At 43.1% G+C, this 288,358-nt stretch overlaps 3 protein-coding genes across 5 annotated transcripts; 1 reads left to right on the top strand and 2 right to left on the bottom strand.

Moving 5' to 3' along the window:
• Positions 1-76,194: 76,194 nt before the first annotated feature.
• Positions 76,195-164,378, bottom strand: SH3YL1 (SH3 and SYLF domain containing 1). The gene is made up of 10 exons (XM_066597785.1): positions 164,235-164,378; positions 146,662-146,772; positions 141,494-141,607; positions 135,638-135,702; positions 121,673-121,785; positions 118,877-119,005; positions 116,754-116,919; positions 110,078-110,138; positions 109,306-109,362; positions 76,195-76,577 (listed from the first exon to the last, which is right to left on the bottom strand). Coding segments are annotated over exons 1-10 (1,008 nt in total). The 5' UTR covers positions 164,236-164,378; the 3' UTR covers positions 76,195-76,386.
• Positions 164,379-164,389: 11 nt separating this feature from the next.
• Positions 164,390-177,550, top strand: ACP1 (acid phosphatase 1). Of its 2 annotated transcripts, none has more exons than XM_066597807.1 (6): positions 164,390-164,545; positions 168,302-168,375; positions 173,253-173,366; positions 174,910-174,971; positions 175,456-175,561; positions 177,243-177,550. In XM_066597807.1, the coding sequence occupies exons 1-6, from the start codon at positions 164,503-164,505 to the stop codon at positions 177,318-177,320; spliced, it is 477 nt and encodes a 158-aa protein (XP_066453904.1). In that variant the 5' UTR covers positions 164,390-164,502; the 3' UTR covers positions 177,321-177,550. The 2 variants fall into 2 exon arrangements, with proteins under 2 accessions (XP_066453904.1, XP_066453896.1); XM_066597799.1 differs by lacking the exon at positions 173,253-173,366 and adding an exon at positions 173,081-173,194.
• A 4,242-nt stretch (positions 177,551-181,792) lies between these two features.
• ALKAL2 (ALK and LTK ligand 2) lies at positions 181,793-220,601 on the bottom strand. 2 transcript variants are annotated; one of them, XM_066589261.1, is made up of 6 exons: positions 219,887-220,601; positions 219,364-219,632; positions 209,904-209,957; positions 208,832-208,915; positions 200,303-200,376; positions 181,793-182,692 (listed from the first exon to the last, which is right to left on the bottom strand). In XM_066589261.1, the coding sequence occupies exons 2-5, from the start codon at positions 219,614-219,616 to the stop codon at positions 200,312-200,314; spliced, it is 456 nt and encodes a 151-aa protein (XP_066445358.1). In that variant the 5' UTR covers positions 219,617-219,632; positions 219,887-220,601; the 3' UTR covers positions 181,793-182,692; positions 200,303-200,311. The 2 variants fall into 2 exon arrangements, with proteins under 2 accessions (XP_066445358.1, XP_066445354.1); XM_066589257.1 differs by having other exon boundaries at positions 219,364-219,635; positions 219,887-220,599.
• Between the last annotated feature and the right edge of the window lie 67,757 nt (positions 220,602-288,358).

Genomic DNA, 288,358 nt, shown 5'->3' with positions numbered 1-288,358 from the left:
TGAATTACAACATGTGGCGAAAAAACAATGTCAGAATCACTTGGATATGTAAAGCCTTTACGGAGTTATGCTACGTTGAACGACGCATGTCAGATTTCCAAAATTTGGCTCCGTCACTAAGGCACAAACAGGCTTCGTCACTAAGGGGTTAAATCCAACCTTGAAGGCTGCGTTTTCTCAGGTCTTTCTCCCCTTTTTATCAAAAATTCAAGGATAGCATGATCAGTGCCTTCTAAGGTCCCTCCCTGTTGGTAAGAATTAGGTCCCAGATAGCAGATCCCCTTGTTTTCTCTTCTACTTTTTGGAAGACAAAGTTGTCAGCAAGAGCGAATAAGAATTTGTTGGATCCATTACTTTTACCTCAGAGAGTTTCCTAACAAATGTCTGGATAGTTAAAGCTTGCTCTGCCTGCGTCGATACTGCGCTGAAAGCGGGCAAACGCTCACACTAAACGCTGTACAAAGCAGCTCTGCCCTAGTAAAAATGCAGCATTTTTACTATCGCCTATGTGAGAGTGGCCTGAGGCCGGCTTTACATGGGTGGGAAAACCGCATGAGATTTGTGTGTTGCGAGATGCACAAATCTCGCACAAATATGAACCTCATTCTTCATACACATGAGCGATGTTTTCCTGAATTGCACCGCAATGCTAAGGAGGAGACAAAGGAGAGCACCAAGAAGGGGTGTGAGAAGACACCTGAGAAATGAGTGAGGAGACTTATATGCCCAATAATTGGGAATAGTAAACCAAGTCAGAAAATTTCCTATTCTCCATCATTGTTTTAAAGACTTATTAAAAAGTTGTACATTGATTTGCAGGAATGCTGCCATCCCATAGGTGGCGCTGCAGAGGTATTAATCCATTTTCCTTATTTGCATAAATTACCCAGAGGAGCATGCATGGCCTTAAAAGTCTCTTCACCTCCACAAGAAATATATATTCCAGGTAAATCCTTTCCTCCTTATTTCCGGTAATTATACAGAAACAGACATTTGTATGTGCTCCCACGAGAAGTCCCTCACCGTGAATATATTATTTGCTATTTATGTCTTACTTTACCTTATAATGAAGCAGCAGCTGTCATCTAAATCTTGTTTTACTTCTGCGCCACATATTTTAGTTTGAAACAAATCTGTATTCTATAAAATAACCAGATCTGTCAACACATTGTCACTCAAGAATGCCTGACAAGTTGTCCTCCCGGGATCCTCTGGTCTAGCTTGGATTCTGCCCCTGAATACAGTTTAATGAATTAAGATTAAGACGTATAGCCAAAGTCCAAGAAATACCAGATGTCATTTCTTTTACGAGAGCTATTTATTTCCATGTAAAACATTAAATAAAGAATAGTCATGAACCTTTCACTCCATGCAATAAAAGATCAGAGGGTGCGCAACTTATCATTGGCCAATGTTTGCAGTGGATTCTTCCTTTCTGACCAAATGACTTCCTGCAGATGGTAAGATTTATTTTAAGCAAACCTACCATGAAAAAGTAGTAAAAATGGTGTTTATTTTTAGCATATTCTGTGATATCTGTGTTACCTCTGATGTGGCCAGCTAAGCAAATGTAGCTAATAATGTATTCAACATGCATTCTCCATAGGAACCCCATAAGTCTGGTGCCAAATGTAGACCCGATCTGAATATTTACACATTCTATGACTAGAGATGAGCGAGTATACTCGCTAAGGCACATTACTGGAGCGAGTAGTGCCTTAGCCGAGTATCTCCCCGCACATCTCTAAAGATTCGGGGCCGGCGCGGGTGACAGGTGAGTTGCGGCGGGGAACGGGGGGGAGAGAGGGAGAGAGATCTCCCCTCCTTTCCTCCCCGCTCTCCCCCGCCCCCCGCCGCCCCCCAAATCTTTAGAGACGATCGGGGAGATACTCGGCTAAGGCACTACTCGCTCAAGTAATGTGCCTTAGCGAGTATACTCGCTCATCTCTATCTACGACATCAGATTGGACCTTCTTTTTACCCGCTTTAGTCAATTTGTAGTTAAGATTAGTTAATGAGGTTTTCTAGGACTAAAATACTGATGACCTACTCTCAGGACTCCTAGCAGGCATGCATTTATCACCTATCCTATAGGTAGGATGATAAATGTTATTATGGGAAAACCTGTTTAATGCTTTTGTCACACAGTTTCTCCCCCCAAAATGACACATTTATAGCAGTTTTGACTATGGATTTCTTTTTGTGCCACTTTTTGTTGCAGAAAAAAATGCCACTTCAGAAGGTCCGCCATAGGACAACAGAGAATTATGTAACGCACTACAAATATTGTGTATTCTGTTGCTTTTTTTTTTTTACTTTTAGCGCATTTTTGGGTCCATGGCATTTTTTTTCAAACCACAGCATGCTCTCGGTATGGTGCTTTTTCTGGTGTCGTCTCATAGACTTCCCTATAGGAGAATAAAAATGCAAATAAAGAAATATGTGTGACCAAAAAAAGATCAAATCTCAGAAATGAACCTAAAACTTAATATTTATTATATCTGGTTAATATTAAGCACAACCTCTTTTTGTTTGATAATAATTGCTCAGGTTGAGGGATCAGACAGAAAAAAGGGGGGTATAAATCCCATCAAAGCCAACAGTTTTCACAAACAGCTATGCAAACCCTATATTTGAAAGGGTTATTTTTGTGCAGCACCTGTGGGTGACAACTCACGTAATACATCAGTGCCTGATATACACACCAATGTATATGTCATCCCACAGATATCACACTCTTCATGCAATAAACAATGGCCACAGATCAGTAGTCAAAGTCAATGCTTTGTCTTTAAAATTCTTTATAAGATACATGCACATCAATGTTACATCCATCTGACAGCTATTATGATAAACTTCTGGGACCTTTGGTGGGGGGTATATTCTAATCCTCAGTCTTGAGCAGCAAGAACACTTGTCCTACCCTGACCTATAAGAATTACAAGGTTTGCATCCTCTGTACAACTGCATTAAAATGTAGATGATTACTACAATCTGTAAGCTCGTTTTTGTACTTTCTGTACATATTTTAATCCATCTCAACACCCGCTGGCACTGTCATATGCCTGCAGTCTTGAAAAGCTGCCATGTTATTCCACCAATCATTTGGATTTGGGCTACAAATACAGAAACGTCGTCATATTACCCAGACATTTATCCTGCATGTTAATATCCTGCACACGTTCGTGCTTGTGATAAATGAGCTTAACTTCGCTTATGTAAGGGAAATTCTCGACACTTACAAAGAATTGAAATAAAGACTTTCTAAAGTGCAGAATTAACTGTCAACATATGTTAGACAGAAATAAGGACACGTACAAGTAACCGAGGCCTGGAATAGTTCCCCTAATTTAAAAACCAGGCAGTAGTATGGAATATAGTTTAAACTCCATCAGATGCACAGTTTATAAAACCCCAGCGTATGTAGAAGTGTAATTATGATATTGCTATATTTTACTGCAGCTCAAGAAGTACTTATCAGGTAAAGTTACATCTGCGTATAAAGAAGGGGATTTTTGGACTGACAGATGACTAACAGATGAGTATTATCCCAAAGTCTTCCTACTATGCACAGAGTCTCCAAAGGCAACTTAATTTATGGCTGACCTATCAAACCTAAAAACTTTAGTAATGAGCGATCTGCCCTTATCCTTCCATAGATAGACAAGTATCCCAGTAGATGGACAATCTTGTATCATGTACATGCCGACTTTGTGGAGGAGTTTACTTCTCACTATTTACAGAAAGTCAACATATTCAACAGCTCTGAGTCACTGCTAAGAATTTTCTGGGCCCCATACAAATATTGTACATTTACATTGTTAGGGATGAATGTGCCCCCACATAATGTCCTTGGAAGCTTCATGAAGATAATTGAAAATGGGAGGAGGAAAGTTTCAGAGTAGAGCCTTTATCTGTGTGTTGGGTTGCACCAGAACTGTCAAGGACTAGTAGAGAAACTCCATGGATTTGGTTGGATTTGAACCTAGAACCCTAGTGCTGCAAGGTTACTAGATTACCAAAGAAGATACTGTAGGATTGTTACTTGAAATTTTCATTTCATTAAATTGAAAATCATCTGTTATAGTCTAATGGTTGCTTCTTTTTAAATTAGGTTAAAATGAAAAAGGGTTAACGGGTTTCCCAGTTGTAACAGGTTTTTTGCTCTGATCCTCTTTGTACAGACTTAATCATCATGCCACATGGAAATGGGGTCCTCCTTATTAAAGGGGTTGCCTACTTGTAAACTATTGATGAGATGGGATGGGATAGGTTATCAACAGAAGATCGTATTATAGGAAAAGTCCCCATTCACTTTAGAAGAATTTTGCCTGTAATACCAAGCCTGGCCACTGCAATGTAAACTGGGCTGTTTGTTTCCTGCAGAAATCAGTCCAGCGAACAACTGATTATGGTAATCCAGGAGGTAGACCCCCTAACAATCTACTATTCATGGCCTATCCTGTGCCTATTCTATCCTATTTCCTATTTGGATTAGTGACAAGGCACGTTGTCTTGTTGGAAGTATTGCTGACCATTCCCACAGTATTGTCACATTGTCAGCAGCACATTATTGTCTAGAATGTCAGGGTACACCTCCATGTTCATGGTTCTTGTCACTACAACCAACAGACCGAGACCATGCCACGTAAAACATTCCCAGACCATAATGGAACCTCCGCCGTACTTTACTGTTGGTACAACACACTCAGGCAAAATGTGTTCTCCAGTCATCCAGCACACCCAAGTACATCTATCTGATTTGAAGACAAAGCATGATTTGTCATTTCATAGAACTTTCTTCCTTTGCTCAAATCTCCAATGACAATGCTCCTTGTACCACTCTAGATGGGCCGATGCATCGCTCTTCATGATGGACAGCTTGTGTGCCACTGTACATCCGATAGCGTGCAGCTCCCGTCACAACCTATGGCTGACTCCTCCAAGGGTCTACATCCTATATAGCATGGTTTAGGGCATGTGATATATTGATAGAGTGTCTAAGTACTTTTGGTAGGATAGTGTAATGGAGCAAGCATGTACAATTATGGATACAAATATAATTTATAGCCACCAAACTTTGTAGCACGGCTGCATAGATGTAACCAACCCAAATCCATGACGCATCATTATATGATAGTCGTGTTACTAGGAAAATTTATAACTTCGTGGTTTTAGTCCAGGTGAAGTCAACATCCTGTCCCAGAGCAGCTATTTGTGCTTTCATGAACATCTGTGTCTTCTGGCTGGAATTCGGAGACCGTAATATTTGCACCTTCTCTGTAATTCCCACCATTCTGGAGGAACCAGCTGCTCTTATTATTCTGTTTCATACCCAATCCAAAAAAAAAGGAAACATTAAAGTTCTCCATAATGTAAATGCAGAGTACTGACTTACCAACTTAAAATGTAGTGCTATGCTCTATGACATGACTGGTCTGATGGACATCGGGTCAAGAGCAAAGCTTCAAAGGTTTTTCCTCTGAGACATCAATTGTCAGAAACCTCTTCCAGGGATAATGGGACAGTCTAGGCAGCAACCGAGTCATTTATTATGTTGCTGGACTTGGAAGGAGCATAGAGGATTATGAATAAATATGTGAAAAGCTTCAGTTAGAATTAAATACTATATAATAATCTGACATCTCAATGGGCTATCAGTTATATGAAACTAATAACTAAAGAGCTTAATGCCAGAAACCTCTTTCCTTTTAACATTTTTATAGTGACGTATGCCGCTAAATGTTAACAGACCTCCATGATACAACGCGCCTTCCATCATATTATTTTTATACAGCGTGTCACTCTCCGGCACAACATATGCTGCATTAATCTACGAGAGATAAACTTTACCAACTAACTTTAGTAACACCCTGCAATACAAATGACCATTCTTCAATACTGTTATCTACATTTCATCTGAACACTGACGGCTATACATGTTTCCATGTAACAAGTATGTATACAGAGATGCAGTCCAAGTATGACTACAGCATCGTGAGCTATTAAAGAAATGGAAAAGTGGTTAAACTAACAGAATAAACAATGCGGGGTAGATTTATTATGGCAATTTTGTCAAAAAACTGGCCTACATGCAATGTACCAAATTTAGTGTTTTAGACACTTATTGCGTCTCACAAGAAACTTTTCGAGTGTGTCTAGAAAGAGGATGTGGATAAGTGGAGTCTTAAAATACGCCAAATTTATTATTAATGGGCCACTCCGGTGATTTTTTATTCATTCACTATGTAGAGTGGATATAAAAAGTCTGCACACCCCTGTTAAATGTCATGTTTTTGTCATGTTACATAATCTGTACAATTCCATTGAAAAACAAACTGAAATCTCTGAGGGTGGAAAAAACAACTAAAATAATGTAGTTGAATAAATATACACACCCTAAAATTTTGTTGACTTTGTTGACCCTTTGACTTTATGGCAGCATTCAGTCTTTTTGGGTAGGTGTCTATCAGCATGGCACATCTTGACTTGGAAATCTTTGCCCACTCTTTCTTGCGAAAGCACTCCAAATCTGTCAGATTGTGAGGGCATCCTGTCTGTACCATTCTCTTCTGGTCAACCCACAAATCTTCAATGGGATACAGGTCTGGTAATCACTGTGACGAAGGGCCATTGCAAAACTTTGAGCTCCTTCTGTTGAAGCTATTCTTCTGTTGATTTGGAGGTATGCTATGGGTTATTGCGCTGAAAGGTGAAATTCTCCTTCATCTTCAGCTTTTTAGCAGAGGCCTGAAGGTTTTGTGCAAAAATGGACTGATATTTGGAACTGTTTGTAATTCCCTCCACCTTGACTGAAGCCCCAGTTCCAGCAGCAGAAAAATAGCTGTAAGGCTGGGTTCACACAGGGCGGATATGCCGCGGAGATTCCGCGTGAAATTTCGCCGCGGAAAATCCGCCCACGGCCGCTAATCTCGGGATTAGCCAGCCATGTGGACGAGATTTCCCAGAAATCTCGTCCACACGTGACGGCCAATTCGCTGCGGTAAGTCCGGCTGAAACCGCGTCTGCGGCCGCCGCAGCCGCGGTTTCAGAATATGCAGCATGTCTATTTATCTTTTCTTTCTGCCGAGGCCGCGCTCTCCTCTATGGGAGCGCCGGCCGCGGTGGAAAAGCGAGCGTCCAGGCCACTTCAAAGCCGCCGCGGGTTTTTCCGTGACGGTTCTCCCGTCGGAAATCTTGCGGTTTCGGCTGCGGCCAAACCACGGGATTTCCGACGGGAATACGCCCCGTGTCAACCCAGCCTTAAGCATAATGCTGCCTCCACCATCTTCACTGTGAGAATGGGGTTCTTTTGGTGATGCACAGTGTTGGCTTTGCATCAAACATGTCTTAGAATTATGGCCCAAATGTCTAAACCTTGGTGTCATCAGCCAATAACACGTTCTCCCACATACTTTTGGCAGACCTGATGTAGGTTTGGGCAAAACATAGCCAGGCTTGGATGTTTTTGCTTGGTAGAAAAGGCTTCTGTCTTGCCCCCCTCCCCCATAGACCAGACATATGAAGAATACGAGAGATGGTTGTCACATGTACTACACAACCAATACTTGCCAGAAATTCCTGCAGCTCCTTTAATGTTGCTGTAGGCCTCTTGGCAGCCTCTGGGACCAATTGTCTTGTCGTCTTTTCATTAATTTCTGAGGGACGTCCAGTTCTTGATAATGTCACTGTTGTGCCAAATTTAATCCTCCTCTTGATGACGTTTTCACTAGAGATGAGCGAGCACCAAAATGCTCGGGTGCTCGTTACTCGGGACGAACTTTTCGCGATGCTCGAGGGTTCGTTTCGAATAACGAACCCCATTGAAGTCAATGGGCGACCCGAGCATTTTTGTATTTCGCCGATGCTCGCTAAGGTTTCCTTGTGTGAAAATCTGGGCAATTCAAGAAAGTGATGGGAACGACACAGCAACGGATAGGGCAGGCGAGGGGCTACATGTTGGGCTGCATCTCAAGTTCACAGGTCCCACTATTAAGCCACAATAACGGCAAGAGTGGGCCCCCCCCTCCCAAAAACTTTTACTTCTGAAAAGGCCTCCAACAAAGCACAATCACTGCCTGCATGACACTCCACTGCCACTTCTCCTGGGTTACATGCTGCCCAACCCCCCCACCCCCTCCCCCCCACAGCGCACACCAAAGTGTCCCTGCGCAGCCTTCAGCTGCCCTCATGCCACACCACCCTCATGTCTATTTAGAAGTGCGTCTGCCATGACGAGGAACCGCAGGCACACACTGCAGAGGGTTGGCACGGCTAGGCAGCGACCCTCTTTAAAAGGGGCGGGGCGATAGCCCACAATGCTGTACAGAAGCAATGAGAAATAGAATCCTGTGCCACCGCCATCAGGAGCTGCACACGTGGGCATAGCAATGGGGAACCTATGTGCCACACACTATTCATTCTGTCAAGGTGTCTCTGCATGCCCCAGTCAGACCGGGCTTTTTAATTCATAGACACAGGCAGGTACAACTCCCTATTGTGAAGTCCCTGTCGACCGACAACATGGGTGGCTCCCTGGAACCCACCGGCGGTACATAAAAATATCCCATTGCATTGCCCAACACAGCTGAGGTAGTAATGTCGTGCTTAATGCAGGTGGGCTTCGGCCCACACTGCATGCCCCAGTCAGACTGGGGTTCTTTACAAGTGGAAACAGATGCATTTATAATTCCCTGTGGACCCACAGCATGGGTGGGTGCCAGGAAGCCACCGGCGGTACATAGAAATATCCCATTGCATTGCCCAACACAGCTGAGGTAGTAATGTCGTGCTTAATGCAGGTGGGCTCCGGCCAACACTGCATGCCCCAGTCAGACTGGTAATATGTACCTTAACAGTAACCGCGTTGGTGGTAATGTGGTGGTGACTGCGGACCTAGTAACGCGGTTTTATTTTGTTGGTTTTCGGAATGTGGCCAGGATTAAGTGGGCCGTGGCGGGGGATGTTTTGGAGGCACTACGTGTCCTCTCCACGTGTCCGTGGTTATATGCACCTTAACAGTAACAGCGTTGGTGGGAAATGGCCTCGCCGCCATCATGTCTTTGGGAAGCCTCTGTTTCCACACCCCAGAGACATACCATTAGCAGCGGTATAGGCAGAGCCCAGAATTAGTAACATTTCAGCCGTAGCATTAGCGACAGGCCCCACTAACATATCACTAGCAGCATTATAGGGGGAGCACAGTCTTAGTTCCATTTCAGTAATAGTAGCAGCCTACACAGGCCCCAGTAACAATTCCGAAGCAGCAGTATAGTGGGAGCGCAGTCTTAGTTCCATTTCAGTAGCTGCAGTATAGCCAAGGCCCAAGTTACATTTATGTAGCTAAAGTGTAGGCCAACCCCACACACACTTCTGTACCATGAGTGCAGGCGAAGAACATAGAAATTGCTATGATTACACTGTAGGTGAGGGCCCCAAAACATTGGTGTACCAACAGTACTAATGTACCTCAGTAAAAATTGGCCATGCCCAACCAAGATGGCAGGTGAAACTCATTAATCGCTTTGGTTAATGTGGCTTAAGTGGTAACTAGGCCTGGAGGCAGCCCAGTTTAACGAAAAATTGGATCAAGTTAAAGTTTCAACGCTTTTAAGAGCATTGAAACATATAAAAATTGTTTAGAAAAATTAGATGAGTGAGCCTTGTGGCCCTAAGAAAAATTGCCCGTTCAGCGTGATTACGTGAGGTTTCAGGAGGAGGAGCAGGAGGAGGAGGAGGAATATTAGACACAGATTAATGAAGCAGAAATGTCCCCGTTTTGGATGGTGAGAGAGAACGTAGCTTCCATCCGCGGGTGCAGCCTACGTATTGCTTACGTATCGCTGCTGTCCGCTGGTGGAGAAGAGAAGTCTGGGGAAATCCAGGCTTTGTTCATCTTGATGAGTGTTAGCCTGTCGGCACTGTCGGTTGACAGGCGGGTACGCTTATCTGTGATGATTCCCCCAGCCGCACTAAACACCCTCTCTGACAAGACGCTAGCCGCAGGACAAGCAAGCACCTCCAGGGCATACAGCGCGAGTTCAGGCCACGTGTCCAGCTTCGACACCCAGTAGTTGTAGGGGGCAGAGGCATCACGGAGGACGGTCGTGCGATCGGCTACGTACTCCCTCACCATCCTTTTACAGTGCTCCCGCCGACTCAGCCTTGACTGGGGAGCGGTGACACAGTCTTGGTGGGGAGCCATAAAGCTGTCCAGGCCCTTAAAGACTGTTGCACTGCCTGGGCTGTACATGCTGCTCGATCTCCGCACCTCCCCTGCTACCTGGCCCTCGGAACTGCGCCTTCTGCCACTAGCGCTGTCGGATGGGAATTTTACCATCAGCTTCTCCGCCAGGGTCCTGTGGTATAGCAACACTCTCGAACCCCTTTCCTCTTCGGGAATGAGAGTGGGAAGGTTCTCCTTATAGCGTGGGTCGAGCAGTGTGTACACCCAGTAATCCGTAGGGGCCAGAATGCGTGTAACGCGAGGGTCACTAGAAAGGCATCCTAACATGAAGTCAGCCATGTGTGCCAGGGTACCTGTACGCAACACATGGCTGTCCGCACTAGGAAGATCACTTTCAGGATCCTCCTCCTCCTCCTCCTCCTCCTCCTCCGGCCATACACGCTGAAATGATGACAGGCAAGCAGCATGGGTACCGTCAGCAGTGGGCCAAGCTGTCTCTTCCCCCTCCTCCTCATCCTCCTCATGCTCCTCCTCCTCCTCCTGAACGCGCTGAGATATAGACAGGAGGGTGCTCTGACTATCCAGCGACATACTGTCTTCCCCCGGCTCTGTTTCCGAGCGCAAAGCGGCTGCCTTTATGGTTTGCAGGGAACTTCTCAAGATGCATAGCAGAGGAATGGTGACGCTAATGATTGCAGCATCGCCGCTCACCACCTGGGTAGACTGCTCAAAGTTTCGAAGGACCTGGCAGATGTCTGCCAACCAGGCCCACTCTTCTGAAAATAATTGAGGAGGCTGACTCCCACTGCGCCGCCCATGTTGGAGTTGGTATTCCACTATAGCTCTACGCTGCTCATAGAGCCTAGCCAACATGTGGAGCGTAGAGTTCCACCGCGTGGGCACGTCGCACAGCAGTCGGTGCACTGGCAGATTAAACCGATGTTGCAGGGTGCGCAGGGTGGCAGCGTCCGTGTGGGACTTGCAGAAATGTGCGCAGAGCAGGTCTGACAAGCGTGGGTAGCTTTTCAGAAAGCGCTGAACCACCAAATTAAAGACGTGGGCCAGGCATGGCACGTGCGTGAGGCTGCCGAGCTGCAGAGCCGCCACCAGGTTACGGCCGTTGTCACACACGACCATGCCCGGTTGGAGGCTCAGCGGCGCAAGCCAACGGTCGGTCTGCTCTGTCAGACCCTGCAGCAGTTCGTGGGCCGTGTGCCTCCTATCTCCTAAGCTGAGTAGTTTCAGCACGGCCTGCTGACGCTTGCCCACCGCTGTGCTGCCACGCCGCGCGACACCGACTGCTGGCGACGTCCTGCTGCTGCTGACACATTTAGATTGCGAGACAGAGGTTGAGGAGGAGGAGGAGGGTGCTTTAGTGGAAGAAGCATACACCCCCGAACATACCACCACCGAGCTGGTGCCCTCAATTCTGGGGGTTGGTAGGACGTGAGCGGTCCCAGGCTCTGACTCTGTCCCAGCCTCCACTAAATTCACCCAATGTGCCGTCAGGGAGATGTAGTGGCCCTGCCCGCCTGTGCTTGTCCACGTGTCCGTAGTTAAGTGGACCTTGCCACTAACCGCATTGGTGAGGGCGCGTACAATGTTGCGGGAGACGTGGTCGTGCAGGGCTGGGACGGCACATCGGGAAAAGTAGTGGCGACTGGGAACTGAGTAGCGCGGGGCCGCCGCCGCCATCATAGCTTTGAAAGCCTCCGTTTCCACAACCCTATACGGCAGCATCTCAAGGCTGATAAATTTGGCTATGTTGACGGTTAACGATTGAGCGTGCGGGTGCGTGGCGGCGTACTTTCGCTTGCGCTCCAATACTTGCGCTAGCGACGGCTGGACTGTGCGGTGCGAGACATTGGTGGATGGGGCCGAGGACAGCGGAGGTGAGGGTGTGGGTGCAGGCCAGGAGACGGTAGTGCCTGTGTCCTGAGAGGGGGGTTGGATCTCAGTGGCAGGTTGGGGCACAGGGGGAGAGGCAGCGGTGCAAACCGGAGGCAGTGAACGGCCTTCGTCCCACCTTGTGGGGTGCTTGGCCATCATATGTCTGCGCATGCTGGTGGTGGTGAGGCTGTTGGTGGTGGCTCCCCGGCTGATCTTGGCGCGACAAAGGTTGCACACCACTGTTCGTCGGTCGTCAGGCGTCTCGGTGAAAAACTGCCAGACCTTAGAGCACCTCGGCCTCTGCAGGGTGGCATGGCGCGAGGGTGCGCTTTGGGGAACAGTTGGTGGATTATTCGGTCTGGCCCTGCCTCTACCCCTGGCCACCGCACTGCCTCTTGCAACCTGCCCTGCTGCTGCCCGTGCCTCCCCCTCTGAAGACCTGTCCTGTGTAGGCGTTGCACACCAGGTGGGGTCAGTCACCTCATCGTCCTGCTGCTCTTCCTCCGAATCCTCTGTGCGCTCCTCCCTCGGACTTACTGCCCTTACTACTACCTCACTGCAAGACAACTGTGTCTCATCGTCATCGTCCTCCTCACCCACTGAAAGGTCTTGAGACAGTTGCCGGAAGTCCCCAGCCTCATCCCCCGGACCCCGGGAACTTTCCAATGGTTGTGCATCAGTGACGATAAACTCCTCTGGTGGGAGAGGAACCACTGCTGCCCAATCTGAGCAGGGGCCCGAGAACAGTTCCTGGGAGTGTTCCCGCTCCTGAGCATGTGTCATTGTAGTGGAGTGAGGAGGCTGGGAGGAAGGAGGAGCAGCAGACAGAGGATTCGGATTTGCAGCACTGGACGGCGCAGAACTCTGGGTGGATGATAGCTTGCTCGAAGCACTTTCTGCCATCCACGACAGGACCTGCTCACACTGCTCATTTTCTAATAAAGGTCTCCTGCGTGGACCCATTAATTGGGCGATGAATGTGGGGACGCCAGAAACGTGCCGCTCTCCTAATCGCGCAGCAGTCGGCTGCGACACACCTGGATCAGGAGCTCGGCCTGTGCCCACACCCTCACTTGGGCCTACGCGTCCTCGGCCGCGTCCACGTCCTCTAGGCCTACCCCTACCCCTCAGCATGCTGTATTACCAGTGATTTGATTTGATTTCACAGGCAGGAAAGAAATTGGCGCAAGCCTGCAGGCCAAATATAATTTTTTAACTTTTTTTTAAAAAGGAAAGGCCCACTGCCTCTAGTGAATGAATAATAAGTTTAATAACTGTGTTGCGGCCCTGCAAAAGTGTCACAGAACTTTACTGTTGCAGAGTTATTAACTGTGGCAGAGCAGGTATTTCCCAGGCAGGAAAGAAATTGGCGCAAGGCTGCACTCAACCGTAGCTGGTTGCGTCTGATTTTTTTAGGTTCTCCACGCAGCACACACGTACCCAGAGCCCTTAGGACTGACAGAGGCAGGGCAAATATACTTTTTTCCCTTTTGTTAAAAAAGAAAAGGCCCACTGCGTCTATTCAATGACTAATAACTGTGTTGCGGCCCTGCAAAAGTGTCACAGAACTTTACTGTTGCAGAGTTATTTACTGTGGCAGAGCAGGTATTTCCCAGGCAGGAAAGAAATTGGCGCAAGGCTGCACTCAACCGTAGCTGGTTGTGTCTGATTTTTTTAGGTTCTCCACGCAGCACACACGTACCCAGAGCCCTTAGGACTGACAGAGGCAGGGCAAATATACTTTTTTCCCTTTTGTTAAAAAAGAAAAGGCCCACTGCGTCTATTCAATGACTAATAACTGTGTTGCGGCCCTGCAAAAGTGTCACAGAACTTTACTGTTGCAGAGTTATTAACTGTGGCAGAGCAGGTATTTCCCAGGCAGGAAAGAAATTGGCGCAAGGCTGCACTCAACCGTAGCTGGTTGCGTCTGATTTTTTTAGGTTCTCCACGCAGCACACACGTACCCAGAGCCCTTAGGACTGACAGAGGCAGGGCAAATATACTTTTTTCCCTTTTGTTAAAAAAGAAAAGGCCCACTGCGTCTATTCAATGACTAATAACTGTGTTGCGGCCCTGCAAAAGTGTTACAGAACTTTACTGTTGCAGAGTTATTAACTGTGGCAGAGCAGGTATTTCCCAGGCAGGAAAGAAATTGGCGCAAGGCTGCACTCAACCGTAGCTGGTTGCGTCTGATTTTTTTAGGTTCTCCACGCAGCACACACGTACCCAGAGCCCTTAGGACTGACAGAGGCAGGGCAAATATACTTTTTTCCCTTTTGTTAAAAAAGAAAAGGCCCACTGCGTCTATTCAATGACTAATAACTGTGTTGCGGCCCTGCAAAAGTGTCACAGAACTTTACTGTTGCAGAGTTATTAACTGTGGCAGAGCAGGTATTTCCCAGGCAGGAAAGAAATTGGCGCAAGGCTGCACTCAACCGTAGCTGGTTGCGTCTGATTTTTTTAGGTTCTCCACGCAGCACACACGTACCCAGAGCCCTTAGGACTGACAGAGGCAGGGCAAATATACTTTTTTCCCTTTTGTTAAAAAAGAAAAGGCCCACTGCGTCTATTCAATGACTAATATAACTGTGTTGCGGCCCTGCAAAAGTGTCACAGAACTTTCCTGTTGCAGAGTTATTAACTGTGGCAGAGCAGGTATTTCCCAGGCAGGAAAGAAATTGGCGCAAGGCTGCACTCAACCGTAGCTGGTTGCGTCTGATTTTTTTACGTTCTCCACGCAGCACACACGTACCAAGAGCCCTTAGGACTGACAGAGGCAGGGCAAATATACTTTTTTCCCTTTTGTTAAAAAAGAAAAGGCCCACTGCGTCTATTCAATGACTAATATAACTGTGTTGCGGCCCTGCAAAAGTGTCACAGAACTTTACTGTTGCAGAGTTATTAACTGTGGCAGAGCAGGTATTTCCCAGGCAGGAAAGAAATTGGCGCAAGGCTGCACTCAACCGTAGCTGGTTGCGTCGGATTTTTTTACGTTCTCCACGCAGCACACACGTACCCAGAGCCCTTAGGACTGACAGAGGCAGGGAAAATATACTTTTTTCCCTTTTGTTAAAAAAGAAATGTCCCACTGCGTCTATTCAATGACTAATATAACTGTGTTGCGGCCCTGCAAAAGTGTCACAGAACTTTACTGTTGCAGAGTTATTTACTGTGGCAGAGCAGGTATTTCCCAGGCAGGAAAGAAATTGGCGCAAGGCTGCACTCAACCGTAGCTGGTTGTGTCTGATTTTTTTAGGTTCTCCACGCAGCACACACGTACCCAGAGCCCTTAGGACTGACAGAGGCAGGGCAAATATACTTTTTTCCCTTTTGTTAAAAAAGAAAAGGCCCACTGCGTCTATTCAATGACTAATAACTGTGTTGTGGCCCTGCCTACACAATTCTGTGCCTGTAGTATCAATGGAGGGTGCAATGCTCTGCACCGCCGATTTTGAGAAAAAAAAAAAAAAGCAACACAGCTAACAGCAGCCTGCACAGTACTCCACACAGTTAAATGTGGCCCTAGAAGGACCGTTGAGGTTCTTGAAGGCTACACTCACTCCTAACACTCTCCCTGCCTAAGCACCACTTCTGTCCCTAATACCGGGTGCAATGCTGTGCACTGCCGATTTTGAGAAGAAAAAAAAATTTCTCCACTGCTAACAGCAGCCTGCACACACGTAGATGTGGCCCTAAGAAGGACCGTTGGGGTTCTTGAAGCCTACACTCACTACAAATACTCTCCCTACAGCAACTCCCATAGAACAGCACTTTCCCTCAGCTAACTCACAAGACATCTGAGGCGAGCCGCGGGAGGGGCCGACTTTTATACTCAGGTGACATCTGATCGCCCCAGCCACTCACAGCAGGGGGGTGGTATAGGGCTTGAACGTCACAGGGGGAAGTTGTAATGCCTTCCCTGTCTTTCAATTGGCCAGAAAAGCGCGCTAACGTCTCAGAGAGGAAACTGAAAGTAACCGGAACACCGCGTGGTACTCGTTACGAGTAACGAGCATCCCGAACACCCTAATATTCGCACGAATATCAAGCTCGGACGAGTACGTTCGCTCATCTCTAGTTTTCACCATTTTCCATGGTAAATGTAATGCCTTGGCAATGTTTTAGTTCCCTTCTCCTGAGAGATACCTTTCAACAATCAGATCCCTTTGATGTGCTGTAAGCTCTTTACGGCTTTTGGTGAAAAATGCAAACAAGAAAATGTCAGGAAGATCCTACTAGAAGAGCAGAAGGTTATATGGGGCAAATCAGTATAATTGTAAATCATGGCAGCGGAGTACTGATATTTAACATGAGTTTAAATGTGATTGGCTGATTCTGAACACAACCCCATCCTCATAAGAGGGTGTTCACACGTATACAAACACATTATTTTAGTTTTGTTAATGTTATTTTTCCACCCTAAAAGATTTTAGTTTGTTTTTTAGTGGAATTGTACAGATAACGGGTCACATGGAAGGTGGAAATACATCTGAAATGATTCATCTTTGTCTGTTTTTTTAACATGACAATAACAGGGTTTTTATATCCTCTGTAGCTATCCCCTCAGAATATATAATGAGCTAGTGTTACCTTTATTAGTTGTTTCTTTCTATCTGAAACTCCTGGCCAACTTTTCCTCAGATGGTTATCTGATCTCAATTCTAACCAGCTCCAATCTACTTAGGGGTTATAGATTGATTTTCTTCCCAATTCCAATGCTCCCAACAATTTGCTCAGTGTCACAAAAACAACAAACCCTGTTTGTAAAAACACACAAACTTTTATTCGTACAATTTACTGATTATTTCAAGTAAATATTCAGACAATAGTTGTCCCATGTAAAACTACTCTAAAGAAGTACTCCAGGAAATGTCTTATCTATGCCATCGGTAGTAAACCACTTAAGGTTGTGCTGGGAACTTTCTTACCTGGCATTTCTTTGCAGAATTAGTAGCTCTAGTCCAGGTCACAGTTGGACCACCTGATCCCCACTGTCATGTTTGCCCTGAACACAAGATGCACCACGACTGGGACGAACGCAGGGCTGCATTCACACAAGGAGCAGTCCAGCGCATGGAGGGAAGTATAAAAAAAATAAAACGAAGGAAGAAAGGGATAACCTCTCCCTGACTTCTAGGAAAGAACAATCCTGCCAAAAAGCAGAGTTATTGTCTCATGCCTCAGCCACTGACTCTAGCACCCAAGGGAAAGAAAACACAAATGGACACAAAAAGAACCACTTTGCATTACAGCAGAATTAAACAACAAAAACACTACTTGGCTTAGCAGTAGAACTCCATTGAACATGACCCTACTCCACCAGAACTGAGACAACATTCAGCAACAAGCCACACCCAAAAACAGTCTTATATAACAGCTCATGTGATACAATAGGTCTGACAAAGTTCCACAAACACCAGGGTAAAATCAATGACACCTAAATAAATGACAAACCCCAGAAACACAAACATTAACCTGTAGGACAGACTGGAATAATGCAGCCAGCCCATCTACGTGTCGAGTCCCCCCGTGCCTCAACCCCGTCGCGGACCAGAGACACTGACAACCCGAATCCTGCAGTGTCTGCTGTCCGGACCAGGAAACAGTCTTTCTATACAAGCTTATGAAAGCTTTGATGTGAGTCTTATAGGCTAGTATAGGGAGAGAACCTTTCAAATGGAATCAAAAGGAAAACAGAAATTGGCAGATCAGGTGAGTAGGTCAGGTATTTCCAAACTTTAAAGTGCAGATTTGCCTATTTTTGGTGTGTATGCCCACCTTGTGAGGAGCAGCATTGTCTTGAAGAAATAAGATTCCTTATGATGGCTTGGCTCAAAGTTTTGAGAACATGTTCACTCCAGAGCTGCAAAAAAGATTAAATAATCAGACTATAACTATGAAACTAAGGTCAGGCGCATAAAGAATGTTGATGTGATATTTTTAGTCTAAAATTAGCTGAAATAAGAAAAGCCCCAAGACTTACCAGTGAACCCTTGTATATGAACACAACAAAGTACCCTACTACAAACATGCAGTAGGTTGACCCGCTAGCCCAGCACTGTGAGTATCCTTTCATTTTCCATCAAAAGGAACCTTGTCTCATATATTTCCCTTGGAATGAAAGCAAGGACCTTGTGACCCTCCCTTGTGCTAACAGTATAACATTATATAATGGACCATTTTACACCACAGCATAACATTACATCCCTGAAATTAATGCATATACAACAAATACACTGCTGAAAGTTAAACTCCAAGCACTATGTGTCACTACTGAATCCTGTCTTTGGATATATACACCCCTAATCATTTGAGTAACACTATAATTTCTTTGTTTGCAACTTTTTTATCTTAGTAAAAATCTCCAAACTCTACAGCAATTAAATTCTCCCATGTGTGCAATATAAAGTCCATTAGCCCAGGTTTTCCAAGGAAGCTGTAGATTAGGTGTGGCTCCATCCCCTTCTTCAGGCTTATGTGCAAAGTGCACCCACCACCAATATATACATCGTGTAATTTTCTAACATGATTATAGTCAAAAACATAAATAATAATGTGTCAATTGCCTTACTTTTCTAATCATTAATCACTGCTACTTTTAAAACAGATGTATCAAATCCATTTTGTTAACAGGCTTCATTATTACAAAAATACATTGAACTTGCATACTTCATTTAACCCTATAGGGCAGGTGTATCAAACTCATTTTCACCAGGGGCCACATCAGCATTATGATTGACTTCAAAGAGCCATTTGTAATTGTAAGACTGTATAAAAAAGAATGGGGACTGGAGAACAAACTGGCCAGAGCAAGGTTCTGAAGTTAAGAAAATTTGGGGCACAAGTCTCCTAACATAGACACTGGATGTTACCATGTGGCGGTTGCTGGTCCTTCTGGGGCGGCGTGGTGCTGGTGGCGCGTGGCGCCGTGCGTGCCTGCACCAGTGAGTGCAGCTGTCGTGCATGAGCTCTCTTTTGTTGTGTTCTGTTGGAAGTTGGCCGTCTCCCTCTCTCCGCCCCTGGGCGGAGGCTTTTTGTTTAAAGGTCAGGCAGAGACTTGTAATCACTGCCAGTTATTGGTTTCCCTCAGTGTGCTAGCTAGTCTGCCTCTGTTGGTCTCCTGCTTCTGTCATCTTGTCTGCTATACTTTGCTATTGTCCGCCAGGTTTTTCCATCTGCCTCAGTTCTCCTTAGTATTGTTCGTGTTGGTTATTTACATCTGCCTATTCTGTCTGTATTCTACCCTTTCCATACAGGTACGCCAGCGTCCCTTTTTCGGTCCCTAGTGAGAGTAGGGACTGCCGCCCAGTTGCCCTCCTGGGGTTAGTCAGGAGTGGAGGCAAGTAGGCAGGGACAGGGGTTGTGGGTGAGATATAGGGCACCCGGGCTGGCATATCAAGGGTAGTATACTGTAACACTTGACTCTAAACTGCAGTTAGTTCAAGAAAAGGAAAAATTATTGGAGTTAGCAGAACCTGGTGAAGGGTTCCCAAAAAAATTCTTAGGGCAGAGTCCTTACTCACTGGGTTGAGTAGCAGCATAACAACATTCTCTCTAATCCATGCAGCAGGCTTACAGGATATAGACAGGCAGGCTGAAACAAACTGTCCTTTACAGTATGGTAGCGAGGAACACTCGGGATGTATAAACCACCTCACAGTCTGAGCCACAGCAAGTAGCACTGTACTGCAGGATAGGCTCAGCAGGAGAAGCAGACAGAGGAGTACACATCCGACATCACAGTGTAGGAACAAGATGGTGGCTGTGATCCCGGTACCCAGCAGTAAGCTGCAAACTAGTCCAGAGTGCACCAGAGGGTCTTACCAGGCATATCTTAGGACCCTCTGATCTAAAACAGTGTTTCTCAACACCAGTATTCAGCGCCCCCAAACAGGTCATGTTTTCAGGATAGCCTATAGAGAGAACACCTGTGGCAATGTCTGAGGCACTGACAATAATTACATCACCTGTGCAATACTGAGGAAATCCTGAAAACATGACCTGCTTGGGGGGGGGGGGGTGGCATGAGGACTGGAGTTGAGAAACACTAATCTAGAGGATGCTCTTCTGCATTAGGAACTCATGGGCTATATGATAGGCCGGACTCAGCCCACGGGATTGAGTTTGACACCCGTGTTTTAGGGTATAAAGTCTCTAGATTATGAATACAAAAAGGTTTTTTCCTTCTGAGATGTCCATCAAGTTCACATCCATTTTAGGTGAAATATTTTGTGACATTTCTCCCAAAAATGTCTCGCCACACAAGTTTCTCCAAAACTCTTTTTCTGTAATTTATCTTCTTCTGCTTTGTATTCTAATATTTTTTGACCATAAGATTTAATTGCAGCCTGGTGTTCATTTAAATGTAAGCTTACTGTAAAAAAAGTTTGGCCAACATACACTTCGCCACACAGAAATCATAATAAAAACATTACACTGGTACTATTGCACGTGAAATAACTATGGATTATAGTTGTATGTCCCTTCATGGGATGATGCACCACACCACCTCTTAGTATATTCTTACAATTTTGGCATGTTGGACATGTAAACTTCGTATTTTTCGGAGTCCTTATAAACATACGTTTGGATACGTCCTAGTGGGCTTCATATCCACCCGTACCAACTCATTAGAAAGGAACTTTCCTGAGGACAAACCATATTTCAAATCTAGAGATGAGCGACCATACTCGTCCGAGCTTGATACTCGTTCGAGTATTAGCGTGTTCGAGATGCTCGTTACTCGAGACGAGTACCACGCGATGTTCGAGTCACTTTCATTTTCTTCCCTGAGAAATTTGCGCGCTTTTCTGGCCAATAGAAAGACAGGGAAGGCATTACAACTTCCCCCTGCGACGTTCAAGCCCTATACCACGCCCCTGCAGTGAGTGGCTGGCGAGATTAGGTGTCACCCGAGTATTAAAATCTGCCCGCCCGCGGCTCGCCACAGATGCATTCTGACATAGTTCAGGGAAAGTGCTGTTGATGCCGGAGCTGCTATAGGGAGAGCGTTAGGAGTGATTTTAGGCTTCAAGAACCCCAACGGTCCTTCTTAGGCCATAGTAATCGCAGATCGCACCTATGTGCGATCTGCGATTCCTGTTCTCTTCTCTATATGCGCTCAATGGGGCCGGCGGCAGCAGCGCCGACCCCATTGAAAACATATAGAAGACAAATCATTCTTCTCTGCCACAGCTGTAACAGCTGTGACAGCTGTGGCAGAGAAGAACGATGTTTGCCCATTGAATTCAATGGAGCCGGCAATACAGTAGGTTCCACTGAAAGCAATGGGCTGCCGGCGATCGCGGGATGAATTGTTGGGAAGGGCTTAAATATATAAGCCCTTCCCTGCAATTCATCCAGAAATGTGTAAAAATAAAAATATATACCGTATATACCGGCGTATAAGGCGACGGGGCGTATAAGACGACCCCCCAACTGTCACCTTATATGCCGGGAATACAGCGGAGCAAAGAATAAAAATCATTACTCACTTCCCCCGGCGTTCTGCGGCGTTCTGCGGCGCTGCTGCAGGCTGTCGCTCCCTCCTGGTCCCCGGCAGAGCATTGCTTTCTGGACGCAGGGCTTGAAATCCCCGCCTCCAGAAAACACATGTGCCTTCAGCCAATCACAGCCAATGACAATCATTGGCTGTGATTGGCTGAAGGCACATGTGTTTTCTGGAGGCGGGGATTTCAAGCCCTGCGTCCAGAAAGCAATGCTCTGCCGGGGACCAGGAGGGAGCGACAGCCTGCAGCAGCGCCGCAGAACGCCACAGAACGCCGGGGGAAGTGAGTAATGATTTTTATTCTTTGCTCCGCTGTATTCCCGGCGTATAAGGTGACAGTTGGGGGGTCGTCTTATACGCCGGTATATATTTTTATTTTTACACATTTCTGGATGAATTGCAGGGAAGGGCTTATATATTTAAGCCCTTCCCGACAATTCATCCCACGCACGCCGGCAGCCCATTGCTTTCAGTGGAACCTGCTGTATTGCCGGCTCCATTGAATTGAATGGGCAAACATCGTTCTTCTCTGCCACAGCTGTTACAGCTATGGCAGAGGAGAACGATCTTTACGCTGACAGTGCGGGGGGGGGGGGCCCACTCTTGCCGCTATTGTGGCTTAATAGTGGGACCTGGGAACTTGAGATGCAGCCCAACATGTAGCCCCTCGCCTGCCCTATCCGTTGCTGTGTCGTTCCCATCACTTTCTTGAATTGCCCCAATTTTCACAAATGAAAACCTTAGCGAGCATCGGCGATATACAAAAATGCTCGGGTCGCCCATCGACTTCAATGGGGTTCGTTACTCGAAACGAACCCTCGAGCATCGCGAAAATTTCATCCCGAGTAACGAGCACCCGAGCATTTTGGTGCTCGCTCATCTCTATTCAAATCTGATTTCAACTTGTTCAATATTTTATAATGTTTTTTTGTACAAAATCTCTATGTTGGCGATAAGTTTTAACAAGCAGCTGTGGCATCTCTGGTTTCTTTTTCTTCCCTTTTTCTTTAAATTCTGATCTAGGACAATTGTCTACCTCATATCGAATTTTTCAGTTTTTTTCTTCGGGATATCCTCTAGCAAACAATTTTTTTTAGTTTTATTTTATTTGCTTATAATACTCCTGTACCTTACTACATATGCAGCGGGCTCTAAGAAACTGCCCTTTCCATAAAACAAACACGTCATCCACACATATAACACATAATTTAATGAGCGCTCTAAGGCCGCCTGCAGACGGGCGCCTGCAGGGACCAGCGCGTGCTCACCCACGCCCGCCGGCTCCGGCTGTTTGATGTGATGGGGAGCCACGCAGCCGGCACATGCGCAGACCAGAGCCGGCGGTGGGTGAGTGACATTTCTAATAGAGCATGCCGTGAAATATCGCGCGGCCAAATCGCGGCCGTCTGCATAGGATTGTGTTTGTTAACGCAATCCTACGCAGGCTTCCACCGGCGGAAATTCTGCCGGAAATCCCGCCGCGGAATTTCCGCTCGCGTGAAGGCGGCCATAATAAGGATTTCTCAACTAACTGTTCTTCAAAGATACACATGAAGATATCAGAAATACTTGGAGCCACAGGCGACCCCATCAAGCACCCCTGCAGCTGCAAGAATATAGTGGGAAGTAATTTTTACATAAAACTATCTCCAATAAAGTGATCAAAAATGGAAACATAATTTTTAAGCAATTCATCTTCAGAAAGCTTTTCTCTAATGATCTTGATAAGCTCATTACTTGGCAAATTAGTATATTAGCTTTTTATATAATAATCTTTATTTATATAGTGCCAAAATATTCGGCGGCGCTTAAAAAAACAGGGGCATGCAGAATGACAAATGTACAAAAATCACGTCTACATGTAGTAATCAGTTGATGGAAACAGTAGGGGTGAGGGTCCTGCTCCAACGAGTTTACATACTACAAGTAATGGGGTGATACAGAAGGTAAAAGGACTGGAGATGTGCACGGTATGGCGGGTTGGAGAGTGTGGGATGCAATACACATAAACAATGGCCGTGTAGTGGCTGAATCGGTATAACTGCAGGGGGCGGTTGATGGCGGCTAGCAGGGATTGCAGTCAGTAGGGCAGGGAGCATGTTATCAGACAGACTACAGAGGGATTTAGTTTATGGGATATGGTATGCCTCCCTGAAGAGGTGCTTTTTTAGGGCATGCCTGAAGTTTTGTGTGTCAGGGATTTTCCGGATAGTTTTGGGAAGCGTGTTCCAGAGGACTGGTGCTGCTCTGGAGAAGTCTCAGAGGCGAGAATGAGAGGTTTAAATTAAAGGGGCACGCAGTCTGATTTTGTTAGCGGAGTGGAAGGCCCTATCTCGGTGGTGGATTGAGATGAGGGAGGCAATGTAGGGAGGCGCAGTGTTATAGAGGGCTTTTGGATGAAGGTAATAAGTTGAAATTGAATTCAGTATTTGACGGGCAGCCAGTGCAGTGACTGGCACAGGGCAGAAGCATCTGAGTAGCAGCTGGACAGGAAGATGAGCCTGGCTGCCGCATTCAGGATGGATTGAAGGGGGGAGAGTCTGGTGCAGGGGAGGGCGATCAGCAGCAAGTTGCAATAATCAAGCCGGGAGTAGATGAGGGCAACAATGAGCATCTTTAGCATGTCCACAGGGAGAAAAGGGCGGATTCTTGCGATGTTCTTGAGATGTAGGTGGCATGTTTGGCCCAGAAATATAGGGAGTAAAGGAATACAACCCAAAGACAGCGGGTGTGCTGTCTGGACGTTATGGTGGTGCCACACACTGAGATGGAGATGTCAAGATGAGGTCCGCTTGTAGAGGACGGAAGCCCCAGTAGGTCAGTTTTTGAGAGGTTCAGTTTTAGAGAGAGAGAGGACATAGTGTTAGAGACAGTGGAAAGACAGTCGGTGATGTTTTGGAGGAAAAATGCAGAGATGTCACGGGCAGAGGTGTATAGCTGGGTGTCATCAGCATAGAGGTGGTATTGGAGGCCAAATCTCCTGATGGTTTGTCCAATAGGGGCTGTATAGATGGAGAAAAGGAGGGGGCTAAGAACTGAGCCCTGGGGTATCCCAACAGCAAGGGGAAGAGGAGTGGAAGTAGAGCCAGCAAAGGAGATGCTGAATGAGCGGTCAGAGAGGTAGGAGGAGAACCTGGAGAGAGCAGTGTCCTTGAGGCCGATGGAGTGAAACATACTAAGGAGGAGTTTGTGGCCAAGAGTCTCAAATGCTGCAGAGAGGTCGAGGAGGATCAGTAGGGAGTAGTCACCCCGCGATTTTGCTGTCAGGAGGTTGTTTGACACCTTTTAAGGTTAGTTTCTGTCGAGTGTAGGGGGCAGAAGCCGAACTGTAGGGGGTCGAGAACAGAGTTTTCTGATAGTTAGCTTATAAGGTAGGAGTAAACCAAGTGTTCTAGTAGTTTGGAGATGAAGGGGAGATTTCAGATGGGTCGGTAGTTAGCGGCATCAGTCGAGTCAAGAGTCAGTTTCTTTAGCAGTGGGGATATGATTGCATGTTTGAAAGAAGAGGGAAAATGTCAGAGGTTAGAGAGAGGTTGAATATACTGGTGGGATGGGAGATAACCACTGGGGAGAGGGACTGGAGGAGGTGTAAGGGGAAAGGGTCGCTAGCACAGGTGGTGGGGTGAGCAGAGGAAAGCAATCTGGAGACTTCTTCCTCTGTCATTGGTCTGAATACAGAGAGTGAGCAGGAGCTAAATGCAGCACTGATAAAACTAGGCCAGGGTTAGCCTGCGATTGGGAAGTAAGCAGCCAGCTCTTCAGCACTGAGATCTGTCATGGGGGGCTGCAGTTTAGGGGTGATAAGGGAGTGGAAAGTATCAAAGAGTCATTTAGGGTTGTGAAGTAGTGAGGTGATGAGAGAAGGGAAGTAGACTTGTTTGGCATGGTGGAGGGCTAGGTTATAGGTTGTGAGCATGAATTTGTAGCAGAGAAAGTCTACAGACGTCTGTGACTTTCTCCACGGCACATCTACAGCACCGACAGATGAAGCACATTTGAGACGTGAGCCATGGTTACCGTGGTCTGCAGCAGATGGCTTGGGTCACAGGGGGTGCTGCTTCATGCAGGGCATGTTTGAGAAAGGTGTTATAATGTGCGGTAGCCAGGTTGGAGTAGGAGAGGAGAGAGATAGGGGACAGAGAAGACTGTAGGGACTCAGCAAAGTTTTGGGTGTGAACGACCTGAAGGTTCCTGTATGTACGGTAAGTAGGAGGGTCTGGGGAGAAACTAGGAAGCTTGACAGAGAAAGAGAGGAAGTTATGTCTGAGAGCAGGAGAATGGAGTTAGTGAATTGGGAGGCAGAGCAGAGACGGAGAAAGACAAGATCAAGAGTGTTGCCATCCTTGTGAGTGGGAGAGGCTGTGAGTTGTGAGAGACCAAAGGAGTAGGTGAGCAATTGAAGCTGAGAGGCAGATGGGGAGTTGGGGTCATTTGTGGGGATGTTAACATTACCTAAAATGAGGGTTGGAATTTTGCAGGTTAGGAAGTGGGGGAGCCAGGCAGCAAAGTGATCCAGAAATAGTCGGGGAGCACCTGGGGAACGGTAGATGACTGCTACTCCCATGGATAGCGGACAGAAAAGCTGTAGCATATGAACCTCAAATGATGGAAAAGTGAGTTAGGGTACTGGGGGATGAGCTGGTAGGTACATTTCGGGGAGAGAAGAGCACCTACTCCTCCACCACGCCTGTTTTCTGGTCTTGGGGTATGGGAGAACTGTAGGCCATTAAGACAATGCAGCAGGGGAGGCTTTGTCAGATTGCTGTATTCACGTTTCTGTGAGAGCTAGCAGATTTAGAGATTTAGGCCTTGGTCAGACGACCGTTTTTTGCCGCGATTTGCGGATCGCATGACGGATGCGCATCCGCAAATCACGTGACCGGGCCGACGATTCGCCAAAAAATCTGCAGCTAGCAGCGTTTTCAGCAAAACGGGCCCGATCAAAGGAGTGCTGTCCTACCCATTGAAATTCAATGGAGCCGGCAATACAGCCGGCTCCATTGAAAGCAATGGGCTGCCCGCGAGCGCGGGATGAATTTTCGGGAAGGGCTTAAAAATATAAGCCCTTCCCTGAAAATCATCCTAAAATGTGTAAAAAAAAAAAAAAAAATAAAAAAAAATATATATATATATATATATATACTCACCTTGTCCCTGCAGCCGGAGTTCAGCCGCGGCCGGCCGGCAGTTCTCCTGAACTGCTCTGTGTAGTATTCAGCAGCCGGGGATTTAAAATCCCTGCCTGCTGAATGAGCTGCCTCTGATTGGTCACAGCCCTCACCAATCAGAGGCAGCTCTCAATCACCCATTCATGAATTCATGCTTTCAATGGAGCCAGCTGTATTGCCAGTTCCATTGAATTCAATGGGCGAACATCCTTCTTCTCTGCCACAGCTGTTACAGCTGTGGCAGAGGAGAATGATCTTTATAGTATATGTTCTCAACGGGGTCGGCGCTGCAGCCGCCGGCCCCATTGAGCGCATATATAGAACACAAGGAATCGCAGAACGCAGATAGGCGCGATCTGCGATTCCTCGTGTCCTATAATTTATCGGACATCCGCATAAAAAGCGGACATATGACCGATCCCATTGCGAAGCAATGGTTCTATATATGCGCAGATCGCATGCGCATCCGCAAATCGCGACGAAAAACGGTCGTCTGACCGAGGCCTCAGCAGTAAAAAAGTCATGGATGGTGGGGAGTTTATTACATGCTGACTGGCAGTTCCAGAGCGCACATTTAAAGGAGTCAGGGGAGGGTATGCATGGGCTAGTAATTGGGTCTGAGGGGTGTTGAAGTGAGCCAGGAAGGGGGTAAAAGTTGGGAGCAGTGGAGGGTGGGCCAGGATTGGGAGAGATATCCCCAGCTGCTAGTAGCAGCAGGATTGCGAGCAGATAGGAGATTTTTGAGGGCTGTTGTTATGTTTGTCAGTGGCATTAGGGAGTTTGAGACTTAGTAAGAAAGTAAAGAGTGCATGTAAACTGTGCATGTGTATGGATAGGAGAAAGGGGCTGATGTGAATAAAATGCCCCAGAGGTGGGCGTTGGAAAGATGTTCTGAAACTTCAATGAAATAAGCATTAGTGATAGTTGTGAAGTGCAAGGCATGTAGGCAGAGTTTGTGGCCTACCTGTCTCCTGCCCTGTTGAACTGCAATTTCTAACTGCGTGACACACTTGATCCAGCTCACACTTCCAACAGCTCATCCACACGTGGCTGCCACTCACCTGGCTATCATGCTTAGGCCGCCTGCAGACGAGCGGAAATCCCGCCGCGGGATTTCCCGCGGGATTTCCGCCGCTGAAAGTCTGCATAGGAGTGCATTACAATACGCACTCCTATGCAGACGGCCGCGGTTTGGCCGCGCGAAATCTCGCGCGGCAAACAAACCGCGGCATGTTCTAATTTTGTGCGGAGCACGCACTCACCTGGCCGCCGGCTCCGGTCTGCGCATGCGCCGGCTGCGCGGCAGCCGGCACATCAAAGAGCCGGGGCCGCCAGGCGCGGGTGAGTACGCGCTCGCCCCTGCAGGCTCTGGGGTCGGATCGCGCGGCGAGATTTCTCGCTGCCGGATCCGACCCGCTCGTCTGCAGGCGGCCTTACACTGATTTTATCATGCAAGTTAAAATACAACAGGGATACAGCTGGGAGTGGCTACTTAGGTTACATTGACTAGGCAGCTGGAGTTAGCATTGCAAACCTACTGATTAAAAAAGAAGGGGGTAATTTATTGCTCTCCTCAGATAAAGCAAACATCTCCAATATCAAATGTACAGGGGTTGACACAAATATGAAAACACTTTAGAAATGCATGTGATTTTAACCATTAACACTGAGCTGCTCTTTTGACCCGTGCTTTGCTCAGAGCTTTCCGGTCAAATTTGTGTTTACTTCACCTCTTGCCCTGCTCTGGGTGATTTTGGGAGCTAGTTGGTAACAGCAGCTGAGTAGCTGAAACCCTGACCAATGAAACCTCGTTGCTTGGGCAGATGTTCACTTCTGTGTCATATTACCTCCATGTAATATCAGTCTCTGTGAGGGAGGCCTTAAGGCATGTATTTCGTACGTTGTTTCCATATTTTTGTCCCCCCCCCCCCCCCTGTATATAAAAATGTAACATCTGGCAACTTATTATTTTCTATTATTTCCTAAAACGTATTGGAATCATTCAACTCTCTAACATCTGTCACATGTGCTCAGTGTGAATCTGCACTCATCTGAAGAGAAGGGTGCGCCCATGGTGGACCTGCCAATTCTGCTATTCTCTGGCAAATGTCAATCAAGATGCATGGTGCTGGGCTGTGAGGACAGAGTGCACTACAGGACGGCATCCTTCATGCTACCCTCATGGACTCTGTTTCTTACAGTGTGGTCATGCAGACCGTTAGCCCATTGGAGGTCATTTTGTAGGGCTCTGGCAGATCTTCTGGTGTTCCTTGCACAAAGGAGCAGATACCTAATCCTAATGCTGAGTTGATGCCTTTCTACAGCCCTATCCAGTTCTTCTTATGTAACATCCTGTGTTTTACTATCTACTCCATGCTCTTGAGACTGTGCTGGGATACACAGCAAACCTTCTTGCAACGTCATGTATGGATGTGCCATCCTGAAGGAGCAGGACTACCTGTGCTCCATAATAGGCTGCAGGTAAAGCCTCATGTACCAGTAGTAACAAGGACACTAGTAGAACTAGAGAAGAAACAGTCAGGAAGGAAAGATTTAAGCGCAATGTCCACTGGTACATCTAATTTTTGGAATCCACAAATCAAGCCACCCACAGGGAAACATGGGCGTCCCCACATGAATTAAAGCATGCATGCGGATTTGTTTTGCGGACCTTTTGGTTCGGAAAACAAATCCCAGCATGCTCCATTTCAATGCAGATCCCACACATATGGCTTCCATTTAAGTCAATGGAAGGCATCCGATCCACGGCCGGTCTGCAATTGAATTGCGGACGGGTCGTGTATTCCGTAGGAAAGCAGGAGTTTAAAAAACAACAACTCGACTGTGCATGTACGGAGGCGTGCCGGCCAGCGCTTCCGCAAACATCCACAGTGAGGAAAATAGAAGACTCGGATAGGCACACAGAAGTTCTGGATGGGTAAGCAGTGTCCTTGGCCGCGGGCACAGTCGCATGCGGAATCCGATCCGTCCGTGGGCATGAGGCCTAATTGTCTTCATTCCCTTTTTGGGGGTGTCTTGCTGTTGCCTCTCCGGTGCTCCTGTTGTCACTTTTATTTTCACCAAAGCAGGTGAAATTGATTCAAAATTACTTCTGCTTCCTAACCACCCAGATTGATATCCCTGAAGAGGAAGTGACTTGGGGTTATACTGTGATGCTTAAGTGTTTCCTTAATTTTTTGGGCAGTGTAGATCTAATTCTAATGAGTCCAATAGTTGCAGGAGTTTGAGAGAAGTTGGAAACAGGAAATTGCTTTTCGTTAATATTATCCACCAGTAGGGGGCAGCTGAGACCATCCCCTACCTTCTGATAACTTGGTAATGTCTCTGAACCTGTTCCCTTTTTGAATAGCCGGCATTAGTTTACCTGAAATATGATTTATTTCCTTATTTCTGCTATTTATAAAAGCCAAAAGGCCCTCCAGACATCTCCAAGTAGCAGTTTCCAGCGCATCTAGCTCTTGGATTGGAATAGAATAGTAATAAAATCATGCAGATAACCTTTAATTACTTTGATTTCTAATGGAAATGGCCAAAAGAGAAACACTGATATTCTATAATTTATTGCATTGTTTTTCTTGCTGCAGTTAGTAGATGATTCAGATAGATAAGTACAGCAGAGCGAAGCGTCTCCTGCAAATATTAATAAAGCCTCGGAGTCAAGCTTTCCATCTGCGCCAGATTATAAATTCGGCTCTGCTACATATAATGACTGCTGCATACTCAAATACAAGAACATAATTCAGTGTAAATGGTTAATGACAGACACCTCTAAAGGGGTTATCAAGTTATAAAGGATAAGCCATGGATAGCATATCGGCAAGGATCCCCAGCCCAGGACCTCCACTGATCAGCTCTTCTGTGGGCCAGTGTGTTCATCCACTGAGCTTATTTCTGAAGGAAGCAGACAGCTCTGTTCTCCCTGCAGTGGCCAGGCTTGGTGTTACAGACAAAGTTCCCATTGAAGTGAATAGGAGCTGTACCTGTAATACCAAGCCTGGCCACTGTAGTGAGAACAGAGCTGTCTGCTTCCTTTAGAAATCAGCTCAGTACATGAGCACACTGGCCCAGTAAACAGCTGATCAGTGGTGGTGATCCCAGAGGGCAGATTAACTATTGAAGACCTGTCCTAAGAATAGGCTACCAATAATTTCTAACTGGGCAACCCCTTTAATTGAAAGCAAAGTAATGTCATTATTAGCAAAATGATCGCTGGAATGTGTAATGAATAATTTATGGAAAAGAAGTAAGATTATTGGACTTGTCTCTGAATGGTCCCAAGTGGTAAAGGATTGGGCACTGAGTGTGTAGCCTCCTATCAAGATTACTACAGTGGATGTCCTCAATGGAACGCTTAACCTAACTCCTGAATCTTACACACAGTGAACATTTGGTTCTAATTTCACAGGAAACGTTGGAGAATTGACCGATTTGTATTCCTTAGAATATGGGAGTACCCAGAGGACATCTTCACCAGCACAAGGCAAGCCTACCAGCTCCATGCAGATGTTTCCATTGGTCCCATTCAACTATAGGACCCATGTGCTGCAAGACAGCAGTGCTGGCCTCAGGATATGCCATAAATGCTGATAGGTGCAGGCCGCACCCCTGAGGAACTATTTAATGCACCATATAATGAAGTGAAGAGAAGTGAAGAATTAAAAAAATTCTGCCATCTTGACCGGGGTCTTGTTTTTTTGCAGCATACACACTGCAGCAAAAATGAGATGATAACTTTATTCTATGGGTCAGTCCAATTATGATGATACCAAATTTATGGGGCTTTTTTGCTGTACTACTTTTAAAAAATAAAATATATGTTCGGAAAACAAAAATTATTTTCTGCCAGAACTTTTTTATTTTTCCATTGACAAGGTTGTGTGAGGGCTTATTCTTGGGGGGACGTCCTGTACATTCTATTAGTACCATTTTGGTGTACATATGAGTTTTTATTACATTTTTTCTTGGAGACAGTGGCATCGTGTATTTTTTTTTAACTGATGATGTTCACCGTGCAGGATAAATACTGTGCTGCTTCCACCAAATATTCAAATATGCTTTTTTTAAAAAAAAATAATATTAAAAATATGCGAAAAGGGGATTTAAAAAAAAAAAACTTTTGATACCTTTATTTTTTCTAATAATATTTGATAAAACTTTTTTAAACATTTTTTTAGTCCCCATGGGACACTTGGATTTGCAATTATTTGATTGCTTATAGAGTATAACGCAGTACCATAGTATTGCATTGTACGGTGTTCTGGCAATCTATCAACCCACGCCAAAGGCTGCCCTTGAAAGCCCTAGGCTGCCATGGCAATCGAACGGCACCTCGCAATCTCATCACAAGAATGACCATTCAGAATTGGGGCATTTAAATGCCGCTGTCAGAATTGACAGCAGCATTTAAAGTGTTAACAGCCACAATCACCATTCACCTGATCAAGGCTGTTGTGGGCGGGTGTCAGTTAGCAAAGACAGCCGTCACCCACTTTGTACTGAGCGGGATCACCTCCTGATCCCACTCCATACAAACCCTGAATCCCCAGGATGTAACTGTATGTCCTGTGAGGTTAAGGGGTTGAAGACTATAAGAACTATGGAAAGAAGGGAGCAAGAAGCGCACAACCACGACCACCTCTTTGTTGAAATATATGGAGGAGGTGCCAGGCAGAGAGCAGGGATTAGGTGGAGGTCCCATGATTGGAACCCAAGGTGATTAGCCATTTATGGCATATTCCATACATAAATGCCCAAAATGGCAATATCACTTTAATGCAATTATCCTACGCCCATTCATTTATGGCACATTGATATGATATGCACAAAAGTGGTGGTACATAACACATAGAACATTCCCCTAAAGGATTTCCTTTCTCTTTCTCTCTTAGGATAGATACATACTTATCCCAGCAGTTTACATTCATTTATTGTTGATTTTTTAGCAACCTTGCTGGAAGTTTGTTCCAAACATCTCTTCCCCCCCCCCCCCCATCTAGTTTCAGATTGTGCCTCTTGTTCTAGTGCTTAGTTTCTTCCCTTCTAAACTTTATTTATAACTTTACTATCTATTAGGCCTCATGTCCACGGGGAAAATCAGATCCGCTACGGATTCTACATGTAGAATCCGTAGCGGGTCCCTCCTGCCCCGCGGACATGAGGGCTGAAAATAGGAATAAATGAGAATAAACTCACCTCCCATCCGCTCCGTTTCTTCTCTTCGCGGCGGCGTCATCTTCTCTCGTCGCGGCCGGATCTTCATTCTTCGGCTCGGCGGATGTGCATGATGACGTCGGTGACGTGCCCCGCGCATGCGCCGGGCCGAAGCAAAATGATCCGGCCGTGACTGAGAGAAGATGGTGCCGCTGCGAAGAGAAGAACCGGAGCGTGTGAGTAAAATATGATTTTTGTGTCCCGCGGATCCGGACGGCTTCCATAGGCTTCGATAGAAGCCTGCGGGAGCCGTCCCCGCGGGAGACCCGCATGAAAATGGAGCATGGTCCAGATTTTTTCATGCTCCATTTTTTTTAAAATCACTTTTATTGACGATCCGCGGGTATTTATCTACCCGCGGGTGGTCAATGCATCCCTATGGGATGCGGATCCGCGCGCGGGAGAAGAGTTAAAATCCGCTGCGGATTTTAATTCTTATTTTCCCCGTGGACATGAGGCCTTAGGGCTCATGTCCACGGGCACAATATGATTTAGGATCCGCAGCGGATCTCCCGCACGCGGATCCGCACCCCATAGGGATGCATTGACCACCCGCGGGTAGATAAATACCCGCGGATCGTCAATAAAAGGGATTTAAAAAAAAATGGAGCATGAAAAAATCTGGACCATGCTCCATTTTCGTGCGGGTCTCCCGCGGGGACGGCTCCCGCGGGCTTCTATTGAAGCCTATGGAAGCCGTCCGGATCCGCGGGAGACCTAAAATAGGAATTTAAAGAATTTACTCACCCGCAGCGGGCGGCGAAGCTCTTCTCTTCCTCACGGCCGCATCTCCCTTGCTTCGGCTCGGCGGATGTGCCCGGCGCATGCGCGCGGCACGTCGGCGACGTGCCCGGCGCATGCGCGCGGCACGTCGGCGACGTGCCGGCGACGTGCCGCCGACGTGAGGAATTCATCCGCCGGCCGAAAAAGAAGATCCGGCCGTGAGGAAGAGCAGAGCTTCGCCGCCCGCTACGGATAGGTAAATTCTTATTTATTTGTATTTTCAGCGCTCATGTCCGCGGGGCAGGAGGGACCCGCTGCAGATTCTACATGTAGAATCCGTAGCGGGCCCGATCTTCCCCGTGGACATGAGGCCTTAAGGTTTCGGCATCCGCGTGCTATCCGTTTTTTTTTTTTGCACCCCCAATGTCTTATCCACAAATTGGTTTATAGTAGTGTATGTTTTGTTTTCAAATGATCTGTGTGTGAAAAAAAACTAATGTGTAAATTGAGCACTGACCACTATGGATCTGGATTAGTCAGTTGTAAACTCAGACAGTACATGCAATGAAGGTTTTGTTCTTGAGACAGTCCACCATTTTTGTAGCCCATGGTCTTGGACTTGTTCTATTTTATCACTGTCTTTCTGTAGGTGAGGTCTCCAGAACTGGTCTCGCCAGAGCTCTATACAGCAGGATCACAATCTCCCTCTTTCTACTGGTTATACCTCTATCTATACAGTCAAGCATCCTACTTGCGTTCTTTGCTGCCTGACTGCACTGTCAGATCTCAGAACCCCTAAATCCTTCTCTTCTGAAGTCCTGGATAGCACAGAAGGCTAAATCGTTCTCCATGTTGAAGACACCAGCAGGAGTATCCACCCTATTATCCACTATTGGGCCATCAGCAAACAGACCTGTTACATCTTCTCCTATATCACTTACAAACATGTTAAAAAGAATAAGACCAACGACAGACCATTTTGGTACAATCACACTAGGACACCAATCACAGGTTCCTCCAGCTTCCTTAGCCATGCTTGGTTTCACCTAAGAAGCACCATATGTGATGAGACATACAACATCAATGTGAGTGAGATATCGTCTGACAACTTGTGCTACTTTCCTATTATAAGAAAGTTGCTTTATGCCCCCAATAGTCTTCCCTTACACAGTATTGGTCTTTGGAGACATTTAATTCTATACTGCCAGTGAGGATTAATGAACGTCTCATCTGTCATTAATTACTCTATGTGTAAGGTCAGGACCCGGTGACTGTAAATCGCACGCTCTTGAAATGTTTCCCTTGAACTTGTAGGGTTGACAAGTCTAAGAATACTTTTTTCTTGGGGGTGAATGTCAGCCTTTCAGAGAAAATAAATATTTTTAGAATTTATTTATTTAACTGTACTAAAGTGATCTCAAGAAAACGAGAATTAATTTATATTGTCTGAGAGCCAAGTGGTGTATTCACAGAAACCTCAGTCCACCATGCAGTACAGCAGTAGGTTATTCATCCGGAGGACGGTAACGGAAGCACAAACGGGCACAAATCATCCAATCAGACTCACCTAGTGTTTCTACGTTTCTGTCAGGGATCTGATACTTTTGACTCCATGAATAGAACACAAGAGTCAATAGGAATTGCTCACTGTGTATACTTGTCGTTGTATATCTCTTAGGCCTCATGTCCACGGGCAAAAGAAGAATTAAAATCCGCAGCGGATTTTAACTCTTCTCCCGCCCGCGGATCCGCACCCCATAGGGATGCATTGACCACCCATGGGTAGATAAATACCCGCGGATGGTCAATAAAAGGGAATTTTAAAAAAATGGAGCATGTAAAAAACGTGACATGCTCCATTTTCGTGCGGGTCTCCCGTGGGGACGGCTCCCGCAGGCTTCTATTGAAGCCTATGGTAGCCGTCCGCATCCGCGGGAGACCTAAAATAAGAATAACTTACCCGCAGCGGACCGGACACCTCTTCTCTTCCTCACGGCCGGATCTTCTTGCTTCGGGCCGGCGGATGTGCCCGTCGCATGCGCACGGCACGCCGTCGACGTGCCGAGTACATCCGCCGGCCGAAGAAAGAAGATCCGGCCGTGAAGAAGAGAAGAGGTGCCCGGTCTGCAGCGGGTGAGTTAATTCTTATTTTCAGCGCTCATGTCCGCGGGGCAAGAGGGACCCGCTACGGATTCTCCATGGAGAATCCGTAGCGGGCCTGATTTTCCCAGTGGACATGAGGCCTTAGGCTGTTTTCACACAGCTAAGAAAATCGCACAAGATTTGTGCATTGCAAGATGCACAAATCTTGCACGCATATGAACCCCATTCTTTTGAATGGGGTCATACACATGAGCAATTTTATCCCGCATCGCACCGCAATGGGGGAAACAAATCACGGCATGTCCTATCTTTGGGCGTGCCCTTGCATTGCATTGACCATTGTTTTCAATGGAGCGAGCGGCAGAATCGCACCATGTTCTAGGTGCCCGTACTACGATCCGAGGTCTCCCCATTGTAAAAATCAGGAAACCCTTTGCCGCGGTTTCTAGCCTTGGTGGAGGATAGCTACTTCCCCAAAGTGATGCGAGGTGGTTTTGATATACCTGGGGAAATCGCGAGTGCGATAATGGGCTTTGATTCGCGGCCCGATATCGCATTCGTCTGTGTTAACTTAGCCTTAGTTGGTAAACCAATCACAGGGTGCCTGAGCAACATGCTGGCATGAGTAGCAGCAAAAGAAAGGAGGATCCGGACATGCTCCATTAAAATCCTAAATTTCTTCATAGAGGGGTAAGTTTAAAAATTCGCGACTGACCCTGATCCAGACGGACCTTTGGTGCTTGATCCAAATAGACAATTACGTATTAGAATTATTACAGCCCTAATTATAGCATGGGTTGGTCGGATATGACCAATCAATTTAAAACCACAGAGGACCGTTAGCTAACAATCCAGATATGATGTGCCAGATCCTTTGCACGATAGATCCACATGGCACTCAACATATGCATTGGCTTATAATGTGGTCAGTTGGGTTTCATCAAGGTTTCCTCTTTGATAGCCAGAATAGTGCTGAATGGAGTGCTATTCTTGTGTTCAAGAGAGGCGTAACTACCAATGGAGGTGCCAAGTATGAGCAAATAGCTATTGAGTGCATTAACTAGATTCTCCCTTTCTTGTCATAAATAACACTTATTGAAAGGAGCGCTATGCCTGATCACCATTTGTAATATACTTCATCTACTGAGACCAGATCTCAAGGATCAGCATTTATTTTTAAATGACACCTCAAGGATGTAGTTTATACTGCACACTTATAACTCAATGTATCCAGGCCATGTCCATTGTGCCCATTGCTACATAGGATATACAGTACCAGTCAAAGGTTTGGACACACCTTTTCATTCCATGGTTTTTCTTACGTATTTTCTACGTTGTAATTTCATGTTGAAGACATGAAAACTATGGAGGAACACATATGGAATTAAGTAGTAAACAAAGATGTGTTAAACAAGAATAGGTTTTACATTCTTTAAAATAGCCCACTTTTCCTTTGGTGACATCTTTGCACACTCTTGGCATAAGGTAGTCGCCTGGAATGGTTTTCCAACCATCTGAAGGAGTTCCCAGAGGTGCTGAGCACTTGTTTGTCTGCTTATCCTTCATTCTGCAATCCAACTAATCCCAAGCCATCTCATTTGGGCTTGGGTCAGGTAGTTGTGGAGGTCATGTCATCTGACTCCATCACTCTACTTCTTAGGGCGCCTGCACACGAGCGGAAATTCCGCGGCGGAATTTCCCATGGAATTTCCACCCCTGGAAGCTGCCATAGGATTGTGTTAACAAACGCAATCCTATGCAGACGGCCGCGATTTGGCCGCGCGAAATCTCGCAGGCAAACAAATCGCGGCATGCTCTATTTCTGTGCGGGGCTTGCAGAGCCCCACACAGAAACGTCACTCACCGGCTGCCTGGCAGCCGTCACATCAAAGAGCCGGGGCCGCGGGAGAGGTGAGTGCTCGCGCTGCTCTCTGCAGACACTCGGGTTGGGTCCCGCTGCGAGAATTCTCGCAGCCAGATCCGACCCGGCCGTCTGCAGGCGGCCTTAGTAAGATAGTCTTTACATAGCCTGGAGGTGTGTTTGGGGTCATTGTCCTGTTGGAAAATAAATGATGGTCTCACTAAGCGTAAACCAGATGGGATGACATGTTGCTGCAGAATGCTATAGTAGCCATGCTGGTTAAGAGTGCCTTGAATTTTGAATAAATCACCAACCATATCACCAGCAAAGCACCCCCACACCATCACACCTCCTCCTCCATGCTTCATGGTTGAAGCCACACATGTAGAAACCATTTGCTCGCCTTTTCTGCATCTCACAAAGACATGGCGATTAGAACCAAAAATCTCACATTTTGACTTGTCAGACCAAAGTAAAAATTTCCACTTGTCTAATGACCATTCATTGTATTTCGTGGCCCATGCAATTCTCTCCTTATTGTTAATATTCTTTAGTGTTAGTCTCTTTGCAGCAATTTGACCATATAGACCTGATTCTCACAGTCTGCTCTGCACAGCTGATGTTAGGATGTGTCTGGTACTTGATCTCTGTGAAGCATTTATGTGGACTCTAATCTGAGGCTGTTGTTAATTAGCAATTTCAGATTCTGGTGACTCTAATAAACTTTTCCTCTGCAGCAGAGGTAACTCTTGGTCTTCTTCTTTTCCCGTGATAGTCATCATGAGAGCCAGTTTCATCATAATGTTTGATGGTTTTCATGACTGCACTTGAGGATGCCTTCAAAGTTCTTGAAATTTTCCAGATTGACTGATCTTCCTATCTTAAAGTAATGATGGACTGTTGTTTTTATTTACTTAGTTGAGTGATTCTTGACATTATGTGGATTAGAACAGTAGCTGAATAGGACTAAACACTGTATGGGACTGTGTACCAACTTGACCTTTGCACAACATAGCTGATGATCTCAAAAACATTAAAAAAGGTAAAAATTCCATAAATAAACTCTTGACAAGGTATACCTGTTAACTAAAAAACAGAGAAATTGAGAACCCCTTAATATCAACACAAGGAATTATTCAGACATTTGGCCTCATTCACAAGGTTATATTCAGGGTCTATGGGACACGGATTCAAAATGCTTCACTGAAGGAAATCTGTGGGTCCTTACTGGGCCATTGAAGGTCTTCTCACAGATTCCATGTAAAGCTTTGAGAAAAAAAAAAGTGGAAAGCTGTATTACAGCTATTGCTTTTAAGGAAGAAGAGAGAGCTTTGGAATATTTAAAGTGGTTGTCCAGCTGTGAATGGCTGATGTGGAATAAACAGTGAAAACAGCAGCCGTTCAGTGCTGAACGGCCGCTATGTTAAGTCAATGCAGAGGGGCGGGGGAGCTCGAGGAGAGAAATCTCCTCCAGCGCCCCGCTGTGAGCCAACGTTACTCGCTCCCATAGAGCAGCATGGGAGTGAGTGTATGCGGGGAAGAATATCGGGCATTGTTTGCCCAACACTCGTCCCGTCTAAATGGGCCTATACTCTGAGATTCTCAGTGGAGAGGTGGCTGGGCATACACTATCACTGATGACAGGGATCTTCAGAAACCCCCGTGTAAGAATATAATTCCTTTAGTCCAGTTTCTTTTCATCAAGTGCTTTACAATCCATTGAGAAATTGATTGATTTGTCTGAGTGGATAATACTGGTAAATACAGCCTGCTTAATGTAGACTGGACAGACAAGTAGGGTTTATGGTAACACAGCAGGCCTAGGTATGCATCATTTATCAGCAGCTGATAGGAGGGGGAACCAAGGGAAATGTTACTGCTAAAACTTTGAGAGAGTCTGGATAATGTCTGATAGAGGTAAACAGGAACAGCCGTGTACCGTGAAACTGAAAACATCAGAATAAATGAGGTAGAGTGCCTATCCAGGATCCTGTGAGTCATCTACCGGGCAAATCAGATTAATATGAGGCAGCCTAAAATGCAATAATAATAAACCTCTCCATATACTTACCTTTATGATTATTTTCCGCTACCCGCTGTCCAGGTACCCACAAACACCACCACTCATACTAATGCCACGGTGGAGACTCGGCTGCTCTAATCATAAAGTACTGTTATATTTAAAAGTTTATTCTATTTGTACTTTATGTCTGGAAAACCCCTTTGAAGTCTACATGGCCCTAATCCATCTTGGCTTCAGCCATTTATATAAAGTAGATGATATTATATTAAAGAGTTCTCTCATGGCGAATCAGGACAAATGTTTTCTAAAGACAACCGCCTCGGCAATCACCGTCTGAGGGAAGTCTAGGTCACTGCAGAAATGTAACAATACACAACAGCCAGTCAGAGGAATAGCCAACAAGTACTGGAATACTCCAGCTCAACCAGAGTGAAAGTCTGTAAAGCCAATATGCCCTATTATGCCTTCATTATCAGACAACTTTAATATCATATTTAAAGGGGTTTTCAACCCTTTAACGACAGGCCCATTTTATAGGCCCTACCGACAAATTACTTTTTCATCATTCCATTCCTTCAACCATAACTTTCTAATTTTTCCATCAATATGGCCTTATGAGGGCTTGTTTTTAGAGGGACAAGATTTTTAATGGCATCACTTGGGTTAAATATAATGTATTGCATAACTTTAATTAATTATTGTTGGCCAGAAATCAGCAAAAGATAAGAATTTCTGCCAATTTTTTAAATTTCATTTTGACAGCATTCAGCTTGCAGAATAAATAATGTGATAATGTTATTTTTGGCTTATCGTGATTATAGTGATACTAAGTTTTTTGTGTTTTGCTATTTTTGTACCTTTTTTTTAAAGATTTGCTTTTGTGTCGCCGCATTCAGAGAGACATAAAGTTTTTATTTTTGCATTGACAAAACTCTATGAGGGTTTGTTTATTGCAGGATGAGCTCCAGTCTTAATTTATCTCATTTTTTGGGAACATACAACATTTTTTTAACCTTTTTTAATTTTCTTTTTTTCTAGAGGCAATATTAACAAAAACTGCAATTCTGGCATGGATTTTCCTTTTTTTTTATGACGTCCATCATGCGATATAAATTACATATTAAATTAATTCTCTAATGCTTTCATTGGGACCGATGCTGCAGCTAGCCCCTTGAAAGCAATGGGATGCAGGCAACCCCTGCAGTAATTTTCGAGGAAGAGCTTGAAATATAAGCCCTTCCCTGAAAATAAGCCAAAGCTGACAGAAAAAATAATAAAAATATATATATATATATCACCTAGCGCTTCTTTCTGCTGCTCCTCGGCAGTTCTGCTTCTCTATTCTGGTGGCCGGGGATTTAAATATCTCCGCCTCCAGAAAGCACTGCCTCTGATTGGCTGAGCGCTGTGACCAATCAGAGGCCGCGCTCAGCTGTCAATCAATGTTCGTCAATCAGGAGGATAGGTCATCCATTGACATGTTATCATCAATAACATGAAAATGTTTTCAGGTAAGGAAAAATTCCTGCACCTATTAATTCCTGAAGAAATTCAACCATGAATATATTATATTATATAGGTCTAATATTAATGGAAGGGGTGTTAAGAAGTCTAAATATATTTAGGGGTCTAATATTAACTTGAGGGGTCTGGATATAATTAAAAAGTCTGAATATATTTGGGGGCTTGAAATTAATTTAGAGGACTGATCTGGGCTCTAATATTAACCCATTAGTGACCGGACTATTTTGTACTATAATGACCAAGCTATTTTCTTAGCTTTTTTAAATTGTCATTTTGAAGGTACCATAGCTTTTTTTTTTTTTTTTTTACATAGCTATATGAGGACTTGTTTTTTTGCAGGACAAGTTGTATTTTTAATGGTACTACTTTGGGGCACATATAATATGTTGTAAAGGTTTAATTATTTTTTTTGAGGGGAATGGGGAATGGCTGGAGGCAGGGTCTAATATGCTGACATACTTGGCAGACACATAGGCCTTTGTGAGGCCTCCCGCTGCCACAGAAACCACTGGACAACTCAGGATCATGTAACAGGGTATGCATTTTGTACTGTGTGGAGGGTGTTTGTGTCACGTCTGTCTCTGGGATCTGTGGTATTACAGATGATCTGCAGTTTTCCTGCTCAGGTATGTGGGATTGTGCTGGCTGGGAGTGTGTGTCTCCAGTCAGCCAAACATTCCATGTCTGTACACATAAAGCTGTCTTCCCAGCTGTGGGTGTGGTCAGCTTTCTCTATTCTCATTCTCTCTCTGTGTGGTGTGAGCAGGTTCTATGTGTGGTGGCTGCAAGAAAGGTTTGTTTCTTGTGGTTTTGTTTGGTTGTGTCGCTGGCCTCCGGCTTAGTGTAGGGACTAGCGGTATAGCCAGGAGCCATGATGTGGCCCGCTAGCTTCCATATTTTGATCAAAATGTCAACTAATACCTGGTATTTATAGCTTTAAAATCTGCTACTAGTGTTTGCTGCTGTATAGTGTGATTATGGCTCTGTGTGTCTTATTTCTCTGTCCATTTGCCCACATGAATGTAACAGTTTGTCATGCATTTGACTTTGTGACTTTAAGAGGGGGATACATAGGATGCAGAGAGTTTCTGTGCAACTCTGGGACAATATCTGGGAAGGGGGAAAAGTGAAGCTAAAGTGCGGTATCTGCAGTGAGGTAATGAGCAGCATGGTGCTGCACAGGAAAAAGCAAAGCTACAGTGAGCCCTGTGGACGAGTAAGGGATGGATGATTGCAAAGCCCCACAAGCTGAAGCTGATTAGGAGATTGCTGCAGCCCTGTGTCCTCCCGCTTTCGCTCTATGAGTAGGTAACACTACATCCTCCCCAGTCCACGTGGGACTGAGAAGAGATGAACTATTGTTGAGGATTGCTTGTTATTATTCCAGAGAAGGGAGAAAGGACTTTAGAAATTCTGTGAGCCGGTGAAAGAACCTTACTGATATTATAATCGGCCTATCTACAGCCTTAAACCTGTTGTGCTCGCTGGACCGTTAAAATAAAGTTGAACTGTGGTTCCCAGAGTAGAAGCTGTCTGATGTCTATGTCAGTTACTCAAGCCAAATGAGAACGGACGCATTGCCTCGTGCCTATTTCTAAGATATTCGATTACGGCCCAAACCAGATTTATTGTGACCCGTGCCGGGACGCAGACAACTTATTACCTTTTTACACACTAAAGTTGATCACAGTACCATGACTTTGTGTTGGGTCAAAACAGATAGCAAACCTACACTGTAGTAGCTCCTGTAGCAAGGGGAAAACTCCAGCCTGATCTTCTGCACCATGTTAAAATCGCATTGTGGGGTGCAAATGGGAGACAGGGGGAGCCCCTTCCCTTTGTCACCTACTTCTATGTTGTAATCACTATTGATTAAGGCACAGAAGGGGTTGAACAATCGGGAACGTAACCCGGCTGTCAGTAGACAGCTGAGCACCAGACCCACACCGTAACTTTACCATAGCCTTAAAAGTTTTATAGGTTTAAAACCCAGGACTAAAGGGCTAATATAGAGGGTCTAATTACAAAGGTATATAAAAAGGTACCATGCACCTCCATGAGTGCTGTATTACAGGTCTGTGCTACTAGTCTGGCTTATTAGAACTCCTGCCTTAAAGAAGCTTTGTGTATACAACCAAGCCTAAAAAATACGTCAAAGTCCATCTATGTGCTAAACCCTGTGGTCGCCGACCTGTGGCTATCCAGTTTCAAGCATGCTGAGAGTTGTAGTTTCACAACAGCTGTGAAGCTACAGGTTGGAGACCATTGTTGGCCTCTAACAAAGAACATCCCAAAGTCATTAAAAAGCTTACAGCTACTTTGTCCTGAAACATAAAATGCCATAACCTCGTATATTGTCTCGTTAGCTTCACTCTGCAAAACCATAGAGAGTAATCCATCATTACATGCCTTTGGTCTGGCCTCATATTTGAGAACCCTCCAGTAAATACCTCTATATATGACTCTTCTGATCATCAATTATTACATGTTCACTTCCGTGTCTCTAATTGCTGAACCGTGGAGGAGTCAATGGAAATACTGCCTGAAAAACAGCGCAGACCTGGTGCAGCCAAGAAAGTAAGCGCTTTGGTCCGACATGAGAGTTGTTTTAGGAACAGGCATGTTGGCCGCGCTCCCCTCTTCTCTACAGCTGACAGGCGTATTTTAAATAAAGCTCAGAGTGCTCATTAATAACCCGGACAAGGAACAAGCTTTGATTTCAAAGTATAAACATTAGGAGATGAATTATTAGATATCCCCATAGTCCTATAAAACTCTCACTGATTTCTTGATAGTTTAATTCCAAACCAAGTTGTACTCCACTTCTTGAGTCAACACCAAGTACGACATTTCATAAAGTAACTCTGAGTTGGAGCAATTGTAGTTATATTAGGGAGCTGCATGATTGGCAGTTCTAATATTAATATATATATATATATATATATATATATATATATATATATATATATATATACACACACAAAAATATATATACATATATGCATATATCTATATATACAGTGAAAAAGTATTTAGTCAGATACCAATTGTACAAGTTCTCCCACTTAAAAAAATGAGAGAGGCCTGTATTTGACATCATAGGTAGACCGCAACTATGAGAGACAACATGAGAAAACACATCCAGAAAATCACATTGTCTGATTTTTAAAGAATTTATTTGCAAATTACGGTGGAAAATAAGTATTTGGTCACCTCTTTAAGAGGCTCCTCTGTCCTCCACTCATTACCTGTAGTAATGGCACCTGTTTGAACTTGTTATCAGTATAAAAGACACCTGTCCACAACCTCAAGCAGTCACACTCCAAATTCCACTATGATGGACACCAGAAACAAAATTGTAGCCCTGCACCAGACTGGGAAGACTGAATCTGCAATAGGCAAGCAGCTTGGTGTGAAGAAATCAACCATGGAAGCAATAATCAAAAAATGGAAGAGATACAAGACCACTGTATTAAACGTATTAAACTAATTTTGTACTCGTAATACTCAGTGAATAGAACCCATTTATCTCAATGGGTTCGTTCACATGAGCATATTCTTTTACGCAATGTGAAGCATATGAAACACCCTACTAATTATGGAGTTACAATCACACCCATTGCAAATAAGGGTATACAATCAAGCACATAGCTGTGTAATCTCCTTAAAAAAATATAGTAGTAGTATGGGTCATACTGAAGAACTGAGTGACTTCAAAGGCAACATTGCCATAGGATGTTAACTTTTCCATAAGTCAGTTTGTGAAATTACTCATGTTGTGAGAGTAACCATGACCCGGGTATAACTGAGTCGTTCCTGCTGTAGCACCACTGAGAAATACCTCCACCAACTCACCTCCAATAACCTGATTAACGACAGACTCTCCTTCATTTTGGATAAATTGGCCACAACAGCCATTTTATTACAAACATACATTTACATAAAATAAATATTTCCACCTCAGGAAAAACGGAGGTCCTTGGAGCCCCAAACAATTCTGCTGCCTCACCAACAAGGGAAAAATACTGTAATGCCTCCCGCCACACACCAACTGGCCCGGGAGATCCAATTTCCCAACAATTGCCTCCTGCCGCAAGCCAACTGACTTGGGAGACCCAATATCACCACTTGCCTCCAGTTGCCTACCTCCCGACTCAGAGACCCACTAGCCATTCCAAGGCTAGACACTCCCACCAACTCTGCAAGGACTCCAGCCTGTCAGAGACAAGAGGCGACAGACCCACCATGATCATTAATCAATAAAGGGGGAAGGTGGCTATCCAGCCCTTGCCTTCCCCCTATTCCACTTATCTTCGACTCCAAGGACCAACCGCTGCCATGACAATGCACAACATCCCTCTTTAGAGTTACTAAATAGGTGGCGCTCACTAATTAGATGTCCCTAGGTATCCCTGTCGTAAGAAGTGCGGTGGTAGAAATGTTCCTCTTGATGCAGTAGGAGGATATACCCAAATTCATGCAGACAATGGAAATGCTGCAGAGCGACTTGAGGAGGCTCCAATCATGTGAATGGTGGAGTAAATATGAAAAGAGAAAAAGAAGAAAAACCTAAGCGCTCAAAAATAAGGGTACAGGCTGGTGGGAGATGTAAGAATGATAAAAGCAGATGACTTACTTCGCGGAGGCGTCCGTGCCCAGACGCCCCCTAATCCCGGCTAACGTATCAAATTACCGTCGGCAACAGTAGTAGGTTCCACGATTTATTAAATGATGGTGGACGCGTTTCGGCCGTGCAAACTTTTGGCCTTCATCAAGTACCAAAACATCCCTCTTTAAATACTTTAACTGAAACAACCTCCATCATCTTCCCATAGGGTGGGCAGGTGGGACTTCTACACTGTCTTACTGTACGTCTTGTCATGGGCTGCCTCCTCCTACAGCCTTGCAGGCCTCGATTCTGGCCCTACTTAGTGTTTGCTGAACACCATCTGGTTCCCCAGCTCATCCTCCTGCCTAAATCCACCATTCTAGGCTACACCCTTTCATTATCCCAGTATCCCGATAAGAACTGTGTTGCTCCCGATTCATAGGTCTATCTTTATTCACACAGTTAAAGACTGAATGCCTAGGGATAGGCTGGAACTTGTTTGCTGTTATATTTAGTTAATAAAGTTGGTTGTTCAGCATCGCATAGTCAACTCCCGGTTCATATTCACTCCCAAGGTCTCCGATCCACTGCCAAAAACCAGACCTGCTTCACTACTAGACCTGTACTCAATTTAGCTTGACCCAAGCTGGAACATGAAGCCTTGAAGGTTCCCTTCCCCACCCATGAGGACAAGTAAACCATGGTGTCACTAAGCAAATTAGGCTGGGCACTTATGGTACCGGAATTGTACTCAGGAATTTGCATGGGTGCACAGTCCATGCTGGTGCAGCAGAGAGCATCTCATCATAATACACTCATTGTCAAAAAAAATCAAGCACCTTTAAAGAGTTGTTGTTTTGCTACAAAACTCGGCATACAGTTACATCTCAGGCAGATATGCAAATTATTAGAGTTGTGGTGGGATTAGTTGAATGGTCTTGCCACCTGAGGCCCTAAAAGTGGTTCCACCCTTGGCCTTTAAAAAGGCTCTCGACGGCTACTTGTGTGTAGTGGGCCTCTTTTTTCACTTGTGTAAAGCTTGTTAACCACTAGATGCTGCTACGATGCTATAAAAAAGGATTTCGCCCAGTTGACAATTTAAGAGGGGGTGCATTATTGGAATGAAAGACACTGGATGGTCATATCGACGAATTGCCCTTCACTTGGGCCCTTCTGACCAGACTGTTAGGAGGTGTTGGGAACAATGGATGTGTGAGGGCATATAAGGTGACCCGGCTCAGAATGTCCTCAACAGACGATCAGTAGAGAGGATCGTCAGACAAGCATGGGCAGCTTCAATTATTTCATTGTCTGTTTTCAGTGACAGGTGGCACCATCATTAAAGACCCCTGTATCTGTCGGAACTATTACCAGGCATTTAACTGAAGGACAGTTGCTCTCACAGTGCCCATTGCATGTATTGCCTTTGACACACACCCTCCATTTGCAGTGGTGTTGTGAACGAAATTGGACTTCTATGTAATGGGACTGGGTTGTCTTTAGTGACAAATCCAGCTTTAGTTTGGACGCTGACGATGGCTGTGTTTGTGTCTGGAGATCTCGTGGTGAGCACCTCAATCTTGCCTTTGTTGTGGAGCTGCACACTCCCTCCATTGCTGGTGTGATAGTCTAGGGGACCATATCATGCAACAGTCAGTCACCCGTAGTAGTAATACGAGGGACAATGACAGCTCAGCGATATCTTCAGGGCATCCTGCAGCCACATGTGTTCCTGTCATGGCGGCTTCCAAGAGGCATTTTCCAGCAAAGTAATGCTTGATTGTACACAGCAAGCATGTCACAGGAATGTCTCCACAACATTACTTCCATGGCCTGCCCGGTCACCAGATTTATCGCCAAAAGAACATGTATGGGACCATCTGGGATACCAAATTTGACAGCCTATGAGTTAGCACGATCTAAGGTCTCAGTTGCAGTAAATGTAGTGAGATATGATGCAGGAAACCATACAGAAGCTGTATCTCTCCTTGCTCACCCATATCACATCTTGCATCCAAGCCAGAGGCGGTACAACAGGGTACTAGAGCCTCCATGCACGCCCATATCACATCTTGCATCCAAGCTAGAGGCGGTACAACAGGGTACTAGAACCTCCATGCCTGCCTGTATCACATCTTACATCCAAGCTAGAGGCGGTACAGCAGGGTACTACAGCCTCCATGCCCGCCCGTATGACATCTTGTATCCAAGTTATAATAGGGTACCAGAGCCTCCATGCCTGCCCGTATCACATCTTACATCCAAGCTAGAGGCGGTACAACAGAGTACTAGAGCCTCTATACCCGCCCATATCACATCTTGCATCCAAGCTAGAGGTGGTGCAACAGGGTACTAGAGCCTCCATACCCACCCGTATCACATCTTGTATCCAAGCTAGAGGTGGTACAACAGGGTACTAAAGCCTCCATGCCCGCCTGTATCAAATCTTGTATCCAAGTTATAACAGGGTACAAGAGCTTCCATGCCTGCCCGTATCACATCTTACATCCAAGCTAGAGGTGGCACAACAGGGTACTAGAGCCTCCATACCCGCCCGAATGACATTTTACATCCAAGCTAGAGGTGGTGCAACAGGGTACTAGAGCCTCCATACCCGACCGTATCACATTTTGTATCCAAGCTAGAGGTGGCACAACAGGGTACTAAAGCTTCCATGCCCACCCATATCACATCTTGTATCCAAGCTGGAGGTGGTACAACAGTGTACTAGAACTTCTATGCCCATCCGCATCACATCTTATATCCAAGTTAGGGGCGGTACAACAGGGTACTAGAGCCTCCATGCCCATCCACATCACATTTTATATCCAAGCTAGAGGGGGTACAACAGGGTACTAGAGCCTCTCTTCAGTTTTCTGCAATAAATGATCCTTTTGCTCTGATATTGTAACCACTTACTTATATCAACATTACAATCACACATAGAAAGTTTCACATGATTCCGGCAACTCCTTCTAAGGGCTTGATTTTTTTTGGCAATGAGTGTACATAATTTTCCCTGTGGTGGTGCTGTACTTGTTACTAGCTTTCCCTATAGATTATGGCAGATTACTGGGGATCCCAGCAGATTAAAAGCAAAACAAAATGGTTTTAAAAACCGGACAACCCTGCAATATGTATAATACAATATATTATCTTATACACATACTGTTTATTATACAAATCATTAGGTTAAATGATTACATTTAACATCAACAATCCAATACACAAGTGCCTTTTGACAAATACGAAGGTCAGCAAGGAGGCACGTCAACTTGAAGAGATGATCCACGAACTTTGTGAACATCTGGTATTGACTTCAGATATACTGCGTTACATTCAATAGGACCATTCTTGGGAATGTTTCAAGGCAATATTTTCTAACATAGTTGTATGCTGCTTGTTTGGTCTGACATTAAAGCAATTTATTATGTACAGATGCAAAGCACGGGGTTTTGGAGAGTCAAAGGTTTATGTAATAACCCTCATTACACAACACAATGAGAGACGTATAGACAGAAAGTATCCGGTGTTCAAGTCACCTTGTCATTTCTGGAATTGTACAAAGGCTAAATGAGAGCCTCATTGTACGTATGGGAACTGTGTTCAAAGTGTACGTGCATACCATCATCTTGTGGGAACTGACCATCTCTATAGTTCATGTACTTTATCTGATCTCATCAGTGAGTTAAAGGAGTTTCCTACTTTATGGTATATTTACAGAATATGAATATCCTCTGACATTTTGAAAAGTTGATGCGGGGCGCGTACAGCGGATACAGAGTGGTAAGTATCGGGCTTTTGGGGGGCGCTGTGGCGGACTCCACTGCGATATTCCGCTGGCGGAGTCTGTCACGGCCGTGGGCATAAGCCCTAAGTAGGACCAATAGAATGTTGTAATAAATATGTATCATCATGTTAACATGTTTCCCTTTCCTGTTGTTGTATTAAACCAGGCAGCTCACAACAGCTAGATACAGTATAAAGCAGTATAGTAATTGCTGATGGACCCACCTGAATACAGAAACTACTGAGTGCATACTGATATCAGAGGCCAATCTTGGATATAAATATTTACTCAACACAATAAAAGCCATGACTGCTGCAACTGTTTGCGTGCCATTAGTCTAATTAGGCTAGTAGCAGTGTTTCCACTTACCACTATGATATAGTGAAAGGGATTAGAGTTGGTCAAAATATTTCCATGAAAGATTTACAAACTTCATCTGCTTGCTGGGGTGACATTGTAGCTTGCCGCTGTGTCATGTAAGCTGTATTAGCTTCACGGTGGAGTTGAACCCTCTGTGGTGACATGTTTGCACGACAGCAATGGTTTGTTTCACACGGGACAACGGTTGACGATTAGATGAAGGCTGGACTGGTGTTGGCGGCATCACCACTTGAGATGACATGATATCACGTTCAGGAGATGTGGAGATGTGAACATAGCGGTGAAGGACTATGCTTCCATGCTGTTGGTCAGTATGCATCGCCAACTTTGTATGTGAACAGGTGTGAGGTGTCATTTATTGGGGTCTCTACATAGGTGTGCAGCTGTCTCACAACCAGCTACATACTGCTGGACTGAGTACTGCTGTATCCATAGCAACTGAGGCCGCAGGGGTTTGTGGGGTATGTAGTCCACCCATAATCTCTTATTCAGTGCACAAGGATAAAGGACCCGTGATGACATTACTGTCATGTGATCAGGAGCGGAGCTCAGAGACCTGGTGACTGATCACATGATGGTGACATCATCACATGTAGCTCACACGGTAACTCCTCACTCACAGACAGGTGGTCGTTAGTATTTTGATTACGTTTGTCTATAACTGTGACTTCATCTAGTTATCTATCTATCAAATTTATAAAGAAAATTGATTGGGTGCTCGCAGGGTAAGGTGCAAATAAGTGTTGGATAGAAAGCACTTACAGTATAATAGGTCTTACTTCTGGAGACCTCCCAAAAGGATTCCCAAGAAGAGTACTTGTCTTTAACCCTTTGCAATCCAATTTTTGTTTCTGGGTTTCCTAGGGGGCTCTCTCTTTCTGCCATTATACAATGGCGCCACCTGCTGGCTAGAGCCAGTACTGTGGTATGGGACATGCTGGAGAGGCCCCCCGACAACAGAGCGGACAGTAATATACAGTAAGAAGACCATGCCGGACGTCTTCTGACATCAAATCTGTACAGCCTTCAATCAAAATGTCTTCAGACATCAGACAGTGGATTGGAATGAGTTAAAGTTCAATAAAAATGTAATATTCCAAAAGACAAGGTACAGAAATAGATAAGGTTTGTGATGCATTTCGGAGCTTCTGCTGATCCTTTGTCAAGCAATTCCTTAAGGTTTTCTGTTCCTATATCTTATATCTACGGTATATATCTATCTTATATCTATTTATCTATCTTATATCTACGGTATCTATCTATCTATCTCATATCTATCTCATATCTATCTCATATCTATCTATCTATCTCATATCTATCTCATATCTATCTCATATCTATCTCATATCTATCTATCTATCTATCTATCTATCTCATATCTATCTATCTATCTATCTCATATCTATCTCATATCTTTCTATCTATCTATCTCATTATCTATCTATCTATCTCTCTATCTCATATCTATCTATCTATCTATCTATCTATCTATCTATCTATCTATCTATCTATCTATCTATCTCTCTATCTCATATCTATCTATCTATCTATCTATCTATCTATCTATCTATCTATCTATCTATCTATCTATCTATCTATCTATCTCTCTATCTCATATCTATCTATCTATCTCTCTATCTCATATCTATCTATCTATCTATCCCATATCTATCTATCCCATATCTATCTATTTTTGTTTCTTACTATTGGTGTATAACTGCATATCTTCTCCGCTGTATATGGAATTTCAGCAATGGGAATTATGATTAGAATACTTCTTATTTACTTTATAAGAGCTGCGGCCCTGCAGTAGGTATTTCTATGATTAGCTGCGATTTCTCTGGAGACTTCTGTAATCACGCTGGCTGTTCACAAGACAAATTGAAACTGGCATAAGGATTTTGTTTTCGTTGATTTTCCCGTGGTTCCTTGGTGCAGGGAATGGTGTGGGACAGATCCGATGGGGATGATAAATTCTTTTATGCACTTGCAATAAATATTCAGCTATTAAGTATTGTTGCTATTTCTAGAATGTTATAAATGGAGAGCAACTAGACACAAAAATGTGAAGCTGTCATGACACCAAGTAGTAGGGTACCTAAAGGCTGATTTACACGCAACGATTATCACTCAAAATTTGTCCAAACTACGGCTTTTGAGCAATAGCCGTTGCGTGTAAATGTGTGTCCATCGTGCACTTACCATAAACCCTTCGTCCATCACTGAGTTTAGGTCAGGAAAAAAGCCATCGTCTCTGATAAGAGGGTCAGCATGCTGAGTTCTCTGTGGGCAGCGCTGATAGCATTGTATGCAGCCGACAGTCCACAGCAGAACAAAAGCTGTGTATTTAGAGAACAGACCACCCACTGTTCTCTAAATACATGCAAATGAAGCAAGTTAGCTACTAATGGGCTGATTAGCCTATTAGTACCTAATGCAAAATGATCGCTCAAAACTGTCAGTTTCAGACAAATTTTGAGCGATCATCTTTGCGTGTAAATGGACCTTAAGACTCTTCTTTAACGTGACCCTGCAAACCTGGAGACTCTCAGATGGCCACACTGCTTCTCTAACTAGCTAATGCAATCTATACAGTAGTTTATATATATAGTATATAGTTTGTATATAGCAGTCTAAGCTATATACAAAGCTATTGGCTTGAAAAAGGTGCTAATGTAAGCACAGAAACGCGTTGCCTGTTATATTAAAGCTTTGGATTGTACCAGAGAGGTTTTTTTCTAATAGAGCCTTAGTTGCATATGATCAACCTTGACACGGATGCCATATGGAATATAATTTGGGAAATCTGCATCGGACTAGAGATGAGCGAGTATACTCGCTAAGGCACATTACTCGAGTGGGAAGTGCCTTAGCCGAGTATCTCCCCGCTCGTCTCTAAAGATTCGGAGGCCGCCACAGGTGACAGGTGAGTTGCGGGGGGGAGCGGGCGGGAGAGAGGGAGATCTCCCCTCCGTTCCTCCCCACTCTCCCCGCCCCCCGAATCTTTAGAGATGAGCGGTGAGATACTCGATCGAGTAATGTGCCTTAGCGAGTATACTCGCTCATCTCTACATGGGACTAATCTATGTGCAGATCAATGGAATCCACGGATTTACACTATGCAGATTTTTAATACTAACATAGTAAATTATGCCGAAAAAAGACATAGGTCCATCCAGTTATTAATCCCCAATGTTGATCCAGAGGAAGGGAAAAAAAAACAATTAGGTAGAAGCCAATTTTCCCCATTTAGGGGAAAAAAAATTCCTCTGCGCCTTCAATCTGGCAGTCAAAATAATCCCCGGATCCCTGACCCTTCTGAAGTAATCAGTGACTATAGCATATAATCTTATATCACTCAAGAAAGGTATCCAGCCCTCTCTTGAGCTCTATTGAGTTCTATATGTCAGTGTAGAAACCTTCTTTCTTCTAGAAAACAGGTGTCAAACACAAGGCCAGCGGGCCAAATATGGCCTGCCGCCTCATTTTATGTGGCCAAGTGTGCCAACGGCCGATTACCACTAAAGTGATTACCGGCAGAGTGCCACAGCTCCCCGCTGGTAATTACACTGGCAGTGCTGAACCCAGTGCACACTCTGGCGTCAGTGTGCAGCCAGGATCCTACTTCCCTGAGTCCTCTGCTCCTCAAGAGAGAGGACAAGGGAGGAAGCGTTCCAGGGTCACACACTGATGTCATTGTGCACCCGGGCTCAGTGCGAGCAGAGGACGAGTGTCGCTGACTATGGGAACTATTAGTACTGTGGGGTTAATATTACTGAGGGGGTTATTACTACTGAGGGGATTAATAGTACTGAGGGGGTTAATATTACTGAGGGGGATGATATTACTAAGGGGGATAATATTACTGAGGGGGTTAATATTACTGTGGGGTTAATATTACTGTTGGGTTATTATTACTGTACTGAGGGGAGTAATATTACTGAGGGCGTTAATATTAGTGTGGGGTTAATATTACTGAGGGGGTTAATATTATTACTGTGGGGTTCGCTATTGCTATTACTACTGGGGCCTCTGTGGGGTACCCTGTTACTACTGGGGCCACTGTGGGGGTCGCTAATGCTACTGGGGCCACTGTAGGATACCCTGTTTCTACTGGGGCCACTGTGGGGGTTGCTATCACTACTGGGGCCACTGTGGGGGTTGCTATTACTACTTGGGCCACTGTGGGGGTCACTATTAGTACTGTGGCCACTGTGGGGGTCACTATAACTACTAAGGCTACTGTGGGGGTCGCTATTACTACTGGGGCCACTGTGGAGTACCCTGTTACTACTGGGACTACTGTGGGGGTCACTATTACTATTGGGGCCTCTGTGGGGTACCCTATTACTACTGGAGCCACTGTGGGGATCACTAATGCTACTGGAGCCACTGTGGGGTACCCTGTTACTGCTGGGGCCACTGTGGGGATCGCTATTTCTACTGGGGCCACTGTGGGGGTTGCTATTTCTACTGGGGCCACTGTAGGGGTCACTATTACTACTGATGCCACTGTGGGGGTCGCTATTACTACTGGGGCCACTGTGGGAGTCGTTATTACTAATTGGGCCTAATTGGGCCCATTACACTATGGGGTACCCTGTTACTACTGAGGCCACTATGAGGGCCACTATTACTACTAGGGCACTATACGGGTCACTATTAAGGTTCGATCACATGGGCATAATTGTATTTCAGTTGCAAAAATACGCTACGTATTTGCACAATCGAAAATTGATTATGCCTGCGTATTTGAGTTTGACACCCCTGCTTTAGATATAGAGGGCGCCTCCTTGTTACTGTCACAGTCTTGGGTATAAATAAATGATGGGAGAGATCTCTGCATTGTCCCCTGATATATCTATACATGGTTATTCATAGTGTGAACAAGTCCTAGATATGATCCAAAATAGCATCCTCTATTGCCCTAATCTACTGAATATGGATCCCGAATGGGTTATTTATTTTTCTTTACCATATGACAGATGTAATTATTTCAAGTCTCCATTGACAATTCGGTATCCAATGATGCATGTGTTTGTAAGGAGCTCCTAATTATGAAATGGGGTCATAAGGGAGCATTCTTATTAAACGGACCATGAGGGGCAATTGGGCATTCTTATTAAATGGGGTATTATTACAAAACAGGATCATGAGGGGCATGTTCACTAAACCTGTTCCATGAGACGCTATGGGGCGTTATTAAATGGAGCATCATCACTAAGCAGCTCATGAGTGGCATTATTATTACTGTTTGGGTGTCACTGAAGGGCACTATAATGGGAAGTAGAGGGTGTGGCTTTGCGTAAAAGGCGCTTTGCTTGTCACAAAAAAATTGTCAGTACACGTGCTGCTACAGCTGTCCCTCTTTTCCTTGTTCAAAAGTTTAGAGTTTTGAGTAACTATGAAGGTGAATACAGAAGAACTGACCAAGTATGTGAGTGCTAACACAATAACCCTGATATGGCGACTTCACATGTCCTTCATTTATAATACACCATTTGACTTCTAGACCTTATCAGAGAGTCCAGGTTACTGTTTACATCTGTTTCAATTTAATTTTCAGACTGAAGTTTTCTGGCCGTTTTCCTATAAACAATTCATTTTCCTCGTTGGACCAAAATCAGATGATATTGACTATGCTGTAGAAAAAATGGCCAATGGGGAATCCATTAAACGCTGCTCATCACTCAGAATGTGGGTTTCCTAAAAACATTGTTAGCTCTGTGTTGAGGGAAGCTTAAATTTGATATGTGGTCTCCATTAAATTTTGCTGTTTCATTCAAGTAATGGGAACAGCGTGAAATACTAGATGCCAAGAAACAAAAATATACAATTCTGAATTAGTAGAATATACTGTAGTGGGCAGAAAGTAGAGAATAGGCTTGTGGGAAATGCGGTTACTGGACCTGTTCTGCTTAGCACCTTCAGAATTAACCTTTTCTCAGTTAGTCTTGTTTCACACACTGACGGAATGCAGTCGTATGTTACTGTCCTCGTTCCGGTTAGTCAACATTTATTGTAAAATTAAGTAATTCGGAAGCAAATCATTCCCATCCTGTATAATTGCTTTCTATGTCTGATAGGTCACGGCTGAAACCCATTTGCTGCAGATGCAAATAATATGTATAATGTCGCCTTCCAATAGGTGGCGCTGCAGAGGTATTCTTCCATCTCCCTTATTTGCATATTACCCAGAGGAGCATGAATGGCCTTTTGAGTCTCCTCACTTACCTTCTCAGTGCTCTCCCTAAGGAGAAAAGATAGCGTTTCTGACACAATAATATGTATAACACACATCATATCTGGTACCAGATCCTTGTCTACATCTCTGCTCTCGTGGACCCGGTGACAAACCAAGACAGAAGTTCTTTATGTCACTACGATTTGATCCGTTCTCACGTTCTGCCTAGAACAATGAATCTGGTGGAGACTACAATGTAATTTCAGCTGGTAGCTTAGAAAGCAGTAAAACCTACAGACACCTGAGCACTGAGCATTATACTGCTCAAATAGATGATTCCTAACACATTCAACACAGGATGTTCATTTATGAGGAGCTTCGGCGTAATCTGGGTTCATTACCTGCTGCAGGAAATGGATTTGGCTCATAAAATGTGATATTTGTAGCAAAGCTGTCATATACTTGGGTTTTACTCAGAAACCACGTCCTGTTTACCAATAAATACATTCTCATTGGTGTTTTTATCTTGCAATTATTGATGTCGTGAATCACATCACACTTATCTCTCCGCTTCACTTACCATCAGTGGTGGAGAACAGTTTATGAAGAAAGAGAAGTAAAAGAAATGATATATCAATATGTAGTCACCCAAAGTTGTTACTACATAAGTATTGTATATAGTTTTGTAACATTGTCATTTTGTAACATAGTTGTGTTTCCCTTTAAGAATTTTCACTAGAATGTCATTGGTATAATTAGAGAAGCCTAAAACCCCCAGAACCAGAAGGTAGACTAGGTTCCTGTCTAGTGCTCATAGAAGAACCCAGAGTCCATATATACACCCGCACACTTCCGGAGAGTTCAGTCTAGTGTAGTTAGTCAGTGAAGAGTTAAGCTCTATTTACACGGGGCGAATGTCGGGCACGCGATGCCCGACACTCGTCCATGCATGTACTAGCTCACATGTACTAGCTGTTGCACAGGAGCGAGTATCGTTGCTTCACAGCAGGGTGGCTGCAGAAGATTTCTCTCCTCACGCTCCCCTGCCCCTCTCCATTCACTTAAAGGGGTTGTCTCGCGGCAAACATCAAAATTTTACATTAACCCATTCCCCCTGTCACCCCCCTGGCATAAAATAGCATTTTAAAGCGGTTTTTAAACCGCTTGCTACTCACCGATGTGATGAAAGATGAACTTATAAAATTCTTCTGCCTAAGATGGCCGCCGGTCCTTTCCCAGGGATGCACTGCGGTTTTCTCCCATGGTGCACCGCGGGTCTTCTCCCATGGTCCACCATGGGCTCTGTGCGTTCCATTGCCGATTCCAGCCTCCTGATTGGCTGGAATCGGCACACGTGACAGGGCGGAGCTACGCGATGACGCGCAGAAGGGGGCGGAGCCAGAACGCTGCTCGTGCCCGGACCGTCCAGAAGGGAGAAGACCCTTCTGCGCAAGCGCGTCTAAAAAAGCAAGAAGACGCCAGCAACGGAGCAGGTAAGTGAATAACTTCTGTATGGCTCATATTTAATGCACGATGTATATTACAAAGTGCATTAATATGGCCATACAGAAGTGTATAACCCCACTTGCTTTCGTGAGACAACCCCTTTAACACAGCGGACGCTCAGTACTGAACAGCTGCTTGAAAAAGGTTATGATTTGCTGAAATGTGCAGCGTCACTCTCACTGTATTGATGAAAGATTGTTTGCTGCATTTGTACAATGCTACTACGGTACTGGCGCCTACAGACTGTTTGCCTAATTTTTACTGTGCCATAACTCTTCAAGATGGTGCTGACACAAGAACTTCAGTTAAAAAACGAGAGGAGACAAAGCCTTTCATAGAAGCTCTGGGCAGGAAGAGAAGTCCCACCCAGGGGTGGATACTTTGTCATTTGGCGCCAAAGCCCTACAAGAAAGAAGCTGTCTGAGAGAGACGCTTGCTGAGAAGACACCTGATATACTGTGCTGCGCTGCAAAGAACATTATGGCAACTGGAGGAAGACCCGCAGACTATACACCTTAGGATGCCCAGTGGTTATTTAGAGATGAGCCTGAACTCCAGGAATACCTCCTGGAACAGCATGGACTTGCCATAATGGCCACTACTGCTACCACTACAGCTTGAGTTCAGTAGGAACTAAAGCTTGCTGCTGATGCCCAGCCATATGCCATTGCTGCAGCCCAACCACCACAGTCTACACCAACCTGGATAGTTGTATCTGAAGAGTGGCTCCTAGCAGACCTTTCTCGCAGCGGGATGTGGTACTGTGCCCCTGCAGAGGCCTGCGGCTTACCCGCACCAGGCTCTTCTATGCGCCGGCTGCCAGCGCATGCGCAGAGAGGAGCTGGCCCGTCACCAGTGACATTTCTGTGTGGGCCTCTGCGAGACCCGCACAGAAATAGAACATGCCGAAATTTGTTTTCCGCCCGTGTTTTCATGTGTACAAATCACGTCCGTCTGCCTAGGATTGCATTGCAAAATGCAAATTGCATTGCAAAATGCAATCCTATGCAGGCGGACACGGGTGGAAATTCTATGGGAAATTCCGCCGCGGAATTTCCGCCCGTGTGTAGGGAGCTTAAGCCAACTTTCCAAAGCCTTGTTTGATAGATCATTGGCTGGACAACTAATGCTTTCTCCGCTTCCAGAATGGATTTATCCACCCGCCATAGAGAATACCTACGCTGCTCCGGCTGGAGCAGCCTCACCTTCCATTTGCACTCTGATCATGTCTAACCTTCCAGAGAATGACGACAACTTGGAGCCTGTACCCCAGCGAACACCTAGCCTCTTGCCAGAAATGGTGCCAACGTTGAAGCATGACCCAGAACCTGGTTTATGACTACCGAGAATCTCTTTTTCTGAATGGTGACAGATGCAGAGAGAAAAGGTCGTACAGGAAAATAAGACAATGTTGCTGCAATGGACAGCTGATTTAAAGTTCTCCATACAGAGGGGGTATGGATTCCTTAGACAAAGTAACACGCGCTGGTGAATCGCAGGTCAATAAAATGCCCTGACCTGCCAGAATATCTACACAATCTACAAGTGGGTGAGTTGGAGTACTACACTAGAATGGAGAGTGAGAGAAGTCCATGAGCCGCAGGGCTTGTCTGTCTACTTAGGCATCCTTATGCCCCACCTGAATTAAGGGTCCATCTACCTCCACTCCACAAACCATGCTGGATGTATATAACCTCTGCACCAGCTACTACAAAGCCCATGCCTGCCACTATTGCTGTACCAGAGCCCAATCCAGAGTTTGCATCTAAAGCTACTGCTATGGAAAATGTATCCCCTCTGAGGGTTGAATCTCCTATGCACCCAGACTTTGAGGTGTACCAAATGGGAGACTGGGAAAGTTCTTTTAGTTCTTTCAGCTTTTCTGAATCCCCTAGTTCTACAGAGTTCACCACGTCTGATGTGAAGGCGGAAGAGGAAGTCATCAATGGAGACACCCAGGCCCAAATTTCCTAATAAAGAAACACAGAGAGCATGTATTGATGCAAAGAATTTGCACCGTCACTATGATGCGAGTGTTAAGAGGAGGAAGTAAACAAACTCATGGCCTCAATGAGATAAACACCGACCCTTCTTTGGCCCCTATGGGCTGCATTACTAAACTCCTGAACTATCTTGTTTTGTTATGTTGCTAGCTAAGAAAAACTAATAATGCTGTTAGGTTGTACTTCTGGGACCTGTAGTACTATGGGTTTTCACATTTCCATAGGTGTGGCATGATTGAGCTGGCTGGCTGTGGTGTTCTGCAGCCAGCCAATCATCGCCGGTCTGTTGCATATAAATATCAGCCCTCTGGCTTGAGGGAGCTGGTGTTTCTCATTCTCCCTTGTGTTTGCATTTATGCTTGTTGCTCTGTGGGTGTGATTTGTGATGTCTTCTGTGTGTTGGAGCTGGTTGTCAGACATGGGGTGTGAACAGTCCTATTCTGTTGTGTATGCGTTCTATGCTGTGTTAGTGTGAACTGTGTCCTGTGCTGCTTGGATCATTTACCATCTCTGAGCTAGATAGGTCTTTGGGTTCCAGCGTGGGGCGTCCCTGTGGGGACGATATACCTGCTTACAAGCAGGTTTCCTTGGGTTACTTGTCTTGTTAGAGTAGGGACCCGCTAGCCAATGAGGACCCTTAAAGTGGGCTTGTGGGCTTAAGTGACTTGGCCAATCCATGAACTAATACCTTGTGTATTCTTTAGCAGCTCCACCTGTTATGTGTGCAGGTATGTATGTTGCATGCCTTGGGTTATTTGTCAGACATTGTTTATGTCTGTATTCTGTCCTATATCTCTTCCACCCATCCACTGGTTGTTGGATGCCCAGTTCATGTTTATTTGTCCTACCTGTCCGTTAGTGGGTGGATGCCCGAGAATTATCCTTCTCCATTTGTCCGTTGGTAGGTGGACGTTAGGGTCTTGTTTGTCTGTCTGTCTGTTCCTGCGTTTAGCTACCTGTAAACAGGCTGACACATCCATTCTGACTGCATTAATACCAAGTGACCTTAGGTTTCTGTTGGCAGTCCAGGACGAACATAGCAAATGCAATCGCTGAACTGAGTGATCACTTTAAAAATGTAAAGGAGCCATCTTTTTATTCCAGATTTTATTATATGGGATGACAAGAACTCAGACACATTCCGCCTGGTGCCGTACATTCTTTATGGTCTGTCTCTGTGCCTTGAACTGCAATCAGGAATGAAGTAAAGAAATACTTGCAAATAATGGGATGCATAGCTCAAAAGGAGCATTTTGTTCTTCCACGCTTAAAACTTTTCTAAAACAGCTGAAACAGAAATCTTGTGTTTTGGGGTCTAAACGCCATTGTAACAAATTTTGGACTTTGGGACCCCATGCCATTGTAATTTAAAATGTTAATTATCGTCTAGAGATTGTGAAAGTGCAGTTAGCAGAGTGACCAGCAGAGAACTCCAAAGCTGTCATACTGCTAAATGAGAGAGAACACCTGTGTGGTGGGGCAGGAAGGAAACAAAAGCTTTGATTCCTGCCACACTCATGGCTCCTGAGTTATCCTCAATGCTGGAGGAAACTGTCCTCTCTTGGATGAAGGCATGTTAGATCCCATAGAGGAGCATGTATAGAGACCTGCTGCCCTGAGATAACTCCTGGAATGGACATATGTTTGCGGCACTAGAAGCCGAAGGTCTTGACAGGGAAAGACGCCCCTGAGATGACTTCTTGAATGGAATGATAATGATGGACTGTATAACGTGTATGCTATGACAGTAATAATAGCATGAAGCCTGTACTGATATCTGTCTTATGTTCAAAATAAATGGACTTGCTTTATTTTCACCGAAAACCGGCCTGGATCTTTTCTGAGTGTCGCCAACTGTCTCAGAGTAAAAGACAGCGATCCTGAGTGGGTGATAATCCCCAAGATTGTCACAAGATATAACGTGAATGTTTTGATAAGTAACTGAAATGTTTTATCATTCTATTTTGTAGTTAAAGGTCGTCCTGAGCTCAATGACAAAAATAATAGTGCCCGACCTTAATTTTTGGTAGTTTAATTAACCTGTACATATGCAGGCAAGTTTAAGAAAAGTAGGTACTATGTACTTGTTGGACCTTTTAAGGTCTATCCAGATTGACAGTCTGTAGGGAGAGGTTTCGAATTGGTCTCATAGTTTGCGCGAGATCCAGGGTTCTGCCCTAACTCCCCACTGTTTCACAACTTTCAAGTTGTTTTGTGTACTTCTACACCCCGCAGTTGGCAACTGTAGATAAAGGTATTAAACCCCACAGATGGAAATTTTAATAATTTGAGATGCTTATAGACTTTGTATTTGTATTTTGAACATATGTACCTTGGACGATCAAAATTAAAGAACCTGACGTACAACTGTAATCAAGCGCGAGAACAACTCATGGTAAAAAAAAAGGGGTAATTGAAGTGACTTAAAGTTGTCACCACGTAAGTATTGTACATAGCTTTGTAAAAGTGTTATTTTGTAATTTAGGTTTGTTTCCCTTTAAGAATTTTCACTAAAATGTATTTGGTAATTGGAGAATCAACGAACCCCAAACCCCTAGAATCAGAAGGTAGAATATACTGTATAACAAAATAAAAATAAAATAGAAGGTTCCTGTATAGTCCCTAAGCCCTCTGCTCATGGAAGGAGCCAGAGTCCATATATACACCCACTCAGTTCTGGAGAGTTCAGTCTGGAGTAGTTAGTAGTTAGTCAGTGAAGAGTTAGTGAGTAAGAAACCAAGATAGTGGTGAAGGAGAGACATAGATATTATTGGGAGAAAAAAAGGTAGAAACAAGAAACAGGAAAAAAAATAAGAAAAAGAAACACTTTTTTGCCCCAAATCTTAGGAAAAAGGTGCCAGATACAATGCGTCATACTAAGCACAGTATGTCTAGTCACCAAACTTCTGGATTTCAGATGTAAATGAAAATTATACTGTACTTGGACGTTGCCTTGAAATCTCTGAATAAACATAAGTTATATTGTTTCACTGTTACCCTGGAGCTCCTTCCCACTAGGAACATATGCACTAAACTACAGGGTCAGGGACTATAACCACCATCATCTTTATTTGTAGCATGATCAGGTGGGAGTGCAACCAACAAGCTGTCCCTCACTCCAGTCTACTACAAACCGGTGTCACGCATTACAGCCACCATTACTTACACTTGTAACCTAGTCGAATGGGAGTCAAAATATATAGCCACCATGAACCCGAGCCTGCTTCCCCTACCCTGGTTGTTGCAAATAGACAAAATTGTACAATATATACTCTTTGTGGAAAAAAATCAATCACCCAGAAGCATTGGTTTTTTTGATGCAAAACTCGACATGCAGTTAAATTTCAGGCAGATATAGAAATGATTAGAGTTGTGGTGTGATTAGATGAACGGTCTTGTCACCTGAGGCCCTAAAAGTGGTTCCACTCATAGACTATAAAAAGGTTCTCAGAAGCTACTTGTGTGTAGCGGACCTCTTTTTCTGCTTGCATAGAGTTTGTGGTCAACTAGACGCAATAAAAGAGATTTTGCCCAGTTAAAAGTGTTTGAGAGGAGGCGAATTATTGGAATACGAGAAACTGGATGGTCGTATCGACAAGTTGCCTGACACCCGGGCCGTTCTGACAAGTATGTTAGGTGGTGTTGGGACCAGTGAATATATGAGGGCATGCATACAAGGCGACCAGGCTCAGAACACCCTCGACAGATAACCTGTAGAGAGTATTGTCTGATCGTCCAACAAGCATAGTTGCCACCATCATTTCTGGCTTCTGTGCCTTTTGGAACCATTTCCAGGTGCTTGGCTGAAGGACATTTGGTTTCACAGCTGCCATTATGTATACTGCCTTTGACTTCATCGTCACTTCTGTTTGCAGTGGTGTCATGAATGACAAAACTAGACTTCTATGGAGTGGAACTGGGTTATCTTCAGTGATTAAATACAGATTTAGCTTGTGAATTCACGACCGCTGTGTTCATCTCTGGAGACCCGGGCGTGAGTGCCTCAATCTTGATTTTGCTGTGGAGTGGTACACTGCCAACCCTGCAGGCGTGATGGCCTGAGGTCCAGCGCATACGACAGTCGGTCACCCCAACTAGTGGTAAAAGGGACAATGACAGCTCAGCGATATTTTTACATCAACCTGCTTCCAATAGGCATTTTCCATCAGGATAATGCTCGGCTGCGCACAGAAGCTGCATAAAAGATCAGCGATGAAGCTCATTGTGCAGATTAAACAGCGGCCGTTCAATAGCCAATGGCCGCAGTGTTATCTCAATGGAGGGGGAGCGAGAGGAGAGAAATCTCCTGCACTGCCCCCTGCTGGCCACTCCGTGAGTGAGACAGCTCTGCTAGCTCCCGTGCAGGAGCATGGGAACGTGGAGACACAGGGAGGAGTGTCGGGCATCGTTTGCCCGACATTCGTCCCGTGTAAAAGGACCTTAATATTCAAGTGTTTACCCAGAAGACACAATAATCTTCTTCTGGTAGGTGAGGTGTTAGTAGTACAGGCTTCTGTTGCTAGCTGAATGTCTGCAGAAGCTGTGTGGGCAAACACGTGACTAATTCTTCCATCATGACCATGCAGCTGCCCGCACAGAAGTTAAAGGGGTTGTCTCGCGGCAGCAAGTGGGGTTATACACTTCTGTATGGCCATATTAATGCACTTTGTAATGTACATCGTGCATTAAATATGAGCCATACAGAAGTTATTCACTTACCTGCTCCGTTGCTGGCGTCCCCATCTCCATGGATCCGTCTAATTCTGATGTCTTCTTGCTTTTTTAGACGCACTTGCGCTGTGCGGTCTTCTCCCCTTCTCCTAGGTCCAGGCACGAGCGGCGTTCTGGCTCCGCCCTCTACGTGTCATCGCGTAGCTCCGCCCCGTGTGCCGATTCCAGCCAATCAGGAGGCTGGAATCGGCAATGGACCGCACAGAGCCCACGGTGCACCATGGGAAAGGACCCGTGGTGCATCGTGGGTGAAGATCCCGGCGGCCATCTTGGTGAAGGAAGAAGAAAGAAGAAGGAAGACGTTGCAGAGCGGGGATTCGGGTAAGTAATATGTATTTTTTTTTTTTTAACACATCCCTTGTGGTTGTCCTGCGCCGAACGGGGGGCCTATGGAAAAAAAAAAAAAAAAACGTTTCGGCGCAAGACAACCCCTTTAAGCATTTTCTGATAATATGGCAGGACACCCTCGCCTCACCCTCTTATTCACTCAATGTGACTTTTTTTTAACAAGTGCTTTGAACAGTGGCAAAGGAAACAAAATTTCACAGCTGCAGGTTGTTCATATGAATCAGCCATCACAAAACAGGCAAAAAATGAACACCGTACTGAAAAAAAAGTCGAATGCAACCTTCTCCAACAATGTCAGCTGGTACACCGCCTCAGAGAGGTTCAGCAGATTTTTACCTAGGAACAGAAGCCTGTAATACTAAGAGCCTGTGCACCAGAAGAAGATTCCCATTTCCTTTGGGTATCCCCTCATGTCTTTTCTTTAAGACGTTTCCTGATGCTTTCATCGTTAAAGTCCTAGCCCTTCTGCACAGCCAACTTTCTTTTCCCTTTGGATGGTGCTCCTACCCATAAGATGGTAGACTATCTACAAGATTTTTGAACAACCCAGAATAGCATGCTGGAGGAAAAAAATCCTTTGAAGGTGAACAACTTATCGAGGAAAGGAGTCAAAGAAGCATATCAAGAATTGCTGGTGCCGAAGCCAGAATCTAAAGTGCTCGGTTTTTGTTAGGGTTTCCCGCTCCCCAACCCCTTATTGCATAATTTTTTTCATATGCTACGGAATCTTAAAGCTGAAGATTCCAAAAGCCAAGATAGGTAACTGTAATCTTTGTAAATTTTCTACCATCTTCTGAACTCATATAGTCTTCAATAAATAAGTCTAATTTACCCACTAATTCATATAGATATATTTCTAGTTGAAATTGTGCTGATAGCGAAAGACCTTTCTAAACTGTTATTGAGAAATAGTTCAATTCCATCTGGGACACAGAGCAGATGTCAAATATATAAAACCTTAAAGGAAAAAAATGAGGAAATGTGAAAGAATTAGGAGTTTATGCCTAAATGAATAAAATATATTGAATGGAAGGTTACAAAAGTTGAAAGAACATCTGGAATTGCTTTCAATCACTTAGCATGTAATTCCCTAATATAGCCATAAATAATCATGTGATATCAAATTTCAATCATACAAAATGTTGCTTCAGGTTGGTCTTACTGAAAATAAGGACAAACATAATTATACAAGCTTCACATATCGCTTGATATTAGGGACTAATGATGCAGATAGTAGAGGTCTAACATTGGATGATCAAAGGGACCCTCCAGTTTTGGGACAAAATTTTGTCCTGGGATTGGAGGTGGCAGTTATGTTACTTGCTGTCGGTCTTCTGTGTTGATGCCACTCTGATCTGTTGGTTCCAGATCCCATTTTTATCGATCCAAGATGGCAAACGCAATCCTTAGACTACCTAATCCCCACAGTACATTGGTAGTGTTAGACTACCAATACACTATAGCTGCCCTCTGATTGGCCAGCCTGGACCATGCACTTCATCAGGCCACTGCTGGTGGATATCTCCACAGTAGTGATGTGCTGAAGTGTCCAGCATGTGCATGAAACGCGTTGTCTGTCTGCTGTCAAAATAAATGTAGTTTTATGCTTACCATATTTGACATTTCTACATGACGTAAAGCCTGCCAGCATTTACTTCCCTTCTACCAGCACTATCTACAGTATATGAGCAGACAACTCCTTCAAAAGTGTTTTTACAGCCGACATACTGCATAGAACTGTCCATCACTTGTACACATTTTTGACTCTTGCCCATTCCATACTTTTGGCATTTCAACAAACTGGATTTTTGGCTTTGCCATAATAATATAGAGAAGATATATGGCCCAGCTCTCGGGGAGTGGTCTGAAAAAGTCCAATAGTCATTTTGACATAATTGAAAGAAGACTATGGCCATTATTAAGGATGCATAGTGTTTGAAACACACTGGTTTTCTTTTCCGGGGACACGGTGTAATTTTAATTATGTCATAATAAAGCTTGCATTTTTAGACCACACTCCTAAGATGGATAATCTTCCATACATTGAGTTCTCTACTCGGTCAAGATGGGGTTCGCAGACCAGGTGATGCATATACAACAGATCTTGTTAGCTGTTTTTTTTGCTTTTTCCCATATTAAGCATTAATGTCTAGATGTGGGGGTGCAACTGATGGGATTCCCACTGATTCCTGAAAAAAAACACTGAGTTTTGTAAAATGCCACCCCGACCCATTGCTGTGCTGATATGGCAATCTAGCCACAGCTCCTATCTTCCAAAAGGTGGAAGGGTCCCAGGGATCTGATCCCAACCAATAAGACACTGAATAGTAATGTGGGAAAACCCGTTTAACAATGACTGGGAAATCAAAGCAAAGCCAGACTCCATGTACAGACAGCTGTTTCAGGGTATTTGCCCCTTACTTGTGTACAGTAGGTCTCTGGCTGGCTGGGTGAGCGGCCTATGAAATGGCGAAGAGTCTGGCTTTGGCTTATATTCCCATTCATCTTACAAAGCCTATTAAAAGTCAGCCATTGATATAATTTTAATATTAACTACCTTCTAAAAGATGGTGCTGATATTAAAAGTCTTACAATAGTTTCTCTTCTCAGCCAGCCATTACACTGAGATGGTATTACAACTTTATCATAGAGTATATTTTACCCCTCTGAAAGGCCAAAAAATGGCTATATACCCAAATTATTTGTGCTTTCAGTGTCAGTAGGGGGGCATGAGTCTTTGCTACTGTCTGTTGGATTGCTCTGCTTTACAGACCTTTTGGGCCAGGGTGCATAGGTTTACGATTGCTCATTTAACTTCGATTAGTCCCTTCAATCCCATCTAGGCAATTTTTGTCTACATAGATCCAGAAGAGGCCATTTGCGTACGAGACAGTAGAATGGATATGGATAGTCCTGCATATGGTGACAGTGACTGGACTTAAAACGATCCTGCAGATGTGGATTGCCCTGAACCTTTCTCCTTTTAAACTTTTTTTCAAGAAACTGGTGTATATAATGCAAATTGATTGGGTAGAAGCCTTGTTCAAACTGAGCCATATCACTGTATGTGAGTTGATTTGGATACTGTGAGCTGAGATGTTACTATGTATTGTTTTTTATATTATATGATAACGACTTCTCAGATGGAACATGACTTAATCGTTTGATAAATATCAATAAGGACATATCTATATATATAAGGCCTCATGTCCACGGGGAAAATCAGATCCGCTACGGATTCTACATGTAGAATCCGTAGCGGGTCCCTCCTGCCCCGCGGACATGAGCGCTGAAAATAACAATAAATGAGAATAAACTCACCTCCCATCCGCTCCGTTTCTTCTCTTCGCGGCGGCGTCATCTTCTCTCGTCGCGGCCGGATCTTCATTCTTCGGCTCGGCGGATGTGCATGATGACGTCGGTGACGTGCCCCGCGCATGCGCCGGGCCGAAGCAAAATGATCCGGCCGTGACTGAGAGAAGATGGCGCCGCTGCGAAGAGAAGAACCGGAGCGTGTGAGTAAACTCTGATTTTTGTGTCCCGCGGATCCGGACGGCTTCCATAGGCTTCAATAGAAGCCCGCGGGAGCCGTCCCCGCGGGAGACCCGCATGAAAATGGAGCATGGTCCAGATTTTTTCATGCTCCATTTTTTTTTAAATCACTTTTATTGACGATCCGCGGGTATTTATCTACCCGCGGGTGGTCAATGCATCCCTATGGGATGCGGATCCGTGCGCGGGAGAAGAGTTAAAATCCGCTGCGGATTTTAATTCTTATTTTCCCCGTGGACATGAGGCCTAAAGCTGAAAGCCCTCACTGACTCACTGACTGACTGACTCGCCAAAAGTTCTCCAACTTCCCGATGTCGTAGAAACATGAAATTTGGCACACGCATAGATTATCTCCAAAATAGGAAAAGTAATTGGGTCCTAACTCGATTATTCAATTCTAGCGCAAAAGAATTGGCGTCAAAATTTTACGTACGTAATCTAAATCTGTCACTTTCCAATGTCATAGAAACTTAAAATTTGGCCCGAGCATTGATTATGTCATAAATGGGAAAAGCTAATGGGTTCCAACTCGATTATTCAATTCTATGCGCAAAAGAATTAGCGTCCAAATTTTACATACGGAATCTAATTCTCTCACTTCCCAGTGTTATAGAAACTCGAAATTTGGCACGGGCATTGATTATGTCATAAATAGGAAAAGCTAATGGGTCCCAACTTGATTATTCAATTCTAAGCGCCAAAGAATTAGCGTCCAAATTTTACGTACGGAATCTAATTTTCTCACTTTCTGGTGTCATAGAAACATGAAATTTGGCAGGAGCATTGATTATGTCATAAATAGGAAAAGTAAATGGGTCCCAACTCGATTATTCAATTCTAGCGCAAAAGAATTGGCGTCGAAATTTTACGTGCGGAATGTAATTTTTTCACTTTCCGGTGTCATAGAAACGTGAAATTTGGCACGGGCATTGATTATGTCATAAATAGGAAAAGCTAATGGGTCCCAACTCCATTATTCAATTCTATGCGCAAAAGAATTAGCGTCCAAATTTTACGTGCAGAATGTAATTTTCTCACTTTCCGGTGTCATAGAAACAGGCAATTTGGCACGAGCATTGATTATGTCATAAATAGGAAAAGCTAATGGGTCCCAACTTGATTATTCAATTCTATGCGCAAAAGAATTGGCGTCGAAATTTTACGTGCGGAATGTAATTTTTTCACTTTCTGGTGTCATAGAAACGGGAAATTTGGCACGAGCATTGATTATGTCATAAATATTAAAAGCTAATGGGTCCCAACTTGATTATTCAATTCTATGCGCAAAAGAATCAGCGTCCAAATTTTACGTACGGAATCTAATTTTCTCACTTTCCGGTGTCATAGAAACGTGAAATTTGCCCCGGGCATTGATTATGTCATAAATAGGAAAAGCTAATGGGTCCCAACTCCATTATTCAATTCCATGCGCAAAAGAATTAGCGTCCAAATTTTACGTACATAATCTAAATCTCTCACTTCCCAATGTGATAGAAACATGAAATTTGGCACGGGCATTGATTATGTCATAAATAGGAAAAGCTAATGGGTCCCAACTCGATTATTCAATTCTATGCGCAAAAGAATTAGCGTCCACATTTTACGTACGGAATGTAATTTTTTCACTTTCCGGTGTCATAGAAACGGGAAATTTGGCACGAGCATACATTATGTCATGAGTAGGAAAAGCTAATGGGTCCCAACTCGATTATTCATTTCTATGCGCAAAAGAATTAGCGTCCAAATTTTACGTGCGGAATGTAATTTTTCCACTTTCCGGTGTCATAGAAACGGGAAAATTGGCAGGAACATTGAATATGTCATAAATAGGAAAAGCTAATGGGTCCCAACTCGATTATTCAATTCTAAGCGCAAAAGAATTAGTGTCCAAATTTTATGTACGTAATCAAAATCTCTCACTTCCTGATGTCATTTTATATAAAGGAAACGTCGCATGGTTGCCTCCACGTGGTGTTTCCTGGGTAACGCAGAGAACTATGCAAAATGGTGAACATATGTTTTTCCTCGGTATCTCTAAAGTAACCACGACTTCATAAGATTTTCCGTGTGAACACCAGATAAATACTAGTACCAAATTAACTCGGGCGAAGCCGGGTATATCAGCTAGTTCAATATAAGAGGGGGAGCTTCAGAGGCATTGTAATATCTCCCAATTGCGCTCCAAATTTCCCAGGGGAACATTGCATGGATTTAAAGTCTCCTCACACCTACTATGTGGTTTCCACAAGGAAGAACTGTATTCGCCCCGATCCATGTTCCATTCTGGCACAGTCAAAATGTCCGAACTGCCCCATAAAAACTGTGGAGAAAAGAACAAATTTATATGAAGATAACAATATCCAAAAAAAAATTAAATATTAAATCAATTAATACCGTCTGTAAAGCCATCAAACACTCTTAGTAAATGAATGCAAATGTTGAATGAGCGGGACGTAAAATACTTTACTGTTAGTTTCTACGATAGTATGTTAAAGACATAAATGGGATTATCACATTTGAGAATTTGCACTTAAAAATAAACATGAAATAATTGATCAGTTTCGCACTGATCTGCTCTTTCTGTAATAGGGTAATAGTTTTCCCTTTTTAGGTAAAATATCCATAATTTGAACGCTCAACCCAAATTTGTGTTACTTTATCTACTTTATTCTTGGCTCGCGGTGGGTTCCAACATGTGAGTCATATACTTGAGAAACCATACTGAGATGTAATTTCCTCGGCTTGCTTTGAATGGTCTAGGACAATTTCACGTTTTGAAACTAGATCCTGTTGTCAATAGCAGTCAACAAACCTAATTATATCCCTAGATGCTTCGTGCATTTGGTTAAGGAGTCTTATAGCGTTGAGTTGCATGAGCGCTGTTGACATGTGACACAATCATTGCTAGTTACAAGTCTCCATTTGGGAAAAGTTTGCTAAGACCATCGTTAAGTTTATAACTGCTCATATATTTCTGAGATCGCATCCAAATAAAAGATAGCTTTCACACTTGTGGGGGTTTATAACTTTCCTGAACAGATGTTTAAGTTTTCTCACTTAACAAGGAGAAAGAGTTCTAACGCAGATAACAATGCAGATGATACAAAGTTCGAGCAGAACAAATAAACAGAATCAATAGACACAAAGTATTGTATAATTTATTTTTTTTTGCTAAAAGGTTACATTTTTTATTTGTTAACTTGATTTACTTTTTTTTTTAACTGAAACTTTGAAGACTTTGAACTTTTTGAGGGAAGTTATTCTTCTTTCATCTTGTCCCTGCAGTGCATGTGGATCTGCTGTGCCTCAGAACTGATTTGACTTGGGGCTAGATCCCCGGGCAGCACCTAGGGTTTCCCAGTTTTCACATTTTCACCCCATCAACTGGGATCTGGTCTCCACTGCAGAGAACCCCAGACTGCTAGACTAGGAATAGTCTTAGTTAAGAAGCAACTAACTCACTTGGACAGGTTTTCCATAATTCAGTACTGGAGGGTGTAGACAGGGATGTAGTTGCAGAACAAAGTTGGAGTCAGGGCAGGACAAAGGCGCAGATTTGGGGATTTAATTACAAACAAACTACAAAAGACAGGTACACAATCCTCACATCACTGAGAAGAGGAAGGTTTTTAACTGCCCATGTAAACAGGTAGTCATTCATTTATGAACAAGTGCTTGTTTACGGTCAATGGAGATGGACGGAATCATCCATAGCCCACTTTCTCTCCATTCACTGAGCGATCATTGCTCCTGTGTGAAAGCACACAAGTGATCATTGCTGGGAGAGCTGTTGGGCGCTTCTACACCTGGCAGTCGCCTGCAGAAAAGGGCCCTATGGGTCAGGAAAGACAGCAGACATAGAAACTGTAGTCAAGTAACAAGCCAGGGTCATGATTGGAGAGGTCAGGAAAACTGGGTGGTTTAGGTGTGGATCAAATACCAGGAGATCAGACAAAATTACCTACAGACAGTATGGATATTTATTGCTCAGGCATTTGCAGATGGGTAGAGTAGTCTTAAACAGACCAGGATCTGTCAGGATTGGTTGGAGACTGGAAAGCTACAACACATGTTAAAGTGGTTTCCCAACAATTAAAAAAAAAAAAACCAAACGCCATAAAATGCTGAATGTAAACTTAGGGAGGCAGACCATTTTAGTTTTTTTTCATTAGTGCCTCATCTCATTTCAGAGCCAGAATTTATTTTAGGTAGTGGTATTTTTTAACACCATATCAGGGTACACAAACATTTAAGTAATTTTTGAGGATCTCAATTATTAATATGTTTTGCAACATTTTTTCAATTTTTATTATACTTTTGTGACTTTTTAATATTAAAGGGGGATTTCCCATTAAAGACTCAGGATCAGGATACATTTCTGATCACTAGGCTCTGACCGCTGGAACTCCCAACGGTCATGAGATCTGTGCACCTCAAATTCCCTATGTCAATAGAGTGGTGGTGTGCATGCACATTCACTTCTATGGGCCAGTGGGAGAATAATGCAGTCAGCAATCTTCCTCTGTCCCACGGAAGTGAATAGAGCAGTGGTCACAAATGTGCATCACCGCTCTATTCACATGGGGTATTTGAGGTGCACAAACTAAGGATCATTGGGGTTCTCAATGGTTGGACCCCTAGCAATCAGAAATTTATCTCCTTCCCTGTAGACAAGGAATAAAAGTCTTTAAGGGCGAAACCACTTTAATGAATATTCCTATATTAGAGTTTCACGGCATCGCACAGCACGCTATGCTGTTTCTATAAACCCATTTACTTCAATGAAAGACACAGAAACTGTAAGGCTGTTTCTGTAACACCCGGCGAGGTGGTCAGTAAACAAGCGGTGAGTTTCCCATTTCAGCCGTTAAAAATTTGATAAGCGAATACCCCTTTAAGTTTATTCAGCATGACAGTACTGTCTGTGCATATAAATTGTATAGGCATCCATTAGGTTTTATCAAAGGACAAATCTGTCTCTATGAAACTCAGTATCATCAGGCTTATGAACAACACACAATGGAAGCCCCTCCCCTTGCTAATATTTAATCAGTGCGACGATCGTTATGGATTATGGAAATGACCAGAAATAAAGTTTTAGCTTGTCTGTCAATCATAACAGTCCTTCTCCAGGTAATCTCACAGGGATAATCATCATAATATTTACCAGTCGAACTAATTGAAGATTTTAAAAGAAAGGTAGATAAAATTATAGATGAAACTGGTAATATATTTCATATACGGACACAGACAAAGAATATAGAATATATTTCACATATATCAAAAAAACCTTCAATTCTGATACAACTGCCAAAAACTGAAGTGAAGTGTTGAAAACTAATGAAAAACATCTGCAACCAATTAGCTTGAAAACGTACACAATGGGCTTGTAAAATAAAGAAATACAAGCTATTAAATCAACAGTACAGTAGTCCGTTTTATAATAACAGAGGTGTTGCTGAATTAGAGGTTAATGTAAATGTGAACTGGGAGATCTTTTAGGAATTCATGAAAAGTTGAAGGTTTTAGCGGAACAAATGCAGGCGTCTTGCCTTCTACGCTCAGGTTTTAAGGAAAGAAGAGCTCCATAATATTTTTAATTAAAATAGTAGAATTCAGCATTTTTACATTGCTATCTCGTATAATGCAAATAGGGGATGAAAAAGTGCCTGCACACTGCTACCTATTGGAAAGTGACTTGGCTAGAAGTGGCTCTGTGGAGGTGCTTTTTCGATCCCCCATTTACATACTTTGTTCCCAGGGTGTATTACATGGCCTATAAAAGACTCCCTACACCAACTTGTCAATGAGAAAGTTAATCCCCAGACCCCTCTCTCATATTAAAGCCAATCCTTTATAGCAAAAGTTATATTCCTTTAATTATTGCAAATAGACTATCTACTTGTGTAGACTACCAGGACCAAGATGGATGGATATCGTCAACAAGCGATTAAGAAGACCTAATTTATGTTACTAATAGAGATGAGCAAACCTACTCGTTTCGAGTAATTACTCGATCGAGCACCGCGATTTTCGAGTACTTCAGTACTCGGGTGAAAAGATTCGGGGGATGCTGGGGGGCGGGGGGAGGCGGGGCGGGGGGTAGCTGCGGGGAACAGGGGGGAGCCCTCTCTCTCTCCCTCTCCCCCCCACTCACCGCTGCAACCCCCCACTCACCCACGGCGCCCCCCGAATCTTTTCGCCCGAGTACGGAAGTACTCAAAAATCGCGGTACTCGGGCGAAAAAGGGGCGTGGCCGAGTAGGCTCGCTCATCTCTAGTTACTATATATACAAGACCCAAAAGTCAGCTTTGGCATGTTTGCCAAAACTGCAACTTTTGGATGCTGGAATTCTGGCATTCAGGGGTTCGTAACCTCTTTCTGTCAGCCATACGGCTATATATGTCCTAACTGTATGTAACAGGAGCTGAGTCTGCTCCATACACGGTAGATATCGATTGTCTTTGACAGATGACACCTGTCTGCAATAGCCGTGATCAGAGATAACTCAGATCGCGACTGCTGACCTTTTAAAGCTTGCTGCCAATTATGACCTTCAGTGCATTCAAATGTCCAAAGTTTGTGAAATTAGTGGCAGTCCAGCGAATCAGATTTTTTAAAAATATCTGTGACATGTTAGAACATCACTTGTGGGTGGTCTCTCCGTATAAAACGTCTTAAAAGGCAGCCTATCAAGGACATGACTATGATTTTTGTAACATTACATGTCTGTTGGTCATCCTCTTCCTCCTTTACCTTCAACGCTACAAAGCATAATCTCTTGACATTTAAAGGGCTTTCCCGTATGTCTGAACTAGTAGATCCTCAAGCATGAGTGGAGCTACCAGGGTGGCAAGACTCAGCAGCTGTGGAAGAAAAGGACCCTCAGCGAAAAGGGACAGAGATATGCAAAAAAATTGCATCACATGCTCCATTCAGTGCTTGATACAGAAAACCGTAAGTGAGCAGCATAAAACCTCCATAAACTGTTGTAAATGGTTTTTAAATTAAATTTTAATTTGAAAGGTTTTTTTTCTACTAATTATTTACAACAGCTCACGGAGGTTTTATGCAGCTTACTTAATACTAAACACCGAATAGGGTATTTGATGCAAGATTTTTGCAAATCTCTGTAAAATAACCCTGGGATGGAAGGAAGAAAAAAAAATCTGGACATAGGAAAGGTAAAGTCCCCTGGTGCAAGCACCGAGTCATGACTGACTCCTCGAGTGACGTCACAGTGTGATGTTTTCTTGGAGACTGTTTTTGCAAGGTGGTTTGCCATTGCATCAACATTGAGCTGGATACCTGAACCACACAGGGATTGAACCTGCAACCTTCAGGTCGTGAGCGAGAGCTTAGGACTGTATTTCTGCTGCCTTAACATAGGAAAGACCATGGTAATCAGGAATGTTTAGTGCAACGATTAGCAGATGGGGAAGATTTACAATGGTTAATACCAATTGTTTTTAATTCCATAGATGCAACAATAGTTGGTAATAACTCAAAAATGGTTTGGGTTGTTAACATTTATTTTTTGCATCTGGTGCAAGCTCTAGAGAAATTGAAAGCGGTATTGTTAGGTTGGTTTCACATCTGTGTTGGAACCTCCGGTTGGAGGTTCCTTCACAGATCCGACTCAAAGTACCAGAAGAAAAATCGCTGCATGCAGCCCCTTTTTCTTCCGTACAAAAGCCCAGCAGCGGGGTCCATTTGGCACTGTTCGGTTCCTTTCTGAGACCGAGATTTTCGGCTGCAGGGATTCACTATTCCTGCTCCCCAAATGAAGCGATAAAGCGCAGCCCCAAAGGCAGATGTGAAACCACCCTTAGAAATATATAGTAAGAGTAAGCGAACAAAAGAAACACAAACCTTAAAATGCATCACCAATTTATTTAAATATTGGCCCAACAATTGTAAACACTTTATTTGGCGGAATAACTTATTTGAGGTAATCTCCCAGCATACGCGCCCAAAGATAAGATTTGGCAATATAAATATATTCATTATAGAAATCTTTTAGAATTTTTTACACATCCAGCACCTTCAGAGAAAATACTTTCATTTATATCATTACGTAATTGGCAGGAAAGATACCGAGTTCCCCTTTTAATTTTCCTTCCCACCAATCATACTGAGAGTCAGTCTTTGTGGTGACTATGATCCTATCGCCAATTTGGAAAGACAGGTCTCCTGGCTGTAAAGCTTCAAATGGATAGATGGCAGTGGCAGTGACGTAGTCCGCTCTTGACCCCCCTAGGAAATAAAAGGACAAGATTATTACTAACTGATCATACAGTAATCCTTCTGGCATAAAAGTACATCTGGTGGCTAGCTCTAGCAAAGCCCCCAACCAAGTCCCCACCGAACCAAGTCACCAAAGCCACCACTATAAGGCCTCCTGCACACAAAAGGGTTGGATTCCGCATGCGGGAGCCCGCAGTGAAATCCGACCCTGTTTCTGGCGACCCTGCGTACCGGTCATTTATCAGGTGAACCGCCATCAGACATGCGCAGTTTTTTATGTTTTCCCCTCGACGTCACTAGCTGATGACACAGGTACCCATGACCAAGCCGCAATGTCAATTGCAGATGGGCCGCGGGTTGGACAGCTGCGATTTTTTCTTCTGCTTGCGGAAACCACAATTGGTTTCCAGAAGTGTGCAGGAAGAAGCAAATTTCCATAGCATGCTATGAATGGCATTTGGTGCAGATCCGCGGTGTGGACCCCGACTGCGGATTCCGCAATGCAAATCCGTTCGTGTGCAGGAGGGCTAAGATGTGTTGGTGTCTTATTGTGTTTGATGTTCTTTTCTGTTTTCAGACCTACATAAACAAAAACATAGCATTAAGTACAGGTTCCGAAGAGCTGAGGGCCGCCAACAAACCACAGAGGTTGCTTTGGATTTGCATGAATTGGTAAGAGTTACAGTTTTGTGAAATGGAAACAAGGCAGTCCATTTTATCATTCCATTAGCGCACGATCTTTCCCTTGTTAGGATCTTGTTCCACATTTTTTCGGGAATGACCCACAACCCAACTACCATATCACAACCCAACAACGTCTGGCCACGTTATATATAGTGTGTATGGCTCTGCTAATGTTTCCACCAAAACTTACAGAAGTTTGTCCAGGACTGGAGGGAAAAAAAGTCTGATATTTTTCTAAAAACAGTGCCACATCAGACCGTAGGTGGTGTCCGCTATTGCATCTCATCTCTGTTCAAGTGAATCCCTCATCACAGCCAAGACAGATGCAATGGATCCATTATCAAATTTTCCCATCTGGTACCACTGCTAAACTACCTTCCCCTCCCTTTTTTAGCAGCTCCCATAGGAGTCTATGGGAGCGCCAGTGTATCTCGGCTGAAAGACAGGGAAAGGCCAATCTTTTCCGGCTGCATATAACACTGGCTGCCATATTTGGCCACTGATGTCCTACTTTCACTGGCCAGAAGTTTTTACATGGCTAATAAATGGAATGAATGCAATGAAGTCCAATGTTTCCAATGGTCGCGTTTTTTAAAAAAAAACACGGCTAAATTAGCTGCGTAAAAACGCCCGTGTGAGAGGCGGCCGGCTGCACACGGCCGTGACGGGCTCCGCCGCGAAATTCCGCGGTAGAGCCCATCACGGCGCCCCCCTAGGAGACCCCATACTTACGTGCGGATCCGGTGTCCTCGCTCCCGCATGATGCTTCCCGGCCCACCTCCGCCGCGTCATGTGACACGCCCACCGCGGCCAACCGTGTCATATAACGTGCCGGCTGCGTCATATGACGCGGTGGGCGGGGAACCGTTTTCACGCAATCTTCCGCTGTGCTACAGCGGAAGATAGCGTGAACGGATGGCTTCCATTGTCTGCAATGGAAGCCGTCCGCGCGTACACCCGCGGCAAATAGAGCATGCCGCGGGTGAGGACGGGTGAATTCACGGTGCGGAATTCCGCAGTGGAATTCCGCACCGTGAGTACTGAGCTATTAGGTTCAATAGAACCTAATAGCTGCGGGCAACGCAACGGATTTCCGCCGCGAATTACGTGCCGGAAATCCATTTGTGGGAAGGAGGCTTTAGGTGACCGTACAAAGTAGTATATTGGCCAAACCCTCTAATTACATAATGTGTATGGTGGCCTCTTGACTCTTCCTAGATGGCAGATGTTGGGGTAGATAAAGATCGGGTAATTGGATCTCAGCTGTCAGATCCTTTTGTTCTCAGGAAGGTAAAGCAGCTGCCCAACCTGTATGGTAGCGACTTTCTCCCCTCTCCGCATTCAGAATGCATGCAAGATTGGCATGTATGTGCATTGGGCTGTTAAGCAAAATAGCTATCAGCTGAATGAGCTCAACCAGCCGACAGCTGTGCCCGACCACCGCAAAGGACTGGTATGAGCAGCATTACCAAATGTAGGCAAGAGTGCCGCTATTATGGGGGAAGGGGGGGGAGGCGGGACTTTTATTCTAAACCAAGACAACCATTAAGAAAAACAGTAAGTGTAGCAATAAGACTAAACTTCTCTGAAATTAGTCAGACAATGCTATTTTTGTTAGAATCTCATAGTACTAAATTGCCATCTGTCTAGAAATACGCCGTGTGATAGACAGGAGCTCTTATTTCTATGGACACAATTGCTTCTCCACCTGCCAACAGCTGCAGATAGTTTGGAATCAGCACAAGTATATTTTTGATAGTCTGCTTGGAACTCACAATGGATTACGCAATACATTATTATAAAAATACAAAAGAAAATACATCCAGCTACATTGAGAACATGGAGAAATATCAGTAATAGCCAACATGATGAATACAGCAAGCAACGAGGCCAAAAGTATTTGCCAATGAGCATTAAAAAGAAAACTCAGGGTATTTGATTGGCCAATGAACACAAAGTCCCATCATGATGTATGAGATCTGTTGTGTATTCGTCCACACCTATGCATCCATTCTCCAATCTCTTCACACTTACGTACACAATTATATGTCTATTTACAGCTACGCACATCCATTTACACGTACACACAGACGGCTCAAATCCATCACAGGAGCCAAAGAAGGCTCTGAAACATGTTCAATGTTCTCCTATTGTGTAAACACATTCAATGAGCATGCTAATTGGTCAAGTGGAGCTGAGGAATCCATACCCATTATTATGGTGGACATAACAAAACTTTTACTAAACTTTAATATAACTTTGTAACATTTTCAACAAGTTCAACCTCTCAGAATTACAAAATACCTCATTGTTCTTAAAAGGGCACTAATTTTCAGACGACTAATGCTCATGTAATAGCCGGTGTCTGTCTGTTCAATATAGTAATATACTTTCATTAAGACGTTTCTTGCTCTACTACTGTAAATCAAGTAGCTACTACTAGGGGTCTCCCTTGCAGTCCCTCTGCAATCCACTGCCTGTTGTTAGGTATTGAGGTTCTCTATATACTGGGACACAGGGATGTTTTCTTAGCTGTGGGAGAGGGACTATCTTGACAGGCCGCTTCCTGAACTCACAGGTTGACAGATCTGCTCCCCATGCTGTAACGGCTTGTGTTTGTGTGTGCATTATATTGTGCTTACTAGTCATTTGACCAGAATGTCTCCGAATGCCTGAATCATACAATCATCCTGAGAAAGCAAAGAGGTGGGCATTCAGATACTGCCTCCTTGTTGAGTGGACCGGTGACAGCGTAATGCAGCAGAAGTAGTGAGGGAAAAGAAGTACAGGACAGTGAACTACTGGCAGAATGCAAGGCTTGCAACATGCCCCCTCTGCCTGACAATGGATTTAAAATAGCAGGGGAGCAGAAAAATGAGAAAGAACTTAAAAACATGAAACAGGGTGCAAACAGCAGCAAATGAGCAAGTAAGGAGAACTTATGTTTTAGAAAACTTGTTAAACTCAGGTATGCTTTAAGAGTGGAAAATGTCATGGCTCCCTACTAGCAATTACACAGATTTTATTAAAATCATTAATTTTGTGTATTCCACTCCTGGAGGCAAATGTATTATTCTTTCTTAAGGTCCTTTTAGATGAGCCAACTCCTTCGCCCAATGTAACTTGTGCTGAATTCACACGCATGTTAATCAACACTCAATTCATTTTCTTTTACACAGGCCAGGAACTAATGATCACTACTACAATCATTTGACAAATGTTCCTTTTGCATGGGCTGACCAAAGGAGTGTTCAAAGAACGTTTGGACCTGATAATTGGCCTGTGTAAAAGAACCTCTTAGTATTTTTCTGTCAGGCTCCAGATTCTTTTTAACCCTTTCCAATCCACTGTCTGATGTCTAAAGACATTCTAATTGAAGGCTGTACAGCTCCGATGTCGGAGGACGTTCGGCAGGGTATTCTTACTGTAAATTACTGGCCAATCTGTTGTTGGGGGCCTCTCCGGCATGTCATATACTGCAGTACTGACTCTAGCCAGCAGATGGCACCATTGTATAATGGCAGAAAGAGAAAGCCCCTTAGAAAACCCTGAATCCAAAAATGGATTGCAAAGGGTTAATGGTCAGAAAAGTATAGCATGTTGCACTATTGTATCCAGCAAACAAAAAAACTGATACCTGACAGAAGACCAACTGGGTCACTCTTTATAAATCAATGCAGAAAAAAAGCGGATCCATCAAAGAGACCATAACCAACCTTAGGGTGCATTCACACGAACGTATATCGGCTCGGGTTTCACGCCGAGCCGATATACGTTGTCCTCGTGTGCAGGGGGGGGAGGATGGAAGAGCCAGGGCCAGGAACTGAGGCTCCCGCCCCCTCTCTGCCTCCTCTCCGCCCCTCTGCACTATTTGCAATGGGGAGAGGCGGGACGGGGCGGGGCTAATTCCTGGAATTTAGCCCCGCCCCGTCCCGCCTCCTCTCATTGCAAGTAGTGCAGAGGGGCGGAGAGGAGGCAGAGAGGGGGCGGGAGCCTCAGTTCCTGCACTTGGCTCTTCCATCCCCCCCCCCCCCCCCCTGCACACCAGGACAACGTATATCGGCTCAGCGTGAAAACCGAGCCGATATACGTTCGTGTGAATGCACCCTTAAAAAGAGATTGGCTGTGTAGTAAAAGAAAGGATGCTCTGTAATAAATAAAGAGACACACTACTTACCTCCTAATCGCCTACTAACCCGTTCATCATCTCTAGTCTTTGTTGAAATTGGCTGCAACGGTGATGTATTGTTTATCCACATGACCGCTGCAGCCAATAGAAAACAAGGAAAAAAATTGGAATACTCCTTTAATATGAAGGAATACTGTTACTGAGATATTCTTGAAATTAGGGATGTTCCAATTAAAACAAGTCAGAGGTAATACCGAAGCATCATTTATGAGGTGCCCGCATTAAACGAGTTCTCTTTAAATCCTTTTTAATGGCATCGATTTTATTACCTTACGAGTTTTCAGCCATGATGATACTGCTGTGTTGAAATCGTGAATATCCTTTGAAACCACAAAATAGTTCTGCTCACAATGTGAGGGCAAAAAGCCAACCGAGATGTGGATAATTCAGCATCCCTGATTCTTACGGGAACCCATCACGTGTGCAGACACTCTACCCTAATAAGGATCTGGATCTGTTTACACATTAGCGGCCTCCGAGCTGGATGGGGTTTGTTTTGGCAGAAGTTACTTTTGGCTTGAATGTATTGTTTATGCTTATTAGTCTGAAGATATCTATAGAATGCCATTAATCACTGAACTATGCCAGGGCGGGGATGTTTAATCAGTGGCGTAATATTATGTGCTTTTATTTCAATCAATTTGTTCTTGGAAGAAGTACTAAGCGCAGTACTTAACATTTCCTGGAGTCAACCATTCGGGGATGTTGACATGTAAAATATACGCTGCAGGTTCACGTGTGGAAAGTCTAAGGCATATTACAGTACAGGCAAAATGGAAGAGACTTAAAAAAAAAATCTCTAAGTGGGTGTAAGCCTCCGGATTCCGCAGCAAATACAGCCCATAGGATGCTATGGAAAAAAAAGTGTTTCTGCATGCACATGAGTGGAATCCGCGGATGAAAAATCGCAGCATGCTCCATTTCTGTGCGGGCTCTAGACGGACGGCTTCCATTGAAGTCAATAGAAGTCGTCCGACATTCCGGATAGGCTGCGGGTACCCGCGTCATCGCCTAGCGACAGAATGGGAAATTCTGTACTGTGCATGTGCGATGGCTTGACCATCCGCAGTACAGAAAAAGAAAGAAGACAGGTATGCTGGGTCAATGGCCGTGGTCAGGAGTGGATTCGGCTGCCGGAGTCCGGACCTGCCATGTGCATTCGGCCTTAGGCCACCTGCAGACGGGCGGGTCGGATCCGGCTGCGAGGATTCCTGCCGCGGGACCCGACCCGAGCACCTGCAGAGAGCAGCGCGTACTTGCCCGCGGCTCCGGCTGTTTGATGCGCAGACCGGAGGCAGCTGCCGGGCAGTGCCACGGAATTTCTGCCCGTCTGCAGGCGGCCTTATGCTGTGAATTTTCACTGCGCATTTCACGACTCTGAATGAGTGGGACAAAATCCTAAGCACATGGGTATTTTGCAGCGGATGCAATGTGGATCTTGTCAAAGAATTGCGAAAATTTGCTCTGTGCGGATGTACTTTTAAGACCTTGTTAAAGTGACCCCTCAACGAAGATGGATGGCCAGTAGTCAGAGATTTGGAAGTTGGATAGGTCTACAGAGCAGGGGAATCAGACAGGCTGCATGGGACTCCTGTCATAGAACCTTGTGTGGAGCAACTTGGTCTACAGCAAATGATGGAGCCCTCCCTAACAGACCACTCAGTAGCAAGACAGCACTGAAGGCATTAGGACATAATTTAAGGAGGAGGCTCATTTGCATCTTCCATCACACACACACACTAAATCAACATGGGGTTGTTCAGAACTAACAGGTTTAGGCCTCGGTCACACGGGCGTTTTTTCCCGCGATTTGCGGATCGCATGACGGATGCGCATCCGCAAATCGCGTGACCGGGGCCGAAAAAAAACGCCCGAAAAATCTGCTCCTAGCCGCGTTTAATTAGAAACAGCCCGGAGCAGTGCAGCGCTGTCCAGCGCATTGAATTCAATGGAGCTGGCAATACAGCCGGCTCCATTGAAAGCAATGGGCTGCGGGCGATCTCAGGATGAATTTTCGGGAAGGGCTTAAAAATATAAGCCCTTCCCTGAAAATCATCCAAAACTGTGTAAAAAGTAAAAAAAAAATATATACTCACCTTGTCCCGGCAGACGGAGTTCAGCCGCGCCCGGCCGGCAGTTCTCCTGAACTGCTGTGAGTAGTATTTAGCAGGCGGGGATTTAAAATCCCCGCCTGCTGAATGAGCTGCCTCTGCTTGGTGACAGCCCTCACCAATCAGAGGCAGCTTTCACTCACCCATTCATGAATTCATGAATGGGTGAGTGAGTTCTGCCTCTGATTGGCTCAGCGCAGGGACCAATCAGGGGCAGCTCTCAGTACCAAAAATCGCCCGTCTGACCGAGGCCTTACACAGTACACTGGTTAGTATTTTGAGATACCAACATTAGAATATTTAGGCCCTATAATCCACAGCGGAAAACCCACTGCGAATACTCAAAAGGTTCTCAGTGGCCAAATCTGCAAGTAAAGGGTGGGAATTTTGTCATGGAATTATTGGTGGATTTGCTACAGTTTTTAAAGGCTGAAATGTGCAGTCAGAAGCCACGGCATAAATAGACATGCTGCGAATTAAAAATCTGCGGTGCTATTTAAATACACTACGGATTCTGTGTGGAAATTGTGACCTCAATCTTTGAAATCTGGTCCATGTGGCTTGTACTCTAAATGTCGCAGAATATCCCCAGAAAAATCCTCGGCATTTACAGCATGTGTGAAGGCGGCCTGAGTGCAGAGCTGGTTTTACACGGAACAATTCTCGTTTGCACGTGATGTCATCGCTAGCTCGTTTCCTCTTGTGCAGACCGTTTAGACAGGCAGATTAATCAGCATTGACCTGTTCAATGAGAATCATTCAGTGCTTCACATACGAATGTGAAACAGTGAACCATTAGTGCTTAAACTAATTGAGAAGTGAACGAGCCAATGTTTTCCTACATGGCACCGCGATGCTATGTGGGAAACAAATCGCGGCATGTTCTATCTGGGCGTGCTCTAGCATTGCAGCCCATTGTTTTCAATTAGGCCGGCGGCAGCATCGCGCCATGTGCTAGGTGCACCATCATGCAAGGTCTTCCATTGAAAACAATGGGAAGAGCTCCACAGAACTTCACCGTGGCCGACAGCCCTGGCGGGGGATTGCTTCTTCCGCAAAGTGATGTGAGGCTGTTTTAACGTGAAAACTCCTCGTATCCTCGAGGAATTCACATGGATGGTGAGCGCGATATGGGGGCGGGATTCACAACCCTATATGATGCTCACCTGTGTGAAGTTAGCCTAAACAAGAAGTAAACGATTCGTGCTCGCCATTCAGTCCTTGGCTCAAATTAGGACGGAATGATTATCGCTCACTTTCGCTCGTTTGAACGATACTCGTTCCATCTAAAAGCACCCTGTGTCACAGTTTGTTGGCCTCATCCAACTTCAGGAAATCTGGCCCAACTCTGGGATGTAGCTATATGGATTGCAAAGACATATTCAGACTCATGTGTAATGCCTACCTGAGATATAGATCGCAGCGGAAAGTCCTATGAGAAGAAGATAATCTGGAGGAGACAGGGTTATGCTCGGAAAAAAACCCTGCATTCTGGCATTCAAGTGGATGTTACTTTGATATGTACCACCTAGCTAGTCGTTGTACAGACCAAGTACCCTCCTACATGGCAGCGGTATTCCATACTGGCAGTGCCCTCTTTCAGCAAAATAATCCGCCACACTGCAGAAATTGTTCAGGAATGTATGAGGAACGGGACAAAGAGATCAAGGTGATAACTTGGCCTCCAAATTGCCCAGATCTCAATCTAGTCGTACATCTATGGGATGTTCTGCAAAAACAAGTCTGATCCATGGAGGGCGCACCTCTTAACTTAAAAGTCTTAAAGGATCTGCTGCCAACGTCTTGGTACCAAATAACACAAGACATCTTCAGAGATCATGTGGATTCTAAGCCTTAAGGTCCCTAATCTTACACGGGACAGAATTACGCCGCAGGATGAAGCCAAATCTGTAGCTGTGAATTCCATGCCAAAATGCAGAGGTCTAACTGCGGATTTTGATGCAAAATTGCAGGCAGGTTTTAAGCCATTTTATATTCTGCATCAAAATTTGCAGTCAGCCTGCGGACTGTGGTGCAGACTTTGCCGCGGCTTGCGGTGCATTGTGCGGCCTATTCCATACCGTGTAAAAGCTCCCTTATAAATCAGAACTCTTTAGGCAACAAATTAGGCAGGCGATTATAATAATGCTGTGGTGATCAGTGTGTGCCTTATGCCCGATGCATCCGGGTGTATCTGTGTGCACCATATGCAGAGAATAGAACCCATTGATTTCTATTGGTTCATTCGCAGGCATGTATATTACCTGCGCATTTTGTTCATGCAAAAAAAACATTTTCCTGCGCATCTGCACACCAAAAGTCCCCATTGACGTCTATGGGGATGCGCAAATCTGAACAAAACACGTTATCAGCTGCGTGAAACGCCACTTAACTGCACAGGAAAAAGAACACATCTGGAACTCATTAGACTAATTACCATTTCAATCAGTGCTTATATTTTCAAAAGCACATACGTACGTTTTCTGTGTGCAAAGAAGCAACGTTCATTTCGCAAAAAACGCAATGCAAATAAGCATATGCTTGTGAGATTTTGGCCTTAGTCATAAAACCCACTGTGCTCATCTGCCAGGGGAGCACTTCTAAAAACAGGAAATGGTCCTCACAGAGCAGAACCCACTACCACCCCAAACTCAAGCACCCACATCCTAGAAGCAATCATAGCGCCAAACATGCATATTGCGCCATATAACACGATTATCAGCATGCAGTCTTGTGACCTCTGATGGTCCAGACACGAGAGATCTGCTAACATAAAGCTGCCAATATGACATGTTGGTGCTGCCGCCCTCCGTGACGATGATACTGCATATACCTGCTGCTGTATGTGACAACGTTCTCTCACACAAGATGGTGCTAAAGTGCCACACAAGCCGAACGCAGAGAATCCCCTGTGGATGGAACGTATCGCTGCTACCTACGACTCAAGTCAAACGGCACCCAACACGCAGGAATTCTTATTTATTACATCACTGCACTTTAATTAAAGAGTCTGGCACTGCCAGTTATTCTTCTGAGGACCACTCACACGGGCGTATGTCCGTAATAGGGATAGCATGCAACAGCATTCATTTGCACTGTTGTATTCAAAACGCAGCCTATTCTCACCTCTATTTACAGACCAAAATCGCCCATTAAAGCCTATGGGATTGCATAAAAAGTGCAGCAAATACGCGGCTGCATGCAGGTTCATGGAGTTTTTGTTTGTTTGTTTGTTTACACGTGTAGCCAGGAGACAGTGGAAAAAAGTTACATCGATTGGCGTTTTTGCATCTTGTTTTGCGCTCGTGCAATGGAGTTAATATGGAGGTAAAAGGCACACACACATCACAATGCACAGAATATGTACAGCCAAATGCAGTGAAAAGGGGGTGTTTTCACTGAAAGAATTGCATACAGCTGTGTGAAGCTAGCCTTAACCCTTTCCAATCCAATTTGTATCCTGGTTTTCCTAGGGGGCTTACACTTTTTCTGCTGTTATACAATGGCGCTATCTGCTGGCTAAAGCCAGTACTGCATGAGGTGACACATTGGATAGGCTCCGACAGCTGAGAGGCTGGCAATATACAGTAAGAGAACCCCGACGGACGTCTTCCGACATCGGAGCTGTACAGCCTTAAATCATAATGTCTTAACCTGTCAGACAGTGGATTGGAAAGGGTTAATATACATCACACTGCCAATCTGTCCTAGAGAAAGGACCTTAGTGCCTGCAATATCTAGAGATCTGCTCTCATTTAGGTCCCGATGGTAATGTTTCTGCTTAGAGAGACTGCCAGATTGGCATGAGGAGTCTTCTAGGGCAGGAAATGCTCCCTGGGAAAAAAAACTTATGCAAATGAGCTCTCTTTTTCACACATGGACATCCAGGTAGTGAGTCGATGAGCAATGGATCTGCAAATTATTGATTTGAACAAGCGAACGGTGTCAGAGATCTCTCGGGCAGCCTCTTAATACAGGCAAATACATCGCCGGCTCGTTCAAAAGAGACATCGTCATTCTCATTCACTGTATGAGTCAATGAGAGCGACTGAACGAGCGGTATTTAAACTGAATGATCGAGCCAATGATTCTACGCCTGCATAAAATGAACGATGAATAGAGATGAGCGAGCGTACTCGGAAAAGCACTACTCGCTCGAGTAATTTGCTTTATCCGAGTATCGCTGTGCTCGTCCCTGAAGATTCGGGTGCCGCTGCGGCTGACAGGTGAGTCGCAGCGGGGAGCAGGGGAGAGCGGGCGGGAGAGAGGGAGAGAAAGATCTCCCCTCCGTTCCTCCCTGCTCTCCCCTGCAGCTCCCCGCTCCGTGCCGGCACCCGAATCTTCAGGGACGAGCACAGCGATACTCAGATAAAGCAAATTACTCGAGCGAGTAGTGCTTTTCCGAGTACGCTCGCTCATCTCTAACGATGAACTAAAAGTTAACGACTTATCGTGCGTTGCATTTACACTGAACGGTTATCATTCATTTTCACTTGTTTGAATGATAATCGTATGTTACGCATATAATATGCGGTGCTAAAAATACATTGATTTCTATTCAACCGCTCACACTGACGTTTGTATTATGCGAGTAAGAAAAAGCACACCATGTCCTATTTTAGTGTGTAATAAGTATCAATACAGGCTATGGGGATTTAACTCTTTCCAATCCAGTGTCAGCCCTCATCCAACATTAAGATTTCCCTGTATAGCTCTGATGTAGGACGAGAGCTGACATGTTTCTAACAGTATGCAGGACAGAGCTCCCATGTCAGAGACTGTTATGCATATATATGCTACAGTATACAGGACAGCACTCCGATGTCACAGGCGGTTCTGCATATGTATGCTACAGTATGAAGGACAGCGCTCCGATGTCACAGGCAGTTCTGCATATGTATGCTACAGTATGCAGGACAGCGCTCTGATGTCAGAGGCTATTCTGCATATATACGTTACAGTATGAAGGACAGCGCTCCGATGTCAGATACTGTTCTGCATAAGTATGTTACAGTATGCAGGACAGTGCTCCGACGTCAGAGGGTGTTCTGCATATGTATGTTACAGTATGCAGGACAGCACTCTGATGTCAGAGGCTGTTGTGCATATATACGTTACAGTATGCAGGACAGCACTCCGATGTTAGTGGCTGCTCTGCATACGTATCTTACGTATACAAGACAGGGCTCTGATGTCAGAGGCTGTTCTGCATATATATGCTACAGTATGCAGGACAGAGCTCCAATGTCAGAGCGCTGTCCTGCATATTGTTAGAAACATGTGTTGGCCAGCACGGACCTATGCAGGGAAATCCTAATGACGCACGAGGGCGACACTAGATTGGAAATTGTTAATTTTTAAGTGCTACTAAAATCATTCTGACAGTTCGTTTTTATGTGTTTCTGTTGAGTAATTACAAGGATTCCACAATGTGCTTTCCCACCCAAAATACACAAGAGCGTGCGGGGGGGAGGGGGGATTGGATTGGAAAGAGTTAATCTACATAGCAAATATGCATGTACATGTGTACTTCCGTGTACTGCATATTTTACATGCATGAAAAATACGTGTGTGATACGTGGACCACATACGCCTGTGTGAGCGAGCCCTAAGGGCCAGCTACAGGTATTACAGTTTATGCCCACTGACAGTATAGGACTGGGGTTGCTACCAGAGTAAATGATCATGAGATTCGGGGGGCTGCATAAAGCTGAATGACAAGTCCTATGGGCAGACTTATTTGTCCATTCATCCCTATAGCCCGTACTGGATTCTACCATTTGCTTACGGTAATGATGTCTCTACTGCACGTCAGCAACTAAGAAGGCCGAGTGATTTGTAAGTATTTATAGCCCCAAGAACAATATTCAGAGCTTCTACCGTACGGAGACTCTTTGATTTTAATAACGGAATCTAACCCGCGTCTAATCCCGCAGCTCCGCGTCTCCGCAGTCATCGCTGTTCAAACTGCCGACTTGAAGATAATTAAGTGAGGATTGGATTACAATGTAGTAGAAATCCTGGCTGGGAAGTATTATGTTACGGATGTTTATACTGTGTACAATAGACCCCACATCACAACGGTGATTCATCCTCAGTGACTGGTAGGAAGACTTACAGAATAGAGAGGGTGAAGCATAAGAGGCTTCACAACGCCGAGAGTCATTATACGCTGTGGGTGAATCAGTAGATTTAGGCTGGGTTCACACGAGGTGGAAATCCCTTAGAATGTCCGCAGCGGAACCACACGGAAATTCCGCAAAATTTGCGCAGCTTGAAGTTCCGTGGGTTTTCAAGTGGCTTATTCTGCTGCGGCCAGCTCTTCAGTATAGAGAGGAGAGATGGCCGCTGCGGAAGCGCAGTTAAAACTGAGATGCCATGATTTTGAATTCCGCGCGGTATGTCAATTTCAGCGCAGTTTCGACACCGCGTGTGGACAAGATTTTTGGAAATCTCATCCACTTTGCTGCTTTATCCTAGTCTAAAAATTGCCAGCGGAATTTCCATGCAGAAAGCCTGCACGGAAATTCCGCTGCGATTCCGCCCAGTGTGAAACCAGCCTTAAGATTCCAAATATCCTCCTAGAGATTATATTGTGCCTCAGACATATTCAGGCACAGCAATAGGCCGGGCTCACAGAGCCGTATCGTAATATGCAGCGTTTTACCTGCAAATTGAATTGGGTATCGCTGCATATTGCCGCGTATGCTGGAGTATATACTGCGTATTTTACGTGCATAAAAAAGATCGCAAGCAGGGTATGTTATTAGGAGTTGCCTAACCCCATGGAAGCACTCTTCTAGCGCTCACACGGCCGCACAGGCGACATGGTCTTGTGCGTTCCTGTGTTGGGGAGAGTTGGTCGCAGTGCTCTGAGATCCGTGTCTTCTCTACAGGGTGATGCTCGCCGGGCTGTTTGTTTTCCAATTTTGCACAGCAACGTCCAATGTATCTTTCTTGGGATGATTTAGTGAATCCTGCACTAAGCAGGGGGTTGGACTCGATGACCCTGAAGGTCCCTTCCAACTCTACCATTCTATGATTCTAATCGGAGCCATTAGTTTGCCCATATCAAAAGTAGTCATGGTTTGCATATTACTAGGAAATTATAATACCAGTGTTTCTGGTAGCTCAATGCGCCACACAGCTCTGACTTACATGCTCCGCCCCTGATCACATGATGGTGACACTCATCCCAAGTGAATGACTTACATGCTCGACCTCTGATCACATAACGGTGATGTCATCAAAGGTTCTTCATCCTTGGGCAGATTATGAGCGGACTACAAACCCCCTGCGGCCTCAGTTGCTATGGAATACTAACACCCACCTGGACAGCAGCCGTGTGCATACAGGACCTGTGATGATGTTACCGTCATGTGATTAGGGGTGGAGCATGTAAGTCACTCACAAAGCCACTCACTCACGGACAGGTCATCGTTAGTATTTTGATGGCCTCCAATACCCACAGACAACAGCCTGGATGGGTCAGTGGTCCCTAGAGACTCCTACACTGAATGCCTACAACTTCCTGGGTTCTTTAACTATTTTTAACTACTATTACATGTAGCCTGCCCTATGAGCCTTTTAACTTTTTTAGGACCCGACGGGTTTTCTTTAGCAAAATTAAAAGCCATTGGAAAAGCAAGTTTGCTGCAACGATGTAATTACTGTGTCAAGTTAAAGTTTGCTAACTCTGTTGTTATGGGAGATTCTCCTAAATAAACATTATAATGTTGCTTTACTCCTCTCCCGGTCCCATATAAACACCAATTATCATGTCATAATATTGTCACTTTTCATTAAGGAAAAAAGTGTTAAAGCTACATGACAGTGACCGCCAAACTCCATCCGTAACCTTCTGTAAGACACTTGCTGATAAGGAATATACTGCAGCCAGAGTTAACATAATCATTCCTTTTGCCTTATTTTATATAAGAAATTAAGAAGCAAGAAGGCTCATCGCTGTGCGGTGCTGGGCGCAGACTTCTGGCACACTGTGTGGGAGCACATATCCCCGTCCTTTGGGAATGAGGCAATTTAGACATTAAAAGGGAATCGTTCACCAGTTATAAGTGCCTTAAACTAAGTTATAGTGCTTATTGGGCAGCTTCCAGAGAGTCCAGGGAGGGATTTTTTAAAAGGTACCTGGCCTCCCATGATCCGAAAGTCGGCACTAGGACTGTGCGATGGACTCAAAGCGGTACATGCGCATTCCCACGGATCTCTAATGGAGTTTGCAGGCATTGCATGCATCTTTGAGTCCATGTGCCAACTTCCAGAAATGGGGAGCCAAGCAAGTATAAAATATGCCTCCACCAACTCAATGAAAACTGCATTATCAGCACCAGAACTAGTGACTGATTCCCTTTAACTGCCCAAGTAGGAATCCCTGCACTCCAATGTCTAGAGGTGTGTCTGCTTGACCTACTAGGTGAAACCCTATGGTCACATAAAAAAAAGAAAAGGAATAAACTTCGAAAAGAAACACTGGAGTCTGATACCAGTACTGCTCTCTTACCTTAACATACTTCCAGTGAAAATTAAAACTTCATAGTGCACTCAGGTGTTCATGTGAAGCAATTTCACTTTAAAGCTCGGCCATTTGTGCGGCTGAGTTCTCCTTTCCAATTCGCAAAGAAGAAGTATATATCATCAGCTGCCATGATAAAATGTAACTGCGACCTTGTCATGGTCCCAGTTTCTGCACGCCTGATATAAAGCTCCAATCACACTTGCCACTACATTCTCATCTGTTAATATACATCTCAAGTAGTGCTGAGGCTGCTGTAATCACAGAACTACTGTAGCCAGCAACTTCCTTTCACAGACACATATCTTTGAATTGCCATTCTGGGTAAATTAGTTATTTTATCTATATTTATCCATTTTCTCCTGCAGTCGAACACTCTATTTCTTTTCCCTTCCTTAGGCTGGTTTGACACAGCTGAGAATCTTGTGTGAGACTCACAAAACTCGCACGAATATGAACTTCATTCTTTTGAATGGAGTCATACACATGAGCGATGGTTTCCTTCACAGCAATGCTCCTCGGAACACCACCCATTGATTTCAATGGGACCTTAAAGGGGTTGTCCCGCGCCGAAACGGGTTTTTTTTTTTCAATAGCCCCCCCCCGTTCGGCGCGAGACAAACCCGATGCAGGGGTTAAAAAAAAAACAAAAAAAAAACGGATAGTACTTACCCGAATCCCCGCGCTCCGGTGACTTCTTACTTACCTTGCGAAGATGGCCACCGGGATCTTCACCCACGGTGGACCGCAGGTCTTCTCCCATGGTGCACCGTGGGCTCTGTGCGTTCCATTGCCGATTCCAGCCTCCTGATTGGCTGGAATCGGCACACGTGACGGGGCGCAGCTACGAGGAGCAGCTCTCCAGCACGAGCGGCCCCATTCAGAAGGGAGAAGACTGGACTGCGCAAGTGCGTCTAATCGGGAGATTAGACGCTGAAATTAGACGGCACCATGGAGACGGGGACGCCAGCAACGGAGCAGGTAAGTGAATAACTTCTGTATGGCTCATAATTAATGCACGATGTACATTACAAAGTGCATTAATATGGCCATACAGAAGTGTATAACCCCACTTGCTTTCGTGGGACAACCCCTTTAAATACATCGCATGCCTCTTGCATGCAAGTGCAATGCGAGGTTTCCCACTGAAATCAATGCCAAACATTTCTGATCCTCTATCGCATGTGAAACTCATGCGAGAGGATCAAAATTTCACAATGTGATGCGAGGCGTTTTTGCCTGAAAACTGCCTTGCATCCGCGGGTAAAACGCACATTGATGAGCGCGATATCGGCTGGAGATTCTCCATGTACAGTTAGCCTTCAGGAAAAATATTCGAGGGGTTTCTGGGAGACGCCATCGAAGAATATCTCAAGGAGAACATTGGTATAACTCCTCACCAGCATAGATTCATGAAGGGTCGATCATGTCAGACCAATCTGATCAGCTTCTACAATGAAGTAAGCCCTAGGCTGGACCTGGGAGAGTCTATTGATCTCGTATATCTGGACTTCTCTAAAGCATTTGACACCGTGCCTCATAATAGGCTGATATATAAAATGAGACAGCTCAGATTGGGTGAAAACGTGTGTATTTGGGTAAAGAATTGGCTCGGAGATAGAGAGCAGAGGGTGGTAATACATGGTTCATACTCTGATTGGGCCACCGTTGCTAGTGGGGTGCCACAGGGTTCAGTATTAGGCCCCATTCTGTTCAATATATTTATCAATGACCTGATAGAGGGGCTGCACAGTAAAATATCAATATTTGCAGATGACACAAAATTATACAAGACAATTAATACAACGGAGGACAATGTATGGCTACAAAAGGAAATTTTTTTCATGTTATCAGCCGTCATATTTTGGCTGAGAAAAGAGGTTATTTCATTCTTTCTACTAATGCGCGAAATGAGGAGCAGCTGAAAATCGAATCATCCTTGCACATAATCAGGACATTTCTCAAGTCTTCAATCCAGATGTCAGTAAACATCTGAGTCAAAGATGTTTGGACTTTTTAATTCTGGTGACTACATGATATGCACATGTAGACAAAGGCGTAAGTGGCTTGTAGGAATTCTGCCCTTCTTGAACCTTTATTTTTCGATGTGTGTTGAACACGCTTAACTACAGACATGATTTTTTTTTCACAAAATGCTGGGCTTTGACACAAAATTGCAAGAAGGCGCTCATGACTAAAGTGTTGTGTGATATTTTCACAATGTTCCAGGAGTCTAGTTTTAGAAAATACTGTATACTGGTATGGATTTTCTGAAAAATATGATTTTTATTTCCTTTTATAATTCAGGTTCATCAAACATGTTAAACATTGTGCAAGCAGTAAAAGTAGTTACAGTATATAGTGGAGCTTTAGGATTTAACACCTTATACTGATGGCCACAAGAGCATTTGCTTCAGCCTTAAAATTTTGAAAATTCTTCCCAAAAAGATTAATAAGCAGTTAACACATTTAAAGGCTGCACATCTGCAACATTTAGTATAGCATTTCATTAGTAACCAAGAAGTTACATAGAAATCTATAGAGGATATTTTGTAAAGAACATCCAAATATGAATAATTACTGTCCTCCGTATCCCACCTGCACATTCAACAGATAGAGATAGAGAAGGGAATCTGCATCACCGGGGAGACATTCATGTGAAAAGCAACAAATGCAAAAGTTCTGGCAAAAGGAGATTATATAACATTTTCTAAAAAGTTAGGAGAAACCCCACTTTTGCTACTTATTCATGAAATGTTGTATTACACCAATACATTATCCTACCAAAAGTAATTGGACATCTGAGCAAGAAATCAAAAGTAGTCTTTATTTACATGTTAATACTGTTACTCTCTATGGCGTACTTTCTACTGACATCTGATACACTTCTGCTGGTATCTCCCTTAATTCATCCTGCAAATATCTGTCGAGAAGATGGACGCTGTTCATACTTCCTGAGCTGATGTTTATGTTTGTTCCAAAGATGTTCAGTAGGGTTCAGGTGGGGAGTTCACAGGCCAGTCCAGTCGTGGAACCTCCACATCATAATACCAACACACAATAGTGTTGGATTTGTGACAAGGAGAGTTGTCTTGTTGGAGGTATTGATGACTATTTGCAGAGTATTGGCACATGGTCAGCAGCACATTACTGTCTAAAATGTCAGGGTACACCTCCATGTTCATGGTTCATCAACGGACCAAGACCATGTAACACACAACATCCAAAATTATAACACAACCTACACCGTACTTAACTGTTGGCACGACACATTCAGGCTAAGGGAAGATGGAGTAGCGTGATCCATCACTCCATAGAACGTTCTTCCATTGCTCAACTGTACAATAATGACACCCCCTCCAACCCCTTACATGAGCCAATGCATCTTTTTGAGAGAACTTGCTAGATGGTTGAAGGATGAATTGAAGGAAGTATCAGCTGAAGTACATCAGATGTTAATAGAAAGTATGCCACGGAGAGAATTCATTATTAGGGTCAAAGGAGCCCCACTAAGTATTAACTTATGTAGATGAATACTACTTTTGATTCTTACTCAGGTGTCCAATTACCTTTGGTAGGATAATGCACAGATGACCAATCCTTAGAACAGGTCATTGGTATCAGAGTAGTTATGCTCTGCCGGCTCGAAACCTCAACTGATCAAATAGGCAAGAAGTGCACAAATGAGTGTCGCAGCCTTTTCACTGCATACCAGGCACAGTGCCATACATTGTATAGGGCTGTGACAGATATAGCAGCTCAATCCTCTTCACTTGAAAGGCACGGAGATGCCGTGTGGCAGAAAAACATGGTGTCACATGCCTGAGTAGAAGCCATAGCCAAGATAAGCTATTTCCCAACAATTAATTAAGTCGCGTGACTTTGCAGTGACACAAAATCGCGATATTGCCGTGAGAAAATGTAGCAATATTGCACCGGACACAGAGGCGATATCTATGCAATTTTTTTCCCCGCGGCGATATTGCTGTCGCTCGTGTGAAAGAGGCCTTATAGAATACAATTTTAAGACCCCTTGTGAGTCGGATGCTGCATCCAAGATCCTGCGCAGGAGCAAGGTGACTGGGGCTGTGCGCAACACCCAGAAGAGGTGTGAATCCAGCACATCCAACACAGAGATCTCAACTTAAATAACAGTAAGCACTGTAAGAAAGGCTCTATTTAAAGAACCATCACAATGATGCTGCACGAAATGTATAATCAGCTACATGTGGCTATCCCCCCCAATACATACAAGTGGGCTTGTGTTACCTTGCTTCATTATTTCTGTCTGCCTGAGACTCCTGGTCTTCTACTGAGTTGGTCATGTGCTCTCAATTCTGACCAGCTCAGATCTACTTGGTGTTATCTTGTCTGAAAATAGTTAATTTCTAAGTCTGTCTTATGCGGTTACATGAATCCTACCACATAAACTGCCTACAAGAAGATACGGGCACTGCTATCACAGTTATGGCTGAAAATCATACAGCTCCTGTCACACAGTTATAATAGAGGAGATCACAGCTTATCCTCCTGACTGTTAACTTATGGGCTGTAACTTATATAGGGGACTATAGAAAGTAATGATAATGAAACTGTCCCCCCAGCAGGCAGAATGGTATAGCCTCAGCTAATGCATCATGGGATAGAAGAAAAACTGAAAGTAATAAAATCTCAGCGTCAAGATGATTTCAGTTAAGCATCAGGCTACACTGCGAGGAAAAGTGGCTGCAATAGACAGAGGAGACCTCTGGAGTATGACAGGCAATTAGGTGAAGGGGGCAGCCATGGAAAAATATGTTTGTTTTTTTCCAGAGTAGCCCTTTAAAGCTTAAATTTGATTGGGAAAGCTGTTTCTATTGTGCCATGGAAGAGAATTTCATTAGATATAGGTCTAGTATGTTTATCATTCAATTTGCTATATCATGTGGTGAAGTACAGAAGTACTCTTTATCTAATACACATTTTGTTTCACTATTGTACTAAAGCAGTTGTCCCATTTCTTGCAGTTTTCAAACAGCTCTATACATTGCACAGTGGCCTGAGTTGGTACTGCAGGTTAAATCCTATTGAAGTGAATGAGACTCACCCTGCAGTACCAGCTTAGACCACTGTGCAATGTATAGAGCTGTCTGAAAACAACTAGAAGTGGGACAACCTCTTTAATGCTTAGAAATATACAGTGTTATAAGGACAGGTTGGGGCCAATGCTGAATCTATATACCATATATACTCGAGTATAAGCCTAGTTTTTCAGCACATTTTTTTATGCTGAAAAAGCCCCCCTCGGCTTATACTTGAGTCAGGTAAAAAAAAAACAAAAAAAAAAACACAATACTTACCTCCCAGCCTGCGTCTGTGTCCCTGATGCGATGGTCTCCCCGGTGGTGCGGCAAGCTGCTTAAGAATCCTCCCCGCTGTCATCTCTCTGCTCAGCTTTGAATTCCCCCGCCATCAGCGCTGTGTAGATAAGCGCTGTGATTGGATTGAGCGCCAGCCAATCACAGCCGGTGCTCGATCATTCACAGCCATTCAGTGAATGGCTTCACTGAATGGCTGTGATTGATTTATTGAGTGCTGGCTGTGATGGGCTGGCACTCGATCCAATCACAGTGCTTACTTACACAGCGCTGACGGCAGGGGAATTGAAAACAGAGCAGGGAGATTAAAGCAGGGAGAAGTCTGAAGCAGCTTGCCGCACGGCTGGGGAGACCATCGTGTCGGGGACTCAGAGGCCAGCTGGGAGGTGAGTATTGTGTTTTGCTTTTTTTTTACCTAGTGTATACCCGAGTCTAGCTAAGCTTATACTCGAGTCAATAAAATTTTACCAGTTTTTTGTGGTAAAACTTATTGACTCGGCTTATACTCGGGTCAGCTAATACTCGAGTATATACGGTATATAAAGACGAAAGCCCTCACTGACTCACTCACTCACTGACTCTCCACTAATTCTCCAACATCCCGATGTCGTAGAAACATGAAATTTGGCACGAGCATAGATTATGTCCAAAATAGGAAAAGTAAAGAGGTCCCAACTTGATTATTCAATTCTAAGCGCAATAGAATTAGCGTCCAAATTTTACGTACGTAATCTAATTCTCTCACTTCCCGATGTCATAGAAACTTGGAATTTGGCACAAGCATAGAATATGTCCAAAATAGGAAAAGTAAAGAGGTCCCAACTCGATTATTCAGTTCTAAGCGCAAAAGAATTAGCGTCCAAATTTTACGCACGTAATCTAATTCTCTCACTTCCCGATGTCATTTTATATAAAGGAAACGTCGCATGGTTACCTCCACGTGGTGTTTCCTGGGTAACGCAAAGAAGCATGCAAAATGGTGAACATATTTTTTTTTCTCGGTATCTCTAAAGTAACCACGACTTCATAAGATTTTCTGTGTGAACACCAGATAAACACCAGTACCAAATTAACTCGGGCGAAGCCGGGTATATCAGCTAGTAACCATATATATTAATGTACATGTTAAGTCGAAGCCTTGCATTTCTAAGTGTTGTTGGCGTAGGTGGTTGCACAACCTTGAAAACAAATGAATGTTTCAATAAACTACAAACGCTGACCTTAAACAGTCTGCATCCCACAGGTAAATCTGTCTCAATCATTTATGGCGATACAGACGCCGTGCCTTGGATGTTGGGTTTGTTGTTTTGAAGGCCATGTATTATACATTATTATCAGATAACACTCAAAATGCTTTCACGCACAGCGCCATTAAGAGGGGTTTCCCCTGACAAGACCAAAGATAATCCAGATTAGCTTCCTAGAATGGTCTTCTCATGCTGAAACATGAAGGAAACCGTCTGTGCACGCTATAAATAAAAAGGGATTAAACCAGCTCAGCATTACATTAAATTTCCTAAAGCGATGATATAGGACTGCATCTAGAGGGAGAAAATGGAAAAACTTCCCAGGACATTCAAATTATAGTTGGGCTATGTTCACATCTGCCATATGGCTTCTTTTGGAATTCCGCAGACAGCATACAGGCCCCTTATAGCCTATAATGGCCCGCGTGAAGAAAACTCATGGCATGTCCTATTCATGTCAGCTTCACAGACGAGAAATAGGACAAACCAAAGCATGTCAATGTTCTGTGTCCGTGTATACTGGACAGTTCCCGACTGCTGGCTGGGTGCGCTCCGATGCAAGTTGGGCTTGAGTCTCTTAGGTGCAACTCACACTTATGGCTAGTGTGTTCCTAGTCTTAGTAAGAGGGAGCCTGGAGGGTCACTTTAAATCTAAGGGAATTATTATGCAATTACAAATCATGGTTAGAACACAGCAATATAAATTAAAGGGGATGTCCACTCAAAGTTATCTCTGGGATACAGCTTGTAGATCCACCCCGGGCCACTACATATTGTACGGAGCTGGACTACTTCTGATGCACAGCAGCTTGGGCTCACAGCTGATCAGCGGGGAGACCGGTCATCAGACCCCTACCAATCCCAAATGTCACCTATTCTGAGGATAGGTCATCAATATTCTAGCTGCAGAAGGCCCCTTTAAAGGATTATTTTCAGAGCAAAAATGACCATCTTAAAGGGGTTGTACCAGAATCACAAGTTATTCCCTAGCCAGAGGACAACTTGCTGGTCGGTAGGAGTCTCACCGTTGAGACTCCTGCCAATTTCAAGAATGACAGTTCTGTTTCCCCTTATCCTCCTCACTGTGAGCATACTGCACCCCCTGTAGTGAGGAGGAGACTGAATGGAACGCTATTCATGTAAGCCCATCATTCGTTTTCTATGCGACTGCTGGAGATAGCTGAGTGGTGCTTAAATTAATGGAACGCTGACCACGTGTGCTCGGCCAGCTCTTCAAGACTTCTGGTTAAGCTTGTCCTGGTGAATTCAGGCCAATTTAGGGTTCTACCTGGCAAGAACCGTTATAGTCTTCTACCATTAGCACAATGGTTTTGTTTCCCCAAGAAAAATAATTGAAAGCTGCAATAATAAATTCCACCAAATAATCTACTGTGACCATAAAATGTAGAAGGAAGAAAAACCCACATCCTGGATGAAAGGCAGCAAGGAAATATCAAAATCTTGATAACAATCTAATGAAGGCTCCTCGGGACCAGTATGACTTCTAGGCGTCCTTCCCATGACATCACACGTAGACGCTTATGCCTGCACCTGTGTTATTACAGGAGCGGCCTTCGTCTCTGCAGCTACTGTACACCGTGCTACATGATGCTAATAACCGGGGACGATAGAAGGCTTGGCTTCTCCTTGCATCACCATTGTTCAATCCCAACGTTTAATAGCAGCTGCATCAGATGAAACATTACAATGAAGACATCTGTAAAAAGCCTTGACAAGCTCAGTACAAGAGCATGACCTGGGCAGAAGCTCCAGATTCTGACTGGTTACGTCAGCTACATCCCATGGATTGTCCTCCCATATTGTCCTCAAATAGCCTCCAGCAGTCCCCATTACTGATGTATCTGCAGGACTATAGAGTAGATTACTTTACCCGGTATGTTCCAATTGGCTTCCACTAATAGTGGGTGATAACATCCTGGATGCTGAAATATTAGACTATCTGCCCAATTTTATTTGAATGTCTCATGACTCTTTAAAATGACTCTAAGTAATCTTAAATGTTCTTGCATAAAAAGACAGACATAAAAATATAGGAATTTAAACTGATGAGGACTTTCCAGACCTTCTTATATAGGCTTAAAGGGGATGTGTCATCAGAAAATGACTTCTTATAGAAAAATCACATTTTTGTGTAAAACATACGGTTTAAGAATTTTTGGTGCTTTTTTTTTTTTTTTTTTTCGGTCGCAATCTATATTTAAAAAGAAAAAAAATTCTAAAATTCAGCATTTTTCACTCTGACCACGAAGCTTAAAGAATAGTCTGACACTTCCTGTTCTGTAGAGAAGTCATCTCACAGGCAGGATTACACTGAGAGGTAACACCTGTATGTAGATAACACAGGATCCACCATTCACAAGAGGTATAAGCACTGACTATCTACTCCCCTCCATGCAAAATGACATCTTCACAGGTCACAGAGCATGTCTAGAACAGAATCCCATACAAGTCAATATTTTCCCCCTTGTGCATTGTGTGAATGGCCCATGAAGCTGCTGTAAAGCGTCTCTCTATATGCTCTATATGTCTTTACAACCATCAAACTTTTCTGTGATTTCCTAATCATCACCTCTACCCCTTTCATCTTATACACAGACCATAGGTGTATACCTCTAGGTTACCATGAGTGAAATGATGTGCTCTTCCTCCCATTTGTTATCCTGCCTGTTTTAAATGTAAATTAACGAAGGCTCTGTGCAGCCGATACGCGTCTGGTTAGAGATGTGTATACCTGGCAATTTTAAATGACAGCCGGCTCCCGCTGCGGGATAGCGCGGGATCATATGTGATCTCGCGCTATCCCCAGGACGTACTGGTACATCCTGTTAAAGCCCAGGACCGGGGGCAGGTGAACCCGCTTGAGCAAGCAGTGGATCGTGAGATATATGAAGTGAGCAAGCTGACAGCACAGCACACCATATTCAAGTGTCTGTTCTTCAAGATGGGTCTCTGTAATAGTGGCCAGTTAGTGTATATAAACGGTTTGTACTGTAAGGAATGTATCCTATTGTGTTCGGACAGTTGGCCTGGTTTCTTCTGGGACTTATACTCCGTTGTGGGGGTAGGATTGCGTCATCCCAATGATGTCATTTTAGCCCATGGTAGGACACACATAGCGAGTGATGCAGATCATGCAGAATTTTATTGGTTGGATAGACCCTGCTCTTTGATAACGTTACTTTATGGAATTAGATGAAGTAAAGTGTCTTAAAACTAAATGAACACATAAATGGAACTGGTGATAATAAAAGATATATGAAGCACAGAGGGGTATCGTCATGGAAATTTTAGCTGGGAGCCAAATCGTTAAGAATATAGATTCAATCCTCAATGAAAAAAAATGCCTTAATGGAAAAAGGTGTCTTAATGGCAAATTATAAATGGAGGGAATAGAAATACAAAAAAAAGCAAATCTAAATGATAGCTAATTAGACTTAAATAATTCCCTTTGCATTATTATATCTTGTGAGTCACGGCTATAAAGACAGGTGAATATTAAACAGACCTAAAATAGCACAATGATGATGAGGTACAGAACAATTAGTCATACGTAAGGCAGAAATAAAAGGGGATTCTGGGATGCTTGCCATTTTACCACAACCGTAAACCAAAGTAAAGGCAGTCTAATACACAGTAAACTACATCACAGACATGCATTAAGTGTTACATGCTAAAGGATAAGGCTGGAGATTCCTATACTAGCCAGCTCATATCTCCACAAAACCAAGACGTCTGATGTCTAATAGGATTAGGTAAAGGTGAAAAGTGAACATCCACTGCATTCTGCCATCAAAGGAAACAGAAATGGGATGCTTCATGCTTTAATTCATCTTATCCTATGCTATTTTTTTATTTCAAGATCCATTAGCCGACCCTGTTAATTGGACAGTGGAGCAATAATCAAAAGCAGGATTTATTTACATAGGTTATTACATTCACTGTTAAAAAAAAATCCCTCTCCTAGAAGGAGTTGTTGGAATGGAATGAAACTTTCTCTGTGTGATTGTAACATTCATATAATTAAGTGATTACAATATCAGAGCAAAGGGATCATTTATTGCAGAAAACTGACCCATTGTAGGGAGGCTCTAGTACCCTGTTTTACGGCCTCTAGCTTGGATACAAGATGTGATACGGGCAGGCATGGAGGCTCTAGTACCCTGTTATACTGCCTCTAGCTTGGATACAAGATGTGATACAGGCAGGCATGGAGGCTCTAGTACCCTGTTGTACCGCCTCTAGCTTGGATACAAGATGTGATACAGGCGGGCATGGAGGCTCTAGTACCCTGTTGTTACATCTCTAGCTTGGATACAAGATGTGATACGGATGGGCATGGAGGCTTTAGTACCCTGTTATACCACCTCTAGCTTGGATACAAGATGTGATACGGACAGGCATGGAGGCTCTAGTACCCTGTTGTACTGCCTCTAGCTTGGATACAAGATGTTATACGGGCAGGCATGGAGGCTCTACTACCCCGTTATACTGCCTCTAGCTTGGATACAAGATGTGATACAGGCAGGCATGGAGGCTCTAGTACCCTGTTGTACCACCTCTAGCTTGGATACAAGATGTGATACAGGCGGGCATGGAGGCTCTAGTACCCTGTTGTACCGCCTCTAGCTTGGATACAAGATGTGATACAGGCGGGCATGGAGGCTCTAGTACCCTGTTGTTACATCTCTAGCTTGGATACAAGATGTGATACGGATGGGCATGGAGGCTTTAGTACCCTGTTATACCACCTCTAGCTTGGATACAAGATGTAATACAGGCAGGCATGGAGGTTCTAGTACCCTGTTGTACCGCCTCTAGCTTGGATACAAGATGTGATACAGATGGGCATGGAGGCTTTAGTACCCTGTTATACCACCTCTAGCTTGGATACAAGATGTGATACGGGCGGGCATGGAGGCTCTAGTAGCCTGTTGTACCACCTCTAACTTGGATACAAGATGTGATCCGGACGGGCATGTAGGCTCTAGTACCGTTGTACAGCCTTGGATACAAGATGTGATACGAGCAGGCATGGAGGCTCTAGTACCCTGTTGGGCTGCATCTAGCTTGGATACAAGATGTGATATGGATGATGGAGGCTCTGGTACCCTGTTGGGCCGCCTCTAGCTTGGATTCATGATGCGATTAAGGCAGGCATGGAGGCATATGTTCCATATGGTATCATGTGGCAAATCGGTCCACATTTGCTGTAACTGACCCTTTAGATAATGCAAACTCCTAGGCTGTTGAGGTTGGCATCCCATATGGTCCTATACATATTCTATTGGTGATAAATCTAGCGACCGGAAAGGTCACAGAAGTATGGCAAAGCTATGGAGTCATTCCTGTGACCCCCTTGTGTGTGCGGCTGAGCATTATCCTGCTGGAAAATGCCTCTTGGAAGCCGCCATGAGAGGAACACATGTGGCTGCAGGATGTCCTGAACATATCGCTGAGCTGTCACTGTCTCTTGTGACACTACTTGGGGGTGACCGACTGTTGCATGCGATGGCCCCCCAGACCATCATACCAGCAGTGGGGACTGTGTGCTGCCCAAAAGCAAAGGCAGGATTGAGGTGCTCGCCACTAGGTCTGCAGATACGAACACGGCCGTCATAAGTGCTCAAACAAAACCTGGATTTGTCACTGAAGACAACCCAGTTCCACTCTGAAGCAGTCCAGTTTCATTGTTCCCGACACCACTCTGCAAACAGAGGCGACTGTGGACGTACAAGTACAAGTAATGGGTGCTATGAGACCAAATATCCTTCAGCCAAGCGTCTGGAAATGGATTTGACAGACACAGGCGCCTGTAACGATGGCACCACCTGTCTCTTGATAGCAGGCAATGAAACAGTTGGAGCTGCTCTTGCTTGCCGGCCGATCAAACAATCCTCTCATCTGCTGGTCAGTCGAGGGTGTCCTGAGTCCGGTTGCCTTCTGTGCATGCAGTCACACATCCTCTGGTCGCAACATCTCTCAACAGTCCAGTCAAACCAGCACAGGTGTCGGGCAATTTGTTGATACAACAATCCAACTTCTTGCGAAACAAAAAATGTGCCCCCTCTCAAACTACGTCAACTGGGCAAAATCTCTTTGAATGCGTCATAGAGGCAGATGTAGTGGTCAACCAGCTCTACACAAGCGGAAAAAAGGTCTACTAGGTACATTTGGTACTCTCTCTGTGGCGCACTTTCTACTAACGTCTAATACACTTCAGATGGTATTTCCCTCCATTCATCCTACAAATGTATGTCAACTTCTCTCAAAGAAGATGAATGAGGTTCATATTTCCTGATCTGAAGTTCCAGTTTGTCCCAAAGATGTTAAGTAGGGTTCAGGTCGGGATTCTGTGCAGGCCACATACTTCTCTTCAAGCCTAAATAAAACAGTGCTGGATTTGTGACGAGGCTCGTTCTCTTGTTGGATGTATTGCTGACTATTCCCAGAGTATTGTCACATTATCAGCAGTACATTATTGTCAACAATGTCAAGCCACACTTCCATATTCATGGTTTTTGCCACAACCACCAACGGGCTGAGACCATGCCATGTAAAACATCCCCAGAGCATAATGTACTTATCTGTTGGCACAACGCACTCAGGCAGAAAGTGTTCTCCAGGTATCATCCACACCCAGGTATAGCCATCTGATGTGATACTGGAGTAGCATAATCACTCTATAGAGCATTCTTCCATTGCTCAACTGCCTAGTGGCAACGCTCCTTGCGCCAATGCATCTTCTTTGAGAGAACTTGCCAGATGTTTGCAGGATGAATGAAGAGAAAGATCAGCTGAAGTGTATAAGACATTAGTAGAAAGTATGGAGAGTATCCAATGTCATTAGGGCCAAAAGAGGCCCCACTAAGTATTGACATATGTAAACAAATATTGCTTTTGATTCTTGCTCAGGTGTCCAATTACTTTTAGTAGAATGGTATAAGTGGCACCAAGGTTGTCTGGCAGCCACAATTGCCAATCAACATGCAAACAGCATGCAACTCCAGTCAATGTGAACAGACACGATAATAGTGGAATAGGTGAAGCGGTCAGTCGAGAAGTTTACTTATGTATATAGCAAGCTAAAATCTTGGTTTCTTGAACTGTATTAGTAAAATCCTACATGCTTGGTTTGGCATAATAATGTGATGCCAGAGGTGTTAGCTATGTACTAAAATGCTACATTATTACAGACACTGGCCCCATTACAACTTGAGCTTCCTAATATGGACATGGCCATATACTTACTGACTCAGGAGGGCAAACACGTGCACCAACCTCAGCGTGCAGGTAGCAAACTGCCAAATGAAGGAGCCAATTACACCTGTGCAGTACCAATGTGGTTCACTTATTGAGGTGCAGGGCAACCCACCGAACTATTATGGCGTCATTAATAGTTTGCTGGTCTGCATGGTATATTACATGTATCAGAATGGTCTGGCACTTTGTATCTACTCTGTGTGGGAGTATACACCAAGCAGCCACCCCCCTCTATATTAAGTGAGTAGCTGTCTCATCGGTGTCCCCCACAGGTGTAATAAGCTCCCTCATTTGGCAGATTGCTACCTGCATGTTGAGGTGGTGCACATGTTTGCCCACCTGAGTCAGTAAGTATATGGCTGTTTTCAATGACTGTTTGTGCTTATATTTCCCCTTCTATGACGAGCTTCCTAATATGGAAATTGGACACATGACCTTGAAGTGTAACAATAAAATCAAGTGAGCAAGTTTTCCATGGATCAGTTTCAGTGTAAATCCCCATTAGAATGGAAAACAAAGTGATCTGAAAGACTTCCAAGAAGGCCTAGGGGTCGAAAGAATATGTCAAGAATTGTTCTGATGATAGGAGGTGGTCTTTAGTCAAGCAAACTGCAGTGATACAATGCTGGTGCTTCAATTAACATGTACAAATGTATAAACTTGAACTATAGAAGCAAATGACCAGATTCAGTGCTGCCTAATAGTAACAGAAAAACAAGAATTCGGTGGGCAAAAGAACCTAAAAATTGGACCACTGGGCTGTGGAAAACATTAGCTGGTCAGATGAATGCAGATTTCTGTTACACTGTGCGTGCTGATGGGATGTCCGAATTTGGCGCAAGCAGCATAAAATCGATGAACCCTTCCTGTCAGGTGCCTCCATCTAATTTACACCAAATGCAAGATCTCCTGTCCACATGGGCCAATATTCCTGCAGAATTATTTCAACACCTAGTAGAACTAAAGGCCCATTTACACTGAGTGATGATCGCTCAAAAAAATCGGTCAAAAGCGATCGTTTGAGCGATAATCGTTGTGTCTAAACGCACGGCCATCGTGCACTTTCCGTGCACTGCTAGCTGATCGTTAAATTCAGGCCAACCTAAAAATCGTCGTTCAGCCTTAGCAGCAGTTCTCCACGGGTAGTGCTGATAGCATTGTTTCCTGACGGAGAACAAAGGAACTGAAAGCAGGTAAGAGCCCTCGGGCTATTCACTGCTTTCAGCTAAAGGCTTCATTTGCACACTTAATTGCTCTTAAGGAGCTGAGTAGCTACTTAATAGTTGTGCAAAATGATCACTCAAAGCTGTCACTGAAACTGTCATTTGAGCGATCATCGGCTCGTGTAAATGGGCCTTTATGTCATGATGATGTGCTGCTTCTGAAGGCCAAAAGGAGGTCCAACATTCTATTGGTAGTCTTCAATAAAATGGCCATTCAACGTATATAAGCTATGGAGTAGTGAGATAAAGCAAAAAATGTATTAGTCATAAAAGGGAGTATCTAACAATTGCAGGCAGTCCTCCGTGTAATCAGTGCTCACCCCATACTCAAAATTATCTTAACCCAGAGCTGTACAAGTCAACAAGCAGATCTGACTGCATTTATCTACCTCCCCCCTCACGCTTTATTCCTCCATTCAAGACAACAATCCATTGTCCTCATTCATAAACGAAAAAGACGGCAAACATGTTCTGTATGGGATAATCCCCACAAAGGATTCCCTCATAAGTACTAGGCTGAAGATATTTTGGGTACATTTGCTGCTTTGCATTTGTAGTTGGTGATGTAAAAGATAGGAAGCGCCAGAAGGGGACCACTAGATGGATTAACATATTTACTCGCTTTATAAATACAGCCGCTGAGATGTAGAAAAAAACTGGGAAATAATTCAGCTCAGGATTACTGGAATAATAAGTGATTTACGGGGATGCCTTTTAGATGTCTATTCAGCGTGTGGCCGCGGCTTATAGAATATATGCTTCTATTATCCCCCGTATAGACACTCTTGTACATCAGCCACGATATACCCGGGTGCCAGGCCAGGTGCCACTCTTGGCCCTATAGTTTCCTACTGCATTGATGTTAAAGAATCAAATATATTTAATGCAGCGCTAAGGTCTCTTCCCCTGGCCCACAGAATTCAGGGCTGCAGCTTATATATGCCGCAGCTTGGTCATGTGAACAGGCGAGAAAGCGGGAGATTTAGCCGCGACTTTCTCCCGTTCATGTGATTTTCAGCCGCGATGCAGGTGGCCGAAGATCGCAATGCCTGTGTGAAAGAGGCCCTATGTATAATTTGTAACAGAAGGTGGCGTAAATTATACCAGAAATGTATGCCAGGTCAAACCTGGCGTACATTTCTGTCTAGGTGTACGGAGGTGCCAGGGATGCGCTAAATATATGTAGAGATATTCCCTATATGAACTACTTTTGTATTCCCCCATTTCATCCAATTCTCTGTTTGGTCTTAGTTGGAGAAGAGGCTCTGAGCAAGTCAAAAGAAAAGAAATTTCCTGAGATTAAATGGATCCCACCTATGTGGGATCAAAAGGAAGCCAAAAAGGAAAGGATCTCCAGGATCTAGAACCAGTGATAAATATCCTGACAGCAGAAATGCAGTCCAAGGAGAACAGTACAGAGTTGGACCAACTAACCCAAAGCCCTGAGAAGGAACCAAACTTAGTTATTAAGTACAATAAAAAAGCCAGGAGAAAGCCCAAATCTGGTAAATAAACCAAGGTGTCATCAGTGTAGAGGGATACTTTTTCCACCAGAGACCCCCTAGAAATACCCTGGATTAAAAAGGATTGGTGAATAGCTACCACAAGCAGTTCTAATGCCAGGGCAGATAGCAGGAATGATAAGGGGCAGCCCTGCCTTGTGCCGCATTTCAGGGCAAAGGAGGGGGATATATCTGTATTGATGTGAATCCTGGCCACAGGAGCATCATAAAAGAGTTACACCCATAATTGAAATTTGGAGCCACAGATATGGAGCACCTCCCACAGATATGGTGTTGCCATCACTAGTGTATATTGCATCAAAATTTGGTGTAATTTTTGGCACACAATTTCACATTTAGGCCACATGCCTTTGCCAGATGAGTCAGAAAAAGTGTTTGAAAGTGTATAAAAAACATGATAAATATGATAAATAGTAGATCTGCCCCATTCTGTAACTAGTAGCATTCCTATGGAACATGACTGTCTTACGACAGTAAATAGGGCAGCAGATATACTAAAAAAAAAAGTGTGTGCATGTATCTATATAATACAGCTCAAAACTATGTCATCATCCTATAGTGTATAAAAGGTGATCCCAGCCATACTCACGTTCATTCATGTTATAGCTGGAGATGTCAGGGTAACTTCTTTGTGTAGGTCTTGTAGCTAAAAAAGAAAAAGTTTCATTACATTTTCATAATTGACAAATATACATACTTAAAAACATAAAGGACATCCATGGGGATCCGATGTACTGATGGTTCAGATTAGTTGCAGACATTTCGTAGTCTAAAAAAATTTTCATTCCATACATCTGAATGAGGTAGTTCCCGCGATGTGTGCATACATTTCTGCAAGCCTCGTTTACATTAGTGGGATCATTGCAGACATTTTTTGTAACAAATTTGTTGCGAGCGCCAATACTCCGAGGCTGGAATCACACATGCAGTTTTTTGAGCCAAACCCTGGAGTGGATACCAAAGAGAAGAACCAGTTTTTGCTCTATACATTTCCTTCTTTTTGGGTCCCTTCCTGGGTTGGTTCCATAAACTACACGGCCAGTCCAGCCTTTAGGGCCTTTTACATGGCCGGATACTTGTGAAAGGCCCTTTGTTCACCCGATCATTGGCTGTGTGAAGTTGCTGATGATCACCTGACAAGCAAACACACATTTGTCATAGGATTGCATCTTTTATGCAGAACCAAGAATCCTAATTGCTGGCAGCGTATCTCCCCGTGTGAACGACAGATGTTCTGCCAAGGGAGATGAAAGTGTATGTGCCGAGAACTTCAGCACAATATTACGCTTGCCAGCGTGTGATTCTCATCTTTTTGGTCAGCCCCATGGGCAGCGTATACACTCCTCACATACGTTTCTTACCTTCTGTACCATTTCCCGACTGGTAGGAACGCAGTCTATTCGACTTTACGGGGACTTCTTTCTACAAAGACATGAAGAATCACACCATAAGTTACTTCTACATTTATACTGCGGGCAAGGCTCTCTTCACATCAGAGCAGTGGCTTCCATGTAGGACAAGAACCACAATGCACTGACGGATCCTTTACCTGACGAGCGCGCAATGAACCCTGCTGACTTATAATGGGGTCCACTCTTGACACCGGCCTAATCGCGGTAAAAAGCGCTGAGTGTGAGAGTGGCCTTAGGACTCACACATATAAGGGTTTAGTGGACTTAAGAGACAGTACCGATCCCATCATTGACTTTCAATTGTGCCTCTCACACACAGCATGCATATCTTGGCACGTATTACACTTGTATACATGTCAAGATAGTGTATAGGATTGTTGGCACACAGCAAGTATACAGGTCATTGCATACTTCCTGCGGGCTGCAAAATACGCTCATTTGAGAGAGCCCTCGTAGACATCTATCCAGCAACTGTGATAAATCAATACGGCCCTGTTCACATCACATGTGCGATATACGATTAAAGGGGTTGTCTCGCGCCGAAACGTTTTTGGGTTTTTTTTTCCATAGGCCCCCCGTTCGGCGCAGGCAACCCCAAGGGATGTGTTAAAAAAAAAAAAAAATTATAATATATATATATATATATATATATATATATATATATATATATATATATATATATATATATATATATATATATTTACTTACCCGAATCCCCGCTCTGCGACGTCTTCCTTCTTCTTACTTCTTCCTTCACCAAGATGGCCGCCGGGATCTTCACCCACGATGCACCGTGGGTCTTCTCCCATGGTGCACCGTGGGCTCTGTGCGGTTCATTGCCGATTCCAGCCTCCTGATTGGCTGGAATCGGCACACGTGACGGGGCAGAGCTACGATGACCAGCTCTCCGGCACGAGCGGCCCCATTCACCAGGCAGAAGACCGCACAGCGCAAGCGCGTCTAAAAACGCCAGAAGAAAGCGAAATTAGACGGATCCATGGCGACGGGGACGCTAGCAACGCAGCAGGTAAGTGAATAATTTCTGTATGGCTCATATTTAATGCATGATGTACATTACAAAGTGCATTAATATGGCCATACAGAAGTGTATAACCCCACTTGCTGCTGCAAGACAACCCCTTTAATGCACAATCAGAAGCTGATGGAATAGCATAGCAGGCCAGCAGCTCTGAGGAAGGGTTGTTGGGGAGAAGCAACAGCCACACTTACTCATCTTTATCCTACAGAGTCCATGTTTATCCGCTATATACTCTGCGACAGCTAAAAAGAGATGCACTTCTACATATATGCCCAACCTGAGCACCCATCATGCACCATTATCTGTGCCCCCAATCATGAGCCTCCTAATCTCTCGTACAGACGTATCCTTTCAATCCCTTCCTTACAGAGCCCTTTCACTTATGTCGCTTCACTGGTGACCCCCTTAAACCTGTGCAACCCTAGTGACCCATGACCCTGGTTTGGTTGTGGCCCTAAGGCTCTAGGAGGAGGCGGACGAGGATCCAGCAGCTACAGATAGATTAAAAGTGTTGAGCGCCGGTCATGGCAGGTCTATGGTGGCAGCAGCCACAATGTGCAGAGAGGCAGGGAGTCAGGAGATGGGAGGAGCACAGTTTCATTGACTGCATGGGGGCTGTAAGGCTATGTTTCAGCCTTCTTGCAGGAGTCCTATAAGCAGGCAATGATTTGTGCCACGTCTTCCCCCATTTTCTGGCTTAAAACTTAATAAATCAGACTAATAGCTGTTGGCCACAGGCCCTCCCGCTAAACCCTGTCTACTTTTTTTTTCCACTTCTGAAAAGTGACAAGAGGAGGAGAGAAATGTTGCAAATTATAGCACTAATGCGGTGTGTACCAGAATTCTACTTCAAACAGCTCTAGCTCTGGCTCCATCAGTGTTACCAACAGGTTTTCATTCTCATTTCAGAGCCAAGATTTTAAAGCTGACAATACAGCTATTTGAAGTGGGGTCCAAAATATTGAATTTACAGTTATCACTTCAGTCTGTATGCAGAGCAGAGGGGAGGCAGCAGGGAAGCAGATAGATAAACCAGTTTTTCTTCTGTGATTCTCCTGCCTATTGCCCTGTCCCAAATGAGCTGTGGCATGGACTTTTGATCATGTGATCACCCCATCAATCAGAAAACACATTTGCTCTCTGATTGTCACATGTGGGGGTCTTTTTTCCCAGAATAAAGATAAGCACTTATTTAATCATTCCTCTGTGCTGTTTAACCCCACAGATGCCACAGTCATTGCTTTTTTTTTATTTTAAAAATATTTAAAGTTTTTTTTTACCCCTTACATAATGCTTTAAATACTGAAAAAGTAAAATCAAAGAAAACTACACATAATTGTATCGCCACATCCATAGCAACCTGTACCATAAAGTATTGCATTATTTATCCAGCACAGTAAATTTCAGTACCAATATAAACTACAAGTCATCCTGCAAAAAGCAAGCCCTCATACAAGTTTGTCGATAGAAAAATAAGAATACTCTGGTCTGGGAATGTGGTGCCACAAACAATTTTTTAATTAAAAAAAAAAAAAAATTATATTGTGCAAAAGTAGTAAAACAAAATTTCTACAAATTTGTTGTAATAATTGTAATGGGCCGTAGAATACAGTTATTACATTTATGCCAAATGGTGAAAACTGTAAAAATAAGTCACAAACAAAACAAAAAGTGAAGTCTTTTTTTCTCCATTGCCCCAGTAAAAAAAATTAATAAAAGATATTCAATACATAATATGTACCTGACATTGCTTCCTATAAAAACTAGAACTTGTCTCACAAAGTACAAGGTCTCATACAGCAGCATTAAGATAAAAAAATTAAAAATTAGAACTGCTGGGACACAAAAGGGGAAATAATTTCTTACTTCTATAATTATTTATGTCACTAAAGGTTTAAAAACGGACTTAATGCAACAGATTTCAGCGCCAAAAATATTTTGGAGACACTAGTTCATAAAACTTACAACAAAAAAAAATGAACATTTCTGGAAGGGTTTCCCAATTTTAATGTGACTTATTGTTTGAAACTGACAGATTCAGCTCTGCTACATCTGTAGTAATGAACCGCATAATGTTTTACTATCAGCATCTAGAATTCCGCGATCTGATGTTGCTGGTTAATAGATACCAACCAGATCTTTCTCAGATCAGCTCCTTATTAGGCATGTTTTGCGCAGTACATGGTGCTGAGAGGTAACAGCTTTCAGATTAGATTGACAGTCTAATTATCCATAATTTCCCATAGGCACTCTGCATGTACTGTGTACCCTGGTTATCTGGTCACACTAGTCGGCGTCATGGAGCTCGTTCCCACACACACATCAAAGACTCTTATCCATCTTAATCTTTTCTGATAAACTTTTCTAAAGACTCGTTGGTACATTGGCAGGGTAGCAGTCATGCTAAAATTATGAAATATGAACCATTTTCGATCATTGGGAAGAAAACACTAAAACATCAACCCCTCTCCATATGCCATAATAGGTCATAAAATAATCAAAGTGGGGGTCCCCAACTCAGGATCCTACGAGGCATTCACTTATTTTTTTCTCCCAGCGCTGTGGATGATTACTCAATAAAAGACACGAATGGTACAATTGTTTGTGCTAATCGTTTAAGGGCCTTTTATGGGGCCATTAACGTTTGCAGGAACATTCTTTGCTCAATCATCAGGCTATGTGAAGCTGCACCCGATTAGCCGACGAATGAGCAAACACTCATTCATTTCCCGAATGCATCTGTTTTTTGAAGCTGGGAAAAAAAATCATAATTAATCAGCAGCACATCTACCTGTGTGAAAGGGGGGCTGCTGCTGACAATGATGAAACTGAATGCTGAGCAATGATCATATGTATAATCATTCAGCACTTTCCTTTTTAATTGATCTTTGTGAAGCCCAGGTGAACAAGCACTCATCATCAGGATGTTACTGGGCAGTGTAAAAGGACCCTTAGAATGGACAGTGTAAAAGGACCCTTAGAATGGACAGTGTAAAAGGACCCACAGAATGGACAGTGTAAAAGGACCCACAGAATGGACAGTGTAAAAGGACCCACAGAATGGACAGTGTAAAAGGACCCACAGAATGGACAGTGTAAAAGGACCCACAGAATGGACAGTGTAAAAGGACCCGTAGAATGGACAGTGTAAAAGGACCCATAGAATGGACAGTGTAAAAGGACCCGTAGAATGGACAGTGTAAAAGGACCCATAGAATGGACAGTGTAAAAGGACCCGTAGAATGGACAGTGTAAAAGGACCCATAGAATGAACAGTGTAAAAGGACCCATAGAATGAACAGTGTAAAAGGACCCATAGAATGGACAGTGTAAAAGGACTAGAGATGAGCGAATGTACTCGGTTAGGGCGATTTCGCAATCGAGCATCGCTTTTTTCGAGTAACTGACTACTCGGGCGAAAAAATTCGGGGGGCGCCAAGGGTGAGCAGGGGGATGCAGAGGGGAGTGGGGGGGGAGAGAGAGAGCTCCCCCCTGTTCCCCACTGCTACCCCCCGCTCCACCACGCCGGCCCCCGAGTAGTCAGTTACTCGAAAAAAGCGGTGCTCAATTGCGAAATCGCCCTAAACGAGTACGTTCACTCATCTCTAAAAAGGACCCACAGAATGGACAATGTAAAAGGACCCTTAGAATGGACAGTGTAAAAGGACCCTTAGAATGGACAGTGTAAAAGGACCCTTAGAATGGACAGTGTAAAAGGACCCATAGAATGGACAGTGTAAAAGGACCCAGATTTTGGACAGTGTAAAAGGACCCAGATTTTGGACAGTGTAAAAGGACCCACAGAATGGACAGTGTAAAAGGACCCACAGAATGGACAGTGTAAAAGGACCCACAGAATGGACAGGTAAAAGGACCCTTAGATTGTGTCTGTTTAAATTGTGACATAACAATCAGAGCACATTTTATTAGTAATTAATGCCGAATTCCAAATAACCCTCAAAGGGTTTAAGTTTTCCTTTTTGCAACTGTATAATGGTACATTTAAATTTATGGCCAGCCGAAGCTGATAATCACTGATCACCAAGGGTTTCGTAAAGTGAATGTGTCATCAGAAAATCATCTATTGTACAAGTCAAGTTTTTATGTTAAACATACTGTATTTAATATTTTTGTTGATTTGTTTTAAAATTTTGATGTCACATTCTAAATCCTAAACAAATTCTAAAATTCTGTAGTTCTTATGTTGACCACTAATAATATTCTGACATTTCCTGTTATATAGAATACATTTTCAGCAGTCATCTCATTCTCATCACAGGCAGGAATAGAAGAAAAGATGACACCTATGCATAGATAACACAAGATCCCCCATTTACAATAGGTGATGGTTACAGCTCACCTCCTCCCTCTCCCTGCATAATGACCTCTGCACAGGGGTTTAGAACAGTCTCCAATATAAGTCAATGGGTGCTGCCCTCATTTATTATGTGAATGGCCCATGAGGCTGCTGTAAAGCATTTATAAGGGCCCATTCACATATGCATTTAGGTCTTCAGTCACAATTCCATTTCTCTACCCCGTTTTTTGAACAGAAAAATGAAATTGAAAAGAAAATAAAAGGTGCTTTTTTCCCCAAATTGAAAAAAGTTTGAATGCTCTTTGTTCCATTAAAAAGTGGAAACTTAAAAGGAATGGAAGCAAGCTGAAATCAATGGGGAAAAATGGAAACATTTATTTCTGCTTTAATTCCGTTTTAATGCTCCAAAGATGGAACAGAGAAATTGAATTGTGACTGAAACCCTAAAAGCAGGTGTGAAAAGGCCCTAAATGCTGGTAAAATCACCTCAGGCAAGGTGACCGTCCCCATAGACATGTACAGACAATAGAATAAAAATAACATTTACAAAATCAGAAAATAAAAAATTAAATTAGAAAAATGTAATAATGTGTCACAATTAGAGATGAGCGAGCATACTCGTTAAGGACAAATACTCGAGCGAGTATTGTCCTTTTCAAATACCCGCCCGCTCGTGAGAAAAGAATCGGGTGCTGGCGGGGGTGAGCGCTGTGTTGTGGGAGTGAGCGGGGAGAGAGAGAGAGATATCCACCCCGGTTCCCCCCGCCGCCCCCCCGAATCTTTTCTCACGAGCGGGCAGGTACTCAAAAAGGATAATACTCGCTCGAGTATTTGTCCTTAACGAGTATGCTCGCTCATTTCTAGTCACAATGTGATCAGCAAATTGCTGGGTTGGCTATAATATGACATGGGGTTGCCTTTGTGAGGAAACCCCTTTAATATGCAAAGAATAACACTAATATGTAAGAATAAGAGAGACCCAAAGAGATTCTATAATAATTATCTATAGGGAAATTCTAAACTTCTAATCCAGCATTGAACCAGTATACATAACTGAATTTCACCAAACCAGGAACAAAGGACAAATCACTGAGCAAAAATATACAATAAGGAAAGAAAACAAAGAAAAAAAATGTCGTTTTTTGTGACCATCCAAAAATGCCAAATATCTTATAAACTGAAACATCTATTTCATCCATAAAGTTCCACTCAGGTCAGATAGAAGGAATTTTATAGTAGAGGTGTGTATAAAATTCTACACATTATACCTTTCTTTGTTCTTTGACTATTTTTCTCCTGTTCATATTCTGTTCCTCAATTTCATATTTTTCAGTGAAAGAATCAAGAATCTCATAAAGTTCTTCAGCTTGGGCAGGACGGGGAATTTCACCAAACAAGACCTCATATGCCCGGATGTCGTCTTGACAATAAAATCTGTAATAAAAACCCAATTACAACTCAACCAGCTACAGGACAATGTTTTATACACTGCAAGGAATCTGATACTTCTGAAATCAACGAAAATTATTAGCAGCTCTACACGTTTTGGAGAATATGATATTCGATAGAGTGTGGGATATTTTTATGAACTTGCACCGTTTTCAATTTTGTCCAAGAAGGAATGAAAGAATACTTAGTGAAATCTGGATTTTATTTTATTTAACTGCATGGGTCAGTGCAGCACGCCCTGGAGATTTTCTGGGCGTGCCACTAAAGGGGTTAAGGAGCAGAGAAATGGAAATACAAATGGAATTAAATGGTTCCGTTTTGTTCCCTGTTAATTTAAATTAGTTTTTATTGAAAAAAGGAATATTAATGTTCAATTCTGTTTCATTTCAATTTTTCAAACAGAACAAATAGCACAGCTGACCAAAGAGTAAGGTAGATGAATGTTAGGGAAAAGAGGCTGAGATTTGCAGCCCTGTATGAAGGAACAAGAGTACTCACTATGGAGTTGGCAACCTTAATGCAAGGTGATGGACTATACAGTTGATGGACTCTCTTCTTGGAGACAAGAACTTAAAGGGGTTGTCTCGCGTCAAAACGGGTTTTTTTTTTCCATAGGCCCCCCGTTCGGCGCAGGACAACCCCAAGGGATGTGTTAAAAAAAATATATATATTACTTACCCGAATCCCCGCTCTGCGACGTTTTCCTTCTTCCTACTTCTTCCTTCACCAAGATGGCCGCCGGGATCTTCACCCACGATGCACCGCGGGTCTTCTCCCATGGTGCACCGTGGGCTCTGTGCGGTCCATTGCCGATTCCAGCCTCCTGATTGGCTGGAATCGGCACACGTGATGGGGCGGAGCTACGATGACCAGCTCTCCGGCACGAGCGGCCCCATTCACCAGGCAGAAGACCGCACAGCGCAAGCGCGTCTAAAAAACGCCAGAAGAAAGCGAAATTAGACGGAGCCATGGAGACGGGACGCTAGCAACGGAGCAGGTAAGTGAATAACTTCTGTATGGCTCATATTTAATGCACGATGTACATTACAAAGTGCATTAATATGGCCATACAGAAGTGCTTAACCCCACTTGCTGCCGCGAGACAACCCCTTTAACTTGATCAGACACAATAGGAGTATTCTGTAAATGTTTTTGGATTTTCAATAAACATGTAGTGTCTTACATCTTCATTTTGTTGTTTAGCAAAATTGGGCTTATTCAGTTTGTACCTATTTTCTGCATAAGTATTCCTACCTTGTTACTTATGAAAATTCTAGCGTAGTAGTCAGCGAGGTGAACCATCAAAGATGTATGATGATAAGACATAGCAAGCACACTGCATACTGTAGGCTTCAAATCAGTTTTTAGAAAAGGTGGCGGAAGAGGAAATAATACAATTGCACTGATTTTCAGAAAGCAAGACCCCATTTACACTGATAGATGATCGCTCAAAAAAAAAAAAAAAAAAAAAAAAAAAAAAAAATCGCTCAAACAACAGTTTGAGTAATCACCTTTGCATAGTCTAAATTAGCTACTAAAGAGCTACGCAAGTGGAGCTGGACGCCGCTGCCATCGCTCGGCAAACAATACAGCTGTTCTGCATAAGCAAACAGCTGCATTGTTCACCACGCTTACAGCTCGCGTCCCACTGTGAACTACCAATGGGACAGAAGCTAAAAGAATCTTATCTGTGCTGCTGACTGTGATAACAGCCTGCACCACTGATAAGAGTTCATCACTCAATTCTAGAAAACTAGAATTGAGCAAGGAACGAATCGTGCACGAAAACTGCACGATGTCCGTGCATTTAGACTCAAAAGATGGCTTTGAGCAAATCGTTGTGTCTAAATGGGCCTTAACAGCTTCAAAGTGAATGGCTTTTCTAATGGGCAGACAACCCCTTTACATATTTCGCAAATGGACATAGGTAAGACAAACTTACTTGCGATTGGTTTCCTTCCTTTCAATCAACCCTGACCCTTCTAGTGATATTCCAGCAAACAATCCACGTGACTTGCAGTACGTGTAGACAGCGGCTGAACTTCTAATTGCAACATCTCCCTCCAGATTTCTAGAAGAGCAGTAATAAGTAAAGAGCATCAAGAAGGACAAAACAGTGATACTTTAGTGCAATGTGTTTTCCCTCCGAATACTTAGGCCCCCTATCCATGGCCTTGACGGAATATCGCTAGTGAGATTCCGCCGTGGGGGAGAGCTGTCCGATCTCTGTGGTAAGCTAACGGATTATCGCTGCGGGTAACGCAATGAACTATCGCCCATGGACAGGCACCCTTACATTGATTGTGCATTTAATAGTTGTATAATCATACATGTAATGTGCGCAGTATACGTTTTTATGTACTTGATGCTTCTGTATAAAAAAAAAAGGGTAGTCTAAAAACTTCATGGAATCAGCATACATCCAGCCATAAATGAGAAGACAGCAAATGAGTGATGGAAATTCAGGTCATGAATAAGGAGATGGAGCCCGAACTGCTGTCGACCTGAATTTTCATCACTCTGCTGGTCTCCTCATGTATGGCTGTATGCATGCTGATACAATGAAGTTAATAAATGATGGATATTTTATCTTATATTGTACTGGATCATCTCTTTTTGTTATGGTTTCTCCTGGAGTTTTAATATATGGATCCCAGCACAGCTGAGGAGAGCAGGTTCAACTACTCCTTGTTAATAGAGTAGTCTACTATATTATTCCATGCAGTAAAAAACTAAAAAAAACCAAAAAAAAAACAGCCTGGTATATGGCATAAAGACACTCATGGCATCCATAGGGTCAAGGGGTGCCCCTACTAATACAGTTAGCACATGCAGTAAGTATGTAGGTGAAATTGAGCGCTGTGGAATTCTGATTGTCTATCCCATGCTTCCTTGTAAGCTTAATCGTAATTAAACAGAGAAGCTTCATTGACTGCAAACAATTGTAGAACTTAAATCTACATATCATACACCATTTACAATAGAAAGAAAGCCCTTTTTCAGATACAACGCACTTGTGTAAAGACTGATAGGATATCACTTGAGATAATTTAAAGCCCCATTTACATACAAAAATGATCGCTTAAAATTTGTTGAAAAGATAAGGAGAATGAAAGTTTTGTGAGATCATTTTGCATAAAGTACTAATGGGCAAGAATGCCCATTAGTATTTTATCAGCTTCGCTTGCATGCAAATGAGCATATAGAAGCTGTTGCAGAACTCAGCAGGGGGTCTGAGCCCTGCTATAGGCTCCATTGGTCATCCAAGGGCTGCTAAGAGAAATCAATGTAATCTGTAGCTCCCATGCAGATAACAGCCTGTGGGCTCTTTTCAGTCAAGGGCTGTACAATGTTATCTCCTGCACCCAGCATGCAGTCTGAACGATGGTTTTTAAACTCAACTAAAATTCATCGTTCAAACAAAAAGTGCACGATGGTAGCATTTACACGCAACGATTATCACTCAAAAGCCATTGTTTTAACGAATTTTGAGCGATGATCGTTGCGTGTAAAAGGGCCTTCAGACTCTTAGGCCTCATGTCCACGGGGAACATCAGGCCCGCCGCGGATTCTCCATGTAGAATCCGTAGCGGGTCCCTCCTGCCCCGCGGACATAAGGCTAAAAATCAGAATAAACTCACCTGCTCCGGACAATGCGGATCTTCCTTCCTTCGCGGCCAGATCTTCTTTCTTCGGCCCGGCGGATGTGCTCGGCGAGTTTAATTCTGGTACAGGTCTCCCGCAGGTCTGGACGGCTTCCATAGGCTTCAATAGAAGCCTGCGGGAGCCGTCCCTGCGGGAGACCCGCACCTAAATGGAGCATGTCCATTTTTTTTCCCGCACGCGGATCCGCGTCTGACGGGAAAAATGACATCCGCAGGTATTTAACTACTTGCGGGTGTCCAATGCATCCCTATGGGCGCGGATCACGCGTGCGGGAAAAACGCTGCGGATTTTAAATAATAATTTACCCGTGAACATGAGGCCTAATGGGCCGTTTTACATGACAAAGTTACTGCATTAATAATCATTAGAGTGATTTGCATGATAATTGTTGGGTGTAAACGCGTGCCATCTCTGAAAGATCAGTGATAAATCATTATATTAACGCCGATTAAAGCGTTTCAGTGATCCTAAAAAGCATGGTTCAACTGCTGCAAATCTTTTCGTGTATATAGGCGTCATAATAATTTACTGGACAGCAAGCAGTGGCAGAAGGGCTGACTAGAGGTGTGGTCCGATGAATGATCAAAGGTAGCCAATGATTGTTAATTGTAAATGCATGCCAAGTGGAACGATACACGACCACTACATCACCACTGCTCGTTCCAATTTATCTTACTGTGTGAAAGCACCCCAAGTCTTTGTTTTTGTATGAAGAAACTAGGTAATAATATAATGGCTTGGTAATGGTGATATTGCATATTTGTATAAATACATATTTCAGAAAGACAACAACTACAATGAAATATGTATGACTAAAAGGAGTTTCTATATTTCCAGTATACTGCATTTGTTCAAAGTGGTCATCCAAACGGGGTAAAATCAGAGGAAAGGGGGGGGGGGGGACCAAAAAAACCACACATTAGATTAAGAACTGTATCACTATAAGATAATTAAATAATTTAAATAATTAAAGAGGGTGCAATGGCTCACGCTTTATTCCAGTTGTGTATGGAATTATGGGAAATTTATTTTGATCTCCAGAAAAACTATTTTAATTATGTAATGCTCTTACCTTCCCAGAGGTCCAATAGCAACTGTGAAATTTCCTCCGAGAGTTAAGTTCCCACCTTTGGCAAAAGCTTCAACTGCCCTTTTGTGGTTCAGGATAATAACTAAATCAGACACCTGTTCAAACACATGGAGTTTAGTATTGGAAATAACTAAAATGTTTTTAACAAGTTTCCTAAACAAATAGAGCACATTAATTAGTAGCAAACAAACATTAAAAAGAAAATTGTAATAAACCAGAGGTGTGAAGTTTCTTTACCACTTCTAGTGGTAAAAAAGTAGTATTGCAAGTAACAGATGAAGAGGGTCACACCTGAGCTGGACTATTTTAAATTAATAAGAAAAGCTCTACTATAATATACAGTAAAGATTGTACATAAAGTCAAAAGAACAACATTTAAACTCTGCAATATTTTAGGTATGTTTCAATGGTTTTTTTTTGCCCTGTACAAAAATATTGACAGGACCACTGCTCGAAAGACACCAGGAAAACGTGCTCCTAAAAAGGGAAATGGCATCCAATAAGCTAAGGTTCAAATGTCGTGATCTTCAATATTCTAAAAAGAGTTGTACTATCAGAGTAATGTTCGTTCGTATACCCCATTAGGACATATTATATAGCAAGGTCTGCTGGCCAGGGCAACCTGTATTAGCCAGCAAAGAGAAGTTAGAAAAAAAAAGCGGCTCCTGCAAATACACTTTGAAGTTTGACTCAGATTTGAGCTCAGAGTCACAGAAGTAGGCCGCGCTCTCCTTTCCATGAAGATTGAAAGGATGTGTACATAGGCTTGAGAAAGGTGCATGCTGCACCGAAACGCGTTGCCTCTTTGTAAACTTGCTTTTATACAAATAAAACCGAAGAAACCAACTTGTTTCCTGCCACTTCCATCGGCGATTAAGAGGACCCAGAGGAGTCAGCACTTAGAGGAGGGGGCTTCTTGTTTTATACACCCCCCTCCTTTTGAGTAAGTGCCTTTCTATTTCATTTCCTTCTTTCCGTCCTCCACAGGACGGAAATTGTTTAAACTCCGCTTGACTTGTTGTAATCTTCGCGAGCGCATAGCTTTTTTTACTGAAACTCTGCTGTTTGTTTTTATTGGGGGCTCACTCTCCTGGTGAGAGTCCCCCCTTATTGTCTTTGCAGCTCTCCTCCTGTACGGAGGATAGGAGATGAAGCACGTTTGAAGTCGGTGTAGTATCCGTTGGCGCTGTCTGATCCATTGTATATGAAGACTGAAAGATCTTCTCCCTGCTTCTGTGCATACACCAGGCAGGAAGTGATCAGCACAGCCCACCTATGACTTGGAGCCCAGCTCCGAGACAAACTTCAAAGTGTATTCATTCTGAAATGTTTCAGAATAAAATACTCATGGGAGCTACAGGCTTCCCTTTCCTGGGTTCATGCTGCCCAAACCATGGTGGCATTATCCCTTTAATCTCCACGGTATGTATAAATATATCAGGGGACAATACAGAGATCTCTTTCATCATCTATTTACACCCAGGACTGTGACTGTAACAAGGGGGCGTCCTCTACATCTAGAGGAAAGAAGGTTTCTACACAGACATAGCAGGGGGTTCTTTACTGTAAGAGCAGTGAGACTATGGGACTCTGTCTGAGGATGTGGTGATGGCAAATTCGATAAGAGTTCAAGAAAGGCCTGGATGCCTTTCTTGAGTGATAATATATGTTATAGTCACCGATTACTTCAGAAAGGTCGGTTATTCTGGGGATTATTCTGATTGCCAGGTTGGAGTGAGGAAGGAATTTTTTCCCTTAAATGGAAATGCCTTCCTCTGGATCAACATTCGGGGGGTCATAAGCTGAACTGGATGGACACATGTCTTTTTTCTGTTTTACATTCTATGTTACTATGTACAAATTACATGGTCCAGAATCAAAACTAGAAGACTGAAAGAAACTAGCGGTCACATCTCTCCAAGACTGCTGACAAAACCAAGAGATGATTAGGTACCAGAGCAGTCAGGACAGGAGTGTTTACTTACTACTCCGGTGGACAGACACTGCAGCTAACAAAACTAAGGGGTAACAAAAGAACCTACCTCGAAGCAGGGCACCCGTCCCGAAAGGGACAACTCCACTACTTGCATGAGGACAGGTCCAAGGTCAGAGGAGAACCAGAGTACAGAAAACCAGAGACAAACAGAAATTGACAAATAAAAGACGAGAACACAGAATGCAAAAGAAACAGAAACACAAGGGACAAACCAGAACACAGGAGCCAGACAACAGACAGGAGAACTGAGCAAGGAGACTATCAGAAACACTGAAATATAGCTGGCACTTCCAGCCAGAAAGAGATGGATTATATAGGGAGCGGGAAGAAACGGATTGGCTGACAGAGCTGTCAATCACCAGCTAACAGCTGCAGGACTAATTAACCTAACTAGACGGGACAGAAAATATTTAACCTTAGGCTGGATTCAGACGAACGTATATCAGCTGGGTTTTCACGCCCAGCCGATATACGTCGTCTCTCTCTGCAGGGGGGGGGGGGGTTGGTTGAGCCAGGAGCAGTGCTCTGAGCTCCCGCCCCCTCTCTGCCTCCTCTCTGCCCCTCTGCACTATTTACAATGGGGAGAGGCGGGATGGGGACAGGGCTAATTCACGGAACTTATCCCTTCCCCCGTCCCGCCTCCTTTCATTGCAAATAGTGCAGAGGGGCGGAGAGGAGGCAGAGAGGGGTGGAAGCTTAGTTCCTGCTCCAGGCTCTTCTATCCTACCCCCCTGCAGATGAGGGCACCGTATATCGGCTCGGCGTGAAAACCGAGCCGATATACAGTCGTCTGAATCCAGCCTTAGCTGGACAGGATAGAACCCACAGCAGTAAAGCTGCGCTGGCAGAGAAAGGGCAGTATCCTGGCAGTGACGTGACACTAGCACATAAACAGAAACTTGTTAAAAGTTACAAGAAAATAAAGAATAATCTGTCTCTTGTGCTAACAACTTAGTTATAGTTCCTTTGGTTATTTTTTTTCTATTTCACAAATTGCATACAAGATCCGAAGTAGCATTATTGTCCTGTTTCAGAAAAAAAAAAAAGGTAAAAATTCACAAAGCCCAATAACTAGAAGAACCTCACAACTAATGATAAAAATTATGATGTTTGGAAATAAGGACACATGACACAGGCCCCAACATGCAAAATGCACTCAACTTTTAACCATGTGGTCAGTGTTAGTTATAACACAATTGTGGGTTACTAAATTTATATATATAGCCTTTGTTGTCGAGGGCCGCCCACTGTGAAGTTTGAGACATTTTTTTCTGTAACCAGAAAGGTTTCTACAGAAAATGAAAGTACAAAAAATACATAAAACTTAATCAGTGTGTTGTTAAGAAGCACTGGAGGGGAGCAGGTGTATTGCATAAACCTTAGGCAATTAGCTAAGAATAGATCTGCAACAGTGGAATAGTTTATGTGCCACTGCAAGTCAAAAGTTTCTCAAACAATTTAACCCCTTCATGACCGGGGTGTTTAGAGTTTTCATGCCCAGAGCAAAATTACACTTTTTGGAATGCTACATTCTAAGGACCTATTTACACGATGGCTGGCCAGCCGATATACTCTTCCATCCAAGTGGTTCCCCCCTTCCCTCCTCCTTACCTGCTCTCTGCCTCTCTTCTCCTAAGTTCCAAGACTTAGCTTTGCCCCTGTTCCGCCCCCTCCCATTGCAAATAGTGCCGAGGGGCGGGAAGGGGGTGGAGAGGAGGCGGAGAGGGGGCAGGAGCTCAGTGCACTGCTCCCGACTCCTCCAGCCTCCTTGCCCTACAGAGAGGGACATCGTATATCGGCCGGGTGTGAAAACCCGTCTGATATACGGTCGTCTGAATAAGCCCTAAAATAAGCCCTAAAACTCACAAGAGTTTGCTGGTATTTATCTCTCGCAGACGAGGGGGATTGGCTGGCAGAGAACACCACACCCAGCCAGCTCAATTAATCCTCACCTGTGAAGATGTGCACAAGGAACCCAGTAGAACCACAGGTCCCAGATGCACAACCTTAACAGGTTGCAATTGCCGAAAAACCTAATAATGCCTTTATATGTTATAATTTATAAGAAAGGTTTAAAAAATAAATCTCCTGGCCACCCATCCAGCATCTGTCAATCTAATAAGAAATTAAATAATATAAGATCATCTGATACTTGTATTGAACTTCCGCACTTTACACTCCCTAAATTAATTTATATAGGTTGGTCAACATCTCACACCTAACTAAACACAAGACAATGCATTTTCCGGTGTTATTTTTGGATAAATCTACGGTGTTGGGTTTCAGGAGTGATATTTACAATTATGTCCTCAATGGATTAATATCCAGCACTTAGATTTTCCTATATTCATAGTTCTCCTGTGTATTATGCATAATATAGATGTGATGAGCGCACTATTCGTATATTTCAAGCCCGCACCTTCTATGTTATCATTTGTGATCAGGGTAAAATTACGCATACGATGCAGAATTCCTGCTTTGCAGAAGGTGACGTTTCCTCTCGACAACCGCTTTCCCCTTCCCTGTTAGGACAAACAGGAGGTTCTCGTTTTGGACCACCTGTTCAATAAAAGTAATTCATGGATGCCTATTCACTGGAATGGCAATATCTTTCCTGTAGTGGCAACGGCCAATAAACACAGTAATATCATCTAATGTGTATTGGGGCCTTCTTACTGTATGCTAGGGTGGTGGTGGGGAACAGAATCAAAAACATAGTATTAATAAGCTGATGTTAGAAGTATCTGGCGGCGGCTTGACTCCTCTTCATGCATGAGCTAAACATGCACATTTAGCTGTTCTGAGCATATATGTCTATGTGGAGACTGGAGGGAGAGAGCTGCAGTATGTTCGGCTTTTCTGATGATGGAACAATACCTCTACAGCGCCACCTATTGGATGGCAGCATTCCTGCAAATTAATGTCCGACCCTTTAATACAGGCCTGTAGAGCAATGATTGGGAATTGAAAACCAAGCCAGAATACCATACACAGACAGCCGTTTCGGGGTGTTTGCCCCTCATCAGTGTGCAGCAGGTTCCTGGCTTGGCTAGTGAGAGGCCTGTGACATGGGTTGGAAAGGGTATCATCCCACCCTAAGAAGAGCACCTAGAAGAAGGTGAGTGAAGAGACTTATAAGGCCATGCATACTTTTCTGGGAAATATATGCAAATAAGGATAATGGAACAATACCGTTTAGGGTAGATGTAACAATGATTACTGCACACTGATGAAGGTCAAACACCCCGAAACAGCTGTCTGTGTATGGATTCTGGCTTGGCTTTCAATTCCCAAGCATTGTTACAAAGACCCGTATAAAGGGTCGGACATTGATTTGCAGGAGGTTGCAGAGGTATTGTTCAATCTTTCTTATTTGCATATATTTCCCAGGAGGAGAATGCTTGGCCTTATAAGTCTCCTCAGATGATTCCCTTCCCGACTCAGCTTTTCTGAAAAATACCCGAACAACAACCACAAAAGTAACCCATACAAATTAAAAGTTCTATCCAGGCAATTTGCATGTATGAAAAATATTATTGGTTGGGAGAATAGCAAAAAGGATAACTTAAAATAGAATAAAACATATACTTTCTTATTTTGTACCAGTCATTGCAATGTTGTCCTCCTAGCTTACAATGCTGAGCAGCTAACACCAGTGGGGCAGCAGTGGGATTGATAATTAGGCCTTTCTTACATATCCTAGTATAGCACACTCCTGGTGGCGGGGGGGAAAAAAAAAAAAAAAAAAAAAAAAAAAAAAAAAAAAAAAATCGCTGGACACAGATATCAGCAGTGTAAGGGCGCCCACCCACTGGCGTTTTTTTTCCCTGCGAAATTCGCAGCATTTTTTTCTCTGCAGGGGTCTATGGGACTTGTAATGTTAAAATCGCGATCGCGCAAAATCGCGATTTCGCGGTAAATTGCGATTTTGCGCGATCGCGATTTTAACATTACAAGTCCCATAGACCTCTGCAGAGAAAAAAATGCTGCGAATTTCGCAGGGGAAAAAAACGCCAGTGGGTGGGCGCCCTAATGCTGCATTTCACTGAACAATTAGTATTGAGAAACTCGTTTAACCCCTTGAGTGGCGGGTTTCCTACCACCCTGTCGTGCCCACCTGGGCAGGTTTTTTAAAATGGTCTAATCATTGAATTTCAACTAATTTTGCAGTTGCGTCTCAAGAGCCATAACTTTTTCATTTTTCCATTGACATGGCCATATAAGGGCTTGTTTTTTGCGGGACAAGTTGTGATTTTTTAAACAGGGGGGAGGAAAAAAAGAAATGGAGAAAAAAGGGGCCATGTCATTAAGGGGTTAAATAATGTATTCACTTCCTTCTCTGGGTCATTACGACGCAGGGATACCACATGTGTGATTATATTTTTGATTTTTTACAAAGTAAAGGGAGACAAGTGTTTTTATAATTTTTTTACTTTTTTTTATTTATTTTTTTATTTATTTATTTTTCCTTTTGTCCCTTTAGGGGACTTCCACAGGGACCCATCAGGACCCCCTGATCACATTCCGGGGGTCCGATGGTGACAGCCCTTTACATGCTGCAGTCACATAGACTGCAGCATGTAAGGGGTTAACACAGCAGAGATCGGAGGTTTTCTCTGATCTCTGCTGTAAGAGCTAGAACCTAGCTGTCCTCTGACAGCTAACAACCAGCTCTCCCTGCCACAGAGACCATCCGCTTGCTTCTGACAAGCTGATGGTCTCTATGGCAACCTGTAAACAAACCAGTGCATGAGATTGCCGGCATATCGGCAATATCTTCTGCTAGTTTTTCAAAGCCCTTGCTTTGTTCTCTGTGGGACTGTGCAGGCAGAGCACACTGTCACAGCTTGTGGCATTGTGCTCTGCAGCTCCCATAGTGATACATAGCCCGGAAATCTTCCGGGCTATGTTGCTATGAGCAGTGGAGCTCGTCCCGGAAAATTTCCGGGCGTGCCACTCAAGGGGTTAAATGAGCAAAAGGGATAGAGAATCATTGAGTTTAAACTCAAGCCAACAACTGAATGACAAACGGGAATCGTACAGTTCTTGTTCGTCCCTCAGTTCCAGACGACGTTAAAATCAGCGCCAGCTCGTTTACTCGTCAGGCAGTTCAAACAGCGATTGTTCAGTGTTAAACCCTGAATGATAAGGGATTGAAAACTGTAGACTATACAGGCGGCCAGACGTCACCAGCTCGTTCAATCAGGCAAACGAGAATTGTGAGATTCTCCGCCCATGTAAATGGGCCATAAATCATGTGCATGCGCACGAGTGTGAAGAAATTTAGTGTGTCCTCTCTGTCCAAGGGCTTCATTCCTGGTTACTAGAGGATACATTGTTCATATACGTATCTTAAAGAGTACCTGCCCTTTCACTTCGGAGCACTTTTACTCCGTCGGCCCTTTTCAGCTCCCTCTGGCAGCTGAAGGCGGCACCATATAGCACCAATATAGCGCTTGACGGGGCCATCATCAGCTGTGGGAAGGACCAGATAATGGCCGACAGAGCAGAGGTACTCTTTAAAGCTCTCCAAGAAAAAAATGGTACATTTGAATGGTGCAGCTAGTAGTGGGAAGGAGAAAAAAGAAAGAACATGTTTGCAGTCTCTTTGAAATGGTTGAAAAATAAATTAAGTGTTCTGAGATTCTCCAGTACAGTATATTTATGAAATCGTTAAAAGGACAACAGTTTTGTGCTTCCGACCGCTATTTGTCCCGAGTGCCTCTTACAAATGTTCACGCGGCCAAATGTTTATGTGCCAAAGGACTTAAACCTCAACCATAAAATTCTGATGGTGGCTGAAAGCTAGAGGAATAGTATCAGGTGTTGATATTCAGCATCCCCAATCCTTCTTTCCCTCAGCATCATCTGTTGGGTGAAAACGTTTGAGTGACAGCTTTCAGCGATCATCTTTCCATAACTCTTAAGTAGCTAATTAGCTACTTAAAGACTTAAAATGCAGAGGGAGCGAGACACAACTGGTAACTCTGAGAAAAGCAGCTGTTTTGTATATGCAAACAGCTGCTTTGTTCTCGCAGTTATCAGCGGTGTCCCGATGAGCTGATAGCTCCGAGAAACAGCAGGACCACTGACAGCTGCATTGTTCTCGGAGCTTTCAGCTGGTATCCCGCTGGGAAGTCTAAGCGGGATACCAGCTGAAAGAAAGCTATCAGCGCCGCCCGCTGTTAATAATCAGTGTGCGGTGCTGATAAGAGTCAACGTTGCTTTCAAGCTTGCTAGAAATCAACGATGAAGGAATAGTGCACGAACAGTGTACGACGGCAGCACATTTAGACACAACGATTATCGCTCAAAAGATGGCTTTTGAGCGATAATCGTTGTGTCTAAATGGGCCTTAAGACAGCTGTCTGACCTCAGGATTATTTGCAAGTGTAGACAACTAAAAAATCTAATGAACATGGGAGTATTCACACTGCCGAGATAGTGACGGTCAGCTTCAATCAGTGCCGATGCTGCAGTAATCACAGGACTTTATAAGTTAGTTCCCTCTATAATTCCCTATTCGGGTTAGATATTCAAGTTATTTCAGGTCTCTCCTTTTACGAGGATGTAAAGGGCTACAATAATTCAAGTCTCTTCATACTATGCAGCCTTCAAATGTAATAAACAGCACAGACTGCAATTTTTTTCCATTGATCTAATAATTGATCAAATAATATCTCGACAAGACGACATCCGGATAGAATTGTGCATTGTTACTTATGGAAGATTGGAAAAGGTTACTTCCACCAGTGTACCGGAGCAGATGTCTGTAACAGGGAACTCAGTCAGAATCCTGTCTGGTGTATGATCAGACTGATTATCTCTAATCAACTCCTCCTGGATTCTCATTAAACGATTATAGACTCGTGCCGTAGTTGTCAAAAGATCAACTATCTTCAGTACAGATACATTTTTATTTTTCTGCATTTATAGAGAACCTGAGTAAATGTAGAAACATCGTAATTAGGAAAAGACGAAGAGTAAATCATAGCACCTGTAGTGTGCCTATAAAATCAATGCAGCTTATATTTCATACGGTAGTCCTGGTCATGTACATTTGATGCCTTGCTGTTTTTTATCCCTGTTAGGTTCCATTCGTATCATATTCAGGCTTTACATTACTTGTGCACATTAGGAGAGTGACACTCAATGCAGGCAACTGTATGTCTATACAACTGCATCATCTGCTCAACTCCTAAAGAGAAAAAAGGAAATCCACACAAATATCAAAAAGTTGACTTTTTTGTTATCAGGATCTCCAAGTATTGGTAGTTGACTTTTAAGAAAGCCGGCAATTTTGATATTAAAGAGGCTCTGCCAACTCCTACGAGCCCATAAACTAAAGTTATTGGCTCATTGGAGCTGAAGTGCTGAGTCTGAGGGTCTCACTCTCATGCACACCTTTTTCCGCATTCCCCCGTTATCTACCCGTAAAGCTCCAGCACGCTCTATGATGATACCTGTGATCATAATGAAGAGGAATAGTCTTATCATTATGAATACATGCATACAGATGAAGAAGGCCTTAACTTATCGGTCATCCCCACTACTTGAGTGACACACCAGTCAAAACAGAATGGGCTACGCAAATAGAGTAAGGTACGGAATGAACATTTGGCGCATTAAACAAACAGCTTTGTCACACCAGATGTTAGGTTGATGAATAATAAATCTGTGGGTAGTATGCTTTGCAGGCTGACGGTGGGCAGACAGGAAGGAAGACAGGAAGGAAGACAAGTATGAGGGTGTCATCCCTGAACTATGCGCTCCCGCTTCTATGAGTACATAACTTTAGCTTATCGGGGGTCATACCTGCAGACAGAAGCTCTTTAAGGATGTAGCAGTTTTAATTTTCCCATCAGGCACTGGGCATAAGGGGTTTGTTATTTTCGAATGGAACTATGTAGGTTTTATTTTAAAAGTTATCAAACTCAACATGGCCGATCCTTCCTTCCCCGATATTTGCCTCTTGATCACTGTCCTTTTCGCTTTGCTTGTGTTAACTGGCTTTTATTAAAGACAACTACAAATCCAACACAGACTAATAGTTATCCACTGCGAGGATAACCTATATCCATCACAAGGACAGGATGATTCTAAGTCAAATGTATCTAAACCATCTGCAAGATTATCCCATATATACTGAGCGAAAAGAGGATCAATAAAGGGGATCGCAAGGTTCAAGGGGCGATCACACACAAATACATACTGGCCACTTATCTCCTGCTTTCTAACCTAAGCTGTTGCTGGGGCGGTGGTCTGCTGACCACACTGCTCAGCCTCATTCAGAGAGGAATGTGATTGATTCTCTTCTCTTCAAATACTTTTGCCATCTGCAATGATTGATACCTGTGACAATGTGTTCTATTCAGTATACCTTGTTCTAGTTCCAAGTACTTTGTTGCGGTCTAGTTTGTCCAGTCAGAGTGTTTTCTAGTCCAGTTTGTGTTTTTGTAGTTTGGGGTTTATCTAACCTTTTTTTGTTTCTGTCTGCATTTCCTCATTCTGGCATTTGCTTCTTTAGCCTCTTGTAAGGGCACTAATGCCCTTTTTGAGCTCAGGGATAGTAATTTAGACAGGTGTAGTGACCCGAAGGGTCCTACAGAGTAATCAAAGAGAGGTAATAAGTTCCTGAGATCTCACTAGGAGCCTCAAGGGGACATAGGAGGTGCCCCACCTGAGATAGAAGCTGTTATTTCTGAAATGGCTATCCCACAGCTTACTAATTGGTGCTTTAGTTGCAGCTTACTGATTGGTGCTTTAGTTGCTTAGCAACACCAGAGCCCACATGGAAAAGGTAAGTTTAAGTGTGTACACACTGTCAGTTGGGAGTTGGAAATTGGGAGCAGAAGAGGGCAGACACAAAAACAAGAACAGGAGAGGGATATAGTGCAGTGAGACAGTGAGTGTGTCATCAGAAGAGACAGATGGAGGAAGAGTTTCTCCTCCATTCTGAGTAAGGAAATCGGAGCCAGCCAGAAAGAGAGGTCATCATAATAGTGAGTGTTACCTCCCCTTGTGCAGTTAACTAACAGTGGAATATAATCTACCCTACACAATCCCTTACAGCCTGTCGCTGACAGCCACGGACAAAGTTAAGGGAAAATCTTTATTGTATCCAAATAACCTTCACCCTGAGAGAAGTAGGAAATCTGACACTGTCAATGTGGATACAAATGTAACTGTTGTTGTCGTTATCATTGCTCTCAAATCCCCAAGTGTGAACTGTCTCTATGACCTGACATTACATAGTAAACTGCATGCCTTCAGTTTACTGGCATCCAATTGGACTGGTCTCGTTATTTCATTACGATAGGTTTTTCCTTAGGAAGAGGGGGGTCTGGTGTTAAGGGACAGAGTCAGGGAGAGATGTTGGGAGAGCCAGTGTTAAGAGTCAGCATTTCTCTGGCCACTTCGATTTCATACCATTTATTTTAGTCTTCACTACAAGTTTCAAATCATTTATTATCATACGGTTACCTTTGCCACCATCATCTAATAGAGAATCCCAAATTGCATCTGTGTTTTCACTGTATTGATACATCCTTCGTATCTAGATTTCTTGCAATATCTGGATGTTAGGCTACTCGGCTATACCCTGAGAGTACTGGAAGATGTGGTTAGTACTGTTAAAGGAGAAGTTGAATGATGCCGTTTCTCATCCAGTTGGCGTTCCTACAACCAGTGATTGGCTACAGCAGTTATATGTGGGTAAGGAACATCATCAGTGTTCTAATGTAAAAATAAAATACGAGCTGTTGTAGTAGTTTGGGGACTAACCAGGACTTATTTGTCACTTTAACTCATATGCAGATGTCAATTTTTTTTTTGCTGGATGACCAGTTAAATAAAATTACATTGAACAAAATGTTACTATATGACAAAAACTGATGGATGATGATATTCCTGCAGAGATCTGCAGACAGGCTTCAGTATAGTGTCAGCGCCTACGACTTAGTGTTCAGGGTTTGTCCCTATCCTTTACATAATGTATGTCACAGCAATAAGGTTGTGCCATTATATTTCACTATGTCTTAAGCCTTGTCATTTTCACAGAGATGATGTAAAGGGCAAAGCTTCATCCAATTTTAAAGTACGGTTCACCATGATTTAGAGAAAAATGTACAGTGAGCAAGGAACAAAAGCTTCCCTCATCGTCTTGCCCAGGATATTCACTGACATGTGGTTCCTTCATTAAAAGCAATATGACCATTTGATTGACGAGGTAATAAGGAGTGCTGCTATGTTTGTGTGCTAGAAACACTGAACTATGATAGGGGTTGTCTGATAGATTAATAAAAATTAGGGTAACTGCAGGAAATGTGCTAAAAACAAGTAGATAAACTCAACTATTATGTCCAAACCTGGCCGTTACAGTAATCTCAGCTGAACTAGACTGCACTACGACTATGCCGTATATGCAAAGTGCATGTCCTTAACTACCAAGGAGTTAAAGCTGGTCCATCACATTTGATTGATGTCAGCTATCATTCATCACCTCCAAACTTCTTAAGGTGCATTCACACTTGCAGTTTTTGTTCAGGTCCTTTAATGCAGTTTGAAGCTTAGATCAAAGAGTCATAGAATAGTAGATTTGGAAGGGACCTCCAGGGTCATCTGGTCCAACCCCATACAGAGCATTCCAAATGAGGTATGACTAAGGAAGAGTAGAGGGGGATAATTACCTCACGTGATCTAGACTCTGTGCTTCTCTTAATACAGCACAGAATTGTGTTTGTCTTTTTGGCTGCTGCATCACATTGCTGACTCATGTTCAGTCTATGACCTATTAGTCTAACCAAGTCTTTTTCACATGTTCTGCTACTTAGCTCAATTCCTCCCATTCTGTATGTGCTTTTTTTCCTTTTTTTCCCAGATGTAGGACTTTGCATTTCGTCTTGTTAAATACCATTCTGTTAGTCGCTGTCCACTGTTCAAGCTTTTCTAGATCTTTTTGAATACTCACTCTCTCTCTTCCTCAGTGTTAGCTCTCCCTCCTAGCTTTATGTCATCGGCAAATTTGATCAGTTTCCCATCAAATCCCTCCTCCAGGTCATTTATAAAAATGTTGAACAACACTGGGCATAGGACAGAGCCTTGTGGTACCCAACTTGATACATTCTTCCACTTGGATGTGCAGCCGATTTGAAAATGAAGAGAAGTTGTATCTATCCTTTATTCTCTCTCTTTCCTTTTAGGACTTTCACCTGGTTTTAGCTTCTAAAACAGCATAAAAAAGCCTGAACAGTACCAGCATGTGGAAAAGCACTCTAAGGCTGGTTGCACATCACTGGCTTGGATTCTGCATGTGGGAGCCCGCAGCGGAATCTGACCCTGTGTCCGGCCGGCGTCCACACATACCTTGTTATATCTGTATTGCGGGTGATTCGCCATTGGACATGCGCAGTACAGATTTTAGTTTTTTTTTTTATTTCCCACGGCATCGCCATCTTGCGGAATCCACACAAAATAGAGAATGCTGCGATTTTTCCTCCTCTCACACAGAAATCGCAATTGGAATTCGCGAGTGTGTAGGAAAAAGTGTTTTTATATAGCATGTAATGAATGGAATTTGCTGCGGATCCACGGTGCGCACGCCAACCATGGATTCTGCAATGCAAAGCAGATTGTGTGCAGCCTGCTTTATACTTATCTCTACCATTGTTCTATTCTAAATGTTTTTTTCTGTTCAAGGGGTCCCATTGAGAGTTCAATAAAGGAAATCTTGATGGAAGAGTAATGGTTGCCTTCAGACGTCACATAGAGATTTGGCTTCTGGAAGCCAGAACACAGATTTGAACACAGCGTTACATATGAAAGACTACCGCTATGCAATAAAATAACGATCATTCATGCATAGAAAAAAAAATCAACTGCATTAAATAATATTAAAAAGGAGAGGAAAAAAAAAAGTGTAAAAAACTATAGGTGCCGCCAACAACACTTACTTCAATTCCGATTTCAAATCCACCACCAAGTCCAGCAATGCCAATGGCAGATGGAGCAGACCATCCTGCGTAAGGAAAATCCACAAGTTACACAGCATGCATGTCTTTTCAACCCAGTAATTATGCTGAATGTGAAGCAATATTATTCAAGTAATGAAACTATCCAGTATACTCCATACCTCTATACAGGGTGCAGTCATAAAGCTAGATCCAGCAGTATATCTCAATACTGGTGGCCTATAGTGAAATAACAATAGTGTACTTGAATAGAAAGGCATGCATGCACTAACAATAGTATGACACACAGGCCGCTAGGGGCCCCAGAACATGGGATTACAATTTTGTGTTGTGGCCCCTGTAAATGATAGAGAGCAAAACCCAATTGCAATGGAAGAGTAGCAAAAATCCGCTATCCGTGTCTCTCCAAGTCCTGTGGGACCGCTGCTATGGCTGAAGTAAGGAAAGCGTACTTGAAGTGGCCTCCTTCTGCTATTTTAAGGGCAGATGATCCAGGAAGTCATCCATCTGCAGGAGATTCAAGTAATGATCCGCACTGAGAGTCCCTGGAGTGAACACAGGTCCAACAATGGCTCCATGCATGTATCATAGCAGGAAAAGGAAAATCAGAGTACGCTTTCCTTACTTCAGCCATAGCAGCGGTCCCACAGGACCTAGAGAGGCAAGGAAAGCGGATTTCTGCTTCTCACGTGCTGCTCTTCAATTTCACAGTTGGGTTTTATTCTCTCTCTTATAGGGGGTCACAACACAAAATTGAAATCCATGTTCTGGGGCTCCCAGGGGCTCGTGCACCATACCATCATGTAGCACATCCATGCCTTCCTATTCAAGTACACCACTGCCATTTCCATATGGGACACCAGGATTGGAATCAAGCATGAGATCAGTCTTTTTGACTACACACTGTCTATCTACTTGCATAAAGATATACTGAAACCCCTGAAAACAGAACTCCTGGCCTTGTTACATTGTATCAGCAGCAGTCAAATGTCTCACTTGCTCAGAACTCCAGGCCAACATCCCTCATCGATGCAGATACATTGCAACAAGCCGGTCAACTGTGTGTGCAGAACAAAGTCAGGAAGCAATTTCCGACTCCGATAGTCAACAATGACTGCCTCTGTCTACTGACAGAAGATATGAAGAAATTATCTTTATTTATGTAGCACCAACATTTTCCGCAGCACTTTACAAATCGGAGAGAACATGTGCAGACAAATCAAATACACTTTGTCAAAAAAATAATCGCGCCCCTAGAAGGAGTTGATGTTTTGCTGCAAAACTCAGCATGCAGTTATAGCTCAGACAGATATACATACGAGTAGAGTTGTGGTGTGATTAGATGAACGGTCTTGTCACCTGAGGACCTAGAAGGGTCCCAACCTTGGCCTATAAAAAGGCTCTTGGAGGCTCCTTGTGTGTAGGGACCTCTTCTTCCGCTTGCGTAGAGTTTGCTGACCATTAAACACCTTTACGACGCAGAGAAGAGATTTAACCCAGGTAACAGAGTTTGAGAGGGGCACATTATTGATATACGAGAAACTAGATGCTCATATCGATGAACTGCCCGCCACCCGGGCCGTTCTGACCGGACTGTTAGGAGATGTTGGGACCAGTGGATGCGTGATGGCTGTGTCTAGAGATCTAGGGGTGAGCGCCTCAATCCTGCCTTTGCTGTGGAGCGGCACTCTGCCTGCACTGCTGGTGCGATGGTCTGGGGGGGGGGGGTCATTGCCTACAACAGTCTGTCTCCCCTAGTGGTGGTACGAGGGACAATGGCAGCTCAGAGATATGTTTAGGCCATCCTACAGCCACGTGTTCCTCTCATGGCGGCTTGCAAGAGGTATTTTCCAGCAAGATAATGCTCGGCCGCACACACAAGGGGGTCTCCATAACATTGACACACTTCCATGGCTGCCCGATCACCTGATTTATCACCAATAGAACAAGTATGGGACCAACTGGGACGCTAACTTTAACAGCCTACGAATTTGCATGATTTAGAGCAGGGGTGTCAAACTCATTTTCACCAAGGGCCACATCAGGCTTATGGTTGCCTTCAAAGGGCCGATTGTAAGACAGTACAGTTAGGGGTTGTTCACACAAGCGTATTTGCGTACATAATATGCAGTGAATGGAAGCCCCTGATTTCAGTGAGTTCATTCACATGATGTATATTGTCACACATCATTCTGTTACATACTATGCACCCCAATAGGCCATTGAAGTGACTGGGCCGCGCAAATACGTGGTGAATGCGCAGGAAACTGATGTATTCACTGCATATTTGCGCACTATCTCAGGGGGCCCATCTACATTCTTTTTGGCGTGCCCAAATAGGCAGGCATAAGCTATTTTTGATAGCACAAATACGCTGTGTATCTGCGCAACTGAAATACCCATGTGAACGAGCCCTAATACTGACCCCCACAGTGGCCCCAGTAGTAACATTACCCCCCAGCAGCCACCATTGTACCCCCCAGCAGCCACCATTAACCCCTCCCCCTCTCAGCAGCCACCATTAACCCCTCCCCCTCTCAGCAGCCACCATTAACCCCTCCCCCTCTCAGCAGCCACCATTAACCCCTCCCCCTCTCAGCAGCCACCATTAACCCCTCCCCCTCTCAGCAGCCACCATTAACCCCTCCCCCTCTCAGCAGCCACCATTAACTCCCCCCCTCTCAGCAGCCACCATTAACTCCCCCCCTCTCAGCAGCCACCATTAACTCCCCCCCTCTCAGCAGCCACCATTAACTCCCCCCCTCTCAGCAGCCACCATTAACTCCCCCCCTCTCAGCAGCCACCATTAACTCCCCCCCTCTCAGCAGCCACCATTAACTCCCCCCCTCTCAGCAGCCACCATTAACTCCCCCCCCTCTCAGCAGCCACCATTAACTCCCCCCCCCTCTCAGCAGCCACCATTAACTCCCCCCCCTCTCAGCAGCCACCATTAACCCCCCCCCCCTCTCAGCAGCCACCATTAACCCCCCCTCTCAGCAGCCACCATTAACCCCCCCTCTCAGCAGCCACCATTAACCCCTCCCCCTCTCAGCAGCCACCATTAACCCCTCCCCCTCTCAGCAGCCACCATTAACTCCCCCCCTCTCAGCAGCCACCATTAACCCCCCTCCTCTCAGCAGCCACCATTAACTCCCCTCCTCTAAGCAGCAACCATTAACCCCCCCCCCCAGCAGCAACCATTAACCCCCCCCCAGCAGCAACCATTAACCCCCCCCAGCAGCAACCATTTACCCCCCCCCAGCAGCAACCATTAACCCCTCCCCCCCCAGCAGCAGCCACCATTAGCCCCCCTAAACCACATACTTACCACCTCCTTGCTGTCTGTGCAGCTTCCCCTCCGCTCGCATATTAACATTTTCCACAGCACTTCTGCCCTATTCAGCAGTTCCAGCAACCTGATTGGTGAATCAGCCAACCCAAACAACCAATCAGGTCGCTGGAATAGCTGAATAGGGCAGAAGTGATGTGGAAAATGTTAATATGCCAGCGGGGAGCTGCAGCACCCCAGCTGGTAATCGCTTAGTGGTGAGCAGCGTCGGCATGCCGCGGGCCACATGAAACGAGGCAGCGGGCCGGATTCGGCCCGCGGGCCTTGTGTTTGACATATGTGATTTAGAGGCTGAGCAGATATGGCAGATATACCGAAAGATACCATACGGAACCTGTATGTGAGTAAAACCATAGTGTATGTTGGACACAATCTTGTTTCCCTGTAATTTCGACTGATTTACTTGACATATATTCAGATATTTTTGTAAAGAAGATTGCAAGGCCTGAAGATGAAGACGGATGTATGATTGACCTTTCCCCTCACATAAATGTGTGGCCAGACAGCTTTCTATATACGGACTTTGTCTGAGAAATGTATTAGTAAACAGAACGTGTATTGTCGGTTTTACTTTATTTGATCTTCTCTCTATATATTTAGACCTTGACTAAGCTTAGAAGTACTCATAGATGACCAATTACTGATCTCAGACAGCGCTTGACCAAGTGACCAAAAGACCAACATTCCTGCACGAGCTAAAAGGCTAACAAGTTATGCATATGATAAATCTTGGTCACCTGATTTCAATGTATTTGTTTCAAAGGATTATGTATTCTGTATAGTCAAAGGACTGTTTGAGAAAGCGGAATGATTTGCGATATACACAAGGGCTGTGTGGCGTGTCAATGATTTTCCGAAGTACTCGAATTAACCCTTAATATGGAAGAGCAAGAATATACATACAGTGCTACATTTTGGTAACACCTCCATGCCCACCCGTATCACATCTTGTATCCAAGCTAGAGGTGGTACAACAGGGTACTAGAGCCTCCACGTCAGCTTGTATCACATCTTGTATCCAAGCTAGAGGTGGTGCAACAGGGTACTAGAGCCTCCATGCCCGATTGTATCACATCTTGTATCCAAGCTAGAGGTGGTGCAACACGGTACTAGAGCCTCCATTCCTGCTTGTAGCACATCTTGTATCCAAGCTAGAAGTGGTGCAACAGGGTACTAGAGCCTCCATGTCTGCTTGTATCACGTCTTGTATCCAAGCTAGAGGTGGTACAAAAGGGTAAAAGAGCCTATGTGCCCACCTGTATCACATCTTGTATCCAAGCTAGAGGTGGTACAACACGGTACTAGAGCCTCCATGACCACCTATATCACATCTTGTATCCAATATAGAGGTAGATCAACAGGGTACTGGAGCCTCCATCTTGTATCCAAGCTAGAGGTGGTACAACAGGGTACTAGAGCCTCCATACCCGCCCGTATCACATCTTGTATCCAAGCTAGTCGCGGTAACCAGAGTACTAGAGCCTCCCTTCAATGGGTCAGTTTTGCAGTAAATTCTCCCTTTGCTCTGATACTATAATCACTTACTTATAACAATGTTACAATCACACAGAGAAAGTTTCATTTGATTCTGACAACTTCTTCTAAGGGAGGGATTTTTTTTGAACAAGGAGTGCATTACATACAGTATTAAACCAATATACAGTCTGAACAATAGGGATGAGGTCCCTACTCACAAGAGCTTACAATCTATGAGGAAATAGGGATTACACAAGAGAGATACAAGTGCTTGTAATGTACAATGCTCCAGCCATCTTATATATAAATAGGGTCACATATTTAAAGCTGTATGAGCCGTCATCAGCCAGTATGTGTGTATGGACAGATATGAGGTGCATTAGATTGTATCAGTGTGGGGGATACTGTGGGATGAAGAGGTCAGGTTCTGAGGGAAAATATAGAAGAGGGGTATAGATTGAGGTGGGTTACATTAGATTAGTAAATGTCATTGACCCTTTGCATTATAATGTAGTTGCCCATTAAGCCCCACTTACACACAAAGAGGATTGCTCAAAATGTATTCAAAAGATGGGGAGAAAGACAGTTTGAGTGATCATTTTGCATAAGCTGGTAATGGGCACTAATACCCATTAGTAGCTTATTAGCTTTATTTGCATGTAAATGAGTCTCCCTTGGCTGTATGCAGATAACAGCAGGTGGTCTGTACTATGCATACAGACCCTTTGTTCTACAGCGGGACTGCAACTGAATGCAATGTTATCAGCGTTCCTGTGGAGAATCTTGTGTGGTCCCTGCGATCAGTTCTCTGGCCAAACTATGGATTTTAAGGTGAACGAATAATCATCGTTCAGCCAAAAAGCACACAATGGTAGCATTTACACGCAACGATTACCGCTCTAAAGACACCGTTTGAGTGAATTTTGAGCGTAAATCGTTTCATGTAAATGGGGCTTTAGAGCATTATTTAAGATAACATAAAATTTCAATCAGCAACCTTATGATATACTTACTTCCATCTGGAAGACGGGCCAGAACTATACCACTTCCTCCTCGAGCAGTCACCAAAAACCCTGCTTTTATAACAGATAATATAGCAAGACCTTGTGCTTTGGCAATGACATGAGCTGCAACAAATCACAAGAATAAATGAGGATAAGATTCCTTTGCAATGAAAACATTTATATTTAACATCCTACTGCGGCTATTTATGTGCAAACCTTGTCTAACAAAGTTTTTTTCCCCACTGTTAAAGGGCCACTTCCGTGAAATGTATTTATCCTTCATTATCTAACTAGAACCCAGTATATACAATCAGCTAGCATTACCTTAGTTAGTTATTCTTTCTATCTTATTCTGACCACCTGAGAATTATTTCATTTCAGTCATCATAAGGACCCATATGGTGAAACTGCAGGGACTGCACCACACAAACCCTTCACAAAGGGGAGGCATAAACTGATTAGGGATTCCAGTTGAACAGTTTTGATGAAGGAGCTCATAGTTCATGCTCCTGACTGTAGACTTATTTAGGTGAATATAGAAAGTAATGATAATCATACTGTCCTCCCAGCAGGCAGAGATGGCACAGGCTCTAGCTGGCCACGTGATGCTATACTAATGTATCATGGCATTGTTAGCTCAGCATAGAGGAAAAGACAGCAGTGAGAAATCTGACCATCAAGATAGTGTCTGATAAGTATCAGACAGGAGCCTGCACGGAATGTAACTGACTGTAATAGAAATAAGAGACATCCAGAGTGTGATATTCAGGTGAAGGGGCAGGGCAGGTATGTGTTATTTCTTATTTATTTAACTACATAGGCTTTGAAAGGGACAAGAGAGTGTATCCCTCCAAAACATGGTAATTTGTAACAGGATTATGGAGGTGGTTTAGCAGTTTAGGCACATATTAAAAACATTTCTTAGCAAACATTTAATAGATGGGGAACATTTTCCAAGGACTCCAAAGTACCTGTAACAAAAAGAAATACACTACAAGTGTCAGACATTTTATGGATGTTTGAATATATCCATACCAATATACTCATATCCAACACTTTGTCATTTTCCAATACATTTTTGTGGTCAATAGCTTAAAAAATTAAAAATCTGTCACCCTGTAATAGATCTTCATTCACCAGCAGTTTAGGACAAGCCCAGTTCGTTCAGCAGGAAAAGGACATTAGAGTTTTGGACGAACCTGAGCTTGTTCTACTTTTAAATGTTGCATCTCTGCATATTTCAGAGCTACATAAATGTTTGTCTTTATAACAACACTAGAAGTATTTCAGTAGCTCCTACAGAACCAGAGCTACAGCTGTTTGAAGTGGGGTCAGGAATACTAGTTCTACGGCTGTCATGCTTTGGTGTGCCCTGCAGAGCAGAGAGGAACGGAGGGGAACCAGTGGCAGCAGAAAAGATCTATGATTTTCCTGTATATCTCTCTATCCCAACTGGGCGTGTGAGGGTGGACAAGTTTTTTGTTAATGTTATCACCCCTCATTAATCAGAGAGTACATTTGCTCTCTGATTGTCACATGTTTTTTTTTTGCCTCATGAAACACGTGAAAAAATGAGAACTTGCTCTGTATTCACTTTCGCCCACAGTTTGAACCTGTATATACTGTAGCCATTGCTGGCTGAGGCATCTAGGCGGTTTTTTACATGCTCAGGCTGCATGCACATGGGCAGGTCGGATTTGCATGCGGAAGCCTGCAGCGGAATCCGGCCCTAGCAGCAGCGTCTGCGTGTACGTACTTTCATTTTCTTCTTTCTGTACTGCTTGCCGTTGGATATGCGCAGCACAGATTTTTTTTTTCAAACTCCTGCCTTTCCGATGGAGTCTGCGGCCTGTCCGCAATGTCAATTGGGTCTGACTGCTTCCATTAACTTCAAATGAAAGGAAAATAGAGCATGCTGCGATTTTTCATCCGCGAGCAGAAACCACAATTAGTTTCCACTCGTGTTCATGAAGAATCACTTTTACATTGCATGCTATGGGCGGTATTTGCTCCAGGAATCCAGAGGCGGTTGCCCACTACGGATTTCGCAATTCAAATCTGCCCGTGTGCATTCACCCTTTGGCGGAATCTACTCAGGAGAATCCACAAATGGATTGAAACATGTGGATTTAATTTGTGGACCTTTTGGTTCGGAAAACAAATCCCAGCATGCTCCATTTTTGTGCGGTTCCCTCATGGACGGCTTCCATTAAACACTAGACGTGCCGCGGATCTGAGGGGAAATCAGGACATTTGAAAAAAAGAAAAAAAAAACTGTACCACACATGTCCGACGGCGATCTGCGAGGACCGTGCACAGTACAGCAAACCTGGAAGTGGAGATGTCTGCGCGAACGATGCTGCCGGAGAAATACAGGTACGCAGGGTTCAATGGCCACGGGCATGGCTGAACTCCATGCGGGGAATCCGACCCACCCAGGGGAACTTGGGCCTAACACAAGGTTTTACATTTAACCCTTTCCAATCCAATTTGTATCCTGGTGTTCCCAGGGGGCTTACTCTTTTTCTGCCATTATACAACGACGCTATCTGCTGGCTAAAGCCAGTACTGCATAAGGTGACATGTTGGATAGGCTCCAACAGCAGAGTGGCTAGCAATATACAGTAAGAGAACCCCGACGGACGTCTTCCAACATCGGAGCTGTACAGCCTTAAATCATAATGTCTTTAGACTCAGACATTGGATTGGAAAGGGTTAAGAAATAAAAACCATAAAGAAACTAGTATACAAGATTGAAATGACAACAGCCCGTACTTATAAAGCACAGTAAAATTCCATTAAAAAAAAAAAAAAAAGAAAATGCCAAATTAGTTGTTTTCTGTTCATCTCGTTTAAGCAAAACAGGGGAAGAAAAGCTAATCAAAATGTCTTATATACCTCAAATAAAAACTAAAAGTTGTCCCACAAAAAACAAGCCCACATAAAGCTAGGGTGATGGAAAGTTAAAAATGCTCTGTCCCTGGAATGTGGGGACACACAAAACATTTATGTAAAAAGTGATATTATAAAGGTAGTAAAACAAAATACAACCTCTAAACCTGGTGCAAGAAAAAAATACCATTTTAGGCCTCATGTCCACGGGGATTTTAACTCTTCTCCTGCCCGTGGATCTGCACCCCATAGGGATGCATTGACCACCCGTGGGTAGATAAATACCCGCAGATGGTCAATAAAAGTGAATTTTAAAAAATGGACACGCTCCATTTTCGCGCGGGTCTGTCGCGGGGACGGCTCCCGCAGGCTTCTATTGAAGCCTATGGAAGCCGTCTGGATCCGCGGGAGACCTAAGGCCTCATGTCCACGGGGAAAATCAGATCCGCTGCAGATTCTACATGTAGAATCTGCAGCGGGTCCCTCCTGCCCCGCGGACATGAGCGCCGAAAATAAGAATTTAAAAGTATTTACCATCCGGCGCGGGCGGAGAAGATCAGCTGTTCCTCACGGCCGGATCTTCATTTTCGGCCGGCGGATGAATTCCTGACGCCGGCGGCACGTCGCCGGCACGTCGCCGACGTGCCGCGCGCATGCGCCGGGCACATCCGCCGAGCCGAAGCAAGGAAGATGCGGCCGTGAGGAACAGCTGACCTTCCCCGCCCGCGCCGGATGGTAAATACTTTAAATTCCTATTTTAGGTCTCCCGCGGATCCGGACGGCTTCCATAGGCTTCAATAGAAGCCCGCGGGAGCCGTCCCCGCGGGAGACCCGCACGAAAATGGAGCATGGTCCGGATTTTTCCATGCTCCATTTTTTTTAAAATCCCTTTTATTGACGATCCGCGGGTATTTATCTACCCGCGGGTGGTCAATGCATCCCTATGGGATGCGGATCCGCATGCGGGAGATCCGCTGCGGATCTTAAATCATATTTTGCCCGTGGACATGAGCCCTAAAATAAGAATAAACTTACTGCAGCGGACCGTGCAGATCTTCTCTTCTTCGCGGCCCGATCTTCTTTCTGCGGCCCAGCACATCCGCCGGCCGAAGAAAGAAGATCCAGTCACGAAGAAGAGAAGATCTGCACGGTCCGCTGGGGTAAGTTTATTCTGATGTATTCTTATTTTCAGCGCTCATGTCCGCGGGGCAGGAGGGACCCACTATGGATTCTCCATGGAGAATCCGTAGCGGGCCTGATTTTCCCCGTGGACATGAGGCCTAAAGCAAATCCGCGCAGAATCTGCTGCAGATTCTGCGGGGATTGTATTTTTCTAGTGGACATGAGGAGTCTACGGGAAATTCAAGCCCATACGGATTCCCCGTGCAGAATCCCACAGGGGGCCCCTCCTGGCCCACACACGAGGCCAGGAAATAGATTATACTTACCTGTCCGGACGCTGTGGATATCCCCTCCGTCGCGGACGGATTTTGTTTTTCTGCCCGGCGCATGTGCTCAGTACGCCGTCAGCGTGCCATGCACATACACTATGCACATTTTTTTTTTTAAATCCTGCTTTCCCGCGGCACAGCACAATAACAGCTGCGGGTGTGCCGTGGGATCGGACGGCTTCCATAGACTTCAATGGAAGCTGCAGGAGCCATCTGTGCGGGAAAACCGCACAAAACGGACCATGCTGCAGGTGTTTTCCCGCATGTGCGATACGCGTGCCAGGGAAAAATGACATCCGCAGGTATTTAATTACCTGCGGGTAATAAATGATTCCCTATGGGCGCGGATCACACGTGCAGGAGACGGGACCCGCGCGGATTTACTAATTGTATTTTCCCCCTGGACATTGGGCCTTAAGTAATATTAACCTTAATATGCAGTATGTCATTAAGGGGCTAAGAATGAACTAAAAGGAGTTTTCTGATATTTTTATCACTGGTGACAGTGGGGGTAGGGTGTGTGTGTGCGCGCATCTTAAAAAAAATAAAAGAGATCGAAAGTGATATGCAACTCAGTACCTATAAAGGCATGGTTGCCTACAATTTATTTTTCCTTTATCCTTGGCAGCTTTATACATCAGATCTATTAGGACAGAGCTGTGATCCGTGACTACAGGTTAGCTATAGTGGCTAATGAAGTAGTCTAGGACACACCCCTTGTCTCATCATTGGTTCAGGCTGCCTCCTCTTTTAGCACAGTATTACAATACAGTTATACACACTTGTATGTGACAGAAGTGAGATTTCTTACAAGAACTAAAGTTCAGCTCATACCTGGAATAATCTTATCAGGTCCGGATCTAGAACTGATTTCTGTGAATTCTCTAAGAATTTTTGCAGCTTTTTTGGCTTCGGATTTCAAGTTGGAAGGGATGGGGTTATTCACTGTGAATATAATACACAATCAGTTAGCATAGTGGAAGCGGACTATGTTCCTGGGTACATTATGAAGCAGAACTAAACTCATTCATAGTTTAATGTGCACCAAAAAGATAATAAGACCAGAGCGTTTAGATAGCAAAGTCACATGTCAATCCATTAAGGAAAAGCCCCTTTAACCCCTTGAGTGGCACGCCCGGAAAATTTCCGGGGACGAGCTCCACTGCTCATAGCAACATAGCCCGGAAGATTTCCGGGCTATGTATCACTATGGGAGCTGCAGAGCACAATGCCACAAGCTGTGACAGTGTGCTCTGCCTGCACAGACCCACACAGAGCAGTGCAAGGGCTTTGAAAAACCAGCAGAAGATATTGCCGACATGTCGGCAATGTCCTGCTTTGTTTACAAGTTGCCATAGAGACCATCGGCTTGTCAGAAGCAAGCAGATGGTCTCTGTGGCAGGGAGAGCTTGGTGCTTGGCTGTCAGAGGACAGCTAGGTACCAGCTCTTACAGCAGAGATCAGAGAAAACCTCCGATCTCTGCTGTGTTAACCCTTTACATGCTGCAGTCTATGTGACTGCAGCATGTAAAGGGTTGTCATTGCAGCATGTAAAGGGCTGTCACCATCGGACCCCCGGAATGTGATCAGGGGTCCTGATGGGTCCCTGTGGAAGTCCCCTAAAGGGACAAAAAAAAAAAAAGGAAAAAAATTATTAAAAAAATAAAAAAACACTTGTCTCCCTTTACTTTGTAAAAAAAATCAAAAATACAATCACACATGTGGTATCCATGCGTCGTAATGACCCAGAGAAGGAAGTTAATACATTATTTACCCCTTAATGGCATGGCCCCTTTTTTTCTTTTTTCCCCATTTCTTTTTTCCTCCCCCCTGTTTAAAAAATCACAACTTGTCCCGCAAAAAACAAGCCCTTATATGGCCATGTCAATGGAAAAATGAAAAAGTTATGGCTCTTGAGACGCAACTGCAAAACTAGTTGAAATTCAATGATTAGACCATTTTAAAAAACCTGCCCTGGTGGGCACGACAGGGTGGTAGGAAACCTGCCACTCAAGGGGTTAAATCAAGTGTACGGCAATAAAACGAGGAATTGTGAAAAAGATGTGCATGACAAGTATTTGTAAATGTAGAATCCTTTATCCACTATCCTACAGCTGTGAAGGTTGCCACCATTTGTGTGCAATAGAGGTGACCCTAAGTGTAGTTATAGCACAAGTCAGCATAATTCCTGTGTAATGGACCCTACCACACAAGCTCTTCAGAGAGGACACACACTCTTGTCATAGTTACTACTGGTGATTAGAACCTCCGGTTTTAATAAAAGAGATCACAGTTCATCCGCCTGACTGTATACTTATGGTGTGTAGCTCATTTAAATAAATATACAGAGTAGTGATAATCACACCGTCCTCCCAGCAGGCAGAGATAGTACTGTCTCTAGCTAGTCACGTGATGTGCTGAAACATCATGGGATTGATAGCCCAGAATAATGAAAGAGAAAGCATGGCGAAATCTCAGACTCAAGATGGTGCCTAATAAGTATCAGACAGGAGGCTACACTGCATGGAAGCGACTGCAATATACATAGGAGACCTCCAGTGTGCAAAAGGCAAATCGGGTAAGGGGGGCAGGGATGCAAAATACATGTTTGATGAAGTGGCCTCCTTAAAGCAATTGCTACACTGTAATATCTAATAGACATATTAACCCTTGAGGTACACAGCTGGATGCTTCATGCCGTCCGATTGGCAGTTTCCTATAATAAACTGCATCTGCTGTGAACAGGATTTAATAAAGTAATCTAAATATACATAATTGTGCATTAGATATTCAGCTGAAGCTCAGAAAAGAGTCAAGGGAGACTAGGATAGACAAATAATTTCTGTTGACAGGATTTACTAAATTGATAGGTCATGAATGCAATGATTAATGACTACTCTGCTGGGAACCGGTCTCATTTCCAGGCTTGGTTGTTGATGCGAAGAAGGCATGGAGTATGAGTGAGTCAGCAGACAAGTCTATCAGAGAAAAACTGATAAGACAAGTGCGTCAACTCAATGCCATTTGCATGATGACTAAACACCCATTTTGCTCGCTCAATGATTACTACCAAAAACCATTACAAAATGCGGCTCACCATCCTATAAGTTCATAGCCGGAGGTTAAATTACAAGATGTAACAAATTCCTTTCGGAAGTTCAGAACTACAAGTTTTTCATGTTTTTTTTTTACCATCAGAAATTAGAATTGCACACTAAAGTCATAGGTACTTAGAACAGACAACCAAGTTTTGCTCCCACGTTCAGCAGTCAGATACTTAATCAATTAACACTCTAGGGCGTGCCCTTACATCAGGGAGGTTCGGGGATCGTATGGTGGGGAATTAAGGGTCGATCCCGCTCCATATGATGCGGGTGCCGGCTGTTTCTTCCAGCCGACACCCACTAGTAACAGCTCAGATCATCCCCGCCGCTGATCGCAGCTGTTAATCCTTTAAATGCCCGCTCGGAGTTTGAGGGTGCTGTTCATTTGCCATGGCGGCCAGGGTCTTCTGAAGGCCCCCAATGCACATGCCATGACTTGACAGATTGCCTGTCAGATCCCGATATTATATAATACTATTATTTTACATCATATAGCAGGAGCAATCAAACCATCGCAAGTTCTAGTCCCCTATGGAGACTAAAAGAAATAAGTAAATAGTTTAAAAAAGTTGTATTCATTATTAAGAAAAAATTAAAAAGGTAATGAAGTTTAAAAAAAAAAAAACATTTTGAGATATTTATAATAAACAAATCTAAATACCCCCTTCCCCAAACATATTTGGTATCGCTGAGTCCATGAAAGTCTGATCCATCTAAGTAACGCATTATTTCTCTCGCATGGTGAACGTCGTCAGAAAAAAAAAATTACAGTTTTTGGTCACCTTGTCTCAAAAAAATAAATAAATAAAAATAAAAAATGATCGAAAAGTCATATGTACTCGAAAATGGTACCAATAGAAACTGCAGGACGTCCCACAAAAAATGAGCCCTCGCACAACTATGTCAATGGAAAAATTTTTAAAAGTTATCGCTGTTAGGGGATGGTGGCTGAAAATAATGTAAAAAAATAAAATATCTTTAAACAAAAATAGAAAGTACAGCAAAAGTAGTAACTGCATTTCAATACAACTTGGAGAAAAAAAAAATATCAATCACACTGCGCATGTCGATGACGTCAGAATCTAGGGTGCCAATCACAGCCTGTACGCAGTTTCTGCCGATAGACCAAATGGCCTGCGGTGAGTACAACGCTGTGAAATACTCGCATCGTTGTACGCATATGCCCGTGTGAATGAGCCCATACAAAGAAATACGCAAAGCTTAAAAATTGTGAATTATTCCAAAATTAGTCAATTTTGATTTTTTTTCTTAATAAAAAGACAAAATTTATTGATGAAAATTTAACATAAACTATAATATATCATGAAAAAAACCTCAGAATTATGTTAATAAAAGCATTCAAAAGTTACTAATGTTTTACCTCAAAAGTAAGCCCTAGGATGATTTTTCAGGATTGAAGGGCAGACTTGAAATATAAGCCCTACCCTGAAATAAGCCCTAGTTACAGTTAATTTAAAAAAATCAATAGGAATGCAAGGTCCAAGTCCTTCCTGCTGCTATCCAGGGCCCTGAAGCGGCTTCTGCAGTCCTTGGCCACCCACATAGAATCACTTCCTGCGTTACATGATTCACAAATACCGCCACAAAGCTATGGCTATGATTAGTTCTTTGAACGCTGCATTGACTGGTTGTTTGAGCACCAATCACAGCCATTGCTTCGTGGTGGCAGGATTTATGAATTCTGGAATCAGGAAGTGATCCTGTGTGGGTGGCCGAGGACTGTGGGAACCACAACGGGGCTCTGGAGAGCAGTGGGAAGGGCCTGGGCCAAGTCTGCCTGGTAAGAAAAAATAAGACATTCCCTGAAAATAAGCCCAAGCGCATCTTTTGGTTGAAAAATTAATATACGACCCGGTCTCATTTTCTGGGCAACACAGTACCAAATAAAGTGACAGATGTCAGATTTAAAAAATTAGGCTTTGTCCTTAAGGCCGAAATAGGCCGTCATTAAGGGGTTAAGAATTTGCTATAAATGCAATTTCCTTATGAAAAGCTAGGTTCAGACCTGTGTGATTATTTCATAGGAGCCAAACAAATAATAAAATGAAAATAAGTGAAGTGCTGTATTCAGTACATGACAGTTAGGAATGGTGCCCGACAGACCCCAATGACTAGAATATAGGTTTCCGGCATTTCGCTACACTATTTTATCTGAAATTTTGTACTCTGTGGGAGGTTCTCTATGGAGCCTCTCATGTAGATGTGAACAAAGCCTTAGGCTGCCTATAGTTACAGACCCAGTACAAAATACCGGAAGTAATAGCGCTGCATGCAGCGCTCTTTCTTCCGGTAAACTGGTGGGCAGCTGAGCAGACCCCGAATGGACCCAAAAGCTTTGATAGAGATCCCAAAATTTTGCTTATACAGGCAAAACTTTAGAGACCTCCAAAATAGGGCTGCATGGTACAGCCTAGAACTAAAATCATTTTTTTTCTTCTTTGCATTGCTTCGCCGTGCATGCCGATGTCAACAGGATGTTAGGCGATTATACCGAGACGATGTCATGCCTGATATAGAACTTCTTAGGATTTGGAAATCAGTGATGTTCTCACATGGTCTACCACTTGTATCCTTTATCTAAAACCTGTGATAATCCAATGGTGAATCAGGAGAATGTCAATTACAACGGTGCCCGCTTGTCATCACATGTTGTGCGCTCATCCACCGCCGTAACATCTTCTGTGTAATCACATAGCAAAATATGGAGACATGCATCTTAGCGAGTCTGTGAAACGTAGGGATTGTGACAGCAGTATGATCTGCTCATGTTAACCCCATACCAGGGGGTTTTGGTACTAAGGGAACAGACACTTTTTAGGGATTTCACCCATGTGGTGGTTTTACTGCCTTACTTTTTTTCTTCAGCTACCAAAATTATTTTTGCTGCTTTTTTTAAGATCTTTTTTCACTGATTTTTCTGGGTTTTTTTTCTTAGAGCTAAAAAAAAAAAAAAGTTTTTCTCAAATTTATAGGTTATTTTTAGAATTGGTACATTTGCGCTAAAACAAAGTATGGAAATGGGTTCCTCATTTTGTTTCAGACGTTTTGATATGTAATTTGTATAGTTTTGGATTACAGGGTGCATATAGCAACAGTTTTGGTTGGCATCGGCGGTGAGTCATTTTCTTTTTTACATATATATTTTTACTGTATTCTGTAATTTTTCTCAACTTATTTTTGTAACTTTTTTTACCATCTATGACCTTCATGGCATCATTCACATGGTCTTCCTTTTGATTTCAGACTTTTCCACTGTAGCTGGGGCATTCATAGGAGCCCCAGTTACAGGAGAGAACATTCCCCTAGTGTGACAGTTGCCACTAACAGAGCTGATCAGGGTCTGCAAGGACCCTGCTGCTGTGCTTTGACAGGGGACACACGGCAGTCACGTGATCGTTTGATCACATAACGGAACTAACGCTTTCGCTCTGTAATACATAGTGCTCATTGATCGCTATGTAGCCTGTAAAGGAGAAGGCATTAGCGTTAAAAAAAGAAAAACAACCTCTTGTGGTGGATCCTGTGTTATTTACATATAGGTGTTACCTCTCAGTGTAATCCTGCCTGTGATGTTAGTGAGATGACTGTTGCAAAATATTCTCCACAGAACAGGAAGTATCAGCCTATTAGGCCTAATGCCCACGGCGTCCCCCCAGAGACCCCATACTTACCTCCGGATCCGCTGCCCGACGTGCCCCATGATGCTCCGGCGTGCACGCGAAGTAGAGTGCATGACGTGTCAGCAGTGTCATGTGACGCGCCGGCCGCGTCATATGACACGCCCACAGTGTCACATGACGCGCCAGCCGCGATAGGCGGGGAAGCGTTTTCACGCTATAATCCGCTGTGCTACAGTGGAAGATAGCGTGACGGACGGCTTCCATTGACTGCAATGGAAGCTGTCCGCGCGTACGCCCATGGCAAATAGAACATGCCGCGGGTGAGGACGGGAGAATTCACGGGGCGGAATCCCGCAGTGGAATTCTGCACCGTGAGCATTGCACTATTAGGTTCAATAGAACCTAATAGCTGCAGGGCAACGCCGCAGATTTCCGCCGTGTGATACGCAGCGGAAACCCGCCCGTGAGGATTAGCCCTTAGGCTCTGTGGTTTGGGAAAAATGCAGGATTTTAGGAATTTTTTTTCCATCATAGATTGTGACTGAAAAGTTTAAAACAAAACCACCAAATATTCTTAAAATAGGTTTAAAACAAAAATATGATATATAATAGGTCATTTTCTGATGACACATTTCCTGTAAGCACCACAGAGTTTTGGTCCTAAAGTATTACACACGTGAAGGCTTTATGGTCCTATTTTTCCATCAGCTACCAAAATCATTTTTGCTGAATTTTTTTCAATCACATAAAGGGCTATTTTAACCCCTTAGTGACGAAGCCTGTTTGCGCCTTAGTGACGGAGCCAAATTTTGGAAATCTGACATGCGTCGTTCAACGTGGCATAACTCCGTAAAGGCTTTACATATCCCACTGATTCTGACATTGTTTTTTCGCCACATGTTGTACTTCATTTAGATTGTAAAAAGAGACCGATATAATTTGTGTATATTTATTAAAAGTACCAATATTGGAAAAATTTTGAAAAAATTGTCATTTTTTCACATTTTCAACCGTAATATCTCAAATATGTCCAAACATACTGTACAAATTTTTGATAACATATATATTTCCATCTGTTTGCTTTATTCTGAATGCACACTTGAAAAACTTTTGTGTTTTTTTTAACCATCTAGAGGACGTACAAATTTAACATTACTTTTCAGCATTTTGAGGAGCACTTTGTTTTCCTGCACCAAGCCAAGTTTGCAGAGGCTCATAAGTGTCAGAATAATAGATACACCCACAAATGACCCCATTTTAAAAACTACACCCCTTAGTGTATTCACTGAGGGGTGTCATGAGTATTTTGACCCCACCAGTTCTTTTCAGGAATTAGTTCAATTTAGGGGACAAAAAATAAAATTTCATATTTTTGCAAATATGTCATTTTAAAGACATATTTTTTTCCTATAGAGCCCATGAAAATGAGGATTTACACACCAAAATGGATACCCCCATTTCTCCCGTGTTCAGAAACATACCCATTGTGGCCCTAATCTTATGTCTGGATGCATAACGGGAGCCAAAACGAAAGGAGTAGTCGGTGTCTTTCAGAACATAAATTTTGCTTGAAGGCGTTTTAGGCCCCATAGCACTTTTGTAGAGCTCTTGAGTGGCCAAAACCAAAGAGAACCCCCACAAGTGACCCCATTTTGAAAACTAGACCCCTTAATGAATTTATCTAGGGGTGTACTGACCGTTTTGACCCCACAGTTTTTGAATGAATTCAAGCCAAGCAAAAGGAAAAAATTTTGATTTTCATTTTTTTGTCAATTCTGTCATTTTAAAAACAGCTTTTTTTGTACAGCACACGCATGAATGAAGCCTTTCATCCCAAAATGGATACCCCTGTTTCTCCCGTGTTCAGAGACATACCCATTGTGGCCCTAATCTTATGTCTGGATGCACAATGGGGCCCAAAACGAAAGGAGTAGTCGGTGGCTTTAAGAACATAGATTTTCCTTGAAGGAGTTTTAGGCCCATAGCACTTTTGTAGAGCTCTTGAGCGGCCAAAATCAAAGAGAACCCCCACAAGTGACCCCATTTTGAAAACTAGACCCCCTAACGAATTTATCTAGGGGTGTACTGTGTATTTTTACCCTACAATTTTTGAATAAATCTAAGCAAAGCAGTAGGAAAAAAATTACAATTTTCATTTTTTTGGCAGTTGTATCAATTTAAAAACTGTTTTTTTTGTACAGCACACATAGGGATGAAGACTTTCACCCCAAAATGGATACCCCTGTTTGTCCCGTGTTCAGAACCATACCCCTTGTGGCCCTAATCTACTTAAAGGACGCATGGCTAGGCCTATAATGGAAGGAGCACCCGTTGGATTTTAGGGTACAACGGAATAAATTCCAGGCCCCATTGCCCACTTATAGAGCCACTGAGCGTCCAAAACGATAAAGAACCCCCATAAGTGACTCCATTTTAAAAACTAGACCCCTTAACGAATTCATCTAGGGGTGTACTGCGTATTTTGACCACACAGTATTTGAATAAATTTCAGCAAAGCAGAAGAAAAAAATTACAATTTTCATTTTTTTGGCAATTTTGTCAATTTAAAAACTGTTTTTTTTGTACAGTTTACATAGGAATGAAGACCTTCACCCCAAAATGGATACCCTCGTTTGTCCCGTGTTCAAAAACATACCCATTGTGGCCCTAATCTACTTACAGGAAACATGGCAAGGCCTGTAATGGAGGGAACACCAGCTGGATTGCAGGGCATAACTGAATAAATTCCAGGCCCCATTACTCATTTGTACGGAATAAAAATTGACTCCCTAAAATCCCCCCCCCCCCCCTCCACGCCCTTTTCGGCGTTCCCCAAATCTTAGATAAAAGTAATAATGTGAACTGTGTAGTATTTCCAAAGACGGGTAATTATGGAGGCTGGTTGGGATGGGCACATGGGGCAATAAAACCGGGTATCCCCCCTCCTCTCATGCTTTTTGGGAGTCATTTTTTGACCTCAGTGGCGGGGATGGGGTGTAAAAAGTGGCGCTCTGTGAGTCTCCGTAAGCTTGATGAGGTGCGGCGGTCTCACACAGAAGGCGCTCAACAAGCTGCTCCTGGAACTGCAGGAAGGCGAGCGTTCCCGGGGCTTCTTGTAAATTGCGTATTACAGGTAGCGGTCTGAATAACGCCGGGCTCACACAGCCATAGGTGGATCCCGGCTGTGAGCCCGGCTGTGACCCTGCGTACGGCCGCGTAATGTACTGCGCATAACTGCGTACTTACACGGGCGGTCGTGCGCAGTACACTTTTTTTGTTGTTGTTTGTATTTCCCGCACCGTCGCTTAGCGATGACATGGGTACCTGCAGCCCGTACACAATGTAGTTGCGTATGGGCTGCGGGTATATCCGCGACCATGGAGCACAATGGGCTCTATGTTGCGGATATCCGCGGTAAAATAGAACCTGCTGCGTTCTCTTTTCTGCGAGTGGATTACGCAATTCCAACCCGCTAATGTGAGCGGAATTGTGTAATCCAATGCGATTGATCTGCGTATTACCGCTAATCAAACGCATGCGGAATCCGTAATTCCTATCCGGTCATGTGAGACCGGCCAAAGGTAGATCGCTACCATTTTTTCACGTGACCGGGGACCGCTCAACGAGGCCACCCGTCACTGCTCCAGGCTCTCGGTGACCGTTGGTCGCCGAGAGCAAGGAGATATTAAGTTTCCTGGGCTCCCCGACTCCTGCGCATGTGTCCGGTGTTTTGCCAGCGGTCGCATGCGCAGAATACGGGAAAGTTCACGGAAGAAGATTGCGTCGGGGTGCAAATATGGAGGCCTCCGGTAAAAAATTTTATCTCCTCTCACCGATCGCATCAGTGAGGGGAGATGAAGCTTCACCTTTTTTTTAACTTTTACGTGATCGCCATTATTCTTTGGATAACGGCGAACACGTGATCAGGAACCGCTCACCGCGGCCCTCCGTGAAATCTCCAGGCTCTCGGCTAAGTTTTGTAGCCAGGAGCAGGGAGATTTTAAAAAACCACGGCTTTTGCGCATGCGCCTGCCACATTGGTGACGGGCGCGTGCGCAGAAGCTGGGTTGAGGTCCGCGGATAAATCCGCAGGCCTTAGGTATGTCATTTCATCCTCCCTCACGGATATGATCCGTGGGGGGAGATGAAACGCAAGCTTTTTTTAACTTTTTAAAACTTTTTTTTTACTTTTTGCACTTTTTTTTTTTTACCTTTTACCCCTTTTTTTATTTATTTTTTTTACTTTTTGCACTTTTTTTTTTTACTTTACATGATCACTGTCATCCATTGGATGACAGTGATCATGTCCCTGGTGACATCCCTCTGCTCTTGGCTACACATGGCAGCCAGGAGCAGAGCAATTTTGAATTTCCCGGGGCTCGAGCCCCTCTGTGCACGCGCCCGATGTCAATCATCGGGCGCGCATGCGCAGACGGGGATTTCGGGTCCCGGGACATCGCAGAGGACCGGGGGTGAGTATCTTCACCTCCCCTCATGGATCCGATCCATGAGGGGAGGTGAAACTTTACTTTTGTTTTACTTTTTAAACTTTTTCGCGATCACCGCTATCGCAATGGATAGCGGTGATCGCGGGCCCAGGGACCGCACACAGTGGTCCCCGGTAACACCTCCTGGTTCCCGGCTACCTTCAGGAGCCGGGAGCCAGGAGATTTTAAATTTGCCGGGGACACCCAGGCTTCTGCGCGTGCGCGTGACGTCATCGTCAGGCGCGCATGCGCAGAAGGCCGCCGGCGGGTCCGGGAGGACCAGATCTCCGGGGGACACCGCCGACAAGCCATGTGAGTATTTTCAGCTGCCGTGATGGATCCGATCCATCATAGCAGCTGAATTACTACTTTTTTACACTGTTTTGTTTACTTTTTTGCGATCGGCGCTATTCATTTTATAGCGCCGATCGCAATGCCGGGGGGGACTGCCCGCATCCTGGGATGACAGCTCCATGCTGTCGGCTACCTGCGGGCACCGACAGCATGGAGCTGTCACGTCCTCAGGCCAGTGGGCATCAATCCAAAGAGGATGCATAAAACTACGTCCTCTAGGATTAAGGCCCACTTTCTGAGGACGTAGTTTCCCGATGGGGCCGTCGTTAAGGGGTTAATCTCTTTTTTACGGAGATTTGTTTCTTTTTTGTTTTATTAACCCTTTCCAATCCACTGTCTGACCTCTGAAGACATTATGATTTAAGGCTGTACAGCTCCGATGTTGGAAGATGCCCGTTGGGGTTCTCTTACTATATATTGCCAGCCTCTCTGCTGTCAGAGCCTATCCAACGTGTCACCTCATGCAGTACTGGCCTTAGCCAGCATATAGCACTGTTGTATAATGGCAGAAAAAGAGTAAGCCCCCTAGGGAAACCAGGATACAAATTGGATTGGAAAGGGTTAAGAGTAATGTGTACAAAAAGTTGAATTAAAAAAAGTTTCAATTTAAAAAGTTATATTTAAACTAAACGTACAGGAGTAAATTCCTAATCTTCTTTCACATGTTTTGATACATAATCTGCATAGTCTTTCATTACAGGGAGGATATGGAAAAAGCTTTGATCGCCTTCGAGCAGTGGTTTTTCATATATATACACAAATACATATATACATACATAAACACACGGAAAGACTAGAAGCAATGGGATGAAACAAAGGGGGGCAGGGAGGGTGGAGACACAAATTAGAAAAAAAAACTTTCTGACATTGAGGGTGATCAATGAGTGGAACAGGTTGTCTCAGGAGGTGGCGAGTTCTCCTTCAATGGAAGTGTTCAAACAAAGGCTGGACAAACATCTGTCTGGGATGATTTCGTGATCCTGAACTGAGCAGAGGGTTGGACCAGATGACCCTGGAGGTTCCTTCCAACTCTACCATTCTATGATATATATATTTGCATTTTATTCTGTAATTTTTTTGTTTTTACTTATTTTTGTAATTTTTTTTTTTATATATCTGGGTCCACCATGACGTCATATAAGTCCTCTAAGAGACATTTGCACTTTTTTTTTTTCACAGCTTTCCGCTGTAACTGGTACATCTATAGGGAAAATTACAGGGAAAATCACCCCCCTAAGGCCGGCTTCACACTGGCATCAAAATCACACGAGATTTGGGTTCATACACATGAGTGATGTTTTCCCACATGGCACCGTGATGCGATGCTATGCGGGAAACAAATCGGGGCATGTCCTATCTTTAGCTGTGTGCTCTCGCATCGCAACGTCCATCGAAAGTAATGGGAGAAACTCCGCTATACTGCGCCGTGGCTGACAGGAAAATCTTGGACTGGTCCCGGCACTCGGGACACCAACCAATTGGTTTCCAGCGTTTCTGCAGCTTACTTCTCATCACGCCGAGTCCCATTTATGCAGTGCATTCTTGGCATACTTTACGGTTTTGGGTAAACTGGGTGAACTGGTTTTTCTTCATATGATTTTGTGACTACCTAAAGAGAACTTGCACAATATGTTAGGACCATTTTACATGGAATGATTATCGTTCGGATAATCATCGGATCACGTGAAACTAAACAATCAGTGTAAACACGCCCAATGATTGAATGACTCATTCGCTGATGGTTCATTTTATAAACTGACGATAATCAGTCTACGAATGACTGCCTCTTTACTCTGAATGGAGGTGGTGGCCTGAAGAAGTCTTCGGCGTGCTCCGCCCCTATTCAGTGAGCGATTATCGCTTGTGTAAAAGCACATATTTAAAGATTATGTAGCCAATTCTGTTTCTATTGTTCCTATGCAGCCCCCTCTAAAAAATTATCAACTTTGCAATATGTATTTTTTAAAAAGTCTTTGTTTTGCTTCTACCACTCCTATACATACTATGTGTCTCCATGGTAACAGACTACAAACAAACCTGGTGTAGTCTGATCCTGCAATAATTTGTTGCAGAGATGAATATAGTCTTTAAAGGGGTTGCGCTATGATACACAAACCCTTTAAGAGTATGGCAATCCACTTAACACCCTAAATCCAACTCTCAGCCCCCCTAGCACACAGCCAAAAACCACGGCCAGCCTGACATTCCCAAGAAACGTAATATTATGGGATAGCTTTTCACATGAATGGTGGTTTTGTAATAAAATGGCAAGAGAAATTCCACAAGAACGGGAGCCACGCTTGGTGAATAGCTCTCCATTCTGGGACATAGAGATGGGTCCCGAGTAGAGATGAGCGAGCATACTCGCTACGGGCAAGTACTCGAGTGAGCATTGTCCTTAGCGAGTACCTGCCCGCTCGGAAGAAAAGTTTCGGGTGACAGGTGAGTTGTGGGAGTGAGCAGGGGGGAGCGGGAGAGAGAGATCTCCCCTCCATTCCTCCCCGCTCTCCCCAGCTGCTCCTCGCCCCCCGAATCTTTTCTTCCGAGCGGGCAAGTACTCGCTAAGGACAATGCTCGCTCGAGTAATTGTCCTTAGCGAGTATGCTCGCTCATCTCTAGTCCCGAGCCAATGAGGCATATGAACAAGGGATGCCATCCTGGCCCAACCCCTTTAAAGTGTGGCAGCTGCATCAATATTAATGCTACAGAATATGTAAGTGGTCTATCATCAGAATGTCCAGTCTTGGTTTTCACTCTTCATGCTTGCCCCTGTCACGAGCTGGGTTTGATCCGTCTTGTTGTTGGATAGCCTCTTCCACTTTTTAAGTCTTCCGTTCTTCCAAGCGGTATTCTCATTTCCATTGAATGTGTTTTCGGTATCCCAAGATCATGACATACTTTAGAGAATTTTTTTACTTAGTTTTACATTATTAAAGGTCTATCTGAAAATCAACCGTAGGCGAAACAGATGTCGAAGAGTTTTTAGACGCAGATGAAATTGGAAATTCCAGAGAGTTTCCCCCCCAAGTTATTAGAGGACAGGTTTGACTTCCATGAGGACTTCTCACTTTGAGAGCTAGAATATTCATTATAACACAGATACAAGAAAGCCCTCGGGGGATGATTTACTATCACAGATAACACTTGACAGGTTGGCCTTAAAAATTGGTCATTGAGACGATTCTCAGGCGGTGAAGTAGAACAAGCCCCCGGACGGGCAAGAGCAGAAGTCATATTCACCATGTCTACAACGTACTTCAGAAGATGTCAGCTCCTCATCTGTCCGATCACTGCGTTATCTTCAAGGTCACATCACAGCCGATACGTTCCAGGATTAACGATCATGTCAAAGATTAGTTACTGTTGGGTAGACGGAGGTGGATCCGCCTCGCCACACAGCGGTTTGACTTTGGGCTATCTGAGGTGGCAGCACTTGGGGAACCCTGGCTTTCACACTTAACCCTTCTAAATGGGATAACTGCTTTGCTGTGGGGTCTCCAAGCTGTTACACATACAGATAGTCATGGCAATATGGCGAGTAGTGGCAATGCGCAGCAAGAGCTACATAAAAGCCAAACAATGCACTAATTAGTAATACTAAGGCCAGGGTACGCTGCATTAAAAAAATAAATAAATAAACGAAAAAAAAGGAAAATCGCACCATTTTATCGGTGTATGGAACTGGTTTTAGTCACATATGCCTGCGCATGTACAACGTATTTGTCCTTCCCTGGCTTCTTTTTCTTACATTCCTTTCTTATGACTCCTAGCAATATGCGTAAAAAACGCCGCACATACGCAATATAATTGCGTCTGCACTGCGTTTTGAACGCACCACAGAGAACAATAGCGCTCTTAAACGCATAATAAGCGGTAAGTTAAAACATGCTGTGTTCTTTTTTTAAGGCCCATTTACATGCAACGATTATCACTCAAAATTCTTTTAAACGATGGCATATGAGCGATCATCGTTGCATGTAAACACTGCCATCGTTCACTCTTTGGTTGAGCTTAAAATCCATCGTTCAGCCAGGGAGAGATAACAGGGACCGCACGCTGTGTTCTGCACTGGAGCGCTGATTACCTTGTATTATGCCAACAGCCCGTGCGAGAACAATGCAGCTGTGTGTAGAGCCCAGCACACATGCTGTGCTCAGCAAACAGCTCCCGGAGGCCCTTTTACACGCAAATGAAGCTGATAGAGTGTTAATGGACCCTAATGTCCATTAACACTTTATGCAAAACGATCGCTAAAACTGTCAGTCTTTCAGTCGTTTGAAAGATCGTCTTTGCGTGCAAATGGGCCTTTACACACGCAACATATGCGATAAATATACGCATGTGTAAGTGGTACAATGAAAATCAATGTACTTTCATTGATGCCATTTATTATGCGTACGGAATGCGCAATGCAAATACGTTCGTGTGAGCCCGGCCTTAAACAGGTTGTATCACAGGACAATCCCTGCTTGAAGTGAACCGGCACAGCAAGTCGCTTCTGAAACGCTACATGATCGGCTGTTTCCACCTGAGGAAGCTCTCCAGAGGTTACTGCAAGGGAAACGTTGTTTTACATGGCGGCTATTCAGTGGACCATGAAATAAACCCGCAAAAAATGTACCAAAATTGAAACGGTAAATCCTGTTACTAAAAGGCTCTGGGTCACATGTAACCATTCCACCGGTTTATGGAAAAGACAATTCTTGAAAACCTTCAGGTGGTAAGCTGGTTGTACACAACAAACGTATTCCAAAAACATCGCAACGTGCTTCGACGTTGCAGCGGCATCTTTATCAAGTGTAGTTTTTGGGATGTGACTTTTCGTCCTCCTGGGCGGTCGTGAAGCAGCCCCGGCAAGAGTGGTCTTACCTTCACCACTGGAAGGCACACATGTATGGCCTTAGAGTACATCGGCTGAACGGACTGACACCCTCCACATTGGCTTGAAGTTCTGGTAACTTATTTGGGTCTGATAAGCGCAGTCTAGAATTGCGCCAATGGTTGCAGAACTCAACCAGGTGAGAGCGCATCCACTTATTTTTCTGATTTGCATTAGGTTTCTTACGCTAAGACGGCGCCCCCTCTCTTTTTCCCCTTCTTCTGGAAGGTCCAGCCATCGGCAAGACCAACGTATTGGTACAACTGCAGTTAGGAAACCGGCGGAACATCAAATTTATCAGTTCCCTTATCAAAGTTTTTGACACTTGGAAAAAGTTGCGTGACTTCAAAAGTGATCAGTATGTGACTCGTTCCCAACATGCTCCGACACGCCGGCTGTCCCCCTCCGGTTTCGGGCTAGCAGCATTGACAGGGACAACACAGAAGTGTAGGGATCCCGTACCCGCTGATCCCTATAGCCGCCGTGCACTATGAGGTTTCCTTCCCAGGGGAGGGTTTTTTTGTGGCTTTTTAGGAGTCTAGTAAGAAAAAAATTTAGAAACGCCACGAATTTCATGACATTTTTACAAGCCTTCTTCTTTAGTTTTTTGTTATGCAGTTTTTTCCCCCATAAGGCTAGAGTCACACAAACGGATTTCCGCGTGTAAAATTAACATGCGCAATAATTAGAGAATAGAACCCGTTGATTTCAATGGATTCTTTCACATGCAAGTATTTTTTTTTTCCTGCGCATTTTGATCACACACACAAAAAAAATACAACATGTTCTACTTTCAATATAGCATAAATACATGCAAAATACGCTAAGGGATGCGTGATATGCTGCGTGATTCTGCTGGAAATAGAACACATTTGGAAGTCATTACAATAATCGGCTATTTATCGGTGCGTCTGTCTGCTGTACGCAAATGAGCATGCCCTGTGGGCGCAAAAAGGTGCAGTAATATACACCAATGCGTGCAAAAAAAACATGCAGGTGAAAAAAGTCTAGTAAAATACGCCAATGAGCGCAAAAAATTTTTTTGTTGGTTCTGCAAACATGCTACGCTTATGAGCATGCAAATATGCGTATGCTTGTGTGAAGGGGCCCAATGGCTTATTTAGACGACCGTATATTGACTCGGTTTTCACGCCGAGCCGAAATACGCTGTCCTTGTCTGCAGGGGGGGGGGGGGGGAGGATGGAAGAGCCAGGAGCAGGACCTGAGCTCCCGCCCCCTGCCACTATTTGCAATGGGAGGGGTGGGACGTCAATGGGGATGCACAAATGCGCACGCAATACGCTAGGAGATGCGCGATACACTGCGTAATTCCACTGGGAAATAGAACACATCTGGAGCTCTTTAGACTAATTAGCCATTTGTTGTGTTTTTTCTTTTCCGCGCACAAATGAACCGGCCTTGCGGGCGGAAAAAGTACAGTAAAATATCCCGATGCCGCGCAAAAAAGCCTAGTTCATTCCGTAAAATAATGCTACCCGGCTGCGTCCACAAATACGCAGAAACACATTTAAAGAAATCTAAGTTTTTCCGGACTGAAAAACACCAACCGCGTCACAGAGCGCTATTTCACCTACTTAACACCATTTTGGTGCCGTTTCGTTACATTCAGATCACCAGTCTGAAAATTAAATAGTATTTCCGTAAAATACAATCTAGCCGGCGGCGTTGAGCTCTCCAGGGGGCGCAATAGTCATTACTACCTCCGAGAAGGCTGCTGGCCACCACTATGGTTGTCACCCAGCTTTCCCACAGCCCTGAATGGCAGTGTGCCTAGCTATACTGAAGAACATGTAGGCAGCTGTGCCGTACAACCACCTGCTGGGGGCGCTGTAATGGGCACCATATCACCCCCAGCTCCTCCCGCACTGAAGGTGTCCTGTTTCCATGGTGATGACGGCTGGACACGCAGTCCTGTACTCACTTGCGACTCCTCTCCGGGTTGCGCTCCCCGCTTCCTTCTGCCCCGCACACAGGTGAGCACAGGAGGGGCGGAGATTACACCTGCCGCGGCTCCTCCCCACCACGTGACGCCGCTTCTTATTTACATGCAGCGAGACGAGACAGGTCACGTGGTCCCAGCCTGACCTCCGCACGGTGACGTCAGTGCCAGTCGGGCCATCTTTAAAGTGCCGTAAAGTGACGCACTTCCGGTGATGTGAGTTCCTCTAGTGAGAGAGAACAGAGACGGGATGGCGGCGGCCGGGGGCAAGTCTGTGCTGTTCGTGTGCCTGGGTGAGTAGATGTGAGGGGCTGCTCTTCTATATCCTGCTGGAGGGGATGCAATTTGGGCTTTTTTTCTAAAAGTTCAGGAATTGATAACTTTTAATGTTCAGCAGGCAGCTGGTTATTACATGTCCTGCAGCGCTTCTGTATGTTGGGAAAGCTGTCTGACAACTGATATACTGCGTGACGACCAGCAGATAATATGGCATATACTGCTATGTAGGTGCCTGGAGATGCTGCGGATGGACTACAGTAAGCGGCTAATGCGTGGTTTTTTAGGGCGTTTTTTAAAAAATTTTTATTACTTTTAAAAAACTTTATTTAAACATGTATTTTGGGCTGATCGTTATTTTTCGATGGGGTTTAATGAACACCTTCTGCCCCGTTGGTCTTCTGCCTACGAGGTGCGTTCATGTTCCAAGGCCTCCTAGGTTTTCTTCTAAAATCCCACTTAACCCCAGAAAGCGGAAGTATGGTCCCTACTCTACATAATCTCCCTCTGACCTCTTTCACGTCGCTGACGCCATGCACGGCCCCTGTGAACTTCTTACGGGGTCTCTGTGCTGATACAAGAGCAGCACGACTGGGGAAACGTTCGACCATGGAGGCATTCTTCATCATGGGGGGAGGGGGGGAGCCAACAATCCCTGGATGGGAGGTCAGATAAGAAGGGAGCGCGAGGGACCACTTCATGAAGACACCCCTCAATAAGGGTCACTGATGAGCAGGAGTCTTGGTGGATTCCCGGCAACTACCTGGAGGGAACCTTCCACACCTTCACAGGTCCCACGGAGTTGCTGACTGTGTGGGCGATCTCCATCGGTGGTCCTCCATAACCGCTTGCTCCTCTCTCACAATCATGTTGTCGGACCGGCTGGCTGAGGCTGCTTGGGTTCGTTCATTCAGCTTTCTTGGAGCCGTCGCACCCACAGACACACATTTGTTCGCGCCCGTGACGCCTTCACCAGGTCTCACTCAACCAACCATGAATGTTGATGGACGTCTTCAGCGCAAGTGTAGAAAACGTATGATTACATCTGTTCTTGGACCATGAACATCGTCTTAAGTTTTGAAAACTCTTCTAACTCCAGCGGCTGCCACGTGGGTTCTGTAGACGGTGCTACCATTTGTCTCTCTCACCCCAGAAGAATGTCCGCGTCTTCTGAAGGGGGTCCCGTGTTTCTATCTGCTTCTATCCCCAAGAAAGACTTGGAGACCTTAGACCATGTCTGCACCTCGCAGTGGGCAGTTGTATGTACAGCAAGCTGCGGAATGCGGATCACTAGCGGGTCAGTCGCCATCTTGGTGACGGCTCCATCTTCAGCCTCTTTCGCTCTCCTTTCTTCACACTTGCATTGTGGTTTTCGGTTTACTGCACTCTTATGGGAGCAAGAAAACTGAACCCCCTGGCTGATCGGACCACGTTGACCATATTTAGGGTACGTTCAATGTCTTTCCAGCTTTTTGGCATTTTCCTAGCTGAAATAGAGCAGAATGCTATTTTGTCTGGGACTTACACAGAAATCGGTGGAGGAGGCTTCGAGCGAACTCTGATGCTGATGTGAATACAACTGAAGCAGATCTATGACCAAAACGAAGCTGAACTAATTAGTAGATCCCCGAAATCCTGGAGATGATACCCCATATAATGGTGCTATATGAGTGCCTGACTTACTACCTTCTTTATCTCCGTTCCATTCTATCTTTCCATTCATTTTAATGGAGCAGGAATGTCCATGAGCGATCTGTTCCTGGCATGCTATAACAACGTGAGACCTAATGGAATATAAACACAGCCCCGTGAACGGGTATGAAATATGGGATAATAGAGCTTTAATTGTTCCTATGAATTCCAAAGGATTAACCTGTAATCCCCGGATACCTGTACGAGGTAACAGACGTGCCTCAGCACTCATACATATTTAATATCCGAATACAATTGATACTCACCGCATAAAATAACAAATCTCAGGTTCTTGGCTCATAGTTTAATCAAAACATGAGACCCATCTGCCACGTCCAGGCAGAAACGTATTGCATGGCTGCCTAAGGCAGGGCTCGCACGAGTGTAATGTCATTGCATATTACGCGTGCAATATACACGTACATAATAGGTGGTAGTGCAGTCAATGAATGTGTCTGTCTTAGTTTTTTCAATGATCTATTCACCTGCATTGTGTATAATGGGCACATTAAAAAAAAAAGAATGAAGCAAGTCAGCCTGCTCATGAGGGCGTGCGCGATATACGCTGTCATGCGCAGTTCTAAATCGTTGCCATACGTGGCGATACACTGGCTCACTTAGCGGTAAAACAGTGTCTTACCACACACCCGGCCTAACTCTAAAAGGCTCCTCTTTAGGCGCACATGCTCTGATCAAAACATACACTACTTAGAACCTTGTATTTTTAGTAAGTGTGAGGTGTGTCTGTTACTGGAGTTTTTGCAGCCACCTTCACATGTAATTCTTATCTTACAAAGGAGTATATAACCCAGGGTCCAGCCTTCCTTGAGTCCTATGGCCCAAAGAGACTCCTCCAATAAGGGTTGCCTCAGTACAAGGTGTCTTGAGACTGCGCCACTTTACATGACAGCCTCTGAGAGGCCGGTGATGGACCGTTTCTGATCAAGGCTTCAATCATCATGATTCGCCTCTTATGATCCTATCCTGTTTTGGGGTTGGGGGGGCTAAAGGTCAGATGTCTTGGAGGCGGTTTCACCGATCTGTCTGTCTTACAGCATCTTGCACTGTTCTATCCAGTAAGATACCTGAAAGATGGGGTCGGTCGGGACAGTTTGTCAGTCACCTCAGTCATTTTTTTATTTTTCGTTTGATTCTTATGACCTAGCTGAACATGAGACTAGATATAACAGGAGCCTAAAAGTGACATCTGTAGCCCATAAGAGATGTAGGGGAGGGGGGGGATTCCATTGAACAGATGACATTGTAGTGTATGAGTGACAGATGCTACTGTTGGGTATCATTTAACACCTCATCACCCATAGAGGGTAATGGCAGCTACTAAATGGCTACATCTTGAAAAGCTATTAAGAAGCTCCGGTCGTACCCATTGGACAGATGCCTTACACTGGCGTCTGTCACTCCTAGCCTTTTTTACCTATGGAGTTGTAATCTCTATTATCCCTAATAAATATCGGCAGAACAGGGTTTCAAGGGGCCTTTATAACGCGTGTGGCGCTGATGAGGCTCATCGCTTATTTCTAGCTGGCTAGAAATGAGTGATGAACAAACAGTGCACGATGGCCGCATGTTTAGACGCAATGATTAGCGCTCAAAAGATGGTTTTGAGCAATAATTGTCTAAATGGACCTTTTAGAGGGAATGAAACTGCTGTTTTTGATTTTTGCAGATATACGTTGCCCCTGTTCTACCGATATTTATTAGGGGGGGGGGGGGCAGCTTCCTCTAGGGTGCTATATAGTTAACAATATGTGTTGTGTTGAGGTATATTCGCATATGGTAGACACTTCTGCATCTCAGAGGACTTTGCAGAAATCTGTGCACATGCTGCAAGAACGACCCATTCAAGTGGTTTTACAGTCCCAGAATGTCTTAACAAGGGAGGCAGCGCTGGCTTCTGTAGTGGGCATGTAGGCATGGAGTAGGGGGCGGCCTGTTAGTACAAGCAGCCAACAGTGCTGCCTGTGGCTCGTCTGTGCTACTGCATACAATCACTGGTTCTATCTCTGTGTAATCGGTAGTAGACTTGCTTCATAGGTGACGGTCTTGTGTCTCTCTTGCAGGTAACATCTGCCGCTCTCCGATAGCAGAAGCCGTGTTTAGAAAGTTGGTGACAGATGAGGGAATATCACATGAGGTAAAGATTGATGGAAAATAGGGGACTGTTATCATAGCGGGATGGCGAAATCCCGGGGTCCGGGGTGCTGATGTGCTCACCTGGATCCAGGGACTCGTCCGCTCGCTGTGGTCAGCAGCTATCTTCTGTGCTCCTTGAGACTATATTACAAGACGTTGGGAAAACCCCGTTCGGCGGCTGTCTGAGATGTCGGGGGCTTTAAAGGGGTTTTCCAACATCTTGAAATCTGCATACAACTCACAATGGTGTAAAGAAAAATGACAAAAGAGGAGTATTCTGCCAAGAGTCCTTCTTCTGTATAGTGTAACTCTAGTAAAGCACACGTATCCCTCACAAAGCACAGTGGGGCATGGCATCTTTAAGGAATGGAAAGGAGACGAGGTTTACACCAAAGATGAATCTTGAAAAATATACCTCAAGTTATAAATGAGAAATCACATGATGCAGTACTTATTACACGCTTTAACACCTTAATGACGCGGACCGTTTTTTTTTTTGTTTTTTTTTTTTTATACCGCGTTCTGACAGGCAGTTTATCAAGCCACAACACATGGCCAATTGTTTATAAAGACATGTCCTGGGGGCCTTAAGAATGGCATTTTCTGATCTCCTTGCAGAGAGGCTGTTCAGAACCCTGGAAAAGCGATCTGGGCGTTTAAAGGGTTAACTGAGTGACAGCTCTGTACCGGTTTGCCTACAAGAGCCCAATGCAGTGCGGCCCCCGTGGCTCAAGCTCCTTCCAGACAAGGTTTTTAAAGAGAACCTGTCAGTACATTGGCGTCCAAACAGAGGTCCGGGGGGCGTTCTAGCCCACAAGGGTCCCTTTTTAAAATGTGTTTATTCTTAAACTCGGCAGCATTTGTGAATAGGACCTACATATCACATTGTACATGTATGAAACTGATGACCAGTCACTTTTACCACTTCAGTTAGCAGAGTCCTCCTCCTATCCAACATTCAGCAATGGACCCCCGTGCAGCAGGCGACTGTGCGCACTGCCACTCCGTACCCCGTTACAAGTTGCCCCTTCCACACGGGAAAATCTGCAGATTTCCAAACCCATAACGTGCTCCTTCTTGTGCGGAATAGCCTCATCTCGCCCCTTGTCATGCACAGGATGAATCCATAACTCCTTGGTCCATCGATGTGCGATTCACATCTCCACACGATCTTCATGCGTTACACAGAAGACAGTAAACAGGGCTGCAGCTCAGAAGAGTTAGGACTCTGGAACATAAGAGATCCGCTAAGCGGATAACCCCTAGACCTGCAGTTCAGAGACACTTTGATGTCCGGTCCCCTAATTTAAAACGCTCATTGGATTTGCTTTCTCTAGCTGCAGGGAAATCACTGCTGACTGGTGTATGAGCGGCATCTAATAATGGATGGTACAGGAGACCCGCAGGACGGCCAGCTTCCCTGCTGCTAGAAGGATCAATGCTCATAATTCATTTCATCTGAAACGTCCCTAATGTTAACTCCAAGGCACAATTGCCAACATTTTTAGCGTCTCAGTTAACCCCTGAGTGGCCAATATGCCTTTTTACTGACTTCACTACTGCGCCTTTAATTTGCACATGCATCATTTTTAAGGCGGTTGCTTGGCTGAGTTACTGACAGCCAGGCTCCTGCTCTAACCGCCAGGAGCAGGGAAACCTCAGATCTTGGCAGTTATATGCCACAACCAATAGCAACACAAGGGCAGGCGGCTTTCTGGCAGTCATCTGCACACCGCAGCACTATCACAAGGTAGGTCTTGCAGCAATACATAAGTTCAGGTTATAAGAGAATATGACGATATGGAAGGTTTAACAATAACTTCTAATCAAATTCAGTGATAATGGAGCATAGTGGTGAATAACTGTCCTACATTCGTAAGTTATTATACCTATGCATAAAGGTTGTAGCTTACATCACATCAGGAGCTCCACATTAGCTAAGAGGTTCCAGCTTACATGTTACCAGGAACATCACTGGGTAATGGACTCATCTGAACAGCCACCCCGGAAGTCAAACAGTGATAAGATAGAATGTCTTCTCCAGTAGACCAACAGGCAGCACTCCTCCTCAACCCGTCACCAAAGGTTTCCCTCACTTCTATGGGTTTGGCAGATATGACCTGTCCTCCTTCTGTCTCCAAAGCTTCCAAAACTTTCAATTTGGCTTGAGAAAATGGGACCTCTTATACTATTCTATCACAGGTGGCCACGTGTCCTCATTCCAGTAGGGGGCCACGTCTACCTTCTAAACAGAAAAGGTGCCAGCACACTCCTGTTTGAAGTGGAGATCAAACAGCCACTCATGGCCATAAATGTTGACTGCTCTTTGTCTATATACGAACTTAAAATGTCCCTTCCCAGAAATAAACATGACTTTCTACCCAAGAGAAGATACATCAGGAAAGTCCAACTTGTTGACTTACCATTTTTTAATATGCAAATTTATTTATTTTTATTTTTTTTGCTTATGGTCCCTTTAGTTGTTTAAATGACGGCACGAACGTGGATGTCGCCGCTAAGGTCGGCAGCACCCAGGCTGAGCATTTAGACTTGGACATTGCTGGCTTCTCACTCAGCGCTTCACCTTCATGTGCGTTTACATGCAACAAGAAGCCGGCAATAGTTTTTTCACTGACAGTGATTACTATCCATAAAGTAATCAAATTTTTTTTTTTCCCCCTTGCGCTTACGCTGAATGATTATTGCTCAAATTCATTCATTTGAACAAATTTTGAGACTAATTGTTTTTTGTAAATGGGCCTTCAGGCACAAACCTTTTTTCCACGTTTCCTCAGTGTGCATTTACCTGCCCTACTGTGACCTTTATGCTAGTGTACTTACTGGCTGTTCCCCGTTGTCCCGCTGTGACCCGCTAAATCCTGCAGTAAACCGGAGGGGTGGAATAAATATATATAAATAAATTAGCTTACCCGTCGCGCGTTGCTGCGAAGACTGACAGACATACATTCGTTTTTATATCTAGATAACAACCAATCACAGCGCAGCTTTTTTAGGTTACCTCAGTGGTATAATATATAACAACCAATCACAGCGCAGCTTTCATGTTACCTCAGCTTTATAATATATAACACCCAATCACAGGACAGCTTATATGTTACCTCAGCAGTATAAAATATAACAACCAATCACAGTGCAGCTTTCATGTTACGTCAGCGGTATAATATATAACAACCAATCACAGCGCAGCTTTCATGTTACGTCAGCAGTAAGAGAAATAACAACCAATCACAGTGCAACTTTTATTCTGCCTCAGCAATATAAAAAATAGCAACGAATCACAGCGCAGCATTCATTTTACCTCAGCGGTATAATATATAGCAACCAATCACAGCACAGCTTTTATTTTACCTCAGCATTCTCAATATCCAGGAATTGTCTTGCGAAACGTTCGGCGGATGCATCATTTTGTAGTTGAACATGCATCCCGTTGCTCGTAATGCCTTTTGCTTTTGTGCTTGAGATGGAAATCAAACGATCTTTGTCTGGGGGGGCATAACTGTCGACGATGCTCGTACGCGCGGCACCTATCGTAGGATAGATGTACTATGCCAGTAATCTTCCCAGGAGTGTACTCAACAACTTCCCATTAACTTTTCCTATTTATGACATAATCAATGCTCGTGTCAAATTTCGAGTTTCTATGACATTGGGAAGCGAGAGAATTCAATTCCGTACGTAAAATTTGGACGCTAATTCTTTTGCACATAGAATTGAATAATCGAGTTGGGGACCATTAGCTTTTCCTATTTATGACATATTCAATGCTCGTGCCACATTTCGAGTTTCTATGACATTGGGAAGCGAGAAAATTAGTTTCAGTACGTAAAATTTGGACGCTAATTCTTTTGTGCATAGAATTGAATAATCGAGTTGGGACCCATTAGCGTTTCCTATTTATGACATATTCAATGCTCGTGCCAAATTTCACGTTTCTATGTGAGAAAATTACATTCTGTACGTAAAATTTGGACGCTAATTCTTTTGCGCATTGAATTAAATAATCGAGTTGGGACCCATTAGCTTTTCCTATTTATGACATAATCAATGCTCCTGCCAAATTTCACGTTTCTATGACATTGGGAAGCGAGAAAATTCGATTCCGTACGTAAAATTTGGACGCTAATTCTTTGGCGCATAGAATTGAATAATGGAGTTGGGACCCATTAGCTTTTCCTATTTATGACATAATCAATGCTTGTGCCAAATTTCATGTTTCTACGACATTGGGAAGTGAATTAGTGGCAGTGATGGAAATTGAACGATCTACGTGGGGGGGGGGGCGTAACTGTCGACGACGCTCGCACGCGCGCCATTTATCGTAGGATAGTTGTACTATGCCTATAATCTTCCCAGGAGTGTACTCAACAACTTCCCAAAGTTTCATGGCGATCGGATGAATGGTGTAGTAGCACATAAAGGACAAACAGACAGACAGACACGCATACATTCAATTTTATATAGATATATATAATTATATGTTCTTGTGGCTAATTTAACCACACGGCCAAACTGGAAACTGTCACACATGATCGACACCAGCTGAGAAAAGTTAGCCGGACCCGCTTGTGTTTTCAGCATGTACACGCAATATTTTTTTTCCTCGCACGTCCCACTCCTGGAAATGGACTTAAGATTGTTGGAAGAAAATGTTCAGATGACCCAGACGGTTTGTCTTTCTATTCTAGTGGAACATAGACAGTGCGGCCACCTCTACGTATGAAATAGGAAACCCCCCGGATTATCGTGGCCAGAGCTGTATGAGGAAGCACGGCGTCCCCATGAGTCACACGGCCAGGCAGGTAATGTACCCCCGTTCCTTCCTTCATTCAATCCTATCCATTATGTTTTGTGTTGCAGTGGTCCATAGACAGCGCAGCTACCTCTCACTGGAACGTGGGTTGCTCCCCAGATTCAAGGGCCATAAAGTGCCTAAAAAGCCATGATACCGAAACATCGCATAAAGCACGACAGGTATAGGACCGCCTGTGTTCTTCAGTACAATGCTCTTCTGCTCGGATGGCGCACTCAGCCGTTTTGTAGAATTATGTGTGACTTCCACAATGTCAAGCTTGCTCCATACGGGAATACAGTCCATTGTGTCCTTTTCCATAGCCTTCTACTACTCTTAGGGCCGGTCTGCTGGGATGTGATAAATCTCATACAGGAACATGTCATAATACTGCTGGGTGACAGCAGATGTGATAGAAAATAGCCAGGCTTTGGCTCTATTGGCAAAACCAAACGGGGCCCTTTGACTGATATGGTGTTTGTCTGGTGGTTGCCCAGACAAGATGGTGCAACATGCTTCACTGTTTTGTCTGGGGTTTTGGGATCGATCTGGCCAGAGCCTTCCTAATACAAGGGCAAGTTAAAATACTAGTTGCTGGTATCTTAATCTGTCCTTGTGTTTAGTATGACAACTTTTGACAGTAGTAGCATCCAATTCCAGTGTTTAGAACGCCATAACTCTCCACTTGCAGCCTTAATATAGTCAAACCAGTCTTCTAGTTTCCCTCTACCTCCTAGTTGTAGTTATGCCCGTATGAATGCCAACTATTGTATGTGTTAGCGCTTATTATATAAAAGGGCTTCAGGGGTTGAGTCTACTGGAGGTGAAAACAGGATGGGCATAAACCTGGGGGCATGGGAGTTGGAATAAGAGAGATGTGTGCCAGTTGCACTTTGTAAGGGTACCATTACTCGGAGCAACTAACTTCCAACTAGTCACCCAGAAAAGGTATTAAACAATAGTTGAAAGCTTTTATACCGAGCGAGAATCGTTCATTAATTCTTTGCTTGAGAGTGCACAACTGGACAACACACAACCCCTATTATAGTGCCGAGGCTGAGACCAGTGGTCCACGGGGGGCAGGAAGAGTTGTAGAACGTCAGTCTCAGCTTGTGAAAACTGACAAAAAATAGGACCTGCAATGAGTTACACCCAAGTAGCTATAGCGCCACACATGTTATGGCCGAGTGCCTTTTGGCCTTCATGACTTTTTATAATCTATACCTTCTCTTATTGTGTGACTAGGTGATGAGATGAGTATTGGATACACAGAGAAAAAATGTTTTCCCTAGATTTAAAATGTCAGAAAAATATAATTGTGGTAGTTTCCAGGAGTGTGAATTTCCAAAAATATTGAGTTTATCTAGTTAGTAAGGAAAACCTGGCATGTCTTGTGAGCACCAGAACCTAAGTCTATATACTCTACACAGGGGCCATGTAGTCTGAGGGGGAACTTTCTGTACTCGCCTGGCTGCCACTTGGCACATTGAGTGAACGCCTCCCTGCTTTTAGTGTGCATGCCCACATATGGAGACCAGGGTGTGTACCCATGCGATGTGCCAGTCTGAGAGGAGAGGGGAAGACTAAAAACACACTCTGACTCCATGGCTCTGACTTGTGAGTCCAGAAACTTAATTTCTGGTGCTCCTAAGACATGACGGGCTCCTTTTTACAAAATGTAGTCAATGCAACTCATTAATCCAGTAATTCTATTTTTGTATGCAGATCACAAAACAAGATTTCCTCTCCTATGACTATATTCTCTGCATGGATGAGAGTAATCTGAGGTTGGTGAAGTGTTTGTTTACAGGACATATTTGTAATGTCTAAAGTATTCTGTTTTTATTCTCATTTTCTGTTATTTTTGGTTTTTTTGGATGCTTTGTTTGTTTTTAGTTTTGAAACTGAGATTATTGACATTCCCTCCATCCAGCAAGACCAACGATTACCGTTCAGTATAAATGCATGTAGCGACTGAACGACAAACTAGAAGTCTTTCATTTCTTGTTTGTCATTCGGTTTCTGCAGGCAGAAAACTAAACCTACCGTTCCGTATAACCAGGCAGTCATCCATTTATGACTGCCTGCTTACTGTGAACTATCCCCGGCCCGCTCCACCTCCATCAGTCAGCGAGGCTCGTTCCTATTGGATTTTCATTTACCATTTAGCTACTAAAGTGACTTTCAGATGCAGGAATCTTCCTGCCTGATATTTGGAGGACTGAGCAACGATCCTGGTGTGTTTGACATATGTAGACTTTTGTTTTACAGAGACTTGAAACGTAAATGTAACCAAGTGCAAAATTGCAAATCTAAGATCGAACTGCTCGGAAGTTACGACCCACAGAAGCGGCTCATCATTGAAGATCCGTATTATGTAAGTTCCGGCTAAATTGTTAAACGCCGAGCAGTAGTAGAAGCTGATCACAGCAATATATCAATTATAGCTGTAAGGGACTATTGTGAAGTTTTTTTTTTCCCCACACACATACTATTGATGACCTGTCCTCAGGATAGGTCATCAATAGTTAACTGGCTGGGATCAGCTGCTGGGGACCCCAGTCCATCAGGGCGCCCACTGTCAGCGCCTCTGGTTGGAGGTGAAGCAGTTGGTACTGGCCCCTAAATAAAGTGGCCTTCACTTAATTTAAGGCACAGCTGTCATCAAAAGCTGTGAGAGCTGTGATTACAAGCACAGACTACTACATAGGGGTCGGAGCGGCAGCCTTTGCTCATAATTGCAGGCACCGGCTACTACATAGAGGTAGGAGCAGCAGTCTTTGCTCTATGCCTTGTGTATTGTGGTGCAGACAGCCAATCAGTTGGGATCCCAATCAGCCAGTCACCACCTATTGACGAGCTATAGGTCATCAGTATTATTTGTGTGGAAAACCCCTTTGGCTGCGGAGCTACAGCTGCGGTTCAAAGGAATACATTGAGCTGTATGCAATCTTGCTGACTACAGCGGTCAGCAGTAGATGTCTTCAGGATTACCTTTAGCACTGGACCCTTGGTATAATGGTGCATCAGGAATTGTCAGATATTCTAGCTATGGCTGTAGTGGTCCAATATTGGATCAGAAGCTAGCAGTAGACATTGGAGTGGGAACTAGTATAGCTTTATGTTTAAGATTGTTCTCTTGCTGAATTTTACATAAAATGTCAAACTTGCATTCTTGTAGGTTTAGTGCCCATATGAGATTACTAGTTAACAACCTAATCTACCCATTTTTGGTCCATCATAGACTTGGGCTCCACAAAGTAGACCCATATTCTAACTGTTTTGCCAACTCGGCTGTATGAGATTTCATGAAATGTCCTATTGCAAAATGATTCCATAGAGCACCTTCACCTTTCAAAGTCTATTTTATGACTGGAAGACCTTTTATAGACTATTACCTTAGTTACATGGTAAAACGACCATCACCCACCAGGCTGTACCTTAAGGCTGGTTTAGATAGGATGAGTGTCGGGCAAACTATGCCTGACATCATCCCTGCACATACTAGCTCCCATGCACCTGCACTGGAGCTAGTATCGCTGGCTCATAGCAGGGAGGTTGCAGGAGATTGCTCTCCTCTCACTCCCCCACCCCTCTCCATTGATGTAACACAGCAGCTGTTCAGTACTGAACTGCTATGTATACTGAGCAATCGGCAATCTGCTCGTCGTCCATGCTGCATAAACGATGGCCAATCAGCTGATCGCTCCTCGTTCAGTGTAAATGGCAGTCGTTCAGTACTGAATGGCCCCTATGTTATGGCAATGGAGAGGGGTGGGGGAGCAAGAGGAGAGAAATCTCCTGCAGCCTCCCCGCTGTGAGTCAGCGATACTAGCTCCCATGCAGGTGCACAGAAGCTAGTATGTGCAGGGATGAGTGTCATCGTCTGCCTGACACTCGACCATCTAAACCAGCCTTTATCAGTTGTCTACCGTGGAGAGAGCCTTGCTCCATAGAATGCAGTTGATGTGTTGTAGAATTTTTCAGCAAGTTCTATTGTATGTATAGTAAATAAGTGACTTGTATAGCTAATTCCTCTTTTTGTTTCCTGTCCGCAGGGGAGCGATGAAGATTTTGAGACGGTGTACCAGCAATGTGTTAGATGCTGTAAATGCTTTTTAGAAAAATGCTCCTAGTATTCCACATTAGCGATGACGTTAAAGCTGTGTGCCATGGCTGTATGCGTTGTGTTATGACAGTACATTAATCTTTTAGTCTCATATTTAACAATGGAACAAGACATGATCTATAATTTATACCGCGATGTTCAAGCATTTCATATAAAGTATTTCAGAACGCACAATATTTGTTTCAATCTGGCACTGGTATCGCTCGAAAATGGGGAAATAAAGACCATTTTAATTTAGCAGTTGCCAAGTGCACTTTTATTCCTCTTCATGCGACAGGTCAAAAGTTACTGGACACGAGGAAATGCAGATGTGCTTATTCAGCAATATCCTCTGTAGGGATTGAAACTTATTATAGGCTTTTTATCTTCGTATGGTCACTCATTCAAAGGGGGGAAGTCATGAGGACTGGAGTTGAAAAGCACAGGTATAGACTTTTTTTTTTTTTTGGGTAGTACAACTTTGCAATTTTTAACTGCAAGAGCCTCTTGTTAAAACTAGATTAGAGTATTCCTATGGAGGGTAGCTGTAGCTAAATAGTAGAACTTGGCTTTATAGAAAGTCCCCATATATACAGTCTAAGGCTTCTTTCCCACAAGCGTATTTCAGCCCGCTGTTCTCACAGCCAGCCGATAAACGCTGCGATCTGATGCATTGGATTCCAATGCATCAGATCACATGGCCGTATTCTCGTGACGTAAAAGTGCCTGGCCGGCCAATATAGTGCCGGGCGTTTTTACGTCGGGCCCAAAAGATAGTCCTGGAACTATCTTTTGGGCCAGAGTACATCTGCTGCTGCATGGGCTCTAAACTCCCTCCCTCTGCTCTTCTCCCCACTCGCTCTTTGCAATGGGAGGGGTGGGACGGGGGCGGAGCTAAGCACCACCCCGTCCCGCTTCCTCCCATTGTTGGCTGTTGACAAGGGCAGATTGAGGCTCTGCCCGTTGTCCGCAGCCAGCAACGGGAGGAGCTGGGCAACGCTTAGCTCCGCCCCTCCCACTACAAAGAGCCAGCGGGGAGGAGAGCGGAGGTGAGCCTGCGATGGCGAGGGAAAAGGGGCGATGACATGATAGCCTCGACCTATATGCGCCCGGGGCCCTTGCCGTGTGACCGGTCGCACAATTGTTAGATTTATGCGGCCGTTCAGGAGCTTTAACGCCACAGATGGTAGCGTATATCGTCCAACAGTAAAAACGGCGGCCGACATACTCTCGTGGGTAAGAAACCTAAGGGGTACTTCTAATTAAAAAAAAATGTCTAATCCTTTCTTGGGCAGCAGCTGATGTGTATTAGGCAAGTACTGCACCACCTTTCTTCCTGCATTACATCCATTTTGGGTATTTTCCTTTTACGCATTATTGGCTTTACCTCACACTCCTTTTTGGGTTTAAGATTATATTCCCATTTTAGACCTTCATGACTTTAATCTAGGTGGTGATGTATCCTGTGGATATCTCCAGAAAGAGAGGTCTCCCTACCTGCCGGGTGAAATGGCTTCTAGCTGCACTATCAAAGTGAAGGAATAGAGGTAGCTGCACACTTGCAGCGCTCCATTTACTTCAATAGGGGTCATGGAAATATCCAGGTTTGGATGTTTCCATGAATCCTATTGAAGCGAATGGCGAAAGACCATCTTGCCAGGACACCCTTGTTCTGGAGATAGCTGCAGGTCCCACCTCTGGAGCTGTATCTATTAGTCACGTATCGCATGCATATCCACAGAATATGCCACTAATGTCTATGATGTGACTTAAGTGTGCCAAGTGAACAGGCTGTTGGTTGTGTGCTGTAAGCAAGCCTCTATCTACATGGGTGTTTTAAGCTTGGGACTTGCACAAAAATAAGACCTGCCGCTATTTTATTTTTCCCTCCAAACTCAGACCATTGTCCAAGTGAAAAATCTGTTGTACCTGAACCCATTAAATGAATGGTCTCTTTTCGCATGCAAGTTCTGTCCATATCACAAATCGGACTCTATTCGTATGGGAGTATCACCAATGTTAGTTTCATATACTACTGATGATATGCCACACTCTTAATTTATGGGGTTCAGAAAAGTGTGCTGTCTTATTCATTAATATAATTTTATTATAACGTCTACAGATGGAAAAGTGGAGTAACCACCCCAAAAAGTGACCCTGATGTGGGAACCTCGTTCTAGCTTTCTCTATATAAAAAGCAGGGAGGAGAAAAGGGGAGGCATCCAATAATCAGGATCAGAAAAAAGGAGATCTGATCCAAATAATGGATATTGGACAACAAAAAAAAACAACTTTGCTAACTGTTACTTCATAGCTAGTACACTTGATGACGAAAATGTCATTCAACGATAGATGAAAAACCCGACACCCATGATATCAACTTATAGATGCTGAATTTATTTCTCTTATTGTTTTATCCCTACAACTTGTGCCATGGTCCAGCTTAATTGACTATCATGTACGTAACCATGCTGTATAATCTCAAATATAGATGTTAAATGATTTAATTAATGAAGTCTTCTCTATTCCCAAATATGGATTAAATCTCCTACTAGAGGCTCCCATGTTATCTTCTATTACTTCTCCCCTTTTTGGGGTGAGAAATATCGGTTGATAGTGGTGAAGCCAGTATAACAGATGGCAGAAAAGGACCCCCGAGACAGAAAAAAAAATGTAGTCCTGTTGTATCCTACAGCACTGTCCCAACTATCTGTAGGTTGGATATATCAAAGCTATGTATAAGTCAAATGGAAATGTAGAAGACTACCTCCAAAGATACAATATTCCAATGGTAGATATGTATGTGCCTCCAATAGCACTAGAAATACCAAAATATGTTCTATTGTAATGGCAAGCAGATACATAAACAATGTATGTTGTATTTCAAATATCTTTATCGGTAGATTGTAGATCGGAAATATAAACTTCAAAAGTATAAAAATATCAAATAGTACTTCCACATTTTGGAGTAGTAGATATGGTGTTAAGTTGGGACCGCATATATAGTATGTCACAATACTGCATTGTACCTTGAATGCTACATATTCCATATTGTAAGGGCAAGCATATCCAGCACAAAGACATAGGGAAGACTTGGATAATTTTATTAATTAAAAAAATAAGTTTACAACTAGGGTAGATCAAGATTGAATAAAGCCTGGCATTAGTACAGATGTCTTATCACATCACTGTCAAATATCCAAGCTCATAGCAAAATATAGGAAAAATGACAAAAATGTGCTGCTCACCTGTGGGTCACAAAGGCGCACGGACAATCCTTAGAGCTGCAGCCGGAATCCGCTGAAATAGTGAAAAATGAAGAAGGAAATCCAAGGGTAAAATCTGGCGACAATGTAAAATCCTTAATACTTTATTGTGGGAAAATCTTAGAAATACGTAGAGACATACAAACGTCTGCCAGCATCCACTAACTCATTTCAACTGAACAGGTCTTACTCATAGCCTGAGAAATAAAGTATTAAGGATTTTACATCGTAGCCAGATTATTTTGCCCCTGGATTTCCTCCTTCATAGCAAAAGATCACTTACTATAACCTCCCCCTTCCATATTATAATGGTCAACCTAACCCCGATTCATGGAAGGTGGGAGTGGGACCAACCGTGATAAATATGACTACTAAACCTCCTGCTGAAACCAAGCCGTCATTACACGCCGATCCAGCTGCACAAAGGCAACAAGGTGGCATCTAGAGAATGTAATTGCAGGCGCAGCTCTCATTGAAATCTAATAAGTACCTGCTACTACAGAATGCGAAGCTGTGGCTTCCACTATGACCAAGGTGCTTGCAGCCAGTGGTGCATAAAAAAACCCTTTTAATCAAAACAGGTGTAGTGTCTTATACTACTAATGTATACTAAGGATGTCCTCTTCCCAATAATTTTTTTAGACTTCATAAAAATTCTGAACTTGACTTGTAATAATCTTGCCATCCAATAGGTGGTGCTGACTCTCCTTCCATGTGCTGGTTGAAGGAAAGAGACATAAAATTGTCACATTCCTGAGCTCACTGGACTGATTAAGTATTTCTCAGTTCAATTTATCTGTTTTAAGGTTTGAATGCAAAACCGTCTCAAATTTCTGTGTGTGAACATTAGTATCTCAATCAAGAGGAGTGTCCTCTCTGCATTTCTATATTATATATGTGCCCCATCCAACCCAGTTCCATTTTAGCCTGAGGAGGTATCTATAGAAGATCCAAAGGCTTGCTGTAACATCATGTATTTTTGTTAGCCAGTAAAAGGTATATCTACAAGATTACTTGGCTTCTCTCATTGAGAACAATCCCACTTTGATGTATACTAATACGCAGTGTGCATCAGGTAGAAGCTAGTGAGGCCATCTTTGCCCGATCCGCTGCTTTAACTGGTCCTTAGGGCACTGGATGACAAAGACCAGAACACTTTCCTTACCTCTTACAGTGTTCTTATGGACAGCAAAACCCACTGGGCCGCAACGGATACAGTCCACCACACACAACATACTGTATATATACCAAACACTTTATTAGGTATGTCATATTTACATCTATTTACATATTGCACATGTCACTGGAATGTTTTATACATGTAATGTACAGAAAACTAATGGCCTCAGGCTGGATGTGTCTATATACAAATCAGCTTCCCTATGTATCTCGCTCACAAATGTCTCCATGATATTGTACATAAAGTGAACGCTATGCAGCACTCAGAGAAGGATCTCTGCATAAGAATACATTGTCCTGTGCAGACAATGAACAAGGCAATCCGTCATGCACTTATTTAATAAGAACTAAAGTTTTGTGACCATAAATATTCAACTTTGGGATAAGAAGAAAAAAAGAAACAAAAACATATATAGTTGAACTTAACGTTGCGATTTGGCTGCATAAGCATTACTACATTGACTTACTAGTGTTGCAAAGCAGAGTCTATTACAAGGTCTGTACACAAATTGCAACAGAAATATATTACATAGAACATACGCAGTATTCTAAAAGGAGGTCACAAACAAGTTTTTTGGCAGCATAACACATCGGACCTGAACGTAAACTTGTACCTATACCCAGAAAACCAGCCATTCACGGATTGGAAGCTAGAGAAATATACAATGCCTCATTGCAGTCCACTGGCAATGACTTGCCTGACCATGGGTATGAGACAAGCACGCTAGGAGTACGTTCTTTCCATATGGCAGTTATTTACAGTCATTGTACACTACATCCATATGCATACAGAGAGGACAACATAGAAAATGTACATTGTGAGGATTATGGAAGTATAATATGTCAATATGCAAAAATAAAGTTATTTGTTCACAATGGGGGGATATGCTAGAAACATCTTTATCTGTTCCCTGTTGGTTTCCAAGGCACTTGGTATTTCATGTTCCTTTGATATCTGTCAGGAGAGGAAAATAGAACAGGTTAGAATACAGGTTTTTTTTAGAATTTCTTTTTAACAAAAAGGTTGGGGGAAAAAAACCTAAAAACATACAAAAGAAGTGTTTAAACCAAATACATACAGTGGTTGAGAACTACATGTAATGTATACAGCAAGACTTATACAGAACTGTCACACAAGCAGGAGGAGCCCATCAAAATAAGTAGCATAACATGTGGAAAGGGAGACTGGAGACGCTGCACTCGTCCTGTAATCCTTTTCACATGTTCTGCTACTGCTCAGAAGGCAGTGCTTAAAAGGCAACTTCAACAAATCTCTATATATTGCAATACTGAAGTATTGCAGTTTATAGTACAAGTGATCTTAAGTCCCCTGTCAGGACTAACATAGGAGAAAACTTTTATTTAAATTTTCTTTTTCCTTTTTTAACAGTTAAAGAAATACTCCTTTTTCCAAATTACAAAAACCTAAACCAATAAAAAACATAAAAATACAAATTACTTAAATATTGCAAGATTTAGCCCGCACTGTGAAAGCTGTTAAAAAAAAAACAAAAAAAAAAAAAAACAACAACCGGATATAATGCCAGAGTTGCGATTAAAAGAAAAACAAAAACTTGTGATCAAAAAGATGCCTGCACACCAAAATGATTATAGTGAAAACTACAGCTCACTCCGTCAAAGACAAGCCCTCACACGGTCCAATCGATGAAAAAATAGTTATAAATCTCAAAATGTGATGATGGGAAACTTTGTTTAAGAAAAAAATTGCACTTTTTAAAAATAGAAAAACATTAATAAACTATATACATTTGGTATCACCGTAGTTGTGCTGACCCATAGAACAAAGTTCATGTCATTTTTACTGCACCGAGAACACTGTAAAAACTCAACCCACCAGAGTGGCGCAATCGTGTTTTGTTTTTTTTAAGATCTCCCCACTTAATTTTTTAACATTTTTCCATTCATTATACAGTATATTAAATTTACCCATTAAAAACTACAACTTGTACTGCAAAAAACAAGCCCTTATACGAGTATGTCAATTGAAAAGCTACAAGGCTATGGCTCCTGGAAGGCGGGGACAAAAATAAAAAAAGTACTGAATCTTTGGTACTAAAGTGGTCTAAGAAAACTATCCCTTGACAGATCTTAAAAACCTCTGCAGACTTAAGACTTCTCACTGGCGAAAGTTGCTGTAATTGTATATATTGAGCTCATATACACAATTACACATACAATTATATATTGAGCCATTTTGTCTCATAATACCCTTGCAACAACTGCGACAGAATAAAACTTTGTGGGCCTGATTTAGCAAAACTGTCAAACAGTAAGACTGTCCTTGTTGTCCATAACAACCAATCACAGTGCAGCTTTCATCTTATCTCTGAAGCTTGAGTAATTAAAGCTGTACATTGATTGGTTGCTATGGGCAACAAGGAGTCTTTATGTTAGACAAATTAGCTAAATGAAAATTTTTGAGTTTCTGTTTCCGTTGATATCAAATGTATGTATCTAATGTAATTAAATGGGATTTATGAGGGTTGCAAATCAGGAAGATCACTTGTAATAACCCTGTAATCTTACTTCACTATGTGCTACAAAGCAGTCCCCGAAAACAGATACGCATGCACTGTGTAAGTTTACAGGTATACACTGGATGCACATATTGTATCTCTCCAATTCCCAGTAGAGTTACCTTTATGGTCACTAACTTTTCAGCATGTACCTAAATTATTTGCATCATTACTGGTTGTCATATTGGTTATCATATATTTCCCAAAAGTGACATTTTTGTGCTGAAAAATCAATCTAAAGTTCTGGCCTCTAGGGGTCTCACTTTCCAATTTGTTCTCCACTGCCTGTTGTCAATGCAAAGTCCGTCTAGTAACATAGAAGCCAAGACAGATAACAGGAAGTGTGTATGGAAGGGGTTTATTACTTGCTGCTGTCTTATTCTGCTTATAAAAATCTATGAGGAGGAAGGATGAGGAGGAAGACACAAAGATGCATGTTGCTGCAGCCTGTAGTAAGTGTTTACTGTCTTATAGATACTGAAATCACATCTATACTCCTCAGTATAGTATAGTAGTACAGAGTGCTATAGCAGAAGATAATCCTGTTGTCCTATGTGTGCAGTGAATGGAGACATCATAGTGGCTAGTGTCCACCCACCAGTTCAGGGAAGACTGAAAATTAAACAGTCTGCAGAGGTGAAAAATACTATATACAAGTCATATAACGTCTAGAAATACTGTTATTCCTCATATACACACACATCAGTTTATTTTGAAAAGTTAGCTTAAAAGTTAGCAGTAGTGTACCCAAGTAGTTTTATTTTATTACTGCAATCTAATTACTCAACAGAGCTGGTGAGACATCCAAAAGGCATATTACTGAGTAAATCTGGAAAGGTTTGTATAATCCACTATATAATAAAACAAAATCTTCACTGGCAGCCAGAATTTCTAAGTAATCAATACTGAAGCCTGGAATATAAGGACTGCTACTTGGGAGTCTAGCGACAGTAACAGCTGCATCTTGAGGTGCAGACGAGTTTGGCCAAGCAAGATTGCTGGATTACCATTCAATATGTTGCTACACAATATCACCCAGACTAACCTCGTCATGTGGAATTTTCACAGATTCCGATTTGTTTGTTTACTTCTAGAGTTGCTAATACTCATATTTTCTGCGTACTTTAAAATGGCTATTGTTTGTTTGTGTTTACTTTGGCCCAACTTGCAAACACCCAGAACTAAAGTGCCCTATGTATAATATACCCATCCATTACAATGGGACTGGTCTGGTCAATGATAGCAAATACTACACTTAAAGGGGGACTAACTATTCAAACAACATGTTCATCTACTAGTTTGTGTTAATGTAACCTGAAAACGATTTCCACAGTTTCTGCCTCTGTGTGTAATGTGTACACAGTCATGCTGTAACACCAAGACACACACACATTGTAGTGGGAATACTAACCATTTGTCCAGAATGCCTCTCAATGCTTGATCGTCCTGGGAAAGCAGAGGGGTGGGCATTCAGATACTACCTCCCTGCTGATTGGTCCAGAGACAATGCAATACAGCATGGGAAATAAGGGCAAGGAAGTCAGGACAGTGAACTACTGGCAGAATGTTAGGCTTGCTACATACCCTCTCCCTAAAAGTGGATTGCAAACAGCAGAAAAATGGGGAAGACCACCAGAAGATCAGAACCTACAGACATGAACCAGGGTGAAAACAGCAGCCAATTAGAGGGAGGGTATGGAGAACCTGGTATATTTTAGAAAACTTCTTGGAAACTCAGGTTTCCTTTAAAGGGCCCCTATCCATCTTTTATCCTCAAACTATGTTATCGGGGTTAAAAGGTGATGGGATTGTAGAATGTGAGGAGCTTCTTTTCATACTTACTGGGCCCCTCTTTGCAGCACTGTTCCCCTGAGAAATCAGTGTGCACATACAGCAGGATTCTTTTCACAAGGCTATGTGTGTGCGCATATGGAGAGCATGCACACATCTGAAAAAAAAGTCATACTGCACTCATGGCACTGGAATGGGGGACCCAGTAAGTACAAAAAGCAGATCCCCAATCCCCTCACCTTTGAGCTCCATAACATAGTTTATGGCGCTTAAAAGGAGACTACGGAGGCGCTTTAACCTTAGCCAAGCAGCGATAGGTCAGATATTCCATATTCTAGCTATAGGTTACCAGTAGTCTGGGTAACCCAGTTTAGCTTGGCTTTGTAAATGAGAAACACTGTTCTGACCTGCCTTTTGAGGAATTAAACAATCAATACAAGAACAAAGAATAGCAGCACAAGCAAAACCACATTCCTGATGTCTAACTGATAACGTTTTTAGAGCAGTCGAGGTGATAAATGATAAGAGCATTAATTAATGCTTTAGTGTAGCGATAAGGGCGGATGTGGTAGATATTTTTAAGGATGTGGAAACAGGATTTGGCAATGAGCTTAATGTAAGGAGCAATGGACAATACCGCAGACTTGCAGCCTAGGAATGATTATTATTTACTACTACTGTCCCAGTCTGTTGAGTCTAATTGATCTATCCTTCCATGCACCTTGGAGAGTGTGATAATGGACTTATTTTTATACAGTACTGTTCTGTATCCACTGTCATTTATCATATGGCTGACATATTTTAGGTTTATACAGTAACATAGTAAGACTTAACAAAGAATCATTTCTCTATTCGTAAGGAGTTGTTCTAGATAAAAGCAAAATCCCAATTGTCAATTATCTCATATTAGGGGAACATTTCTTCCTGACTCCAAATATAGTGATTAGAATACATATTTTGGTCAAAAACCCATCTCCAAAAATTTAGTACATACTTGTGATATATTAAAAAAAAATAAAAAAGACATCCAGGCAATTTTAACCTTTTTTCAACAAAGATTGGCAGAGTCCCCTAGTCTCACTTCTCTTACAGTAAGGAAGTCCCATGATGATGAAACCCTTCCTGACACCCTCTTGTCATAGTCATATTCAAAAGGTATAAGCAGATCATTACAAAGGTCTCTGTACTGTCCACTGATATGTTGTACAGAATAATTAGATTGCCCATAAGCCGCCTTTTCCCCCAAATTAAATAACCCCTAGATTGCAGTACCAAAAAAGATCAATCTGCCCATGCTGAACCTTCTTCAGTTTAGTTATGTGTTTCTTAAAGCAGTTGTTCAGTTGTAAACTATTGATGGTCTATCCTTAAGGCATGGCATCAATAATTGACTGGCGGTGTCTGTCACCAGGGAACCCCACCCATCAGCTGTTCTGTGCACTGGTGTACTGTGCAGATTGCTGCAGGAAGCAAAATAGATCCATTTCCAGTGCAGTGGTCAGGCTTGGTACTGCAGGTCAAGCACCCAATGAAATGAATGGAAACTTGGCCTGTCACAACAAACCTGGCCACTGCACTGTGAATGGAGCTTTCTGCAGAAATCAGCTCAGTGAACAAGTGCAGCAGCCCAGAGATCTGATCAAAAGGGATCCCTGGCATGGACTCTCACCGATATAGTATTGATGACTTATCCTGAGAATAGATCAGCAATAGTTTGAAAATGTATGGCAAGCTTAAAGGGCTTGTCCAGGTATAGATGACTAAATGAGCATGCACCGACAGCTAACAGCTTTTCTTCCCGACCATCCCACACACACTGGGCTTGGCCAAACGTTCATGTGTTATTATAGTTGCAGTTGTAGTGGCCCAGAGTTAGCAGGGTCCCTCCATAATGTTATGTGTCTGTTTCGTGCCATTGTTCTGTCCGTGTTTTAATTGTAGTATGCATTTGGTATGTCTATTGCATCTCTGCAGCACTGAATGGGTTAATGTCTGAGTTATGTCTGGAAAATGTATCTTGTTGTGTATCATGTGACCTTGTAATATATATGTGTGTGTGCAAGAATACTAGAGAGAGGAGTACATGCTAGTTGGAGTGCAGTGTGGTCTAGTTTTAAAGAGTTTTGCAAGAGTCTAGTCTGTGCTAACCTAAGTCTGCAAGTGAGTAAACCCCACAAACATTGATCAAGCTGTGTGTGGAGAATGGAAGAAGCTGAGCGATACCCTTCTGCTTCGCCTGGGCTACCATTAAGCGCTGAGAGAGAAAGAAGGACCACTGCTTGAAAGAGAAAGGCACCAGAAGTGTGAGTGTTGACTGGTACAGTATTGGAGAGAGAAAGAGTCGCCAGGAGCGGGATCACACAGATAACTGGGACTATGGATTGTCCGGATTACCCCCATGAAGTCCTCTCTCGCACACCACCTTCCAGAAGTTTAATTTGTGGCAAACTACTGTGGTACGTTGAAACTCCAGTTTGTCCAGAAAGTATCCCTGTATGTGGACCAAGTTATTTACTTCACTGACATTCACCGCAGAGGACAGAACGGTGGCCCTTTATCTACCCCCGCCATCTCCTGGGCTGTGGACCCGCTCCTCGGACTCTGGACAGTCATAATTATTCAATCCCCATAGCAAATTAAGTTTCTACCAAATTCACAAACTTTTCTTTGTTTGCAAAAAAAAGCAATGATGACAAGAACATAGCTCAACACAAGTAATATAACAAATGGTTTCTCTAAATTCAACACAGAACACCACTTTTATTGGCTACTGGGTGCATGTAGCAGCAGGTTATATTTTCACTAGGACCCAAAGGTCAATTCACCATTGTTTTAGAGAAGTAATTTGTGACAAGGCTTTATATAGAGGAGGGGAGTTATTATCCAGGAAATAGGATCTCTATGTAATTGAGTATTAGGCGGCAGTTCTAGTGTAGGGTCTGGTGCATAGTAGAGCCCCCCCAGCAGTATATCTATAAATCCCTGTGTATTATTTACCTTTCCCTATTGAAAACCCTGTTAGGGTGAGAACCCCTCCATAATATATCTATTTTATGCTATCCTATTTGCTCGAACTGATGGGAAAAACTAAAAACATCCTTCCATACAAACAAATAAATAAAAAATAAAAAAAACACTCAAAAAGGGTACATTTTAATAGTTCCAAAACATAAATGACAGTTTAGGCTTTTTGTCTCAGTGACTAACCCCTCCTGAATAGAATCCCCTGTAAGAGCACATTTTCAACTCATGGAAATTTGGTGTTGTCACAAGCACACCTGATGTGGCTAATGGAAGGCTTCATTAGTTGCATCAGGTGTGCTTCAGATAAAAAAAATAAATAAAAATACCTGGCCTGGATAGTAGGTCTTTGTTGACTGTGATGTTTGCTTGCTTGTTAGAAATATGGCTAATGGCCTCTTTAGACAGAACGAAAATCTCACAATTCTCATTTGTCCGAGCGAATGAGCTGGTGACGTCATCACCAGCTCATTCGTGCTCAGAAAGTCTGTTTAGACTGCATGATTCTCAACTAGAATCATACAGTTCTCGTTCACACTTCTTGTTAAGTGCTCCTTTTTATATGCCGGCTGAAACTGGATGAACAAAAACCTCAAAATTCTCATTAGTCATTCAGTCGTTGGCTCACGTTTAAACTGAATGATTATCCCTTTTACTCATTTAAACAATTTTGTAAACTATAATCATTCAGTCTAAACAAACCATTAGTGAAGAGAGTGGTCCATGAAGTTAAGAGAAGAGTCAATGCCTTGGATAAACAAGGAAAAAGGATACAAAAAGATAGCAGTAGCACTAAATGATCCTAGAGATCCAGTTGGAAGCATAGTTCATAAGTTCAAAATGAAAGTAAAAAACTGAAAACACTACCTGGATGTGACAGAAAGGGGAAGCTTTCACCAGTTGCCACTAGATTCCTAAGGAGGCAGGTGGTCAAAAACCCTCGAGTGATTGCAAAATTCCTGCAGCCAGATTTGGTAGCAGCAGGCACTGAGGTTTCCGCATGCACAGTAAGGCATATAGTAATCACTGAAAATATTCATACCCAAACTCAAAGACATACTGCTCTACTGCCCAAAAAGTATAAGAAAATGTATCTCCGATGTGCTCAAAACCATATAAAAAAGCCACAAATGTTTTGAATTCTGTTCTATAGTGCAGTGAAATAAAACTGGAATTCTTTTGAATCTATTAGATCAGTGGTATGTCTGGAGGAGGAAAAATGAAGCATAAACTCAAAAGAACATCTTGCCTACAGTGAAGTATGGTGGAAGTCAAGATGGATTCAATCAACTATCAGGAGACCCTAGGAGAAAGCCTCATGCCGCCGGTGAGGAAGCTGAAGTTTGAAAGTTAATGGCTCTTCCAGCAGGACAATGATCCCAAGCATACCTCAAAGTCCACCAAAGCTTGGTTTCAGAAGAAGTCCTGGAAGTCATTGTCCATGAGGATTGGGTTTAGATTCCTCAGGAATGCTATCAGAAGCTGCTGTTTGTCTCTATCAGGTTAGAACAGCAAAAGGGAACTCTACTAAGTACTAAAGACTTATCATAGAGGGTTGAATAAGTCTGAAGTAGTTATTAAAAGTGGCATTTTGTGTTGAAATGGGAGAAAACACTTGTTGTATTAGTTGTGTTGAGCTATTTAAATTATTCTTGTTTGATTTTTTTTTTTGCAAATAGTTGAAAGTTTGTAAATTTGGCAAATAAAACTAATTTGCTGTCGGGTGAATAATTTTGATTGCAACTGTAATAAACAGAGGGAAGTAAGCCACTTCCAGACACCTTATGCAGCAGCTTATTGCCATTGAGAACAAAAGGCTCAGGTATGTTTAAATTCAACATGCTCAGCCTTGCCTTCTCCCAAGATCTGCAGTTGGGTAAAGTGGGGACACCCCCATACACATTTCATGATTGACTGATCCTACCAAAACCAATTAGTTCAGTTGTGTATGGCCAATTTTATACACAGATGCCAAAAACTGGACATTGGATGAAAAATATAAAAGTAATTACATGGGAGTAATGCATGGGGGTCTTACCAGCTCGTACCAGCAGTTACTCAGTACCCTGGTCTACAATGCATTAAACAAAAAAAAGGCAAATACTTTGAGTCTTTGCCCATGTCCTCAGGTAAAGAAACCTAGGTGATGGCAGTCATACAGCACTACATAAACAAAGCAACAGTTGACTTAACTTTATAGCCTTTTGTCTGTAGAAGCAGTACCAGAACTGTTATCTACAGATATCACGCAATAAAAACATTAGTCTAACAACAATTAGGGTTTGCTAAGATAACAGGCTACACCTTTGTGTTGGCTTATAGAATTTTTTTTCACTTTTTCCTTTCATTTGTTAAAAAGAGAAACTTCTACATAAAAGACTTTCTAGCTTTGGCAGAGTAAACTCAGTGTAAAGGTCATTTAAGATGTAATGATTATCATTCAAAAAAATCATTCAAACAAGTGTAGTACTCCAGAGATGTGGTCCCATAGTACTGCTATTGTTACTTAAAGCAAGTTGTGTGTAAATTTTGAAATCTGTGTCATTATGTATGTATTACTTTAATTGGCCAATAAAGTGTAAACTTTTGATGTTTCTACTACCTAACACTGCGTGATTTAGCAGAATGCACCCTCACCTGCTCTCACACCTGTCAGTCACCCCTAGCCAGATCTAGGATTGGCTAGTTAGAATTTCCTTAGCTCAGGATTGGTGGGGATTTAGAGTATAAAAGGTAGAGAGTGGGCAGGGTTAGTCAGTCTAGCCAGCTCGGAAGAGTCTGAAGGAGATCGGGGAGGAACAAAAAGACCATCTTTACTAACAGTGAGTGCAGTTGGGAGCTAGGACATCAAAAGTGTGAGTACTAATGTAGTGGCCCAGCGTTAATGGGGCCCCTCCATAATGTTATAGGTTTGTCTCTGCAAAGGTATTTTCAGAGTCTTCTATGTTGTCTGCATTTGATGTGTATTGCACCTCTGCAGCACTGAATGTGTTGATGTCTGGGTTATGTCTGAGAAATGTATCATGTTGTATATCATGTGACCCTGTGATATATATGTATTTGCCAGGTGGATGCAAGTGGTTAGATGGAGTTAGCAAGAGGAGTCAGCAAAAGTCAGTCTGCTGCTAGTTCTTCTGACAAGTCAGTGAGTGAGCTGCACAGACACCAATTGGTCTATGTGTGTGTGTGAAGAATGAAGGAAGCTGAGCGATTCCCCACTGTTTGACCTGAGATTATTCTACAGGGATATGCCAGTGCTACCAATAAGCACTGAGTGAGGAAGGGATCGTTGCTCAGCATATGAAGGCACAGGAAGCGTGAGTGTGTACCATTAGAGAGTTGGAGAGAGAGAAGGAAAGTTGCCGGGAGCAGAATCTCACAGATAACTATGACTGTGAATTGTCCGGATTGCCCCAAGTATCCTCCCTGTCACACCACCTAATTCTGTTCTGTCTGTGCCAATCTACTGTTGAACCGTTATCCAGTTACAGTAAACAGACATAACCAACCGTTCCCGGTTTGTCCAGAAAGTTATCCCTGTGTGTGGACCAAGTTATTTCCTACACCACAGATGATGGAACGGTGGCATCACAAGTGACAAGAAGATTTAAGATAACCTCCGGTTGCACTTTCCCTCTGAACTCCCCCAGCAGTAACTTGGACGGGTCCCGAGCTACCCCTAGGGGAGGAGATGGTAGCGCCACCATGACATAATTATTCCTTATCTACCCGGCCATCTCCTCGGCTGTGGGCCTGCTCCTCGAATGTTTCACTAACACGGCTGAAATAGTTAGAAATGACAGAAGAGGAAGGAGAGAAATATATAGAGCGAAAGCCAGAAGAGGAGATCACATTAGCCAGTGATATTCTAAGCCAGGGAGGAAAGCTGGAAGGTCCCAAATGTAACATCTTTAACGTCAGGTCCCTGAGAAAAGTACAGGATTCATCAATGTCTACCAAAGGTGACTTAAAGTTGTCAGCTACTCAAGTTGCCTGGAGTCTCTTCCCATCACTGACATACTGCACTGAGGTACCACACTAAAACTCTGGAAGCAAGGACATACTACCCCCATTATTGTTTAGTTCTCCCATTTTTGTATTTATTATTTTTGCCCAGAATGGGTCCCTAACCTCTGGCATCACGACAAGCTAACATCTTTCCCTACCCGCCTCCATGGATAGCAGGCCCTAACAGCTGCCTATTTTATTGGTTTTTACCACTGCAAGTGGCTTACCGGCACAGATCACGATTGTCCACGTTTAGGGAAAGCAGCAGAGCCACCGTTGACAACCATCTTATTCCCCGCTGCTTTACCCTTATCGTTGGTCTGTGCTCGTTCTAGTTCACTACACAAGCGAAAGTGAACTATAATCATTCTGTCTAAACTAGAGCCAACGACTGGTCAAACAATAGTTTTTTTTGCACTCGTGGTTCATTTTATGCAGGCATAAAAACCATCGTTGGCTCATTTGCTGATCGTTTGCTCGTTCAGTCCCTCTCATTAACTTATACAGAGACTGAACTATTCACTCAATGAAAAGTGAATCAGCTCATCTAAAATGAGCATAAAGAGTACTTTTCACTGGGCTATTATAGCCCGAATTCTCTCTGGAAACAGCAATACTTGTCGATGTATTGAACAACTCCTATTTACTGTGAACGGAGGTGGGTGGGCTGGAATGACCCCAGCCCTCTCCGCCCTTCTGATTGACTATTGCTCATGTGTAAGCTCAGAGCGATAGTCTGATGGCAATCTATGGAACCGATGGGTGCATATATGCCACACAGTTGTCCCATATAAAGGGTAAAATCCATGAAAGGTCTAAAATCAGATGGTATTTAGACAATACCATAGCGAAAATAATTATTTCACCCCTTTCCGGAGCTGCTTGACACCAGCCCACATCTAACCCCCAGGTGCCCTCATCCCATTTCACGACTTAAGTACAATTCCATGTTCACTAACCTTGCAGCATCTTCTTACATCGTCTACTTTGTGAAGCAAGTTAGTAATACGCTACCTGCACTGCTCCTCTGGTGGTTATTGTCTCTCGCTCCCCAGTGTGCGTTTGTTATCTTATTTAATTAAACAACTTCTTATATTAGTTTAAAAAGAAAAATGTACATATTTAATGCCTTTGATTTTAATAATTTAGCACCATTTCATAATTTAGAAAAATTGGAAAAATTATTAAAACTAAATGCTTTGCCAAATCTGTAGTGATGCTTGTCCCCCAAGGCGGCTAAGGAGAATTAATATAAAAATGTAATTGATATTAATATTTTATCAGCTTTCACTACACATTAGTACAAGGTGTGGTGTTTCCCAGCAACCGACAGTGGAATTCCATTAAATTGCAAATAAGCTTCTTCCACCTCACAACATCTGTGAATGGAGAGAAAACCTCAGAGATAAAAGCGGCGGAAGCAAAATTATTAAGAGGGAACAATCAAGTAAAAGAAAGCAGAGCAAGTGTGATGATAAATTAATAGGTGTGTGCAGGCATCTCTCATAGGAAAAAGACGTCAAATCCAAAATTTCCATACTTCACGCACGGTAAATCAATATTGGATTTAGAGTTCAGGTGCCTGCAAACACAGATATTCTGGCTTCTTATATTGATCAACATGATAAATTGACCAAGCCCATGTATTTAGGTGGACCAGCCAATGTCAGAGGGGAGACGAGGATCGGGCAGTTGGTTCGAGAGATACAAAACTCATGCATGCTCTTTCAATTTGAGCATGCACGGGAATGGAAGGGATTGGAAGAGATAGCCATTGGCCAAACAAGCATTCAGTAAACAGTTATTGGATGCAAATGTGTAGCCTTAAAAAGGGGTTATCCAGGCGGGATACAACGGGGTTAGAGTAGAAGCCGCTGTGTATCGGCTGGTGCAGCTCTCATTGAAATCAATGGCTGCTGCACCTGCAAATATGGGCACCACTGTTACACAGGGGTCGGGACAGTGCTTCGGCTCCAACCCCGGTGTATCCCGGCGGCCGCTGCATGGATAACTCCTTTAAAAGGTGCTCAAAACACATTAGCCTAAAGTTGATAAAAATGGGCAATTTCAAGCAAAACACTTGTTCATTGGGAGAGATAGAACAATGACTGATCATTTTAGCTGACCAATAACAGACCATCATTGCATGGAAGGAATTCTGCCACATTTGAAATTTTCGTCTGACTGTCAGATAAAAGCTCTTTCTTTGAGAGTACATTCTCAACAAAATCTTTCGCCCATTGCCGGGGTCATTTGACATGTATGGCTAGTTTGACCAATTCTAACAGCCAATATAAATTTGAATGTTTGTGTCTGCGAAAGGAACGTTCACCAGACGATTGTTCAATGATTGTTCAATTATCAAAGTACTTCTATCTAATGTGTATGGCCGCCTTTACACTTTGTTAAGTGTGCCATTCATTAACCCCTTCCCATCAGTCATACGGCTACATAGGTCTTGACTGCGTGCACTTTGGATGTATACAGACATCTACAGCATATGTTTGTACATACCAGGGCTGCTGTGATAGCTTGCCTATTAAGATGTGCCTGTGGCACGTCTTCAATAGGAAACCTTTTTAATTTTAAGGCCGCACCAGGTACTAGAATATATAACAGCTGCTGCGTGTGACCTATTAAGCCCTTACTGCCTCAGGGGGTCCATTTAGAAATGAAGTAAGGAATAAGTTGCACCACAGACTTATGTCGTATGTCCTTTTTGGTAGCGTGCTGCCAGAAACTGACTAAAGTGGTTGCTTTTTGGCTCTTTGTGGGGTTGTTTACTTTTATTTATGGGGTTCCCCCCCCCCCTCTGAATGAGACGATTATGAGCATATGGTCTTGACAAGCTTGAAAAAGGATATACAAGTCTGAAACATTGCCGTAACGGAAGAATCATCCTCCACTCTGGACAATTATTGAACTGCACACCGTGAATGAACTATTTATTTGAAACAAAGAAGCTGTTTTTAAGTGCCTGTAAAATAAGTCTGACCCAACTTATTCCTTGTATTACATTTTTAATAGGAAGCCTGTTAAAATACAATAACTCCCTGCTATTCTCTGTTTATTATAAATCCCAATAAAAATATTGAAAAAAAAAATACAATATTGCATTATATTGTATAAGGCAGAACCTATGGCACGCGTGCGAGAGGCGGCACGCATCGCTGTCGGACGCTCCCCTCAATAGTGAAAACAGGCAGGGGCCGCGGCTACCGTTCCGGCATTCACTCAGCAGCGCTGCTAGCTGCGCTGATCCTGGCGTACGCCGTGACGTCAGTGTGCAGCCGAGATCCACCTCCCACTTTCCCCGACGTCTCCTACTTGGTTCCATGAGAGCAGGGGGAGGAGGTGTCCGGCAGCACACTGAAGTCAGTGTGTATCTGTGATCAGCACTGCTGGAGGGTGCGTCGGGCAGAGGAGAAGCAGCGCTTCTACGAGGAGGAGGCGGTAAGTATGTGGGTCTTGGGGGGGAATGGGTGGGCCACTATAGGGTGTCACTATTACTACTGTCGGCCGCTGTTGGGTGTCACTGTGATACTGGGGGCCGCTGTGGGGTGTCACTGTGATACTGGGAGCCACTGTGGGGTGTCACTGTGATACTGGGAGCCACTGTGGGGTGTCACTGTGATACTGGGAGCCACTGTGGGGTGTCACTGTGATACTGGGAGCCACTGTGGGGTGTCACTGTGATACTGGGAGCCACTGTGGGGTGTCACTGTGATACTGGGAGCCACTGTGTGTGTGTGTGTGTGTGGGGGGGGGGGGTTGTCACTATTATACTGAGGGCCGCTGTGGGATGTCAGTGTTATCGCTGGGGCCGCTGTGGGGAGAGGTCACTATTATCACTGGGGGGTCACTATTATCACTGGGGGTGGGGGTCACTATTACCGCTGGGAGATGTTTCAAAATAGACAGGGTGCAGATTTTGACTGCTTTTTGAATGCGGAAATGCTGCAGCCTTTTCCGCTGAGGACTTTCTGCAGTATTTTCGCATCCAAAAAGCAGTCAAAATCTGCAAGCATTTCATTTTTACTGCACTATGAATGTAGCAAAAAACAATCCAAATGGAGCACTTGCATTTCCCCCTCCCCCATTTTCACCCTACTTAGAAGATTTAAAAAAATTCTAATACATTAGCCGGTAAGTTAAAGGGCACCACTGAGATATATAACTTGTCTTGCAAAAAAAACCAATGTATATATGTTACCCTTAAAGGTATGAGTGGGAATGCCAGAACTACAGAATGTGACCTGGACGCAGACGCATCATTGACCCCCTACTCATGAAGGGGTTAAGTCATATTTTGGTTTAAAATGTTTGTCTGCTTTTATGAAATAAAGCAGAACATGCTGTATATTGTTCACATCAAGTAGCAGTCTACAGCCTTCCTTTAGTCCCCCTTGGGTGTCCTCTGATCCCTATACATAGATATAGAATTTCACTTTAATTCCTTTCTTAATTTCAAAAGGCCTTCAGTTCTAGAGTTTTTCTTCAAAAAGTTTTCTGTTTGTTTTGCTTCTATGGAGATAAACTTGTGAGGCGAGATCCATATTCTGACATTTACTGGAGATTTATGGGATGGGCTAGATAGCGATCTACTAATGTATTCAATTTCATTTCTCATATAGACGTCTGGTTATGTGAGGACATTCCTACAATATGGCTCATAGGGCTCCTAGGAATATTACGAAAGAGAAAATGCAAAATGGCTGCAGAACAGTTAACGAGAATATAATTGTACGCAATGACGCGTGGCAGACTGGGACATTTGGGCTATAGAGGGTATCACCACTTTAAACGAGCAGCACAAAGTCAATAAGGTAAATTACTGAATTTAAAGACATGAATATAAATTCAAAAAGTAAAAAAAAAAAACCACTGACTTTTTTGGCATGTTTTCTGAAATGTAGATAGGAAATCCCTAACTCCACTATTTTATTTCTCGACAACTATTGCAGATCGTCTCACAATTGTTGCTCGCCTCAGTCAATGACTTTCTTACATATCACTATTCTGGGGCATATGCGTATCCAGTAAGCATAAGACAGTTAGCAGCACACTCTATTTTACCACAGAATTTGCGTGGTAAAACCCACAGCCCATACAGAATTAACATTGTGGGTCACACACCTTCATTGACATCAATGGAGGCCGTACACACGGATTTCACTGTAAAATAGAGCATGCTGCGATTTTTCTTACACTCGCTGAAAACAATTTTAGTACTGCCTCCCTGTCTCTCCATGTACATGATACAGGATCAGATAGTACTGCCTGCCTGTCTCTCCATGTACATAAGATAGGATCAGATAGTACTGCCTGCCTGTCTCTCCATGTACATAAGATAGGATCAGATAGTACTGCCTGCCTGTCTCTCCATGTACATGATATAAGATCAGATAGTACTGCCTGCCTGTCTCTCCATGTACATGATATAGGATCAGACAGTACTGCCTCCCTGTCTCTCTGTGTACATGATATAGGATCAGACAGTACTGCCTCCCTGTATCTCCATGTACATGATATAAGATCAGATAGTACTGCCTGCCTGTCTCTTCATGTACATGATATAGGATCAGATAGTACTGCCTCCCTGTCTCTCCATGTAGATGAAATAGGATCAGATAGTACTGCCTTCCTGTTTCTCCAGTAGGTATAAGATCAGATAGTACTGCCTCCCTGTCTCTCCGTGTACATGATATAGGATCAGACAGTACTACCTCCCTGTCTCTCCATTTACATGATATATCATTAGATAGTTAACTCAATGAGAGCAATATGTAGCAGCAGCACAACTCCCTCTTCTGTCCTGGCTCTAACTCACATTGATAGATATACCCAGCGATAAGCTTGTCTAGGCCAACGCTGGCTTTTAGGCCTCATGTCCACGGGGAAAATCAGGCCCGCTCCATGGAGAATCCGGAGCGGGTCCCTCCTGCCCCGCGGACATGAGCGCTGAAAATGAGAATAAATAAGAATTAACTCACCTCTCGCACGCTCCAGATCTTCTTTTCGCCGCGGCGCCATCTTCTCTGCGTCGCGGCCGGATCTTCTTTCTTCGGCCCGGCGGATGCGCAGGGTGACGTCGGTGGCGTGCCCCGCACATGCGCCGGCCCGAAGAAAAAAGATCCAGCCGCGACGGAGAGAAGATGGCGCCGCGGCGAAGGGAAGAACCGGAGCGGGTGAGTAAATTCCGATTTTTGTCTCCCGCGGATCTGGACGGCTTCCATAGGCTTAAAAAGAAGCCCGCGGGAGCCGTCCCCGCGGGAGACCCGCACGAAAATGGTCCATTTTTTTTAAAATCCCTTTTATTGACCATCCGCGGGTATTTATCTACCCGCGGGTGGTCAATGCATCCCTATGGGATGCGGATCCGCGGGCAGGAGAAGAGTTAAAATACGCTGCGGATTTTAATTCTTCTTTTGCCCGTGGACATGAGGCCTAAGTCTCTTATTGAAAAAATGAATGCTTCAATTTACTAATGGCAAAGTTTGGAACCAATGAATTAACCGGCTGCATAACTTTTCCTTATAAAGTCACAATAACATCTCGCGTTATCACAAACACTGCGGCTTATTTACTAATACTGTCTAAAAGTTGGACAGTGCAAACAGAGTAGACAGTCTTAAAATGTGCCAGATTTATCACTAAATGATAAATCTGTTGACTTTTATGACTGTCTACTCCAAATTTAGACTACCTAGTTTAGGCTACTTAGATAAGTTGGCTTAGTTTGCTCCAAAAATGTGCCAAAATTGTGGTGCAATCTGCAGCAATTTGGCACAATTTTGGGCGCAATTTATGCCACACCCTTTTTTCGGACAAGACAGAAGTGTCTAAAAGCACGCGATAAATGTGGCGCCGGCATGTAAGACCGTTTTTTGGTGTAAATTTGTGGCAGAAAAGTGCTGTATTTTGAATAGTTAATAAGTCCTATTGTGTCCCATATGGACGAGAATTCAATCAATAATTGCACGAATTCCACTATTTTGCATAAAGAATTTTAAGTTTCCAGCACTTGCTTGCAGACCCACCAGCAGAAACCATATATAGAGCACATATAGTACAGCTCCCCACAAATCTGTAGCCCTATGACTACCAACCGAAACTAATTTGACTTATTTTCCATAATTTTCTATTACCACATGGAATTCACAAGAAACAGGTTTTAAGAAAATTATCTTAAGCATTACAAGACTTACCATTTTTTGTTATCCATCCATACATATAGGACTGACTGCCAATCTTGTAAGAAGTCTTGCACACCTCTTGTAATCTGTAATGAAAAAAAGGTGTCTTATTGCCAGTGCCAGTAGAATTACATTGTGCTAACCAAGTTAAAAAAATCTAGAACTAAACAGGATAATTGCTGATACAGAAGAAAAACGTGAATTCTCCCCAAATCCCCAGTTAAATCTACATATGTTACATGCAGAGTTGCCAATGCTATACTGTGTGGCAAAGGATGAAATGTAGTGCCAATCCACACAAAATAGGCATCCATGTAATTACAAATTCTGCAGCATGTCTTCAAATCCAAGTAGTTTTTCGTTGCTTATTAGGTCACATCTGAAGGTTTCCTTTAAGCGGTTGTCCACATTTGACAATTACTTTTTGTTGGAGGAATTTCCCAAAACTAAGCTGACCACGTTTAGCTGTAATCAGTTGAGAAACCTGGCAGCAAAGGTTCGATTCCCCTGCATTACCACAACAGGAGAACTGCCAAAGGCTACTCATGTAATACAGGTTGCCACGGAAGTCCCTCTTTGCCACTGTGATGTGGATGCGATTATAAGGGGTAAACACTCTTCTGGGGCTCAATGTCCCACTTGTTTTAGGGTTTACTTTAAGTTCAGGGAGAATGTTTCTCCTTGTGGATAGCACCATAAGGCTGTAGGGAGACTTAATATAGTCCATGCAATGGTCCCTGGGAAAAAATCATGCAGATGAGTGATGGAACAAGCCTCCACAGCGCCACCTATTGGAATGATAGCTATCCTATAAGTTAATATCTAACTTATTAATAGGCCTTGCAACATGACTAGGGATATAAGCCAAGCAAGAATATCCATATACATACAGGTATATATTGCCAACATTTACCCCCACCCCGGATGGAGGAAAGTCTGAGTGTTTTGCTGGTGGAGAAAGTGAGTACCGGGAGTGAAGGAACCTGCAGATAACTTGGACTGTGGATTGTACAAATACCCCGTGAGCTCCACAAAATATAATTCTTGTAAGCTGTGATTTTTGCAACCGTTATTGACTTTACTGAAATATTTAAGCAAATGGACAAGATCGACTGTTCCCGGTTTTGTTCCAAATTATACTCTTCTGGTGTTGGACTATTTTATTCATCTGCAAGATCCATCCCTGGAGAAGAAACAGTGGCATCATGAGTGACAATTGGACTACAGGTAACCCCTGGTTACTATCCCTGTAATCTCCCCCAGCAGAACGTGGTTGGGTCCCGAGCTACCTTTAGGAAGGAGGCGGTAGAGCCCCGTGACAAGGTCTTTCTCTACCAGGCAGTCTCCTCAGCTCAGGGCCGGCTGCTTGGATGCTGCACTCACGTTGAGCCAGACAGAATCCTACTGTACACGGATGAGGGGCAAAAAAAAAAAATCACAAAACAGCTGTATATACAAGGATATTCCGGTTTGGCTTCACTGGACAGAAAATGGATACAAATCTGATTGGATTAGATTGCATCATCATAGTGTGAATAGACGATTAGTTTTATACACTCTATTAAGGCATGTAGGAAGGGCAACTCCCTCTTCTCTAGGTTAGCCCAGGAGAGCACTTAATTGTTCATGCATAATGCTACCCACCACTTTTTGGCTAGTAGTAGTGATGATACATTACTGTCGCAGCACACCAACTGCGAAACAATCTTCTTCCTTGCTGTTGTTATCCTTGTTATTATATCAGACAATTTAGGTAGCCCCCAGGTTTCGGATATGGAGTTGCCCTCATCAAGGCGATTGCTTTGCTTTTGGGCAGGGTTTTCCTGTATTAGTTGGGTACGGTGAGATTACCTTTTCCCCATTGGTTAGTTTCATTTTGTTAGTTTAGTTATCAGAGTTTTACACAGTGTATATAGCCATACTTTTGGACAACTACTATGTCTGATCTGGGCATTTGTGTTGGCACCAAACTCAGACGTAATAATTACAGAACATAACTCCAACCTCATATGGAAGACGTTACATTGGCAAGTATCCTTTTTATACATCATATTACATTTTAACAGTCAGACACAATTAGGGCAATTACTATACCTATAACAGTCTACAACTCCAACAACTTGAACTGCATAAGGATCTTCTCAAGACCATGCAAGAATACACCCTAAAAGGTTTAGTTTGATCTTGACATGTGACTCATCCCGTCAGAGTGCTGATGGTAAGGGGCTTTGTATAGTGAACAGCACAGGAGTATACATCCTTATGTATTCTTCAGCTATGATTGTAAAGACCGGTTTCTTAAAAGTCAGACAAATGAACATGGAGAAGGAGGGAAGGAAAGTAACCCCAAATTTACCTGTTAGACATATATATTATTAATGCAAGCAAAAATTTTATCTATAGCTTCCTGGGTAGGGAATTTGACTTTTTGGCTATGGTTGGTTCACTTTAAAGGGAATGTATCACCTATATATATATATATTTCATAAATACAACCAGATAGTAAAAAACATTCCATTTTTGTAATGTTTTTATTTTCTGATTGTAGTTTTTTAGATTCTATTGTCTGTACATAACTATGGAGGCAGCTCTTTCCCTGAACTGCAGTTAACAGCATTTAGAGACATGCCTTACAGCAGCCTCATGGGCCATAGACACAAAGGACAGGAGCAGAACCATTGATTCTATGGGGGTTTCTTGTGGGCATGCTCTGACACCTATGCAAGGGTCATTGTGAAGATTGAGGGGAAGGTGAGCTGTGACCATCAACTAATGTGTATGGTGAATTTTATGCTAATTAATTGGCATTACCTGTGGTAATTCTGCCTGGGATAATAATGAGATGACTGCTGAAAAGTTTTCCCCACTGGGAAGTGTCTGGTGCAGATTTTGATGTGGATCTTCACCAAAAGCCGTAGCACATAATATGCTTCAGAACTGCACCAAATGCACCAAGTGTGCACGCACCCTAAAGCGGACCTCACACGGGCGAGCGCGATATGGGGCCGTGAATCCCACCATATTGCGCTTCCCACCATGTGAAATCCCTATGGATGCGAGGTGTTTTCATGGGAAAACAGACTCGCATCACGTCAGGGATGTAGTGATCCTCCAGCAGGCTCTGAAAGATCGTGGAGTTTCTTCCATTGCTTTCAATGGGAGATCTTGCATTGCGCTGCATGCCCCAAGTATATAGTATGATGCTGTCGCTGGCCCTAAAGAAAACAATTGGCGCTGCAATGCAAAAACACACAGAAAGATAGAACATGCTGCAATTTGTTTCCTGCATAGCATCACATCGCGGTGCCATGCACTAAAACATCGCTCATGTGTTTGACCTCAATCGAAAAAAATGGGGTTCATATTTGAGCGAGATTCACAAATCTCACACGATTTTGGCCACCCGTCATTCACACGGCTGTATGCATTTTTACACTCTGCTGGTCACTCTGTAAAAATCTCATTAATGAAGAATAGCCACAAAGTAGTCCTGATCTTAATCAGCATTTTCTCGTCAATGCACACGAGCGTATCAGCGAAAAAAAATACACTGCAGCATGGAAATCCCTCGATCAGCAGAAATCCTCGGAATTACTATAATTGTTTAAATAGAGCCAGCTGTCTTCTTTTCCAAGCATTGGATGCAGATAAACTCCCTTCTCCTCCCTTTTTGTTCAGCTCTCATAGAAGTCTATGGGAGCCTCCAGTGTATCTCAGCAAAATATAAGGCAAGACCTATCTTTTCATGCACCATATAAAATCGGCGATGATGTTCTATTTTTAAAGGCGTGATTTAATTACGTGCCCGAAAATCACTGATGTGAATGAATGGATTGGAAGCCAATGCTTTAGATGGTCGCGATTTGTGCACGCAGCTACAATAGCTGCGTATATATACACGCTCGTGTGGATAAGGCCTAATGATGTGAGGTATTTGAACACTTTAACAACTATTTGATCATAAATAAAGGTTATTCATATAATATATAACATAAAATGTACAAAATAGGACAATATAGCAATAGTAGCAATAGAGCAATAAAGAAAAGCACCTTAGGCTAAAATATAGAGGAATAGTCGAGTCTTGTTTTCTGGCATCCTTAACATACATACAAGATAAGACACCAACCAATGAACACGACTCATCACTGATCTACAAGACTTTCCCAACGTCTCCACTATCCAGATGCAGCTTTTTTTCTCGTAAACCAAAGCCAAAAATCTTAGGTTTGAGGTGTTAAAAAATGCTAAGTAAAAACTTGTGCCAATTTCAGGCTACTTGTGCTTTAAACCTAATTATGAGCACTAATCCAATCAAATTAACTGCTATAAATTTGTCTGACAGGTTATAGTGCATCTATATAGTTACGTGCCGTAATGCATGGTTTGATCTACTCCACTTTCCACAGTGTGGGTGAATATGTGTTTCATAAATTCAAGTAAAGGCATAATTTAAAGGACACTTAAGGTCCATTTACAGTGAAAGATAATCACTCAAACAGTAAACGCTCAAAGTGCATAACTCTCAGCTAATTAGCTACTTAAGAGTTGTTGCAGGTGGAGCGGGATACCACCGTGATAGCTCTGAGAACAAAGAAGCTGTTTTGTATATGCAAACAGCTGCATTGTTCTTGGGGCTTTCGGCTGGTGTCCTGCTGAGAACTGCCAGCAGGATACCAGCTGAAAATCAGCATGCAGCACTGATAAGAGTCATCGGTGATTTCTAAATAATGCATGAACAGTGTATGATGGTAGCGCGTTTAGACACAATGGTTATCACTCAAAAGATGGCTTTTGAGCAAATTTTGAGCAATAATCGTTGTGTCTCAATAGGCCTAAACATCAGCACTAAAAGTAACTTACTAACCTGACTATTAATGGGGCCCTGCCAAGTCACAAGGGTCACATCAGCTGAGAAGTATTGAGCCCCATCGTTAGTTTTAAATGATTGAAGCCAGATACAGTTTATCCATTTTTAGTACACATTGGACTAACAACTATACATTTTTTAAATGTTGAGCTATTATCATGGTTTTTCTGGTGCTTTTTCATGACCAATGCAGGTTTATATTTTTTAAGCATTTTTATACAGTTAAATTTTGCCTTTTTGAAGTTGTTACTTTGAAATACTACTAAAAAATGCTTTTTTACATTCTAGGTAAAAGGCTTTTCTGGGACTAAGGTTTTGATGACTTATCAGGCTAGGTCATCAATATCACATCAGTGGGGGTCCACCGCTAGGAACTCCCTGCCAATCAGCTTATTAAAGAGGCTGCTGTGCTCGGGTTAGCGCCACAGCCTCTTCTAAGGTTAAAGGGGTTGTCTCATGAAATCAAGTGGGGTTATACACTTCTGTATGGCCATATTAATGCACTTTGTAATATACATCGTGCATTAATTATGAACCATACAGAAGTTATTCACTTACCTGCTCCGTTGCTAGTGTCCCCGTCGCCATGGATCCGTCTAAAATCGCCGTCTTCTGGCGATTTTAGACGCGCTTGCGCTGTGCGGTCTTCTGTGCGGTGAATGGGGCCGCTCGTGCCGGAGAGCTGGTCCTCGTAGCTCCGCCCCGTCACGTGTGCCTATTCCAGCCAATCAGGAGGCTGGAATCGGCAATGGACCGCACAGAGCCCACGGTGCACCATGGGAGAAGACCCGCGGTGCATCGTGGGTGAAGATCCCGGCGGCCATCTTGGTAAGGCAAGTAAGAAGTCGCCGCAGCGCGGGGATTCGGGTAAGTACTAAACTTTTTTTTTTTTTAAACACATGCATTGGGTTTGTCTCGCGCCGAACGGGGGGCCTATTGAACAAAAAATGTTTCGGCGTGAGACAACCCCTTTAAGTTCATTGGTCACATGCCCTAAGAGCAGCTCTGTCCCATTCAATTAAATAGAATTGAGATGTTAGCGTTTATGAAATGTACAGTGCTGTGATTGGTAGACAATGAAAATGCTACAACACCCAAGCACCGCTACCACTTCAAACGGCTGATCAGCCGGGATATTGATGACCAATCCTGAGAACAGGTCAGCAGTATCTTAGTCCCAAAAATCCTCTTTATGTTTTTGGTAATCACATTGAAAATCTAATTAAGGATAACACTGTTAGTGTGTGAGATCATTTCTGTTGATATATTTCTATATATTAAATGTCTATTCCAAGGAAATGGGTTCAGGGCTAGTCTCATAACAATAATCCATGTGGGGTGGGGAGGGGATTTAAATATACATAAACATACAATTGGTCAAAAGTTTTAGAACATATCAATTTTTCGAGTTATTTTTTATATTAACACAGTTCAAGTCCAACAAATAATGTGAAATGGTTCAAAGGTTAAAAAATATTATGAAATTTTAATCTGAAACACAACAATAGTCTGGGTTTATGATTTTCGCCAAACGGCTTTTTTTCTGGGAACACATCAAGGACAGAACAGCAAATTATGGTTTGAAATTGGATGCAAACTATTCCGACAGGTGTCTCACCTTTTGTAGATTACTTTCAAACCCACAAATTCTATATAACCAGTGTTTGAACAGACTCAACAGTTTGTGTGATCAGCGTCTCACAGCACAAACTCTTCAAACAAAGCTTAATGCAGCAAAAAGTAACTTTAGTGCATCACGCAGGGTTTTTGTATGCTATCAAGTAGGTGAAATGATGGTTCCGGAGTATGTGACACCAAAAGTCAATAAATGTAACAAAATATGCGACCAACAGTCAAACATGAAGGAGGAAGCGTGATGGTCTGGGGCTCTTTTGCTCATTCCAAAGTTGGTAACTTGTACAACGTGACTGGCATACCGGACAATAAGGGCCAACACAGCATTTTGATATGCCATGCAATATCTTCTGGTGTACTCCTATTTGATTAGCGGTTCATAGTACAGCAAGACTATGATCCAAAACACTGGCGTAACTATAGAGGATGCAGGGGATGCGGTTGCACCTGGGCCCAGGAGCCTTAGGGGGCCCATAAGGCCTCTCTTCTGCATATAGGGAGCCCAGTACTATGAATAACGCATTATAGTTGGGGGTTCTGTTACAGGTTGTGCATTGGGGCCCAGGAGCTTCAAGTTACGCCTCTGATCCAAAACATACTTTTAGGTTATGTCAGAACTACATAAGATGACAAGAAGAAGCCAGTAAGCTTCAAAGCATGGAAATGACCTGCACAGTCTCCAGACTTAAAGTCTGTATTCGCTTCTACAGGGACTGAATGTTTCTCGTGTGAACGAGCCAACGATACATTTGCCTGTCTAAACAGGCTGCACAAGTGCAAATGAGAATCAGCTTATCCAAAAGGACACTTAGTGTGCTGAATATTCACCTTGACCCAGATCTATCTGTCTATCTATATCACTTCTTCATTGCGGCTGCACTCCACAGAAACGCCATTTACCGTCGAAACCAGCCATAGTCATATGACCACTAGGACCAATTTGATTGTTCTGTATGTGAAAACAGAGAAGGCAGAAGAGGGGAAAAATTCCTTTCTGCAGAGTCTTAATATTCAGCTGCCCAGTCATTCGGGCAGACTGCTTAAAGGGGTTGTACCACAATTGTAAGTTATTCCCTAACCACAGGAGAGAGAATAGCCTCCTGATCACTGGGGGTCTCAAACCTGAGACCCCCGCCAATCTCAAGAACCAGGTTCAAGTGCCCGCTGTCCTCCTCATTGCGGGGTTACTCCACCAGCGACCTGCAGTGAAGAGGAGACTGAATGGAGCACTGGTTGAGCTAGCACCATTCACTTTCCATAGAACTATGGAAATACTCGAGCAGTACCCACTTGGGCATTTCCGTCAGATGCATTGAAACAAATGGACTGCTGACTGCGCATGTTTGGCCAGCACTCTCTTCATGTTGATGTCACTGCGATGGAAAAAAACACTCCTGCAGTGACACGGGAGTCCCATTTCACAGAATAGCAGTGAGGTCAGTACTTTGACCCCCACCGATTAACAAGTTATCCACTGTCCTGTAGATAGGGGATAACTTGCAATTGTGGTCCAACCCCTTTAAACCCAATGCAAGGAATATACAGTATATGCAAATTGGCAATGGCACAAAGGCCTTGCAGCACCACCTGCTGGAAGGTACCTTTCCTATATGTCTATGTCTGAGCTAACAGGCCATGCAGGCTATGACTAGGGATATAAGCCAAACCAGAATCTTCTCCATAAGGAAAATATACCCTTAATAGCCTGTACTAGTCAAAGTCTCCTCTTAGGGTGTTTTGACAAGTCTCCAATTTGCTGCAGATTTTTTTTCCAGATCTGCAGCAGATTTCACCCTTTCAATTAAATTAAACTTGAATGGGTGAAATCTGCAGCAAGTCAGTGATGTGTGAACGCCCCCTTCTCTGCTTATACTGCGCCATATTGAAATGAATGGAGTACACATCGCATAAGTGAATGTAGCTAATAAATTGTGTGGAGTAGTCCATTTTCAATTCTAGATTAGAGGATGACTTGTAGACAGTAGGATTCCATCCTTATATTCTCAACATTTTCTTGACCACTAGTTCTTACTTACGTGCTGGAATGGTGCAGTCCCTCGTGCTATTGTAGAGTCTTCGAAAGTGTTTATTGCAGTTCGGGCTTGTGAAAGAGAGTCGCCCTAGAATACAGGAGGAAATAAAGAGTAAGTGGCAATAATAACTCCTCTTGTATTACCAGAACAGAATGCTCAGCCCCGGACACTTTATGCAAAGTAAACATTTGTTTGGAGCGTTGCTTTAAACCACTCGGTATGATTATCCTCCAATATATGAGGGAGCTGTAATTTATGAAAATGGTTTATTATTTGTATTGCTAAAATAGCTCCCATTTGCACATGGAACTGAACATTAGGCGGCTCATACATATAATCGTTGTGCCATGGTAATTGCAGCACTACCAGAATCATGCAGGATGTCCCCTCTATTTTCCAATATTAGAGAGCCACTAGCAAAGAGTAGTTCTCATTCCGGTGGACGTGGCCAAGCCAAGTATTTCATGGTAGAACATTTAGCTCCTCATATCGGAGTCTTTGTTGACTTCTGGCATCGTCTTGATGAGTCAACCACTTTAAACAAATGCAGAACTATTCTGTCTAAGAGGAGGATAAGTAACTATTTAGACAATATAAGTACAGCTAGTTCCCTGCTTGCAAATGTTCGAGTTGCGAACTTCACTAGATACGAACAAAATTGTCCTGTAGTATGATGTAATGCTATAGCATGGCTTGATAGACAGTCTGCAATGGCAGCCCTGTGGCCTTTCAGAAGGCCCCCGGCTGCTGTGGCAACTGCATGGCAATCCGCAATCTTATCGCAGGTTGCAGTGTGGGACCCCTAAACATCGGGAGCTGGCTGTTTCTTAAAGCCAACACCTGCCTGCAACAGCTCCGATAAGCCACACTACTCATCAAAGCTGTAGCTATTTCGGGCAGTTGTCTGCTAAGAAATAGCCGACACCCTTGTTGTGTGGAGCGAGATCAACTTGCGATCTACCTCCATACAAACATTTGTTCGGACATATGAACAAATAGACTCACGAACAGCTTCCTTCTTTAAAGAACAAGTACAATGCTCCTCCTGGTTCCTTGCAAGAGCCACCCAACGTACCTGTTAAATGCTTTAAAAACTTCTCTTTCATCCGAAGGTCTCTTGGAACTATTTCTGCAGGAACATAAAGACAACGCACATAAGATTTACTGAGAAGAGCACAATTGTTCTACAGAGGGTTCAATGTACATGTGAAGACGTGACCTCCTGATTGACAAATCAAAGTGGTGGAGAGTAGATTGTGCCAAAGTACATAAGACGTTGAAATCCTGGCTTCCAGACTGCTAAGCTGGCCTGTGCCGTCATGATCCATTTAAATACAATCCTTTCACGACGTGCTTACTACACCCTCTTGTAACTGCTGCCGGCTAAGCGCAATGATGAAAGAGTCAGCACGATGGTACAAAACAGAAGTCATACTGTGCCTGGCATTATATATAGTTTTTGTTTTACCGTCTTAACTTAAAAACTATAACTCATGGCCGTTATGACCGAGGAACACACTGGAAGCATTTTATTCAAAACAGGAAAAAGGAAGACCCGTAAAAGGTCTCATATACATTAGGGAAAAGTCCCTGGACTGCCGATTTCGGCAGGACCGGACAACTATCACATGTTTATGGCGCTTCCAAACTCGCACCTGACAGATGAAGTTAGGGTAAAGGACTTCAATGTGTAGTGGCCCGAAGTTGTAGTGTTAGTGAATGTGAATGACCATTGTCAGTAAATCGTGTGTGTGCCCCTTTAACTGAGTGAGTGACATTGGTTGTATGTAGAGTTGTTGGGTAGAGATAAGGCGGTGGAGCTTAGGAGGAAAGATAGTAGAGAATTAAGAGAATGTAGTCGGAGGAGGTGGATGTCCGAGCGTGAGGCTGAGGCTTTGAGCAATGCTATCACAAAAAGAGGAAATGTAATTTAAGGAGCCAGAGAAAAGAGAAGCTTGAATGAATGCTTGTATTGTGTCAGGAGTTCAAGCCCCACGGCCGATTTATCAGATAACTGGGGCTAAGGACATCTGGAGTTCAGAGGGAAAAGTGTCTCATAGTAAGCGTGTGAAGATGAAAGTGTGACAAAGGAATGAAAGCTTGTAAAGGAAAGGTTATATCTAAGAAGTGTACTACGCAAGTGTTTTGTTAGAGAACCAAAGCTGGAAAAGTGTTTTCTTGAAACTTCAATATTGGACTGTGGACTTATTTTGCACCGTGTGAATAGCGACCTCGAAGAGGTGCTGGCGTCACGTGACATTTAGTTTTAAAGTCAGGAACATCATAAGCCTGGATGCTCTGTTTATGTTCACTGGACGCATGACCGAGTTAGGCCATACTGCCGCCACCATCGGGAGAGATCAAAGGGCCATCCGTGACCGCCATCCTAGTTTCCCTGTGGCCTCCCCCTCGATGGTGGACCTTCTGATTGGGCCGGCGCATGAACATCCCATCCTTTTGCTCCAATTGAGGATAAGTCACCACTAGAGCTGTATGGCAGCGGCTTTCCCCACTTTACCTACTGAAAACACATGCATAGTTGCAGATATTGAAGGCTTATAGGGAATGTGTCTTCAGAAATTGACCTATTTTATAAATCCCATTTTTCTTGTGTTAAACATATTTTTCTAATATTTTTGGTGATTTTTTTAGAAATTTTCAATCATGGTCTATATTTTAGGAAGAAAATCCTAAAATCCTGTATTTTTTTCACACTGTCCAAAGAGCCTAATAATAGGCTGATGCTTCCTGTACTGTAGAAAAAGCTTTGCAGCAGTCATCTGACTAACATCACAGGCAGGATTACACTGAAAAATAACATCTATATGTAAATAACACAAGATCCACCATTCATAATAGGTGATCAGCTGTGACCATCTACTCCACCTCCCTGCAAATTGTTCTCTGCACAGGTCACAGAACATGTCTAGAACAGTATCCCATACAAGACAATGGGTACCCTCTTGTCCATTGTGTGAATGACCCATAAAGCTGCTGTTAAATTTAGCTCAGGCAAGATGGCCACCCCATAGACAAAATAAAAAAAAGCATGTCTACTGTCAGAAAATAAAAACAGATTAAAAAAAAAAAAAGGAAAATATTTCCATATCTGGTTTATTACAAAAAAAATGTTGATATAGTCCACCTGTAACAATTGTCAAACCAACAATTGTTTGTCCAACTGCTGTTGCCCTCAGCTCCCTATACACATGAGCAATCGGCTCCGCCAAGCTTTTTCGTGTTCAGGGAGTTAAGCTTCTGTCCTTTAAAATCATCTTGAAGGAAAGCTGAGCTGTCCAATACGCACTAGAGAGTAATTATTGGAGGGTTTAGACAACTAAACTGTAATGTGTACGAGGGCCTTTAGAATATAGAAATTTGAGTATAACTAACCAACCAACAACTGGCCAACCATTCAACAACAAACAAGTCAACCAACCAGTAACCAACTACCAACTAATCAACCAGGCAACCAACCAATTTTCTCATTTTACTATATTGGGTGTTAAGGTATTGTATTGCAACCTAGATTGAAACCAAACCCCATTAACATAATTAAACTTGGGTTATGACACCAGACAGATACAATCCATTGACATGAGTGGCACCGTTTCTGGAAAAAGTCAAGCCTATTTTTATAAACTCAGACATTTAGGTGTCATATGTGCTACAGATTTGTAAGCTGCAAACCTGAAAGGTATTACAGTAACAGAGTGGATGAGAAATACCCAAGTGGTGCAGGTTTTAAATCCACAGCATGTCAATTTACACTGTATATTTTCATTATATTTTTAAGCTCTTCAAATAAGCATGGTGAAAACTGCAGTTAATTCACAGCGAAACTGCATGTAAGACGAGAATTTTGCTCTGAATTCATCATGGATTTCCCGTTATGTCCTGTGTGGACGTACTCCTAAAGAGTTGACCAGGTTGGAAAAAATTCCTACTTAGATCTGCATTCAAGTGATAGATTATCATTGAATAGGACACATGAGCAAGAACCAAAAGTAGTATTTATTTATATGTGTTAACACTTATTTGGGCTCCTTTGGCCCTAGTGGCATTGATTACTGTCCGTGGCACACAATGTCTGATACACTTCTGGTATTTAACTCCATTCATCTTGCAAACTTCTGTCGAGTTCTCTCAAAGAAGATGGACACTTCATATTTCCTGATCCAATATTCCAGTTTGTCTTAAAGATGTTCTGTAGGGTTCAGGTCGAGACTCTGTGCAGCCAGTCCAATAGTGGAGCATCCATAGCCTCAAACCAGCGCAAAACAGTGTTGGGTTTGTGACAAGGCACGTTGTCTTGTTGGAAGTATGGCTGGCCATTCCCGGAGTATTGTCACATTGTTGGCAGCACGTTATTGTCTAGAATGTCAGGGTACACCTCCATGTTCATGGTTCTTGCCACTACAACCAATGGACCAAGAGAATGCCACGTAAAACATTCCCAGACCATAACAGAACCTCCACCGTACTTAACTGTTGGCACAACACACTAAGGCAGAAGGCGTTCCCAAGGATCTTCTACACTCAGGTACCTTCATCTGATTTGAAGATTGAGTATCACAATTCCTCACTCCACAGAACGTTCTTCCACTACTCATCTGTCCAATGATGTCCCTCCTTACACCATTGTAGACGGGCCAACGAATTATGCAGCGGCATAACCCATATAGCCAATAGTGTGCAGTTCCTCTCACAATCTATGGCCGACACCTCCAATGGTCAACATCTTATGTAGCATGGTTTAGGACAGGTGGTATGCTAATAAGACACAATCCATTCTCCTGACAGGGGGGGGTGGTCCTAATATTTTTGGTAGGATAGCGTATTTATAACGAGTTGGCTAATGAGCATTGTAAAAACTGCAAGACATTGTAGGCAAGTCATTACCCATGAATGCTAAATTGAATTCAGTTCAAGAATAATTACTATTAAGTAGCTGAATAATTGGTTCAAATATTAGCAAGTAATTGTCACACATTTCGTTTGCTACTTCACCAGCGCTCGCGGTTTCCTGACAATTGCCAGGTGGAACCTGTGAGCCCAGGTGCTGCTTGGCCATTAATGCTGTTTCAGCTTGTTAGTAGCGGCCTCATAGTTTATGCTAGAAATTGTCAGGAAAACGCAAGCGCTAATGGCAGCCCCTAGTACTCGTGTAATAGCGCCCTTACTGAGGTAAACGAGCCGCAGTAAAGAAGGTATTTTATAAACAGAGCAAAAAGTCAGTGTAATGAATAAGTATAATTATCTGTAATTAATCAAAAGAAAACAAAAGAGAAGATAAAACACTACACATTACAGCTATATACAGTATATACTAAGGACACTCACAGTTTTGAACGCCGCAGTAGACACGGTAAAACGCTCTTATTGTTTTCAATGGGGCCTCGCAGAGATGCACTTGAACGTAGTATTTTCTAGCGCTGTCTGCTCTATTTTGCTGCGATTAACGCAACTCATCACCCATCAAAATTTCTCAGTTGCAGAAAATCAGCAACATACCATAAACTGTCAAAAAATCCTTTCCCCATTTTTCCAATAAAGAATGTAAACAATATAGAAAAAAAAAATTTGTAAAAGTCTGAACTATTAAAACATTCCACTATTTGTCCTGTGTAGTTAACACTGTGGAAAAAAAATTGAACTATCAAAAAGTTTGTACTTTAACGAATGTGGTACCAATGAAAACATCAACTCATCCCTCAGAAAAGAAGCCCTCACACAACTCCATCAACTGAAATAAACTAGATTGACCCAATATTTGCTACGCGAACATAAAATGTTTGGAAAAATGGTTGTGAATGTTTTAAGAACTGTCGAGCCGAGGATTCAGCTTGTTGTCCACGGCTCGGTCTTCCACGTTTTGGGGACATGGCAACAGTCATACTGGTAAGCACTTGATATGAACTTTGCTTGGCAAGGCCTGACTCCCCCTAGCGGGGCTGTTGGCTGAAGCACATCAGCGCCGCTAGACTTAACATAGGAACTTTGACCTTGTCTGACAGATCACTTAATGTCTCAAACTCAAATTTTATGATTTTACAGCGGTGGTGAGCATGTCACAAATCTAATGACACCAAAATCATCCACCAAAGGTCACATAAAGGGGTCAAAGTGTGGTGCAAGAAAAAGCCTGTAGGCTTTTCATATTAGATTAGTAAATAAGATGTCTTGAGTTTTAGGACATAACAGAAGATTTTTCAAAAAGTGTTTTTTTTTTGTTTTTTTTAAACATACAAAAAGGTAATATAATATTGGTATCATCTTAATTGCACTGCCCCTTGGAATTTTTAGCACTCAGCAAATTAGGGGACGTACTGTAGATTTGTATTACTGTGCTACCTTTACTGTTATTAGGGTTCCCACCTATGTCATCAAAAAATACCGACCAAGGTAAGGGGGGGGCATGATTTAGGGGTGTGGTTAGGGGCATGGCTTATTACAATATATGTTTTTACTTCCATTATTACAGTGGCCCCAAAAGTAATAGCGCCCCCTTTATTGGCTTTAGTTGTAGTAGGGTGACCTTGTTGGTGATCTTCCCACCCCTGAACCTCCGGCTGGATAGTAAACAATCATCAAGCACTGTATCTCACTGTCAAATTCTGGTCGGGATATGATGTCACTGCAGTGCTCTGATCTTCACTCCTCCCACCAGTATTGTGCAGGAATGCAGATGCCGGGAGGGGGTGAGGATCTTCTCTAAGCACTAAAGAAGCATCCTGTCCCGACCGGACAATACGGTTGCTGTCCGGCTAGAGGCACCGGCCGCTAGAGGAAATTACCAGCTGGGACGGTTTGGTGGCAACCCTAAATAATATCCACGTTGATAGGACTTTGTTTAGCATGCACTGATTTTGCGTGCGCAAACACGCTCATGTGAAGAAGCCCTAAGGCTGTATTCACACAGCCTAGAGAAAGTGTCACATGAGATTCCCAAGTACAAATCGCATCATGCAACACACATAGGTCAGAAACGCTATTTTTTCTCCTTAGGGAGAGCATCTAGACGGTGAGTGAGGAGGCTGAAAAGCTGTTCATGCTCCTCTGGGTAATATGCAAATAAGGGAGGCAGCATTCCTTCAAGCCAAGGTCGGACTCTTTATACAAGCCTTGTAACAATGACCAGGAATTAAAAGCAAAGCCAGACTCCATGTACATACAGCTGTTTCAGGGTATTTACCCTTCATCAGTGTGCAGTAGGAGTCTGGCTTTGCTGGTGAAAGGCACACAGAGACTCACACGAAAATAGGACATGCAGCAATTTTTCAAACTTGACCTTCCCTGCCAACCAATCAGCAGACGTCAGTAAGCTGTTTTATGGCAGCTTGTGTCCCAGTAATCAGCAGTAGGGATTTGCAGTAGTTTGCATTATACATGTGCCTCTATGCAAGGGATTCAAACACACTGATAAAGCCTGTGTCTATAAGGTCTCCATCACACAGGCATATGCGCAAATGCACACGCTTCAGCACAATGTATTTGCACTTTGAACGTGGTTCATTTTCACACATATTGGCGCATTGTAATGTGCTTTTTGAGTATGCAGGCATGTTCATTTGCACGCAGGAGACATGCACACCCTGATTTAAATGGCTATTTAGCCTATTGAGGTGCAGATGTGTGCTTTCTTTTACAGAGTTGCACAGTATATGGCACATGTATTGAGCGTGCATTTGTGCTCCTCCAATAGACTTCCAATGGGGACTTTTGGTGTGCAACCGTACAAGAAAATAGAACAGGCGCGATTTTTTTTTTTTTTGCATGCTTGAAAACAGCAAATGTTTACGAACCCATTGATATCAATGGGTTCTATTCTTTGCGTATTACACGTCCAAATATGCCTGTGTGAAGGGGCCCTAATACTGTATAGTGCAACCACAGCTTATTCATTTTATATTACAACTCAAACACATTTGTACCAAGTTATTCTGCAGACAGCTTTGATCATCTTGTAAATGAGCAATATCCCAATTACCTTGGCTACATAAGAGATGTAACGTACAAGATGCAAGCTATAGACACAAGCTGAAGCATGCAGTGCGTATCCTCTATCCAGGTAGACACTGCCTCAAGGCCTGGCTTACACAACACATGGACAATGCCTGCTGTGTGATCTGCCATTGCCTTACGTCAATCTTATCACATGTAACCTATGCCGTGTATCTCCCAAAATGACAGATACAGAATTGTTTAAGACACTTTAGGAGCGAAAGACTTTTTAAAAAATAGATTTACTCCCTCCAAGTATACTTCCAAGAAAGGTCCTCCATGGACATAATGTGACTTTGTATGTATCGCTCCTCAAGATGTACTCTAGTCTTCTTCATACAGAATATCCACAAATTTATATACACTTCACTAGTGTTTATTTATGACCTTTTTAAAATCCGTTTTGAATTATGATGGCAATGTGTAGTATTATGTTGTCTGAAGAGGTCAGTAGTCGCACGATTGCTAGAGCCACCATGTGGCCTTCAGGAGAACCAAAGAACATGGTGGAGGCGTGTTTGAGTTTCAAGCAAGACAAAACCATTTTGAAGTAGTATTGGTGTGCAACCCAACCACCAACACGCCCAACAATCACATGCAATCGTGGTAAGTTAGAAACCTATGGCACCGCGTGTGATGTACACGAGCAAAGATCTGGGAGGCCTCACACAGCAACAAGTCCTACTTCCGCAGATATGGTGTCGGAACAGTTTACACGCTTTGGTGTGAACTGTCATCCTGGGGTTTAATAGGATCCTTCTTCTTTGAGGACACAGTCCCTCACCCAATAAACATCTACAGGCTTCATACATCCATTCATGCGCTCTATGCGGATGAGCAATGTCACTTCCAGAAAGATGGCACTCTACCACCAAGCCGTGAGAGCCTCTCTCAGTGACATTCTGCCAAGATGTTGACTAGGATGAAGAGGTTGAATTCCTTCCTTGGCCAGGTTCATACGAGCGTCTGATTAAAGCGTATTACGAGTGTGATACGTGGTAATTCGCAGGCAATCAAATACATTGCCATAAGCAGTTCCGCTCACATTTGCATGTAGGAATTCCGTAATGCGAGAGCGGCCAAAAAAGAACACAGCGTGTTCTATTTTGTGGCATATTACATGTGAGAGAGCCCATTATTCACTATGGGTGCATAATCAACGCCGTCCATAATAAATTACATGGCGTGTATACGCGCCATTGCGAAGCGACAGTGCAGGAAATGTAAAAAAAACAAAAACAAAAAAAACAGGTGGACTGCGCCTGACAGCACGTTTGTGAAATACGCTGTCATGAGCAGTACAATGTTACTGCCGTATGCGGTGAAAGGCCAGGTCACCGGCGGCTCCACAGTGGCAAAGCACACCGTGACTCACGCAGCGTTTTACGCTTACCACTGTGTGAGCCCAGCCTCTGGGGAACGCTAAAGGATGGGGCATACCTTACAAAGCCAGCTACACCACCTGGTAAGAAACTGAGACGTCATGCAGAACAATCCCTAAGGACACCAAGCAATGTGGTTCCTGCAGTAGTTCGCTGAAATCAGAAGTGTGATTGCAGAATTCAAACGTGACTAATTACAACTATCCATTGATGTCTATATGAAGCTAGTAATAGAGCTTGAATGCAGATGTTTTTCATGTTGAAGTGTCTATACCTTTTTTGGGACACTCTGTACATATCTGTGATGAGTTATGTGAACTATAAAGGAAACAGTTCCTGACAAATCAAGCTCTGCTACATCTGCACCATAAAAACCAATACAAAAACTAGCAATAGTAAATTATTCTTCTTTAATGCAAAATTACTACTTCACTATACAATATAATGAATTCCTGTGCTCCAATCATTCATCATCACAGCCACTCGAAAAAAAGTTCTAATACAAGTATTTGCTAATGTAGCGAAGCTGAGTTTGTTATTGGGTATGTGTTTCAGTATTTCAATTGCAAGTAAAGAAGTAAAATAAATACATAAATAGATACATAATATAATAACAGTACTGAGCAAAAGTTTTAGGCAGGTGTGGAAAAAATGCTGCAAAGTAACAATTGGCTCCAAATTAGCAGTAGGAAAACAACCCCAAACATACAGTCAATGTCATTAAGAACTATCTTCAGTGTAAAGAAGAACAGAGGGTCCTGGAAGTGATTATATAGCCCCCGCAAAACCCTGATCATCAACTTAGTCTAGGATTACATAAAGAGACAGAAGGATTTGAGCAAGCTACATCCACAGAAGATCTGTGCTTACCTCTCCAAGATCTTTGGAACAACCTGTGTGCAAGTGTTTCTAGAAGGGTGATCATCACACCAAATATTGATGTGATTTACATTTATTTTTCCTTCATTCACTTTCCCTTTTTTAATTGCCAAAAATAAACTATTATTAACCCTTCTATTTCTGAAAGTATTCTAACTTCACAGCATTTTCCCCACACCTGCCTAACACTTCTACACAGTACTGTACAAGGGAAAAAAAAGAAATCGAAATGCACCAAGCAAAAAAACTCTTCCTGAATAAAGTTCTTACCTACTTTCTGCTCCTGGTAAGCCCCGTATTCGATATCCTCCTTGTCCTCTTGGTAATAGTCTTGCTTTGAAGGATTCTCCACCTTGTTATCTTCTATGTTATTATACCTTTTAAAGTCTTTGATGATTTGCATGATAAAATTCAGCAGGTTCTTGTCCGTCAGGTTGCTAGAATCAGTCCTGCCTTTGCAGTATCCAGGGGAAAGCAACAGAAGTATAATAACCAGCAGTGCAGAGCCCATAATATCCCTCATATCTCATCCAGTGAAGCTTCTTGGGGGTAGAAGGAAAAAAGAATAAAAAAGTGTACATATAGCATTATTATAAAGCTGCAGCTCAGTGTAGTCATACTTTCATTGCTTAGCTGCCAGTCTAGTGTAGAGTCAGAGGGCAGAACCACAGACTGGCAACACACACATTGCATTCACACTGAATACACACTACACTTCTATGCAAGGCTACAGCAAGCAACAGAGCAAACAGAAGTACTGTAAAAGTGAGAGAAGACACCTGCATAGGGTTACCTGGTCGGCAGCTGCTTCTGATCCCTTGTGCCCTCTTGGCTTGGTGTAGATGTTCTATCAGCCTCCTGCAGATAAGGAGGAAGTTTGCAGCTACCCTGGAGCTCTGTTTAATCTCTATGCACCATGCTAGTTACTCTGATGACTCTTATATAGAGTTTAGCTTGTCCATTAGGTGGCTAGAGCTTCCAATATTGAATTGAATGTGGGAGGAAAAGTCAACTTGGAAGAGTGAGTGGTGCAGGCAGGTTCCCCCTGATCTTCAGCTGGGCAGGCAGCTCCCTCACTTCTTATCCTCTCTCATAGCAGACGTAGGAGCTGTCCCTTGTGGCTCATCTCATACACCAGCCTTTAATTAGCAATCCCCAGGAAAATCCATTGCTGTATTCCCGATCACCACACCTCATATGCAGGAGGCAAATCTACTCAGAAGTCTCATTTTACACCAGCCTTACCAGCAAGCAACAACTTTTCTGCAAGGAGAAAATTACAGGAAGCCATTAAAGGGGCCATCCTATAATTCACACATCTTCTCCACATCCTTAATCTTCATTCCTGGAGATGCATTAGCTTAATGCTGCTGGGTTATTAACTGCAGGGATGAGCTGGAAGCTGCCCTGAGCTCATGTGCCACACTATAAAGGTGGCAGTGGTACATAGTCCTAAATTCCCCCTGACAGGGCTATAAGGGAAGGATGCAGAAATCTGAGCTGCTTGAACTTTTCTATTTGCTTTTTAATCTGTGTGTTTACCACTCCCAGCCAAAGAGTAAATATGACATAAGGTGGTGGTTTGTCTGGATTTCAAGACAAAAAAGGAAAAAAAATCAGAGGAGTAATGAGAGTAAAACTTAAAGGGGACACTTTGTAATTCTTCACATTACTTAGATGCAACAGTTAAAAGAGTCATTAAACACTGACAATGGCATTACTGCAGATATTGCTTGCTTTCTCCTTTGAGGACACACAGTGGTGACAATTGGTATTGCAGGCATATTCCCAATTGTGTGTTTTTTCACGGCAGCATAGACTAAAAATGAACAGGGATCCTGCCAAGTTTGTACATTTTCAACCAATTCAAATTTACTTATATTATTTCTTACTAATCCTAAAAATATGTAAATTTAAACTTGTCCCAGGGCTGTTGGTAAAAGTTTCTTTGTCCGCAGAACCAGATTTTATGGTTGTATTTAAGTAGAATTAGGTTGTAGTAGCATTTTATGGTTCATGTATTTGGACACCCTGATCAATAGAATGGATCATGTTTTATTATACCATGTCATGTGTCCTGCAGGACTTCAGAGGGGCAGTGGCAGGTTGCCTTCCGGACAATATTTATCTTTTACCATACATATTAACCCCTTAGCGACCACGGACATAAGGTTACGTTCTGCAACATCGGGTTATGTATGAAGGGAGATCCCGTGGTGAACTCCCTCCATACAACGCGGGCGCCGGCTGTATCCTACAGCTGACACCAGGCGGTAACAGCTCCGATAAGCCGTTCGGCTCATCAGAACTGTTAACCCTTTACATGCTGCCATCAATTCTGATAGTGGCATTTCAATCCCCCAGCCAATGATCCAGGCTCCCGCATGGCCCCTCGGCGATTAGATCGCAGGAAGCCATTTTGGTATCATGGCAGCCCAGGGCCTTCTGAAAGGCTCCAGGGCTAACATGGCTGAATGCCTATTATGCCATGCTCATGCGGTGGGGCTTGGTAGAATGCCTGCCTGATCACAGTATGATGTCACTATAGCATACAAGGAGCCGGCCCACAGCCGAGCTATAGCATTACATCATTCTGCAGGAGCAATCAAAGCACCGCAAGTTGTTGTCCTCTCTGGGGACTAAAAAAAAAAAAAGTTAAAATAAGATTAATAAAGTTTTACTAAGTATTTAAAAAAACTAATAAAAGTTAAAAAAATAAAACTTTTGCCATATTTATAATAAAAGATAATCTAAATAATGAAACAAAAATACATATTTGGTATAGGCTGCATGTATAAAATTGTGATCTATCAAAGTAATGCATTATTTTATTTTTTTTAAAAAGAACGCCAGAAATGCGCCTTTTTTTTGGTCACCCCGGCTCCAAGAAAAAATGTCATAAAAAGTGATCAAAAAGTCATATGTACTCCAGAATGATATTAGTGGAAACCATAGGAAATCCTGCACAAAATGAGATGTTGCACAACTATGTCAATAAAAAAATGAAAGTTATAGCTGTCAGAAGACGACAGCAGAAAATAATAAAATATATATATATACGTATATCTTTGAAAAATAATAAAAATAGTACAGCAAAAAAAAACTACATGTTTGGTATTGTAGTAATCACACTGACCCATAGAATAAAGTTATCATATCATTTTTGTTGCAGTTTGTGCGCCGTAGAAACAAGACACACCCAAAGATGGCGGAATTTAGTTTTTTTCATTTCACTCCACTAAGAATTTTTTTAAAGTTTTTTAGTACATCATATGGTACATTATATAATACCATTGAAAAATACAACTCGTCCTGCGAAAAAACAGCCCTCAGACATCTACATCGCTGAATGAATAAAAGAGTTATGATTTTTTAAAAGGGGGGAGGAAAAACAAAAATGGGGAAAAAAAAGAAGATGGTCCTTATACTCGAATCAATAAGTTTTCCCAGTTTTTTGTGGTGAAACTTATTGTCTCGGCTTATATTCGGGTCGGCTAATGCTCGAGTATATACGGTATTTATTACTACTGGGGCCATTAGGGGGACAATATTGGGGGCACTATTACTCGGTCTGCAGCGTCTGAGGAGTAGGCCCACGGCCGAGGAGACAGCAGGGTAGAGTTGGGCCTTGTCATAGGGCTTTGCCATCTTCTCCCCAGATGGTAGCACAGGACCCATGCAAGGTACTGCTGGGGAAACTTTCACGGGGGTAACCCAATATGTGGTTTACCTTAAACAGTCCTGTCACTCGTGATGCCACCGTTCCTTCCTCCTCGGTGAATCCGGACGATTAAATAAGTGGTCCACACACGGAAACGTTTAAGGAGAAAAGCTGAGAATGGTCTGTAGTGCTTGTTTACTTGAACAATAACTGTACAGTCCAACAGAACTACAAATGTATGCCAGCAGGAAAATAGTGCAAACACAAAGTCATGTTACAGGCAGGAAATCACAGAATGTCAGAAGAATCCACAGTCCTAGTTATCTGCAGGGTTCTGCTCCTGGTACAAACTCCTTCACTCTCGGCAGCTCTCTACCAGTCAGCACTCCTATTTGGCAGACAGGCACTCCATGTTGCATGGCACTTCCACTCTCTCTCTTCTTCTCAGTGGTTCAGGATACCACTGGCATCTCCTGGGTAAAGCAGGCCCAGGGAAGGCTGGGGTTACCTTTCAGCCTCTTCCATTCTGGCCCACACAGAACTGAAGGTGTCTGTGTGGTTCACTTGCAGGTCCTCAAACATTTCTCACTCTTGCAAGATCAGAACAGAACTCCCAACAAGAACCCCTGCAGAACACTTTGGGATCACATATATATAGCACGATCATGTGACACACAACAAGATACATTTTCCAGACATCTCACATACTGTACCAGTTAACCCATTCTGTGCTGCAGCTATGCGATACACATCATATTCATACAACATAAAAGACACTGACAACACATAGACACGAAACAAAAAATTCTTACATTTTGGAGGGTCCCCGATAACTACAGGTCTCTTTAAACCAGTCTCAGTAGTTGGGTATCTTGTGTATTGGTGCTTTCAATGCCTGTAAAGTGAGTGTTTTTTTGGGGGGCAGGTGGTGATTCACACTTTGCGACAGGCAACATAAAGGCTCAGGGCGTCCGTGCCTGAGGGGGCTCAAAAGCCTCTCTGCCACATAAGGAGTCACTAATATTATAAAAAGCACATGGGAGGTGGGGGCCCTGTTAGAGATTTTGCATTGAGACCTAGGAATTTCAAGTAATGTAGTAACATAGCATAGCATAGTGGTGTAGACCAGTTGCATGACACACAAATTATATGACAGGTTCCCTAAGATTGGTGTACAATGTAATACACGGTCGGCCACAGAAAACTACCCCGGCGCCACACTGTCTGAGTCTATGAGAAGGGACCTCAGATGTCTGTCATACAACTGCTCCAATAACAAGTAAAGGGGGTATTCCGAGCACAGGCTAATATTTAATAATCTCATGTACATCTTCACAATAAGTCATTTTGTAATAGCTTCCCTGTACCCAATTTATCTGCTTTCTTCATTATCTATCTATATTACGTGACCCTCCCCCTGAAAAATATCTCCACTTCCTCTGACATGTTGTCCACATTTGCTACTTCCTCCCCTGTCTATAGCCTCCAGTATCCCGAGAGCAGTGCATGATGAGAGGACAGGAGCGGAAGCACTGCACTGTATAGCCCATGTGCAGTTCAGTTCCAGAAGTTTCCGTTTCTCTGCTTCAGAAGGATTTCTCTGGCACTCTGAACTGCAGAGAAGGAGGTTGGTGCTGGTAAGTTGTAGGACCTGTGAGGTGTAGGCGGAGCTACAGAGCTGGCCAGTAGACAAGCTCTATGCATGCTGGAAGTTGTAGCTAACAGTCTGCTGCTATGTTTACTGACGATGGAGAAAAGGGTCCAGAGCAGCAGATAAAAGCTACAGGTTGCCACTACTTTGATGTACCTCCTAGATTTCAGCATTTTCAGAATTTCTATTTTGTGCCCGGATAACCCCTTTAAGAGGATGTAGCAATTATCTAAAGGACAGTTCTAAATGTCTACGTATGGAAGAAATCCTAATTGCATTGAGAAAGCGCTCCTGCACACCATTGTGCATTTGTAATACGTCACCATTAGTCTGCTATGAGCTCATTCTGTACGTACATGTGCCTCCAAAGCATGTCTTCTAGAGAGGCAGTACAGCACCTTTGGATTCCAATTGCAATCCTCTATTGCAAATGAAGCCCCCGGCTGAGTCTGCATTTGGTGATTATACTGTTTTTTTTTCCATTGACTTAAAGTGTTCCCCATTGATTAGAAAGATCACATGTATAAAACCATGAAGATATTCATTCTATACTAGTGTCTCTTATTTCTTGTTATTTAAAGAGCAGTACAAATGATACAAAACTATGTAAAGAAATTAACACAAGATAGGACAGAATGTGGTTACAAGAGGATCTTCTTTATGAAAAGGTTCTGCACATGGGCAGAGGAAATGCATGTCACCATTACACACTAAATAGGAAACCACTGGGAAACACTGATATGGAAAAGGACTTGGAGGTTTTAGTTAACTGTAAGCTAAACTGGAGCAACCAGTGTCAGGCAGCTGCTGCCAAGGCAAATAGGATCATGGGGTGCATGAAAAGAGGTCTAGGGGCACATGATGAGAACATTGTTCTTCCTCTTTACAAGTCACTGGTCAGACCACACATGGAATATTGTGGACAGTTTTGGGCACCGGTACTCAAGAAGGACATATCAGAGCTTGAGCAGGTACAAAGATGGGCAGCTGCAGCAATAAATGCAATGGGCGGACTACAATACCCAGAGAGGTGATCAAAATTCGGGGTATTCTTGGCAGTCAATTCTTTAAAACATTAATAAGATATGTGGAACACCTAAGAACCTCACACCTGAGGAGGTCCTATTATGGAAACCCTCTAAGCAATTTTGACCATTAAATAAATCCTTGGCTACTATTCTGTTATCAGCCACAAAATTACTCATTCCTCTGCACTGGAAGATGAAAGACACCCTCACAGTTACGCAGTGGAAAGAAAAAGTCTCTCATATTTTCCGCATTGGGGAGATTGCAGCATGGGAAACAGGTTTCAAGGGACAAATTCCCGTCATTTTGGGCGCCATGGGTTTGGTAATAGTGAAGACAAAGCAAATTCAAATGTGATTCATAGTAACTAATATGTATACGTTCATTTCATATTTCTCTTAGCAAGGTGCATTTCAATATGGCTTATTTGCTAATGGACCTCTCACAGTTTTCCCATGTTCTCCTCAACAACCCCCTTTCCTTGTTTCATTCCCTTGTCCCCCACCTTCCTACTCCCTCCCCATATTCGCACACCTTACCCATTCCTCTCAGCAGCTTTTCTTCAATTGCTTTGGACTGCTTAGTTCTGGAGACAAAATTTATCATTATTGGTGAAATGTTAATTAGTCTACACATTAATTTCATCGCTTTGCTGGACACAATGGTTTTCTTTTACTTTTGCTATTCTTGTGCTGTAATTAAGCTACAGGGACCTGCATGTCTGCTCTTGCTGACTGTCTCCCAGGGTGGGGGTTACCCTCCCTGAGGTTTATGTTGTACTTCAATAAAAAAGAGATTATTTTATAAAATTGGGGTTATTTAGTGTAAAAAAAAAAATGGCTGAGGGGCAACCTAATAACTATGTATGAGTGTAAATATATCAGGAGACAATACAGAGATCTCTCCCATCATCTGTTTATACCCAGGACTGTGACTGTAACAAGGAGGTGGCCTCTATAACCTGTGAGCCTGACTTCTATACTGGGAAGGACCTTTGAACAAATGTATTAAACAACATATATGAGAACCCAGCTTGGTGGGGGGTAATAAGTAATAATTACCTGAAAGCGCTGCGGAATAAGTTGGCGCTATACAAATACCATGATTTGATTTTTTTTTTTTTTTTTGATATATGCAAGTATTTGGATGAGAATGGAGTAATTAACCAGAGCCAGCATGGGTTTGTAAGCAATAAGTCATGCCAGACGAATCTAATTTTTTTCTATGACAGAATCACTGACTGCGTTGATCAGGGAAATGCTGTAGATATGGAATATCGACTTTAGTAAAGCTTTTAACTAAGTATTTCATACTATACGTATAGAAAAAATGACCAAATATGGGATTGACAAGGCAACTGTTACGTGGATTCACAACTGGCTGAGTGATCGTACTCAAAGAGTGGTCATAAATGGCTGCACATCCAAGTGGAAGAATGTATCAAGTGGGGTACCACAAGGCTCTGTCCTAGGCCCAGTGTTTTCATAAATGGTCTAGAGGAGGGAATTGATCAAATTTACAGACAACACGAAGCCAGGAGGGATAGCTAATTCTAGAGAACAGAGAGAGGATTCACAAAGATCTAGACAAGCTTGAATAGTGGATGGCGACAAACAGAATGGTATTTAATAGAGATGAGCGAGCACCAAGATGCTCGGGTGCTCGTTACTCGAGTCAAACTTTTCGTGATGCTCGAGAGCTCGTTTCAAGTAACGAACCCCATTGAAGTCAGTGGGTGACTCGAGCATTTTTGTATATGACTGATGCTCCGGACAGGTCTTGACTTGTGAAAAACCAGAAAATATCCGAAATCCATGGAAACACCACAGAAACGGATAGGGCAGGGCAGGGGCAGCATGCATGGCTGCATCTCAGGCTCCCAGGTCCCACTATTAGGCCTCAATAGGGGCAAGAGTCTGCCCCCCCTAACAATTTTTACTTTGGACAAACCCTCATTAGCAAGGCACACCTTAGCAAAGCACCACACTACCTGCAACCAAGCACAATCACTGCCTGGGCATCACACCGCTGCCTCCACAGCGCACACAAAAGTTTCCCTGCCCAGCCTTCAGCTGCCCTCATGCCACATGCTCGCTTCATAGCTACACCACCCTCATGTCTATTTCCAAGTGCATCTGCGATGAGGAGGAACCAGAGGCATACACTGCAGAAGGTTGGCAGGGCCAGGCAGCGACCCTCTTCGAAAGGGGTGGGCGATAGCCCACAATGCTGTTGAGCATTGATGAGAAATTGACGTTCGACCTTCACGTGAGTGGGCCCAGGGTCAAGCTTGTTCCCAGCCTCCATCTTGTGTGACCCAAGGTGCCGCGAGGACATAGGCCTCTGCACAAACCCTCAGCAATCGCAGGCATAAAGCGGACTTCGATGCTAGTTCAGCTGCGAAGGTCTCAGTAAATCAGTTACGTTTTCTTTCACCGCTCCAATGACTGGATTAGCCAGGAAAAAGTTCCACAGGCCCAACCTGGCGCCATTGCAGTTCCCCCGGGACATAGGCCTCAGCCCACACCCTCAGCAATCACGGGCATGAAGCGGACTTTGATGCTAGAACAGCATTGAACGTCTCATTAATGCAGTAACGCTCCTCTTCTTTGGCCCAAACCAGTGTATCAGATAACTGTGGTAACACAAGAGCAAATACATGATGTCCAGTGCTGATTCCCTGACCCTAAGCAGGAGGAGGAGGTGGCCTTACAAGGCCAAGAAACCATGACCAGGACCCGCTGTAGCCTGTGTGGGGAGTATGTGAGTGGGCCCTTGGTCCGGCTCGGTCCCAACAAACACACTGTGGTACCTAAGGTGCCGTGAGTTACATGGCAATGGGCAATCCGGGTCCCCTCACACTATTCATTCTGTGTTGGTGTCAGATAGCTCAATCGACACCGCAAGGGGAAAGCCATCTGCACTCTGCACCCTACCCAAGTCGGTCAGTGACTTTGTGCCAGACAGGTAAAACACCGCTATGGGAAGTCTGTGTGCACCCACAGCATAGGTGGGTCCTAGGCGACCCAAGACATGAACCATGAAGAAATCAGGGTGCCCAAACATGGCAGACTTTCACTGCGCCGAGGACATAGGCCTCTGCACAAATCCTCAGCAATCGCGGGCATGAAGCAGACTTCGATGCTAGTTCAGCTGTGAACGTCTCATTAAGGCAGTAACGCTCCTCTTCTGTGGCCCAAACGAGTTTCTCAGATAACTGTGGTAACATGAGAGAAAATACATATTGGCCTCGGCCCACAATTGATGCCCTAGTCAGTGAGTGTTTTTGGGCCAGATAGGTAAAACACCGCGATGGGAAGTCTGTGTGCACCCATAGTATAAACAGAACCCTGTAACATTCCAGTAGAAAAGGTATAAGCAGATCCCAGTAACATTTTGGTTGCAGTAGTATAGGCAGACCCCTGTACCATTTCTGTAGTAAAAGTATAGGCAGACCCCAGTACCATTTCTGTAGTAGAAGTATAGGCAGACCCCTGTAACATTTGGGTAGCAGGAGTATAGGCAGAATCCTGTAACATTTCGGTAGCAGGAGTATAGGCAGACCCCAGTACCATTTCTGTTGTAGAAGTATAGGCAGACCCCTGTAACATTTAAGTGGCAGCAGTATAGGCAGACCACTGTAACATTTATGTAGCAGCAGTATAGGCAGACCCCTGTAGCATTAATGTGGCAGAAGTATAGGCAGACCCCTGTAACATTTTTGTAGCAGCTGTATAGGCAGACCCCTGTAACATTTACGTGGCAGAGGTATAGGCAGACCCCAGTAACAATCTTGTAGCAGAAGTATAGGCAGGCAGACCCCAGTAAAATTTCTGTAGTAATAGTATAGGCCAACCTCTGAAACATTGGGGTACCATGAGTGTAGGCGAAGGCCGGAAAAATTAGTTGGATAAGAGTGTAGGCGTGGGCCCTAAAAATTAGTGTACCTCTGAAAAATTTATCAACCGAGAGGGCAGGTGAAACCCATAAATATTTTTTGAAAGATACAGCTCGCTGTTGCTTAATTTGTAACTGAGCCTGGAGGCAGCCCTGTGAAAAAAAATTGGTTCATGTTAAAGTATCAATACTTTTGAAAAAATTGTAAAAACATTGTTAGATGAGCCTTTTGGGCCGCAGAAAATTGGCAGTTCAGCGCGATGACATATTGTTTCTGGAGGAGGAATAGCAGGAGGAGGACTAATATCAGAGACAGATTGACAAAGCTAAATGCCCCGTTTTTCCGGTGATAAAGAAGAGTGCTTTTATCTGCGGTTGCAGCGAAAAAATCTTTAGGTTCTGCTGCTGTCCGCCGTTGGAGAAGAGGAGGCTGGGGAAATCCAGGCTTTGTTCATCTTTATGAGTGTAAGCATGTCGGCACTGGCAGTTGACAGGCGGGAACGCTTATCCGTGATGATTCCCCCAGCTGCACTAAACACCCTCTCTGACAAGACGCTAGCGGCAGGGCAAGCCAGCACCTCCAGGGCATACAGCGCAAGTTCGTGCCACGTGTCCAGCTTTGACACCCAATACTTGTATGGAGCAGAGGCATCATGGAGGACGGTATTACGATCGGCTACGTACTCCCTCACCATCTTTTTACAGTGCTCCCTCCGACTCAGCCTTGACTGGGGAGTGGTGATGCAGTCCTGCTGTGGAGCCATAAAGCTGGCAAAGGCCTTGGAGAGTGTTCCCCTGCCTGCGCTGAACATGCTGCCTAATCTCCGTGCCTCCCCTGCTACTTGGCCCTCGGAACTGCGCCTTCTGCCGCTAGCGCTGTCAGATGGGAAGTTTAGCATCACTTTGTCCACCAGGGCCCTGTGGTATTGCATCACTCTTGTACCCCTTTCCTCTTCAGGAATGAGAGTGGAAAGATTCTCCTTGTACCGTGGGTCGAGAAGGGTGTACACTCAGTAATCCGTCTTGGCCAAAATGTGTCTAACGCGAGGGTCACAAGAAAGGCAGCCTAACATGAAGTCAACCATGTGTGCCAGGGTGCCAGTACGCGAGACATCGCTGTCCTCGCTAGCAAGATGACTTTCAGGATCCTCCTCCTCCACAGCCCATACACGCTGAACAGATGAGAGGCAAGCAGCATGGGTACCCTCTGCAGTGTGCCCAGTTGTCTCCTCCCCCTCCTCCTCCTCCAAAACGCGCTATATAGACATGAGGGTGGTCTGGCTATCAAGCGACATACTGTCATCCCCCGTCTCCTGTTCCAACCGCAAAGCGTTGGCCTTTATGCCTTGCAGCGAACTACTGAGTAGGCATAGCAGCGGGATGGTAACGCTAATGATCGCAGCGTCGCCGCTCACCATCTGGGTAGACTCCTCAAAGTTTCCGAGGACCTGGCAGATGTCTGCCATCCAGGCCCACTCCTCAGTAAAGAATTGGGGAGGCTGACTACCATTCGCTGCCCATGTTGGAGTTGGTATTCCACTATTGCTCTACGCTGCTCATAGAGCCTGGCCAACATGTGCAGCGTAGAATTCCACCATGTGGGCATGTCGCACAGCAGTCGGCGCTCTGGCAGATTAAACTGATGCTGCAGGGTCCACAGGGTGGCAGCGTCCTTGGTGGACTTGCAGAAATGTGCGCAGACGTGGCGCACCTTGCCAAGGTAGTTTTTCAGAAACCGCTGAAACACCGGATTGAAGACATGGGCCAGGCATGGCACGTGTGTGAGGCTGCTGAGCTGCAGAGCCACCACCAGGTTACGGCCGTTGTCACACACGACCATGCCCGGTTGGAGGCTCAGCGGCGAAAGCCAGAGGTCGGTCTGCTCTGTCAGACCCTGCAACAGTTCGGGGGCCATGTGCCTCTTGTCACCTAGGCCGCGTGACAACGACTGCTGGCGACGTGCTGCTCACATTTCTTAATTGAGAGGTAGAGGTTGCGTAGGAGGAGGAGGAGGGGGAGGGTTTAGGGGAGGTGGCATAGACCGCCGCAGATACCAGAACCGAGGAAGAACCAGCTATTCTGAGTGTGGGTAGGATGTGTGCGGTCCCAGGCTCTGCCTCGGTCCCAGCCTCCACCAAATTTACCCAATGTGCCGTCAGGGAGATATAGTAGCACTGCTCGCCAGTACTTGTGCACGTGTCCGTGGTTAAGTGGACCTTCCCAGTAACCACGTTGGTGAGGGCACGATTAATGTTGCGGGAGACGTGCTGGTGTAGGGCTGGGACAGCACACGGGGAAAAATAGTGGCGACTGGGGACCGAGTAGCGTGGGACCGCCGCCGCTATCATGTTTTTGAAAGCCTCCGTTTCCACAAACCTGTACGGCAGCATCCAGGCTGATTAATTTGGCAATCTGCACGTTTAAAGCTTGAGCGTGCGGGTGCGTGGTGGTGTATTTGCACTTTCGCTCCAACGCTTGCGCTAGCAACAGCTGGACGCTGCGCTGAGAGACATTGCTGAATGGGGTCGAGGACAGCGGAGGTGAGGGTGTGGGTGCAGGCCAGGAGACGCTTGTGCCTGTGTGCTGAGAGGGGGGTTGGATCTGAGTGGCAGGTTGGGGCACAGGGGAAGAGGCAGTGGCGCAACCCGGAAGCGGTGAACGGCCTTCGTCCCACCTTGTGGGGTGCTTGGTCATCATATGCCTGCGCATGCTGGTGGTGGTGAGTCTGCTAGCGGTGGCTTCCTGGCTGATCTTGGCGCGACACAGGTTGCACACCACTGTTCGTCGGTCGTCCGCGCTCTCACTGAAAAACATCCACACCTTTGAACACCTAGGCCTCTGCACGGTGGCTTGGTGCGAGGGGGTGCTTTGGGAAACAGTTGGGGGATTCTTCGCTCTGGCCCTGCCTCTACCCCTGGCCACCCCACTGCCTCTTCCAACCTGTCCTGCTGCTGCAATTGCCTCCCCCTCTGAAGACCTGTCCGCAGTTGGCTTAGCAAACCAGGTGGGGTCAGTCACCTCATCGTCCAGCTGCTCTTTCTCCCAATCCCCTGTGCGCTCCTCCCTCGGACTTACTGCCCTTACTACTACCTCACTGATAGACAACTGTGTCTCATCATCATCGTCCTCCTCATCCACTGAAAGCTCTTGAGACAGTTGTCGGAAGTCCCCAGCCTCATCACCCGGACCCCGGGAACTTTCCAAAGGTTGGGCATCAGTCCCGACAAACTCCTCAGGTGAGACAGGAACCATTTTTTCCTGGGACTCTGCCTGCTCATCAGAATGTATCATTTTCATGGAGTGAGGAGGCTGAGAGGAAGGAGGAGCAGCAGCCAGAGGATTCAGAGTTGCAGCAGTGGACTGCGTAGAAGACTGGGTGGTCGATACATTGCAGGATGCATTTTCTTCCACCCACGACAGGACCTGCTCACACTGCTCTGTTTGTAATAAAGGTCTACCACGTGGACCCATAAAGTGTGGTATGAAGCTGGGGACCCCAGAAACTTGCCTCTCTCCTAATCCCGCAGCAGCCGGCTGTGATTCACCTGGACCAGGAACTCGGCCTGTGCCCACACCCTCACTTGGACCTCCGCATCCTCGCCCGCGTCCACATCCACGTCTTCGACCCCTACCCCTCAGCATGGTGGATTACGAATAGAGCAGACACAGAGCGGTGTAAATAATTATGGAATTATTTGCGTACACTTTCATGCTGAGAGCGGTATTGTAACGCTAACTCCAGGCAGAAACAAAGAATACGGAAGGCTGCAAACAGGCCTAGCTGTGCAATAGTGATGCACTACAACTCCCCCCAGACACCCGGTAAAATTCAGACGGTCAGAGGTAGCCCAATGAAGGAGCTTTTTTAAAAAAATTTTTGAAAAATAATACAGGCTATATAGTGTGTATATGACTTTCCCTCTATCAGTGGCTGTGGCCGTACGCTGTGCGTTAAGTTAACTGCAGACACAGACCGGTGTAAAAAATTATGGAATTATTGGCGTACAGTTTGACGCTGAGAGCGGTATTGTAATGCAAACTGCAGCCAGAAAAAAATTATACGGAAGGCTGCAAAAAGGGCTAGCTGTGCAATAGTGATGTACTACAACTCCCACCAGACACCCTGTAAATTTCAGACGGTCAGAGGTAGCACAACAATGGAGCTTTTTTTTTTTCTTTTTGGAAAAGAATACAAGCTATATAGCCTGTATATGACTTTCCCTCTATCAGTGGCTGTGGCCGTACGCTGTGCGTTAAGTTCACTGCAGACACAGACCGGTGTAAAAAATTATGGAATTATTGGCGTACACTTTGACGCTGAGAGTGGTATTGTAACGCAAACTCCAGGCAGAAAAAAATTATACGTAAGGCTGCAAAAAGGGCTAGCTGTGCAATAGTGATGCACTACAACTCCCACCAGACACACTGTAAAATGAAGACGGTCAGAGGTAGCCCTAAGAAGGACCGTTGGGGTTCTTGTAGACAGGATCCTACACTACCACGGTTCCTATATCAGCAGCACTTTCCCTATATTCTGTATTACAGACTGTAGACTGAGAATGCTATAGCTGTAATGGCCTGCACAGCCCGAGATAAAAAAAAACAAATTGTGCAAAACTGCTCCCAACCAGCCACACAGTTATGCACACGGTCAGATGTGGCCCTAAGAAGGACCGTTGGGGTTCTTGTAGACAGGATCCTACACTAACACTTTCCCTATGCTCTCCCAGTGTGTGTCTGGAGCGAGCCGCGGGCGGGACCGCTTTAAGTACTCCACGGTCACTTGATCTCGTCAGCCACTCACTGCAGGGGAGTGGGATAGGGCTGGCACGTCACAGGAGGAAGTGGTAATGCCTTCCCTGCATGTCTATTGGCCAGAAAAGTGCGCAAATGTCTCAGAGATGAAAATGAAAGTAACTCGAACATCGCGTGGTGCTCGTCTCGAGTAACGAGCATCTCGAACACCCTAATGCTCGAACGAGCATCAAGCTCGGACGAGTGTGTTCGCTCATCTATAGTATTTAACAATGAGAAATGCAAAGTCCTATATCTGGGCAACAAAATGGAAAAGAGCTTATACAGAATGGGAGGAATTGGGCTAAGAAGCAGTACATGTGAAAAACATTTGGGTATACTAATAGATCACAAACTGAACATGAGTCAACAATGTGATGCAGCAGCAAAAAAAGGCAAACACAATTCTGGGATGTATTAAGAGAAGCATAGAGTCTAGATCACGTGAGGTCATTATCCCCCTCTACTCTTACTTAGTCAGACCTTATCTAGAATACTATGTCCAGTTCTGGACACACCACTTTAAAAAAAAATAGACAAACTGGAGCAAGTTCAGAGAAGAGTTACCAAGATGGTAAGCGGTCTGCAAATCATGCCATATGAGGAATGGTTAAAGGATCTGGGAATGTTTTGCTTGCAAAAAAGAAGGCTGAGAGGAGACTTAATAGCTGTCTACAGATATCTGAAGGGCTGTCACAGCGCAGAGGGATCAGCCTTATTCTCATCTGCACAAGGAACGACTAGAAGCAATGGGATGAAACTGAAAGGGAGGAGACACAGATTAGATATTAGAAAAATCTTTCTGACATTGAGGCTGCTTTCACACGGTCATGAAACTCATAAGAGATTTGTGCATTGTGAGACTCACAAATCTCATGCGAATATGATCCCCATTCTTTTGAATGGAGTCATATAGACAAGTGATGCGGGAAAAAATCATGGCATGCTCTATCTTATTGTATTCCTCAGAAAGCATCAACCAATTACATCAGTGGGACCTTTAATGCATTGCATGGCTCTTGCATGGGAAATCAATGGGAAACACTTCCGATCCTCTATTGCGCGTGAAACTCGCATGAGAATATTGGAACTTTCCAGATGCGATGCGTTTTTGCCTGAAAAACGCCTCACATCCGCGGGTAAATTGAACGTTTTTGAGCCCGATGTCGAGCCAAGTTTCATGGTAGCCCGAAGTTGATCAATTAGTCGAACAGGTTGCCACGGGAGGTGCTGAGTTCTCCTTCAATTAAAGTCTTTAAACAAAGATTGGACAAATATCTGTCTGGGATGATTTAGTGATCCTGCACTGAGCAGGGGGTTGGACCTGATGACCCTGGAGGTCCCCTCCAACTCTATCATTCTATGATTTTACTCCATCTTCAAATCAGAGGGACGTACCTGGGTATGGAGGATGCTGGAGGAATGCCTTCTGCCTGAGTGTGTTGTGCCAACAGCTAAGTACAGCAGAGGCTTCATTATGCAATGGGGATATTTTACGTGACATGGTTTCAGTCTGTTGGTTGTAGTGGCAAGAACCATGAACACAGAGGTGAACCCTGACCTTCTAGACAATAATGTGCTGCTGACAATGTGTTAATACTCTGGGAATAGGTGCAATACCTCCAACAACATAACGCACTTTGTGACAAATACATCACTGCTTTATGTTGGTTTGAGGATATAGATATTCCATGAGTGGACTGTCCTACACAGAGTCCCGACTTGAACCCTACTTAACATTATTAGGACGAACTGGAAGGTCAGATCAGAAAATATGAACAGCGCCTATCTTCTTTGAGAGAACTTGCCAGACATTTGCAGGATGAATAGAGGGAAATACCAGCTGAAGTGTATCAGACGTTAGTAGAAAGTATTGGTATCTAAATTTCCTTTGTAAAATTCCCAGCGCTTCTGTTAAAAATTAACTTTTATTCATTGCATCATAAAAATAATCCAGGTAATGTGATCATATCAGCACCTACGTGGTTTCCGCATTACCGCTCTTAATTATGGCATACAAGTAAATAAAAAAAAACTCAGTTTTAAAAGCAATGCTGCCCAATCAAGCAATAAAGATCGCAGGATATGTAAATGTCTCATTAACACCATAATGGCTTGTAAAACACATGAACAGGCGCACAAATCTAACATTTGAGCACCTGTTCAGACAGCACAGACCCCCGGTGCATATACGCCGAGGCCACAATGCCATTGGGCCTCCCCCCTCTCCCTCTCGCCGGCTCACCTCCTCTCTCCTCTCGTCCGGCTGTGTGCCATGGGAGGGGGCCTGACAGGGGCGGAGCTAAGCTCCCACCCCTCCCCGCCTCTTGTCCACAGCCAGCAATAGGAGGGGGTGGAACATGGGCTGAGCTTAGCTCTGCCATGCCCCCTCTCATTGCAAACAGCCAGACAGGAGGAGAAGAGGAGGAGAGAAGAGGGAGGGAGGTTAGCAGCCACGCTGCTAAACTCCCTCCCACCTCCCTTCTCTGGCCGTTGTCATTGGCTCCCATAGGAGCCCATGCAGCGGCCGCCGTATTCTGGCTCAAAAGATAATTCCAGGACTTTGTGGGCGGGCGTGAAAGTACTCGATGCTATATTGGCAGGGTTGGGCGTTTTCACACCGCGGAAATACGGCGGCCAATATACGTTCGTGTGAAAGAGGCCTGAGTGTCAGAAGTAGTGAGAGGACAAGATTAAAAAAAACAACTGGTGCACAGTAAGGCCTCTTTCACATGGGGACCTACGTGCGCAAAAATTACGTGCGTAAAAACCTTGCGGCTATTGAATCTATTTAGGGGCGTACCTAAAGGCTCAGGGGCCTGGGTGCAAAAGTTCAGCTCGGGGCTCCCCCAGGCCTCTTCCCCCCGTACTACAGGAAAACTTGTTTGTAGCCCATTAGGCCACTCTCACACACCGCTTTTTACCGCTATCAGTGTGGCACCCTGAGCGCCGTACTAACCACGGTACAACACTTCCATTTATTTTAATGGAGTTACTCAGACCTATGCAGAAAGACAAAACCTGGAGGGTAGAAGAGCACAAAAACTACATCATTAAGCAAAAACATTATCTGGTCAGATGAATCCAGATTTCTGTTGCTTCATACTGATAGGAGGGTCAGAATTTGGCGCAAGCAGCATGAATTGATGAATCCTTTCCGTTGGCTGTTCAGAGGATGTTAGTACCTCCATCTAATTTGTGGCAAGACGCTATCCAGTCCAAATGGGCCAATGATTTCAACACCTAGTGTAATTTATGACACAATGAATTACTGGAGTTCTGAAGGCCAAAGACGGTCCAATTTGCTATTAGATGGGTATGGGTGTCTCTAATAAAGTGGCTATTTAGTGTACATCCCATTTAGTAACAGGGACTTATTACTTATGGTGTGCATGCAGACTTCCTTTTAACCAATACAATATTTTTTAATTAACTAACCAAATCTTTTTTAGATTTGAGAGCTCGTAGAGAATAATATCGCCTTTAATAGTGGCAGTGATGAATTGTCGGGGTTCCCGCCAGGGATAATCCATGTTTTATTGATGTAACAGTAAAGTTAAACATTAAATCCTTACAATTAATATGTAATTACTCGTAAAAATGTAATAACTTTTCCAATAAATCATCAATTTAAAGCACATAAAAAAACTAATATTCATAATCTTGTAATTCAAGATGGAAACGGCTGTGTAATCCCTGATTAGAGTGTCTGGGAGATAAACCAGATGCCTTCTGACACCCTGTGGCAAAGCACGAGGTTATATCTTGGTCATTAATTTAGTAATTATGAAGTCTTGAATGTGTGTATTATGTGTTCCGTTGTTCAGATGCTTTAAATTACTGAACGTTTTACACAATTTATACAATTTTTCCAAAACTTGCAGATAATCTTGGAGATTAATGATTGGATTGTTAACATATAAATTTCTCTATTTTTTTTTTAAATAGATACATTTATGTAAATTAGTAGAAGATCTTTACACAGGAGTACAAGGTGAAGGCAAACCCAGTCTATGTGACCTATTAGGACATACGAATGTCATAGAAGTGGGTTAAGCTCTTGAGCGGTTAAGAATATGGGTGCCCTGTAATTCTCAAGTCTGCTGCAGAGGAATTGCCTAGATGGCTGTGGCTTGTCCTTGCAAAATCAGCTGTTTCACATGTGTTTGTGTGTGGGGGGGAAGGTGGGAATAAAACCTGTAGTGGCAAACTCTATATACTCCATTTATTATATACTATTACAGTCAAGACTGTAGAAAAGAATGGATGCACGAAAACTAACATGAAAACTGGGAGCAACTCAACTCTCACATGTCATATACAGTATGCATCGAAATAAAAAGAAGCCTCTACTTGCTACTATGTACAAACCGTAGTGTAACAGTGATTAAAAAATTAGAGAACACATAAAAATAATATATTTTATGACATTTAACAACCACATTCAATTAATTTTCCTATTCTTAATAATGGGGCAGCCCAGACTTTACCAGCTCCTTTGGCAGGTTTACACCAAAATTGGGGCTGCACAAAGTTGCAATTAAATGGACAATGTAATTTAACCATAAAATATGTTTACATATAGCAGATTTTGGTGTTTTTATGTGGTTTTTGACGCGGATGTGTAGCTGATTTTACTCTTTCAATTGAATTGTAGTAAAAGTTTCCATGGTATGGAGGTATAATTCAGTCACTATATCATAGAAAGGGTGGTAGTACTTGGAAATGGTAATATTCACCATATATTGGGGTAAGACTAAATTATTTCCATGTATCATTTAAATTGGCTAACAAAAAAAACAAAGTATGTGTCAGGGCTCAAACCCACAACCTCTGGAAAGAAAGGAAGGAAGGAAAGAAAGAGAAATGGAAATAAAGAAGGAAAAAAAGAAAGTAAGAAAGAGGGAAAAAAAAGAAGGAAAGAAAGAAAGAAAAAGAAAGAGGGAAGGAAAGGAAGAAAGAAAGAAATAATTAGCATGACAAAACCAAAGTATTGGCACCCCTGTGTAATGTACCTAATCTAATTCTCTAACTTCCCCGTGTCGTACAAACATGAAATTTGGCACGAGCATTCTGTAGATCTTAAGTAGGAAATGTAAAGGGGTCACAACTCGATTATTCAATGCTAGGTCCAAAAGTACGTGCACCCCTATGTAATGTACCTAATCTAATTCTCTAACTTCCCAGTGTCGTTCAAATTAAAAAATTGGCACAGCGATTCTATATGTGCTAGATAGGAAAAGTAAAGGAGTCGTAACTCCTTTAGAAAGTAAGAAAGAAAGAAAGAAAAAGGAAAGAAAAAAAGAAATGGAAATAAAGAAGGGAAAAAAGAAAGAAGGAAAGAAAGAAACAGAGAAATGGAAATAAAGAAGGAAAAAAAGAAAGTAAGAAAGAGGGAAAGAGAGGAAGAAAGAAAGAAATGGAAATAAAGAAAAAAAAGAGAGAAATAAAGAGGGAAAGAAAGAAAGAAATAAAGAGAGAAAGAAAGAAAGAATGAATGAATGAAAGGGAAAAAGAAATGGAAATGAAGGGAAAAAAAGTAAGAAAGATGGAAAGAAAAAAGGAAAGAGAAAGAAAGAAAGAAAGAAAGAAAGAAAGAAAGAAAGAAAGAAAGAAAGAAAGAAAAAGGAAGATGGAAATGAAGGGGAAAAAAGAAAGTAAGAAAGAGGGAAAGAAAGAAAAAAGTAAGAAGGAAAAAAGAAAGTAATAAAGAAGGAAAGAGAAAGAAAGAAAGAAAGAGAAATGGAAATTAAGGGGAAAAAAGAAAGTAAGAAAGAGGGAAAGAAAGTAGTAAGAAGGAAAAAAGGAAAGAGTAAAAAAAGGAAAAATAAATAAAGAGGGAAAGAAGAAAAAAAAAAAATAGAAAGAAAGAGCGGCTGTACATTTCTTTAGAAATGTCACCACTTTGTTGGACTGTATAAATACAAGCACATCAAATTAGAAGACTGGCAAGATTTTCTCCAGTGTGTCAATATTTGGGTGAGTGAAAGAGCGAGGTTCTAGTCAATGTCAAAACCTTTCTTCTTGTATAGAGGTTACACAGAGTTAGCATAAGTCAATTTCTGTGCAACCAATGAATGACCCAGAGGAAGATTAAAGCTAACTGTAGTCATCACTACCAATCATTTTTCTTTTATCCTTTCTTTCCAGCAAACTATTGCAATATTATTAGGACTTTTTAATCAGGATAAATTGTAGCCAATTGAGTGAATGACGATAGATACAAATAGAGATGTACCTTATATATGATTGCGCAATACATCATGGGGCGAAGTCAGACAAGCGTTTTTTGTGCAAAAAAACGCTCATCTGACTTCGCCCTAAAGCAGTAACCGAACTACATAGATTTTGTGAAAAAAACTGCAAGATGCAAATTAGACCTGTGATAAAGTAGATTTTACATACAGTAGATTTAATATCTTAAAGTGATACTCTCCTTTTTAAATCTGCTTAAAGGCAGTCTGTCAGCTTCAACATACTGTCCAAGCTCCTGGCATGATCTTATAGAGCAGGAGGAGACGAGCTGATTAATATATAGTTTTATGGGGAAAGATTTAGTAGAACTTGTATTATATTCATTTAAACCTTTGCTCTTTCTGAACTTAGCAGTCCAATGGGCGGAGCCATCAGTGATTCACAGCAATTTTTTAAAATACTTTTTTCTGTATTGTGATTAATTTGAAATAATTAGCAAAGTATTGGCACCCCTATGTAATGTACCTAATCTAATTCTCTAACTTCCCCGTGTCGTACAAACATGAAATTTGGCATGACCATTCTGTAGATCTTAAGTATGAAAAGTAAAGGGGTCACAACTCGATTATTCAATGCTAAGTCCAAAAGTAAGTGCACCCCTAAGTAATGTACCTAATCTAATTCTCTAACTTCCCAGTGTTGTTTAAACTTAAAATTTGGCACAGCGATTCTATATGTGCTAGATAGGGAAAGTAAAGGAGTTGTAACTTGGTTATTCAATTCTAAGTACAAAAGTAAGTGACCCCCTATGTAATATAACTTCCCAGTTTCGTACAAGCGTGAAATTTGGCACCAGCATTCTTTAGGTCCTAAATAGGAAAGGTAAAGTCACAGCTTGATTATTTAATTCTAAGTGCAAAACTAAGTGACCCCTATGTAATGTAACTAATGTCACACATCTGAACCTCACAAACATGAAATTTGCCACATCCATTCTTTACATCCTAAATAGGAAAAGTAAAGGAGTCTCAACTTTAATAATCAATTCTAAGCATGAAAAATACTTGATATATAAGATAATTTTTTTCTCAGAAATCTTAAAGCCTAAGGAAATAATTTGTATACTGAGAAAAATCTACCTCACCTCAACATGTATATACCGAGGACAATCTAACACTCCTCTACATGTATATACTGAGGGCAATCTAACACTCCTCTACATGTATATACTGAGGACAATCTAACACTCCTCTATGTGTATATACAAGAGATTGGGAGGGGTGGCACATTCTACAGAGGTACATCGGTACATGCAGTCTGAGGAGAATCTAACGCTCCTCTATGTGTATACATATCTTATTCCTTGGTTTCTCTAAAGTAACCATGACTTCATAAAATTGTCTGTGCAAACAACACATAAACACCTGTAGCAAATTAACTCGGGTGAAGCCGGGTATATCAGCTAGTCACAATATAAGGCTGGACTCACATGAGCATATTTGAATTGCATCTAACTCACGCAATGTATATGCGAATAATGCTAAGGGAATGGCGTCAATTCACACTTGCATATATTTATTGTGGAAATTACATGCACCAGCCCGGCCTAAGAACTATGAATATTAGAAAAAAAATGTATATGATTATAATAATCGCATGAGTGTACAAAAAGATAATGAATAAAGGTTAACAATAGTAATAGTAAGGATGGGAATAAAGAGTACCATAGGAAACAAAAAGAGAAATAAATAGGAAAAAGCAGAAGTTGAATCAATCAGCATGAAGTAACAAACCATATTCTCTCCCATGGCGTACGAGCCAGGCACAAGCCATGGATCTCCGATAGTAGAGCAATATGTACGTCTTTACATTATGAGTACATTAGGATGGCATTTGAACTAGATATTCCATCCAAGGTGCCGAAGAGGAAAATGAGGAGGTTTTTGTAACATATCCATAAGAATATAGTTCTCCAAATTATATGTAAGGTTAATAGATTTAATAAGTTTATTCACAGAAGATGCATCTGAAGATTTCCATTTTCATCAATGGCCAGGTAAAATTGTAGGAAGATGTAAGAAATAATAACGGAATAAAAAGATGGGAATTTGTCTGTGGCCAAAAAACACATAGCTAGGCCCGGGACCATGAAATGACATGATACTGTATAAACAAAATAAAACATATTCCAAAAGGAGCAAATGACAGGATAGAACAACCACATATGGAAGTAGGTACCCTTGAGGCCACATCCTCTCCAACATGTTTCAGGAATTGAATTGCTCATTTTGGCGAGTGTATCAGGAGTTCGGTACCAGCGCATAAATATTTTTGTGAAGACTCCAATGCCTAATTCCATGTGAGACTTTTTTAGTCTAAGAGAGAGCTGTCCTTCATTTCTTCAGTTGGAACTGGTGTTTAAAGTCTAGGGAGTACCGAGGGAAAAAAATCATCATAAAGGATGGGAATAGCCCAGGATGCCCGAGTGTGCAAGGGAAATGGAGTAAAATCGAAACTGGGAAAGGTAGATTTATGAACATCTAGAGATCGAAGAGCATGTTGCAATTTTAGAAAGGCAAAAACATACTACTTGGTATAATCTTACACCACAGGAGCTGGGCCTGTTGGAGAGGGGGCTGTCCTTCGTCCCCACGACCCGGTTTGACCCGTTCGTGTGGACGAAGGACATCTCCCTCTTCACCCGCAAATTAAGATGGAAAAAATTTTTTGCCATCAAAGATAAAGAACGACTCAGAGAAATGGGCCTAGATTTGGCTGATCTTCAGGGCCTTCAGATTCTACAGGATCTCGAGAATGAGAATATGAGAATTGAAGGCATGGGTCCTTTTACGGACCTTAAACCTTCCTGTAGAAACAACCCCCCGGCACTACATAGTCCGGAAATAGACATCTTCGAGAGATTGGTAAAAAATGATCTTAAAACTTTTAAAACCTTTTTAGGTCCACGTTCTAATCTGACACAAGGGGAAACTAAGGCACTTAAAAATCTCGAAAAAAATCCTGCGATTATTATAAAGCCAGCTGATAAAGGCGGCAATATTGTGATTCTTAATAGATCACAATATATTGACATGTGCCGCCAACTTTTGAATGATCCCTCCACCTATGGTACTTTCTCATGTGATCCAACAAACTCATTTTTGGTCCTACTGCGTGATCTTTTACAATGGGAATTGGCTGCCGGAAATATTGATACCAATGAATACCGTTTCATGTACCCTCCAACTCCAAGCATCGCTACGTTTTACGCACTGCCAAAGGTGCATAAGGGTACTAACCCTATTAAGGGACGTCCTATCGTATCGGGGGTAAATAATCTCACCCAGAATGTTAGCATTTACATTGATAAGATCTTGCGCCCATACGTTCTATCATTGAGATCGTATGTTAGAGATACGATGGACGTCCTGCGTATTCTTGATGGTATTACAATCGATTCCGATGTCATCCTAGCATCATTAGACATCGAAGCACTGTATAGCTCCATCCCTCATGACGGCGGTCTGACAGCAGTGTCTTCCTTTCTCCAACAAAGGGGTGCACATTACAATAGCCATAACCAGTGTGTCGTTGACCTACTCGAATTCATCTTGAAGCACAATTATTTTGTGTTTGACTCCGAGTACTTCCACCAGCTCAGGGGTACAGCGATGGGGACGCCATGTTCCTCATCTTATGCTAATCTGTACCTGGGCTGGTGGGAGGAAAGGGTCATTTACAATAATCCACTCTGGTCCGACAACATCATCCTCTGGTTACGCTATATAGACGACATCCTCGTTCTATGGAAGGGGACTCCCTCATCTTTGGAGACCTTCGTTGATGCACTAAATGTGAACACCTTAAATCTACGTGTCACTAGTGACATCCACCCGACATCATTACCCTTCCTAGATCTTCGGATCTCTAAGAACGAGGATGGTACCATCTCGTCAACTTTGCACCGGAAGCAGACTGCTACCAACAGTCTATTGGGCTGGCAGAGTTACCATCCTACACCCTTGAAACGCGGTATTCCTAAGGGCCAGTTCCTTCATCTTCGTCGTAATTGTTCGGACGAAGCTTCCTTCTTCCAAGAAAGTAAAAAACTGATGAAACGTTTTACAACAAGGGGGTACCCTGAGGAAGTAGTCATGAAAGCCTATCAATACGCATCTCAACAGCCTCGTACTACATTATTAACACCACGAGTACGGGCCATTGAACATTCTCCACGAGTGATAGGCACCTTTGATACAGCTTCGGTGCAGATACGAGAGATTTTATCTCATTATTGGGACATTCTCAAAAATGATCCGGATATTAGAGATTACATACCTACGAAACCATGCATTACTTACAGACGAAGTCATAATTTAAAAGATCATCTCGTCAAAAGCCATTTACATCCTGACGAATCCAGACTGACTTGGTTAGGTCAAAACAGACCAGTAGGCACTTTTCCGTGCCATACCTGTGCCGCCTGCCCCTTCATTCTAAAAGCTAATTCTTTCACGTGTGCTGTTTCCAACCGGACTTTCCAGTGCCAAGATTTTATTAACTGTAAAACTCGTAATATCATTTACATGGCCACCTGCCCCTGCCCAAAAAACTACATAGGGAAGACGATACAGCAGTTCCGGCGCAGGATACTTGGCCACATAGGAAACATAGAAAGACGAGAATCTACACCTTTAGCGGACCACATTTGGTCAACGCATAGTGGTGATGCAAATACGCTAAAATTCCAAGGCATTGGAATTGTTACGCACACATGGGAGAAGGGGAAATGTGGACCAGCGGCTGTTACAAAAGGAAGCGGCATGGATATTTCGTATGAACAGTCTGAATCCACTCGGCCTCAATGAAAGTTTATGCTTTAATTGTTTCCTGGATTAATTCAGTCAGTATTTGTGCCTTTTCCCTGGATAAGATTTATTAATATGTTCTCCTCCGAATAGACCGTTCCATGTTCTCTTTCAGCCTGTATATCCTATTATGGTGTACATATTCGATATCAGATCATCTAAACATGTATTTGTGTGGCATTATACTTATTCTGCATTTGAGTACCATTATATATTACTGGATTTGCATACTTACCTGAAAGAACATCTTCATAATGGGTACCATCCATATTTGTCCTTTACAAATTATAATACATAAAGGAAAGTACAAACATTGCAAATACACCTTTATTTAGCAGCTTTAAATGTTTTGAATCCTGGCTCTGGCCACTGTGGTTGCCCTCTGATCCATATAGGGCTTGCATTCCATCTCTTTTACCACCAGGACCTTCCTGGCGGTCATGTGACCATTCTTGCGATCACGTGACCATGTGATGATGTCACACGCATGTGCAGTAGCCTCCTATGCTGGTAGGAGCTACTAGCATAATTTTTGAATAATCTGGCATAGCGGTGAGCGATCAGACACCGCTATGCACTGCTTTACTTAACCCCCTTGCCGGTAACATGCTGATAAGCATGTTACAACTTTGGATTCACATCCAAAACACTTTAATTAGAGCTGCAGTATGGATATTTGCATAGTCGGGTCCCCTTTATTTTTGAGAGCCGCTGATTGGCTCACTTATTACTCTCCTCCCATCAAGGCGGTCCAGTAATCAGTATATGAGAGGCTGACACATACACTCTTGCATTACCCCTGTGGCTCACCATCAGAGCCACAGGCTTTACCTCTTTATTTATTTATTTATCTTTGGTGCTTTGTGACCGTTTGATGCATGGGCATAACAACTATCCTCTGTAGGAAGGAGTAGATCAGAGAAACCTGCTGCTACTCTATACCTGGTAGCATGCAGGAAGGCTCTTTACACTACTTGAAACTAAGTCTATATTTTCAGCTTAGGTCTGAAGTTTAGTTTGGTTATAGAGGTGGCCACACTTATATGGTGACCGTTTTTCTATATACCTAACATCCTCATCTGATTTTCGTTATATCATCAAGATGAGACAGTCCTTGATGAGCCTGGGCTATTATTGAAACTGCCAAGCTGATGCTGCATCCAGATTTACAGCTTTATAGCTCTCTTTTACTCAGGGAGCCTATACTCTGGCTGCAGTTTCCATAATATACTGAGCCAATATCTCTCAGACTTCCTACTTACAAACCCCCATTAGCTAAGATTGAGCAGAGAGACCATACTCTGCATACTAATGCTGGGAGTATACCTGTATCTCTTTAGTTGGTGCCTAACATGCAATTTTGCTTCTATGCATCTGACATACAGAGCAATCACACAGATTGTCTCTAAGTCACTGCACCACTTGTATTATCTGACTTCATCTTAAACATCTTTGGTTAATTCATTACTACAAACAGTGCTATACGAATGCCTGTCGAATTCATCTGAGCTCCTGATGAACCACAATTTTTCTTGTGGGGAAACGCGTCGAGCACAGTTCATTTAAACACTCCGATTATGAGTGTCCGATTGTGAAAAATCCTTATTATAGGAAAACTTTTTCTCATTGCCCGTGATTGATGCTAAAGAGTTTGAGATATTAACACGTCCCTATGTTGGATACTGTCTAAGACAGCAATCACTCTGGTAGATCATTACAGCACTTCAATACCAAGTTAGAGGAGCATCATACCTCCAAATCTTGATGCTGTATGATCTTTACCAGTTTAGGAAGTGACTAAGCTCTTCCTACTACTTGCTTGTAGCACTGATCTGTTATCTGGCCCCACACACATATCCGGTTTTTGAGTGGAGGCCAGTAGTATACCAAAAAGTTACGGACTTTACTGGTTTATATTTTTTTGTTTGTGTGTTAGCCCATTTATGTCTTTTAATATATCCCTAATAAAGCATCTATATTTTAGTCTGTTACTGTGAAAAGGGCTTAGCTTTAGTTCTATAGACTTTTTCCGTCCCTGTGATTAATTTTTTTAATAGGTCCCCCATGACGTCCACTGTAATCTAGGCATCCATAGGAGTCCCAGTTACAGGGGAAAACATTCCCCTGTAGTGACAGTAGTCACTAGTAGAGCTGATCTGGGTTTACTAGGACCCTGCAGCTCTGCCTTGGCAGGGGGCATCCAGCAGTCACGTGTTTTGAGGAGCACATAAACCATGTGCGGGTTTGGTTGGGAATAATAGAGTTATGATACACCCATAAATTCAGGCATACCTAATCATCCTTGTTTATGTTGGAGAACAAGGATAGAAGAGGTAACTCTAGGTTTCCTATGTTGCTAAATAAAATCTGATAGTTTTCTCTGAAACTTGGCTATAATTAAAAAGGGAATAGGCAGGGAACGAAAGTAATATAAAATTTTCGGCAATGTCATCATCTTGTATTAGACTATGTGACCGACCCATGTGGCTTCCTGCCTGGAGTAAGAGCCTAATTCTGACTGAAGAACAAGATTCAGAGGAAGAAAATTTTTTGAAACAAAAAGTTTGATACTGAGGTAGGGAATACTACTATGTTGCAACTGGAAAGGAAATTCCTCTTCATGGACTTCCTCAACGAATCTCTAACACTGATCCCCAGAATTTGCGATTTGCTAATGTTCAGCATGTAATAGAACACCTGACTAAATTGAGATAGAATATCTTAGGCAGTTCTTAGGGATGGCAAAAGGCCCGTAATTGTTAACATATCATGGGGGAATAACCCAATTTTATGTTGCCTTATTCCTGCTGGAATACATATAATGTTGAAACTAGACCTAATTGGTTCTGCAAATGTTTCAATCACCAGAGAGAAAAGAAGTGTGGACAAACGGCAGCCTTGGTGTGTTCTTTTGGTAATTTAAAAACAAGTTGGTAAGAACCCCGTCCACAAGAACCCTAGCAGAAAAAAGAGCTGTACAAAGTTCATGTTGCACTTAAAATATGACCTTGAAAACCAAACCTGTGCAAAATTGCAAAAGTGAAGCCACAATGCAATCTATCAAATGCCTTCATCGCGTCCAAGGCTAACAGCAGATAAGACATTTGCAAGGCCCCAGCCTTAGCCATAAGATCCAATATCCCTTGTAGTTCAAGCTGGAGCCTGCTTCTTCTTCATAAAACCGACCTGGTTGTTGTGGATAATACTAGGAAGGACTGTAAAAAGTCTTAGAGCTAGTATTTTGGAGTACATTTCGGTGTCGTAGTTAATTAGAGAGATTGGCCTGAAGTTAGATGGTGAGTATGGCGTTTTCCCAGATTTGGGAATAGTGGATATAGTAGCCTGAAGCATCTCATCTGGCAAGCGGCCACAAGCTACTGCTTTAGTAAAAGTTGTAGTTAGGTGGGGGGATAGAATAGTAGCAAAAAGTTTATGATATTTGTTGGCAAAACCGTCTGGTTTGAGAGAATTGATTACACTAATAACCTCAGACTGAAGGATAGAGGAATTTAGAGTTTCAAGTTGAGACTGGGATATACACAGGAGATTCATTGTTTGGAGGAAGTTTGTTATCATTAAGGGGGCCAGTTGGGGAGTCTCCACATCATCTCTTAGGTTATAAAGATTAGAATAAAAGGAGCTAAATACGTCAGCGATATCGTTATGATGTGAGATCTTAGTGCCAGAGCCGTCAGTTCTCAATATTTAGGGATTTTTTGCCTTAACTTGCTGTTTTTTGACAAGATTAGCCATTAACCTTGACGGCTTATTAAGTCAGGAATACTGAGACATACAAAAGTATTTTAAGCCTTGATCGTAGTCTTCTAGATGTAGAAGCCTTAAATTGTATTGTCATTTAAATAGTTCTTTATGAACAGAATCTGAAGGGGAAAACTGAAGTAATTGTTCTACTTTAGTAAATTGTGTAAAGAGCTCAATGACCTGTGCGAGTTTTTCTCTTTTTAATGTTTTATAAGGTCTCCTCAAATAAATGCTTTATGTACGTTGAGTTAAGTGAGAAATATTTCTTCAAAGCTGTTGTAATGATTTTTCTGTAATAGGGAATTTTCATAAGAAGTATATCATTTCTCCAGGGTCTAGCATGGTTCGTGTGAGAATCTAAAGAGATAGACAATGTGACACAGGAATGGTCGGACCACGTAGTGGTGGCTATTGGAGAAGACCACGGTTCATTTATTCACTAAGAATAGATCAATACGAGAGAAGGACCTGGTGAATATGACATGTTGAATAAAACTTGTATCCTCTGGAGAAAGTGATTAAACAGCGGAAGGTGTCGTATAACACTTCTTTATGAAGCCAACGCGCAAGAGTGAGATAAATTCTATTAGTATGGCCCGTAGACTCTAGATTTTTATTTGGAATTTTGTCAAAATCACTACATATAATAAGCTTATTTTTCTGAAGCTTTTGGGATTTTTTTTGATAATTTTATTTCAAAATCTAATCTGGGAGGAATTTGGAGAACAAACATTTACTAAAGTAATCAGTGAAGAATCTAAGGAGCCAGACAAAATGATAAATCTGCCACTAGGGTCTATTAATTCTTCATAGGGGACATAATTGACATTTTCATTAAATGCGAGTAGGACCCCAGTCTGCGTTTTACCAAAGCATGCCATAAAAATTTTAGAGATTTTTTTGTGAGAGAATTTGAGACAGGAGGAAACTACAAAATGAGTTTGTTGCAGACATATTATACCACCTATATTAAGTAGAACATCTTTTCAGACTGAGGATCTCTTATAAAAAAATTTAAGTGATATAAAGTGTATAGGAAAAGTGATAGTGGAGGTGGTCCTGTTTGACTGTCTTTAACATTAATAGAAAAACATGGTAGAGCCAAAGCAATAAAAAACAAACTAACTCTACCTGACTCGGTGGGAGGCCAGGCATGCTGGACTCCTAGAGACTCAGGAGGGAGGCGAGTAAAAAAAAGCAATAAGAGGACAAATGCCCTTGCAGGGAACATTGCCAGCATAAAGTTGGTAAAGAAAGTTTGCCTGAGGAGAGGTATTCCTCCTGGAAGTGTGTATATAGTAGAAATTACCTCAATGGGAAGAAGAGTTTTGGGACCATTCTTGGGTGGCTTTTCAGTAGAACCTTCCGCAGGATTGTTCTGTTGACGTTCAGACACCTAAAGGCCCTAGGATTCTAGTAGTTTAGGACCATCCTCAGGTGTGGATATCATATGGGTGCAGCAATCTTTTTGGATTAAAAGAACAATATGAAAACCCCATTTATATGGGATTTTTGCTCGCCAAAGTGAGGAGGTGACTGAGGTACTTTGGTCTTGGGAGTCTATGAGCCATAATCAGTTCCTGAGTAGAGATAGCAGGAAGTAGAGTTTTCATCAAATTAAGCAAATATTCTCTCATTTCTAACGTAGATATTTTTTCTGAAATTCCACAGAATTTCACCTTGTTCCTTCTGTTTCTATCCTCAAGATTGGCTATTTTACTTTTGAGAGAGTCAACATCATCAACTAAAGAGTAGTGAGCGTCAATTAAGTTGTTATGAGGCTTGGTCAGTTCACCAATTTTATTTTCTGCATGGTTAACTCTTTCTCCCATATCTTGTATAGATGCATTGAATTTAGAGAATAAACATGAAATATCACTCTGAATAGATCTTCTTAATTAAAGATGAGCGAGTATACTCGCTAAGGCTAACTACTCGAGTGAGTAGTGCCTTAGTCGAGTATCTGCCCACTCGTGTCTAAAGATTTGGGTGCCGGCGGTGGGCAGGGAGCGGCGGGTGAGAGCGAACAGGAACGGAGGGGAGATCCCTCTCTCCCTCTCTTCCCCCCCCCGCTCCCCTCTGCTCACCGCTGCTACTCACCTGTCACCAGCGCCGGCAGCCGAATCTTTAGACACGAGCGGGCAGATACTCGACTAAGGCACTAGTCGCTCGAGAAGTTAGCCTTAGCGAGTATGCTCGCTCATCTCTATTCTTAATGCCATCATCATTTTTTTAAACAAATGATTCTGAAGCAGATTGGTTAGAAGTGGGCATGTTCCAAAGGGGGTCTTTAGAAAGATGACTCTGGGCTTGCAAGGAGTTAACAAAGTCTAGTCTTGGGCACTGCTTTTCAGAGCTAGATGATGGAGACTAAGTATGTTTTACAGGAGACATGAGGCTGAGCACCATCTTTGATGGGAGAGGGGCGCTCAGCACAACAGATCTTTTGCTGATACCCACTCCACTTGAGCCCCTTGGAAACCCTTCAGTCCTGATGAAGAGCTGGGATAAAGAAGGAGAGGCCTCAGCTCCCGAGCCACGCCACGTGCTGTGCAGTAAAGAAATCTGGAAAGCACTTTGGCTGTGCCCTGGAAACTCACTGGTGTGTCATACCTTGACCCTGGAGGTATTGAAGAGGGACCTCGCTAGCCGGTAATCTGCGGGTATGTAATGAAGTAGCTGCTGGAGGAGAAAAGCTTAGCAGAGCTCAGAGGTGTGCATCTACCTCATCTTGTATTAGGGCTACGCCCCAAATATTTTGCATACCTTGAGAAATGTATTTTTCAAGAGATAAAAGCAACTCCATCAAAGTGTTAAAGGTTTGTCCATGCCTGGATAAGATCATACATTTCAAGAGAGATTCTCCATATTTGGATCATCTGCAGTGGTAGAATGAATTTCTTTTTTTTTGAAGAAGGGCCTTTAGAGTTGGGGGATGCCCGTAAAGAATCCCGGTTACCCCTTTTAGTGACCACTCGAACCAATTCTTTGTTCCACTATCTGTTCCACACCCGCAAGGCAGCCCAGAAGCTGATTTGTAAACAGAGAGGTTCCAGGACTTCTGGAATTTCCACAGGGGCATCCCACCTCCTTTCAGAATGTGCCAACAAGTGCTTATTGCTGGCCTATTCACCAAGTGGAACTGCGGGTGATCTGAACATCTTCAGTGAGGCCTGAAAAAGATCTGCTTGTAGCCTCCACTTCAATGGGCACTTGGTGGGTAAAAGGAGAGATACCCCAGGCTTCCTCCACTTCTTACGAGCTTCATCCTGCTGCAGCACTGTCCAAAACACACCTCCCTGAATGGTTTGGAAGGTGCTGACATGTGTCCTGTCCAAAATATGTGGCTGCAGGATTTCCTGCACATATTGCTGAGCTGTTTGTAGTGGCCCAGAGTTAGCGGGGCCCCTCCATGATGTTGAATGTGTTTGTCTCGTGCAATTGTATTGTTAGTGTCTTCTATGTGCATGCATTTGATGTGTACTGCACCTTTGCAGCACTGAATCAGTTAATATCTGGGTTATGTCTGAGAAATGTATCCTGTTGTTAGTCATGTGATCATGTTACATATATGTGTGTTTGCAATGGGGAGTAGGTTTCTTCTTGCAAAAGAGAGAGTGGTTTGGAGTAGTCTTCTATTCTGCATTCCAGAAGGAGAAGGAAACTTTTAGGGAGTATGAGAAACTGTGCCTCATCAGTGAGGGTCCAAGATGGAAGAGGCTGAGCAATGGCTGACTACTTGCCCTGGGCCCACTTCACATAGGAAGCCTCAGCATTACTAGGAGTGTGAGAGAGAACCCGCCACACCACACTGAGTGCAACTTCCAAATGTGAGTGTGTACTGATAGAGAGCTGGAGAGAGAGTGAAGAGATTTGCTGGGAGCAGAACCCCACAGATAACTGGGACTGTGGCTTCTTCTGCCATCCTGAGCATCCTCTCTGTCACACCACTATCCTGTGTTGGCATCTGTATTATGTTGGCTGATGTAACATTGATGGACTGATTGCCATAATTTATTCAAGTAAACAAGCTCTATTGACCGTTCTTGGTTTTGCTCAGAAAGTTACCCCTGTTTGGACTATTTATTACAACTTCTGGATTCACCGCAGAGGACGAACTGGTGGTGTCATGTGTGACAAAGAATTGCAAGGTAGCTGCTAATTGCCTATTCCTTGTCACCTCCCCCAGCAGTAACTTGGATGGGTCACAAGCTACCCTCAGGAGAGGAGATGGTAGAGCCACCCGTGACAAGGTCTTTCTCTACCCGGCCATCTCCTCAGCTGTGGGCCCGCCCCTCGGACGCTGCACTGTTAGTGTCCCTTGATCACTATTAGGAGTGACAAACTCATGGCTTCCTAGATCACCAGTGTGTTGCTACACAACAAAGCCAGGATTGAAGCGCTAACCTCAAGGCCTCCATTCTCGAACATGACCATCGTTAGCTATCAAACACAACCTGCAATAGTCTCTAACGATGATACTGTTCCAGTTGTAGGAGTCCAGGTTTCTTATTCACAAAAGGTGAAAGTGTTAGGGTGTTAATTGCAGGATGTCATAGGGCACTGTGACACCAAATATCATTCTCCTAAGTGGCTAGTAATGGTGCGGGCACAGACAGGGATCTATAATAATGGTACCACTTATGTTTGGATGGTGGATGACAAAACTGTTGGATCTGCTCTTACTTGTCAGTGAATCAAATGATCTTCTTTACTGGTGGCCTGTTTAGGCCATCCGAAGCCTGTTCTCTGTGCGTGTGTCCTCACGTAAACCTGCTTCCAAATCTCCTAACACCTTGGTCAGAACAGCCTAGATGATGGGCAATTTGTCGAAATGACCATTCTGCTTTTCTCATTTGAGTGCATTGTGGGGGCATGTCTAGCAGTCAACAATCTCTCAACAAAAGGTATACTACACAGAAGTAGTCTCTGAGAGACTTTTTATAGGGCAACGAGGGAAGCACTTTTACTACCTCTGGTGGCAAGACCCAGAGACCTAACTGCATGTTAAGATTTGTAGCAATCAACCATTTCTATCTGTGTGCCTTATTTTTTGTCAGGGAGTAGAATTTTGTATAAAGGCTGTCTCATCCCTAGACGGTCCAGCTGCTAAAATAACGCCCATGAGAACTAATTGCTGGAGAGAGCTACCTGTGCTTGCACATTTTGTGAAACATAATTACACGATGTCCACTGAAATAAACACAGATGTACACAAGGAAGAGGTTATGGGGCTAAAACTGCACCCTTGCTATCTGGTGAGTGCTCACCAGCCAAAGCACAGCCGCAAATCCGGTAAAAAAAGGTGATGTTTAGGAACAAGAGTCAGTCACTGACTTCACCCCTTTCAAATAGCACTGGCCACTAATTTTGCTTTCTTCCAGCAACATTACGCAGATCTTTCCTTCTTATTGAGCACTAAAGAGTTGCTGAAGGGAAGCTAAAACCAGCTGTTGTGCTGTGAAGTAATTTGGCAATAGACAGACTGAGCTGCCGGGCTGGAGATGGTGAAAAGAGGAAAGCCAGACCGTCAGCTCAGTTACATATTACTGGTGTGGACTGACAGATTATTGGTTTTAGTTAGAAGTAACCTATAAAAACTTCTAGAATAACAATACCAAACCTCCCATATCACATTGAAAGCCAAGAAAATATAGAGAAGTAAGAAGACAGAAATAATATACAATACTTTATAATAGAAAATTAATATACTTTAATTAGACACAATTCATCATAAAATTTATCACACAGAGAAAAGAAGAAAAAGGGATGCAATACAAGGTAGTTACAGCCATATGAAATAATAATATACACAAAGTGTCATAATGCAATAATATCTCTATGGGTCAAGCCAATTGCATATATACCTACTAGTATTGCAGGCTATCATAAACCAATGCATATGCAAGAAATGCCAAGAAATACGACATGGTTAGATACTAGTGGGGTTTTCCATATTAGCCCAACTCATCCTTGTTCATTATAGTCACCTACTTTAAGAACCCCACATATCAAGAAAAGAAATGCCCAACATGCGTTTTGCTGGTGAAGCTTCGTCCGGAGAAATACTACTAGATGGATTGGCCATGCAGGTCGTGATGATAGTGAACCTCTTCCTTTACCTCCACGTTCTTTACGCCTTGTGATATTTTTCTCTAGGGAAGAGTCTACATGCCAGCCTTACCACCCACTATGCATGATCCGTGAAGACTCATCACAGAAGCCATTGCATTAGTCAGCTGTGACATGCTAAAATGTGTATGGCAGGAACTTGACTACAGGCTCGATGTGTGTTGAGGGGTTAGTTGATGTTGTGCAACAAATCTTTTTGAGTTTCCGCTTCCATGCATATCCAATTTCTGTATCTGAATGTCAGTTATGAGTGTTTCAACAGGAAGATCATTTGCGTAAGCTCTGTATAATATATAGAGTTATTACAAATGGCCGTCAACTATATATCATTCATAACATATACACGTAAGTGGTGAAAAGTTATTTAAGATCTATGAATAGTTAAGTGCAGCCATGTAATGTATGATGCCTCAAGCCTACTACCAGAATACTAGCTATTTTCTTTTACGGGAAAACCTAGTTTCTTTCTGTTTAGGTGACCAGGAATGAGCTGTGATCAATAATTTATGACTTAGTAATACATATCAATGGGTGACCGGCTTTATTTACAGATGGTAATACCAGAATTGCTAATGTATCCTGTGTACAATCTCCCACAAACACAAGCACATTCAATAATTAACTTTTAAATGACCTATAACACGGGAAAACAAGTCTTCATCATATCTCTTTCTGCTTAAAACGTCCTGTTTTCTGAGTAGGAATTGTTCATTATGATGTGTGGCTTCTGTCCAGTAATTACCGTCAGTCCGAGTTTAATTCATTTTTTTGCTTTAAACAACAAGTGAGAGGAAATTAGTCATAATAAAATCATTTCACTTTGGTGCCGCTAAAGATGTAAAGCAGAAAATGGAGTTTGTACAAATCGTCTTGTGTCTTATCTTTTATAGTTTTTGTATTTGTAGTCTAAGAAGCTTAGTAATACTCCCAGTGTTCCATTGGACCCACATCCTGGATATAATAACTCATACATATGGATAGTAAGGAAACTATTCTATTTTAAAATGTATTATACAATAATCTGTAATCTTTCTTCAATTTTTTGTATTCGAATTTAATAAAATGTACATCTTCTAAAGTTAGATCTGTTAGCTCATCTACTGTGAATATGTATTTTTGTTCATAATATTGCCTTAACCCTTTCCAATCCACTGTCTGACGTCTGAAGACATTATGATTTAAGGCTAAATGGCTCCAATGTTGGAGGATGTCCGTCGGGGTTCTCTTACTGTATATTGCCAGCCTCTCTGCTGTCAGAGCCTATCCAACTTGTCACCTCATGCAGTACTGGCTTTAGCCAGCAGATAGCGCCGTTGTATAACGGCAGAAAAAGAGTAAGACCCCTAGGAAAACCAGAATACAAATTGGATTGGAAAGGGTTAAATTTCAAAATAATGCTTCCATACAATGCTAATACAATGCAGCCAGTATCTGAATAATAATAATTTGGTGGCTGAGATGATTTATTAGAAACTCTACAAAAACTTCCGTCCGTCTACAACAAGAACTGGTGGGACCATAAGCCTGGTTCAAGACAATGTAGTAAAAGTGCTGTGGGGTTTCTGCATACAAACAGACTAAGTCTTTGCCCATAACATGCCCGATTGACCATCATTGAAAGAAAAAGAGTGTGGCTTGTCAACTTTGCTATACACAGTGATAGCAGGGTCGATAAGAATCAACAACAGAAAATGGTTAAATATGAAGATTTGAAGGTCAAAATACCGCATCTCTAGCACAAGCCCAGTGGTATTTGGCAAACTGGGTGTCATGCCTAAAGATCTTAACCAGCACTTGACACAACTCAATATCGACAAAATTACCAACTTTCAACTGGGCTCTGCACGCATTTTATGCCGATATACAAAGTCATTCTAGGCTTCTGGGTGGTTGCCAATGTGTTATGAAGACAAATTACTGAGCTATGACCTTGTGCTGGTGTTGTACTGCCTTTATGTGTAAAATAATAATTATAAAAATACCATATAGTGCCCATACAAAAACATAGCAGACTGTGATAACACTGTGCACTGGAGAGGCAACAGCATGATGACCCGCAAAAAGGGAATGAGTTTGCAGATGGTGGCCACCGACAATTACTCTCTCCTTATCATTACTGATTGAGTCTTCTCTAGTTTTGCATTTGGCTAGTGTCCTTGTCACTACTGGTAGCATGAGGCTGTACATGCATCCCAATCAGTTTGCATAGGTATTCCTGCTCGTCCAGGATGGCGCTTCCATAAGTGCCATTATAAGTTCTGTTATGTTTCCCAGCCCAGGAGAGCTAGATGTGACCATACAAACGCATCAATCTAGCACCACGACCAGTATCTGTGCCTTTGTGTATGGAGGAAGATCAGGAGGGGCACTGCCAGAGCCATACAAAAAAAATTACCTCCAGTGGCTACTATATATGTTTCTGACCAAACTATCAGACTGACCAAACTCCATGAGTGTGGCATGAGGGCCCTACATCCTTTAGTGGGACCTGTGCTCATGCCCAACACCATGCAGCTCAATTGGCATTCCCTAAATAATTTTCTTTTTTGGGTAATTTGGAATCCAGCCCTCAGTTGGTTGATGATTTTGGTCCACACTGATCTTCGATATGTCTAGTTCGATAAAGATTTTCCACTTAAATTTTTCATTCATTGAGATCCGATGTGTGATACAAGTGTTCCCTTTGATATTTTTGAGCAGTTAACACAGTTTACTGTTGTGACAGGCTCTGAATAAGGTCCAGTGTTTATGTGCAGATTTCAATTATAAAATCCGCACCTCTTGCTGCCCATAGGGATGCAATAGCAAGTAAAAGCATGCGGATGTGATTTTTTTCCAGCGTGCGGGTCGCACACATGGAAAGAAATCACAGCATGCTCCATTTTCCTGCGGGTCCCACAGTGACGGCTTCCATTGAAGTCAATGGAAGCTGTCCCCGGCGCGGTACACCCGCAGCTGTCACTGTGGAGGTGCCGGAGATCAAAAACAAAAAAGTGAGCACTGCACATCCGCCGGACGCATCCGCCGTGCTGAAGAAAGAAGATTCGTCCGGCTCCAAGGAGATCTGCGCTGGACCCGGAGAGGTAAGAAACGCTCTTTTCCTCTCCATGGCTGCAGGTATGCATGGGTACCACTGTGGGTTTTAGAAGTGGTATCTGTTCATGCAAGTGGACGTAAGGCCTAAGCATGATGTCTGATACTTCTAATTAAAGGGAATGTGTCATCACAACATGACTTCTTGTATAACTCAAGTTTTTATATTAAATTTTTATTTTTTTAATAATTTTAGCTTTTAATGCCACAATCTATATTAAAAAACACTAAAATCTGTCAGTTCTCACACTGACCACTAAACATGATAATAGTCCAACATTTCTTGTTCTGTAGGAAAAAACAATTCAGTAATTATTTCATTATTGGAGGCAGGATTACAATGACAGTTAACATATACACACAGACATATTATACACACACGCACACACACACACACATATATATATATATATATATATATGCCGTTGTACATAGCACAGTAAATGCCTACAACACTCTCACATAGCAAGCAGTCAATGGGTTCCCGCCGGCCCATTATGGCCATAGCCCATGAGGCTACTGTGAAGTATATCTGTAGATGCTCAAATGCTGTCAACTGTAGCTTAGAGCGGCCCCCATAGTCATATAAAGGAAGGAGAATTTAAAAAAAATACAGTCAGAAAATGAAAACAGATGAGACAGATAGAAACATTCTCAGGATTAGAAAAATATGACTTTTTTCCTCCAAAACAGTGCCACACCTGTAGATGGGTTATGGCAGGTGTTGCAGAACTGCTCCGGCAAATCATAGAATGGTAGAGTTGGAAGGGACCTCCAGGGTCATCGGGCCCAAGCCCCTGCTCAGTACAGGATTTACTAAATCATCCCAGACAGATGTGTATCCAGCTTCTGTTTGAATACCTCCATTGAAGGGAAACTCACCACCTCCCATAGTAACCTGCTGCACTCATTGATCACCCTTAGGGCACGGTCACACGAGCGTAGGCGTATTTACGTTCGCACGTGCACAGCGTTTAATCGCCGGAAAGAACGTTTTTCGGCGATCATGACCAGAGCTAGAAAGCGTATTATCGTTTGTTCCTACTTTGCAAACTATCTTTTCGGCCATCGAATATGCGTTGGCGCGTATTTCGGTCGCGTATGTTCCGTTTTTTTCAGGTTGCCGTTTTTACTCGCCGTAAAATCGCCCGTGTGAACGAATACATTGCAAACCAACGCCTCAGATGGTCACGTTTTTACGATTGGGCGCAAAAACGCGCCGTTTATGCGCTTGTGTGACCACACCCTAACTGTCAGAAAGGTTTTTCTAATATATAATCTGTGTCTCCTCCCTTTCAGTTTTATCCCATTGCTTCTGGTCTTTCCTTATACAAATGAGAATAGGGCTGATCCCTCTGCACTGTGACAGCCCTTCAGATATCAGTAAACAGCTATTAAAGGGGTTGTCTCGCGCCAAAATGTTTTTTTTCTTTTCCATAGGCCCCCCGTTCGGCGCAGGTCAACCCCAAAGGATGTGTTAAAAAAAAAAAATAATTATTACTTACCCGAATCCCCGCTCTGCGACATCTTCCTTCTTCCTTCTTCTTCCTTCACCAAGATGGCCGCCGGGATCTTCACCCACGATGCACCGCGGGTCTTCTCCCATGGTGCACCGTTGGCTCTGTGCGGTCCATTGCCGATTCCAGCCTCCTGATTGGCTGGAATCGGCACACGTGACGGAGCGGAGCTACGATGACCAGCTCTCCGGCACGAGCGGCCCCATTCACCAGCCAGAAGCACGGACTGCGCAAGCGCGTCTAAAAACGCCAGAAGACATCAGAATTAGTCGGATCCATGTTGACGGGGACTCTAGCAACGGCGCAGGTAAGTGAATAACTTCTGTATGGCTGATATTTAATGCACGATGTACATTACAAAGTGCATTAATATGGCCATACAGAAGTGTATAACCCCACTTGCTGCCGCGAGACAACCCCTTTAAGTCTCCTCTCAGCCTTTTTTTTGCAAGTTAAACATTCTCAGATCCTTTAATCATTTTTCTTAGTACATGGTTTGCAGATCACTCACCATGCTGGTAGCTCTTCTCTGAACGTGCTCCAGTTTGTCTGTCTTTTTTAAATTGGGGTGCCCAGAACTGGACACAGTATTCCAGATGAGGTCTGACTAAGGAAGAGTAGAGGGGGATATTTACCTCACGTGATCTAGACTCTATGCTTCTCTTCATACATCCCAGAATTGTTTGCCTTTTTTGCTGCTGTATCACACTATTGACTCATCTTCAGTCTGTGATCTATTAGTATACCAAAGTCTTTTTCACATGTGCTGCTGAGCCAAATTCCTCCCATTCTGTATGTCCTTTTTTTATTTTTCTTGCCCAGGTGTAGGACTTTGCATTTCTCCTTGTTGAATACCATTCTGTTAGTTGCCACCCACTGTTCAAGCTTTTCTAGATCTTTTTGAAACATCTTTCTCTTCTCTATTGTTAGGTATCCCTTCTAGCTTTGTGTCGTCGGCAAATTTGATCAGTTTTTCCCTCAATTCCCTCTTCGAGCTCATTTATAAAAATGTTGAACAACACTGGGCCCAGGACAGAGCCTTGTGGTACCCCACTTGACACATTCTTCCAATTGGTTGTGCAGCCATTTACGATCACTCAGCCAGTTGTGAATCCACCTAACACTTGCCTTGTCAATCCAATATTTGGTAATTTTTCCAATAAGTATGGTATGAGATACTTTGTCAAATGCTTTACTAAAGTCAAAATATACTATATCCACCGCATTTTCCTGATCAACCCAGTCAATGATTCTGTCATAGAAGGAAAATAGATTAAGCTGGCATGACTTGTTTGTTACAAACCCATGCTGGCTCTGGTTAATTACTTCATTCTCATCCAAGTACTTGCATACATGCTGTTTAATAATTTGTTCAAAGATCTTTCCCGGCATAGAAGTCAAACTCACAGGCCTGTAGTTTCCTGGATCTACCTTCTTTCGTTTTTTGAAGATAGGGACAACATTTGCCCTTTTCCAATCTCCTAGGACTTCTCCTGTTCTCCAGGAATTTTCAAAGATTATGGCGAGTGGTTCAGCAATCACCTCTGCTGCTTCCTAGGATGTAATTTATCTGGACCTGGAGACTTGAATTCAGTTAAGTTATGTAAGTGTTCCCTAACCATCTCTCTGTTTATAGAAAGCCTGCATTCTTTTATTCCCCCAATAGCACAGGGAAGATAAGTTGATGTTCCATCAACTTTCTGAGAGAAAACAGACACAAAATAGAAATGTAAAAGTTTAGCCTTCTCAACATCAATTTTAACCAATTCACCATTTTCATCCTGTAAACATACTATGGCATCTTTGACTTTTTGAAGTCCATGGGACTGAAGTAAAATACCAGTCACAACCCATGGATAAATGCAACACTGGGGAAGAAAGCAGTCATGTTTTCTAATTCTGTACAACACTTTTAAGGAGGAGTGTCCTTAGGAGTATAAAGGGAATTGGAGGTTTATGCCTAAAACATGTTTAGCAGTTTGATTAAAGGTCTTAATTATTTATGGAAACTTCTGGGCTCATCTGTAAGCTGTTTTCAGCTTCCTTGGCATCTGTGGGGCAATGAGTGACCTGGACTGATCTTCTCTTCCTCCTATCAAGTGAGCTTGTGCTACCCTAATCACTCTGATTTAATATGCCCCATTCTGCACCAAAATCTGTGGATTTTGATGTGGAATGAAAATTGCTTCGTTCTGCTGGCAATTCCGCATCAACATCCGCAGTGAGACTTGAGCATTTTAATGCAAAATTTACAGCAGTGGACTAAGGTGCGGAATGTGGAAACATTCCACTCATATGAAAATGTCCCTAAAGTGCCCATTTCCACTGCCCAGGTACCAGATGAAGTCACGGTAACGCGACAAAATGCGTCGTTTGATCCCTATTAAAGATCTTAATTGGATCTTTCTGTGTGTTACTGACGGATTGTTTCCTGTGAGCGCCGGCCTTTTTTCCACATTTGTCCACACGTTTATCTGGTCGCACCCCCATCCAGGGATGCGACAAGCTGAGGCCAGCTCTCTCCCCCTTCTAACATAGGGGTAAGGAAACCAGGACGTGGATCGCCACCAAGTTTGATTTATACACCTTCCGGGACGTGGAGGTGTGGGGTGGGTGACCCAGTTCCTGGGTACCCCCACCCACGCCGGGTAAGTCCCATCTCTTATACTTCTCTGTATTCTTATGCAGAATTATTTATAGTGGAGTAGAGCGCTGTCCTTTATCTGTTTCTTCTTATACATGGCTATGGGGTACCAATGATTTTTACTATCCTGCATTTAGTTGAGATGCTGATATCGCTGCTTATCCAGATTCTGTCCATGTTTAGCATCGCGCTTCACCCCAATGCTATCCTACATTTTATCTCTAGCATAGATTTTCCAGTCTGGTCAATTTTCAAACCATGGAAGATAAAGTATTGCATGCACTTTATGGCCTTGTTATCGATTTTGATTTGAATTTGGCCATTTTTTGCAGCTGTCATAACTTTTGTCTTCTTAGAAGCCCATTTTTTCACTTTCAGTTTTAATCTTACATATCAGCTGCTACAGACCAGCCTGTTTATACAAGCATAACGGAGATTGTTGATGTTTCTGCCACCTATTCTCACCCTGATTTCCAATTCGTCTAGGTACATTTTCCGCATGATCTCTTCCGCACATAGGTTAAACAAGAAGGATGAGACGATGCAGCCCTGTCGGACACCTTTGCCGATTCCAAACCAATCTGTGTCTCCATACTGTGTTCTCACAGTGCCTACTTGGTATAAAGTGATTTTATCAGCTTGAAAAGATGTGCAGATACGTCTAGCTTTTGTATGGCATGCCATAGCTTGTCATGGTCGACGCAATCAAAAGCCTTGATGTAGTCGATGAAGCACATATAGATATTCTTTTGGTATTCTCGAGCTTTTTCCATGGTCCATCACAGGTTTGAGATATGGTTGCGGCGTCCTCGCCGGAATCCTGCCTGCGCATCAGGGTATGCCTTTTCGACTACTGATCTCAGTCTTTTCTGTATAATTTTGAGAAGGATCTTACTTGCATGCGGAATGAGGGCTATTATTTAGTAGTTGGAGCAATTGTGGGATTTGCCTTTCTTTGGTAAAGGGATGAAGACAGATCTTTTCTAGTTGTTGGACTGAAAATATCTATTACCTGTCTAGTGTACTTTACTAATCCCAAGAATATCAATGTCAAATCTTGTCATTTCACAATATCCAATTTCCCTAGACTCATGTCACGCACATTCCATGTTGCTAGTATGTGAGCTTTGGTACAGCACAGTCCTTTCCTTTCATCATGAGGCACATCATCAGCTGGGCTTCCTGAGGGCTTTCCCCCAGTTGCATCATCAGGAAAACCCTTACTACTTGTACTCAGACCTTGCTCTTCCCTAGTCGCATTTAGAGAATCCTTTGATCTGGGGGGGACCTACCATTGGATACCATATCTGAATCATTTGAGAGCTCTTCATAGGGTTTCCAAGACAAGGTTTTTACAGGGTATGTCATCAGGTGTTTCCCTAAGCTTCCCCATTTATCCGGGCTTCGGTCCGGCGTATAGGAATGACTCATACACGGCTGGGTTTGATTCAATGTATCATGCGTCTTCACTGCATATTTATGCATTCTTGTTGACTTCAATGACTATTTTGGTCCGTATAATGGATCAAAATAGGAAATGCTGCGTGTTTTTCCACATGTGCAAAAACGCAGGTCTGATTACCTCAATGCAAATCAATGGGGAGTCAGCACTACATATTACATGCATAAACAATACACACATAATGTAGACCGTATTTACTCTCATGTGAATGAGCCCTTAGGGTATTTCAGTACAATTGCATTTACTTTTTCAATGGCTTTTATTATACCCATTTTAGGATTTGTAACAGAGTATCTGGCTTGAAGTAGACTTTGCAAATGAGATAAATCTTAAAAATAACTTACATAAGTGTCTTGGAGACAGACTAGGAAGCTTTGTGCTAATTGATCCATCTACTATAACGTGTATGTTACTTGGCTGAGGAAATTCCCACAAACAAAGACTGACAACTTTTCCATTGAAAACATGCAGAAGAAAATAGTAAGTCCAAGAGAAGAAATGTTCAGTCAGTGATGAAAGAGAAGTGTTTACCCTTATTATAGAATTAGTCCCTTCACTCATCTCCTATGTGCTCATAAACCAGCTGTCCTCAGCTCCCATAAATCAGTTGCTCCTATAGAGGTGAGACAATGGCATCCTATAGAGCAGCTCATGCAAGTCTATTTATTTTTGCATAGAAATTGTTAATAGAACTAACAGGTAGTCAAATTTACTCAACCTTTTACGAAGTATGTGAACTTACAGGCTGTCACCTCTTACTTTTAGGGACAATCATACTTACATATCCTCAGCAGCTCAAGACCTGTAGACAACTATATTCCACAAGTTACTGAAACTACTAGGCCTACTGGCAAGCAACAAATCTAAAAAACAAAAGGCTATGCTAGTGTTAAATGCAATTGGAATAAAAAGTAAGTGAACTCTTTGAAATCAACTGGATTTATCAGTAACCAGGCTTTGTGTGCCTTTACTTAGTGGGCACAGCACCTGGGAAATGCACACTTTCAATCTCATCTTCTAAACTGAAAAACCTTTTGCCAATTAGCTCTTGGAGAAGTCATTAACAGGTTCACTTACTTTTCCCCCTGCACTGTGGATGTTTACTCAATGCGCTCAATAAAAGACATGAACTGTACAACTTTTTGTGAATTACTAGGGTTTTTTATGTTTATTGATTTTTCATAACGTACATCAAAGACAAAGGAACAGCATGTTTGTTCATCCATATTCTGCAAATATTAATGACACATTCTGCAAAATCAAAGTCTGTTTCCCGCGCTTTTGCTTAAAATAAATAAATCTTGCTATTTGTATAGTGCCAACTTATTCCGCAGCGCTTTCAAGTAATTTATTTATTACCCCCCACTAAGCTGGTTACTCAGTTTACCAACCTCGCAAAGATGGAAGGCTGAGTCAACCTTTATCCGGCTACCTGAACCATATTGGGATTGAACTTTCAACCTAGAGGTCATGAGCAAGAGCATTTCTGCTGCAATAACACTCTGCGCCAGACGAAGCACATATACCCGCAGCCTGTACGCAATGTAATCGCGTATGGGCTTGTGTGTATATACATGCCCATAGAGAACAATGGTCTCTATCTTGCGTACATATACAGAAAAATAGAACGTGCATTCTATTTTGTGCTTGCATACTACACAATTACGACATGCTACGTAAGCAGAACTGCGTAAGGCAATGTAATTGATTACCTACGAGTTACTATGTATCACATGGGCGTACAGAGCCCGCGCAATACCCAGTAAACATACGGTTGTCTCAATCAACCAACAAACATGGAAACACTTATTCACAGGTTAATTGCATCTTCTAACAAAGTACCACTCAAGAAGCCCCCACACACTCATGTATGTTATAGTTAGAATGTAGGAAGAGAAAGAAACATTTATGACCCTCGATCAATATTTTAGTTGAGTGTCACATGCATCTATACCAAGAAGTAAGTTTGTGTGTAGGTGCATGCTATCATCCATAGCAGTTATTATGAATGCCAGCGTCAGATGAATCACCGCAAAAATTCTAAATGTAAGGAAAAGCATAGGAAGATACTATAGGATGAGAGAGCACTAATGGGGCACATATGGACATAAGGAAATTAATGGGCAAAATGATGGACATACTAAGTAAGACATTTATCTATGTATATGTAATTTTCTACTCTATCAGAATGTTCTATTTGTTTTGCTATGGATCTATCCATATATCTATCTATAGCACAAACAAATATCCTACGCAATCAAAATGATCCACTTGAATTACGAGTACGGTGAATCAGTCCCTTATGTGGCTTCAGATTTTCTGGTTTTCAAATCTCTTATTTTTAATCCGCAATGGTAGTGTTGGGTTTCAGGATGTCACGTGGTAAAGTTACAACTGAATCTTATGCTTTATTAGGAAATGTATTAAAAGTTTTAACAAATCCCTATTGTTTAATATTATTCCCTTTGATAAAGAAAACTGTTCAGATATCAAAGGTATTTCAGTGTATTGGCTTAAAAGAGCAATTCCCAACATCAGTGAAAACTCCTGATCACTTAGATGGTAGTGATGATGACTTGCTTTGTGCTACTCTTCAAATCATTTTTTTTCTGTTTTTAATTTATTGTCTTCTGGGTTATAAAGCTGGCATCAATCGTATGCAGACAGCAAGGCTCTATATAGGATTGCCACCTCTGAAAAGCAACACTTACGTATTGGGAAAAAAACTCAACTCTACCTGCCTCAGCCTGAGGCCATGTCCTAGGTTCTGATGTACTTGTATCTATTAGAACATAGGAAAGTATCAGATCAGGTGCTAAAGGGCTTCTATAGATTTTACTAGTAATTATTAGGAAATTATATAGTACCAATGCGCCACACAGCTCTGCTACATGTGTGTCTCACACACACACAGCACTGCTACATGTACATCCCAAACAGCTCTGCTACATACATTCTTCATACAACAGAGATCAAAGGCAGCACAGCAGAGTCCTGCACACACTGATCACCCCCTGGTCATGTGACCCTTATCTTCTCCAACACAGGTGACTGATCACATGGCGGTGACATCTTCACAGGTCTTGTAAGCACACGGCTGCTGTAGGTCTTTGTTAGTATTCCATCCCCTACAAACCCCCGCAGCCTCAGTTGCTATAGAATACCAACGAACATTTCGCCAGACAGCAGCTGTGTGCTTACAGGACCTGTGATGCCATCACAGTCATGTGATCAGGGGTGTAGCATGTAACTCACTCACTCGGGATGAAGGAGCTTTGATGAGTATGCTAGCTCATCTCTACTGTACACATAAGCAGATGTAATAGCTATAAAAGTACGAGGTATTGGTTCGGTTCATTGGCCCATGAACTTGAGCCACAAGGCCACGACAAGACTCTTTATGTCTTGCGGTCCATACACTAGCAAGACACATCTACTAGAGGACCCTAAGGGCCACCCTAGTGCAGAAATGGCAAACAAACTGACAGAAAATTAATGTACAAACAGACATGAACCAACAAACTCACAGCAAGCTGCAACAGACCAAGATACATGACTGCTCACTCTGGACACCAAACAGACACTGACAGGAGCTGGTTTATTTGTGACCAAAGACCTGGGGGATTGGCTAGCAGGAAATCACCACACCCAGCCAGCACAATTATGCCACACCTGTGGGTTTGTGCTGCTAGAAACTCTAGTACTACAGGTCCCAGCAGCACAACCTAACGCTGTTTACATTCTTTTGGACTCTGTGCAAGAAATCAAGTGTCCCCTTAAAAGCCATCATTTGAGACAACAATTTTGCATGTATTAAGTACATTTCAGCAGTATTCCACTTTGGACCGCCTAGGTTTTGGGATTGGTACTAGCTGGTAAGATGTTCTCCTACATTCATGAGCATTGCACTTTGAACTTGAACATACAATTTTGCACCTACTTCCATTGAGCCGGTAGCAGGTTCTGATTGGTGCCTTTGGTGATCCATGCTCTCCCAGCCTAAATCTTGTGATCAATCATCCTCTACTTCATGGAACTTGAAAATTGACAGCTTGAGGGAGTATTCACACAGTGTTATTGTACATGATGTGTGACTCTGATTGGCGGTTCTATGAGAGCTGCTGAAAATAGCGCTTTGACGGGATCCCTTAACGGAAACAAATGGAGCCATTCAATTCTATTGTGACATGAAAACCTATTTGGTTTCCCTTCTACATGAAGGAGATTCGCAGCAGACAAGGAGATGATGTAAAAAGATGTTCTTTTATTCCAAATCCATAAAAGCAAACTGTACAGGCAGCGACGTTTCGACCATTGCTGGTCTTTATCAAGTCTTTTTCCCTTCTACAAGATTTCCATTTTATTTGGAGTACAGAATAGTCAACAATGTTATTCTGTTCTCCGAATAAAGCAGAAAAAATGGGAACCTTGTAAAATAGACACCAAAGAGGCATCCGGTTCACAATAGCAATGTATGGTTTTATTTGTTTCTATTCGGGAATTCAATCACAATGCTGTTTACAGCAGCTATCACGGAGCCCCAAGCGGAGACATGCAGTATATACAATAATGCTATGTGAACCTTACTGTGGAGAACTTCCTACACATACAGAGTTGCTGCACATTGTTGATGACATTATATTGTGAAATCTCTTTCAGACCATCACCCAATATTACATCGAAAAGTCATCTTGTAGGGCTTGGTCTTCTCAAATATGAAGGCCAATGTGCATAATATATGGTGACATTGAAAATCACAGGAAGTCTAGCCTGGATAAGAGGTCTTCTCAAAGAATCTTTTATTTTTAAAGGTTTTACTGTACATGAAAAAACTGAGTAGAGTTACTCTCTTCTCACTAGATGATTATCTTGGTATACATGTGTGAGTGCAGTTCAGCTCTGTGTTCTTATGTCCTCATAGCTCTTGTAGTTTTCAGTGAGTGTAAACTTTTTGGACAGTTGGGCCCCCTTTCAAAGGAGCGTATGCATATTTGCACAGCGTATTTGCAGAATAAACTATGCTTTTCTGCGTGTGCATCAACATATTTTACTCTACATTTTGTGTCCTCAAAGCCTGTTCATGTGCATGTGGTATATGAGGATGCACCGATTGAAATGGCTAATTAGTCTGAGTGTCATGTATGACTTGAGCGTAATGCACACCACACCCAGGACAAACACAAATAGCAAATAGGACTTAAAAGCAGACATCCAACAATGACTGAAAGATGCCAAATACTCACCTAGAATACCAACGCACATAAGCAGATGGAATAATTAAAGTACGTATGAGGTATTGGTTTGTATTTTGGCCAAGATACTTAAGCTCAGGAGCCCACGACAAGGGTCCTCGTTGTCTTGTGGGTCCCTACTCTAACAAGACAACTCAACCCCAGGAGTCCTGCCTACAACCAGGCCGATCATCCCAATAGGAACCTAGGGTCTGTCTTACAATAGATTGTAAACGGCATACAAGCAGAACAGCACACAGTTCACACCAACAGATGAGGGAATCCTACCCAGAACCTCATGCATGCAGCAACACTAAGCAAAACATGCATGACTCCAAGCACTTGGGAGGGAATGTGGAGAAAGATAAATGACCAGCCCCCTCTAGCAAGAGGTATTCATGTGCAGCAGACCAGTGGTGATTAGCTGGCTGGAGAACTTCATACCATCAGCCAGCTCAGTCATCCCACACCTGCAGCAGTGTGCTCCTAGAAACCCAAAGAACCACAGGTTCTACACACATTTACGCATCGTCATGGGCTTCTATTGGCACTTTTACTGTGTAAATGCGCAGAAACTGCATTTTTTTTGTCAACAATCAATGGATTCTATTCTCTGCTTATTGCATTCGCAAATACACCAGTGTAAAGGGGGCCTTACGTGGATAGGGAAGAAAAAACACTGCTAGGTTGGCACGACCTTTTAGATGTGTAAGCGCATGTTTGGATTTTAAAAAGAATATATCTTTATTTGATAAAACGCTAGTTTTATCAAATAAAAATATATTCTTTTTAAAACCCGAACATGCGCTTACACATCTAAAAGGTCGTGCCAACCTAGCAGTGTGTTTTCTTCCCTATCCACGCATTGTACCTATATAGGTTGCACAGTGACTGTTTTGGCAGCACCTTAAATTTAATGCACACAGCTTTTCCACCTATCGGACACTACACCCAACTATCCTCTGCACTAGATCCTCATCAAAGCAGCTCCACCTCCCCCCTTCCTTTTCACCATTACGACTCCTAAGGGGGCCTTACGGTCAGTTTAATAACCTGCTAAAGGGATAAAGTCTTTTGTTTAACAAGACAATATATTACAAAGTTATTTTATCCTAGCATATATTATTAATTTATTGAAAAAGAACAAAAATTATAACGACTATATGCTTCAGGGAGCCTGGTTCTCCTACTGGGTGGCAGCCTATATGTTTGCTGTGGGTGTGTTAACTCTAGACGACTCTTAACTGTTTCACTTACTGTATATTTTGTAGGTTTTCATTGTCTTTTACTAGACCGCTTCCTTCTGCTTTTATACAATATATATCTCAGTATTCTTTGGCCTGTATATAACCAGTTAGCGTTTTTTTTAAATATCACTTGTCACATTTTGACATGGGAGAGGCGATTGCCCAGCATGTGCTTAGGCAAAAAGCTACAGAGCTTAGTGGTGTTTCGATATTTACCTTTCGTGTTGTTTAATAGGCAGGTATGTGATCAACCACAAAGAAGGCAGAGCGATTCAAAGAACATGTTCTATACTCTTAACCCCAGCAATGAGACTTACTAAGGCATTCATGGTGCAAACACAGGTCAAATGTTATGCAGGACCAGACCAGACATGTAACATGACATTCCCTGAGACAACATCAGAAGTGATTATTTGTAATTGCAAATTGTGGTATAAATTGAAATTTGCGTATGAAACTCTAGATGATTAATGCCTGATGAGAATTTTTGACATTCTACTAAAGGATAGATTTACTAAGCAAATAATTCAGTCACAAATTGTTCTTGTGAATTACACAATTTTTACAACAGGGACAACAGTTCTGAGAAGTGCCTTTAAAAAGGGGAGTGTCCTAAGTTTACCATTGTTTGGCACACAATATCTGTTCATATTACATGTACTGTATATCAGCCATGATATGGTTAAAAAAGAGCAAAATGTGCAACATACCTAGTCAATTACTGCAAAATTTTTACCCCTCATGCATTTTCAGAAATGTGCCACATCTTGAGCTGTTACAGCTGTGGCAGAGGAGAATGATTTGTCTAGTATTTGCTCTCAATGGGGTCGGCGCTGCTGCCGCCGGCCCCATTGAGCGCATATAGAGAAGAGAACAGGAATCGCAGATAGGTGCGATCTGTGATTTCTGTTCTATAATTTATCGGACGAGCGCATAAAAAGCGCTCATGTGTCCGATACCATTGCAAAGCAATGGTTTTATAAAATCGACGGACGCATGCGCAAATCAGGCGAAAAGTAGCAAGAAATGGATAGTAAAACGGTGCACTGAATTTGCATAAAAAGAAGCATTACCTGGTTGTTTTGGAGGTACTCTTGAGTGTAATAATGGTGGGGCTCAAAATGATCTGAGACTTTGTATTAAAATGGTGGGAAAGTGTTATTCCACTTCTACATTTAAGTCAATGAATAAGGTTTGCCCCCAAAAAGGTGTGCTTTGGTAAGTGTCAGAATCAGTGGATATGAATGCACGGTGGGGCACAGTGGTTTCAATTTGGGCTAAATCCAGAACCTGAAGAACCCTGGTTTTCACCCTACCATTACACAGGAAGTGGTCCCAGCTACATTGCAGCTGATGCTACAAGAGACCAGGGTGCAGTACCTGAGCATGTGAACAGAGACATAGAGAAATCCAGATCAGGGCAGGCAGTGTAACTTCAAAATGCATGGCAAGCCAAAGGTCAGGACATACAGAGAAGGTTCAGCACGGTATAAACAGGCCAGGAGTTGGGACAGACAGCCGAGGTCAGGAGTAGCTGCTACAAGGTCCAACAGAGGTGGTAAATATTCTCTTACAGGATGGGGAAGATCCTAACACAGGTTCTGTTGACCTTAAGGTGGTCATACCTTATTATATATATGTGATTGCAAGGTGTATGCTAGGGGCTTAGTCTAAGAGAGAGAGTCTGGGGAAATCTCAGAGACCTTTAGAAACTGTATCTTATCTTAAAAGGCACCCCAGAATGCAAGAGACTGACTGTGTGTGCCCTGGGCACAATTCACCCAGGCCTTCCTGCTATTGACATGGAGGACTGATAGAGTGAAAGGAACCGCCATGCAGTGCTGAGTGCCCGTCTTCTGAATGTGAGTGTTGACCGGTAGAAAGCTAGATAGAGAGAGGAGAGTGGCCGGGAACAGAACCCCGCAGAGAACTTGGGACTGTGGACTCGTCTGTTATCCTATGAATTCACCCTGTCACACCACTTTTGTGTTCTGCACCATTATCTTGCTGGTGTGTGTAAAGTTGGACTGTAACTAGTTCTGCAAGTAAACGACCTTAACTGATCATTCCCGATTCTGCTGTGAAAAGTTATCCCTGTGTGTGGACTCTTTATTTAATGATGTGAATTCACCACAGAGGACGCAATGGTGGCGTCACGACTGACAAAACGATATTAAGGTAAGCCATCACTTAGGTTACCCCGTGAAACTCCCCCAGCAGTAACTTGGACGAGTCCCGTGCTACCCCCAAGGGATGAGATGATAGAGTCCTGTGACAAGGCCTCAATCTACCCCACTATCTGCTCAGCTGATGGCCACTCCTCGGGCGCTGCACTTACAGTGGTTCAAACTGGATATACTGTACATTTTCAATGATATTAAACAAACCACGAGGAATTTTTCATGGGGCGAATGATCTTTCATGGAATGATTGCTTTGTAGTGGTCAAATGTACTATATACTGTACTATGCACTGAAGCACTATTAACTGTTGGATGACAATTTGGGAGGGTAGACTATGGGAACTAAACAAAGCAAATTTCATTTCATGGAGCTGATGGACTTTGTGGAGTCAATATTTTTGGCGGATTTTTCCTTAAATAGGTTGTCCAAGTAACTTTTTTGTACTTTTGTACTTTTTTGTATTTGTTGTGAACATAACTTTTGTAATGGAAGCACTTTCACCAGACGGTCTTCATTCAGCACTCTAATTTAGCGCTAAGTGACATCATCAGTTCTGGCCCCAGTGACATCCTACATAGAAGTCCCAGGGGCTAGCAGCTAATAGTACCAGCACTGCACACAAGATATCATCGGTGCTGTTCTATTTTGGGGCAGGAGATTGGCTCAACTAGTCACATGGGTACATAAGAACGTCATCACCGCAAATGTAAGCAAAGACCATCAGGGAAGACAAAAGTTGCAGCACTGCAGCAGCGGGAGAAAAATGAGATAAACACTAGGTTCTTTATTACTTTATATCATTCCTTCCCACTGCCGCCATATTTAAATAAATCGAACCTTCTCTTTAAAATGCTGCTGAATAGCTTGCACTATGCTCTTTCTATCTTTGATATACACTCCTTTAGATCTCTCAAACTTCCAGTGCAATATAAACTTCAAAACCTTTCAGAAGTTGCAGATAATATTTGGAAAGAAATGCTGATTTATTGCATTCAGTTTTAGCTGACTAACATCCAAAGGGAGAAAGAAACAATTGACATTTGTTGCTAAAGATCCTTTGTCTGAGCTGATTAGATTTCAGGGCTGTTGTAAAGGACTAAAAGAGAAGACACAGCTCAGTGGTTAAATGCACCGCTATGTAGTAACAGTAACATACCGACCCTAATCTGGGTGCAAGCATCTGTTGTTTCTGACCTTGAGAAAGTCTTTTTCTTCTTGCTTCAGTCCCAAACATAAAAATGTAATTTTAAATTCATTTTAGTGAAACTAAATGTTAAAAAATTATTGTAATCCAGTTAATCCTGATTCCAAATATTAATGTATTAACCCTTTCCAATCCAATTTGTATCCTTGTTTTCATAGGGGGGCTTACTCTTTTTCTGCCGTTATACAACAGCGCTGTGTGCTGGCTAAAGCCAGTACTGCATGAAGTGACACGTTAGATAGGCTCCGACAGCAGAATGGCTGACAATATACAGTAAGAGAACCCTGACGGACGTCTTCCAACATCAGAGCTGTACAGCCTTAAATCATAATGTCTTTAGACGTCAGACAGTGGATTGGAAAGGGTAAAGTGTATTCTAATCTCAGAATGACTCCATTCTAGTGGCTGACGCATCAACAATGCGGGAGGTAGTTAGTCTTAAGTATATAGGCGAGTACCTTGGACTGCAATGTTGTGGGAGGCCTGCAGCGGAGTCCAGCTGTGAGCCCGGCCAGATATAAGAAAACAAAGTAAGCCACGTACAATTTAATATACCCTATAATTTACTGAAAAACATAAAAAAAATTTAAGTGGGGTCAAATGGAAAACCAAGTGCACTGTTTTTTCCTTTGGGGGGTGTGGAGGGGGAGAGTAGTTTTTATAGCATTCATAGTTCCGTTTAAAAAAAATGTCTAGTTTATTCTGTGGGTCAATATGTTGACAATTAAATGATATAAATATTTTTTAGGTTTTACTAATTCTTCAAAGAAAAGGAACGCTTTTTAGACAAAAAAAAAATGCTTTCCATCACCTAATTCCAAAACCCATATTTTTTTTATTTTTTTCATCACCTGGTCTGTGTGAGGGCTTGTTTTCATCTGGAGTGAGCTGTAGTTTTTAGTAGTACCATTTTTGGGTACATACAACCTTTCGATCATTTTTTATGCAATGTTTTTGGGACTCGTGTTAACTAAGAAACTATGCAATTCTGCCCTTCTGTGGCTTTTTTTTTACCATGTTCACTGTGCAGGATAAATAGTGCAGTATTTTAATAGCTTGGACTTTTACGCACATTGTGATACAAAATATCCTTTTTTCCTTATTGTTAGATTTTCTTGTTATGGAAGAAAATGAAAAAAATATTTTTTTCAAATTTTTTAGACATTTGTAAAGTTTATTAAATCTTTTTCTACCTTTTTTTGTCCACATATGGGACTTAAACTTGTGATCACTTGTACTATATTATATAGTATTTTCAATGTTAGCCATTAAGGCTTAATAGGCATCTATGCAGAGAACCCCTGGGAGCCTTCACTGGGCTTTGACCTGCCATGCTAACTCATCAGCACTACATAGGTATGTGGACATGTAAGGCCTCGGTCAGACGGGCGATTTTTCGCCCGATTTGCGCATGCGGCCGGCGATTTTATAAAACCATTGCTTTGCAATGGTATCGGACACATGAGCGCTTTTTATGCGCTCGTCCGATAAATTATAGAACAGAAATCGCAGATCGCACCTATCTGCGATTCCTGTTCTCTTCTCTATATGCGCTCAATGGGGCCGGCGGCAGCAGCGCCGACCCCATTGAGAACATATAGTAGACAAATCATTCTCCTCTGCCACAGCTGTAACAGTTGTGGCAGAGAAGAATGATGTTTGCCCATTGAAAGCAATGGGCTGCCGGCGATCGCACGATGAATTTTCGGGAAGGGCTTAAAAATATAAGCCCTTCCCTGAAATTCATCCAGAAATGTGTAAAAACAAGAACAAAATATATACTCACCTGGTCCCGGCAGACGGAGTTCAGCCGCGGCCGGCTGTCAGCTGTCAGCTGAATGACAGCTGAGAGCTGCCCCTGATTGGTCCCTGCGCTGAGCCAATCAGAGGCAGCACTCACTCACACCCATTCATGAATTCATGAATGGGTAAGTTAGAGCTGCCTCTGATTGGTGAGGTTGTGACCAATCAGAGGCAGCTAATTCAGCAGGCGAGGATTTTAAATCCCCGGCTGCTGAATACTACTCAGAGCAGTTCAGGAAAACTGCCGGACGGCCGCGGCTGAACTCCGTCTGCCGGGACCAGGTGAGTATATATATATTTTTTGTTTTTACACATTTCTGGATGAATTGCAGGGAAGGGCTTATATTTTTAAGCCCTTCCCGAAAATTCATCGTGAGATCGCCCGCAGCCCATTGCTTTCAATGGAGCCGGCTGTATTGCCGGCTCCATTGAATTCAATGCGCTGGACAGCTCCGGCCCGTTTCTAATGAAACGCGGCTAGGAGCAGTTTTTTCGGGCGATTTTTCGGCCCCGGTCACGCGATTTGCGGATGCGTATCGGTCATGTGATCCGCAAATCGCGGGAAAAAACGCCCGTGTGACTAAGGCCTAAGAAGGTAACGGATGTGATCAGAGCTGTCTTCACTGCTGCAAGCCCACTCCATAAGCCTTTCGTGACTATGATGTATATATATATGTTATGCGGTTGGGTAGGCGTTAAACTTAAAGGTGCGTGGACTGTAAATGCCATATTTCAAGTAAAATATCTATAGGATATATTCTCATCTGTGTTAAAAGGAACCTATCATCAGCTATAAGCATCATAAACTAAGTTTGACTCAAGCTGGTGTGCACACGCTGACTTTTCCAAGGGAGATGCCACAGGATGGGGGTCCAGGTGAGTATGAAAGAGGCTTCACATCACTTAAATGATAGTATCTAAGTTATGGTGCTTATAGTCGCTGACAGTTTCCCTTAAAGTCTAATCCTAGATGCTTTCTCGCTGTGACTTTGTGGCAGTTTCTCAGGAGATGTTTCATCACACTCAAGCCTTGTAATAACAAACAATTCTCCGAATATGACAGCACTCAGTCATGTGAAGTGGAGGATTGCAGATGATTAGATCAGCCACTTTATAGCACTGAAAATACAATATTTATGTAAACCTTGAATGACTCACCAAAATTCACTTGAAGGTAAATACTAAACTGTGATATTGAAAAGGAGCTTTACCTTTGCAACCATTTTAACCACTTCCTGACTGCCCATAGTCTATACATCTACTGGTGGTCAATGCTTGGTCATAAAGAGAGGTACAACCTCTGGTCAAGCAGTGGTTTTAAAGAACATATTAGAAAATTGTACAAATATTCCTCATGCAATGTTATCACAGGAATCGATCCCTTTACTATTAATTTTGTTTTGCCAAATATTGGCAAAAAAGTTCGAATTAGTTTGAACCCAATCGGAAGTTCCTCGAAACCTCCAAAACAAGTGTTGAACATTGTCTAAGAACATGGTGGTGCTCCTTCAATGGATGTAGCTTAGTTGTTATCACTGATGCATGGAAGTGAAAAACTGTATTCAGATGTTGTCCTTTGTCAGATTTGAACCAAGAACCTCCGCACTGCAAGGCAACAGTGCTAGCTACGGAGAAGGAGGACTTTTACTCCTTATTCTGCTCTGGAGGAAGAAGAATGATTAAGTTCAGACTTTGAATGTTCTCCATGTGTTTGCATTTCAGGTGAAACTTGTATGGCTGAATGTTTACAGATGCTAAATTTTTCCTTAAAATTGGATCACCACTTACAAATTGTGCTCCAGCTGAGTGGATCTTTACCAAACTTTGTTCGAAAATGGCGTTGCACACTAATACCAGACTAGTAGGCATGAAAATCAAGGACACAAAACGCTCTCCTGTTTTTGTTGTCAGCCTTTTTGTCTCATATTCCCCTAGGGAAAACTAAGGCAGAATAAAATTTTTTGAGCCTCATTTAGCAAAACTATCTAACAGTAAGGTGGTCCTAGTTGCCCATAGCAACCAATCACAGCCCAGCTTTCATTTTACCTTAGCAACTTCAGAAATGAAAGCTGCACTGATTGGTTTCCATGGGCAACAAGGATGTCTTATTGTTAGACAGTTTTTTTTCATTGACATAAAATTTATGTATTTGAGTGTCACTAAATGTGTGTTATGAGGGATTCAAAAAACGAAGATCACTTGTAATAATATATATATATATATATATATATATAATTACCTGAATGGAAACTTACAGAATTCAGCTAGGGTAGAGGATGACAATGAAATATACAGTTGTAATAAAACCCATATAAATCAATATAAAACTTGTAAATGAGTAATACCGCCTGTCTTATGTGGATTGTGAAGCATATGGGAAAACTCTTTATGTTCTCTTCTATATAATGAAAGAATCAGACTTCCTAAGTAGACATGATGCTAGATATACTATAAACAACTATTAAAATACTGTCTTTCTGACATTATACAGACCACATGCATTTATCACAAGAATTAGACTTCAATCAAGGTCTTTGTCTATTAAGAATGAGTCTTCTAGTAGTACAGAATATAACAGGTCATGGCCATTCTCCTAGCACAGAATTCCTTCATATTCTCTTATCTTAGGTATACTCTTGATCTGGCTACCCCCAGTAATCAGTCTGTCTCAACTGGCTCATTTACTAGGACACATGGACATCACCTCGCTTTTAGTCAGAGAAGAGCTGTTGTAAAGAGCAGTACTGACTCTGGATGAGTTAGCGAAGTCATGTATTACATGGGGGCCTACATTATTTATTTCCATGGGAGCACAGAGGGTTTTCTCAAGGTAAAGGGATTTTGATTAAAAAAAGAACCTGCAACTTTAGCCAATAATCTATCAGTTCAGACCAGTAATATGTAACCGAGCCGATGGTCTGGCTTTCCTCTTTTTACCATCTCCAGTCTGACATTTTAGACAGTTTTGCTAAATAAAAATTTTGAGTTTCTGTTCTCATTGATATCAAGTTTCTATTTTTCAAATCAGGCAGATCATTTGTGATAACTCTGTATATAAGTAGCTGATATATTTGGGGTTGCCCGGGTATATATCTGTCTATACACTGGTGTAACTATAGGGGATGCGGTTGTGCTCGGGCCCAGGAGCCTTAGGGGGCCCATAAGGCCTCTCTTCTCCATATAGGGAGCCCAGTACTATGTATAAAGCATTATAGTTAGGGGCCCTGTTACAGGTTTTGCATTTTGGCCCAGGAGCTTCAAGTTCCGCCTCTGTGTTGAGGGGTTAAGAGAAGTTGGGTGGGCCCAAGATAAACTTTTGCACCCGGGTCCATGAGCCTTTAGCTACACCCCTGTATCTATCTATCTATCTATCTATCTATCTATCTATCTATCTATCTATCTATCTATCTATCTATCTATCTATCTCATATCTATCTAACTATCTATCTATCTATCTATCTATCTATCTATCTACTTTGTAATGCTATTTTTGACTTAGTAATACTCATTGTTGTCTTTGACCCATTTAGAGAAGTAAAGAAAGACATCCACCATTTTTTAAAATCATTTATTTATTTACCACTTCATAGTCTGTAATATTTATTTATTTATTTTAATTTATTTAATAATTTTGTGCTCTTCTTGAAAACCTCTGAAACGTGCAAAAACATATCTGTCTGTGGGAACAGCATGGAGACTGCAAACACTTGTTTCTTTGTGCTTTATTGATGGCGATACATGATGCCACCCTGGCAGACGTGTTCATTGTAAAACGTGTTTGTAAACAACACTTTTGATTTTTCTGCAAGGAGAGTAGATAGAGAAATAATTTTGTGAGCCTACTCTTGAGCACGCTAGGTGGGAAAAACACTGACTCCAAGTTAATACCACCGCACTTCACTGACTGGCCCTGTGTCTTGTTGATGGTGATACCAAATACCAGCCATACCCGAAACAGTAATATCAGTGGGTATTGAAGTGCATCATAAAATCAATGTATTTCTGAAATGTGTGACTCTAGAGGTGGAAGTTTAACTTTTCTTACAACACATTGCAGGAGACTCTAGTTTAAATTTTTGGCATGACAGTAGCTACATATTTGGCCAATAACAACATTCAGATGTTGATCGTAGTCATTGTAAGGATCATTTTAAAAATCTTCCAGCAACTAATTTGAATGCCTTGCCACCCTTCATGCATTGGCTCTGTCCTTCTCTTTTTGAATTTGAAAACAATCACAGAAAATGGCCGTTACTTGCTGACTGAGGAGTGCATATAGATGCATCCTCCTCTCACCATGCAGGTAGCTGACTACCAAATGGAGGAGCGAATTACACCTGTGCAAGACACCAATAACACAGCCACTCACACTGCCTCCTGATAATGAGGGGGGTGGGTGCTTGGTGTACACTCCCACACATATATCAGAATGGTCTGGCACCCTGTTTACACTATGTGTGGGAGTGTACACCAAGCATCCACCCCCCTCGTTATCAGGAGGCAGTGTGAGTGGATGTTTTATCGGTGTCCTCACCGGTGTTATTGGCTCCTCCATTTGGTAGTCAGCTACCTGCATGGTGAGAGGAGGATGCATCTATATGCATTCCTCAGTCAGTAAGTAACGGCCATTTTCTGTGATTGTTTTTAATTCTTGATTTCCGCTTCTGTGATGCATTTATATTAGTGTAGGCACCCACTACAACGCAAGGAACCGTGAAGTGGTTAGTGGGCTCATGTATCTTGGCCAACATCCAACCAATGCCTTGCATTTATTATCTATCATTCACATGCAGTGTGGCATTAAGACTGCAGGGGGAGCCCAGGGTGGCAGTACCAATGTGGTTCACTGATGGATATGCAGGGCAACCCGCTGAATTATCATGGCGTCATTAATAGGTTGCTTGTCTGCATGGTGAACTACATATATCAGAATGGTCTGGCACCCTGTATCCACTATGTGTGGGAGTGTACACCAAGCATCCACCCCCTCATTATCAGGAGGCAGTGTGAGTGGGTGTTTTATCGGTGCCCTCACAGGTGTTATTGGCTCCTCCATTTGGTAGTCAGCTACCTGCATGGTGAGAGGAGGATGCATCTATATGCACTCCTCAGTCAGTAAGTAACGGTCTTTTTGAATTTGAGCCTCATGTTGTCCCGTGGTTTCTGACTCCCTTGATACACTGGCTTTTCCCCTCTCTTTTTAAATTTGGGACTAATGCTGTTCTGGAGTCTCTGCAGCCCTTGATGTTCTGGCTCTTTCCTACTAATTCTTAAAGGCGTTGTACCAAGATTTCATGTTATCCTCCATCCACAGCATAAGGGTGGATTCAGATGAGCGTGTTTATGTGCGCATAATTGTGCACACAAAACTATGCATCTATTAGAACCATTGGTTCCCTATGGTGTGTTCACATGTCCAAATTTTACAGGTGTGCAAACGTACGCATCTTTAAAAGATAGGACATGCATGCACCATAGGTCCGTGGTGCGTGTAAATATTCCCAGCGGGGAGTACCCTTGTGACTGAACACTGTGACAGCACTGTCACAGTGTTCAGTGACAAGGGGACTCCCTGCGGGGAGTAAAGAATCCTCTGCCACAGCTGTCACGGCTGTGATAGCTGTAGCAGAGGATTTCTTTATCTCCCCGGGAAGTAAAGAATCTGTGACAGCTGTGGCAGATGATTGCGATGTTCTCCCATTGCTTTCAATGGGAGTGCAGAAGCGCCGATCCCATTGAAAGCAATGGTAGAACATCGCGATCCTCTGCCACAGCTGTCACATCTCTGACAGCTGTGGCAGGGGAATTCTTCAGCCTCGCGGGGAGTCCCCTTGTCACTGAACACTGTGACTGTGCTGTCACAGTGTTCAGTGACAAGGGGCCTCCCCGCGGAGATGAAGAAATCCTCTGCTGCAACTGTCACAGCTGTGACAGCTGTGGCAGGGGATTCTTTACTCCCTGCGGGGAATATTTCCACAGCAGTGGCAGAGAGGTGAGTATATATGTATATATATTTTTTTATGTATTTATTATTTTTTTAACACAAACCATGGCTGATTTTCAGGGAAGGGCTTATATTTCAAGCCCTTCCCTTAAAATCAATGCAGTGGTGCCGGCATCCTATCACTTTCAATGCGGCCATTGGCAGAGGCCATGGCCCCATTGAAAGCGATGCTGCACGGACCTGCATTGTTGCATGTTTGTGCACGTACATGGGTGTGCAGTTTTGTGCGCACCAGTGTACGCATACGCACACGCTTGTGTCAGTGCACCCTGAGGGATAACTTGCTGATCAGTGGGAATCCCATATCCTGCTCTCCTGTCACTGTGGGGGATCGCTTCTCCCCCCTGTAGTGACGTTACTCTGAACGGAGTGCTGGCTGTGCATGCACAGTCAATGCTGTATGCATTTCAGTGGGGCTACCTGAGTTGATGCTGCCGACTATCTTGGCAGACCCATTGAAAGTGAATGGAGTGCTAGTGCACTTGCACGACCAGCACTCTATTCAGTCTGCTCCTCTCTCTTGTAGACTAAGCTGCGCTCCATGAGTGCTATTTAGCGAAGAGAGAAAGTGGAAGTGCCACTTTTGCTGTTCGACCCGGCGATCATGTGACTGCCAGGTACCTCCTGCCCCAGTAGAGCTGCAGGGTCCTAGCAGACCCAGATCAGCTCTGTAAGTGACTGTTGTTACACTAGGCAGATATTTTCCCCTATAACTGGGGCTCCGAGGAATGACCCAGCAACAGAGGAAAAGTGTGAAATTTAGAAAAAAAGTTAATGTTCCCCAGAAATCTTATATGACATCATGAGGAACATAGATTTACAAAAAAAATAGTTACAAAAATAAGTTAAGAAAATTACATCATAAAATAAAATATATATATTAAATAAAGAAAACGACCCACCGCAGAAGCCAACCTAAACCATTGCCGTATGTGCCCTGTAATCCGAGACTATACAAATTATATATTAAAACGTCTGAAACAATATGAGGAATCCATTCTTGTACTTCATTTTAGTGTAAATATACTAATCTTAAAAAAACAACTATAATTTTAAAAAATCCCTTTTTTTTTAGCTTTTTACCCCTAATAAGAAAAAATAAAGGGAAAAAAGATTTAAAAAGTAGCACTATATGTCACAGCAAAAAAACGCTGAAAAAATAATTTTGGTAGCTAAAGGAAAATAAAATGGGCCATAAAACCACCGCATGGGTAAAATTATTCTTAAAAAGGGTCTGGTCTAGAGATGAGCGAGCCTACTTGGTAAGGCAGTTACTCGAGCGAGCATCGGGTGGGCTGCGGGGGCGGGAGGGAGCGGAGCGGGAGTAAGAGTGAGAGAGATCTCCTTCTCTTCCCCTCGCTCCACTCCCCCACGCAGCCCACCCGAGCCTGCTCGGATCACTAAGCAGTTACTCGAGAAGAGCGATGCTCGCTCGAGTAACTGCCTTACCGAGTAGGCTCGCTCATCTCTAGTTTGGTCCTTTTGGATCAAAACACTCTGGTCCTTAAAGGGCCAAAGGGGTTAGTACTTTTGAAACTTATTCCAATGATGATCGACACAAAGTGTCTACAGATGCATGTTGGAATGGAGTAAATGCATTAAAAATGTAATGTTCTGAGACGGCAACAGTGATGGTATACAATTTAGCAAGGTGATCGTAATGTTAATACAATTTCTAAAGTTTTCACAATGGAATGGTGTTTTTACCATTATATATACAAATGTTGATAAAGCTAGAAAAAAATCCCGAAAAGTAACCCTGAAAGTATAAGTTATTAGAGTTTGCAAAATGCAAATAAATGTTCCATTATAAATAAAATAAACACATACAAATACATGAATGAAAAACTCTGTACAACCCCAACCACAAACATATCATATGGTATGGTTAAATATTGAATTGCAAGTTGATACTCCTATGTAATGTGAAGTTACTGCTCACTTAGTTCCATTTTATTACATTCTACCCTATTATATCATCCATTACTAATATCACTATAATCGCTATATCACTTTTTATGGAAGGCAGTGGTATGACTTTCATAATAGATCTCCAAAGAGATTGGCAATCTAATGTACAATAGCAATACAAATTTCATGAAGTCACCCTGCAAGGAAAAAACAATGACATCATCGCTGACATGACATCAGGTGCTGTATTACTGCCATGAGTAACATCACTGTTATTTGCAATAGATTTTGTTGTTCATTGTAAGTTTATATATATTGTGACAACTTGGGGCTTAGTCAGCTCATAAAGTCACCATGTCTGCGGTAAGATGTTTGCGACACAAAGAAGTTTACTCCAAGACTATGGATTCAACTATCAAACCGGCACCAAGCCAGTTTGCCAGTTTTATTAGGCTTCTTGACACAGCAAAGGCACATCACACAAACAGTGCAGAAAACACTAATCCTAGGCGTTTGGCCATTAACTACACATTCAATATAGCATCCCTTGCTATGAAGATTAAGGCCTTGTGCCCAAAACCCCAAAATACGGACAGTACATTCCAATGGTGCAAGCCCCCATCGGCTTTACCACAGTCTATTTCCTTTCCAGGCTGAGAACAATTTCTGAGGGGCTATTTTATTGAGCTTAGATGACTCATAATGAATGCCATTACAGCTGCTTAACATCATGGATTGATGGGTGCAATTAAAGTCTCTACTTTCTCTCAACTCCAGCAATTTAAACCCTTTTTCCGAGTTTGACACCTGACCCTATAACAACTGTACGAAAATAATCTAAGGGAAATATATCTTCCTTCGATGACTCACCCTGTCTTTATCTATATATATAAAGGCAAAAGCCCTCACTAACTCACTGACTGACTGACTGACTGACTCATTAACTGACTGACTCGCCACTAATTCTCTCACTTCCCGATGTCGTAGAAACATGAAATTTGGCACAAGCATAGATTATGTCCAAAATAGGAAAAGTAAAGGGGTCCCAACTCGATTATTCAATTCTAGCGCAAAATAATTAGCGTCCAAATTTTACGTATGGAATCTAATTCTCTCACTTCCCGATGTCATAGAAATTTGAAATTTGGCACGAGCATTGATTGTTTCATAAATAGGAAATCTAATGGGTCCCAAGTCGATTATTTAATTCTAAGCGCAAAAGAATTAGCGTCCAAATTTTATGTACGGAATCTAATTCTCTCACTTCCCTATGTCACAGAAAGTTGAAATTTGGCACAAGCATTGATTATGTCATATATAGGAAAAGCTAATCGGTCCCAACTCGATTATTGAATTCTACCTGCAAAAGAATTAGCGTCCAAATTTTATGTACGGAATCTAATTCTCTCACTTCCCGATGCAAGAAATAATTACTCAAATTTTTACCGCACAAATGTGAAATTTGCCATTCTTTGCGTACGGAAATTTCAAGGGTTGCAACTTGATTATTCAATCCTATGCATAAAAGTAAGTGACCCCCTATGTAATGTAACTAATAACACATCTGTACTGCACAAACTGGAAATTTGGCATGACCATTCCTATGTTATGTAACTAGTAACATATCTGTACCCCGCAATATATGAGACAGTTATCTTCTCAGCAAAACAAAACTCATTTAGAAATATGAGTATATACTGACAGGAATAAAACTGACTGTCGTATGTATTGAAAGGCTGTAAAGTAAAAAAGGAAGTGGACATGGACTGCTCTGATGGAGTATGCCTTTAAGTATAACAAGAAAAATCTCTCTTCTATCTGCCTATACACTGAAAGAATCTAACTGGCCTGTATGTAATGAAAAAATATCTCTTCTATCTGCCTATGCACTGAAAATCAGCAAGAAATACGATTTATGAGAGAGGGTTTTTTTTCAAAAACATATAAAGCCTAGGAAAGTTCTTTTTGGCACACATGCTACCTTTAGGCCTTTAACTTCAGGCTTGATGCTCGTTTGAGTATTAGTGTACTCGATGGTGCTCGTTACTCGAACGAGCATCAAGCCGTGTTCGACCCCGCCCCTTCCTCGCTGTGACATGTCTGTTTTGGCCCCTCCCCGCCATGACGCAGGGCGCGTCAATAGAAAATTTTTTGTCTGGCAGGCAGGGGAGAAAGAGAGAGAGAGAGAGAAAGAAAAAAAAGAAAAGCCCAGCACCCGGCGTCCCACATACAAAAATGCTTGAGTCTCCCATTGTAGTCAATGAGGTTCGTTACTCGAGTAGAGCTCTCGAATTTTACGAAAAGCTCGATTCGAATAACGCGGACCCGAGCATTTGGGTGCTCGCTCATCTCTAATTATTTCCCATTAAACTATTAAATCTATCTTATCTGAATTTATTTGTACTCTAAAGTAACCACGACTTCATAAGATTTTCCGTGTGAACACCAGATAAACACCAGTACCGAATTAACTCGGGCGAAGCCGGGTATATCAGCTAGTCTCACAATATATATTTCAAAAATCCAAATACTATATACTCTGAAATACATCTAACCTCTTGCTACATATGACTTATTATTGCAGTTCTGGGAATGTGGAGCCATTAGCCTTTTGCATACATGACCGGCAGGGCTCTAGGCTAAAAGAATCCCTTGGGCGTCTTTCACTACTGGACTTTGTTGCAAGATTTACTGACTCCCCCTGCCCATCTTGCTGCCAGTATCTTCCCTTTCTTCATATTCTTCCCCATAATAGCAAAGAGAGCAGTGACAGCAGAACAGCAAAAGGTCCATAAGCCGATTAAAAATGTTCCTATAAGGCTCTATGAGTAACTTTTATGCTTTTTGAATAACAGGGAAAATGTCACAAGTCAGTTATACTCTCCAGTAAAGCGAACAGATGACTCCTCGCTCCGAATGTGCAAAATTATTACTGGGCCTTCCAGCTTAGAAAAATTCCAGTTTAGTCCTCCCTACGGATGGAAATTGAAAAATTATGGCTAGCTCCTGCCTATCCTGATTCTCTTATTTGGAAAAACCCTTATGAACCTCCGCCTAGTGCACTGCTGGGACCCATGGCCTTGCTCCAGGATATCAGCAAAACCTGCAGTCCATCCACTCTCCACTGACTTCATTATTATTTCCCTCCTTGAGAGCTTCTATTAACACCCATTCATTTAATTGGTGTATGCACATGGACCTTTTTTTGCACTGAGGTAAAGACCAGACATTCTTATGTGGTAAATTGAAACGGTTATCTGGGTGAGGCTCTGGGTATGATATACTGCTGTCATTCCAGGCATACCTCCTTAAAGGGCTTGTGCAGTTTCAACTTAAAGATACATAACGGCTGGCTGGAAATGAGTTAAAATAAAAAAAACATATACTCACCTGCCATCGGTACCCCGGGGCATTGCTAACCGCTCCCGCTGCTCCATCCCCATCCTCCACCACCAAAAGTCAGGTGTGGCCAATCAGAGCCCACAGCGTCACCTTCCAGACTTCTGGAAGTCGTGTTCACATCCTGGGTGCCATAATGCCAGGAGTTCACCGTGGCCTCTGATTGGCTGCAGCAGGCACTCAGAATTGAGTGCAAACTGATTGTTGGTGTGGCGGACGCTATGTGGGATCCTATCCCTAGTGCTGTATCTTCTTATGTGTCCATCATATGACCTGGAAGTGAACAATGTAAGTTCCTATTGAATGACAGCAATCGGAGACCTTGAAAACTGTGAGGGATACAAAAACAAATTTAAAAATTGTCTAACTTTTCTTTATGCAAAGCATATTGTGTATTTGCTGAAAAAAGGAATACTCAGCAAATATGTTCTTAGCAACCAGCCTCTCTCCAAAGTTTGAAGCTCACCACCCATGAAATGTTAATGCAAGATGTAATGTATGAATGTGTAGAAGATTCGTACATGAATATGATGACTATAACAATAACTTTCTTTAATCATCACTTTACATAAAGGAACTTTTGTTTTCAAGTTTCTGGCCCTGACCAGTTATTAATGTGTTAAATATGCTGGCCTTCTTTCAAAAAAACTTGTCAAACCGGATGTCTTTTTCCAACTCTGGATAACGAGAAGTGTTCCCAAACCGTGGTTGTATACGGTTGGCTGAACGTGATGACAGAACAGATCTACGTGTAGGAGAGCATGGAAGGATCAGCTACTCAATGGAAGTACTGTGTCCGGCCTCAGTGTCTATAGGGAGTGAAGTACTCTTATACAGTAAGGATATATAGAAACTTCTTCTGCTTCAGCAAAGATCCAGCATTAATATCCACCACAACCAAGATATATAGATTTAATTTAAGATGTCTGAATATATTTGCTCAAATACATTTCCTCATATTCCTAATATTTTTAACATGAAGAATCACAGTTACTGCAAAGTGCCGGCTGTCCCATTTACAGTGATAGACAACAGAACTCACATTACCCTGGTTTATTATATTAAAATGCACCATTACAAATGGCAACAATAAGAAATGCAAGTGCTGCAAACACAAGGTTATTACATAAGGGTGTTCCTTTTGGCCTCGTCATAGTGCCTTGTGCTTACTAGGTCAATAAATGAATTGACTGATGTATTTAAAGGAGCTGTAAGGTTTAAATAACCCATTTTCAAATACCCTAATAGGGAATTCTTACTTAAAGATGTTGTCCAGGACTTTTATTATTGATGACCTATCATCAGGTTCGTAACAGAAACATGTAGCAACAGCACTGAAACACATTTCATATTTGAATAAACATGCATAACTGTTATATATATCAACTGCAGAAAAATGCAAGGTTCTTAGCACATGTTTTGATCAAAACATGTGGGCCCATATGTCACAGCCAAGCAACCATTGCTTTCAGATAGGTTTCCTAACTCTAACAGATAATTCTCTTTGGGCCTAAGTCTCAATGGATTCAGGAAAAGCAGAATATTTGGCTACATAGTCTAATTAAAGAGCCTGGGAAAGAT

This window comes from Eleutherodactylus coqui, chromosome 1, assembly GCF_035609145.1.
Source record: "Eleutherodactylus coqui strain aEleCoq1 chromosome 1, aEleCoq1.hap1, whole genome shotgun sequence".
In the NCBI taxonomy this organism is placed as follows: domain Eukaryota; kingdom Metazoa; phylum Chordata; class Amphibia; order Anura; family Eleutherodactylidae; genus Eleutherodactylus; species Eleutherodactylus coqui.
The sequence above is the reverse complement of the archived record's forward strand: the minus strand, read 5'-3'. Positions and strand labels throughout refer to the sequence as shown.

Bases quoted from the DNA above. Each gene is read 5' to 3' on its own strand.
- SH3YL1 (XM_066597785.1), bottom strand. The intron at 110,139-116,753 runs GTATAATGTGTA...ATGTCTTTGTAG, and splicing joins TAGTCAAAGAACAAAGAAAG to AAAGAAGTCCCCGTAAAGTC. The intron at 109,363-110,077 runs GTAAGAAACGTA...TTTCTTTTTTAG, and splicing joins GTCGGGAAATGGTACAGAAG to CTACAAGACCTACACAAAGA.
- ACP1 (XM_066597807.1), top strand. From the start codon at position 164,503: ATGGCGGCGGCCGGGGGCAAGTCTGTGCTGTTCGTGTGCCTGG. The intron at 173,367-174,909 runs GTATAGGACCGC...TTTTGTATGCAG, and splicing joins CATCGCATAAAGCACGACAG to ATCACAAAACAAGATTTCCT. The intron at 174,972-175,455 runs GTTGGTGAAGTG...TTTGTTTTACAG, and splicing joins ATGGATGAGAGTAATCTGAG to AGACTTGAAACGTAAATGTA.
- ALKAL2 (XM_066589261.1), bottom strand. From the start codon at position 219,616: ATGAGGGATATTATGGGCTCTGCACTGCTGGTTATTATACTTCTGTTG. The intron at 209,958-219,363 runs GTAAGAACTTTA...ATGTTCCTGCAG, and splicing joins TTACCAGGAGCAGAAAGTAG to AAATAGTTCCAAGAGACCTT. The intron at 200,377-208,831 runs GTAAGTAAGAAC...TTTTCATTACAG, and splicing joins GGACTGCACCATTCCAGCAC to ATTACAAGAGGTGTGCAAGA.